We start from the raw sequence: 203567 nt of genomic DNA, 5'->3' as shown, positions 1-203567 counted from the left end.
GAGGTGGTATATATACACAATGGAATACTATGCAGCCATCAAAAGAAATGAAATCTTGCCATTTGCGACGACGTGGATGGAACTAGAGGGTATCATGCTTAGTGAAATAAGTCAATCAGAGGAAGACAACTATCGTATGATCTCCCTGATATGAGGACATGGAGAATCAACATGGGGGTTAGGGGGATAGGAGAAGAATAAATGAAACAAGATGGGATTGGGAGGGAGACAAACCATAAATGACTCTTAATCTCACAAAACAAACTGGGGGTTGCTGGGGGGAGGTGGGATTGGGAGAGGGGGAGGGGGCTATGGACATTGGGGAGGGTATGTGCTATCGTGAGTGCTGTGAAGTGTGTAAATCTGGCGATTCACAGACCTGTACCCCTGGGGATAAAAATACATTATATGTTTATTAAAAAAAAAAATTTGGAAGGGGAGGCGAACCATAAGAGACTATGGACTCTGAAAAACAACCTGAGGGTTTTGAAGGGTCAGGGGTGGGAGGTTGGGGGAAGAGGTGGTGGGTAATAGAGAGGGCACGTATTGCATGGAGCACTGGGTGTTGTGCAAAAACAATGAATACTGTTACGTTGAAAAAATAAATAAAATGGAAAAAAAAATCAGAGACATTTGCCCCACCTTGTAATCAGTGCAAACTGGCTGGCTTGGGTGCCTGTCTTGCTCTTCGCAGAGAGCCACATTATGTGAATAATAAACTTTTCATGACCCCTTGATGTGTGTGCTATCATCTGTCTTGACATCTGAATCAGTTTGGGGTGAAGGTACAGTATTGATCCCACCTCCACAGAAAAGCTACAAAGTAGGAACAGGAGAATTGTTAAAAGGTAGAATGTTGGAAGAGAGCACCTGCAGAGCTGAACTCAGACCTAAAAGGAGGAGAGCACTGCTGGCCTGGAATTGGTCTGAATTGGAAGGAGGGCCCTGCGGTGATAGAACTGCAAGCTGGACCCAGTTGCTGCTACCAAAGGGAATTGCCATTACTGCTGGAGTGAAGCAGCTTTGGAAATAGGAACCAGTGCCCACATACAGAGAAAACCTCTCTTCCTCCTTGTATTAGGGTTCTCCAGAGGAACAGAACGAATTGAATGTGTGTATACATAAAGAGATTTATGGAATTGTCTCACGTGATTCCAGAGGCTGGCAAGTCAAAAAAATCTGCAGGATGGACCACAGACTGGAGACCCAGAAGAGCTAATATTCCTGTTCCGGGGTGAAGGCTGGCTGTTGTAGAACCAGGAAGAGTCAGTATTGCAGAAGAAGTCTAAAGGCAGCTGAAGAATTCTTTCTTGCCAGGGAGAGGCCAGTCTTTTTGTTATATGTAGGCCCTCAACTGGTTTAATGAAGCCCACCCACATAATGGAGAGTATTTTCTTTACTCAAAACCCATTAACTTAAATGTTAATCTTATCCAAAAACACCCTCACAGAAACACTCATTTGACCAAATATCTGGGCACCCTGTCCCCCAGCCAAGCTGACACAGTAATTACAATTCTTCAACACTGCAGCTTCCCTCTTAAAATTTCTTGATGCCAGAACCTAATAGGGAAATAGCTGGCAAAATGAAGATGCGAATCACAGAGTTCCAACCCCATTATCTCAAAGCATCTATAGAAGAGTGAGTTTGAAGCAGAGACAATAGTAACTGGCACAGCTTTCCTAAGTTATCTTAAAACTTCCTGGGATGATTGACTTAAAACTTTGAGACCAAGAATATTTGTCAAAGAAATTATGTGTAGGAGTGCCTGGCTGGCTCAGTTGGAAAAGCATGTTACAGTTGATCTCAAGGTCAAGTCCAAGCCCTACAATGGGTATAGAGATTACTTAAATTAATAAAATTTTTAAAAATATGTATGCTATGTTATGGACAGCTGCTCACTTAAAAATATAAAATATGTCATAAGCAGTTGATTTTACCTATGGACCTTCTAATAATTAGGTGTTTGACCTTACTCATTATATTGAATTGAAAGTTAAAAGCCCCAAGAACGTGTTTAAAGGTATTTCTGCTTAAAAACATTTATTTTACAACAAAAATACATTATTTAATAAGTACATTTAATAAGTTTGACAAAATAAAGTTATGACTTTAACAAATTAAAACAGCACAGACATATGATTTGCCTCCAATGGAGCAGGGATTTAGGTGATAAAACCCCAACAGAACATAGGCAAGAGCACATAGTAGACTCTATAGCCCTGAATTCTAAATGAATCAATCCTTTTTAATTAAAAAGGAAAGGTTGCCTCCACTTATATCCCGTAGTTGGGCCATTTGTCTTTGTTACCCATTTGATCTGTGGGCACATTAGTTCAAGCCTCTTAACTATGAAAGCTATTTAAGCTAGGTAAGGCAAGGAGAATGTGTTCATCTCCTGATTAAGTTTCATAGGATGTTAAAGTAGTTTCAACAGCTGGTTATAACTGGTGAGGATATAAGAATCTGATAAATAATATTGGATAGAAGTAGAGAAAATTGGTCTAACTACATATGTTTTCCTTTGTCACTTCAGGTTTGAATGAGAACAAAACAAACTGCCCTTGGGACACCTGGGTGGCTCAGTCATTTGAATGTCTGCTTTTGGTTCAGTTCATGATCACAGGGTCCTGGGATCGAGTCCTGCATTGGGCTCCCTGCTCATCCAGTTGTCTGCTTCTCCCTGTGCCTGCTGCTCTCCTGGCTTGTGTGTGCTTGCTCTCTCTCTCTTTCTCTCTCAAATAAACAAAATCTAAAGCAAATAAAAACAAAAACAAAACTGCCCTCAGACACATCATCAAGGTTTACTTAAAATGGCCATGGAAGATTCTTCCTTGGTGAGAAGTCTAAAGAGGCTTATGTACTTAATTAAACCAATACTAAATATTGAAGACAGCAACCCAAGAGAAGTGTACTTTTAGGTTCATGGAAGCATTTCACATACTAGTTATACTCATGAATCTTATTCATATGGAAACAATATAAATTTGGGGGGAAAACCCATAAATTTTTCTTCCTTTTTGTCTATTTACAATTAAGACAATTACTTTATAGACATAAAAGATTTGATAATAAGATACTCAGTTGAGAAGCTTATTCTACCAAGGTATATTGGTATATTCTACTGTGAACATAAGCACGAACTTTTATATGTTAAAAAAAAAAAAAAAAGAGGGAGTGCCTGGGTAGCTCAGTGGATTAAGCCTCTACCTTTGGCTCGGATCATAATCTCAGGGTCCTGGGATCGAGCCCTGCATCAGGCTCTCTGCTCAGCGGGGAGCCTGCTTCCCTCTCTCTCTCTCTCTCTGCCTGCCTCTCTGCCTACTGGTGATCTCTCTGTCAAAATAAATAAAATCTTTAAAAAGTGAGAGAGAGAAACGTGTTTTTTACATGTTAAAAAAGAAACATTATGTTAAAAAGAAACCAGCACATAAGAAGGAAGTCTGGTTGGAGTCCTGAGAGCAGACATGGTGACTGCATTATGACTGGGAGGAGCTATGTTAGGTAAGACTACTGTAATTCTAATTAAATGAGGTGACTTGTAGAAGAATGTAACAATTGATAAACTGTGGTCAGTGGTACTAGAGTAATCCAATGTCTAATAAGAATTGGTGTTTTCCTATCCTCAAGCATTTCACTAACACAACACGAGACTTCAACCCTAGGATAACTTTCCACCTGTCATTTTTTTTGCATTAGTTGGATCTGGTAATCTTTTAAAACTTATTTTATGGCGGGGGGGGGCAAGATGGTAGAGGAGTAGGGGACCCTATTTCAAGCAGTTGCCTGAATTGAGCTGGATATCAACCAGACCACTCAACACCCACAAAATCAGCCTGAGATATAAGAAGATATATAAGGATCTATACTAACAGAATCTCTCCAGTGGTTGGTTTCAAGGTATGAAGTGGGGAGTGGTAATTCTATGGACAGATGTCAGAAGATAAGTGGAAGGGGGAGGGAGCCTCTGGGATCCTGTGCCCCAGGGATCCTGTAGCGCCAGATTGCAAAAGCCTCCTGGGCTGGGGCCAGGTACAGACTTGCAGACCAGTAGTGGTGGGGAAAGGACTTCAAGGCAGCCCCCCAGACTGAAACCTGAAGTTGCCAGGACGTCACTATGCAAAAGCTTTTTATCTTGATGAAGTCCCAATGGTTCATTTTTGCTTTTGTTTCCCTTGCCATTAGAGACATGTCTTGTAAGAAGTTGCTGTGGCCGAGGTTGAAGAGGTTCCTGCTTGTGTTCTCCTCTAGGATTTTGATGGATTTCCATCTCACATTGAGGTCTTTCATCCTTTTTGGGTTTATCTTTGTGAATGGCATAAGAAAATGGCTTAGTTTCATTATTCTATATGTGGCTGTCCAATTTTCCCAGCACCATTTATTGAAGAGACTGTCCTTTTTCCATCATCAAGACAGTATGGTACTTTCCTGCTATGTTGAGGATTAGTTAACCATAGAGTCGAGGTCCATTTCTGGGTTCTCTATTCTGTTCCACTGATTTATGTGTCTGTTTTTGTGCCAGTACCATACTGTCTTGATGACTACACTTCATAAAAAAGCTTGAGTTCTGGTATTGTGATCCCTCCAGCTTTGCTTTATTTTATCAACATTCCTCTGGCTAGCTGGGATCTTTTCTGGTTCCAGCTTTGTGAAAAATGTCGATGGCATTTTGGTAGGGATTGCCTTGGGTAATCTGCTCTGGACAGCATAGACATTTTCACAATACTTATTCTTCCAATCAATGAACATGGAATGTTTTCCCATTTCTTTGTGTTGTCTTCAGCTTCTTTCATAAGTGTTCTGTAGTTTTTAGAGTACAGACCCTTTACTCCTTTGGTTATGGTTATTCCTAGGTATCTTGTGATTTTTGATGCAGTAGTAAATGGGATCAATTTCTTAATTTCTCTTTCTTCTGTCTCATTGTTAGTGTATAGAAATGCAACTTATTTCTGTGCATTGACTTTATATCCTGCCATGTTGCTGAATTGCTGTATGAGTTCTAGTGATTTTGGGATGGAGTCTTTTGGGTTTTCTACATAAAGTCATGAGAGAGGCTTGTATTGCTATTTCCTTCCCTCATGACAAGTCCACATGTCATCTGCAAAGAGTGAAAGTTTGACTTCTTTGCCAGCTTGAATGTCTTTTATTTCTTTTTGTTGTCCGATTGCTGAATCTAGAACTTGAAATAACATGTGGAAGAGCTGTCAGTTTTTCCCCATTGAGAATGATATTTGCTCTGGGCTTTTTGTAGATGGCTCTTGTGATACTGAGGTATATTCCCTCTATCTGTACACTGTGGAGAATTTTAATCACTAAAGGATGCTGTATTTGGGCAAATGCTTTTTCTGCATCAATTAAGAGGATCATATGGTTCTTGTATTTTCTTTTATTAATGTGATGTATCATATTGATTGATTTGCAAAGGTTGAACCACCCTTTCAGCCCAGGAATAAATCCCTCTTGGTCATAGTGAATAATCCTTTTGAGGTACAGTTGGATCCTATTGGGTATTATCTTGGTGAGAATTTTGGCATCCATGTTCATCAGGGATATTGGTCTATAATATTCCTCTTAATGGGATTTTTGGTTTGGGAATGAAGGTAATGCTGGCCTCATAGAATGAGTTTGGAAGTTTTCCTTCCATTTCTATTATTTGAAACAGCTTCAAAGTATTAGTTTTTCTTTAAGTGTTTGGTAGAATTCCCCTGGGAAGTCATCTGGCCCTGGACTCTTGTTTGTTGGGAGATTTTTGATTACTGTTTCAATTTCCTTGTTGGTTATGGGTCTGTTCAGGTTTTCTATTTCTTCCTATTTCAGTTTTGGTAGTTTATAAGTTTCCAGAAATGCATCCATTTCTTCCAGATTGCCTAATTTGTTGGCATATAGTTGCTCATAATATGTTCTTAAAGTTGTTTGTATTTCTTTGGTGTTGGTTGTGACCGCTCCTCTTTCATTCATGGTCTTATTAATTTGGGTCCTTTCTCTTTTCTTTTGGATAAGTCTAGCTTAGTGTTTATTGATCAATTCTTTCAAAGAACAAGCTTCTAATTTCATGGATCTGTTCTACTGTTCTTTTGATTTTCATATCATTGATTTCTGTTCTAATCTTTATTATTTCTCTTCTCCTGCTTGGTTTAGGCTTTATTTGCTGTTCTTTCTCCAGCTCCTTTAGGTATAAGTTTAGCTTGTGTTTTTGAGACTTTTACAGTTTTTTTGAGAGAGGCTTGTATTGCTATTTCCTTCCCTCTTAGGACTGCCTTTGCTGAATCTCAACGGTTTTAAACAATTGTATTTTCATTTTCATTATTTCCATGAATTTTTAAAAATTCTTCTTTAATTTCCTGGTTGACCCATTCATTGTTCAGTAGGATGCTCTTTAACCTCCAAGTGTTTGAGTTCCTTCCAAATTTCCTTTTACTTTTGAGTTCAAATTTCAAAGCATTGTGCTCTGAAAATATGCAGGGAATAATTCCAGTCTTTTTGGTATCAGTTAAGACCTGATTTGTGACCAAGTATGTGATCTATTCTGAAGAAAGTTCCCTGTGCACTTGAGAAGAATCTGTATTCTGTTGCTTTAGGATGGAATGCTCTGTATTTATTTGTGAAGTTCATCTGGTCCCCTGTGTCATTCAAAAAGCCCTATTTCCTTGTTGATCTTCTGCTTAGATATCTGTCCATTGCTGTGAGTGGGGTGTAAAGTCTCCAACTATTATTCTATTATTACCAATGTGTTTCTTTACTTTGGTTATTAATTGGTTTATGTAATTGGCTGCTCCCACATTGGGGACATATTAATACTGATATTAAAAATTGTTAGATCTTCTTGTTGTATCAGTCCTTTAAGTATGACATAGTGTCCCTTGTTATCTCTTACTACAATCTTTGGTTTAAAATGTAATTTGTCTGATATGAGGCTTTCTACCCCCATCTTTCTTTTGACATCCATTAGCATAGTAAATTTTTGTCTACCCCCTCACTTTCAGTCGGGAGGTGTCTTTAGGTCTAAAATGAGTTTCTTGCAGACAGCATATCAATGGGTTTTGCTTCTTTATTCAGTATCTTTTGATTGCAGCATTTAGTCCACTTACATTCAGAGTAAGTATTGAATGATATGAACTTAGTGCCATCGTATTTACCTGTAAAGTCACTGTTTCTGTAGATTGTCTCTGTTCCTTTCTCATCATTGTTCCTTTTGGGCTCTCTCTTAGCTTAGAGGATCTCCTTTAATATTTCTCGCAGGGCTGGTTTAGTGATGACAAATTCCTTTAGTTTCTGTTTGTCCTGGAAGCTCTTTATCTCTCCTTCCATTCTGAATGACAGCCTTGCAAGATAAAGTATTCTGGGCTGCATGTTTTTCTCATTTAGCACACTGAATATATCATGCCCACCCTTTCTGGACTGCCAGGTCTCTGTGGATAGGTCTGCTGCCAGTCTAATGTTCTTCCTACCCCTCTAGGTTAAGGAGTTCTTGTCTTGAGCTGCTTTCAGGATTTTCTCTTTATCTCTGAAAATTGAAAGTGTCACTATTATACGTCAGGGTGTTGATCTATATTTATTGATTTTGAGGGGGGGTTCCCTGTGCCTCATGGACTTGATGACTTTTCTTTCCCAAGATTAGGAAAGTTTTCAGGTATAATTTGTTCAAATATACCTTCTGTCCCTTTCTCTTCTTCCTCTGGGACCCCAATATTTCTAATATTGTTCTGCTTTATGGTATTGCTGATTTCTCGAAGTCTCCCCTCGTGGTCCATTAGTTGTTTTTCTCTCTTTTCCTCAGCTTCCTTCCTTTCCATCATTTTGTCTTTTATGTCACTGACCCTCTCTTCTGCCTCATTTGTTCTATCAGTAAGAGCCTCCATTGTTGATTGCATCTTAGAAATACTCTTTTAGATTTCAACCTGATTAGATCTTAGTTCTTTTGTTTCTTCAGAAAGAGATTCTCTCATATCTTCTGTGCTTTTTTTCAGGCCCAGCTAGTATCTTTACAATTTTTTAAAAGATTTTATTTATTCATTTGACAGAGACACAGCGAGAGAGGGAACATAAGTAAGGGAAGTGGGAGAGGGAGAAGCCAAGCAGGGAGCCTGATGCAGGGCTCAATCCCAGGACCCTGGGATTACAACCTGAGCTGAAAGCAGACACTTAATGACTGAGCCACCCAAGCACCCAGGTATCTAGAGGAGAGTGGATGAACAAGAGAACAAAATCAAAATATCAACCACAACCCATGTGAAATACACACTAGACAAATCCAACAAGGTTACACCAAAAAAGAGAACAAAAAGGGAAAAAAAAAGGAGGGGAGGGAGTGAAAATACAATTTTCCAGTAGGACAGAACAGGGTGATCCATTTGGTCCTAAGTGTCTTAAGGACTTTTTTCCCCAGATGCTTTCAGGATTCTTTTCTTGTCTGTGTATTTTGTGAATTTGACAACAATATGTCTTGGTGCAGGCCAGCTTTTGTTAAATTTGATAAGAGTTCTCTATGCCTCTTCGATTTTGATGTCTATCTCCTTCCCTAGATTGGGGAAGCTTTCAGCTCTAATTTGCTCAAAGAATCCTGCCCCCTTTTCCCTTTCTTCTTCTGGGACTCATATGATACCAATGTTATTATGCTTTAAGGAGTTGCTAAATTTCCTAAGTCTACTTTCATGACCCAATATTTTTCTTTTCCTCTTCTTTTCAATTTCTCTATTTTTGATAATTTTATCTTTTATATTACTGATTTTTTTTTCTCTGCTTAATCCATCCTCATTGTCATTGGCTTCAGTCAGTTTTGCATCTCAGTTTTAGCACTTTTAATTTTGACTTGACTAGTTTTTAGTTCTTTTATCTCTGCAGTAAGGGGTTCTCTAGTGTCTGCTATGCTTTTCTCAAGCCCAGCTAGTATCCTTATGATTATTGTTTTAAGTTCTGGTTCAGACATATTACTTGTTTCTGTTTTGATTAGATAACTGGCTGTGACCTCTTCCTGTTTTTTTCTTTTGGGGTGAATTCCTCTGTCTTGTCATTTTGTCTAGGTCACTGTTTTTTGTGTAGTTTGGGAGAAAGCCTGTTATATTCCTGCTTCTGATAGTAATGGTCATATTAAGAAGAGGTCTCATACTGTCTTGGGCCTGGTGCTTCAGGAAGTGTTTCAGAATGTGCACTCTGCTGTTGCATTTTGGCTGCTCCTTCCATCAGGTCAGTGCTCTGCAGAGTTTCTCCTTGCTTGCAGTGGAGGGTGTTTGAACTTTGCCCACTGTGTGGCAAGTTTTCTAGGTGTATTTTTGTCCATTTGTTAAAAGAAAGTAGATCTTATGTCCCCTAGAGCTAAAGCTTTGCAGTATTCTGTGATCGGTAGACTTGGTGCATGCAAGACATCTGGGCTGGTCTTCTGGGGCAGCAGCCTGCTATGCTGATCCTCAGGTAGACTTGCCCTAGTGGATGGATATGCACCTGCAGGGTGCAGGAAGGTGGGGCTTGGTGTAAACAGATCCAGCCTCCAGTGGGGGGGTGCTGCTATGCTTACTGAGGTCAGTGCTGATGGGTGGAGGGAAATGGCATCATCCTGCTCTTTCATCTCCAGATCTGGGAATTTGCACTTACCACTTTTCAGGAAGCTTTCACAGAAGTGTGAACAATCTTCCCTCTTGTGTCCCTGGCTTCCATGACATCCTTGCCTTCATCCTGTTGGTGCTCAAGCTGTCCACTTGCCGGGGGGCCCAGTCATCCTGTGTTTTATCTCAGGCATGTGACTAGATTTCAAAACTGCAAATTTTAGGGACCTACAAGGTGCAGTCCCATGCTGATCATCTTGGGAAGGGTCTTGCCACTCTGTGGCAGGTGCTGGCTTGTTCCAGAAAAGCAGTCGCATGTCTGCATGGTGATTTGGAGTCCATGGTAAAGCAGAGCAAAAAGCCAAGGTTTGCTGCTGCACAGCTGTCTCAGTTCCTATACTAGTGGATGGGGCAGCATATTGCTCTATTGTCCCTGGCGAGGCCACGCTACAACTCCCAAATGCACTCCAGGAAGGGGAACTGTTTCTCCTGGTGAGACCCAGGAGATCCTCACACCACCCTGGCCTCTGCACTCCTTCTCCACAGGAGCACTGCTAAGCCTGCCAGGCATGACCCTGATGATGGCCTGGACTTCTACAACTTCAGACTATGAGCTCTGCTGCTTCTAAAAACTTGTGGTATTCAGCCCCTATCCTTTCCCCAGCCAGTGGTTTTGGGGAAGAGTTTTCTCATGCAATCTCCTATTCGTGCTTTCTCTCTCTCTCTCTCTCTCACTCCTCTCCCCCTGATCAGGGCTCCCTCCCCTCCACAGCACCTGCAGTTCTTTTCTGCCCCAAAACAACTTTCTGCAGTAACTACCTTCTATGATGTGTCAGTTTTTCTGGCTCCAGATGTGCAGTGTGCTCTCTCAGTCCTCAGCTCAATTTCTTGGGTGTTCAGAATGATTTGATATTTATTTAGCTGTGTTTGAAGAATGAGGCAAGCTTAGAGTCCCCCTACTCCTCTGCCATCTTAACTACTCCTCCCTGGAAGCTTCTAAATATACTTTCTAAAGTCCATAAAAAGAAACATAGTTTAATAATGTTTCTTTCTTTTTCTTATGTAAACAATTTTGGCTTTATCTGAAGTAAATAGTTCTAAAGTATTTGTGTAGCAAATTAATACATTTTTTTGGTGAATAAAGGAAATCTTTGAAGTTTCCAAGGGAGGGTAAAAGTGAGGGGGGAGTGGGATACAAAAAATAAGAGAAAATTGGCTTTAGACATCTTACCACTTTTCTTTGTAAGGAGAGCAAATAGTTGAGATGTGCACACATACCAAAGAGAGTGTCCTATATTAGATTTTGACATAACTTGGGGCCCTTGACAGTTCAAGTCAAGATTTTTAATACCAGCGTTTATTAATAAAGGAAGAAATTGATGCCTCCTACATGAAACAAATAATTTCCTCATGAGACTTCTGTTTTTTGGTATCTAAAGTATCCTTAAAATATATGGCCAAATATTGACTATATATTTATACAATCAAATGATTTGCCAGTTAACATTTTTATCTACCTAACGTATCTATGATTTCTGACTGAAAGCCTTTAACAAACTGTGGAAAGAGCATTGGACATGTCAATATCAGAAGCTAATCCTGATACTGTCTAAAGGTGCTGATGAGGGAGAAGAGTCTCATATTTTACATTAGTTTTAGCTAAAAAAATATTTCAGGGAGGCAATTTTTGAGTTTAAATTGTGTTTGGAATCCTCATACCAATTAAAGCAGATCATTGAACAGTCAGAATTTTGTTTGGCTTTTTTTTTTTTCGAGATTTTTAAAAAATTGAATTCAATTTAATTAGCATGTAGTGTATGATTAGTTTCAGAGGTAGAATTTAGTAATTCATTGGTTGCATATAACACCCAGTGCTCATCCCAACAAGTGCCCTCTTTAACCCCATCCCCCTGCCCACCTCCCCTCCAGCAAACTCCAGTCTGTTTCCTATAGTTAAGAGTGTCTTACGGTGTATCTCCCAATCTGTTTTTGTCTACATCTTCAAAGGCAAGGGAGATCAGTTTCAGCAGTGCTTATGAACTGCCCTGCATTGGAGAGCAGCTCCAGACAGAAAGGAAGAAGAGAAAAGCCTGTGGGATGACCTGGGCCCATCTAAGAGGACAGCCACTCCATCTCTTATCTGCATGCTGGATCAGCACCCTGAGACACCCAGTAGCTTTTCAACCCACCAAGTGGGGTAGCCCCATGTCAAGGGCAGCCCCAGGTTGGTGTGTCCCCAGGGGTGGCCCCAGGTCTGTGTGTCCCCAGGTTGGGTTGGCTCCAGGTTGGAGTGGCCCCAGGTCACGGTGGCCCTAAGTCAGTGGCTGCTTGGTGAGAATTCAGGTAGGCCTGGGCTGAAGCAGAATCTCAGCAGATGGCAACACAGGGCTATTCTTAGGTCTATTCTAAGGTCAGTTCTTAGGGACATGAGGCCACGGAGAGGATGCAAAGTCTAGGGTGAGCCAAACCCAGCTGAAGATAGTGGATCTATAAGAAATTCCTAACCCAAGAAGCCCTGGTGTCCACTGTGCTGAAAATGAACTAACTCTGCCAGAGAAGGACATCCCCCTTGTCTATAAGCTCATGTTCTAGAAAAAGTGGACTGTGCTGTGAAGCTATGCAATAGGCCTGACAGAAGTCAGGAGCAGTGGATAGGGGATGGGGGCTATCAGAGAGCCCTCTAGGTTGGGGATATGGAACACAATGCAAAGCAGAGTGCCGGAGGGTGAAGTGTATGTTTGCGGCTTCATTGATGAGGCCTGGGGTCACCCACGGAATCTAGGCTGGAATAGGGTGGGAAACACTTCACACAACAAAGACCAGGTTGCTAGGAGCCCCCAGTCTTCTAATGCCCCTTCTTCTTTCTGAGGCTCCCTTCACAGACACTTCCACCCCAGCACCTTTCCATAGGTGAGCTTCAAATCCTTCATCCCTTTCTAGTCCCACAGTTCCTGGTCAGGCCCTAGCTGTTCAGTCCAGTATTGTGGGAGTCAGTGTGGGATGTGCTGACTTATCCATGGCCTTGTGGACACCTTTCTGCCTATTGGCAAATCACAGCTTCACAGGATGCAGGTGTTAGGACCTTAAAAGCTGGTTGACCTGGTTGATATGCTAGGTAATATACCTTGACACTGCTCAGGGGTGGCAGTCACTGTCCATTCTAAAGAAGGAGAAGCAATTACCAAGCTTGAGAGAAAGAAATTAGGGACTGGCTAGTAGCCAGACTGGGGGACTGGCTAATAGGCCCATGCCAAAGGTAGGCTTACTCTGAGCTCAGGACCCCTCAGCTTTGCAGCCCATCTCTCCTATTGGTCCTAGAAGAGTGTTCACATGACATATGAGTTCCTGTTGCTGTTGTAACAAATGACCACAAATCTAACAACTTGGAACAAGAGCCATTTATTATCTCCCACAGCAGCAGATCCCGAATCTGGTTAAGTGTGGCTCGGTACTCTCATAAGATCCACATCCAGATTCTGTCTACCCTGGCCCCTATCTGGAGGCTCTGAGGGAAAGTCCACTTCCAGGCTCATTCATTTTGTTGACAGAATTTATTTCCTTCTCATGGTTTCCACTTGGTCTGCCATCATCAGGCCACCAATGGTGGGTGAATCTTCCTCACACTTAGAATCTCTCTTACTTCTCCTCCTGCTGCATCTCTTGACCCCAGTCTCTCTGTTTTTTTAGGGATCAAATGATTAGACTGGGGATCCTGAATTATATAGGATAATCCCTAGTTTAAGATTTGTAATTTTAATTCCAACTGCAAATTCCCTTTTGCCAGGTAGTGAAACAGTTACAAGTTCCAAGGATTAGGGCATAGCCATTTTTGGGGAACCATTCTGCTGACCACACATGGTCATGTTTCTGAAAAATCTGAAGAGTTATTTTTTTGTGTGTCCTCTTTTGCAGAAGGCCCAGCATTCTCCCTTCTCCTCTTAACATAAGACAGTGTTTTTCAAACTACAGTTCATTAATTTTGATTTCTCAAAAAATGAGTTTAAGGAGTAGCAACTAACATTCTTGTAAAAAATATAGAATTGAATTGCATAGAAAATATCAAGATGGTTATATGTAACCATCCAAGTTCTATGAAATTGCTAGTATCCATACATACACACATACACATGTACTTGAGTGTGCACATGCACGCGCGCACACACACACACGCACATTTCTGAACTATGTCAGGATTTAAAGTATACTTCTCAGTATACTTGGTTAAGACTTAAAAATTTGAAAAGATGTTTTTTTTTTTTTAAAAAGATACTAGAATTCATCTAGAGCCTCCAGCAAGGCATGCTCCTGGTCCTGGGAAGATTTCTGAAGCATCTGGGAAGGCCTCTGTCCCCCTGACAGAATGCTGACACAGGCTGCCTAGTGCTAGCCCAGACATCGGTGGCTCCCTTTACCCTGGTTGTGTAGAGGGAGCCCTCTGCCCCCACTGCAGACAATTGAAGATGCATCTGTGTTGTCTCAATTTTTTCCTTTGTAGCTATGTCTAAGAATCTGTTTGGACAGGGGAAGAAACCTCTAGATACATTTTTCTGGGTAAACGAGATAACAGGAGAAATCACCTACCCCCCACTGAAGGCAGATGTACCTAAAGCTCCTCCAGCTTCTCTGGAGAATCCTCAAGAGAGGCCCAGATCTCAGCATGGAAGTGTGCAGGAGGCTCCTCTTGGTGCCCTGGGCTCGTCCAGCACACCGGCACAGAAGGCTGCCCTTCTACCCCCTCCTAAGGCTTTACTGAAAGACACTGGATCAAGGTACTGCCTCCCAGTAACACCAACCCATGGCCTGGTTAAGGCTGGAGCAAGGAGTGCCCAGCCATTCTCAGCAATTCCTGTCACCATCTCACCACCAGGAGGTGCTCTGCCAACATGTGGCCCCCTTGGATCAGTCCCTCTGCCCCCAGGCTCTTCCTTTCCGCCCAGCCCTTCCACCCCCTGGGCCTTCACCTGCAAGCTGAAAAATGTCCTTACTGGGAATAACCGATTTTCCTTTTGAACTTGAAAGTATTTGCGTGACCACAGCTTCCTGAGTGGCCTGCCAGCTGTACACCTTCATGCTCACGTCGATGCTTCTGCCCTGCCTCGAAGTGCACAGAACTCTGAGGAGTTCTTAGAAGAACACACCAAGTGCTTTCAAGCCCCATATAAATTAAACTTAGATTCTGACACATAATGTTTTCTAGACCTTCTTTTACCTTCCAAGCCACCTTGGTATCTTTCTCCTAAGTTTTTATAGAGTTCAAGAATTTGGTTCTGATGTTGGTAGCAGAGCAGTATGTTTGGTTCCCAGCCAGAGTCAGAAGAATATCTCTTTGGCTGAGAGAGGAACAAGCCAAGATGAGTGTGACCTCCAGGCCCTGTGTCCCTGCACGCAGCCCAGGGGGCAGCACTCAGGGCTGTCCTCAGTCCTGAGCACAAGGGGGCTAGAGCCCTCCCAGGAACTCTCTTTGAGGCAAACTGAGTCTGAGAGAGCCTTTGGGCAGAGAACCCCTTCAACCCCTTGCCTGGCAGATAGTCTCCGGATGATGCTCTGGTGGGACAACGGGCAGCCGCTCGACACTCCAGGAATGGAGTGACTGGTCCAGTCATGTTGGCGGAGGAGGTGGTAAGTAGGGGCTTGGAAACACTGTCTCAGCCTGAGGATCCCAGGAAATCCTCCTTGAGCCTTGGGAGCAAAGGCCTACTGTCCAGGCTTGATTCTGTGGCCAATATGTCCAATATGACCCAATCAGAACCCTGTCTCTCTTGGCCTCAGTTCCCTGCCCTACACAATATAGGGGTGAGCAAGCCTATCTGCCAGATCTGATCAACTTTACAGTCTGTAACTATGGTACCAGGAACCAGGGATGGGTGAGGCCCGTGTACATCAGGAGTCAGGAGGCCAGGCGCTCGTAGTGTGGAGAGAGTCACCAGGCCCAGCAGGGGGCAAGTGTCCTGGGCCTAAGGCTGGAGCAGGTCTCCACCAGACGCCATCACACTTATACTTCTGACCAACAGTGTAGCCTCCAGAACCAGCAGGAGGGGGCCCTGCCTCCTGCAATGCACTCTACCTGTAGTGCACTCTACTGAACAAGTTTACCATGGTGCTCACTCTGAAGGCGAGAAACTTCAAGGATTCTGTCTAGTACTGCAGAACACGTAAGAAGGGTGGGTTGGTGCTGAGCAGCAGCAAGTGGGTAACTGGCACAGAAGGCCTACAACACAGCTCTAACCTGGAACCCAGCAGCCCAGGGAGCAAAGAGAAGCATGTACACAGAAAAGCTCACTGCAGCGAATTAGAAAAATGAGAGGCTGGAACCAAGTCAAACAACCAGGAAATAGGGTAGGCTAAGTAGAGGCTGCAATCCCAGGAAACTCTAACCTTGGGAAGGTTAGTGGAAATGAAATAATGCTCAGGTAGGAAGAGAGAGTCTGCACTTTACCAGGGTCTCAGGTGGACTTGGCATGTTGCCCACAGATGGTGGGTTCTTCCCCCTGCAACGTTCAAGGGCAGCCTTCAACAAATGGGGTTTGCAATGGTGACCCCAAGTCACCAGTATGGTGGACTGAATCATGTCCCTAAGGGATATGTCCAAATCATAACCACAAGGACCTGTGAATATGACCTGCTACAGCAACAAATGTGATTAAGTTCTGGGTCTTGAGAGGAGGGTGTCATCCTAAATGATCCAGTAGGCCCTACGCAGACTCGCATGCATTTTTCAAACAGGGTGAGTTTTGAGACAGACACACAGAAGACACAGAATAAGAGACTGCGATGTGACCACAGAGGCAGAGATTGGAGTGATGTGGCCACAAGGCAGGAACATGGCAGCAAGCAGAGCATGGAAGAGGCAAAGAAAAGAATGCCCCTTTGGGGTCTCTGGAGGGAGCAGGGTCCCACTGACACCTCAATTTTGGACTTTTGGTTTCAAGACTGTGAGGGAATGCGTTTGTGTTAAGCCCCCACCACCCGCCCCCCCCCCCGAACCCCCCAGTTTGTAATTTGTGTCAGCCCTAAGAAACATATTCCAAAAGCAGGCTCTTGTCTGCTGTGTACCCAGTGCCTACGTTAAGGCCTGAATACAGCTGGTGCCTCCTAAGTGTTTGCTCAGTGACTAATAAGAAAAAGATCTTGGGAAATACCTCAGCAAAGGTTTTACTCCACAGTTTAATTTTTTTTGGGGGGGGGTGGAAGTGAGGTACAAGGCTGCTGTTTACAGAGATGGTACTGTCCCTCCACCGATCACACTGTCTGCCCTGCTGACTTGGAAGTCTCTGACTCATGCATGCTAACACCACCTAGGCCAGTGCTGTGGTATTGACAGAGAAAGTGAAAATGGACCGCCTCCAAAAGATTCTGAGGGTGAAATCTGATGGCCTCCTCTGTTGTGGGCCACACCCTGTGCTGAACTGGATTCCTCCACATTAGCTGCTGTGATGGACTTTGGGGCGGAAGAGTGCTAAAATTGCTCCGAGAATGATGCCCAGATCCCAGGCTGCTGCTAGGCCTCAGGTGGAGCAGGGCTGCCCCCTGCCCCTGTTCTACATAAATCCCCTAGGTGCCAAGATGGCCTTGCTGCCCACTGGCCAGCCAAACCACCGTGGCCAGCCTGACATGCCATGCCATCCAAAGTCTCTGTCTCCGCTATGCCCTTCACACCTGCTAGGGCAAGGACTTCTCCAAGGGCACATCTGATCTTGACTTGTGATCCACCTATATCCAGCACTACCCACCAGCCCACCTACACCCACAGGGGCGGGCCCATGTAGAGCTGGGGGTGCTGCTGCCTGCTCAGACTCCTCAAAGCCCTTGGGAAACGTAGATTCTAATCCCACTTCTCTTATCGGCAGGAGGCGGAATGGCCTTGGCCAAGTCTCCTCTCAGTTTTGGGTGTCCATTTCCCCATGTGCAACATCTGTCACCTTAGGGGGAAAATTCCCAGACTGCTCTGTATTAGGTATGTCCCTGTGAGGGTAAGGTTTTGAGTGACCAGGTGACTGAGGTTGCAGTAGCAGGGGACTGGGGACGAAAAGAGGGTCCCATGGCACCAACTCAGGTCTGGTTTGTGCAGTCACTGGCTAGTCCACCTCCTCCTCCTTGTCCCAACTGCTAAGGAGTGAGGGGTGCCTGGGCTGGCAGCCAAGGACCATCCAAAGGAGGGCTCTGCATTCCTAGGGAGACTCATTGAGCGTGGGAAGAGCTTCTAAGAATGTGCCCCTCCATCTCCTTTTACAGGTGGGGACACTGAGGCCAAATGAGGTCTCGTCCCAGGTCACTCAGTGCAGTGAGCCACTAGGAGTTCTACCAAGGCGCCCTGGGGATTGTGTCAGTGCTAACTCACGGGATAGGCACCTGGGTGACCCTGCTGGGTCAGAGGCCTTGTGGTTGGGGTCTGTGGTCAGGCAGTACTGGTCAGAGGCACTCTTGAAATAGGGAGGCGCTTTGTGATCGACCAGCTGCCAGGTCTCACCTAATGCCATCAGTGGCTTTTGCATCTAGGTTTGAGTGTTAGCCTCCTGGATGTTTGGGCTCCCAGCCCTGCGGGCTGTGGTAGGAGGCTGCCAGGACCACAGCCCCCTGCAGAACAGCCCAGAGCCTTGGAGCCAACAGTCTCCACAGGACTGATATCTTACTGGCTTGCTTGAGGGACACTCAGGTCCCCCACCAATGGCAGGTGGGGTGGGCTGGCAAGGCCAGATTAGTCTAAGGGAAGTAGGAACACCAGGGTACTAGGGACAGTGGCCCGAGCTGGAGGGGATGTACGCACAGTCCTTAGAGGTTCCAATAGGTGAGCTGATTCCTGACGCAGCCCTGACCCCTCTTACTTCACCTATCCATTTCTCAATGCCCTCTCATTTGCTCAGGTAGGCTGCCTGGACCTGGAGGTCTTTAAGAAATAAGAGGAAGTAGGGCCCGGGGGACCTGTCCTGCAGACAGATGTGGCTTTGGACCTATGCCTCCCTGACTAGACAGCCTGGGCCCTGAGCCTACATCTTCCTTGGGAGAGGTCTGGCCTGGGTCTGGAGCTCAGGTCCCTCTGGAGACTGTTTCTGCTCCACGGCTTTGTAGTTGGAGGGGCCTCATTCTGTGCCAGTTTCCAGTGGCGGGACAGAGTTTTCCTTTTTATGTCAGATTGGGAGAGGAGATCAAAGATGCTATCAGAGTCACTTCCTATTATGTTGCAATAGTTGTAAAACTGTTAACGACTGAATAACAAGAAAGACAATCGGATTAGTGTATTATTTATTATATTAATCAGTTCTGAGACAAAGTCCAATTCAAAACATTACTAAGGATACTATTATTAGTTGATTTTAGAAATGGCATAATCCAAACCTATATTTCAATAAATTTTCTTACGTAATCTTTAAGGAAAGAATTTTTCATCCCTATCATTTGGCTCTGGAAAATCTTCATAGGCAACAGAAAAAAAAATTCAGTATAGCTGTTACTGAAGGTTCAAAGAGATGATATGCACAAACTATAAAAATTACAAATCACTATTTCTTTTGAACACACATTTGAATTTAAATTTAAACAGTTTAAATAATAGTGTTTTAGATGAACTTGAAATGTACTTAAGAATGGTTGTTAACAGCTCCTTTTCTTTTAGTGGGGAAAAAACTCCTATCTCTTCAGCAGCAGGGGCTACAAAATGGTGTCCCAAATTAGGATTTATCTTATCCTCTTGAGAAACGTGCCAAAGAGGTTTTGGACCTGGTGAAATACATTATCTGAAGGGAAACACCTGTGAAGAGAGAAGCCATGTGTCTCCAAGCAGGTCCCCTGTGTCCCTGGGGGCTAAGCTGTGCTGTGGCCTCAGGGAGCCCACACACTACGCACAAGGGGCGGCTCAGAGGGGCCTAACCCCAAGTATGAAACACTGGTAGGAACAGGAAGCCAGGGTTGAGGGGATGACAGAAATCCTGAATGGCCTGAACCATTTTACACTCCCTACTTGCTGGAACTCTTGGGGAAATAAGCAAGGGTTTTTCCAGATAGTTTGTCCACAAAAATAAATGAGTCACGTCACTGATTCAAAGACATTTACTGTCTGATAGTGTCATGCTAACCAACAGTTATAATATTTTAATAGGTAAGAAAACTTCTGGATTTAAACCTAAATTTCTGTCACTAAGATGTTTTAACAAACTGTATCAGACTACTTATGACAATGTGAATACTACACATTGCTTTGTTTTTCCTTCTACTCTTTCTTTCAGGAAAAATCTGGTTATCTAATTTTTGCTCCCCATAAGTCTCCTGTTTTAAACAGCAACTGTCCCCTCCTGGCTGCAAAACACATGTTTATGCTGACACATAAGAGGCAACTATCCAGTTGCATGTTGAACGAGTCCCATTACTTGAGAGCTATGCTGAATGAGACCTGTTTACACGTACCCACGTTAACTCATATAAAAATAGATATCCTAACTCTGTACAATCCCTTATGTACACATTGCTAAAAAATGATCTTTCATACTGACATCTTTTTACCCAATCTTGCCAATCAGATAAGAAACACCGTTAAGACTGGGAGATAAAACCTTTTAAAATGAGTTTTGTAGCAGAAATTAATTTTTAAAAAAGTTCCACTTTTAGAGCAGCAGTTAGCAACTTCGTTCTTGTAATATGTAAATAATACTGTTATGTCAAATTGTGGATTTAAAGAAGTTTAACAGTTTCTTATTTCCTCAAAAATAATACAGATTTTCTGTTATTTAATGGCTTCTCCATCCTTCCAATTCCAAGGAATACAAAGGTCTCCATCTTGCATAACAGAATAAAAATGTGAAATGCAGAGGTGCATCCCTTGTAGGTAAGGCAGTGACTGTTCTAGAAGTCTCTTACAACAATCCACCATTTGTTTACTAGAAACGCTGGGCTCCTTATAAAACTTTTCCAGAGAAAATTTCTTCGTTGAAGCCTGTATCAATTCATTTTCAATAACTTTTAACCTGTTATATTGAAAATAAACATAATATTGCCACAAGCTATCACCAAATAAAAGAACATAAAGTGTAGATATAATTTTAATTTATTGGGCCTCTTTCTTTCAAGATTTTATTTAAATTCAAGTTAGTTCATATATAGTATTTCAGAGGCAGAATTCAGTGATGCATCAGTTACATATAATACCCAGTGCTCATTCCATCACGTGCCCTCCTTAATGCCCATCACCCAATTACCCCATCCCCTCACCCACCACCCCTCCACCAACTTTCAGTTTATTTCCTAGAGTTAAGAGTCTCTTACAGTTTGTCTCCCTCTCTGATTTTGTCTTATTTATTTTTCCCTCCCTTCCCCTATGTTCATCTGTTTTGTTTCTTAAATTCCACATATGAGTGGGATCATATGATATTTGTCTCTGACTCACTTATTTTACTTAGCATAATACCCTCTAGTTCATCCATGTCATTGCAAATGACAAGATTTTGTTCTTTCCCAAGCCCAAGTAATATTTCATTGTACGTATATACCACATCTTTATCCATCATCTGTCGATGGACATCTAGGCTCTTTCAATATTTTGGCTACTGTGGGCATTGATGCTGTAAACACTGGAGTCTAACTTTCTATTTTCAACACTGAAAATGGTATACACCAAGGGTAAATGACATGTTTAGAAGAAATGTCAATAGTTCTTATACATATATCTTTGAAACTATTTGTTAAATCTTTTAGCAGCAATGGGTAAAAATAACTAAGACATACTTTTAAAACTTCTTATCCTGCCTCACTGAGCAGGTGTTAGTAAAAGCAGAAAGCTGAGTATAAAAGCCCTAGTTTTAGACTGTAGGTGTACAGTCTGACCCTAGGGCAATCATGACTTCTAGAGACTCCCAGACACCCACCAGGCTCACAACAAGACCAGGCGCCTGGGGAAGAGGCTCCCTCTTCTCCCTCCCCTCCACTCTCTTCTTTGCCCATCAGCTCCCTTTCTGTTCCCTCCCCTTGGCCTATGGGCTACGATGCCTCTTGTTCCATCAAGGGCTCGACTGAAGGCCTACAAAGCAGACAACTCAGGGCAGAACTCAGTGTCTTAAATACATTCTCCCACAGGTGGCCAATGTTTATGGGTATACGTTGATTAACAGATTCAATCCTCCAAATCTTGGGATGTGTGAAAGAGGCCTCCACCTTGTCACACCCTTGAGGGGTGTGCAGACCAGTATGTACATCTCTTGGGAAGCCCACACAGTAAGGTGAGTAAACCAAAAGTGCCACGGTCAAGAGTTCCTAAAGAAGTTTAAGTATTGCACTAGTTAAAAATACCCAAGTAACCTCTATTTACCCACTCTTAATCTTTGCATAAAGGAAAAAAGTAACATGAAATATCCAAAAGCTAGGAAAATATTTGAAAACAGAAATGGTCCTTGTAGTCAGCGGCAGTGAGTAGCAGGGGTCTGTAATTACTGACTCACTCCCTTTAACAACACCCGGAACACCTTCTCAGGTGGTGGTAGTTTTTTTTCCTGTAAGATGACTCCTTCTAGACAATGCTGCTTAGAGATTCAAGAAGTTGAACAGCAGTTAGGGCTGAGGGGGTTCTCAGAATGTTCGAGTTGGACCTGTACCTATTCTTTCTAGACAGGAAGAACCATAGGTACCATCAATAGCAGAGATTAACAAACTTTTTTTGAAAAGGGCTTTTCTCACCGGCTCAAAAAAAAAAAAAGAAAAAAGATAATAACAGTCTGACTTAGAAATAGAGAGCCTGGCATCTGGTCAAGTTACTGTGTAGTTCTCCAATGACACATCTTTATACACATCTCTGGGCAGGGCCACGCATTCCCTTTCCTTCTCAGAGAAGCCTCTGGCCTCATTCCTAGGTTGCCCCAACCCCTAGGCCACAACCTTTACAACCACGAGGGCCCATCAGTCCTTCTGGGGTGCAGTCTTGGAGGAGAATCGAGCCCAGAGAGGGCAGCCTTCACTGGGGCTCTCTCTGGGGCTGGTCCCTCCAATAAGGAGACGGTGGGGAATAGCCTTTCCTTTCCAGGGTGTCTCTGGAGTCTGAAGCAGACAGATTTAAATTATTTTTTGTCTTTCCTTGTAATTTCTTTGCTTTACAATATTCATACCTCAACAACAATGATATAGAGGAAAAAGGGAGGCAGAGTACGAACAAGAGAAGCACCATGAAACGGTGTGTGTGGCTGGTGGCAACTTCTCTTCCTTTCCTTCTAATACTAAGAAATGGGCCAGACATTTCCTAGGGGGAAATGACTCTTCCTTCCCCTGACAAAATGATACCTTTTTTTTTTTTTTTTTTTTTAATTTTAATTAAAGCTCCTTCTGCCTCTGACACTTAGTTCCACAAGGGTATCTGTTCCCACTGTCTGGCCTTGGTGACTACGCATGCCCGGCTAGGCACCGAAGTCCATGGTAAATATTAGTGGAGTAAATGAACACTGTTTTAAATGGTTTCTCCTATTCTAGGTCAGTATCAGAATTATTTAAACATTCTTCTATTATTGTACATTTCTACTGCTTCCATTTTGTCTAAGTGATAATAAAATTTATAGTATGTGATACAGGGGGTAGGAGGAAACATGAGTGAGCTACCACAAAAGCAACGAGTGAGGACAGTTCGTGTAAGAAAAGCTAGGTTAGGGGCGCCTGGGTGGCTCAGTGGGTTAAGCCTCCACCTTCAGCTCAGGTCATGATCTCAGGATCCTGGGATTGAGTCCTGCATCGGGCTCTCTGCTCAGCGGAGAGCCTGCTTCCTCCTCTCTCTCTGCCTGCCTCTCTGCCTACTTGTGATTTCTCTCTGTGAGTATCAAATAAATAAATTAAAAAAAAAAAAAGAAAAGAAAAGCTAGGTTATGCCTGCCCTACGGAAGAGCTGTACATGGGTCATTACCAGTCTCCAAAGGAGGGTGGGTATTCCACAATGCACATATTTCCCCTGGTAGCCTGGGCATGTTCAGAGGTGGGGGCTACAAGTCATGCAGTCTTGAGAAGGCCATGCAGGATCTACTTGGGACCCAGATATTAGCTTAGAGTACTGGTTTTAAACGGTCCATCAAGCCGAGGGTCCTGCAGAGGTACTCAGAGGACTCCCATGGGTATGAGCAGCTTCTAGTTCCCTTCCTCTTTAGAAAGAACACCTGCAAGCTTTTATCTCTTTCATAAATTGGGTTTCCACAATCTAAGAACTAAACCACAGTATAAGAACAAACTTCATCTACGGACAGACAATAGTCTTAAACACCCCTTAATGATTACAAGGAAGGCAACCTTAATAGGGTAGGGAGTAAGAATGAAGGGAAGGAGAAGGCAAAGTGGAGGGAAAACTGGGCCTAGGGTCAGAGGTATAAGGAGGGATGAAGGTGATGAGTAAGAGGGAAGGTATATTGGGACCAGTGACAAAGTGGCTTCCTCTCCATGGGGAATGAAACAGGGATGAGGGCTACAGAGCCAGAAAAGTGCTCAGGAAACATGCCAGTTAATGGATTCAGCCAATGGATGCTTCCTGAAGGCCACCTTGTGCCAGGCACTGATCTTGGGATGGGAGGGAACAAAAGAGACAAAAAGTCTCTGCCCTCATGATGCTGGTGGGGGAAGGGCAAATAAATGAGGAAAACAGCTTGTAGAGACTAATGGTGTGGAGTGCGAGGGAAAAAGGCAGACCAGGGGTGGTGGAGGGGTGCCACGGTGGCGGGGTGTGGGCAGTGCTTCCTGCTGATGTTCAGGGAAGCCCTCACTGAGAAGGTGGACATGGGCTGAGACCTGAGGGAGGTGAAAGGCAAACCAGGAGGACACCAAGAAGAGAGGCTCCAGGGTGCTGGAGGAAGATAAAAAGGCCATCCAAAAAAAAAAGGCCATCTCGTTGGAACAAAATGAGTGAGGGGAAAGTCAAGGGGACCCTAGCCCACAGCCAGTTCAGTGGAGTGACCAGCCCCGCCCAACTCAGCTTCTCACAGGGCGACTCAACTCTGGCTACTCTGATGAGTCACTGTGTTGACCTCACAGGTAGGATGGAACTTTCAAAAAATAACCTATGTGAATTCCATTTCTTTTTATTTTACTTCCTCAAAATCTAGTAGCAGTACACCAAAGCTACAAAACGGAAAACTTTCCATTTTCCACGGCCATGGAAAAACGGGAAGCAGCAGCTATAGTGTAGCCACTGAAACCATCAGCCCTCACAGTGACAGGTGGGCCAGAGCTGCTTCCAAGGGTTAACGCGGACTTCCAACGGTGAGAAATCACACCCCAACATGAAGGCTTACTAACCAGTCAAGAAGTGGGACATCCATGCCCTTGGAGCTGGCCAAGAGAGCTGTCACCAAGTCCACAAACAAAACAGAGCTGTAGCTCCTTCACTATTTTGTACGCAACACAATCTGTTGTCTCTTGTCTTCTGCGGCCTGCCCCCACCCCACCCTTTCTTTCCGATGAGCGGCCGGTGGTGGTGCAGGGTTGATGGGGAGCAAGACAGAAGAAATGCGGAACCAGGGGCTCCCCAGCACACTGCTCCACGGTTACCTCAGATCCTCTACCTTCCAAGTTCTGGTCTCTGTCCTCCTCCCCCTTCTCCCTGGACTTGTGAAGCTACGTTCTCTGGGCCACTGCATTCCCTTCAGTGCCCCTGTGGCCTCTGAGAGCACGAGCCTTGGTGCTTCTCCCTCGGCCCCTCTCTTGCCCAGCTACTGCAGATGCACGCAGAACCCAAACCTCCTACCAGAAACGCAGTCCAGGAGGGCAAGGACCTGGGCCCCTCATTGTCTTGGTGGCACCTGTCAGTCTCGGGCACACAACAGTCATGGCAAAAGACTGCTAAATGAATGAACGAGTGAGTAAATTCTCAGTATCCAAACCTCCTTTGCCAATGTCCTTAGAAAAACCTCTTTTGAATGTAATATCCTCCTTTTTTCATAGGAGATATAAAAGACATTATCAAGCAGTATCCAATGCCCACAAATCAGGAAACTGTTGGCTACGAGTCCTTCAAAGATACAAAACAACAACAGAGACAGGACTGCTTATGAACTGAAACAATTTTTTACTTTAAAACTTCTTCTCATTTACTTAAAATCCATAGTTCTCCAAGTTTTAAACCATCAAGATTCCTGTTACTTAAGCAGTAACTGAATTTTTCCTTGTTGCCACCTTTCTGCCCGAGTTGATTTTTATACTAACAAGCCTTGCTTCTCAAATGGAGGCAGACGGTGGTAATGTCATTGAGGCTGTCATAATCAGAAACACCACAGGCAATTCCTGGCAGACCAAAGTGGGGGATAAATCAGTCCACTTCCTAAGTTTCATGCAGTTTTTATGTCCCATCTTTATGAATTCTGAATACCTGAATTTTTTTTTTTTATAGATTTTATTTATTTATTTGACAGAGAGAGAGATCACAAGTAGGCAGAGAGGCAGGCAGAGAGAGAGGAGAAAGCAGGCTCCCTGCGGAGCAGAGAGCCCGATGCGGGGCTCGATCCCAGGACCCCAGGATCATGACCTGAGCTGAAGGCAGCGGCTTAATCCACTGAGCCACCCAGCGCCCCTGAATACCTGAATTTTGACAGACTGACTGACAGGTAGGGCATTACAAAGAACTTGTGGCACTTACTCTTCTTTTCTTTTCATGTTGTCTCTCGCCTGCTGGGCTTTGGTGAGGATAAACCACTGGAGGTTTGCTGGGTCACAGAGGCTTGGGATGTTAAAGTGCCCGAGTTCATGCAAGCTTGGAGCGTATCTGTCACTGGAACAAAACACACCTGAAAGGAAGAATCACTCATCCCTTGTTTCCCACTCCACCCCCAAAGAAAATATTTTAGTAGTCTGATGAGTGATGAAGGAATTCATCCAGAAAATCTACTTTACTTTTAAAGTATATAGCAAAATTAGGCTTTAAATTTTGTCGTTCCTCAAAGACACACACCCTCGGGATGACCACATTCCTCCTCACCCCGTGGCCGCCCTCATCTGTGAGACAGAGGCTGTAGTCCACTTCACTCTCAGGTGTGAGGGGAGGTCTGTATTTAGTACCAAGCACAGGTTGTGAAAACAGCATGTGCACAAAAATGTGGGCTACTGATCCTAGACAGTTTTTCATAGGACTGACTTTGTCCTGTAAATGGCAATGTATTTCAAGACTGTTTGCAGTCAATCCTTCATCCTCTCCAAGGTGGCTTTTTTAATGTGTAAAAGAGTGTTGCTAATGAGAGTGACATTCCTTAGTTCCTAAGAAAAACACAAAACAATTTATTCTACTTACACACACAACACATCTAAATGAAGGAATAAAAGTCATTCTTGTTTTAGATATTTACCTGTTAAGGACCATCTGTAAACCACGCAGACTTCGAGGGTGAAAGGGTATTCTGTTTTTCAACAGTCTATTATAGAACACATCAAGAAGAGAGTAATATTCTTCAAGTGTCAATACTGGTTGCAACTCCTCGATATAAACCACTTGTATGCCTCCGAGAAGGTAGCTTATTTGGTCTTCTAAAAGCATCAGCCTCCTCTGAAGGTCAAAATAACTTGGTAACCTTTCAAAAAGCTACAGAATTTTTTTAAAAAAAGTGAAAGAAATATTTAGTTTTATATTATTGTAATAGCCAATTTTAGAATTCCAATAAATGGGATCGAGAAATTTTAACAAGAAAAATTTTTTTCCTAGAAAGAAAGTTCTAATTAGTGAAAGAAAAAGACTTAGTGGAATGCTGGAAACATTAATATTCAAAACACACCACTATAATCTTAGGGATTTTTGGACAGGCTCCCTGCTGAGCAGAGAGACCGATGTAGGGCTCGATCCCAGGACCCTGGGATCATGACCTGAGCTGAAGGCAGAGGCTTTAACCCACTGAGCCACCCAGGCGCCCCAAGTGCAAGGATTTCAATACCAAGTCTACTTCTTCAGAATTTACTTTAATTCAACAAAACTTAATTCCATGCAATAAACATCACTGAGCACCTACCACATACTTAAGCATGAAATTAGGCACCTATAGTGTACAGATTATAGGTGCTCAGCCCTGCTTCTCAGTCGGGTGCAAGCGAACAAAGCAAGAATCAGGATTCTTTGTACTAAGTGCCACGTCAGCATGAGTGGATACAGAGAAGACACGCAAGTAAAGGTTTCTAAGGAAGTCAATGTGACTGTCTGAAAAGACTGGATTTCGCACGAGTTAGGTGCACATGGAAGTGTAGGGGAAGAGAGACCAGAGTCTGGTCCGCTGAAGTGGGAAGGCCTTGGTGTGCTGTGCTAAGGACTCAGACTTTACCTAGAGAGTTAGGGATGCACAACTTACACAGGCGTGGAAAAGCATCAAAACCTCTGCTCTAATAAAAGCAAAAGCAGTATATTAATTCTATAAATTATTTATAATAGACTTCTAACACTCTGAAAATTCCCTACCCATTTACTCCATTTTTCTCTTAATGATTTATCTATGTATAAATGGTAACTACCTTTAAAACACTCTTCATTTTCAGATAACTGTAGATTCATACATCTTTCCCCCTTTCCCCAATGGTAACGTGTTACCAAACTACAGTATAATCACAGTATATATCACAATCGGGAAACTGACATTGATACAATCCACTGGTCTGATTCAGACTTCATCAGTTCTACTTACACTTAGTTGTGTGTATGTAAGTGTGTATTTAACTACATGCAGTTTTATCCCACGTGTAGATTCACATCCCATGACCACATGATACAGAACAGTTCCACCGTAGGGATCCTGTGCGCTCAGCGATCCCCCACAGGGGAGAGCCCCCTACTCCCCAACCCCTGGCAACACTAATCTGTTCTTTCCACCATTTTATTTTAAGGATGTTATAAAAGTGGAATCACACAGTATGTAATCTTTTGATACTGACTTTTTGCACTCAGCACAATGCCCTTGAGATCCATCCAGGTTGTTGCTGGTATGAGTAGTTCATCCCCTCTTCCTGTTGGGTAATAGTCTGTTGTATGGATGTGCCACAGTTTAATCATTCACAGCCTGAAGGACATGAGAGTTGTTCTAGTTGTTGGCTATTATGCACGTTCATGAACAGGCTTTGTGTGGATATAATTTTTCACTTCTTTAGTATAAACGCCCAAGGGTGCAACTGCTGGGTCACATAGTAAACTCATTTAGTTTCGTGCTGTCATTTTCCTTTCCAGAGCTCCTGTACCATTCTACCTATTCCCCCCCCAGTGACAGATGAGTGATCCTGTGTTTCTGCACCCTTACCAGAATTTGGTGTCATTATTTTTCATTTTAGCCTTTCAAAAAATTTGTCATCTGTAGGTCTTCAGTGATGTAGCTGTTCAAGACTTTTGTCTTTTGGACTGTTTGATTTTTTGATTATTGAGTTCTGAGAGTTCTTTCATGCACTAGGTACACACTTTGTCATCATCAGATTTGGTTTCCAAGTATCTTTTACTGAATATTTGATTTGAACAGACAGTTCACAAAAGTATATGGACAACAAATAAGCCCATGAAAAGATACTCTCCAGCATCTGTCATTATGGAAATGCAGATTAAATCCAAATGAGATAGCACCACACACCTATTAGAATGGCTAAAATTTTCAAAAACCACCACTGTAAGCATTAGCTTACAGCCTACTTATGATCCGACCATTCCACTTTAGGAGAAAAGGAAACATGTGCATCTAGACATAATGTTTCTTTTTTTTTTTTTTTTAAATATTTATTTATTTATTTATTTGACAGACAGAGAGAAATCACAAGCAGGCAGACAGGCAGGCAGAGAGAGAGGAGGAAGCAGGCTCCCTGCTGAGTAGAAAGCCTGATGCGGGGTTTGATCCCAGGACCCTGGGATCATGACCTGAGCCGAAGGCAGAGGCTTTAACCCACTGAGCCACCCAGGCGCCCCCATAATGTTTCTAACAGCTTTATTTCCCATCGCCAAAACTGACATAACTCAATGTCCATTAATAGGTAAATGGATAAACAAATGGTATATTTATATGATGGAATACTACATGGAAATAAAAAGGAATAAATTCTTGATACATGCAACAGCATAGATGAATCTGAAATTATGTCAAATGAAAGAAAACAGAACCCCCCCAAAAAGAAGTATGTACTTTGTGATTCCACTTATATGAAACTCTAGTAATATAAACTGATTTATAGTGACAGAGAGCAGGCCACTGGTTGCTTGGGGAGAGGGTGGCAGGATGGAGGAGAAAGTTTACAAGGGGACATGAGCATACTTTTGTGGGTGATGTTCACTATCTGAACATACTGTGTGTATGGTCTCATGGGCATTTACACATGCTAAATCTCATCAAATTATACACACTAAATATGTGTAGTTTATTGTATGTCAATTATAACACTGTAAATCTGTTAAAACCAAAACAATAGAATGCAGGCCTTTTAGGCTATGCTTCAGGAAAGACTGACTATAAAATTTCCAAATAAAAACTGAGTTAAAAATCTAAGTATTTTAACTACATGATAATAAACATCTATTCTGAAAACAGCTGAAACTATGATTCAACATTTTTAGTTCACTGACAAAATAGCATAGTTTAAAACAAAAGTAGGTCTATGACAAGGCAAGATTTTTTGCTTTGAAACTTTTCCTTACTTTCGTCCAATGATGATGGACATCCATTGTTCCTAGCATCACATGGCCCACTGCACTCATCCCGGATCGGTCTGTAAATATTATTGTACATCCTGATAATAAAACACAAATCCTTTGGTCACTGTCCAGAGATGCTTCATTTTTTAGCATTATGCAAATAACAACTTAAATTTAGTACACAAATTCAGGGTGAAATTCAGTAGAAGCTTAAAGGCTAATTTTTTATTTTTTAAAGATTTTATTTATTTATTTGAGAGAGAGAGCACAAGCAGGGGAACAGCAAGCAGAGGAGGAGGCAGGTTCCCCGCTGAGCAGGGAGCCCCATGCGGGACTTAATCCCAGGACCCCGGGATCATGATCTGAGCCAAAGGCAGACACTTAACTGACTTAACCATCCAGGTACCCAAGGCTGATTTTAAAAAAAAATTTTTTTTTTAAGATTTATTTTAGAGAGAGGGAGAGAAAGAGAGAAAGCGAGAAAGCATGGGCATGCACATCTGAGGGAGGGCAGAAGGGAGGGGCAGAAGAGGTGGAAGAAAATCCCAAGCAGACTCTGTGCTGAGCTCAGAGTCGGCCACCTGGCTCCACCTCAGGACCACGAGATCCCGACCTGAGCTGAAATCAAGTCAGTCGCTTAACAGACTGAGCCATCCTGGCATCCCTTAAAGGCTAATTTCATGTCATTGTTTTAATCAAAGGAACAGATTTTAAAATTCAGCTGTGATAAAGTCCCATCTGTAAGGGCTTTTTAACACTTTGTTTACATCCACAATTTACAGATGTGTATAGCAGCTGAGTGATATTTTAAAAGAAAGTGCAAATTGTTTACCTTTTGCATTTTTTAGTGATTCCAAGTTCTGCTGTGCTAAGCGGCCTAAACTATGCAGCTGGCTACAGCGATGGGCGACGCCCCAGCTCCTCTGCCACCTGGTACAAAAGAGCACACAGGTGCATTAACACCAGGCGGCCCTGCGGGAGGAGGCCTCCTTCACCCCCAGCTGCCTGATTCCTGCGAAAACCAGGGAGTTTCTCAGGTAGGCATATGGTTTCCAACTAGCTAATTTTTTTATGAAGCAACCAAATGGAAAATGAATGGTTTGCCAGAGAGTAAAAATATTACGACTATGTTCAGATACCCAAACATTTAAAACAAGCAAATACACTATGCTGTTGTTATTTTAAAATAAGGGAATGAAACGGGGAACACTTAAGAAAACCTTTCTCATTTCCACATCATTCAGTGATGACGATTTTGTTTCTGATTTAAGTTCTAATTAGGAACTCTAGGTCTAGAGTCTAGATCAAGATCAGATCCTTTTCATCTATTCTAGAGAAAGTGATTTTTTTAATGACATGCAATGCACTCATTTTCTAAATGAGCACTGAATCTTAGTGACGGAACGGACCCTGACATCCGTACGGTGTCACAGAGGCACTGGTGTACAAATGTAGAGACCACTGGTCTCCAGAAGCATCAGAACATCCCTCTTTGAATTCTAATTCTGTGATTTACTGGCTCTGGGACCTGGAGTAAGTCCGTTTTAGGCTTCCTAATGTTTCCATTTCATACATACAAGTGGGATCACTTCCCCCCGCACCAGCAGCATAAATCAAAGGAATAACGTTTGTGGAGGAGGAAGGCACCCAAAACAAGCTCTCAAAAAACTTAGGTTCCTCCATCCTCTCACTAATTCTGATGAATGTCATTGCTGGTAAAGTGGATTTTCAATGAACCCACAGATGACAGATGTAATCTCAAAGAATACTATGATAAAGCTACTAAATACAGTTCTTATTAATAACTGGTCTTTCACACAGGTGGCTCAGAGTTAGAAACAATGTCCTTGGTCACAATGTTTCCATCTTTTGGAGGCGTGGCTGATTTTCCAATAGTGGAAAGCCATCATACCCATGATCCTCAGATGTTTTGGTCTCAGAAAGCTTTTGCACTCCTAAAATTGGGGAACCCAAGGAATTTTTGTTTATATGTTTCATATTTACTGACATTTACCATGGCAAAAATCAAAGCTGAGAAATTTTGACACCATATTGTAATATAATGCTTATTTCTTTTTATGTTAAGAAATCCTTGAAAACATCCTTTAACTTTCCTAATTCCAGTCTCTTTGATAGTTCATTTAGAATTTATACTAGAAAAAGGTATTTTGTGTGCATACATTTATTTTACAAACTTTTAAAAAGAATCTTGTTGTTTAGGTTTTGGTGAGAAGTCCACGCTACTAAACTGGAATTCGAAGAATCTGTATAATCAAAGCAGGGCCTAAAAATACTGACGTGATGATAAAAAAGCAGCCATCAGCAGAAATCCAAACATCCCACACACCCCAAGTCTACACACTTCCCTTGAAATCCAAATTATCTTATAAAGGTATGATTTAAAAGAAGCCCCAAAAAACCATTATCATTTGAATATATAAGAACAAAACATGTATTATCAATACTCCATAGGCACAAGAAAAAGGTGTTATGATAACCAAATAGTCATTTAGTTCAAAAGAAAGAAAAAAAATCCTGATAATGAAGGTTGAAAAAAATAAAACAGGTTACAACAAACAGTAATAGAAATGTTCAAGCACAAAAATGGGCAACAGTTTCTCAGTTCCTGTAATGGGTGGTTCCCCCCATGCCCGAATCACACTAGGGCCCCCTTTTACCTTCCGTACTGTTTTAATAGCTGTTAAATCTGTTTTTATAATAAATGCCTATTACCTTTATATAACTGATTTCCAGGTTAGTGAAAACGTCTTTAAAAAGTCATGCTATAAAACACAGAACCAAGAATACGATACCCATATTTTCTGTCTCCCTTACTCATTTTAAACTTGAATACTGATCTCACAGGATGGATAATAATTATTTTTTATATATTATTGCATATGGAAAAGGATATTTTTCTTATAAACATTAAAAAATTAAACTCTTATGCTAAAAATGTCAGTATCTAAACCTTATTTCACAATTGTAAACAAGAGATTGATAGAAGTTTTCTTATATAGATGAACATTTGACTACTTTCAGAAAAAGATAACTGAAGGCTATTTATAGTTATTAGAATAATTACAGTGAAAGATGCAAATATTTGCTGGAATATTTTCTGCTGGAAAGCTTGTGACCTGCAGATAACACATGCTTATTTTAGTCTCTAAATTAGGTTCTGTCACTGTTACCTGATGTCTGAGAGCTGCAGCTGATGAGACAGATCATCCTTTAAACGATCTAGCTCTTTTCTAAGGGGCAAACTGTTCTTCAGTTTTTTAACTGCACTTTTCCCATTGTTATCTAACCAGGATCTAGGAAAAAAAAAAAAAAGAGAGAGAGAGAGGGAGAGAGAGATACACTTTAAATACCGACTCTAAGGCAAACATTTGTAGTACTAAAAGATACAAGTGCTGCAGTAAAGCAGCCCCAGTGTTAAACTAAGTTTCCAGTCAAACCTCTACCAAATTATAGACAAAACACAAGGTGGGGAGAGTTGACTAGAGCCGGAAGTAACAGACTTAACTTCCACTGGGCATGTGGTAGGGAAGCAGTGAGCACTAGGGGAATACACAGACCTACCTGAAAGGACAGCTGTTTTGGGAGACTCTGTGGTAAAAAGAGACTGGGCTGGTAAGGTCTGGCCACTGGAGGGACTTGGGTAGAGATATGGAGGAGTAAGCATGGAAGGCTCAGGGCACTAATAATTAAGATTAAACTAAAGAAGAAATTGGAATCTACCAAGCTAGAACCCCCGAAGTAATCTTCCAAGTTCCTTCATTAGTACATGTCCACTGCCCTTCAGGACACGTCCACTGCCCTTTAGAACACGTCCACTGCCCTTTAAGTGTGCCACCAGCACCATTACATGTGTCTTTTCGGTTTGACTTTTCATCTTCTCAGTTGTACCATAACATTACTTCCACATTTGCTCTGGTAGAAGTGGCAGTTCCACCTTCCCTGGGGAGAATAGGAGTGAATGACGGATGTATAGGAGTGAAGATTTAGCACAGCCCACTGAAAACTGTGATACACATAAGGGAGAGGTTTTGGAGTATCTTGAATTTTTAAACATTTATCCCATCTCTAGAAATCTAAGAACAGGTTTAGCATAGTTAAATTTTAATTTTTATATATATACAAAGGAAGTCATCATAACTAGAATATGACTTAACAGGTGCTAGCAGAATAGACTTTTAAAAAATTATCAAGTTGATAATCTTGAAACCAATAAAATCCTTATGCATCTATAGAATATTTATTTGAAATGCTTGATACTGTGTTGTGTGGGGATGTAAGGAAGATAAAAGTGTTCTGCAAAGGAAGACACATCTACTAAGCAATAGAGAGATAAGAAATTAGGATATATGAAGGGCACCTGGGTGGCTCAGTCAATTACGCATCTGACTTCTGCTCAAGTCATGAACCCAGAGTCCTGGAATCGAGTCCTACCTTGGGCACCCTAAAAATATTTTATTTGACAGAGAAAGGAGAGAGCTCACAAGTAGGGAGGGCAGCAGGCAGAGGGAGAGGGAGAAGCAAGTTCCCCACTGAGCAGGGAGCCTGATGGGGGACTCCCTCCCAGGACCCTGGGATCACGACCCAAACTGAAGGCAGACGCCTAACCAACTGAGGCACCCAGGCTTCCCTCAATAATATATTTTTAAAAAGAATAGTAATAGTTTTTTTAAAGCTTTACTGATGTACCAAAAACCATAAGTTACCTAGAAATAAACCTAACCAAAGAGGTGAAAGACCTGTACTCTGAAAATTATAAAACATGGATGAAAGAAATGGAAGATGACACAAAGAAATGGAAAAACCTTCCATGCTCATGGATTACAAGAACAAATATTGTTAAAATGTCTATACAACCCAAAGCAATCTATAGATTTAATGCAATCTCTATCAAAATACCAACACTGTTTTTCACTGAACTAGAACAAACAATCCTACAATTTGTATGGAACCACAAAAGACCCCAAATATCCAAAGCAATCTGGAAAAAGAAAAACAATGTGGGAGGCATCAAAATTCCAGACTTCAAGTTAGATTACAAAGCTGTAGTGATCAAAAATATGGTACTGGCACAAAAATAGACATCGCTCAATGGAATATAATGGAAATCTCAGAAATGGACCTACAACTATGTGGTCAATTAATCTCGAGTAAAGCAGGAAGGATTGACTATGCAATGGGAAAGAGACGGTCTCTTAAACAAATGGTGTTGGGAAAACTGGACAGCAATATGCACAAGAATGAAATTGGACCACCTTCTTACATCCTAAACAAATACAAATTCAAAATGGAGAAACCCAAATATGAGACAGGAAACCATTAAAGTCCTAGAGGAGAACACAGGCAACAATCTCTTTGACATTGGCCAGAGCAAAGTCTTACTAGATAAGTCTTCTGAGGCAAGGGAGACAAAAGCAAAAATGAACTATTGGGACTTCATCAAAATAAAAAGCTTCTGCATAGTGAAGGAAACAATCAACAAAACTAAAAGGTGGCCCACATAATGGAAGATATTTGCAAATGACATATCTGATAAAGGGTTAGTATCCAAAACACTTAAAAGAGCTAATCAAATTCAACACCTAAAAAACAAATAATCCAGTTAAAACAAGGGCAGAAGACAAAAATAGACATTTTTCCAAATAAGACATCTAAATGGCCAATAGACACATGAAAAAATGCTCCACATCACTCATTGTTGGGGAATTGCAAATCAAAACCACGAGATAGCACCTTGCATGTGTCAGAATGGCTAAAACTAACACCACCTGAAACAACAGGTGTTGGTGAGGATACGGAGAAAGGGGAACCCCCTTGTACCACTGGTGGGCATGCACCTGACACAGACACTCTGGAAAACAGTATGGAGGTGTCTCAAAAAGTTAAAAATAGAATTAACCTATGATTCAGCAATTGCATTACTAGGTATTTATCTAAAGGATAGAAAAATACTGATCCGAAGGGATACATGCACCCTAATGTTTATAGCAGCATTACCAACGATTGCCAAGTTATGGGAAGAGCCCAAATGCCCATCAACTGAAGAATGGATAAAGAAGATGTGGTATATATATACTATATACATGACAGAATATTATTCAGCCACCAAAAAGGAATGAAATCTTGCCATTTGCAACAACATGGATGGAGCTAGAGTGTTATCATGCTAAGTGAAATAAGTAACTCAGAGAAAGACAAATACCATGTGGTATTATTCAAATGCGGAATTTAAGAAACAAAACAAGTGATTATAGGGGAAAAAGAGAGCAATGAAAACCAAGAAACAGACTCCTAACTACAGAGAAAAAACTGATGGTTAAAGAGGGGAGGTGGGTGCGGGATGGGTGAAATAGGCAATGGGGATTAAGGGGTGCACTTGTGATGAGCACCAGGTGTTGTAGGGAAGTGCTGAATCACCAAATTCTACACCTAAAACTAATATTACACTGTATGTAACTGGAATTTAAATTAAATAAAAAGAAAAGCTTTAATGAAATGTAATATATATATATACCAAACAAGTCATCTATTGTTAGTATGTTCTCAGTGTTGTGCAATCACCAGCACAATCAATTTTAGGACTCTTGCATCACCCTAATAAGAAATCATGTACCCATGAGCAGTTACTTCAATACTTCCCTCCAGCTCTTAGCAACCACTAATCTACTTCCTGTCTCACAGATTTGCCAATTCTGATTGTAGATGGACTCATGCAATATGTGGTCCACTGTGGCTGCTTCTTTCTCTTAGCATAATGTTCTCAAAGTGGGGCGCCTGGGTGGCTCTGTGGGTTAAGCCTCTGCCTTCCGCTCAGGTCCTGATCTCAGGGTCCTGGGATCGAGCCCCGCATCGGGCTCTCTGCTCAGCGGGGAGCCTGCTTCCCTCTCTGTCTCTGCCTACCTCTCTGCCTGCTTATGATCTCTCTCTCTCTGTCAAATAAATAAAATCTTTTTTAAGGGGCACCTGGGTGGCTCAGAGGGTTAAGCCTCTGCCTTCCGCTCAGGTCATGATCTCAGGGTCCTGGGATGGAGCCCCGCATTGGGCTCTCTGCTCAGCCGGAAGCCTGCTTCCCTTTCTCTCTGCCTGTCTCTCTCCCTACTTGTCATCTCTGTCTGTCAAATAAATAAAATCTTTAAAAAAAAAAAAATCTTTTTTAAAAAAATTTAAAAAATGAATACAGGAATATCATGTACAAGGTGTAAAGTTAGATGCAAACTGAAGACATTTAGTTTAGTTCCTAGGTTCATGATTCTTTTTAGATAAAAATATTTCAATAATGCTGGGGCACCTGGGTGGCTCAGTTGGTTATGTGTCTGCTTTCAGCTCAGGTCATGAGGAATCAAGCCCCAGGTCAGGCTCCCTGCTCAGCGGGGAGTCTGCTATTCCTTTTCCCTCTGCCTGCTGCTCCCCCTGCTTGTGTTCCCAGTCTCTCTTTCTCTAACTCGCTCTCTCTCAAATAAATACAATCTTAAAAAAAATATTTCAGTAACTCCCAAGAAGTTCAGTTTTTCATGGATTTAAGAGGATGAAAAGGAGAGCCATGATCCAAATCACAATAAAATTAAGATGGCAGAAATTTCAAACTCCTAGGCCTCAAACTGCATGGACCAAGTAAGGCATTTACACAAATAGCTTTTCAAACTTCTTGGATGGCAATCCATACAAAGAAATTTTTTTTCACAGTAAGAACTTTTAAATGGTGACTCAGTATATACACACATGCACACACATGTATGTTTCTACATAACTAAAACAAGTATTTTGAGAAACACTACTTAAACTTACTGAAAACATATATTTTTAAAAATGTAAAAAAAGACAAAAGCAAAAGCAAAACCACTTTGCTGATCCCAAATCACTAAGTTGCATACTTGCAATGTGAAAAACACTGACTTAGCCTACAGGAAAGGAAAGAATAAATAAATGCATAATACCAGGTAAATCATGACTAAAATTTTCAAATGTTCTACAGAAATAGTTCCAAGGTTATAGTTGTCCAATGCGGCATTTTGTGAACACTAAGATTGATTTAGAACTTCCACAGTGAAAGTGAAATATAACTCCTTGAACAAAATTCAAATGCAAAAAATGGAAGTCTGACATTTACTGGATTTCAGTGCATGATAGAATAGCATTTCAATGGCCTTTCTATAGTTCCATGACATGTTTTTTTCTTTGGAAAAGGTATTTCATATGGGATTATTTGTTTAGACAGAAATGGATCCCACTGGCTCCTTCTAAGCACAAATTAAAATTCATTTTGTTATAATATTATTCAGAAATTAGAGAATATACCCAAAATGTGGACATATTAAAACCTACAACATGTCTATGGAGTGGAATTTCCCAATTTTTTTGAGACTGGCAAACTTCTATTACAGTATAGAAAAAAAACTCTTGAGGTATTAAAATTTTCATTTTATCCATTTTATATGGTTATACAGTAAAGTGATTTCAAAGTAAGATAAAGTACAACTTGCCAAGAAATTCAGAATTACATAGCATGTCCTAAACATGGATTGAAATGTAACTACCACTTTTAAAAAAATGTAATTACCAGGTGTAATATGAAAACAGATTGAACGGAGCTTTATAATGTGGTAATAATTCTATTTAAAAAAAAAATCCTGACTGATTTATTTTCCCAATTTCTAGGTTTTATTTCACAACAGTAAGGGACGACTTCAGTTTACACTAAAAACACTGCTATTATATTATCTATTTAAAACACTGTATCTTGGGGACGCCTGGGTGGCTCAGCGGGTTAAGCCTCGCCTTCGGCTGGGTCATGATCTCGGGGTCCTGGGATGGAGCCCCGCATCGAGCTCTCTGCTCAGCAGAGAGCCTGCTTCCCCTTTCCCCCTGCCTCTCTGCCTACTTGTGATCTCTGCTCAGCAGGGAGCCTGCTTCCCCCTCTCTGCCTGCCTCTCTGCCTACTTGTGATCTCTGTCTGTCAAATAAATAAATAAAATCTTTTAAAAAAATTGTATCTTGAAATATTAGAAGAAATTATTACAAATAATAGAGGAAAGTTAACAAATGCTTTCAAGAATAACTTTTGAGCAGGTGAATACAATTTATAAATCAAGTGAAGATCAGTTTGATGTAAATTTGAAGAATTATCATTTTTATGCTCTTTGTGACTAACTTGAACAGCATATGGCCAAAATGACCATGGTGGCTAATAAGTTTTGGCTGTCACGGGTACCCTAAATCTTACAAGGCAGCATCACTCAATTCATGAGTTGAAAGCTCTCCAATGATTTAATGATTTTATAATTATTTTAAAATAATTACAAATTTAAAAAATTAATAATTGAAACAAGAAATTGATACAGATACCATTCTGACTTTTATGATAAAAGCTCCTGGAATCCTTACTGGGAAAAACTCACCTAAAACCAACTGTTGAGTAAGTCCTCAGTAGAGTACCTTCAAAGTGGGCAGTATCTGTGTCTGGGAGAAGGTCAAGACTGGCTCGAAAGGGTTTGGAGCTGCTCATACTCATAGCAACCTACTTAACTTCCACTGTAGCCTCTGCATGTAATTACCTTCAATCATCTCTTCTGTTTTTCTAAACCATTTTTTAAAATCATCAATTTCTACCTTACCATGACTATTCTTTTTTTAATAAATCAATAAAATCAATTTCTTTTTTTTTTTTTAAGATTTTATTTATTTGACAGACTGAGATCACAAGTAGGCAGAGAGGCAGGCCAAGAGAGAGAGAAGGGGAAGCAGACACCCTGCTGAGCAGAAAGCCCGATGCGGGGCTCAATCCCAGGACCCTGAGATCATGACCTGAGCCGAAGGCAGAGGCTTTAACCCACTGAGCCACCCAGGTGCCCCTATACATCAATTTCTATCTTCATTACTTCTGATCTGTCATTATCATTCCCAAAGTCACATTTTCATTCTGGTTTTGTTTATAAAGAGAATTGGAACAATTAAAAATTGAACAATTAAAATCCACATATTTAGGGAGGTGATTTGCCCCCCTAGTTACATACATACACAGAGACAGACCATCACACAGACATGTACGCACATGCCTTCAGCCAGGTTATTTGTCTCCCTTTCTGTACTAGACTACTACTTTCTTGTCTCTCCAGCTTTATTTGGAATCTAGCTAGATAACAAGGGCAGGGATTCCTGAGTTAGTATAGGTAGTCCACAAAGTAAATGTTCTGCCAGTAGATAATTAAAGATAATTTATGATGTAATAAATGAGAATCCTCTGGTAAGCCATGAACTCTTTAGGTACAACTATAGGAACAGAATATGGGTGGTGTTGATGGAGTCCAAAAAGGACTTACTCAAAAAAACATTAATGGTGACTTGACAAACAGGACAAGTAAAAGGGAAATATTTCATACATGGTTTTTATAATTAAAAATTATTCTTTCTCAATATGTTCCAGATGATATTTTTAAATTTAGATATAATTGACATATAACATTAGTTCCATGTATAAAACATAATGATTTAATATTGGTATATATTACAAAATGATCACCGTCGTAAGTCTAGTTAACAGCCATCACCACACATGGTAACACATTTTTTTCTTGGGATGAAAACTGAGAAGATCTTTTCTCTCAGCAACTTCCAAATACATAATACAGTATTATTAACCACAGTCCCCACACTATACATTATTATATCACTAGGACTAATTTATTTTATAGCTGATAGCTTATACTTTCTAACCATCCAGATGATATTTTCAAATGTTGTCTCCAAGCACTTCTATCATGTATGGATTATTACACTAAAGGACATTACTGCTGAGCTATCTGAAGAAACTGGAAATGTTTAACACATGAAAAAAACTTTTTTTTATAGTCTTAGGTGTATATCTTTTCTCTACTTACCAGGGGTAACCTGCAGAGCAGAATTTTTAAAACTTAAGACAAAACAATCCCCTGTATGCATGTTTGGTATCAAAAGACTACAAATTAAATATAGTTGGAAGTACTCGGGCAACTTAAGAAAAATGAAATCTTTTTCATAATGGTTACTGGATTAACTATATTGATAGAAATTACTTTTCTTGGAAGATCAGACTTTCATTCTAAATATGAACTACAAATAAGTTTAGTAAAATAAGAACTTTTACATACGTTAGGGTTGTTTCCATTCTTGAGACTTGTTCGAGGTCTTCATGAGGGTCTTTAAATCCAGTAAAGTAGTAGTAAGATTTGTCCCACTTGATGGGCCTGTCAGACATCCTTTTAGCCTCCTTGAGAGGCTGGGAATGCACATTAGTATTCAAGCTTTGGATATGTTCAACAGATAAACTGCAGGAGTTGAGAATATATAATACTGTGCTTAGCAGATCTCTGGTGTGCAAAGTAAATTTGACTGCTCGAAATCCTAGAGAATATAATTCCCCCAAACAATTAATACAGATGATTATTCACTTATTTAAAAACACCTTTCCAAACAATAAAAATAAAATAATCATCTTTTAAAAACATTTGATTACTGATTAAAAACTATCCTACTGGCAAATAATCTGTAAACAGAGAACTACTTCCCTTGTCCAAAACTACACTGCAGTATCCTTACCTTCATGAATTGCTCCGTCAGTTCTCTGACTAGTTTGGCGCTAGAGACCTCCAGCCCATAGAGGGGATTTAAAATATTTTCAGTGCTGCCCATAAATTTGGTCTCGACAGTCTAAGAGATGGAAAAGCTCTCTTATGAGCAAGGGTCCATGAAAGACAGTTCCTGGCACTAAGACAAAGGGGGAGAGGAGGGGATGGGGAGGGTGTACTGTGACAGTGGTTCAGATGGGAGCAGCCAAAGAGACTAGTCTCAGGGGTGACACAAACCCATCTCGAATTTTCTCTGTGATTACAGGAGAGTATCTTCACACTTGTCCACACAACTACTTAATAACTCAACATTTTTTGGAAGGGATGTGAAATTCCCTAATTGTTTAGAAGTTAACACTTTACAATCTAGGTTTGATTATGGGTAGTCAGTGGGCTAAGATTAGTAATCTTCACTTGTTACAACCTCAACGGGAAATCTGTTTTCTCCTTTTTTTCTCTTCATTACTGGGGGTAGGCATGATTCTAGCTGAATTTACGTAACTTCTCAACACCCCACCAACCGTGTGATTATCATCTCTCTGCAAATGTGAAGAAACAGGAAGAATGCAGAGCAAGGGCTTAAATCTGAGTTGACTCCAAGCCCAGTATTTTCTCCATAACAGCATGCTGATTCTTTTTCATTTTTAAAAAGTACTTTTAATTGGTTTTGAAAATTTTAACATTATTATATAAGTACTGTGAAATTAAGGATACATATAATAAAAATAAAAGTCTCCTTTTAAAAAGGATAAAACCTCACATCTTTATTAGATTTATATTTAGAAATTTATATATTTAAATATATATATTAGATTTATTAGTCACATCTATAACATACCTGCACTATTTCATATGGGAGCTACTAGCCCTATGTGGCAGTTTAGAATTAAACTAATGCAAATTAAACAAAATTAAAATTCAGTTTCTGCCCAGCCACCCCCAGTTTGTTTTGTGAGATTAAGAGTCATTTATGGTTTGTCTCCCTCCCAATCCCATCTTGCTGGGGGGAGGTGGGATTGGGAGAGGGGGAGGGGGCTATGGACATTGGGGAGGGTAAGTGCTATCGTAAGTGCTGTGAAGTGTGTAAACCTGGCGATTCACAGATCTGTACCCCTGGGGATAAAAATACATTATATGTTTATTAAAAAAAAAAAAATTTGGAAGGGGAGGCGAACCATAAGAGACTATGGACTCTGAAAAACAACCTGAGGGTTTTGAAGGGTCAGGGGTGGGAGGTTGGGGGAACAGGTGGTGGGTAATGGGGAGGGCACGTTTTGCATGGAGCACTGGGTGTTGTGCAAAATGAATGAATACTGTTACGCTGAAAAAATAAATAAAATGGAAAAAAAAAATTCAGTTTCTGGTCATGCCAACATTTCAAGTGCTCAACAGTCACATGGCACTTGTGCCCGCTATATTAGTGTGAATGCAGAACATTTATATCATCACAGAAAGTTCTCTTGGACAGTTGGACTGCTCTAGACCTTTTCTGTGTGCCTTTGTATGTTCATTACATACAATATATGCTATTCATTTACACAAACACACACCTACAGTTTGAACTGTTTCCTTTTAATATGTAAACAGTATCATTCTAGACATATTACTTTGAACTTGCTTTTGTTACTTAAACTTGGTGACTCTTCCATGTCTGTATGTATGGATCAATGTATGGATCAATCCATTTTTTTATTAGCAGTTATATATATCAGTCCATACAATGAAGGAAACGAAGCATAATTTCTTTGACATTTCTGAAACTGATGGGACATAAAAGCTTTTATTTTTCACTTTTTTTTTTTTAATATTTTATTTGTTTATTTGACAGAGAGAGATCACAAGTAGGCAGAGAGGCAGGCAGAGAGAGAGGAGGAAACAGGCTCTCTTCTGAGCAGAGCGCCCGATGCGGGGCTCGATCCCAGGACCCTGAGATCATGACCTGAGCTGAAGGCAGAGGCTTTAACCCACTGAGCCACCCAGGCGCCCCTACTTTTCACTTTTTATATAAGGCTGAAATGTATTTTCTTTTTTAAGATTTTATTTATTTATTTATTTATTTATTTTTTTTTAAAGATTTTATTTATTTATTTGACAGACAGATCAGAAGTAGGCAGAGGCAGGCAGAGAGGGGAGGGGGAGAAGCAGGCTCCCTGCTGAGCAGAGAGCCCGATGTGGGACTCGATCCCAGGACCCTGGGATCATGACCTTAGCCGAAGGCAGTGGCTTAACCAACTGAGCCACCCAGGCACCCCAAGATTTTATTTATTTATTTGACAGACAGAGATCACAAGTAGGCAGAGAGGCAGGCAGCAAGAGAGGGGGAGGCAGGCTCCCCGCTGAGCAGAGAACCTGGGATCACGACCTGAGCCGAAGGCAGAGGCTTTAACCCACTGAGCCACCCAGGCGCCCTGAAATGCATTTTCTTATCTTTAGCACTGATGACCGATGTCACAATTTCAATCATTCTCAAGAGATACACATTCTGCTTGCCACACAGAGTTAAGGAATCTAGAACATGCAAACTAAGAAAGTTTTTTTAGCTGAATTCCCTGAATCATTTTATGGTAAAGTGAGAAATACTAGTAGGGGAGTTGTTCTGGCTGGTGAGAGAAGAAAGTAAAGTCCTAATTCCTGTGTTTGAGGGTAGGAAGAGCTCAGTCAAGGATAAATCTGTTTCTACCTTATCAATCCCATTAATTATTTAACTGAATGTAAGGGCTAAGGAATGCACATATGCTTTATTGGAAAACAGTACATCATTAGTTTAGTTTGGATTTTGGCGTTTTTTGGCTATTTGTATATATTGTTTCCTGAACTATCTAGCCATTGTCTTTGCCCATTTTTGTAATGGAGCTACTTTGTGTTTTCCTTCTGGTTTCTAAGAGCTCTTTGTACATTATCTTTTTGTCATATATGCTGTATTATCTTCCACTTAGAATTCATTTTTTTCTGTAATCCATTTTTGTTTAATGAATGGCTCAAAGTTTACCATTAATGAAAGGATTTTTGTCTTTATTCAGTCCCTGCTGCCTACAGTTACTTGTTTTAGTATTAACTCACAGAAAGCTCCCAGTGAATCTTCTACTTGTTTGAAGGAAGTTTATTTCCTCATAGGCCATCAAAAATGAAGAAGTGATGGGGCGCCTAGGTGGCTCAGTGGGTTAAAGCCTCTGCCTTTGGCTCGGGTCATGATCCCAGGGTCCTGGGATCGAGCCCCGCATCGGGCTCTCTGCTCCGCGGGGAGCCTACTTCCTCCTCTCTCTCTGCCTGCCTCTCTGCCTACTTGTGATTTCTCTCTGTCAAATAAATAAAAAAAAAAAAAAAAATGAAGACGTGATTTAAGCTTTAATTTTAGTAATGAAAATCAGTAGTAACCATTTTACCTTATTGCCATTTAATTAGGAATGATCTTAATTTTATAATCAGATCAAGAGGTTAAAGACATTAAATACTTGTCAGAGTGCCATCTCTGTCATACAGGCAAAGGTAAAAATGATTACTAACAATATTTTTAAAGAAGAACAGATAATGTAGCATATAAATCACATTAGACTAGGATTAAGGAGACATTTGTTCTAGTACCAGCTCTGTCCTTAATTTGCTGTGTGAAACCTCTTAAGTTTCTGAGTTTCCCTCTGTTTGCTCCTTCCCTAACAAATAGACCTGGTTTATTTTTTAACTCCACATGTAGTCAATATTCAAGACAAACCCAGTAGACGGTGATCATGAAAGTGGCAACTGTAGCTACTAGAAATGAGCCTGACTCTCCCAAATACAGACAAATAAAAATAGACTGGTGATAACATTCTTGTTTAAAAAACTGTAAAGGATATAATTTGCTCTCATACATTTCATCTGTTATAGAGAGAGAAATCATGAGATCTAAGTAGACCACTATACCTAAGTATTTTTGGTATTTTTCAATTCATGGCCTAATCTTGACTGTGTATTTATTAAAGAGTATTTATGAATATTTGGTCTTACACAGCGTATTTGTTATTGTTTACAATTTCAAATAGAATTATGTCATTTAGAGCAAAAAATGTAATTACTTATTATTACTACTATCATTTAAGCATTCTTCAGTAAAGCAATTCCTTCAAAACAGGGCTATGAGTTGACTTCTTGTCTTGGATAATGAGAATAGTGTCTATTTTTAATAAAACTCCCAAATCAGAGGTAGATGGAGAACAGTCAAGGAAATGAATTTCTGATTCCTGAACTCCCACATACAAACATGAGAGAGTAAGAAAACAGAGAAAATGTATTATCAAATGCTCATTCCTAGAGAGAATGGGTGGGAAGTTGTTTTCAACATAAAGATCCTATTTTAGTACTTTTTAGATCAAGTTCTTCCTTACTCCATGTAAGCACCCAAGAGCCCTGTGAGCCGGAAGTGTAAGGCAGGGGTCTTCACTGTGAGTGCTTCAGTACTTAAGACAGTACTTAACCTCTTCCATGCTTCGGTACTTAAACATAGTACTTCAACTTTCTTATTTTAACAATGAAGAACAATAAAGAAGAAGTTAAGCTCTCACAGCTAGTCACTGGCAGAGCTAGAAATAGATTCTAGGTTCCAAAAACCTATCAGATTTTGAGTTGTCTAACAGTTTGCTTCAGAAAAAAATTACAGCGCATCTTTTACTTGTTTTAATCTTAACTCAGAGAAAGCTCTTGGTAAACCTTTAAATTATTTTAAAGTTCATTCTAAAAATAAAGTTATTTCCTCAAGGATCACCAAAAGGATGATCCCTTTATTTAGATATTTAGAGGAATGATAGACCTGTATCTACCTATCTACCCTTAATTTTAAATATTTTTGGATCAGGGTTAAAGCAGTAACAAAGGGCCAAAAAGAAGGCTATCTATTAAGACTGACTAAAAAGAGCCTACAGCTTGAGTTGAAAGGCTTGGCTGGGTTCAATACCCACATTCCATCTCCAGTCTTGGGAAAATCCCTGCACATAATTTACTTGGGCAAATACTATCTACTTCATGGGGTACTTTGATGGCTAAATAAGGGAATATAGGCTGTACTTTTTAAAAAATGTAAATTGTTATATACATGGTTAACACTTAAAATATGAACACAGGAGGTAAACAAAAAGGAACATTCAGTTTTACAGACAAAAAAGTTTAAACTCAAAAAAATGGCTTTTTCAAACACAGGTAGCAAGGAATAGAATCTAATTCTGAGAAAACAATCAAGTCAAATACACACACACACACACACACACACACACACACACACATATTTATGACCAAGGCTTCAATCCAAAGATATTCTGGCAATGGCAGAATTAATAAACATATTCATCACATAGCTTACAAGGGAAACACTAGAAATAAGAAAACATACCGGAAGTGCTAAAGAGTTCCTGGCCTTCAGAGGAATTCTGCTCTGTTTCTCTTACATAAAATGTAAGCTGAGTTGGTTTCAAAGATCTGAAGCCTGGTTTCTGGAGGTTTTCTAAGTAGACACTTAATCTCTTAAGAGAATTTTCATTGACTTCCTGGAAAAAAAACACCAAGGAGCATTTACACACAAAACAGAACAAGAAAATAACAGAATTTATATCCTGACCTTTAAACACGTTATTGAGGGTACTAAATAATTTAGTATTAAAAATGTTGGGATTTCAGGGGCACCTGGGTGGCTCAGTGGGTTAAAGCCTCTGCTTTCGGCTCAGGTCATGATCTCAGGGTCCTGGAATCAAGCCCCATATTGGGCTCTCTGCTCAGCAGGGAGCCTGCTTCCTCCTCTTTCCCTCTCTGCCTGCCTCTCTGCCTACCTGTGATGTCTGTCAAATAAATAAATAAATCTTAAAAAAAAAATGTTGGGATTTCATAGCTCTTTAATGAAGAATAAAGTTAGATCCACATTTTTTTTTAATTTATTTATTTGACAGACAGAGATCACAAGTAGGCAGAGAGGCAGGCAGAGAGAGAGGAGGAAGCAGGCTCCCCGCGGAGCAGAGAGCCCGATGCGGGGCTCTATCCCAGGACCCTGAGACCATGACCTGAGCCAAAGACAGAAGCTTTAACCCACTGAGCCACCCAGGCGCCCCTAGATCCACATTCTTAAGACATGTAACAGAACAAACTCTTTATGGCCAAGATGTGAAAAAAAGTAACTAAGTATTAGAAGAAAACATGTTGAACTCTTTTATAACTTTGATGTGGAAAAAGCCTAACTATTATTAAATATCTCTAATACATGATTGACAATACGTGATTGATAAGTCCACTCACATAAAAAAACTAAAAACTAAAAAAAAAAAGCACACAAAAAACCACACATACACACACACAATAAGCAGCTTACCAACAAATAAGCTACTGACAGAAAATATCTGCAAGTCATTTCTCTCTATAAAGAGCTCTTAAAATGACCATCCTGAGACTGGTTGAATTATGGTACATTCACTCAATGGAATACTATACAACCAAAAAGAAAAGAGAAAAAAGAATGTGGTATAGATATCTAGGAATTGACTTGGAGTTATTTCCAAGGTTGTTAAGTGAAAAGAAGAAACATCCTTTCGTGAAGGAATAGCTCTACAGAATCGCATAAATAGTAACCATGTTTCCTAACACTGTAGGTTTCTTCTCAGATACACTATATGATCTGAAATTAGGAACAATGAGTTTATTTTTGTCTGTTTAACTGATTGTAATATGCTGTTCTTAGCTACCATAGTTCAGTGGGCTGCTGAGGTACCTTTCCTGCTAGCGTTAAGACTAAATCTTTGTAATTCTGTTTTGCTACAAGTTTCTATGTTTGCCAAAAAGAAATATGCAGAACAACCCAGAAACCAATGAAAATGGTTATCTCCAGAAGTTATACGAATGGGGTAAAAGAAATGGGGATAGGAGTGAGACTTCTGAGTAAACTTTGTATTTAGTTTTGATTTTTGAAACCTAGAAATGTTTTCTGTATTTTAAAACTGAGTTAATGATCTCCCTGATATGAGGACGTGGAGATGCAACATGGGGGTTTAGGGGGATAGGAAACGAATAAATGAAACAAGATGGGATTGGGAGAGAGACAAACCATGTGACTCTTAATCTCAGAAAACAAACTGGGGGTTGCTGGGGGGAGGTGGGGTTGGGAGAGGGGGAGGGGGGTTATGGACATTGGGGAGGGTATGTGCTATGGTGAGTGCTGTGAAGTGTGTAAATCTGGCAATTCACAGACCTGTACCCCTGGGGATAAAAATACATTATATGTTTATAAAAAAAAAGAAAAAAAAAACTGAGTTAAAATGAAGAGGATTAAGAGTAGCTGTGCTTCACTTTGAGACCCTATTCCGTTGCTGCTTAGATAGCGCTTTCAGTCTATTTTCTAGAAAAGAGACAAGGGTGTTCCATACAAATGCAGAGAAGACTGGAATGAATGCACATGAGGGGCCAAGAAGGGTGAACTGCCATCCCAGAGCTTGCATTTTGGTGACAGTATGTCTAATATGGAAGGGAAATAAAAACAGTATCACAGGATATGGGGGACAGAGAGTTCTGGGAAGGAAGGCAGGGTGACAGTTTCACATAGGGCAATCTGGGAAAGCCTCATGAATGTGACACTTAAACAAGAAAGAAAAGGACAAACCACATCTACGTGACTGACCCCCCAGTAAAAACCCAGAAACCAAGGCGTGGCACAGAGTAGGCACTCAAATACAAGTCAAAAGAGTAAATGAAAATATAGCTGACTCTTCAACAACATGGGTTTGAACTTCATGGGACCATTCATACACGGATTTTTTTTTTGATTCATTATGATTTCTTAATAACATTTTATATTCTCTACCTTATTTTACTGTAAGAACATAGAATACAATACACATATCATGCAGAGTATGTGTTAACTATATTATTCGTAAGACTTCTGGTCAATAGTAGGCTATTAGTATTTAAGTTCTGGGAGAAGTCAAAGGTTATATGCTGATTTTCAAACGTGCAGTGGGTTAGTGTCCCAACCCCTGCACTATTCAAGGGTCAGCTATATTAATTTACTAGAATAATTACATTTTAGGCATATTGTGTTGAAGCTCTCCATGACCACTCTCAGGTTCAATTTGATAGAGGGATTTACAGAAATCAGAAAAACTGTTACACTCACAGTTATGGTTTATTACAGCAAAAGGATACAGATTAAAATCAGCAAAGGGAAAAGGCATGTAGGATAGAGTCCAGGAGAGGCCAGGTTCAAGGTTCCAGTTGTTCCCTCCCAGTGTATTTGCAGAGCTAGCACTTAATTCCCTAGGAACAATGTGTGACAATGTATGAAAAGTGTTGCCAACTGAGGAAACTCATTCAAGCCCTGGTGTCCAGCATTTTACTGGGCTCAATCAAGCAGGCATGTAGTGGCCATGTGACTGACCTTAGCTGTTCAAATAGTCTCCAGCACACCCAGAGGGACCCCAACATATGAAAACAGGCATTCACCAAAAATCACATTTTTAGCATAAAATATCTGGCATGGCCTGATAGCTCACACATACAAAAGATTCCCATCAGGCAGGATATTCTAAGGGCTCAGAGCTTCTCTCCTAGGAGGCAGTCAAGGGCTAATACCAAAGCCAGGCATTTCTTTGGAATGTAGAGTTTAAGTAACACATGCCTGCTGAGTTCACCTTTTGGAGTACACAGTAGTTTTAATAAAAAACAAAGATACATTGGTAGAGGAGGGAAAACATTCACCTACGACTAGGCATAATTTTTCCACATATGTTGGGTTTAAAAACTTTAAATAATTAACATCCTCAAAGTAATGGATATTTTTCTATTGATTCATTTTACTAATTAAATTTTTTTTCCACTGCAAGTAGAAAAAAACTATATAAAAATGTTCTAAATTTTTAAAAGTTCTAAATTCCTTTTAACATTAAACCAGGTATTAATGTTAAAGAAAATAAAGAGAACAAATGAAATAATATTGACCATCTTCACTAAGTTTATTATAAGTTACTTCTCATCTCCATCTGCATTCCTTGAGCACACAATAAGTGAGGCTGTAGGGAAGAGAACCAGCAGCATGCAACAGAAGGGAAAACTACTTAGGGCACTGAAAAACTTTCCTTGTAACCATCCTTAAATAACAGACTGACCATAGTGACAGAAGCCTGAAATTTTCTTTCAAACACTCAATTTTACTCCAAACACTGGTTCAGAAGACATTACTAATACTTTAAAGACTCTCCAAGATAGCTTTATTGCCCTCATAAAAAGTGACAGCCTTCATATATAGGGAAAAAACCTAGTCTATCTCCTGTGTGCCTTCTGTATATTCACACAAAATACTTGACTTCCGACATGTCTGGTCACCAAATGAGTGGAGGTTTTTCCCCACAATAAGCAATTCTCTTTGACACCAGCAGGAAGTCCTACAATTTAACTCAATTCTGACATTATATATCCAGAGACAGCATCAGATCCCACAGGTTAAGGGCTCAGTTTCCCAAGACTGTCCTCTCCCTCCGCCACCACACCCCCATATACACACTTCAGATGTCGTCACACCCGTTATCACTTGTGTTTTTGACCAATCAGCAATTTGCAGCAACCCCCTCCTTAGGTTCTATTAATTCACTAGAGCAGCTCACAGAACTCAGTGAAAAACTCATGTTTACCATACTACATGATATAATAAAGGACACAGATAAACAGTCAGCTGAAGAGAGACACAGGGTCTCAAGTGCAGGAGCTTTTGTCCTCATGGAGTTTGGGAGCACTACCCTCCAGGGTAGATATGTTTGCCCACCTGGAAGCTGTCTGAACCCCATACCACTGTAATTTTATGGAGGATTCCTCATGTAGGCATGATCAATTATTACGTCTGTTTCTAGCCCTTTTCTCCTCTCTGGAGGTTGAGGGTTGGGACTGAAAATTCCAAGCTTCTAATCATGCCTTGGTCCTTCTGGTGACCAGCTCCCATGTACGAGCCACCCAGGGTCACAGCACTGGAACAAAAGGTGTTCCTGGTGCTCCTATCATATAGGGATTTACAAGGGCTGTAGGAGTCAGGTGTCAGGGATGGGGCCAAAGACCAAAGAGCAGAACAAGAGATGCTTCTAGTGCTCTTCTCACTTAGGAAGTTACAAGAGTATCAGGAGCTCTGTGCCAGGAACTGGAAGCAGAGCCCAATGTATGGATTTTTCCATTCCCTCAGATTTCATAAAACATCAATAATCAGATTTTCAATTTTCAATATATTTTCAAAGCAAGTCAAAACACTGACTTTATTACTATAACAGAACAATCCAAATTTGTACAACTGTGTATTATATTGTGTCAAAAATTAGCAAAACTTCAGGTTTGAAATGGGGACTAAAGGTTAAATAAATAAATAAATGTTTACCCTTTCTCTGGGGTGCTGTCCAAAGAAATCTGGATGTACTGCAAAGTAGAATGGCCTCAAGGCATTGACGGCTTCAGCTCCTGATAAAGTTCTTGAGGAAAGAAACCAGTGTGGAAGTATTTTCTCTAGACATAACCTTTTAAAAAGATGTGGATTTATTCAGCAAGGCACTGACACACACACACACACAGATCCCCAACGTATAAAGTGACAATGACATTAAAATTATTACATATGGAAAATACCATAGAAACAAGATAGAAATAAAAACTGTGGTTTTCTAAAATCTATAAAAGTTTTAACAAGCAATGTCCAATCATGAAATAAGTAAGTTGTGGGGATATATGTATAGCATAGGGAATACAGTCCATAATATTGTAAAAACTTTGTATGGTGACAGATGGTAACTAAACTTATCATGGATATCAGTTAATAATGTATAAAAATATTGAATCATTATGATGTATACCTGAAACTAATAGGGCACTGTATGTCGATTATACTTTAATTAAAAAGAATTTAAAAATAAATAAATATATTAGAGTTTTAACAAGCAGAGTGCCTTATGGTTTCTAAAAACAGTGGTTATAAATTCCTCTGATGCAATATGAGAAAATAATATTAATAATAATAATAAAATTTCCCCTCAAAGACTACTTTGAAATGTTAAGTGGCTTTACTGCAGATGGTAACAATTTCCTCTATCATTTTTTTCTTCAGATAAAAAACCCTCAATATCCATAGTGTAATCTTTTCTTTCTAGTGAAAAATATTTTGAATACAATGCTTAAAAAGAGATACAAGATGCCCCTTAGTTTACCTCCTCATAGTGGTCATGCTAAAATTATCCTAGTTGGATAACTCGACACTCTCATTCTTAAATTTTGGCAAAACATACCTAGGAGTATTTTTTAAAGTACAGTTTTAAATCCAGATGAAATTATTTGCAATTTTTGGGAAGCACTTCTGTGACCTCTATTTTTGAACATTATAATTTTACGGTTTCCATTCTATAACAGTCTATAAAGAAGTCTAAATATGAGGCATCCTTTTGTCTCATATATGACCTCATACAATAAGGAGTAGAAGTGTGTCTCATACATTATTGAGTGAATGGAAGGCTATTATATTTTTAAAATGATAGAGATTACAGAATCATTTACGGAGATTTTTTGGCAATCTGGAGACCCACCATATTTTCAGATTTTTTTTTTTTTTGACACATATTCAAACCTTTTACAAAGTCAATATACAAGGTTGTGCATGAAGAGCGACAACAGGAGTCTAAACAATAAAGTCAGCAGTAAGCCAGGTACTGAAGGCCTCAGTATCAGGCCATGTAAGCACGCAGTGACAGCTCTACTGGCTCCCCATTTGAGCTTCATTCCTCATTCCCAAATGTCTCACAGACACTTAAGTTATCCTGCCAGACTCTCAAATTTTACATGTCTAAAAAAAGGAGTAGAGGTCACTGTTTTCCTTCTAATCTCAGCCTGGGTACAGAAAGCAAGGAAGCAGTTCAACCCAAGATTATCTTCCTTATTTCTGTCACTGTGGTACCCCTTTTCTCTGTGTTGCCAGAGTCCAGATCCACAGCCAGTACCCCTGCCCAATTTTGGGTGCTCTGGAAATCGGTTGTTTCTTCTCACTTTACAATGTCCCCGGAAACCATTCCTTCTTTCCATTTCTCTGCCGCCCATTAACACCAAAAAGTTGAACTGCACAATTCATCTACCCCCTAGTATCTTTTCCCATTTTCTTTATTTTATTTTATTTTATTTATTTGACAGAGAGAAATCACAACTAGGCAGAGAGGCAGGCAGAGAGAGAGGAGGAAGCAGGCTCCCTGAGGAGCAGAGAGCCCGATGCGGGGCTCAATCCCAGGACCCTGGGATCATGACCTGAGCCGAAGGCAGAGGCTTTAACCCACTGAGCCACCCAGGTGCCCCTCCCATTTTCTATACAGGTAATTTTCCTAAAATCCCACTACCACAGTATTCCCTACTATAACACCTTTGCTGGTGTTTAAACTCCTGCAAATAAAATCCACTTCTTAGTCTGGTATTTCCAATCCTCTATAATCATTTCCAATCTGTCTTTCTACAGTGATTTCCTACCACTCTTAGAAGACTTTGGGCCAAAGTAATCCTTCTCATTCCTCCCTCATTTCTGCATGATTTCTCAGCCCTAAACATGCCCCCGTGCCACCTACCCAAACTGTTCCCACTCACTGAAAAATTACTGTGTAAGTACTACACACCAGGAGACAAAGTGCCCACTTCCCCCACAATCTTCCCTTTTGTATCCTCACTATAGTCTTTCCCTCTTCTAAACTCAAAGAACAGAAACTGATTACCCACAATATTTGCAACAATACCATAAAGTATAAATGATGTTTCCATCTGTTTCTCTCTTCCTCTACCGATCCACACACCTCAGCTACCATGGGCCCTTGAAGGCAGTAACCATATTACATATACTTGCTGAGGGTGGCTATGTTGGTTGGCAACCGCTGAAAAGCAGAGGTCAAGACACACTAAGATGTGTGAGAGAATTAGGAAAATGAGAAGATGGGGAGATCTTTCAGACCACAATGTAGGTCTGACAGGGACAGAGGAGAGGCAGGAGGAATGGGTAGGAAGTCTTGGACTGCAGCACAAGTTCCAAGAAGGGTCAGCCAGTCTAATGAGGAGTTGGACCAAAGGCACTCACTGGCAGAGTCCCATGTCTTGCTAGAATGAACCTGACTTTGTGTTCCTGCTCTGCTTGGGTAGTGACAGCCGGTAAAGTGGGGCTTTGAGGCAAATCCACTGAACCACAGAGACAGGAGAACTCAGAGGGTAACTTACAGCTGCACAGCAGAGGGTATGGCACAGTATTATTGTTAATGTAGGTTAAATGAATGTCTAGTAGGTATTTAATGAAAGGAAACTTAACAGAATCAAGGAAAATTATATCAAAAACAATATTGTGTTGCTTGAAATTGAGTAAATTTAGCACAAAGAAATCTGGATTTATAAGACATTAGGAAAGGATTAAATTTTTGAAAGACGAATCACTAGAAAAGGGATCAGCAAACTTTTTCTAAAAAAGGGTCATATAGTCAACATTTTAGGCTTTTTGGGCCCCACGGCCTGTTACAACTATTCTACTTTGCTACTGTAGTGGGAAAGCAGCCACAATAAAGCACATGAATGAGTGTGGCTGTGGCCAAACAAAACTGTATTTAAATAAACAGGCAGTGGGGCCATCTGACCATGGACTATACCTTGCTGAGTTTTACACTAGAGGATTTAAATATAAGTATCTCAAGTACATTTAAAAATACATGCACAATTTACATCTAGTTTTTTAGAACACAGACTACGTAAAGAAGAAATTTGTTAACTCACATTGATTCTTCCAAAAAAAAGGGAAGTTATCCTACTGATTAGAGCAAAATTGCCTTGAGTTAAATCAAAAGGAGAGCCATTAACACTTTAGGAGATAGGGAATTTACAGACTGAAGTAATAGAAGGTCACTACTGGTATCTATTTCATACTTAAAGCATATGACTTGATTTCTAATTAACATCTAAGAATTTTCACTGCAATTAGTTTTCATGATCCACAGTGCTGTATAATAAGCTTATGGGGCCATGACCAACATTAAAAAAAGAGAAGACATGCAACAGAAAATATCACTGGATACTGTGTGTGCCAAGGGTAACTGTTGTTATGAAACCGGTATTTCATGCATTACAATTAAAATACAGTTTTCTGAAGGCTAGAATAAAACAAGCTGGAAGCATGGTTCTATTACGCAACCACTACTATTCACTGCTTGTCAATGACACAGAGTCAGGAGGCAAGTGTTCCTCCAGGCTCCTATGAGCTCTCCTCATATTAGAGAATGAAAATAACAATACGTTAGCCTGGTTTTCTGTGGTTGAACAGTATTAAGATATCACAACATGAAGAAGGTCTATACATCTGCAGAACAGTTTTTCAGGGTGCACTCTATCTCAGATTCTTTGTTTCCCTGCCTCTTACCCTCTTCCCTCCATGCCCTAAGAACTGTGTCATAAATTCAATCAGAGAAAGTCTCCCTTTCTTTGAGAATCCTTGTCATAAACAAGTTGGTGGAAAAACTCTGTTTCCCCAAAATAACTCCCTTTTGTCAGTGACTAATTACTTGAACAGGATAGTTATTTAAAAGTAATAATTATTGCCAAATATATTTTAGAAGGCTAAAACTTCACACATCATTTTTATGTAATGTTGTATTTAGTTATATATTTTGAGCCAAATGCACTCGACTTTTCCCTGTTTTGGCTTGGCTACCAAGAAGCCAGAACTAAATTTGACGTCTGAGTAACTGTTTAATCAATTCTGCTTTTTAACACAATAATCTTTTTCTCTATAGGGCTCCTGCAATTATCCTATATATGCCTATTATAAAATGCCAATCAAATTTTATAGCTGAACTCCTTAAATCCTTTCTTAAAGTAGGATTTAGATTATATATCATAAATAGCAAATACAGTAGTCAAATGACCGTACTATAAATTTAAATGTAAAGTGGTTTTCCACATGATGGCAATAGACTTGATTATAACTGTGCTAAGGACAAACTTTATCTTTTTTCCTCTTAATGTTTTCACACTGAACTATTCTGGAAGATGGTATTCTATTCACCTGCTGCCCTGAACGAACTCTTGGTGGACCTGGATGGTCACATGAATTTTCATTTTCTCTTTTTGTTCTTGCCCTCCACTACCATAATATAATTTTAGAATTTGAAAAATAATAATAAATTAAAATTAGTCAAATACATAACAGAATCCCTCCCCATACTAATTACACAATGGACCACAAAGCTTACCTTCTCACAGGTCTCAGGTGGCAAAACATTTCCAAATATATATGTACATCAATTCCCAGGCATCCATTAATCACTTAAAAAGTTAAGCAGATACAAGTGATGAACAAGTGGAATTTGAATTAAAACATTTCCATTTATATTAGCAACTCCCCCAAAATGAAATGCTTACCTATAATTCTAACAAAATATGCACAAAATCTAAATGAGCAAAACTACAAAAATGAAGAATGAAATCAAAGAAGAATTAAATAGAGAGATATCCCATCTCCATGGATAGGAAGACTCAATATTGGCAGAAGTACTTTCCAATTTAATCTATAGGACAATAGATTCGTTCTATAGATTCTGTGCAATCCCAATAAAAACTCCAGATAATTATTTTATGGATACTGTCTAACTCAGGTAAAAGACTAAGAACAGCCAACTCAATACTGAAGAAGAACAAAGTTGGAAGAATGACTACCTGACTTCAAGACTTACTAGAAAGCTATAGCAATCAACACTGAGGTACTGGTAAAAGAACAGACAAACAGATCAAGGAACAAACAGACAACCCAGAAATAGATCCACATAAGTACAGTCAATTGATCTTTAGAGCAAAGATAGTCTTTTCAACGAATGGTACTAGAACAACTGGACATTGACATGCAAATAAATTAATGTAGTCATAGACTTTACAACCTTCACACAAATTAACTCAAAATCGATCACAGACTTAAATGTAAATCACAACACTGTAAAACTTCTAGAAGATAACACTTAAAAAAACCTAGATGACTTTGGGTATATTGATGACTTTTTAGATTCAACACCAAAGGCATGATCTGTGAAAAAAAGGAAATGATAAAGTGAACTTCATTAAAATTAAAATCTTGTGCTCTGCAAAAGATAATGAGAGACAAACCACACACTGAGAGGAAATCTTTGCAAAAGATACACATAACTGAAGAAGGGCTGTTATCAAAAATACACACAAAAATTTTTTTTTAATTCAACAAGAAAATTAACAACCTGATTCAAGAAAGGGCCAAATTAAATGTGTCCTTTGTTATTTTAAATATATCAAGATATTTTAACTAAAAATTTTACCCAACTGAACCAATTTTATATTATTTATACCTATTTTGGTGTTTTGTCTTTATACTAAATAAGGTTTTTGAAGAAAAAAAAAAAAAAAGAACCAAAGACCTGAACAGATTACCTTATAAAATAAGATATACAGATGACAAATAATCATATGAAAAGATGTTCAGCATGATATATCATTAGCGAACTGCAAATTAAAACAATGAAACACTACTACATGTCTATTAGAATGGCCAAAATCCAGAACACTGACAACCCCAAATGCTGATGAGAATGTGGAACAACAGGGACTCTTACTCCCTGCTGGTGGGAATGCCAGGACAGTAGGGCAATTTCTTACAAAACTAAACATGCTTTTGCCATATGATCCAGCAATCACACTCCTTGGTATTTACCCAAAGGAACTGAAAACTATCCTTATATGGAAAGCTGCACATAGATGCTTAGTTTTTTAAATATTTTTTAAAAAAATTTTATTTATTTGTTTGGTAGGGGGTGGTGTGCCACAAGCAGGGGGAGTGGCAGGCAGAGGAAGAAGCAGATTCCCCCCTGAGCAGGGAGCCCGATGCAGGACTCGACCCCAGGACCCCAGGATCATGACCTAAACTGAAGGCAGATGCTTGACCAATTGAGCCACATAGGCACCCCACACAGATGCTTATAAAAGCTTTATTCAAATTGCCAAAACTTGGGAGCAACCAAGATGTTCTTCAGTAGATGAATAGATAAACTGTGGTATATCTAAACAATGGATTATTATTTAGCGCTAAAAACAAAAGAGCCATCAAGCCATGAAAAGACATGGAAGAATCTTCAAAAGCTACAGTAATTAAAACAGTATGATACTGACATAAAAAGAGACATTGGATTAATGGAACAGAATATAGAGCCCCAAAATAAATCTATGCATGTTATGGTTAATTAATTTACGACAAAGGAGTCAAGAATATACCATGGGGAAAAGAGAGTCTCTTCAAGAAATAATGCTGGGAAGGGGCACCTGGGTGGCTCAGTGGGTTAAAGCCTCTGCCTTTGGCTCAGATCATGATCTCAGGGTCCTGAAATCAAGTCCCGCATCAGGCTCTCCGCTCGGGGGGAAGCCTGCTTCCTCCTCTCTCTCTCTGCCTGCCTCTCTGCCTACTTGTGATCTCTCTCTCTGTCAAATAAATAAATAAATAAAGAGTCTCTCTCCCTCTCCTCTGCCCCTCCTTCCCGCTCACTCACACTCTCTCTGTCTCGAAAACAAAAATTTAAAAAAATTTTTTAAAAAAAGAAATAATGCTGGGAAAATTGGACAGCCATATACAAAAGAAGTAAACTGGACACAAAATTAACTCCAAATGGATTAAAGACTTCAACATAAGACCTAAAAGCATAAAACTCCTAGAAGAAAACAAAGGTGGCCAGCTCTTTAAAATAGGTCTTGGCAACGTTTTTTTTTGAAATCTGATACCAAAAGCAAAAGTAACTAAAGCAAAAATAAACAATTAGGCCTACATCAAACTAAAAAGCTTTTGCACAGCAAAGGAAACCATCAATAAAATGAAAAGGCAACCTACTGAATGGGAGAAAATAATTGCAAATCATGATGTATCCAATAAGGGACCAATATTCAAAATATATAAAGAACTCAACTCAATAGCAAACAAATAAACAATCGGATTAAAAAATGGGCAGGACGCGAGTCAAGATGGCGGAGAAGTAGCAGCCTGAGACTACATCAGGTAGCAGGGGATCAGCTCGATAGCTTATCTAAACATTGCAAACACCTACAAATCCAACGGGAGATTGAAGAGAAGAAGAACAGCAACTCTAGAAACAGAAAATCAACCACTTTCTGAAAGGTAGGACTGGCAGAGAAGTGAATCTAAAACGACGGGAAGATAGACCGCGGGGGGAGGGGCCGGCTCCCGGCAAGCGGCGGAGGAACGGAGCACAAAATCAGGACTTTTAAGAGTCTGTTCCACTGAGGGACATTGCTCCAGAGGCTAAACCAGGGTGAAGCCCACGCGGGGTCAGCGTGGCCCCAGGTCCTGCAGGGTCACAGAAGGATCGGGGGTGTCAGAGTGTTGGAGAGCTCGCAGGTATTAGAACGGAGAAGCCGGCTGCAGAGACAGAGCCGAGGACTGAACTCTCAGCTCTGGGTTACCTTGAACTGGTCGCGGGCTGGGTGAGCTCGGAGCGCGGCTAGAGGCTGGGGATACGGGAGTGATTGGGTGCTGTCCTTTGGGGGCGCACTGAGGAGGGGGGCACCAGGCTCTCGGCTCCTCCGGGCCGGAGACTGGGAGGCCGCCATTTTCATTCCCGTCCTCCGGAACTCTACGGAAAGCGTTCAGGGAACAGAAGCTCCCAAAAGCGAACCCGAGCTGATTACTTAGTCCGGCCGCCAGTAAGGGCGGTGCAATCCCGCCTCGGGCAAAGACACTTGAGAATCACTATAACAGGCCCCTCCCCCAGAAGATCAACAAAATATCCAGCCAGGACGAAGTTCATCTATCAAGGAAAGTAGGTTCAATTCCTAAGAAAGCAGAGCAATTCCAGAGGAGGAGAAAGCAAAGCACGGAACTCATGGCTTTCTCCCCATGATTCTTTAGTCTTGTGGCTACTTCAATTTTTTTTTTTCTTTTTTCAATTTTTTTTCTTTTTTCTTTTTTCTTCTTCTGCTAAATTTTTTAAAAAATTTACCCTTTTCTTTTTTAACGTTTTTTGACTAGTTTATCTAAATATATATATTTTTTCTTTCTTTTTTATATTTTTTCATTTGTTTTATTTTTTAAATTTTTTTCTTTTTTTTTTTTTCAGAACCTGTTTTTATCCCCTTTCTCCCCCCCACAATTAGGGGTCTCTTCTGATTTGGTTACAGCGCATTTTTCTGGGGTCATTGCCACGCTTTTAGTAGTTTATTTGCTCCTTCATATCCTCTTATCTGGACAAAATGACAAGGCGGAAAAAATCACCACAAACAAAAGAACAAGAGACAGTACCGAAGGCTAGGGACCTAATCAACACAGACATTGGTAATATGTCAGATCAAGAGTTCAGAATGACGATTCTGAACATTCTAGCCGGGCTCGAAAAAGGCATGGAAGATATTAGAGAAACCCTCTCTGGAGATATTAAAGCCCTTTCTGGAGAAATTAAAGAACTAAAATCTAACCAAGTTGAAATCAAAAAAGCTATTAATGAGGTGCAATCAAAAATGGAGGCTCTCACTGCTAGGATCAATGAGGCAGAAGAAAGAATTAGTGATATAGAAGACCAAATGACAGAGAATAAAGAAGCCGAGCAAAAGAGGGACAAACAGCTACTGGACCATGAGGGGAGAATTCGAGAGATAAGTGACACCATAAGACGAAACAACATTAGAATAATTGGGATTCCAGAAGAAGAAGAAACAGAGAGGGGAGCAGAAGGTCTATTGGAGAGAATCATTGGAGAGAATTTCCCTAATATGGCAAAGGGAACAAGCATCAAAATCCAGGAGGTGCAGAGAACCCCCCTCAAAGTCAACAAGAATAGGTCCACACCCCGTCACCTAATAGTAAAATTTACAAGTCTTAGCGACAAAGAGAAAATCCTGAAAGCAGCCCGAGAAAAGAAGTCTGTAACATACAATGGTAAAAATATTAGATTGGAAGCAGACTTATCCACAGAGACCTGGCAGGCCAGGAAGAGCTGGCATGATATATTCAGAGCACTCAACAAGAAAAACATGCAGCCAAGAATACTCTATCCAGCTAGGCTATCACTGAAAATAGAAGGAGAGATAAAAAGCTTCCAGGACAAACAAAAACTGAAAGAATTTGCAAACACCAAACCAGCTCTACAGGAAATATTGAAAGGGGTCCTCTAAGCAAAGAGAGAGCCTAAAAGTAGTAGATCAGAAAGGTACAGAGACAATATACAGTAACAGTCACCTTACTGACTAATAATGGCACTAAATTCATATCTCTCAATAGTTACCCTGAATGTTAATGGGCTAAATGCCCCAATCAAAAGACACAGGGTATCAGAATGGATAAAAAAACAAAACCCATCAGTATGTTGCCTACAAGAAACTCATTTTAGACGCGAAGACACCTCCAGATTTAAAGTGAGGGGGTGGAAAACAATTTACCATGCTAATGGGCATCAGAAGAAAGCTGGGGTGGCAATCCTTATATCAGATCAATTAGATTTTAAGCCAAAGACTATAATAAGAGAGGAGGAAGGACACTATATCCTACTCAAAGGGTCTGTCCAACAAGAAGATCTAACAATTTTAAATATCTATGCCCCTAACGAGGGAGCAGCCAACTATATCAACCAATTAATAACAAAATCAAAGAAACACATCAATAATAATACAATAATAGTAGGGGACTTGAACACTCCCCTCACTGAAATGGACAGATCATCCAAGCAAAAGATCAACAAGGAAATAAAGGCCTTAAATGACACACTGGACCAGATGGACATCACAGATATATTCAGAACATTTCATCCCAAAGCAACAGAATACACATTCTTCTCTAGTGCACATGGAACCTTCTCCAGAATAGATCACATCCTGGGTCACAAATCAGGTCTCAACCGGTATCAAAAGATTAGGATCATTCCCTGCATATTTTCAGACCACAATGCTCTGAAGCTAGAACTCAATCACAAGAGGAAAGCTGGAAAGAACCCAAATACATGGAGACTAAACAGCATCCTTCTAAAGAATGAATGGGTCAACCAGGAAATTAAAGAAGAATTGAAAAAATTCATGGAAACAAATGATAATGAAAACACAACAGTTCAAAATCTGTGGGACACAGCAAAGGCAGTCCTGACAGGAAAATATATAGCGGTACAAGCCTTTCTCAAGAAACAAGAAAGGTCTCAAGTACACAACCTAACCCTACACGTAAAGGAGCTGGACAAAGAACAAGAAAGAAACCCTAAACCCAGCAGGAGAAGAGAAATCATAAAGATCAGAGCAGAAATCAATTGAAATAGAAACCAAAAAAACAATAGAACAAATCAATGAAACTAGGAGCTGGTTCTTTGAAAGAATCAATAAGATTGATAAACCCCTGGCCAGACTCATCAAAAAAGAAAAGAGAAAGGACCCAAATCAATAAAATCATGAATGAAAGACGAGAGATCACAACTAACACCAAAGAAATACAGACAATTATAAGAACATACTATGAGCAACTCTACGCCAACAAATTGGACAATCTGGAAGAAATGGATGCATTCCTAGAGACATATAAACTACCACAACTGAACCAGGAAGAAATAGAAAACCTGAACAGGCCCATAACCAGTAAGGAGATTGAAACAGTCATCAAAAATCTCCAAACAAACAGAAGCCCAGGGCCACACGGCTTCCCAGGGGAATTCTACCAAACATTTAAAGAAGAACTCATTCCTATTCTCCTGAAACTGTTCCAAAAAATAGAAACGGAAGGAAAACTTCCAAACTCATTTTATGAGGCCAGCATCACCTTGATCCCAAAACCAGACAAGGATCCCACCAAAAAAGAGAACTACAGACCAATATCCTTGATGAACACAGACGCAAAAATTCTCACCAAAATACTAGCCAATAGGATTCAACAGTACATTAAAAGGATTATTCACCACGATCAAGTGGGATTTATTCCAGGGCTGCAGGGTTGGTTCAACATCCGCAAATCAATCAATGTGATAGAACACATTAATAAAAGAAAGAACAAGAACGATATGATACTCTCAATAGATGCTGAAAAAGCATTTGACAAAGTACAGCATCCCTTCCTGATCAAAACTCTTCAAAGTGTAGGGATAGAGGGCACATACCTCAATATTATCAAAGCCATCTATGAAAAACCCACCGCAAATATCATTCTCAATGGAGAAAAACTGAAAGCTTTTACGCTAAGGTCAGGAACACGGCAGGGATGTCCATTATCACCACTGCTATTCAACATAGTACTAGAAGTCCTAGCCTCAGCAATCAGACAACAAAAAGTAATTAAAGGCATCCAAATCGGTAAAGAAGAAGTAAAACTATCACTCTTTGCAGATGATATGATACTATATGTGGAAAACCCAAAAGACTCCACTCCAAAACTGCTAGAACTTGTACAGGAATTCAGTAAAGTGTCAGGATATATAAAATCAATGCACAGAAATCAGTTGCATTTCTGTACACCAACAACAAGACAGAAAAAAGAGAAATTAAGGAGTCAATCCCATTTACAATTGCACCCAAAACTATAAGATAGCTAGGAATAAACCTAACCAAAAAGGCTAAGAATCTACACGCAGAAAACTATAAAATACTCATGAAAGAAATTGAGGAAGACACAAAGAAATGGAAAAATGTTCCATGCTCCTGGATTGGAAGAATAAATATTGTGAAAATATCCATGCTACCTAAAGCAATCTACACATTTAATGCAATCCCTATCAAAATACCATCCATTTTTTTCAAAGAAATGGAACAAATATCCTCAAATTTATATGGAACCAGAAAAGACCTCGAATAGCCAAAGGAATATTGAAAAAGAAAGCCAAAGTTGGTGTCATCACAATTCCGGACTTCAATCTCTATTACAAAGCTGTCATCATCGAGACAACATGGTACTGGCACAAAAACAGACACATAGATCAGTGGAACAAAATAGAGAGCCCAGAAATCGACCCTCAACTCTATGGTCAACTCATCTTCGACAAAGCAGGAAAGAATGTCTGATGGGAAAAAGACAGTCTCTTCAATAAATGGTGCTGGGAAAATTGGACAGCCACATGCAGAAAAATGAAATTGGACCACTTCCTTACACCACACACGAAAATAGACTCCAAATGGATGAAGGACCTCAATGTGAGAAAGGAATCCATCAAAATCCTTGAGAAGAATGCAGGCAGCAACCTCTTCGACCTCAGCCGTAGCAACATCTTCCTAGGAACAACAGCAAAGGCAAGGGAAGCAAGGGCAAAAATGAACTATTGGGATTTCATCAAGATCAAAAGCTTTTGCACAGCACAGGAAACAGTTAACAAAACCAAAAGACAACTGACAGAATGGGAGAAGATATTTGCAAACGACATATCAGATAAAGGTCTAGTATCCAAAATCTATAAGGAACTTAGCAAACTCAATACCCATAGAACAAACAATCCAATCAAGAAATGGGCAGAGGACATGAACAGACATTTCTGCAAAGAAGACATCCAGATGGCCAACAGACACATGAAAAAGTGCTCCACGTCACTCGGCATCAGGGAAATACAAATCAAAACCACAATGAGATATCACCTCACACCAGTCAGAATGGCTAAAATTAACAAGTCAGGAAATGACAGATGCTGGCGAGGATGTGGAGAAAGGGGAACCCTCCTCCACTGTTGGTGGGAATGCAAGCTGGTGCAACCACTCTGGAAAACAGCATGGAGGTTCCTCAAAATGTTGAAAATAGAACTACCCTATGACCCAGCAATTGCACTACTGGGTATTTACCCTAAAGATACAAACATAGTGATCCGAAGGGGCACGTGTACCCGAATGTTTATAGCAGCAATGTCTGCAATAGCCAAACTATGGAAAGAACCTAGATGTCCATCAACAGATGAATGGATAAAGATGTGGTATATATACACAATGGAATACTATGCAGCCATCAAAAGAAATGAAATCTTGCCATTTGCGACGACGTGGATGGAACTAGAGCGTATCATGCTTAGTGAAATAAGTCAATCGGAGAAAGACAACTATCATATGATCTCCCTGATATGAGGACATGGAGAAGCAACATGGGGGGTTAGGGGGATAGGAGAAGAATAAATGAAACAAGATGGGATTGGGAGGGAGACAAACCATAAATGACTCTTAATCTCACAAAACAAACTGGGGGTTGCTGGGGGGAGGTGGGGTTGGGAGAGGGGGAGGGGGTTATGGACATTGGGGAGGGTATGTGCTATCGTGAGTGCTGTGAAGTGTGTAAACCTGGCGATTCACAGACCTGTACCCCTGGGGATAAAAATACATTATATGTTTATTAAAAAAAAAAAAAAATTTGGAAGGGGAGGCGAACCATAAGAGACTATAGACTCTGAAAAACAACCTGAAGGGTCAGGGGTGGGAGGTTGGGGGAACAGGTGGTGGGTAATGGGGAGGGCACGTTTTGCATGGAGCACTGGGTGTTGTGCAAAAACAATACTGTTACGCTGAAAAAATAAATAAAATGGAAAAAAAAATGGGCAGAAGAACTTTGGAGAACAGTGTGGAGATTCCTGAAGAAATTAAGAATAGAGCTTCCCTATGACCCTGCAATTGCACTGCTGGGTATTTACCCCAAAGATACAGATGTAGTGAAAAGAAGAGCCATCTGTACCCCAATGTTCATAGCAGCAATGGCCACGGTCGCCAAACTGTGGAAAGAACCGAGATGCCCTTCAATGGACGAATGGATAAGGAAGATGTGGTCCATATACACAATGGAGTATTATGCCTCCATCAGAAAGGATGAATACCCAACTTTTGTAGCAACATGGACGGGACTGGAAGAGATTATGCTGAGCGAAATAAGTCAAGCAGAGAGAGTCAAGTATCATATGGTCTCCCTTATTTGTGGAGCATAACAAAGAACACGGTGGACACGGGGAGATGGAGAGGAGAGGGAGTTGAGGGAAACTGGAAGGGGAGATGAACCATGAGAGACTATGGACTCTGAAAAACAACCAGAGGGTTTTAGAAGGGGCGGGGGGGCAGGGGTGGGAGGTTGGGGGAACCAGGTGGTGGGTAATAGGGAGGGCACATACTGCATGGAGCACTGGGTGTGGTGCAAAAACAATGAACACTGTTACGCTGAAATAAACAAATAAAAAAAAAATGGGCAGAAGATCTGAATGGACATTTTTCCAAAGAAGACATACAGAATGGCCAACAGACATATGAAGATGCTCAACCTCACTAATTATCAGGAAAAAAATGAAAACTACAATGAGATATCACTTCATACTCTTTAGGATGATTATTATCAAAAACACAAAAGAAATAACAAGAGTTGGTGAGAATGTGGAGAAAATGAAACCCTTGTACGGTATTGTGGGAATGTAAGTCAGTGTGACCACTATGGAGTTTCCTCAAAAAATTAAGGATTAAACCACCATATGACCCAACAATCCCTTCTGGGTATTTATCCAAAGAAAACAAAACCACTAATTCAAAAAGATATATGCATCCCCATGTTCTTGCATCATTACTTATAATAGCCAAGATATGGACACAACCACATCACACCGGTAGATGAATAGATAAAGAAGATGTGGTATATTTATACAATCGAATGTTACTTTGTCATAAAAAAAGAATGAAATCTTGCCATTTGCAACAACATAGATGGATCTCAGGAACAATATGCTAAGTGAAATAAGTTAGACAAAGGAAGATAAATACTGTATGATCTCTCTTATATGTGAGATCTATAAAACAAACAAACAAGAACAAAATTAAGAAACCCACCAAGCTCATAGATACAAGAGAACAGATTGGTGGCTGCAAAACTAGGGGTGGAGGTAGAGGGGAAGAAATGGATGAACTATTTTTTTTTTTTTTTTAAGATTTTTTTTTTTTTTTAATTTGACAGAGAGAGATCACAAGTAGATAGAGAGGCAGGCAGAGAGAGAGAGAGAGGGAAGCAGGCTCCCTGCTGAGCAGAGAGCCCGATGTGGGACTCGATCCCAGGACCCCGAGATCATGACCTGAGCCGAAGGCAGCGGCTTAACCCACTGAGCCACCCAGGCGCCCCTGAACTATTTTTTTTAAAAGATTTATTTATTTATTTTTATTTGAGAGGCAGAGAGAGAGAACACAGAGGGAGAGAGTGAAGGAGAAGGAGACTCTCTGCTGAGCAGGGAGCCTGAGGCTGGGTTTGATCCCAGAACCCTGAGATCATGATCTGAGCCAAAGGCAGGCAGTTAACTGACTGAGCCACCCAAGTACTCCAAGAACTGTCTTTTTTCAGTTTAATTAAATGCAATGTAAATTTTTAAAAGTTTAAAAATGATAAAGAAATGAGCCTTCAAGCCACAAAAAGACATGGAGTAAACTTAGATGCAAATTACTAAGTGACAAAAGCCAATGTGCAAAGATTATATACTATATGACTCCAACTATACAATATTCTGGAAAAGGCAAATGATAGAGACAGTAAAAAGTTCAGTGGTTGTGAGGGATGGCAGGGAAAGAGAAAAAATAGGTGGAGCAGAGGATTTTTGGAGCAGTGGGTACATATCATTCTACTTTTGTCAAAACCCATGGAACATACAACACCAGGAGTGAACACTAATATAAGCTGTGGACATTGGGTAACAATGATGTGTCACTGTAGGTTCATGAATTGTAACAAATGTCCCATGCAGGGACATTTGTAACAAATGTCCCATTGTAACAAATGTCCCTGTGTATCAGGGACAGGGAGTATATGGGAATTTTATACTTTATTTTGCTGTGAACCTAAAAACCACTCTAAAAAAGTTTTTGTTTATTTTTGTTTGTTTGTTTTTTTTTAAGTTAGGCAGAGAAAAGGGGGAAGAGATTGTAATTACATGAACTTTTCTAATAATTTCAATTTTAGGAAGGTCTTCAACTACAATATGGTATCCATGTCAACTGACACAGTGATAAAAAAAAAATCCTATGAGGAAAAAAAAACCCTAAAAGTAGTCCCTAAAAAGTCTTGAAATGCCACATTATTCACACAATAATCACTAGGTAAAACATTATTTTCCTTCTGTTATCAAGCTCTTAGCTTTCTCACTCTTCATTATTCCACTCTTCTGGAGATCTGTTGAGCAGCATATTCTCTCTAAACAAACTAGCTGATGTCTAAAATCATATTCTATCAAATCTTGAGCATTAAGTATGCTTAAAAAATATTCTCATGAGGGGTACCTGGATGGCTCTGATGTTTAATTGTCCAACTCGTGATTTGAGCTCAGGTCATGATCTCAGGCTCATGAGATACAGCCCCGTGTCAGGCTCCCGCTGGGTACAGAGCATGCTTAAGATTCTCTTTCCATCTCCTTCTGTCTGTTCCCTCCTCTCCACCTTCAAAAAAATATATTTTCATGATGTAGTTAATAGACCCGAACCAAGATAATGTAACGAAGCATAACTGCCATTAACAAAATGATAGAAATGTGTATTTTAAAGACAAAGAATTACCTTTAAAATTGTACATATTCAAACAACAATGGATACTTTATTTTCTGGCTGACTGGTATGGCAAGAGTATCTGGGATATATAACGTGTTTAGAGGTAGTCATTTAAATGTTTATAAAAAGGTGATTTTACTTTAACCATTTACCTTTATATATTGTTTGAGACGAATACACAGATACAGGAAATACTCCTACCATTTTGAAGACTTCTGAGATCAAATGGAGATGCAATGAGGAAAGAAAACCATTTGGACTATCTAAAGGTTCAATGCAATCTGTGATGGACTGAATTCTCACCAAATTTCTTCAAGAAATAACCAGGATAATATAATCTTTGTTAAGATAGCACAGATACAAGGCTCAAAGCTTGCAAAGAAAAGACTAGAAAGAAATACATATGCAATTTCTAGCTGGCTATTTCTAGGTAGTAGGATAGTAAGTGCTTTAATTTTTTTAATTTCCTAGTTTATTTACAATGAACATGTGACATGTTTTTAATTTTTTTTTAAAATCAATACTTTTAGCATTCAAATTAAATGAAGAAAATGTATATAGTAGGAAAGGGTGTTGTTCACTTGGTATTTAAGACAGGACCCTATCCCTCTGGGAGATCTGTCCAAAGACAGTCTTAGACTATAGTCCCAAATTACCTCAAGAAGAAACAGCTCACCACACTCACACATAATGAAATTTCATTTTTTACGTTTTTAAAGGTTTTTTTTTTTTCCTTTTTTTTTTTTGTAATTTCTACACCCAACTTGGGGCTTACATTTACAACCCTGAGATCAAGAGTCACATGCTCTTTTGACTGAGCCAGCCAGGCACCCCTCATTTTTTATATTAAGAAAATTTATGCCATTTAAATGCAAAGATACTAATAAGTGAGCTAAAACTGTGGATAAGAAATGAGGAGTAATACTTGAAAGGCACATGATCATCCAAGAATACAGATGGGAAAGGAATGTGTTCTAACCAACATCCATTATCCAGCATACACTGATCCTAAAAGCACCTTGAAAAGGCAGAATTACTGAACAATGCAAAGCACCTTGGCATACAATACAACAATGCAGCCTGTTTTGCCTTTTGCAGTAGTATCTTAGAAAGTCATAAAATCAAAATGTTTCCGTCCAATGAATAAGGTAGGTGGTCCAAACAACATGCTCTACTATACATATTTTCAAAAGCAAGATATCAAAACAAACACAACACTGAAAAGAAACTTATGATAACTGATTTGAAAAACTTTGGAAGTTTGAAAATTAAATCACACTATAAAGACAAAAATTCTGAAATGAGTTCAGGAAAGTTTAGCTGCTTCAAATTTGATTCATAAATAGTTTTCGAGGCAGACAGCCAAGTTACACTAAATACATATCTAAACATGTATGAATAAGATTTGTTAGGAAAAGCAGCTCATTTACCATAGAAAGTAGCTCTACAACAGCAGAGTTAGCTCAGAATTAGTCTCCAAAGAATCACCAACAGCAAAATTGCTAAAATTGTAGAGAATGCATCCTTAATGATTTTCAACCATGGAGCACAGCAGCATGTTGTACAGAGAAATTTTTTGGTGCACACTTTATGTAGCACATTTTAGAAGCATTTTTGTAAAAAAAAAAAAAAGGCAAAAAAAAGGTTTTGTACTAACTTGAATTTAAACAAGTTTTTGTACTTCAAGTACTGGTTTTCAGTTGTACAGAAAAACTATACATTCACTGTCCACTATGTAATCACAGGGTAAAATTACTATTGAGCAATGACTAATAAAGGGCTTGAATACTTAGAAATGGGACCACAGATTCTCCCAATGAAAATAAAACGTTCCTAAATACAAATTTTTTTTTTTTTAAGATTTTATTTATTTATTTGACAGAGAGAGAGAGATCACAAGTAGGCAGAGAGGCAGGCTGAGAGAGAGGAGGAAGCAGGTCCCTGCGGAGCAGAGAGCCCGATGTGGGGCTCGATCCCAGGACCCTGAGATCATGACCCGAGCCGAAGGCAGCGGCTTAATCCACTGAGCCACCCAGGCGCCCCCTAAATACAAATCTTAACATTAAATCATGGTTTCTAGATTTAGAGAGAACTTAAAAAGAAAAATGCTACTACAGGTTAAGAGCTAGGTGTTTTCTGCCTGCTTTTTGGATGAGTAGGTGATTTCCTAAAAAGGTGGTGGGAGTACCTGGGTGGCTCAGTGGGTAAAGTGTATGACTCTTGGTTTAGGCTGAAGTCATGATCTCGGGGTCCTGGGATCAAGCCCAGCATAGGGCTCTATGCTCAACGCTGAGTCAGCTTGTCCCTCTGTTTCTACTCCTCCTCCAGCTCCTTCTTTCCCTCTCACATAAATAAAATCTTTTTTAAAAAGTTAAAAAAATGTTCACATGGCAGTAAAAAGAATTAGCATGTAGGCCTATGCCACATGTGACTACTCCAAATTGAGACACATTTTAAGTGTAAAGTATGCATTGGATTTTAAAGATTTGGTACAAAGACAGAATGCAAAGTACCTCATTAATACTTTTCTGTATCGATTAGAAGTTGAAGTAACTTATTAAAATTAATCTTATTTTATTTTTTTGCTTTTTAAAAAGTAAAACACAACCTGATTTTGTCTTCAGCAGTTTACTACCAGAAAAAATGTAAAATTACATCCGTGGTTCATATTATATTTCTATTGGATTGTGCTGATCTAAGCCAGTGCAAGGTAAAAATGCTCTAGTAACATGACACTGTCAGAGAAGGCAGTCTGCACAATGGTTAGGAAAGGGAGGATGCCCTGTCTGAAATCTGTATTCAATTCTTGATCTTGATTCCACTTGTGTGAGCATGGGCAAGTTATTTTACCTTCCTGACTCTGTTTTCTCACCTCATAAATAATACAGATGGTTCAAGAGCTGCCTCTTCTATGAAGAAAGTTAAATGTGAATTAGCTTATGTGTAATTGGTGAATAGGGGAAAGATGTTATATCCTATGCAGTTTTTTCCCAGAACGTTAAAGGTCTGGAGAGATCAGAGGTGATCTTTCTACAATTACAAAGGCTTTAGCCACAAGTAAAGACCTTAATGACAAAACATGAAAATCCTCCAGTAGTTCCTTTGGTTTAAGAAGCAGATGGTTAGTGGCTTCAAGTATCCCTGCATTTTTCATCAAGCAACCTGGAAAGCTGTTAGTACAGATGAAAAAGCTGGAGACTTTCACATCTTGTTTTGAGTGGTGTGTATTTTTTTCTTCATAAACCCTGTTATTTTAGTGTGTTATTCTGTAGAATGTCTGGATTTCCAGGAACATGTTTATGTCATTACAGCAGAAATACCTTTAAATACATACTGTCACCCCAAACTGCCCTTTAATTAAAAATTTAAAAATTTTCAAAAAAAAAAATTTAAAAATTTTCATGAGCTGAGAGAATACTTGGAGCTAACACTCTGCCTTAGTCTGCTAGACAGAAGTAGTTTAGTCAGAAACTTTATTGTAGAAAATGTCAATTCAGTAAGTATTTTATTGACATTTGTCTTTATCAAAAGGGAAGAATTACAATTCTAATACTGGCAATAAAGACTAACAAATTTAATACAAATGAAACAACAATATACATGTTATCATCTGTCTAGTCACTGAAGTTATCTGCACTGTATGTTTTTGAGAAAATGCTGATACGTATAAAATGCTGGAAATATTCATTACAGTCTATCTCTAAAAGCTGAAATGTAATCTAGAATATTATAATTATTTTTTAGCTCTCTGGCTATGGAATCCCACATTAGACTTTTAAAAAAAAATATTTTATTTATTTTAGAGAGAGAGAGAGAGAGCGCCAGCAAGAGCAGGGTGAGGGGCCAAGGGAGAAGGAGACTCCCCACTGAGCAGTGAGCCCCACATGGGACTCAATCCCAGAACCCCAGGACTCTAGGATCTCAGAACCATAACCTGAGCCCAAGGCAGACTGAGCCACCCAGACGCCCTCCCACCCTGCATTAGACTTTTGTACATGTTCTAAGGAGTATATTATGCTTAAAAGTAGGGGCTGTCTCAATACTGTTGTGAAACTTTAATAATGTGCATAAAGGATTTAGCAACATCTGGAAAATAGAAAATTCATATAAGTGACAACTATTATTATTATATAATTCAGGGTGAATAAAATTCTGCAGAATTCCTTTTCCCTCTACTAATAAGGGCTTATATATAGGTAGAACATGTATTTAAACACAATATTTTATCCAAAAACAAATTTCTTAATTGGAAAACTCAATATTATCACAATAAGGGTGTGTGAAAGTCTTAAAAAATACACAGCAAGACTACATACAAGTAAAAAAATTACAAATATGATTTAATTTCATAAACTTTAGGGAAAAAACTGAATCTATCAGAACAAATAAATATGACTGCTTATTTTTATTAGTCAAAGACAAAGAAAGTTAGCACTTGCTAAGTAATATAAAGTTTCACAGTAATACTTCTCTTAAAAAAAAAAAAAAAGGGGGCGCCTGGGTGGCTCAGTGGGTTAAGCCGCTGCCTTCGGCTCAGGTCATGATCTCAGGTCCTGAGATCGAGTCCCATGTCGGGCTCTTTGCTCAGCGGGAGCCTGCTTCCTTCTCTCTCTCTCTGCCTGCCTCTCTATTTGTGATCTCGCTCTGTCAAAATAAATAAATAAAATCTTTAAAAAAAAAAAAGAGAGAGAGAGAACCTAACTGGGTATAATAAAATTGTATTGTGCTATAGGAACTGCCTTTTTAATGAATTAATAAAGCGGTTTTCTCAGCTGGGAGGAAGAGAGACAACATGAGAGGAAACGGAACTCCTTTTACATTTGCCAACAATCTCCCCTTCCCCCACCAATGACGGCCAACTCATATTTCTATAGGAAAATGACTATATACATAAAAAATATTCATTTATTCTGATATACACTCAACAAAATTATTATTCTAAGATAATTGTTTCCTATTTAAATCATTGGAAAAAATGAAAAATATTTTTTTCTGGTTCTGCTGAAGAATCAGACAGGAAATGCATAGTTTCCCTTGGAGTCCTGAGTATTTTTTAAGTATTTCCCATAAGATCTTCTTGAAGAGTGGGCTCAGACAACTAAGTGAAAGGGAAAGCATGATGGGCAAGATCCTTTTGGAAAGATGGATTAGTGAAGAAACAAGAGAAAAGGAAACAGGAAACAACCTTTAGGGCAGTGGTTGTCAAAGCTGTAAACAGAACCTCTGAGAACTTGTTAGAAATAAAAATGACCAGGCCCCGCCCCAGTCCTGCAGAATCAGAAACTGGATGGGGCCCAGCAATCTGTTTTAACATGCCTTTGGGATTCTGATGCACACTTCAGTTTAGGGAACCCTTATTTCACCAGGACTGTTTTTCACCAAGACTATTTTATAGGACTGATGTATCAGAAAACTTTTAAGTTTTAAGAATTAAAAATACTTAACAAATTTAGGGAAATATCCCTAGATACTCAATTGTATGTGAAAAATCAAATAATCTTGAGTTTTCCTTGAACTAGTTCTTTATTTTCTGTATGGTTTACCCCATTTTTACGCTTAAAAAAATCTGAAGTTGAAACAAAGTTAAATCGCAGCCCTCTGGCAGACATGGCTGGTTGCCTTTTCATGTGTTACAGATCTTGGGTCAGTCTTATCTCTGCTAGACCAAGAACCCAACTTCAACATTCTAGTTAGAAATAAACTGGCCTCAGGAAAAACAAAATCATAAGGGGCTTGATAACTGCAATATTAACTTTTAAATTTACTATAAGAAACGTGATTGCTGAAAAGACAAGATTTCTTTCCCTTATAGGACTTAGCTATCCAGAAAGTCAAAATAACTTTTAGCAGATTGAAAATTCACTGCCTCAGAGCAGAGCTGGGTGTTCCCACTTGCTAGTGAAAAACAGTTTGAAAGCCCGGGGCACACAGGTCAACTTCTCCTGTACAAATTTTTACATGGGTGGTTCTTAAGCAGATTCCATGTAGCCTACTATTCTTCCATTTGGAAAAGGCCTCAAACATGCTATAAAATAACTCTTCAGGCTTGGGAGGCACTCTGGGTCCTTAATTCACCTAATTTATCAACAGGCATTTACCAAGTTCTTACGCGCCAGGCTTGGTGCAAAGTACTGGGAATAAAAAATCATTAAGCCAATCCCACTTATCCAGAAATTTAGTTTAGGAAAGATGGAGGGACTGGCAAAATAAAGATAATTATAAAATATAGTTAATGAAATAATACGGCCATGCACTGAGTATTACAGGGGAAATCTCTGGTACAATATTTAGAAGGGGGAGTGGATTTGGAAGGTATTTTCCAAGGAGACAGAGAACTCTGGATTAAGGCTGGAAGATGAGGAAAGTCACAATTCATTTACAAAGCATCTTAAATGGTCACTGTCATCCACTTAACAGTAATGTTAGCTTGTATTTCATAAAATTAAAATTTCTGATTTTAACCTAAATTCTGTGCTAGGGCAATAAATCTATGCAGTTACAGATCAAATCTAGGAGAAAGAGGCATCTAATTTGGTGGAAAAGCCAAATTATGGGTTGTTTAGAGAAAAAGGCTTTTGCTTACCTCTGACAGATACACAAATAGTAAGAGTGTTGGTTAAATAAAGGTCCTACAATTGGTCTTTGGCCATTTGGCACAGTTTTTATTTGAAAGTAATTTATTTTAACAGAGGTTAATATCCTCAAGCTACTCTCACTGTGAACGTGTCTTAGTAACTATACTGCAAGTTTTTAAAAGCAGTTTGTTCCGTCAAGGAGAAACAAAAGCAGGGAATTTTTCATTGCTTTCCAGTTGACTGCTTCTCAGGGAAGCGAAAAAGGCCAAGACAAAGCAAAGCAGCAAGTCCTAGTAAATAATCAGTTATAGCAAAAGGAAAGTCCCTAGGTTCCAGGGCTTCCTTCTGAATCTTTTGCTAGGAGGTCTGAATCCCAACACTTCTATGATAAATGGACCACGGGGAAACATAGTCGGAAGCAAACGTAAACCGTCTTCAGTTTCTCATGTCAAAACAAGTTACAACAGATGCGGTGCGCACACTCCCAGCCCTGGCATCGCCTCGGTTCAGAGTTATCACGTGGACCTAAGGTGACTCTGCACGCTGCCGCCCAGAACCCCCTTTTCTGCGCTGAGCAGCTCGAGAGCAGCACTGGAGGCCCTCCGCCCTGCTCCGCCCTGCTTCACCTCCCACCCCGCACCGGGAGGAAGGAGCTTCGCTCCAGCGGCCTCTGCGGGGACGCATGCGCACCGGTGCGCCAGCACTACTAGCGGGCGCGCGCCGCAGGGCCCGGCGTTCCCACCTGCCTTCGTCCCACGGGACCCGCGGACAGGTTCCTACGGACGGTGATCGCTGAGCCCCCGCCCCTGAAATCCCGGTCGGGCGCTCCCCTCTCGCCCGTCCTTCCGGCGCCGGCCGCGGCGGGTCACCCGAGGTGAGTCCAGCGCGCTGCCTGCGCCGCGCTTGCTCTCTCATTGGCCCACGCCCGCCCGGCCTTCTTCTCCGAGCGCCTGCGCGCAGCCGCCCGCGGGGGAAACCCCTAGCCGACCGCAGGCCTTCGCTGACAACAGTGCCCAGTGACCCGGTTGTCCTTCCTGCTCTCCTGAATCCCTTGCCCCTCTGCCTTCTTACCGACCGGCCGGGAGGGGGTTCCGCGGAAAGTTTTGAGAGACGCGAATGAGCCCTCCGAGACGTAACGGGCTAGGCCGGCGGGCGTCGGAAAATGAGAAGACGGCAGGTGGCGAGGCCTGCTCGGAACGGGGTGGACAGGATGGGGAGCAGCAGGTGACCGAGCACGCGCTGGAGCCTGGAGAGGGCGGGGGGGGGGTGGGGGGACGCGCGCATGCGCCGGGCCGCCTAGCGCCCTCCCGCCCAGTCCCCAGCCCGGGCGCCCAGGGAGGGGGCGAGGCTGGCCTTACGAATAGCCCGTGGCATTTTCGGAGCTGAAGCCTTAGGTCGTCTCTCTCGAAAGCTTTTTTTAAAGTTCTTACTTTAGTATGCCCTTTGGCATACCTTAGAGAAACATAGCTAATTCCTAAACATTTTCTCCAGTTTACATTTTTTTACTTTGGTCCCTTCCAGATCTTGCTATTTTCAAACCTTAAGCATTACCTCCGCCCCCCTTTTTAAAACTATTCATTTTGGGATTTAGCTTTATTTTGCTCTGGTGGCTTTATCCCCAGGAATGGCCACAAGTGAAATTAAGCAAATGCAGCAACCGCTCTTTTCTCTACCTTTTGGCACTGTTCAGGGGGCGCGGAAAGGCGCCTCCATTTGCTTCATCTCTAAGGGCTCTTGCTCTGGACAGTTTGGTCACTTGTGATCCATTCCATCCAACCCCGTTTTTTTGTTTTTTTTTTTTCTAAAAGCTTAATTTACCATCTTGCGCATTTTAATCTTTTCAGATGCATCCTGGCCACCGACATCTAAATGGTCTCTTATTTCTCCTTTCTTTGGTTTTCAGTTTCCATCTATAGGAAGGACTACTTTATTAAGTGTCCCCTTACCATTCTCTTCAGTTGTCCTCAAAGGTGCCTCAAACTGATGGTATTACTCTCCAAACCTATTTTCTAGATGCCGGATTTAAGTAATGGCAGTTACTCTCGCCGGGTTTCTTAATACTAGAGAAGTGAGCATTTTTCTTTACCTCTCCTCTGCCTCACTTCCCATACCCCGTTCTAGTATTCATTTCACATTCCATCATATGATAATAGACATTTTGTTAAGTGCTAGGATTTAACTTTTTTTAGTCTTAGGAGGGGACAGACTTACTCCAGCGATGCTATTACCATATTTTGGAAACTTTAGGAAATACCTTCAATCCCCTTAGTCACGACTTACTCTTTATTACTCACTTTATTCAGACTTTCTCTCTAAATAATTTTAAATTCTGTTTTTAAGTATCAAATCAAGGGTTGAGAATGATCACCCTGGACAATGTGCTACAGATCCAGAGGACTTGAGAAAAGGAGTTTAAACTTCCTAAGGTGATTAGGAACGTCCTTGTTAGGGTATTTATGTTGTGATATATTTGTTTAAATTACTGTTTTCTTTAGTCATTTCTAATGCAACAAATCACAAATTTTCAAAATACAAACACTGTAAGATACACTAAAGGAAATTTATTCAGACAGTAATTTAAAAATTTCTTTGTATAACTCCGAAGGTGCCCTAGAATTTTAGCATTTAAATCATTTTTTCATTAGTATTTACTATTCTAGATTCAGATGTAGAATTGGATTTAAGACTTCTACTGTTTATAAACTTAATTCATATCCCTAAAGATTTATCTGGAAACTCCAGTTACCTGCTCACCTACTTTCCCTTTTATGTCTCCCTCTTATTAAATGCTGCACAATATTCAGTTTGTGATCTCCCACTGTTTAGATTTCAAAATAGGGGTTTACCTAAGTTAAAGAGAAGTCAAAAAGTAATTTAAAAAATCACTTTTCAGGGTGGATAAAACCATCTTACATACTTCAATCCAAACATTTAGTGTTTGGAAACTATTAACTTACTATATAAACCAATAAAGGGCAAAAGGTGAATATAGTGAAAACTGTATTTTTACTGCCTTTTATTTTCAACAATGATCACATGAACTTAAAAAAAAAAAAAAAAAGCCTTTATTAACTAATGGTTACTGAAAAGCCAAACCTTTCCAGCCCACTTCATATTCTCTTTCAACCATTTCAAGGCAGAACAATGTTCCAAACTATAAACCTGTTCCTTATTAACATTGACGGTCATGTGCTTAATGAAGAGCTTTGGATCTGATATACGAGCAGCCATAATTAATCTTTGCACTGCAGCTTGGTAATCATCCTTGCTCCGAGATTTGTTTTCTTCACATCTACAAAGTGAACAACTCACAAAGTCAGAAACTATAGTTTCTTTAAAACAGTCATCTACATTTACTGGTACTAAGCTATGAGTCTTTTTTACTGTATTCTTCTGATAGTGGCTTTCAAATTTTTCGAACACAACACATAGTAAAAGACATTTGATACTGTGACCCAGTATATACCCTCATACATAAAGACTTACCCTTAAGGCAATGTATTCTATTTTCTACTGTCTCTTATTTTTTTGAAAGATTTTATTTATTTGACAGGGAGAGAGAGCGCGCACGCACATGCCGGGGAAGAAGCAGGCAGAGGGAGAGGCAGGCTCTCCACTGAGCAAGGAGCCCAATGTGGGCCTCAATCCCAGAACCCTGGGATCATGACCTGAGCTGAAAGCAGATGCTTAACCAACTGAGCCACCCAGCCTCCCTTTTGTTTTTTAATAATGTGGTTGCCGGGGTGCCTGGGTGGCACAGTTGATGAAGCTTCTGACTCTTGATTTCAGGCCTTGATCTCAGGGTCATGAATCGGGCCCTGCCCTGAGTCTCACTCTGCACTCAGCGCAGTCTGCTTACGACTTTCTCTCCTTCTCCCTTTGCCCCTCCCCATGTGTGCTTTCTCTCAAATAAATAAATCTTTAAAAAAAATAATGTGGTTACAATACCCTAAATTGATTTTACCACACAAATGCGCTACAACCCAGTTTGAAAAACACTTACCTAGAACACAGCTAATAACCTCTCTGTATTGTGAAAGTTGATAATGGCATAACTAGTCACTGTAATGTGTACAAAAATAGTGAATTTAATCAAACTTGGGAGTTATCAGCAGTCACGTATTTTACCTTGATATTAGCTATTTTTAATTCTAAGCATATACTTAACAGGTAGCTAACATTTGGTAACAACAGAATTGTAGCTATATGCCTTTACTAAATTTCCAGTTACTTTTTTTAGTCTTGATTTAAGAGTCTTCACTAAGTGCTACAATTTACTTTTCTAACAACTTTTCTACCAGTCTCCAAATTTCATACAATTTTTATGACTAAGAGATAGGGAGTGGGAAGTGTTTAAAATAGAGATGTGGCTGTTACATTAGGCATCAGTTGTTTGTCATCATGTATCCTGCTCTTGGCACCTGCAGGGCCCAAAACAAGGTGCAAGAATGAGTCTCCTTGCATTAACACCTTAGTGTGGTGCACAGAATGGTGCGATTGAGGACTTCAGCTTGGTCACCAAGTTGAACCAGTCATCACAGAGAGGAAGGATTGGCAGATGCCTTCTACTACTGGATGTAGTAAGTGTCCTAAGTGGTGCCTAAAATCTGGGGGACTGGGCATATGCCAACGAGGTGCAGTTTTGAAAGCCTGAAGATGAAGAAAATTCTCCCTGAGAGAGGTTAGTGTAACAAGGCAGGTCTCAGGATGATAATAATAATAGAGAAAATAATATTGCTTGGGACCAAGTTAAAGATTTAGGCATGTCACTAGTTATGCACTAAGGTCACAAATACCCCCCAAATTCAACAATGAATAAAAAGGCTGCATATATGTGGGGAATGGAAAGCAATGAGAAAATCAAACCGTCAAGCTGGGGAGCCCAAATGCCTCATGCCACTTACAGTGCATAGTAGTACAGAAGGAGGCCCTCAGAAAAAAAGCTATAACCAAAAAAAAAAAAAAGAAAAAGAAAAACTAATTGTAGTGGATTTTTAAAAAACGTGGACCTAAAATTATTTTCTGGGGTGCCTGGGTGGCACAGTCAGCTAAGTGTCCAACGCTTGAGCTCAGCTCAGGTCAATGTCAGGGTTGTGAGTTCAAGCCCAGTGTGGAACCTACTTAAAAAAAATTATTTTCTTATTTTCTTCCCCTTAAGTATGGCCTAGGTTAAATGACTCACTATCACACATGGAATTAAGCAGAAATGACAGTGTATGCCTTTGGACACTGGCTATTAGATGACAATTCTTCCTGGGTCTCTGCATTTCTGTAAGTTTTGAGAGCAGAGACACTGACTACTACTACTTGTTCTGCATTTCAAGGATGTTTATGTAGTGGACCACCTTGAAAGACAAAGACAGGGTCTTCTAGAGCAAAGGGTAGGTTTGCTTATAGCCTCACAAGATAGAGATGATATTTCTCTGAAGAGCAACAGGGCAGGCATGCTTATCATTCATTATAACAGGTCCCTTGAAGTTCAAGATTACTCTTCTGTAACAGAACCCAGTGCATGTACAGGTATCCAGCTGGGCCCATCTGTGGGACTCAGGGAGGAAAACAGGAGATAAAAATATGCAGATAATCATATTGCTTGCTGTACCATAAGTAATAACATCTTCTGTCTCCAATGCAAGAATCTTGTGTCTTACACTAGGATCTAGGTGACAATGTCAGACTGACTGGTAGCCTGCAAATAGAGCCTTCACAGTTCTTGATATAGGTCGTAAAAGGGACTGTAGCTTCCTCCTTGCCTTTTCTCTCTTAGATCACTCTCTCAGATAAGTTAGCTGTCCTATCATGAAGACACTCAAGGAACAGAGGATTCTTGGCAATGACATGTTAATGAGCCATCAAGAAAATGGATCCTCCAGCCTCAGTCAAGCTATGAGGTAGGTGACCTCAACTCCTGACCCACTACCTCAGAGATCCTGAGCCATAACCATACTGCTAAGCTACTCCAAAATTCCTGACCCACAGAAACTAAAATAATATTTGCTGTTTTAAGCTGTTTGGGGATAATTTTTATGCAATAACAGATAATTGATAGGATATCCAATCTGATGATGTGGTTTATACCACCGGTAAACTGAAGAAATCTTCTTGTCAAGAAACTCTAAAACAGGAGACCCATGAGATCTTTTTTAATTTCCTGGATAGGCCGATAAGGAATTGGAGTGGTATAAACCCAAATTCTGGGACTGAACACAAAATTATTTGAAGAAATACCAGTTTTTCCAAAAGCTACATTATAATATTATGTATTTATAACAACACTTCAAAATCTAGAAACTAGGCTGATGGCTTTATTTTCGACATAATTCTTTACTGAATCAAATAAACCATTGCATATTTCCCTTTTAGACTTGGTTTTTAGATCTTGTGTTGGCCAGAAAGATAAGTAACTTTTAGATACCTATCTAAAAATTTATCTGTATACAAGAAAGACTGATTCTTAAAGAGGATCCATTTCTCTGTCCCTAGACAGTATCTTTGAAGTTGCTAATGTGTTTATTAAATGTTACCAGCTTGTTTGGTTTTATGTCTTCAATAGGTCAAATCCTTTTTCAATTTAAATGTTACCAAAGTTTATAAATACATACATATACTAATATATATATTACATATAATAAATATGTGAATATGCGTATATATACACATCTATATATATGTGTGTCTGTATAAAATATGCATAAATATATATATAATGTTTATTATAAAATATAAGATATACAAAAATATTTACATCCTAGGACAGGTGTAGGGAGCCATGAGCTGCTTTAACATGCAAATAGAAGTTATGTCAACTAACCTTTTCAGAACTATCTGCAGTATCTGTGTAGAAGTTCCAGGACTCTGAATACTACTAGCATTAGATACCAGGAAGATTTCAATAGCTAAAAGCATTTCAATCTCAGATAAATAGGAAGGAATCAGTAGAAGTTTTCTGTATAAATTTCCCTCCAATGGTGGGTAGCAACCCAATGAAAGAGCACCTGGAAATCAAAAAATATACCAAACTTTACTAAAACCCCAAAAGGTGAAAAGCTAGACTTCCATAGGTGATTAATTACTTACCTTACAGAATGATTCTTCACATTAGGTTTATTATACAAATTATATGGTTTATTATACAAATTATATATCCTAATACATTTGATATTATTCTTTGTAAAATGCTTCTGAAACATTAAATAAGAAGTAAGAAATATATTTTAAAAACTCTGCTTTAAATATTATTTTTGAACCTCATTGTGGCAACTGCCCATTTATTTCAAACCATAATCAACACAACATAATTTCAGAGTAACTAAAAAACCAGAATAGCAACTTGGGTTTTGTTTTAATGGGATCTGCTCTAATGGCAACTACATATATTTGTAATTATTGCCTATCATGAATTATGAATCCAAAATGTTGAAAAAAGTAGAATTATAATTTGAAGATTTTTCTGTCACACAGATATACTATTTTTGAGCACTTATTTATACTGCTGTTATAGTTTATGTAATAAACATTTACTGTCTATTCTATGTGTGACATTGAGCTAAGCACTATTTAGATATAAAAATAAGTAAAATACGTATCTTTCCTGTAGGTGCTCAGTGTGTTGTAGGTGCTCACCAATTTATGTTCTAAAAATTTTACTTTTTAAGAAAAGAGATTTAATTTTTAAACTGTTTAGGTGCTTCTTACAAATGATATATAGGGAAATCTCCTTAAGTCCTAAGACATCCAAACTGTATATAGACAATATTATACTATTATGTTTTACTGAAACCAATTTAAATCTGTATGTAAAAGTTGTTTAAAATATTTTGTTACAATAAATTCTTAAAGAAATCTAATGTGGGAGCTCCTGGGTGGCTCAGTCATTAAGGAGCTGCCTTCGGCTCACGTCATGATCCCAAGGCCAGGGATCCAGCCCCACATCAGGCTTACTGCTCAGGGGGAAGCCTCCTTCTCCCTCTCCCACTTCCCCTGACTGTGTTCCCTCTCTCACCGTCTCGCTGTCAAATAAATAAATAAAATCTTAAAAAAAAGGAAAGAAGTCTAATGTGGATGATGATGGTTAATCTTTGAGGACTTACTTTGTGCCAGGAACCTGTGTTAAACACATAGGTTTTACCTAATTTTTTTTTTTTTTTTTTTTAAAGATTTATTTATTTATTTATTTGACAGAGAGAAATCACAAGAGAGGCAGGCAGAGAGAGAGGAAGGGAAGCAGGCTCTCCGCTGAGCAGAGAGCCGGATGCGGGACTCGATCCCAGGACCCTGAGATCATGACCTGAGCCGAAGGCAGCAGCTTAACCCACTGAGCCACCCAGGCGCCCCTTTACCTAATTTTAACTGACAGTTTACTACCTATGAAATCAGGTACAGTGACTCCCACATGATAGGTAAAGGGGCTTTGGGAATCACCCCAGCCTTCTGACTCCACAGATTTTGGATTCCTAAATACTAGGTAGTCCCACCTCCCTAGGTCTCTTAGAGGACAAACCCTATCAACTCATTAACTTCCGTAGCTATTGATAGGTATAATTTACATACATTCTTATTTTACTTTGCTGACCAGATGGGGAAAACAAAAAATAACAAACTGAATAGAAATTTACCATCATTAACTTTTCCCCCTAAAAGCAAATTTGAAAAGAAAAATATTCCCATTTGGTTTTACGGGAAAAACAATGGAAGGACACACTAATAACATCTCCCTTCCTGACTTTTCAGCTCTGAGAGAAAAATCAGTATTTTTAGGACTAGAGAGAGCAAATCAGGAGCATCAGGAAGGCAACTTTATTGTCCCTGGTCAGTTGCCTTCTGATTAGTTTGAAAACAAAAAGCAAAGCAAAACCATAAATAAAGGGAAAGACAATTCACAGAGTGGAGAAAAAAACTGAAATTCATGTATTCGACATGGGACTTGCATCCAGAGTGTATTTATATCTATATGTATATTATGTGCATGTGTATATATGTGTGTACTCTCACAACTCAACCAATAAATACAATTAAGAAACATACAGAGAAAAAAATGGGTAAAGGATTTAACAGACATTTCTCCACAGAAGATACACAAATTGCCAATAAGCACATGAAAAGGTGTTCAACATCATTAGTATTATGCAAAATCAAAACCACAATGAAATATCAATTTATATCCACCAAAAAAGCTAAAATAAAAAACACAGTGTAATAAGTGTTGGTGAGGATGTGAAGAAACTGGAAATCTCAAACTTGGGTGGTGGGCATATAAACAAAATGATGCAGCTCCTTTGCGAAACTACATTGTAGTTTCTCAAAATGCTAAACACATAGATTTACCATATGAGCCAGCAGTTCTGCTCCCAAGAGAAATAAAAATTTATGTCCACACAAAAACCTGTATGTGAATGTTTGCAACAGTATCATTGATAATAACCAAAAAGTGGACACGGCTCAAGTGTCCATCAAAGGATGGGTGGATAAATAAATTCTGCACGATGGAATATTATTCAGCGATAAAAAGGAATAAAAGTATTGATACGTGCTACAACATGGATGAACCTGGAAACAATTATGCTAAGTGGAAGAAGCTAGTCATTAAAAAAACTACATACTGAATTACTTCACTTACATGAAATGCCCAGAATGTGCAAATCCACAAAAATAGAGTAGATTAGCTCTTGTCTAAGGCTAGATCAGCAGAAGGCATATAGGGAATGCTAATGTATTTAGGATTTCTTTTCTCAAGGTGCTGAAGATGTTCTAAAATTAGATTGTGATGATGGCTGCACAATTCTGTGAGTATAATAAAAACTAATGCACTGTCCACTTTAAATGGTTTGGTTTTAAATGGTTTAAATGGGTGAATTTTATGGTATGTGAAGTTACTTCAATAAAACTGTATAAAATATTAAAAAAAAAAAAGGCAAAACAAAGGCACCGGCACCACAGTCCTAACAGTGTCTTAATGAAAAAGCCATCGGCCCAGAATCAAGTACTATTAGACTGATTATAAGACACTGAAAGGCTTTCCTAGAGTGCTATGTGTGAAGCTAAATCTAAAGAAAGATCCAATGATACTTTAAATGTCAACATTGTCAGGAAATAAAATGTTGTGAAGACTGGTCAGTGATTGTAAATTACTCATTTCATTCTATAACTCAGGTAAATTAAAAACAAAAAACGAAACAACAACAAAAAATAGAGGCACCTGGGTGTCTCAGCCTGTTAAGTGTCTGCCTTCAGTTCAGGTCCATGATCCCAGGGTCCTAGGATCAAGCCCAACATTAGGCTCCCTGATAGGTGGCAGGGAGTCTGCTTCTCCCTCTCTCTCTACCCCTCCCCCGCTAGTGCTCTCTTTCTCTCTTTTATAAACAAAGAAAATCATCTAAAAAACAAAAATACTCTGTCCTATACCTCACCTGCGTAAGTCCCAGAAGTTCACTGCAAACTAGGCACAGATATGTTTAGATAAGAGGAAAAGTGCTAGTAAAAAAGGCACTGACTTGCACCTAGGCATGAATTGTTTTAACACTATTAAAAAAAACTATAAAAATAAATTATAATTAGGACTAGAAGAAATTGGGAGAAAAATGGGGAATGATTGCTAATGGATACAGGGTTTCTTTTTGGCATAATGAAAATGTTCTGTGGTTGCAGAACTGTGAATACCTTACCACTGCTATAAATGGGTGAACTGTAATGGTATTTGACTTATATCTCAATAAAGCTGTTAATAAAAAATTTTACAAGTTTTTTTAAGTTCAACTGCTTTAATACAGAAACTTATTTCCAACTAAAAAATAGAAATCCATTGAAATCTCACTAAAATGTTTCCAAGTTTAGGTTTTGTTCCTGTGCCATCTAAACACCTTCTAATGGCATGTTCCCCAAATTGCATAATTATTTGGAAAATAACCCCATCAACCTAATTCTAAAAACTAAATTCAAGACGTTACAGCAAACTGTACGTATATACCTTGTGTGTGATTTCTAGTAATCTGCAGGGAAATAGTATAAGGAGTTGAAACATAACCATAAAATTGAAATGAGGTGTTCATGAACAAACAATTATACATCTCTAAATTTCTGATCACCCTTTAAAAAAAGAAAACTTCTCGGGGCGCCTGGGTGGCTCGGTGGGTTGGGCCGCTGCCTTCGGCTCAGGTCATGATCTCAGGGTCCTGGGATCGAGTCCCGCATCGGGCTCTCTGCTCGGCGGCGAGCCTGCTTCCCTCTCTCTCTCTCTCTGGCTGCCTCTCTATCTACTTGTGATCTCTCTCTGTCAAATAAATAAAAATTAAAAAAAAAAACAAAAAAAAAAACTTCTCTCAAAACTTCTTTTGATTGACCCAGCACATAATCTGTATACATTTAACTCAAATGAAAATTTTACCAAATAATACTTAACCTTACTACCTGTAATGTATGCTAATATTTTCTTTCTTGTTTCATTGGAGAGAAAGTTACCGCCTGCTAAACTGATCACAGCTGGTAGAAAACACTTCCAAGTTCAGAAAGGTTTCTGTGCTGGTAGGCATGGCTGGGATGTTTGGCAAATCTGGCACAGTAGTGACACATAGAAGGCACTCAAATGTTTGTTATATACACAGCAGTTAAGGAAATAGAAATTTAACTATGTCTGGGTGGCTCAGGTCATGATCTCAGGACTGTGAGATCAACCTTAGAATTCTTTCTCTCCTTCTGTCCCTCCCCCTCTTGCTCACTCTCTCTCAAAAAAGAAAAGAAAAACGTAAATTTAAGACAAATTACTGCAGGAATGCAGAAAAGAATTGTTTTCTGGATCCAGATTCTATACAAAATTACTTTCCAATTCAAATACCTGTGAGGTGGCGGGGATTAGAGAAAGCATTAGTTTTCCAGGCTTACTGGTTAGGGAGAAAAAACTGTAAATAGATTAACAATATTTTATTACTAGGAGCCATGCAAAAAACTTAAGTATCATGTTCAGTTAATGGCAGCTTCTGTACTTCCTCTAACTTATAAAGATCAGGGATATAGCAGGGATGAATAAAATATATAAATACTCCTTGAACTTCATTCTACCAGTTATTTTACTCCGTATACTTACAAGCTAAGCCAAACTGGTTCAAATGCTGTCATTTATTTCCTTTGTGCCCCCTCCAGCGGGCATACTGATGTGCAAAGAAATGAAGATATAGTAAAACAAACAAACAAACAAAACCCCAAAAAACAAAAAAACAAGAAAATAAGTTTCCAAAGAGAGCACAAATCTGGGTAGACCACTATTATCTGAATGTGTATCAACTGCTCTTTTTACATATTTAAATGCCTAGTCATAAAAATTATACAAGGCTTCAGGTTTAGAAAATCAAAGTCAAACTAATGTATCAAATACAAATTTTTTAAAATGTAACTTACTTTTGTAGTGGGCTCTGGCTTTGAGCCATAAACAACTCCTTCCTAAAGAAGTAATTAATCTTCTAAGAAAGGAGAAATCAATAGGGATGTTCTTTGAAATCATGAATTCTGCTACAGAGGATGACATACCAAGACTGTTGCTTTCTATACAGGCATCCAGAAGTTTATTAAAGAGAAGGCTATACTGTGAGACCTCCACAGTTTCTGGAAAAAAAAAAAAAAAGGTATAATGAAATCTATTTTAGTCTCTCCATCTTCTCTCTCACTACTTGTCCTTTCTCTCTGTTCCCCTTGGCACTCTGCTTCCCACTATGGGAGTCACAGTCACAAAAATGCAGTCATCTTATACACTAAGAAACAAGCATTCAACAAAAGCAAACACATTCATTTACTTTGTAACAGAATTGGAAAGGAAGCTTGACAATTATTGCAGAGGCTGTGTTAACACCCATTTGTGATACCACATGTGTCTGCATCTGCAGTGTCTCAAAATGAATGACTTGCACAGTTCTGCTTGCACTGTCTACAGCTCAGATCTCAGACTTAATTTCCCAATTTATTAAAATTCCCAATTTATTAAAAATAAGTCACCCCCTAATATTCTCTCTCAAATTAAAAACAAATCTTTCATTGGGTATTTCTAGTTCAATTCCTCACTTAGAAGAAAGTGAAGTCACTGCCAAGTCTTTTATTCCCTATATTTAGTCAGTTCAATCTATAACCTAGACTCTGGTCTTTATCACTTTATTCGCAGCAACCTTTAGTGATTCAGGCCTTAGCAGGAAATTAATCTCCTTACCTTTTGTCTCTTCCTGAACATCTCTACCAGTGGAACTTCCCTACCAGTGGAACTTCCCTGACTGATAAAGCACTGTGGGAGGCCCTTGGGTTAACATTCTGATGAAGTGGTAACTGGCTACTCTGAACCATCGCTCAGCTCATTTTGACCCAAAGCTTTTGCTCATGCTTCCCTTAACATGGGCTCTCTTCCTGTTCATATAAGACTTGAGTGTTAGGATTCAAGAGCACTACCTACTATTGCCCACATTAACATTCCCTTTCTTTGAACTTGTCATTTGTTAATTTCCTCCAATTATTCCATGTTTCCCTATGTTCCAAGGTAATGAAAACTAAGATCTATATTTATATATAGTAAGTAATAGAAAAAGTATTCTTCATTATTTTAATACAATGAATCTTGACCACATTACTCTTTGCTGCTGACCTGACAGGTAGGGAAAGGGGACTAACGAAAACAGTTGGGAACTGCTGACAACCCAAAGGTAAGCACCCCTGCTTTAAAAAAATAAAACAATAATCAGAAAAGCATATTCAATTTTCAGAGAACAGATTTGCAGAAAACAGTATCATTAAAAATATATGTTGAAACAAAACAGGTACAGAACTGTTTCTTCTTTAAACATCAGATGGAGATGCCTGGGTGCTCAGTCAATTGAGTGTCTGCCTTCAGCTCAGGTAATGATCCCAGGGTCCTGGGATGGAGTCCTGCGTTGGGCTCCTTGCTTGGTGGGGAGTCTGCTTCTCCCTCTGCCTGCCCCTCCCTGCTTGTGCTCTTTCTCTCTCTCTTTCTAATAAATAAAATCTTAAAAAATTAAAAAAAAACAACAACAGATGGACAATAGATTAATTGAAACTTTCGAAACAACAGATTAATTGAAACATACCTTGAGAATTTTGAAAACCTGGTAGATTTTGCAAAACTTCAAATGTCTGTCTATAAAGGCTCTTGGCTAAGATTTCATGTGCAATTGTACAGAGCAGATTATGTCGATTGAGTACATCCAGTCTATCACAAGGCCACAGTGGTGTATTGATGATCCATTCTGACTCTTCCAAAAAGAGAAAGGTACTAATACTTTATACTATGGAAATTACACTTAACAATATAATCATAACTGTTTTCAAATATGTTAAGCATCAAAACTTAAGTATGTGTTCAGAAAAGAGAACAATGACTCAAATTCATTAAAAACAACTTATAGGGGCGCCTGGGTGGCTCAGTGGGTTAAGCCGCTGCCTTCGGCTCAGGTCATGATCTCAGGGTCCTGGGATCGAGTCCCACATTGGGCTCTTCTGCTCCGCAGGGAGCCTGCTTCCCTCTCTCTCTCTCTCTGCCTGCCTCTCTGCCTACTTGTGATCTCTCTCTCTCGCTGTCAAATAAATAAAATCTTTAAAAAAAAAAACAAAAAAACTTATATAGTGATGATCACCATCCTATGGAGATGCAAACTAATGAGCACTTTGTTATACGTATTTTTTTAATTCTTCATTTTTCTAAGTGTACAAATCAGTTATTGATTCTGAAGTTAATGTTTATTTTTGCATGACAATGTTTTGACTATAGTGAATATTTGTTATAATGTAAAATATTATTTGTGTGGGCAAGTTTAACAACTTTACAATAAAGAATACATAATTTAGGGGCCCCCAGGGTGACTCATTCGGTTAAGCTTCCAACTCTCTTGATTTTTAGCTCAGATCATAATCTCCGGGTGAAGAGATCAAGCCCTGCACTGGGCTCTGCACTCAGGGTAGAGTTGGCTTGAGATTCTCTCCTTTCCCCCTGCCCCTTTCCCTGCTCTCACACACACACTCTCTCTCAAATAAATAAAGGGGAACCTGGGTGACACAGTCAGTTAAGCATCATACTCTTGGTTTCAGCTCAGTTTGTGATCTTAGGGACATGAGACTGAGCTCTATGTCAGGCTCCACAATCAGTGTGGAGAATGCTAACATTTCTCCCTCTGCCCCTTCCCACACTTGAGTGGTCTCTCTCTCTCTAAAATAAATCTTTAAAAACTAAAATGCATAAATAAAATCTTTTAAAAAATACATAATTTAATTAGTTATTTTGGAGAACAGCTTCTCCCACCAATTTCTTAAACAATTTTTATTATAAAATATTTTATATGTACACAAAAATATCTAATGTACATAAGTTATAAAAACATAATAAAGTTTTATGTATGTTTCATTCAGCTTTAAAAAAAGAGTATTACGTATAATTGCTGAGGTTCCTTGATTTCTGCCCTGATTTGCATATCAAAAGCAATAGGAGACTTTAATACAGAACACTGAGGTGCTAAAATATTAGATATGTCAGTATTTTATCATTTACCTAATTCCCTCAATCATCATACGCAAGATACATAAATGAAACATTGTTATATAACAAATCGCATTTCCATGTTCTTTTTTTTTTAAGATTTTATTTATTTATTTGACAGAGAGAGAGGTCACAAGTAGGCAGAGAGTCAGGCAGAGAGAGAGGGGAAAGCAGGCTCCCTGCTGAGCAGAGAGCCCGAAGCGTGGCTCTATGTGGGGCACAGGACATTGAGATCATGACCTGAGCCGAAGGCAGCGGCTCAATCCACTGAACCACCCAGGAACCCCTTCATGTTCTTTTTTAACTCGACTAAGTATAGGAGAAATTTTTCCTTTGTGACCTTCCCAGCACAATAAATACAAAAAGTATTAAAGAAAGATTTGGCAAGTCACGTATACAATGCCAAAATAAAGCTTTAATTGTCCAGTATAACTTTAAAACAGGAGCTTATTTTAAATTACTGGAGTCCACTTAATTGACTGATTGCTTGACCTGCCTTATAGTATGTGCTAGGCAATGTTTTAAAAATATTGGTGCTCATTTAAACAGATACTTTCATTACTCCCAAATTTGCTTAAATTTTACTATATCAAGAAATTTAGATGAACTTATCTTCTGAAAGACTACATAAATCATCTGTTAAACATAATTCTCATTTCCCCCCAATAATTCCCCAAAATAAAACCACTAAATCACCATTCCTTATAAACGGAATTTTATTTTTATCAAATAAATTCAATTATTTTTTGTTAAACATATATCTGGTAGATATGTCATATTTATAAAAAGTAGACTACTATGTGGTCTTTTCTCATAACAATTACATTGTTCTTCATTTAGTACTCATTTTTAAATTATTAAGGTAGAATAATGGTCCCTTTTTTGAAAGAATAGATGTTATTTTAGAAGATTCATTTTGAAATCTTACCAAACTGTGTAGCTATCTTAAAGAATCTGAGTAAGTTGGTCATTTTATGTACCAAAGTTAACTGAGACTGGTAATTGGGAAGTCATTTGGAAATTAACAGCTTTTAACTAATCCACCCCATTCATAACTCTATCACTTTTATGAATATTTTATAAGAACTCTTATGAGAGGGCGTCTGGGTGCCTCAGTCGGTTAAGCGTCTGCCTTCCGCTCAGGTCATGATCCCAGTGTCTTGGGATCAAGTCCCCATGTCAGGCACCCGGCTCAGTGGGGAGTCTGCTTCTCTGCCCTCCCCTGGCTGGTGTTTTCTTCCTCTCTCTCTCTAATAAAAAAATAATTTAAAAATCTTAAAAAAAAAGGACTCTTATGAGAATTAAATTTTCAAAAACAAAACCAGTTTACTCGTGTAAATACTAGTCTTATGGTAATAAAAGTTCTCACTGCATTAACCCTGTTTTTCTCTGTTCCACAGATAAGAATATTTTCCATTTGTCTAAAAAATCTGAATCAAAGAGCAAGCAAATTTTCTATAATATCAATTCTTTATCTATTTACCTTCCAACATATGCATATTCAATCATTAATCATGCAAGATTTTGAATATAAGGCACTAAGAATATAAAGACTATTAAGATGGTCTGCAGAGAATGAATCTTCAGCCTAGTCAGTAAGATTGCCAAATTACTACTCTTTACCATAGTGAATAGTGCATATACCATAAGGAATATCTAAAGATACCTTCCCCCTTTAATATGTACATTTATTATAATCCCAATCAAATTTCCTACAGAACTATATGAAAAACTGACTCAGTAACTCTGAAATTCATCCAAAAGAATAAGCACTTGAGAATGTAAATAATAGTTTTGAAAGAGAAGGTTGTCTAAATAGATATTATCACATATTCTAAAACCAACTAAAAAGAGTTTGGTGCTGCCACAGAAACAGAGATCCCTGGGAGAGAAAGCTAGTACAGAAACAGACATAAGCAGACACAAGATTCTAATATAAGGTAAAAGTGGCATTTCAAATAAGTGAATAAAGGGCGAGTTGTGACATTTTGGGGAAATTAAATTACATTCCTACCTCATATCAAAATTAAAATCTGGTAATGAACCAAAAATTTTGAAAAACATAGGGTAAATATATAATTTTGAGATCGCAAAGGACTACCTAAAGCATGATACAAAACAAAAATTAGTAGTAATTTAAAAAGCAGAAACAGACCCATAAATACTGAGAATAAACTGTGGTGGACAGGGAATGGATAAAATAGGTCAAGAAGAGTGGGAGATAAAGGCTTCTAGTTATGAAACGAATTAACTCATGGGAATAAAAGATATAGCACAGGGAATACAGCCAATGGTGTTCTTTTTTTTATTTTAAGATTTTATTTATTTATTTGACAGAGATACAGCAAGAAAGGGAACACAATGTGCAGGGGGAGTGGGAGAGGGTGAAGCAGACTTCTGGCTGAGCAGGGATCCCGACGCGGGTCTCATTCCCAGGACCCTGGGATCATGACCTGAGCTGAAGGCAGACACTTAACAACTGAGCCACCCAGGCACCCCTAATCAAAGGTATTCTAATAGCACTGTATGGTGATAGATGCTAGCCATGCTTGTAGTGAACATAAACATAATGTATACGGATGTTGAGTCACTATGTTGTACACTTGAAACTAATGTAATATAGTGTGTCAGGTATACTAAAAAAGGAATATTAAAAAAATTAAAAGTTATACCAAAAAAAAAATAAAAAGATAAAAAGCATTTTATGTTTAAGTAGAAAAAGGCCAGATGGGCAAAGAAAAACAAAAATGCAAAAATATCATAAAGTTAAAGGAAAATGAAAAACTAAGAAAAATATTTGCAAATATTCCAACAGATCAAGGACTTAATATTAATTAAGGCTAGTCAGTGAGATTATTAAATAACTACATCATTAATTAATAACAATATTATTAAGATAGAACCCTCATAATATTAAGGGGCATAATTTACAGTACGGTATTTCCTAAGTGTGATAAATATGCATCACTGACGTAAGTACCTGATTTTTAGTTACATAATTTTAGTAATTTATTTGTGTATTACAAAAATTATAAAAATAAAAAAGTACATTAAGTATAAAAAACAGATTAAACTGGTGATTTCATAGGTATTATTGTTCAGGATGAGCCCAGGCTGGTTGGTTTACTTTAAAAATAATATTCATATTTTGGGGGGCCTGGGTGGCTCATTCAGTTAAGCATCCAACTCTTGATTTCGGGGAGTCTGCTTTAGATTTCTCTCTCTCCTTCTCCCTCTGCGCCCTACACCCCACTCACATGCACTCTCTCTAAAATAAATCTTTAAAAAAATGTTTATTTTTAAAATATAAATGGACGCTACAGAAAATTAAAGCAAAACAGAAAGTACAAAGAAGAAATTAACAAAAACCTAATCCATCACTGAAAATGACCAGTGGTCACATCTGATGAAAATTATTTGGGAAGGAGGTGTTAATGACCTAAATAGTGCCTATGCTTACATAGGTAGATATAAGTGAAACTGTTATATGAAAACAGAGACTGAAGAAGATGGCCTGGCCTAACATAACATTTTGCTGAACAGAGCCTTCCACTGATTGAAAATGAAGACGATACAGTTTTTGTAAATATTAATATTGTTTATATGCTTATATTAGTACTGCAATAACAGTCACTGGTCTAGGTATTCAGGAGAACCTGTATGCTAACTTTCCTACTACAAAAAGACTAACACTTTTCTAAACAAACCAAAAGAAACACACACAAACGCCTTAAACTATTCTAGCCTACAACAAAAGAGATGGACCTTGAGAGCATTATGCTAGGTGAAATAAGAGAAAAAGAGAAAGAAAAACTGGCATACAAATACTGTATGATCTCACTTATATGTGGAATCTTAAAAAAACACAAACTCCTAGGGCTGCCTGGGTAACTCAGCTGGTTAAGCATCTGTCTTTGGCTTGGGTGGTGGTGATCCCTGTCCTAGGATTGAGCCCACATCAGGCTCCCTGCTCACTGGAATGTCTGGTTCTCCCATTCTCTCCCCCTCTCCCTGTGCTTATGCACTTTATCTCACATAAATAAATAAAATCTTTAAACACACACACACATGGGGCGCCTGGGTGGCTCAGTGGGTTAAGCCGCTGCCTTCGGCTCAGGTCATGATCTCGGGGTCCTGGGATCGAGTCCCACATCGGGCTCTCTGCTCAGCAGGGAGCCTGCTTACCTCTCTCTCTCTCTCTGCCTGCCTCTCTATCTACTTGTGATCTCTCTCTGTCAAATAAATAAAAAATAAAAATCTTAAAAAAAAAACACACACACACACACACACACACAAACACACACATATTTCCTAGAAAAAGAGATCAGATATGTGGTTACCAGAAGTGGGAGGTAAGGAAATGGATGAAGGTGATCAAAAGCACAAAATTCCAATTATAATATTGGGGATGTAATATACAACATGGTGACTATAGTTAATACTGCTCTATGACATACAGAAAAGTTGTTGAGAGTAGATCCTAAGACTTCTCATCACAAGGAAAAAGCAATTATTTTTTTTGGTATCTATATGAAATGATGGATATTAGCTAAACTTAGAGTACTAATCGATTCACAACATATGTGTCATTATGTTATACTCCTTAAACTTACACAGTAGTGTGTATCAATTATATCTCAATAAAACTAGGAAAAATCTAAAACAAAAACTCTTCCACACAATTCCTCCCTAAGAAGGAGCAAAGATAGTTAAAGGAAGAAAATCTGTAAGTAATGTATAATAAAAATGGTAATACTTAATAGCACTGGTTAACAAACTAAAGGAATGACTTGAGGAAGTGTGGTTTAGGGACACGAGGGGAGATGTGAGAAGTCCTCATGTGAGAGAGCTGTAGGGTAGTGGTCTTCAAAGTGAGGTCCCCAGACCAGCAACACAGCAACATCTGAGAACTTGTAAGAAATGCAAATTCTCAGGGCCCATCCCAGACTTAATGAATCAGAAAAATCTGGGAATGGGCCAAGTAATTTGTATTTTAACAATCTTCCAGTGTGTTCTGATGGTCAGTTTTGAGAACCATTGTCTTGGATTTATAAAAACAAGATTAGAATCACCATCTTCTTCAGCTGGCTGAGTAGGTTAGATCCGGTCTGTTTGTGTAGTTTGTGTTTCGGCTCTAGTTGTAATTTCATGAAGTCCATTTAGAGGAAAGACTAGGGAAATAACAGTACTGATATAAGGCTTAAAAATATGGATGTTGCAACCAGACAGACCTGGACTGGAATTCTTGCTTCATACTTATTTGCTGTGCGATCTTCTCTGAACCTCAGTGTCTTCATCTTGGGATACCTTCACCTACCTCATGGGGTTAGTGTTGATCAAATGAAATGACACAAGTAACAAACTTAGCACAGTGCTTTGGTATATAGCAAATACTCACATTATTAAATCAATAATGAAGAGAAAGAAGAAAGACTAAAATCTGAAAACAGACCAAGAACATGAACTAGTAATTCACAAAAAAGGAATAAGAGTTAAATTTTCTAATAAGCAATGTATGTATAGTACATTAAAGCAGTTAACAGTCATTTCTGGGTGGACTGCATAAGGAATTTCTATCATCGGTTTTTCTTATCTACCTTTTCTTATTTCTTGATAGTGAATATGTGTGACTTACATTAAGGCAATAATTTATTTTAAAGTTCAAGGGCAGCTTCTCAAGGCATAACCTTTTATAAAAGGTATATTCTAAAGAGTTAAGACACTTATTTTTCAGCCTTGAAATAATCATTATATAAATTATGATATTAAGGCTCTTTTTTAATGCTGGTAAGGGGAGAAGGCAGGAATATGTTGTTCAGTTGTCAAGATAGAAGCTCCTAGTGCTGAGAAAGAGCTTTAAATGTCAAACTAAAAAGCCAAAATAATATATTTCTTCTCATCATAAAGTCTACCACTCACTAAAATGTGTAAAATATTCTGCATTTCTCAAACATGACTAATGTATAACTCTTCTAAGAAAGTTTAGTAGGTAATAAGTGCATATTTTTTCAAAAGGAAAAAATATAGAAAAAATATGTTAAATATAAAGTTAATCTGCCACTTATCCCTGTCCTCCAATCACTCAATTCCTCTTCCCAGAAGCAAGCACTACCATTTGTTTCTGGTGCATCCTTCTACAAATATTTTAAGGGTATAAAAGCAAATATGTATGTATCCATATTACTTATTTTTGTTACTGTGCAACTGTTCTGCACATTCCCTTTTTCATCTGGCAAGAGATCCTGCAGATCATTCCAAATGAGTATCTATCTGCCTCCTTCTACTCCATCATATGGCTATCACCCTGTTAATCAACTGGTACTCTCTTAGCGGACATTTAAGTTATATGAATCCTTTGTTATTACTGTTGATGGTGAAAAATAAAAAAGATTCTGGATAACTTATAGTACATACCCTTGTGTTTGCAGGAGAAATTCCTAGAAATAGCGATGATATATAAAAGGAAATAAGCATGCCTAAATTTTGACAGATATTTAGCCAGTAAACTGCTAAAGACAATGTATATGAATGCCTGTTTCTTTATACTCTCAGAAAAAGTATATTACTAAACTCTTGTTTTGCTAGTCCGACAGGTGTTTTGTAACTTTAATATGTATTTCATATTACATAATATGTATTACATAATATGTATTTCATAATACATGAGTATTACTCTCACATATTACAAGTGAGATAGAGACCTTTGTATTTCCTTTCTACAGACAGGTCTGTTTACTGCAGAATTCTTTTAAGAACGAAACAATTCTGGGGGAGGGGCAAGATGTGGCAGAGTAGGGGACCTAATTTCATCTCCTCCCCCAAATTTAGCTGTGTATCTATTATCAAACCATTCTGAACACACACAAATTCAACCTCAGATGTAAGAATATTTATCTGGATCTCCACAAGCAGAAAAATTACCTCTTTTTGCAAGGTAGGAGGTGCAGAACCTTGAATCTTCTGGGGAAATATCCAAAGATAAGTGGACAGGGGAGGGAGCCTTCATAAGCCAGACACCAGAAAGTGATACAACTCCACAGCAAAAAAAATCAGGACCTTTGGAAATCTACTCTAGTGAGAAGCATCCCCTTCTGAAAAGGGCACAGGGAGTGAAGAAGGGCAGAATTCTAGGTATCATTGTGGACTCAGGATTTCCAGAAGACTCTGAAAGAACGGGGAGCCCGAAGTGATAGAATGCTCAAGCAGTAGAGTGGGGAGACTGGTTATGGTCAGCAAGCCCAGAGGGTACTTTCAGCTCTGGGCACCATAAACAGCGAGCAGAGCCTGGACAGGGACAGACCTCTGCCTGACCACCCTGGAAAGGACTAGAAGGTATGGGCTGTCTAATATCCTAGGGGAGATATAGAACAGCTTGTGCCCATGATAGGGACAGCCCTCAGGGCAGTGTGGCCCACAAAGAGATGCTGAGGCAGCACTGAGCATGACCTAGGAGCTGTGAAAAATGGTGCACATCAAAGAGCCCATGGCCACCAGCAGTTGCACAGGCGCAAGGCCCAAAGACGCTGGTGGGTCCCCGTGACTCCCTGGGAGAGGTGCCCTGGGCACAAACTGCATGAATCTGTGGAGTTTGGTACATTCAGAGGTGGAAACAGATTGACCTGGAACATCTGTTAGCAGGTGGTGGTACGACACCACAACACTGGGGCTCTGGGCTCGAGATTCCTGCATGGCCATGTTTGTTCTGACCCTCTAAAGAGAAGTGGAAAGATGCCAAAGAACCAAAGTCCTGCAGCCAACCAGCTCACATTAAGCCCATCCCCCTGACAAAGGGTGGGGCAATTCCACCCAGGCAAAGACACCTGAGTAGCAGGCCGCTACCCCAGAAGACAGACTGGAAGAACAGGTTTCAAATAAGCAAAGCTTATTTCTGTCAAATAAATAAATAAAATCTTTTAAAAAAAAGGGGAGGGGGCAGTAAAACTCTAACGCTCAGGGAAAATAATATAGGGAGCTCCAGTTGTTCCTTCACAACTCGCTTATACTTCAGGGTAAGCTTTCCATTTCTTTTTTAGTTTCTTTTCTTAGTTTTTTTTTTTTTTTTTAACCCTGTTCCTGTTTCAAGTAGATTATTTCCCAACCTCTGTTTTTAAGTCACTTCTTAATTTTATTTTTTCACATATGTTTTATAGACTTACGTCCCACACTAGCCCATTTTTCATTCTATTCAATTTTATCTTGATATATATGTCAGTTCTGATTTCTTTGCAATTTGGGGATATAGTGTCTTCTAATACACAGACCAAAAATCAAGCAGGGACAGGCAGATCACCCTGTTGTGTCTACCCTGAGAGATTATAATCACTCTTCCCGCACCCCCCACCCTTTTTTTTCTCTTTTCTTTTTTCTTCCTTTTTTTTTATTGTTTTGGATCATCTTGGCTCTGGTGGCATATCTGTGGTAGTTTTCAACCACTTCAGATTTTTTTTCTAAGGTGCATTTTGTTTATGTAGTGGTTGATATTTTACATTCTGTACATTCCCTCAACCATCCCTCAACAGAATGACTAGGAGGAGGAACTCCCAACAAAGAAAAGAACCAGAGACAATGTTCTCTGCCACAGATCTAATGAATATGGATATAAGCAAGGTGTCAGAGATAGATTTCAGGGTAGCAATCATGAAGTCAATAAGTAGGCTTAAGAAAAGAATTAGTGACAATATAGAATCTCTAAGAGCAGAAATGAGATTGAATCAAGCCGAACTTTAAAATGCTATGAACAAGATACAGTCTAAACTAAATACTTTAACAGCCAGGGTACATGAGGCAGCAGAACGAATTAGTGATCTAGATAATAAACCGACAGAAAGGAAAGAAGCTGAGGAAGATAGGGATAGGTAGCTAGTAACCCATAAAAACAGAATAACACCATGAAACATTCCAATGTCAGAATTATTGTGATCATTGGGGAAATGGAGAAAGAGAGAGGACTAGAGGGTATATTTGAGCAAATTAGAGCTGAGAATTTCTGTAATCTGGGGAAGGAAACAAGCATTTGTGCCCAAGAGGCAGAGAAGATTCCTACCAAAAATCAATAAAAGCAGATCAACACACTGACAATATACTAGTGAAGCTTGCAAATCTTAGAGCCAAAGCAGCTATCCTGAGAGCAGCCAGGAAGAAAAGATATCTTATATACAGAGGGAGGAACATCAGAATAACATCAGACCTGTCCACAGAGACCTGGCAAGCCAGAAAAGGCTAGCAAGACATATTCAGGATACTAAATGAGAAGAACATGCAGCCCAGGATACTTTATCCAGCGAGGCTGTTACTCAGAATGGACAGAGAAAGAGCTTACAGTACCAGCAGAAACTGAAAGAATATGGATCATCAAGCCAGCTCTACAAGAAATATAAAGGGAAATTCTATAAAAGAAGAAAGAAAACCTAAAATAATATAGATCAGAAATTTATAGAGACAATCTATAGAGACATGGACTTTACAGGCAATACAATGGCACTAATTTCATATCTTTCAATAGTTACTCTCAACGTGAATGGGCTGAATGCTCCCATTAAAAGCCACAGGGTTTCAGACTGGATAAAAAAGCAGGACCCACCCATATGCTGTCTATAAGAGACTCATTTTGAACGTACAGACACCTCCCGATTGAAAGTGAGGGGATGGAGAATGACTTATCATGCCAAAAGACCTCAAAAGAAAGCTGAGGTAGCAATTCTCACATCAGACAAATTAAATTTTAAACCAAAACCCATAGTAAGAAGTGTAGAGGGACACTATATCATACGTAAAGGGTCTATCCAACGAGAAAATCTAACAATCATAAATATCTATGCCCCCAACATGGGAAGAGCCAACTACATATACCAACTATTAACCAAAATAAAGAGTCATAACTGATAATAATACATTAATAGTAGGAGGCTTCAACACTTCACTCAAGGCAAGAGATAGATCATCTAACCAGAAGATCAAATAAGAAATAAGAACTTTGAAGGACACAATGGACCAGATGGACTCTGTAGATAAATACAGAATAGTCCATCCTAAAACAACAGAATACTAATTCTTCTCGAGTGCACATGGAACTTTCTCCAGAATAGACCACATACTGGGTCACAAATCAGGTCTCAACCAAGACCAAAAGATTGAGATTATTTCCTGAACATTTTCAGACCACAATGCATTTGAAATTGGAACTCAACCACAAAGAAAAATTCGGAAGGAATGCAAACACTTGGAGGTTAAAAAGCATCCTACTAAAGAATGAATGGATCAATCAGGAAATTAAACAGGAACTTAAACAATTCATGCAAACCAATGAAAATGAAAACACACTGGTTCAGAACCAATGGGATACTGCAAAGGCAGTCCTTAGACACAGCCACCCAAACATCTCTCAAAAAATTAGAAAAATCCCGGAAGCACAGCTACCTTTACACCTACAGCATCTGGAAAAGAATAACAAATAAAGCCAAACAAAGCAGGAGAAGAGAAATAATAAAGATTAGGGCAGTAATCAAAGAAACAGAAACCAGAAGAATAGAATAGATCAATGGAACTAGAAGCTGATTCTTTGAAAGAATTAATAAGATCGATAAACCTCTGGCCAGACTCAAACCAGAGGCCAGATGAACCTCTTACCAGCAGCTCTATGCCAACAAAGTAGGCAATCTGGAAGAAATGGATGCATTTCTGGATACTTATAAACTACCAAGATTGAAACAGGAAGAAAAAAGACAATCTGAACATACTAATAACCAGCAAGAAAATTGAAGCAATAATCAAAAACCTCCCAAAAAATGAGACTCCAGGGCCAGACAGCTTCCCAGCAGCATTCTATCAAACACTGAAAGAAGAAATCACACCTATTCTACTGAAGCTGTTCCAAAAAAATAAAAATGGAAGGAAAATTTCCAAACTCATTCTATAAGACCAGCATTACCCTGATCCCAAAACCACATAAAGACCCAAATCATTCTCCGAATTGATGCAGAAAAGGCATTTGACAAAATACATCATCCTTTTCTGACTAAAACTCTTCAAAATATAGTGATAGAGGGAACATACCTCAGTATCATAAAACCATCTATGAAAAGCCCATAGCAAATATCATTCTCAATGGGGAGAAACTGAGAGCTTTTCCCTTAAGGCCAGGAACATGACAGGGATGCACACTTTAACCACTTCTGTTCAACATAGTACTAGAAGTCCTAGTCTCAGCAATCAGAAAACAAAAAGAAAGAAAAGGTATTCAAATTGGCAAAGAAGTTAAACTCTCTCTTTGCAGATGACATGATGCTTTATGTGGAAAACTTGAAGAGTCCACCCCCAGATTATCAGAACTCATATAGCAATTCAGCAACATGGCAGGAAACAAAATCAATGCACAGAAATCAGTGGCATTTCTATAAACTAACAATGTGACTAAAGAAAGAGAAATTAAGGAATCAATTCCACTTACAATAGCATCAAAAACCAGATACCTAAGAATAAACTGAACCAAAGAGGTAAAGGATCTATCCTCTAGAAACTACAGAACACGTATGAAAGAAATTAAGGAAGACACAAAGAGATGGAAAAATATTCCATGTTAATAGATTGAAAGAATAAACACTGTTAAAATGTCTATCCTGCCCAGAGCGATCTACATTTTTTTTTTAAAGATTTTATTTATTTACTTGACAGACAGAGATCACAAGTAGGCAGAGAGGCAGGCAGAGAGAGAGGAGGAAGCAGGCTCCCCACCAAGCAGAGAGCCCGATGCTGGGCTCTATCCAGGACCCCGGGATCATGACCTGAGCCGAAGGCAGAGGCTTTAACCCACTGAGCCACCCAGGCGCCCCAGTAATCTACACTTTCAATGCAATCTCTATCAAAATACCATCAACATTTTTCACAGAGCTGGAACAAACAATCCTAAAATTTGTATGGAACCAGAAGAGACCTGAAATTGCCAGGGGATTGCTGCAAAAGAAAACCAAAGCTGGGGACACCACAATGCCTGACTTCAAGCTACATTATAAAGCTGTGATCACCAGAACATAGCACAGAACATGGCACAAAAACAGACACATAGACCAATGGGACAGAAGAGAGACCCCAGAAATGGATCTTCAAACTCTATGGTTAACTAATCTTCAACAAAGCATGAAAGAATATCCAATAGAAAAAAAGTCTCTTCAACAAATGGTGCTGGGAGAATTGGACAGCCACATGCAGAAGAATGAAACTCGACCATTCTCTTATACCATACACAAAGATAAACTCAAAATGGATGAAAGGCCTGGGACAGAAATCCATCACAATCCTAGAGGAGAACATAGACAGTAACCTCTTCGACATTGGCCACAGCAACTTCTGCTTGTGCCCTCTCTTTTTCTCTCTCTCTGACAAATAAAATATATTTTTAAAAGTGACTTTCAACTGAAATGGTTCCTGAAAAAGGGAATCCTGTGTTTTAACCTATACAAATTTTAAAGATAACAGTGAAATTGTAAAAATTTAACATCTCCGTAGACCATCCCAAACCCTCCCACAAACTCCTTTAGGCTCTAGTTTGAGAAAGAATAGTTTTGCCAGAAATTTTAGGCTGAAGTTTCCTGTCACAAGGTGCAATAAGCTCATTTTTACCAACTATTTCAACCTTTCCATCTTGCCACATCTCTTCTTTCTAAGAAATGCTTTCTAAGAAAGCTTGGCTTACATTTTGCTAATATCTATTTTTGTATTTTGGTTACTCTTCCCCACTTAGCAAACTTCGCTGGCTATGTTTGTTAAGTTGAAGAAAAATTTTTCCAACAAGCTTTTGATCCTGAAGTCCACTCAAAACCTCTACATTCCATAAACTCTCAGCCCTGAACAAATACAAAGTACTATATATACTTAATGATTAACATATAAATAATGTTAATTACATATTCACATGTATATGAATATGTATGTGTGCTGGTATGTGTTTGTGTGTTAGTGTAAAGGTTATCTATTTGCTTTACTTGTGTATATATTCCATCTTCTCACCTAAATCCAGAGATTCTTGAGGTTTCTCCATTGTTATCCCATTTTAACAAAAAAAGTCTTCCTGATGGTTCAAGTAGCCAGAGCTACCATTAGAAAGCATGCTGTTTCCAGTGTGCTCTCTAAATTTTTACCTCATAGCAAACTAATCTTAAGTGCTTCTACAGGCTTAATTTCATTGTAATTTCTGTTAGATGGGTTGACTTACTAGGGAAATAAGCTTTACTTGTCTTGGTTTGAAGTTATGTTTGCCTATATGTACAAAGATAAAAGTTTATGCAGATTACAATAGGGAATTGCCTATCTTAGATAGCAGCTGAAGCCTGGGCTCTGAAGCTGGACTGTCCAGGTTTGAATTCAGCCTTCACTTCCTACTTGTTACTTCATTTTGGGCAAGTTGCTTGATGTCTCTGACATTTTTTATATTTAAAAAAGGGGGGGGGGGAGTCGTACTAATTCTAAGCTCATAGGGTTTCTATGAAAATGAACTGAGATAATCCAGGTAAAGCATTTTTGTATGGTTTCTAGGCCAAAGTAAGAACCAGCTTTTCAATAGAAGGTCAATATAATTTTTTCTTTAAAGTAAGGTTAACTTTCAGGCGCCTGGGTGGCTCGGTCGGTTAAGCATCTGCCTTCAGCTCAGGTAGTGAACCCAGGGTCCTGGGATGGAGCCTTGCATCTGGCTCCCTGCTCAGATAGGAGCTTCCTTCCCCTGTCCCCACAGCCCCTGCCCTGGCTCGTGCTTTCTCTCTCTTTTTTTTTTTTTTGAGAGACAAAAAGTAATGTTAACTTTCTCCTTCCATTTTACACAACTACCTTTCCTACCTACATGATCACTAAAGTTTACTATGCCAAATTACCACCCACAATTCGACATGAATTTAAAGTAATTACATACACAAGAATTTATAACAACAAATTATGTTATGCTTGCATATATCATAACTTACCCCTCAATACCCAAATGGCACCATCTAGGCTTCCACTTTTTAGAAAAATTTCTGCTGCAATATTCACAATTTGACATCTTGGTGCTAGCTTCTCAGGCCCTGTAAGTCCTTTTAAACTTGTGAAATGTATTTTTAATTCATATAATTTATCTAAGACCTTCCTTCCCTAGAGTAAAAATAAAGAATATTGAGTATTATTCATTTAGAGTATCAAAGAAATATAACATCAATAGTTATACAGAAGTCAATTACCCAATTTGAATTATCCTTCTTGACAGATGGTTCTCAAAAGACTCTTCCCTTAATGCCCTCCTGCTTAGCCACAGAGATAAGGGAAGAGGAGGAAGCAGGGCTTTGCCTCATATTAATCCTCACCCTGCTAACACCCCTTTCCAAGTGTTTTTATACTTGTGCTTCCCCTAAAGATTTCATTTGGAGAAAGGATTTCTTGCCCTAAAGTGGAAAACTAGTAACTATACATTTTTGTACTTCTGTTGATCACCCTAAGAGCCAAGAGGGAGAAAAAGAGAAAAATCAAGGTAATGTCTTATAAAATTTACATGAAGAATGATAGTAGGGAAAAGAAAAGAATAAAACTGCTGGCTGAAAATTGTTTTTTATTCAATAGACTAATTATTTCACATAGTCTACAGAAAGATTATATCTCATTTGGACATCAGAAATCAGACATACAGTATTTTTTTACATAAAAGGTCAGCAAACTTTTCCTGTAATTAGCCAGATAGTAAACACTTAGGCTCTGCAAGTCACATTTGGTCAACAGCACATTCTTTTTGGTTGTTGCTGTTTTTATTTTCTAATGCCTTAAAAAATGTAAAAAACATTCTTAGCTCTTGAGATATACAAAAATAGGCTGTGGGTCAGATTGGGCTCTGGTTTTATATTATATTCTATCCTATTTGAGTCAGATCCATAATTGTGATGTTAAGGTACTTTTAAGTTGATTATAGAAATGAATGCATTTTTAAGGAAATAGCTCTAGCTTAATTTCATTGGTTTTACTTTTTTTTTTTTCCATTTTATTTATTTTTTCAGCGTAACAGTATTCATTCTTTTTGCACAACACCCAGTGCTCCATGCAAAACGTGCCCTCCCCATTACCCACCACCTGTTCCCCCAACCTCCCACCCCTGACCCTTCAAAACCCTCAGGTTGTTTTACTTTTGTATTCAAAAGGAATAGGTTTCACTAAAAAAATTCATACTAAGTAAAATAAATAAAATATCATTCCAAATAAGATACTGAAAATTTTAAATTACAATACAGGCACAAACTCACCAGCCTCTTAAGAAATAATCATAATGAATAAAATTAAAATACACTCTAAAATTTCAACAAAATCAACCTTTGTCAAAAATACTGTGTTATGTAGTCCTCAATGTCCCAAGCATTAAATATCTAAGAAATTAATGCTATGATGAAACTTAAGTTAGACTATGAGACTAGGGACAAGCTATATTCTGCCCACTGCAAGCCCACCACACAGTGAATGCTAACCTTTTGAAGACCTTAAAAGACTGGAGACCTTATGTACAAGGATTCTGTTGTTGTTGTTGTTTTTAATTTTAAAAAAATCAATGAATTTGTATGTGTATGAGTGACCATGTACTTAAATGTTATTGAACATATTTCTTTATGAAATAACCTTATTTTATAATAAGAAAGAAGCAACAAAAGATACATTATAATAGCTGATTCAGTACTGACCACATTCTCAACTACTCCATTCATCCCTCAGAAATTCCTTCCTATTTTAGATTTTTCCTGTCCTCTAACTTTATTTTACTTTGTTGAATCTACAACCACCTGTCACCTCAGAGAAATCTAAAGAATGGCAGTTCAGTATGGTCCAGAATAACTAGACCACTTCTAAGATGAGCTAAACCTCAAAGGTAGATATTAAGATATATGGTCTAAGTGTTCCAGGAGGTGATTTTTAAGGAGTTCTGTTAATTGTGAGTTCCCTGGGTTCATCTTAAAAAAGGTTTCTGGAACTTATGCAAAATTAAAATGTTATCAATCCTTAAGAGGAAGCAAAACTCTGTATTGAAAAGTTGCTTCAAATAAATATGATACTTAGGATACTTCTCATACTTCTTCAGGGTAGCCAGTCTCATGCTACTGCCTTTCCACATTTGCCTAATATATACTACCTAATAATTCACTTACTAGTCTGGGACTCATTTTGCCACTTATAACAATTATTAGGAAATTTCTAATTTGCAGGGTTAACTATATTGTTAAAAAAATTTTTAATTAACACACTCTGTACCAACCCCAAACAAAAATTTAATGACATACCTTGGACCACTGCAACAGCTTGTGATAGTAGTACATAGCACTGATTCCGATTCTTCCCAGCAAAGTTTTATCTACTTCACTATTTTGTGGATCTTTGCTAACTGAAACACAAAGTAGGCATATCAAAAAAAGTCATTTAAAATGGCAGCAAAGACTAATTGATATGAAATTATTGACACTAGAAAGAAGACCAGGTATTGGTAAACCACAGCCTACAGGACAAATCTGGCCTGTGGCCTGTTTTTGTATAGCTTGTGAGCCAAGAATGGTTCCCCTATTTTTAAAGGGTTGCTTGAAAGGAAAAGAAAACTATGAGATTGTGTGATCATATCTGATAGCATGAAGCCTAAAATATTTACTACTGGCCCTTTGCAGAAAAGGTTTGCTGACCTCTGATTAAAAATACAGCAGTGAAGAGCTCATACCAAAAAAAAAAAAAAAAAAGTCTCAGAAACATATGAATTTTGTTGACTTATACTAGTGAAGGTAGTAACAACTTTAATGATTCAAAAATTCAAGTGCTCCAGTACAATTTGCTAGCAATAGTTTTACAAATCTGAATGAAAAGACAGATAAGAACATGAAACACGAGGTGTTAAAACAATTCTTGACCTTATATCATTATAATCTAACTTGATAATAAAAAGATGAAAGATTTATAAAGAGAAGGAAAAGTATCTGAAATCTGCAATATTAACTTATCCCCAACATGGAAAATAGTAAGAGCTTTACATTCCTGTTAAAACACTGCACCATCCTAATACACACAATACCTAAACCCAAAGAGTGACATTTTACCTGTTTCAGCAAATTCACAAAATGGAACACCTGGTCTCTCTTCTTTACAGTCTTTTGTTAATGTTTCAGCAATACAAGCACAAAATCTCTGGAAATCTGCAAAGTTTTCACAGCCCATTTTTATGTTAATGTATAAATTTCCCAGTTTGGTCCAGTCACCTTTTTCTTTACAATGCTATCAGAATTATTAGAAACAAAACAAGAAAAAAGAAAGAAAGAAAGCTGTCATTTATAAAAACATATTATGGAATAGGCACATGTAGGCATTAGATATATAGAAATTAATAACATAATCTCTGTAGATCTCAAAAACTTACTGACAGTGTTACACCACCAATAACTTGCTATTGTGCAATTTGGGTTTCTGACTATAGCATAGTCTCTGTAAGTTCCAGATGGCAATGTACATCTCTTTTAATAACCTTTTCGTAATGTACTTAATGATGTCACTCCAAAACCTGAACTAGACAGTGGAGATAAGTTTTATGGAAAACAGATGATTAGCTATATAGTTTGAGCTGTCTCTGTAGAAATACACTATTTTACTACTTTTAGAGATTGCATTTTGCTATTATTTGGCCCCATTAATAATTTGGGGCCCAAATATCATTTTGGACACTACATTTTTTTGTATGAAAGGGACTACAAAGTAAATTTCAGTAAACTTACCATCTTCTCATTATTTTCTATCATAAACAAAGAAACACTTTTCCACACCAACAAAAGATTATTTCAAGGATACAAATACTAATTAAGACTAGACCAACAATTCCTAGATGAGTATAAAAATGATCTTAAACTAAACAGTAAAATCATCTTGAAAGTCCTCTATTTCTTATACTCCAAATGCCTGGAGAGGGCACACTGACCTTGGCTTTCACTATCATTTCACATACTGCAGCCATCCATGGTTTATGGTAAGAAAGCCAACATTCTTGTGCACCAAGTCTGTCTGGCGACAAGAATTAAAGGCTAATAAGCCTTAGATTATTATACCTTAATATGCTAATTTTGAAACTGAACAACTATTTTTAGAATAGTCCATAACTCTAGAAATTGTTTGCATTTCAAAGTGTTAAAAAATATTAGACTTCTTTCCCTTGAGAATTTTCTCTGTATAGCAAGAGGGTTTAAAAAAACTTTTCCCTCTATTCAAAGTTTGTTATTACTGGTTTCAGAGATTCCAGAAATTTATTTAAAAAAATAAGTGTCATACCTCTATTTCATTCAAGGCTGAATCTAAATTACATTTCCAGTTCTTTTTGAATTGCCTCATCCGCAACCTTTAACAATAGAAAAGAGTTAATTATGTTTATCCTCCAAAAGTCACTACTGCCCCTAATTTACTTGTTCTATAGTTTATATCTAAGAGACTAGAAAAGAAGGAATGTTTAAAAATTCTTAAGAGCTAAAGAAAATAGCAAATGCATAGATATCTACTTCACACTATTTCTCCCCAAACCATAGGCAACAAGAAGGAAAAAGCAAGTTCCACATGAAACTGTACTTTCAGCCTATAATGTAACTTTAAGACAGAGAATGCCAAAGCTTCAAAATGATTGTGGATAAAAAGAGAAAAAAAGCATTAAAGCCAGTACTTGATCTTTCCTACTCCCATTCTACCTTTGCTGACCCAACAAGGATTTGTGATAAGCTAAGCAGAAATAGACCAAAATAAAAACAATGCAAAAAAACCTGTGGAAGACTGAACAGGAAGGACTTAACATTGATTAAAAATATACCACCACAATGACTAAGTCCACATTAAGTTTGAAAATGCTAAAAAAAAAATCTGAGTAGATTAGAACACAAACCACAGAGAATGAACTTAAAAGTTTATGATTTAAAGAACACAATCTATAAAATGCATAGCTTCTGGGAAAGGAAAAAAAAAAGACAAAAATTAAAGAAGTAGCATCCTTTGGCAACTGAAAACAGAAAAAGAAGACTATACCATTAAACTAAGTACTATATAGCTGCCAACTCTGGGGTCAATTTTGATAATTAGTCCCAATACTCAATAAATGATTCCAGAGCATTAAAAAGAAAGGGCAACTTCCTAATTCCTTTCATGGATCAAATATAAATAACACTGATACTTAAACTAGATAAAGGCAGAACAAAGAAAAGTGTAAAACAATATTACTTATAAAGATGTTGCAAAAGCTAGATTAAATATTAACAAGGAAATCAGTTTTTCAAATTGAAGAGTTAGGGAATGATGGTTGTGATGGTTGCACAACAATGTGAATGTGCTTAATACCACTGAACTGAACATTTAAAAATGGTTAAGATACTAAGTTTTATATTAAGTGTATTTTACCACAAAATTAAAAAATATTGACAAACAGAAGCCAAGACCACCTTAAGAAAATGACACACCATGACAAAGTGGTATTTACTTCACAAATATAAGGTGACTTCAATATTTAAAAACCCATCAGTATTATATACCATATTAATAAATCTAACAGAAAAAATCACGATTTCCATAAATATTAAAAAGGCAGTGATAACATTAATTCACTTACATTTGTGGAGCATAACAAATAACATGGAGAACATGGGGAGATGGAGAGGAGAAGGGAGTTGAGGGAAATTGGAAGGGGAGATGAACCATGAGAAACTATGGACTCTGAAAAACAATCTGAGGGTTTTGAAGGGGTGGGAGGTGGGAGGTTGGGGAACCAGGTGGTGGGTAATAGGGAGGGCACGTATTGCATGGAGCACTGGGTGTTGTGCAAAAACAATGAATACTGTTATGCTGAAAAAATAAATTAATTAAAACAAAACAAAACAAAAAGAATGTTATATAAATGAAACCATGTAGCATGGGGCCTTTGAAATCAGCTTTTTAATTCAACACAATGAGGTCAATACATTTCAATAGTTTGTTGATTTTTACTGCTAAGTAGTTTCCTTGGTATGGATATACCACAATTGTTTATTCATTTACCTGTTGAAGAACATCCGTATTTCCCCCTAGTTTTTGGCTACTACAAGTAAAGTTTTTGGCTACATTCACCTGTTGAAGAACATCCATATTTCCCCCTAGTTTTTGGCTACTACAAGTAAAGTAGTACTACAGTACTACTACGAACATTTGTACACATTTTTGAGTACAAGTTTTCATTTAATTATGATAAATGTCCAGTAGTTCAATAACTGTACTTGATTTTTATATGTTTGGTTTTTAAAGAAACTGATGAACTATTTTCCAGAACAGCTATACAATTTTACATTCCCACCAATAACATATGAGATACTTTTTCCACATCCTTGCTAGCATTGGTATTAATACTTTATTCTCCAGTTACACGAGGCATGTTGACTAATAAAAACTGTATATATTTAAGATATATAACATGTTTTACTAGAGGTATACATTGTGAAATAATTATCACTATTGAGATAATTAATGTATCTATCGTGTGTGTGTGTGTGTGTGTGTGTACACAGAACACAAGATCTACTTTCAGCAAATTTCAAGTACACAATACCTTATTATTAACTATAGTCATCATGCTGTAAAATAGGTCTCCAGAGGGTGGGAGTTTGGGGGAACAGGTGGTGGGTAATAGGGAGGGCACGTATTGCATGGAGCACTGGGTGTTGTGCAAAAACAATGAATACTGTTACGCTGAAAAAAATAAATTAATTAAATTAAAAAAAAAAAAGAAACAACAACAAAAAAATAGGTCTCCAGAACTTAATAATCTCATAACTGCAAGTCTGTACCCTGTGGCTAACATCTCCTCATTTGCCCCATTTTCCATCTCCTGGTAACAACCACTATTCTAATTTGTTGCTGAGTTAGACTTTTTTAGATTCCATATCTAAGTAAGATCATGCAGATTTGCCTTTCTCCGTCTGCCTTATTTCATTTAACATCATATACTCCAGGTTAATCCATGTTGTCACAGATGGTATGGTAACCTTTTTAAAGACTGAATTATATATATTCCATTGTATATATACGCCACATCCTATCTTGTTCTTGTTACTCAAGATTGTTTTAGCCATTCAGGTTATGTTGTAGTTTCATATGCATTTTGAAATTGTTTTTTCTATTTCTGTAAAAAAATGTTAATAGAACTTTCATAGGATTTGAATTAAATCTATAGTTAGTTTGGGTAGCATGGACATTTTCTTTTTTCTTTTAAGATTTTATTTATTTGACAGAGATCACAAATAGGCAGAGAGGCAGGCAGAGAGAGAGAGGAAGGGAAGCAATCTCCCCGCCGAGCAGAAAGCCCAATGCGGGGCTTGATCCCAGGACCCCGAGATCATGACCGGAGCCGAAGGCAGAGGCTTTAACCCACTGAGCCACCCAGGCGCCCCTGGACATTTTCATAATATTAATTCTTCCAATCCATGAACACAGAATATCCTTCCATTTATTTTTGATTTCTTTTACCAATGTTTTATGGTTTTTGATATACAGACTTTTATCTCCTCAGTAAATTTCTTTATTTATTTGACGTTACTGTAAATGAGATTTTCTTCATTTCTTTTTTCAATACTTCATTGTTAGTACATAGAGATGCAACTGATCTTTTTTATTTTAATTTCATTTTAAGCATTTATTTAAATTCCACTTAATATACACCATAATATTAGTTCCAGGTGTACAATTCAGTGATTCAACACTTTCACAAACACCTGGTGCTCATCACAACAAATGATCCTTGATCCCTATCACTATTTAACTCATCCCCTCATCTACCTCCCCTCTAGTAGCCATCAGTTTGTTCTCTATAGTTAAGAGTCTGTTTCTTAGTTTCTCTCTCCTTTTTTCCTCATCTGTTTTCTTTTTTTTTTTTTAAAGATTTTATTTATTTATTTGACAGAAAGAGATCACAAGTAGATAGAGAGGCAGGCAGAGAGAGAGAGAGAGAGGGAAGCAGGCTCCCTGCTGAGCAGAGAGCCCGATGCGGAACTCAATTCCAGGACCCCGAGATCATGACCCGAGCTGAAGGCAGCGGCTTAACCCACTGAGCCACCCAGGTGCCCCCTGTTTTGTTTCTTAATGTTCATTTGTTTTGTTTCTTAAATTCTATATGAGTGAAATCATATGGTATTTGTCTTTCTCTGAGTGACCTATTTCGCTTAGCATAATACACTCTAGCTCCAATCACATTGTTGCAAATGGTGAGATTTCATTCTTTTCGATGCCTGAGTAATATTCCACTATATATATGTGTGTATATAGATATATGTATATATATATATAATATGTATGTAAATATATATAATATATATACACACAACATCTTCATTCATTCATCAGTCAATGGACATTTGTACTCTTTCCATAATTTGGCTATTATTGATAATGCTGCTTTAAACATCAGGGTTCATGTATCCTTTTGAAATAGTATTTTTTGTATCCTTGTTAGTACCTAGTAGGGCTATTGCTGGATTCTAGGGCAGTTCTGTTTTTAACTTTTGGGGGAAACTACAAACTGTTTTTCAGAGTGGCTGTACCAGTTTGCATTCCCACAAACAGTGCAAGAGGGTTCCCCTTTCTCTGCATCCTCCCCAACACTTATTGTTTCTTGTATTGTTAACTTTAGCCATTCTCACAGGTGTGAGGTAGTATTTCATTGTAATTTTGATTTGCATTTCCTGGAAGGTAAGTGATGTTGAGTATTTTTTTATGTATCTGTTGGCCATTTGTATGTCTTTTGGAAAAATGTCTATTCATGTCTTCTGCCCATTTCTTGCCTGGATTATTTATTTTGGGGATCTTAACTTTGATAAGTTCTTTATAGATTTTAGATACTAACCCTTTATCAGACGTTATTTGCAAATATCTTCTCCCATTCTATAGGCTGCTTTTTAGTTTTGTTGACTGTTTTCTTCACTGTACAGAAGCTTTTTATCTTTTTTTTTTAAGATTTTATTTATTTATTTGACAGAGAGAGATCACAAGTAGGCAGAGAGGCAAGCAGAGAGAGTGAGAGGGAAGCAGGCTCCCTGCCGAGCAGAGAGCCCGATGCGGGACTCGATCCCAGGACCCTGAGATCATGACCTGAGCCGAAGGCAGTGGCCTAAACCACTGAGCCACCCAGGCGCCCCCAGAAGCTTTTTATCTTAATGAAGTCCCAATATTTCATGTTTGCTTTCGTTTCCCTTGCCTCAGGAGACATATCTAGTAAGAAGTTGCTATGACCAATGTCAAAGAGGTTACTGCACGTGTTTGCCTCTAAGATTTTAATGCTTTCCTGTCTCATTTTTGTTTTATCTTATTTTATTTATTTGAGAGAGAGAGAGAGAGAGAGAGCGCACAAGCAGAGGGAGAGGGAAAAGCAGACTCCCGCCTGTGGAGGGAGCCCAAGAGAGGGGTTCAATCCCAGAACCCTGAGCTCATGACCTGAGCCGAAGGCAGGCACTTAACAGACCGAGCCAACCAGGCGTCCCTCCTGTCTCACATTTAGGTCTTTCATCCTTTTTTTTTAACCAAGATCCCAATTCTGCCTTTAAAAATTTTTTTATTATGTTATTTTATTCTGTTACATTATTTATTTTTTTATGTATTTATTTTTTTATATGGTGTAAGGAAGTGGTCCAATTCCATTCTTTTGCATGTTGCTGTCCAGTCTTCCCAACACATTGATTTTATATCCTGTGAATTTAATGAACACGGGTATGAGTTCTAGCCATTTTTTTTTTAATATTTTATTTATTTGGCAGAGAGAAATCACACCTAGGCAGAGAAGCAGGCAGAGAGAGAGGAGGAAGCAGGCTCCCTGCGGAGCAGAGAGTCCGATGCAGGGGCCGATCCCAGGACCTGGGAGCATGACCCGAGCCGAAGGCAAAGGCTTTAACCCACTGAGCCACCCAGGTGCCCCAAGTTCTAGCCATTTTTTTATGGAGTCTTCTGGGTTTTCTACATACAGCATCATGTCATCTGCAAACGGTGAAAGTCTGACTTCTTCCTTGCCAATTTGGATGCCGTTTATTTCTTTCTGTTTTCTGATTACTGTGACTAGGACTTCCAATACTATATTAAATAACAGTGGTGAGAGTGGACATCCCTGTCTTTTTCCTGATAGCAGAGGAACAGCTCTGTTTTTCCCCACTGAGGATGATATTAGGTGTGGGTTTTTTTGTATCTAGCCTTTATTATGTTGAGGTACATTCCTTGTAACCCTACTTTATGGAAGGTTTTCTTTAATCACAAATGGATATTGTATTTTGTCCAATGCTTTTTCAAGATGCAGCCGATTTTTTGTATGTCAATATTGTATCCTACAACTTTATTAACAATACTTCACTTATTAGTTCTAACAGAGGTTTTGGTGGAGTCTTTAAGGTTTTCTGTATGTAGGATCATGTTACCTGAAGAGACTATTTTAATTCTTGCTTTCTAATTTGAATGTCTCTTATTTCTTGCCTATTTGCTCTAGCTAGGACTTCTGGCATTATGCTCAATAGAAGTGGTGACAGTACGTATCATTTCCTTGTTCCTGACCTCAGAGGAAAATATTTCAGCTTTTTTACTGTTAAGTATGATGTCAGCTATGGGCTTGTCATAGACGGCCATTACTAGAGTGAGGTACATTCTTTGTATACCTAATGTGTTGAGAGTTTTTATCACAAAAGGGTGTTAAATTCTGGCAAATGCTTTATCCGCATCTATTGAAATCATTTGATATCTATCCTCCATTCTGTTAATGTGCTAAATCATATTTATTGATTTGCACATGTTGAACCATTACTGTATCCCAGGGATAAATCCCAGTTTATCTTGGTATATCAAGTGTAGTTGAATTTGGTTTATATATATTTTTTAAAGATTTTATTTATTTATTTGACAGACAGAGATCACAAGGAGGCAGAGAGGCAGGCAGAGAGAGAGGGAGAAGCAGGCTCCCTGCTGAGCAGAGAGCCTCATGTGGGGCTGGATCCCAGAACCTGAGATCATGACCTGAGCCGAAGGCAGAGGCTTTAACCCACTGAGCCACCCAGGCGCCCCTGGTTTATAATATTTTGTTGAGAATTTTTGTATCTATGTTCATCAGAAGTATCATCTTACGATTTTCAGTTTTTGTAGTATCCTTGTCGGACTTTGGTATCACAGTAATGCTGGACTTGTAAAGGAGTCTGGGAGTGCCCCTCACATTCAACTTTTTAGAAGGGTTTGAGAAGGATTTGTATTAATTCTTCCTTAATTGTTAGGTAAAATTCAGCAGTAAAGCCATCTATTCCTGAGCTTTTCTTTACAGGGAGTTGCTTTTTTTTGTTTTGTTTTACTAACTCAATCTCCGTACTCAAAATTGGTCTGTTCAATTTTTCCATTTCTTCATGATTCAAACTTGGTAGGTTATATATTTCTAGGAATTTATTCAATTCTTCTAGATTGTCCAATTATTTGGTGTGTAATTGGAGAGCCTTTGTATTTCTGTGCTATCAGTTGTAATGACGCGTCTTTCATTTCGATTTATGTGAGTCTGCTCTCTTTTTTCCTCAGTGTAGCTAAAAGTTTGTCAATCCAATCAACCAGTTTTGTTTTCTCTCCTATTGTTTTTTAGTCTCTAATCATTTCTCCTCTGATCTTTATTTCTTCCTTCTATTAACCTGACTCAGTTTGTTCTTCTTCTAGTTCCTCGAGGTGTACATACAGTTAGGTTTGAAATACCCTTTTTGTCTTAATGTAGGCATTTATCACTATCAATGTCCCTCTTAGAACTGCTTTTGCTATAATCCCATAGATTGTGGTATGTTGTATTTCCATTTTCATTTGTCCAAGATTTTTTTTTACTTCGCTTTTGGTTTCTTCTTTGATTCACTGGTTGTTCAGGAGTATGTTGTTTAATTTCCACATATTTGTGGATTTTCCAGTGTTCCTCTTTTTTGATTTCTAGTTTCATATTGATCAGGAAAGATAGCTGATTCCATATTCTTAAATTTTTTGACTTGTTTTGTGAACTAACATATGATATATCCTGAGAATGATCTGAGTGTGCTTGAGAAGAAATATACGCTGCTCCTGTTGGTCGGAATAGTTTTATATATGTATATTAGGTCCATTTAGTCTAAAGTGCAGTTCAAGTCACATGTTTCTTTACTGATTTTCTGCTGGATGACATATGCATTATTGAAAGTGGGTATTAATGTCCCCTACTTTTATTACACTGGTTTCTATTTCTCCCATTAATTATCCTATTAAGATTTGCTTTCTGTGTTGGGCTGCTCTGATATTGGGTACACATATATATTTATATTTGTGATATCCTCTTGACCTGACTACTTTATCACAATATAATGACCATGTCTCTTGTTACTTGAAGTGTAGTTTTTCTGATAAAGGTATAGCCTGCCCTCTTTTGGCTTCCATTTGCATGGAATAGCTTTTTTCCATACCTTCACTTTCAGCATAAATGTGTCTTTATAGTTGAAGTAAGTCTCTTGAAGGCAGCATATTAAAGTAAGTCTCTTGAAGGCAGTCTTGTTTTTTAATCCATCCAGACACTCTTCTAATTAGAAAATTTAATCTAGTCACATTAAAGTAATATTGATATGCAAGGACTCAGTACTGGTATTCTGTTAAATTGTTTTCTATTTTTGTAGTTCCTTGGTTCCTTTCTTGCTATCTTCTTTGGTAATTTGATTTTATAGAGTCTCCAACTAAAGTTACAGATTTGTCTGTTTTATCTGTTCAGTTCTATCAGTTTTGCTTCACATATTTTGAAGCTCTGTTGTCTGCTGCATACACATTTAAGACTCCTAAGTTGTTGCAAATGTTGGGACAAGATAAACAGAAGATAAACAAGATAAACGGATAAACAAGATAAACAGAAGATGAAACTTAAAACAACTCTGTGGCTCCAAAAAATTAGAAAATGGTAGAAAAATGAATAGTACATGATGAAAGGATATAGGAACCACCCTGAAGGACTTCCAAAGGTCAAATCTCAAAGAATTTAACCAAAAAAATAAATAATAATAGTATTAGATTATATATAACCCATAAGATAAAATAAATACCCACGAGTTCATACTGATATAAATGAATAAATAAATAAATGGAGAAGGGAAAGCTCTTCTTTACTCAAAATTCCAATTAATAAATGTAGAAGAAATAGGGAAAATACGGAATTACCTTTGGGCAAATACCACAGTAGTAACCTGTAGGAAAGATCCCCTGATGAATACTAAAATTAATGTATAAAGGTTTGAGGAGAAACAAGATAATGTATAACGTTAAAGTCTTTTGCCCAAAATATTAGTTACAAAGGGACAAAACAGTAACTTTACAGTGTAGAAAACTGGCAGATAACATTTTTAACTAAGTTATCAAGGTTAACATAATCAGTAACAAGATATGTTGGCCCTATGTACCTCCAGTTAGGATGCACTGAGATGTGCAGTTAATTGGATTTTATGGCTACCGATTTCTTGGTTTTGATAACTGTACTCTTACTATGTAGGATGTTAACATGAAAGGAAGCTAGATGAAGGATGCATGGGAAGTCTCTATACTAATTTTTGCAACATTCTATAAATCTAAAATTATTTCAAAATAAAAAAAATTTTAAAGTCATTAAATGTATATTAAATATCCTAGATTATAAACACACCTAAATTCTCATTGATATCCTGAATATGCTGGAATTCTTTATGAATGTGAAAGCCTTTCTAATGAACTATAAACTACCTAATTAAAAACTATAATCAAAATCAAAGTATAGGGGCGCCTGGGTGGCTCAGTGGTTTGGGCCTCTGCCTTCGGCTCAGGTCGTGATCTCAGGGTCCTGGGATCGAGCCCCGCATCCGGCTCTCTGCTCCGCGGAGAGCCTGCTTCCTCCTCTCTCTGCCTGCCTCTCTGCCTACTTGTGACCTCTCTCTCTGTCAAATAAATAAATAAAAATTTAAAAAAAAAAAAAAATCAAAGTATAAGTGTTCATTAAAACTCATTTCCCTAGCACAGAAAAGGGTAATTATTTCAAAGGATGTCAGGAAAATTTGAACATAAAATGATAAATACTAAACTTTTTTTCCTTTTGCATTGAGGCCAGGTCCACATCCCTAAACACAACCCATACCCCTTAACTACCCACAGTTATTATCCTAGTCTGTCCTTCATCAAATAGGCTACCGATTTTAATTCCTCTATATGCTTATCAAAAAAAAAAAATTGGAAGGGGAGGTGAACCAAAAAATTGGAAGGGGAGGTGTGTAGCTATACTGGATACAGGGTAGTGCTGCTCCTGTTGCATCTAGAAGTGCACATTTCCCTTGTGCCAGATGCTACTCAGTCTGAAAAACAACCTGAGGGTTTTGAAGGGTCAGGGGTGGGAGGTTGGGGGAACAGGTGGTGGGTAATAGGGAGGGCACGTTTTGCATGGAGCACTGGGTGTTGTGCAAAAACAATGAATACTGTTACGCTGAAAAAATAAATAAAATGGAAAAAAAATTAAAAAAAAAATACTAGTTAATTCTTTTGAAGTGGGAGAACAGGAAGGAGCAGAGTGTATATGTATACAATTTTCAGAATTAGGGGTCATAAAATAAGCTACAAAAATATTTGTGTGGGGCGCCTGGGTGGCTCAGTGGGTTAAAGCCTCTGCCTTTGGCTCAGGTTGTGATCCCGGGGTCCTGGGATCGAGCCCCACATCGGGCTCTCTGCCCAGCAGAGAGCCTGCTTCCTTTCCTCTCTCTCTCTCTGCCTCTCTGCCTACTTGTGATCTCTCTGTCAAATAAATAAATAAAATCTTTAAAAAATATATATATTTGTGTGATCATGTCAATTTGAAAATTAGAAAACTAAGTCTGGTTTGTTCTGGAGTCAAGAGATCCTTTTCCCAATCATTGCCTGAAAGGTGGAGTTGTGTAGCTATACTGGATACAGGGTAGTGCTGCTCCTGTTGCATCTAGAAGGGCACATTTCCCTTGTGCCAGATGCTACTCAGTCTGACAGAGACGAACATCTGCTAGCCATCTGAGCTCTCTGTCATAGGTGTCACTGTCCAAAATGCCATATGGATCAGGAGAATAATGACTTAACATTTGGAAAAAAATATCAGTGTACTTTCATTATTATAAATTGATTATATCTCAGAAATCTGTGCTAGACAAATTGTATTTTTCTCACAAAAACTTATTTCTTAGGTAGTCCCAAAAATCTATTTAACCTAAATAGTATTATAATTTTTGTAGACAACCTAAATGTTAATAGTTAAAGAAATGAAAAAACCCACAGAACTTGAAAAAGTCAAATATATCTTCAACACTGGTGCTTCAAAGGAAACAGCATCACTTAGCAGAATCACTGCAATTCCCTAGCTGTGTACCATGACATCCAGGGCACTAATGCAAATTCAGAGGAGTTCCACAGGTTATTTTAAATTTTCAAAGCACCTTCTGTCAGATACCATCAAACTGTTACTATCGACTTGTTTGGATCTAACTGCTTAATAAATAAGACCATTAATGTCCTTCTTTCGGCCTACGAACACTACGAACCAAGAAGTCTGAAAACCTCTCTATTAGAAGATAATGAGAAATGAGATGACAACAGTTGTAGAAGCTGTACAAAGGAGCTTTCTAGGCATTCTCAAGGACTTTACTGGTTGATATTATTTGTACTTTATCAAATATGATTTCATTAAAAAGTCATGGTTCCTTTAAATACTTAAAATTAGTAATACTATGTATGTAACAGTTTAATTAAAATTTCTGTAGAAGTCATGGTTTTCCTTTTTCTCAATATGGGTATATTATGATACTATTCATAATTATCATAGGTTTCCAAATAAAAAGGCCTTGGGAGGCCCATAAGCCATATAGAGAAAGTGAACAAGTGAGAGAAAGAATGAAGAAGCATTAAGGTATTTTGTTTAGCTAACATGAAAAGAAAAGAAAGAAAGAAAAGAATTAAGGTAATTCATACACATAAAAGAGAGTGCATTAAGTATAATTTAGTTCTGAAACAGAGGATAAGAGATTCCATTTACACTAGATGTGCCAGGCACTGAGATGAATCAAGTACTGAGAAAGATTTGGTGAGGCTGACCAGAAAGGCTGTCTAGAGGCAGCCCAATTAATGACAATGTGACTAGGACATAGTCAAGAGATGGGAGAAGGGCTTATGGTGGGCCACTATCAAGATGTTTCGAATATGAATAGTGATAAATAAGTGCTTTGCTTTCAACTTTTGTAAGTCCCTAAAAATATACATATGTATGTGTATATATATATAATGTATGTATACATTATATATGTATGTGTATATATATACACACATATACATCATATATATATATATAATGTAACCTTAATTATAATGACTTTTCTTACCTGGATTTCATTTCCAGAACTGCAGTTATTTCTTGTTGGGAAGCCTGTAGTTGGTATAAGAGCTTGACAATATAGTTAAAGTGTTCTGCATCAAATACCATCCCAGCTTCAACAAACTACAGAGGAAAAAAAAAAAAGGAGTCATTCCTATACAAATACGAGAGCTTGAAAATCAGTAATGTAACAACTATGAGAATGGTTAAAAAAAAATGAAACAAGGAGTCAAGTGGAATTAAAGTTCACTTTAAAAACCCAAAGCAGGGGCACCTGGGTGGCTCAGTGGATTAAGCTGCTGCCTTCGGCTCAGGTCATGATCTCAGGGTCCTGGGATCGAGCCCCGCATTGGGCTCTCTGCTCCGCAGGGAGCCTGCTTCCTCCTCTCTCTCTGCCTGCCTCTCTGCCTATTTGTGATCTCTCTCTCTGTCAAATAAATAAATAAAATCTTAAAAAAAAAAACAAAAAACCCAAAGCATATTTTCTTCCAATATTTGAGAACCACAGTAAAACACCCTACTTCAAGAATTTAAAGTGAACATGAAAATAATGTTTGAATTCAAAACCTGAATATTCTGTTTTCCAAGTTGTCTCAATGAATTTATCACCCCTACCTTTTGTTTGATACTCATTTTGTCTTTAGCTTACTAGCACTTGTGTTTACATTTCATCCCAGATTGTAACTTCCTGAGAAGTATCAAACTGAGATTTTCTAAAACTACTAGTGGTGATCAGTAATTTCTAGTTCAAAAAATTTCTAGACAGGTAATTCTGTCAAGTTTTGTAATGTGGACCTGGAGGTGTTCACTGAAATATTTGTATATTCTGCTATAGTGGTTCTAATGCTGCTCCTCAAAGAAAATGGGAAGTTTTCTTGATATTAGCCTGTTCTGAAATGGATGGTTGGGCAATGCTAAATACCAGTAAGTATCCAAAAGCACAAATTTTAATATATCTTCAAAAAGCCATAAAAATTCTTTTATCTTTTTGTTTAGTGCCAAATATAAAATCAATTCCTAGAACCTCCATGTTTCTCCCTATGTACTTTCTTTGTTTTGGTCATGGTTTTTTATTTTTATATTGATCTTTGTATTTATTTTCGTTAATAAATGAACTCATAACTTTTGGATAAAAAGTTTTCTTTAATCATCTTTAAGGTGTAGATATGACCTCATAAATCAGAAAGAAGTCACCTGGAGTGCTTGGAATGATTTATCTAAGGGGAAGGCCTATCAGTCACTGGAATATGCTTATAAATCTTATTTCAAGAGAAAAAAAAATTCTGAAAATATAATTCTTTGGCATCAAGAATGTGAGTAAGAGGTAGTTTAAGAGTATAAGTGGAAATAATTATTTTTTAAGTTATTCACTATCAGAGAATAAAACAGATTAAAGTAAAGCATACCTTGCAAAATATATCAATTAAAGCAGGTACAGCATTCCTTAATTTCATAGTTGCCACGTGTTCAAATATTTTTAGTAATATTTTCAGAGCAGGCTGGATAAAACAAAAAATTTACACTCATTTTAATGTCTTCTACCTTAAGTTTCTCAAATTCATTTATTCTGAAATACACAAGTGTTCTCTAGGAAGTATACAATAAACACAAAAGTTTAACTGCTAAATTATACAAATAAGAAATATAACAGAGAAATCCACTTATAATATTAAAAAGAGTATATTTTCAGTTTACTTACCAGCATTTTAACCATTATGCTGAGGTTCACTACCTGAAATACTTCTTTCAATAAACAATGTTTGAGTAAAGAATTTAGAAGGTCATTTAGCACTTGTAAATCAAAGTGTATACCCGGTGGAAATTTTCGGTAGTAATCCATAAATGTGTTTACTAAAAATAAAAACATATAAAAGTCACTTGCTGATTTTAAGATATTTATCTTTCTTAAACGAGACAAATTTTCTTTATTTAAAGGTTAAGCAGCATAAATTCATCTTCTTGAAAGGTATATTTCCATATCAGCAACATTTAATGAAAGTAAAGCAAAAGTTAACAATAACATTTGAAATCAACCAAGGACAGCAGGCACTAGACAGAGAGCTAACTCATGTGCTAACTACAAGAAAAAGGCCAAAGTGTCCTCATACAACATGGTCTCAATAGGCATTTTGAGGGAACCATACTCTCAGGGGTTCTTCAGGCCCAACTTGGTCAGGGAAGAGAAGCTGTATAATTTAGGGATGGTTGTAGGCTCTTCTCACACACACCTCTTCTTATTTTAATCCCACCAACATGTGGGGTTAAAATCATCCTAGGGATGTTTTTTATTCCAATCTATGACTGTGAACATTCTACTACAAAGTACACGGACTAATTTACTTTGAGAAAGTAATTTCTTAATGTCAGTTCAATTCCTTAATACATTTTCTATGTAACACTTAAACCACTTCTAATTTTCCCCATTAATTTTAGTAAAATTATTTTAACTTTAAGGGATCAATCAGTGATTATTTTCCCCATTCCAAAATTTTGCAGGTCAAAATCTCTACACCTTATCTGAAATTGCCTTAATAAAAATTACTTTGGGTTTTATTTTTGTGTAATTATTTCTGCCCCAAATACTTATTACTATCTGGATTACATGGCGCTGCTTGGGAATCAAGAGCTAGTGATAAAGTTCAATAGTATAATAAGAAAAATTAGAGACCTACAAAAAGATGGCAGAGGACTGGGGGAGCCTATTTCAACCAGTCCCCTGAACTGAGTTGGATCTCTACCAGACCATTCTGAATACCCACAAAATCAGCCTGAGTTATAAGAAGATATATCTGGCTTTCTACAAACAGAGTATCTCCAGGGGTTGGTCTCTAGGTATGAAGCAGGGAGCTGTGATTCTTTGGGCAGATATCTGAAGATAAACAGAAGGCGGTGGGAGCCTCCAGGATCCTGCACCACTGGAGTACAAAAGCACCCAGGCTGGGAACTGGGTACAGACTCACAGACCAATAGCCGTGGGGAAAGGACCTTAAGGCAACCTCTCAGACAAAAACCTAGAGCTGTGGGGGCACACAGGCAAATCAGGTACGGCTTGAGATTTCGGAAGCACAAAGGGCAGAGACATACCCAGACCAGTAATCAAGGGCTGGGAGTGCTGCTGTGGGGCACACAATCCAGGTCACTGCAGCGGTTAGCAGCACAGACAGAAAAGGACACAGTGTAGCCAGGAGGGCTCCCTGAAGAGCAGACTGCAATCTTGCTCTTCTGAGACAGAGGTTTGGATATGGTCACTTCTGCTCTCTCAGAAGAGACAAAGAAAACTTTCAGGGAAAGCCTCCAGAGAACAAAAGCCCCCCAAAACAGTTTTCACTGAGCCCCTCCCTGCCACAGGGGACAGGGCGACTCTGCCTAAACAGGGTTTTCTGAGTAACAGCGCAGCAGGCCCCTTCCCCAGAAGACAGGGTGGAAGAACAAGAGGCCGACAACCCTAAGGTCTCTATAAAACGGGTGTATCTTGCTTGGGTTGTGGTCAATAATTTGGACTCTGAATATTCCCTCAACCAACTCTCAACAGAATGACTAGGAGGAGGAACCCCAAAAAAGGGAAAGATTCAGAGACTGTGGCCTCTGCCACAGAACTAATGGATATGTATATAACCAAGATGTCAGAAATTGACTTCAGAGTAGCAAATATAAAGATGATATATAGGCTTAAGAAAAATATTAATGACAATGTAGAATCTCTAAGGGCAGAAATGAGATCCAATCAGGCTAAATGTAAAAATACAGTGAATGAAATGCAGTCTAAGCTGGATACTCTGACTGACAGGGTAAACGAGGCAGAAGAATCAACTAGTGAGATAGAGGATAAAATTACAGAAAAGGAAATCAAGGTGACATAGGAAAATCAAACTAAAATCCAAGGAATCAAACAGAGAGATTAGTGACTCAATGAAACGTTCCAATATCAGAATTATTGTTAATCCTGAGGGGGTGCAAATAGAGAGAAGTCTAAAAGATATATTTCAGCAAATCGTAGATGAAAATTTCCCTAATCTGGGGAAGGAAATAAACATTCATGTCCAAGAGGCAGAAAGGACCCCTGCAAAAAATCAATGAGAACAGACCAACGCCATGACATATAATAGTACAACTGTAAATCTTAGATCCAAGGAAACAATCTTGAAAACAGTGAGAGGGAAGAGATTTCTTATGTACAGAGGAAGGAACATCAGAATAATGTCAGATCTGTCCACAGAGACTTGGTAAGCCAGAAATGGCTGGCAAGACGTATTCGGGTACTAAAAGAGAAGAAAATACAGCCAAAGATACTTTATCCAGCAAGGCTATCATTCAGAATGGATGGAGAGACGAGTTTCCAAGACCAGCAGAAACTGAAAGAATATGTGACCACAAGGCCAGCCCTGCAAGAAATATTAAGGGGGGCTTCTATAAACGAAGAAAGAACCCAAGAGTGATATAGATCAGAAATTTACAGAGACACTCTGTAGAATCAAGTACTTCACAGGAACATGATGACAATAAAATCGTATCTTTCAATAATCACTCTCAAAATGAATGGCCTATAGGCTCCCATGAAAAGGCTCAGGGTTGCAGACTGGATAAAAAGACATGATCCACCCATACGCTATCTACAAGAGATGCATTTTTAACCTAAATATATATCCACACTCAAAGTGAATGGATGGAGAATCATTTTTCATGCCAACAGACCTCAAAAGAAAGCTGGAATAGCAATTCTCATATCAGACAAATTACATTGTAAGCTAAAGGCTGCCGTTAGAGATATTACAGAAGGACACTATATCATGCTAAAGGAGTCTGTCCAACAAGAGAATCTAACAACTGTAAATATTTATGCCCCCAACATGGGAGCAGACAACTACATATGCCAACTATTAACTAAAATAAAGAGAAATATTGATAATAACACAGTAATAGTAGGAGACCTCAACACTCCACTCTCAGCAATAGATCCTCTAAGCAAAAGATCAATCAAGAAATAAAATCTTTGGAGGGAGGGGCAAGATGGTGGAAGAGTAGGAGACCCTATTTCAACCGGTCCCCTGAAGTGAGCTATATATCTACCAGGGCACTCTGAACACCCATGAAAACAGTCTGAGATGTAAAGATATACTCTTCTGGATCTCTACAGGAGCAGAGAATCATTAGTGGAGAAGTACAGAGGAGTTGGAAGTGTATAGACTGATATCAGAGGATACAAAGAGGGGGGAGGGAGTCACCAGAACCAACCCAATGGAAAGTAATGCACCAATGAGAAAGTGCCCTGCGCTTGGTGACCAGCATTAGCTTGGAGATCAGTGGCTGCGAGACAGAAAGGGATTAATAACAGCACTCAAACAGAACAAAGGGACTTAAGGGACAATTGATGGGACTGGGCAGTGGCAGGCATGGACCTAAGCCCACCATCCCAAGACAGCCACAGCCAGCACCCATCCGCACATAGGAGAACCCAGCATGGGCTCCAGTTGGCAGTCCCCGGGTCTGCGGCCACCACAGCTGCCTCCGCTGCCTCCACTGCCATGGGAGCTGAGCGTACCGGCATGGCCATGGGCTTCAGTCAGTGATCCCAGGAATGGCAGCCACCAGCACCAAGCTCACCCCGACCAATATTATGCTCAGTTTTGGTGGCACAGGGGTACAGAGACAAGTGGGTGCCTCGAGTGACCACTGAGATGGTGACTGCAGTGTACACTGCTGTGGGAGGTTGCAGTGTTCAACGGAGTTTGCAGAGGCAGGGTTGATGTGATCTGGACCATTCAGAGAGGAACAGACTGTGGCTCTTCTCTGAGGCAGAGGTCTGGGTGCAGAGAGTTTCTTTGCTCTGACCCTTTGAAAAGGAACAAAAAATCGCCAAAGAACAAAACCTCCAGAGAACAAAACCCTGAAAAACTGGTTTCCACCAAGCCCAGTCCCTTGATAGGGGGCAGGGCAACAGGACTCAAACAGGACTGACTGAGAAACAATTCAGCAGGCCCTGCCTCCAGAAGACAAACAGAAAGAACAAGAGGACAATAACCATAGGATGCCCATAAAACTGTAAAACCCCAACATCAGGGGAAAATAATATATTAAGCTCCTGGTATTGCACCACAGCCTGTATATTTGTAGTTACAACTTTTTTTTCCTTTAAATTCATTCTCATAATTCTTGTTCTTATTTTTTACCTACTTACCATTTCAACTAGATGTTTAATACAATATATTATTTAGTAACTTTCTTTTTTTTTTTTTTCCCTTTTTATTAATTTTTTCAGCGTAACAGTATTCATTCTTTTTGCACAACACCCAGTGCTCCATGCAAAACATGCCCTCCCCATCACCCACCACCTGTTCCCCCAACCTCCCACCCCTGACCCTTCAAAACCCTCAGGTTGTTTTTCAGAGTCCATAGTCTCTTATGGTTCGCCTCCCCTCCCCAATGTTCATAGCCCGCTCCCCCTCTCCCAATCCCACCTCCCCCCAGCAACCCCCAGTTTGTTTTGTGAGATTAAGAGTCATTTATGGTTTGTCTCCCTCTTTTTTAAGATTTTATTTATTTATTTATTTGACAGAGAGAGATCACAAGTAGGCAGAGAGGCAGGCAGAGAGGAAGGAGGGGGGGAAGCAGGCTCCCTGCTGAGCAGAGAGCCCAATGTGGGGCTCGATCCCAGGACCCTGAGATCATGACCTGAGCTGAAGGCAGAGGTTTAACCCACTGAGCCACCCAGGCGCCCCTACTTAGTAACTTTTAACTTGAATTTTTTCGAAACATATACTTTTTTTCTTAATATATATATACATAGATGTAAGCTTCAAGTTAGTCCTTTTTCCCTATTCAATACTACACCTACATATATATATACCAGTTTTAATTTCCCTGTATCTCTGGAAAGTTGAGTCCTTTAAAAAGATATCAAGATACACCCAGGAAGAAGTGGAATACCCTTCATCACCCACATTAAGGGATTATAACCACATTCCTGTCTTATTCTTTTGTCAGTGTTTCTGTGTGTTTTTCCTTTTGTACTTTATGAATCTTATTCTTGGGGTTCATTTTGGCTGGGGTGGTTTTTTTTTCTTTTTCTTTTGTTGGTCTTTTTCTCTGTTCATTTTTGTTTTTGTACTTTATAAATCTTATTCTTGGGGCTCATTTAAGCTGTTTTTCCATCCCCCCCCCCTTTTTTCTTTCTTTTTGGTGGTGACTCCAATTACACCAAAACTTTCCAGGGTGCACCTTGCCTGGATCGTGGTTGACATTTTCAGCTATACATCCCCTCAACCCCCTCTCACCAGAATGACTAGGAGAAGGAACACGCAACAGAGGAAAAATTCAGACTGTGACCTCTGCCACAGAACTATTGGATATGGACATAAACAATATGTCAGAAATAGAATGCTGGGTAACAGTTATCCAGACAATGGCTAGGTTGGAGAAGACCATTAGTGGCAACCTAGAATCTCTAAGGGCGGAAGTGAGCACTGATCTGACAGAACTTAAAAATGCTATCAATGAGATCCAATCTAATCCAAATACTCTAACAGCTAGGGTAAATGAGACAGAAGATCAAATTAGTGATCTAAAAGACAAACTGACAGAGAGAAGGATCAGGAGGAGGCCTGGAACAAACAGCTTAGAAGCCATGAAAACAAAATTAGAGAAATAAATGATGCCATGAAAGGTTCTAATGTCAGAATTATTGGGATCCCTGAAGGGGTGGAAAGAGAGAGAGGACTAGAAGATATAGTTGAATAAATCCTAGAGGAGAACTGCCCTAATCTGCAGAATGGAACAAGTGGTCATGTCCTAGAGGCAGAGAGGACACCTTCCAAGATCAGTGAGGGTAGAAAGACCTCCAGATGAGGAATTGTGAAATTCTCAACTCCTAAATTCAGACAAAATGTCTTAAGGGCAGCTAAGGAGAATAGATTCTTTATGTAAAGAGGGAGGAACATCAGAATAACATCACACATCTCCACAGAAACCTGGCATGCTAGGAAGGGCTGACAAGACATGTTCAGGGCACTGAATGAGAAGAACATGCAGCCAAGAATACTTTACCTGGCAAGGCTTACATTCAGAATGGATGGAGAGATAAAGAACTTGCAAGACCAGCAAAGATTAAAAGATTTTTGTGACCACCAAGCCAGCACTACAAGAAATATTAAGGGGAGGGGGTTCTATAAAAGAAGAAAGAGGGGCGCCTGGGTGGCTCAGTGGGTTAAAGCCTCTGCCTTCAGCTCAGGTCATGAAACCAGGATCCTGGGATTGAGCCCCACATCGGGCTCTCTGCTTGGCAGGGAGCCTGCTTCCTCCTCTCTCTCTGTCTGCCTCTCTGCCTGCTTGTGATCTCTGTCAAATAAATAAATAAATAAAATCTTTAAAAATAAAAAAAAAAAGAAGAAAGAACCCAAGAGTGATATAGAACAGAAATTTACAGACAATCTATAGGAACAAGGACTTCACAGGCAACATGATGACAATAAAAAGTATCTTTCAATAATCACTCTCAATGTGAAAGGCCTAAATGCTCCCATAAAATGGCACATGGTAGCAGACTGGCTAAAAACACAGGACACATCCATATGCTGTCTACAAGAGATGAATTTTGAAACTAAAGATATATCCAGACTGAAAGTGAAGGGATGGAGAACCATCTTTTATGTCAACGGGACTCAAACGAAAGGTGGGGTAGCAATTCTTTTAAGAGACAAATTAAATTTTAAGCTAAAGACTTTAGTCAAGAGATAAAGAAGGACACTACATCATGTTTAAAGGATCTATCCAACAAGAAGATCTAACAATTACAAATATTTATGCCCCAGGCATGGGAACAACCAACTACAGAAGCCACCTGTTAATCAAAATAAAGAGACATACTGATAAGAATACGTTCATTATAGGGGATCTTAACACACCACTCTCAGCAACAGACAGATCATCAAAGCAGAAAATCAACAAAGAAACAAGAGCTTTGAATGACACATTAGACCGGATGGGCCTCACAGGTATAAACAGAACATTCCACTCTAAAATAACAGAAAATTAACTTTTCTCAAGGGCACATGGATCTTTCTCCAGAAGAGACCACATACTGAGTCACAAATCAGGGCTCAACTGATACCAAAAGACTAATATTATTCCCTGCATATTCTCAGACCACAATGTTTTGAAACTGGAACTTAATCACAAGAAAAAGTTTGGAAGGAATTCAAACACTTGGAAGCTAAGGAGCATCCTGCTCAAGAATGTTTGGATCAACCAGGAACTCAAAGAAGCCACTTGAACAATTCATGGAAACATATGAGAATGAAGACAGATCAGTCCAAAAACCTACCAGATACGGCAAAGGTAGTCCTAAGGGGGAAATACATAGCCATCCAAGCCTCACTCAAAAAAAAAGAAAAATCCTAAATACACAAACTCTCTTTACACCTTAAAGAACTGGCGAATCAACAAGTTAAGCCAACCCCATGCACAAGCAGGGAAATAATCAAGATTAGAGGAGAGATCAATGAATTAGAAATGCGAGATATAGTAGAACACATCAACGAAACCAGAAGCTGATTCTCTGAAAGAATTAATAAGATCAATAAACCACTGGCCAGACTTATTCAAAAGAAAAGAGAGAGGACCCAAATTAATAAAATTAGGGGAGAGATCATGACTAACACCAAGGAAATAGAAACAATCATCAGAAATTATCATCAACAGCTATATGCCAATAAGATAAGCAACCTAGAAGAAATGGATGTATTCCTGGAAACCTATAAACTTCCAAGGCTGGACCAGGAAGAAATTGACAACCTGAATAGACCAATATCTAGTATCGAGATTGAAGCAGTGATCAAAAACCTCCCAAAAAACAAGAGTCCAAGACCTGATGGATTCCCTGGGGAATTCTACCAAACATTCAAAGAAGAAATACCTATTCTCCTGAAGCTGTTTCAAAAAACTGAAGCAGAAGGAAAACTTTCAGACTCTTTCTATGAGGTCAGCATTACCTTGATCCCCAAACCAAGCAAAGACCCCATAAAAAGGAGAATTTGGGGGCACCTGGGTGGCTCAGTGGGTTAAGCCACTGCCTCGGCTCAGGTCATGATCTCAGGGTCCTGGGATCAAGTCCAGCATCGGGCTCCCTGCTTAGCAGGGAGCCTGCTTCCTCTCTCTCTCTCTCTCTCTCTCTCTCTGTCTCTCTCTCTGCCTGCCTCTCTACTTGTGATCTGTCTCTGTCAAATAATTAAATAAAATCTTAAAAAAAAAAAAAGGAGTATTTTAGACCAATATCCCTGATGAATATGGATGCTAAGATTCTCAACAAGATCATAGCTATTAAGTTTCAACAGTACAATAAAAAGATTATCCACCATGACCAGGTGGGATTTATCCCTGGGTTGCAAGGGTTGATAAACATTTGCAAATCAATCAGAACACATTAATAAGAGAAGAGACAAGAACCACATGGTCCTCTCAATTCATGCAGAAAAAGCATTTGAGAAAATACAGAATACTTTCCTGATTAAAACTCTTTAGAGTATAGGGATAGAGGGAACATTCCTTCAACTTCATAAAATCCATCTATGAAAAACCCATAGCAAATGTTATTCGCAATTGGGAAAAACTGAGAGCCTTCCCATTGAGATCAGTACCATGACAAGGATGCCTACTCTACCACCATTGTCCAACATAGTACTAGAAGTCCTAGCAACAGCAATCAGACAACAAAAAGAAAGAAAAGGTATTCAAATTGGCAAAGAAGAAGTCAAACTCTCTCTCATTGCAGATGACATGATGCTTTATGTGGAAAACCCAAAAGACTCCAGTCCCAAATTAGAACTCATACAGCAATTCAGCAACACGGCAGGATACAAAATCAATGCACAGAAATCAGTGGCACTGGGGCACCTGGGTGGCTCAGTGGGTTAAAGCCTCTGCCTTCGGCTCAGGCTATGATACCAGGGTCCTGGGATCGAGCCCCGCACTGGGCTCTCTGCTCAGCAGGGAGCCTGCTTCCACCTCTCTCTCTCTGCCTGCCTCTCTACTTGTAATCTCTGCCTGTCAAATAAATAAATAAAATCTTAAAAAAAAAAAAAAAGAAATCAGTGGCATTTCTATACACTAACAATGTGACTAAGGAAAGAGAAATTAAGGAATTGACTCCACTTACAATAGCACCAAAAACCATAGATAATCCAGGAATAAACCTAACCAAAGAGGTAAAGGATCTATACTCTAGAAACTACAGAACACTTAAGAAACAAACTGAAGACACAAAAAGATGGAAAAATATTTCAACTTCATGGATCAGAGAATAAACACTGGGAAAATGTCTATGCTGTCCAGAGCAATCTGTATTTCCAACGCCGTCCCAATCAAAATACTATCAGCAATTTTCAAAGTGCTGGAACAAACAATCCTAAAATTTGTATGGACCTAGAAAAGACCCCAAATCATCAAGGAAATGCTGAAAAAGAAAACCAAAGTTGGGGGCATCATGTTGCCTGATTTCAAGCTGTATTACAAAGCTGTGATCACCAAGACAGCATGGTACTGGCATAAAAACAGATACATAGACCAATGGAACAGAATAAAGAGCCCAGATACGGATACTCAACTCTATGGTCAACTAATATTTGACAAGGCAGGAAAGAATATCCAATGGAGAAATAACGGTCTTTTTAATAAATGGTGCTGGGAAAATTGGACAGCTATGTATAGAAGAATGAAATGGACCATTCTCTTATACTATATACAAAGATAAATTCAAAATGGATGAAAGACCTCAACATGAGACAGGAATCCATTAAAATCCTAGAGGAGAATATAGGCAGTAACCTCTTCAACATCGGCCACAGCAACTTCTTTCAATATATGTCTCCAAAGGCAAAGGAAACAAATGCGAAGATGAACTTCTGGGACTTCATCAAGATCAAGAGCTTCTGCACAGCAAAGGAAACAGTCAACAAAACAAAAAGGCAACCCACAGAATGGGAGAAGATATTTTCAAATGACAGTACAAACAAAGGTTTATATCCAGGATCTATAAAGAACTTCTCAAACTCAACACACACAAAACAGATAATCATGTCAAAAAGTGGGCAGAAGACATGAACAGACACTTCTCCAAAGAAGACATACAAATGGTTAACAGACACATGAAAAAATGTTCAACATCATTAGCCATCAGGGAAATTCAAATCAAAACCACAATGAGATACCACCTTATACTAGTTAGAATGGCAAATGCTGACAAGAAAAAACAAATGTTGGAGAGGTTATGGAGAAAGGGGTACACTCTCACACTGTTGGTGAGAATGCAAGTTGGTATAGTCACTTTAGGAAACCATGTGGAGGTTCCTCAAACAGTTAAAAATAGAGCTACCCTATGGCCCAGCAATTGTACTACTGGGTATTTACCTCAAAGATACAGATGTAGTGAAAAGAAGGAGCACATGCATGTGCCAATGTTCATAGCAGCAATGTTCACAACAGCCAATCTGTGGAAGGAGCCAAGATGCCCTTCAACAGATGAATGGATAAAGAAGATGTGGTCCATATATACAATGCAATATTACACAACCATCAGAAAGGATGAGTACCCAACATTTGGATCAACATGGATGGAATGGGAGGAGATGATGCTAAGTGAAATAAGTCAAACAGAGAAAGACAATTATCATATGGTTTCACCCGTATGTGGAACATAAGGAATAGCATGGAGAACATTAGGAAAAGGAAGGGGAAAAGGAAGTGGGGGATGAATCAGAGTGAGAGATGAACCATGAGAGACTATGGGCTCCAGGAAACGAACTGAGGGTTTTAGAGGGGAAGTTGGTGGGGGAATGGGTTAGCCAGGTGGTGGGTTTTAAGGAGGGCACGTTATTGCATGGAGCACTGGGTGTTATATGCAAACAATGAATCTTGAACACTACATGAAAAACTAACGATGTACTGTATGGTGATTAACATAATTTTTTAAATTTTTTTTAAAATCTAAGAAAAAAATTAATGTTGAAGTTATAATTACCTTATACAACTTTAATAATACAAAATAACAACATTAAGCTTTACTTTAAAGCTCCCTTATGTACTATAATTGCTCTTCCTGGGCACATACAAATGAATTCTTCCTGCTGTTCACTTTGTAGTATCTACATAGTTGACATCTTAGCAGGCAACATGGGAAATTCAGTATCTGCTACTATAACTTATTAAACTGGAACTGCATATGTTTAAAGAAAGAAAGCATAGTTGGAAAAAATTTGTTAGTGTTTAAGTAGTCCATGGTAATTGACATGAAGCACTCCTTCTTTTGTCATGAATTACTTTTAAAATTTAAAATATTAATATAGCTTCTCCTTTAAAATGATCTCCTTTGGTTAAACTGTTTGGAGAAAAAGGTTTGACTATTTTCATAGCTTTTGACATGAACTGCTACATTGCTTTTTTTCCCCCACAAGTTTTCATTGTGATACAATACATGTAATAAAAAATTTACCATCTTCATTATTTTTAGGTGTATGTTCAGTGGTATTAAATATATTTAAAATGTTCATCCATAGTTCCATTTCCATAGTTCCTTTCAGCTTATAAAACTGAAACTCTATACCCTTTAAACAATAATTCTCCCTTCCCCCCTCCTCCCAGCTCCCAGTAATCACCATTCTACTTTCTGTCTCTGTGATATTGACTACTCTAAGTACCTCACATAAGTAGAATCATACAGTATTTGGCTTTTTGTGACTGATCGACTTCACTTAACATAATGACCTCAAGTTTCATCCATATTGTAACATATGTTAGACTTTTTCTTTTTTTACGTTGAATAATAATATACTGTATGTATATACCAAATTTTCCTTATCCATTCATGTCATTGAACATTTGGGATCTTCAAATTTCAGCTATTATAAATAATGCTGCTATGAACATGTGTATACACATATCTTTCAAGACCCTGATGCCAATCCTTTTGTGTATATACCTAGAAGAATTGCTGGATCATATAGTAATTCTATTTTTAATTTTCTGAAGAACTGTTTTCCACAGTGTATGTAACATTTCACATTTCCACCAACAGTGCACAAAGGTTCAAATTTCTCCATATCCTAATGCATTTTTTTTTTGTTTTGACAGTAACCATCCTAATGGGTGTTAGGTGGTATCACGCTGTAGTTTTATGTGCCTTTCTCTAATGATTAGTGATGTTGAGCATCTTTTTTATGAGCTTGTTGGCCATTTGTACATCTTGCAAAAAAAGTCTACTCAAGTATTTTGCCTATTTTTGAATGAGGTTGGCTTTTTTGCTGTTGAATTTTAGGAGTTCTCTATATATTTTGGATATTAATCCATGATTAGATATATGATTTGCAAGTATTTTCCCCCATTCTGTGGGTTGAAGTTTTACTCTTCTGATACTGTCTCTTAATGGACAAAATTTTTTAATTTTCATGAAGTCCAATTTGCCTTTGTCTTTTGTTCTGTGTTTTTACTGTCACATCTGAGAAGTTCCTGCCAAAGCAGTGTTGTAAATCTTTTGTTGTTATGACTCCCAAGGCTTTTATTGTTTTAGGTCTTATATTAAAGTTAATTAAACTCTTTTTTGATCCATTCTGAATTAATTTTTGTATGTAGTATTAGGAAAGGATAGTATTAGGTAAAGGTTCTTTAGCATATGGATATCCAGTATTCTCACCATCATTTGCTGAAAGAACTATCCTTTCCCCATTGGATGGTCTTGGTACCATTGTCTAAAATCCTTTGATCACATATAAGAGGGTTTTGTTTGGGCTCTTTATTCTATTGGTTTGTATGTCTGTCTGTATGTCAGTACTGTGGTTTTTTATTACTGTAGTTTTGTAGATAGTTTTCAAGTCAGGAAATATGATTCCTCCAGGTTATTCTTTTTTCAGCAATGCTTTGTAGATTTCATCACACATGATTCTCAGTTCCTTGGTTAATTCCTAAATATTTTATTATTTTTTATGCTATTGTAAATTGAAATGTTTCTGTTATTTCTTTCACTCATTAGCCTACTCCCACCTACCTGTCTTTCACCAACCCTCAGTTTGTTCTCTATTGTTAAGAGTCTTTTGTGGTTTGCCACCCTCTTTTTCTTTTCCCTTCCCCTAATTTCATCTGTTTTCTTAAATTCCACGTATGAGTGAAATCATATGGTATTTGTGTTTCTCTTACTTTGCTTAGCATATACACTCTAGTTCCATCCATGTTTTTGCAAATGGCAAGATTTCATCCTTTTGATGGCTGCATAATATTCTGTTATATATATGTATGTGCGTACACACACACCCCACATCCTCTTTATCTATTCATCAGTCAATGGATATTTGGGTTCTTTCCATATTTTGGCTACTGTTGATAATGTGCAAACAGAGATAATTTTACTTCTTCTTTTCCAAAATGGATGTATTTTATTGCCTTGCCTTGCCTAATCACTCTGGCTAGAACTTCCAGTTCTCTATTGAACAGAAGTGATGAAAATGGATATCATTGCTTTTGTTCCTGATCTTAAAAGTTTTCAGTCGTGCACCATGAAGTATGATGTCTACAGTAGGTTTTTCACATACAAGTTTCCCTCACTCTCTGGAAGCTTGCTTTATGCCACTTCACTTTTTTAAAGACCTATCTTAGTATACGCCTACCTTGTTTTATTGCACTTCATTTTACTGCACTGTGCAGATACTGCATTTTTTACAAATTAAAGATCTGCAGGAACCCTACATCAAGTAAACCTAGTGGTACCATTCTTCCAACAGAATTTGCTCATTTCATGTCTCTGTGTCACATTTGGTAATTCTTCAAATATTTTGAACTTTTTCATTCACTGATCTGTAACCAGTGTGATCAATGATTGGGACTTGCTGAGGGTTGGATGATGGCTAAAATTTTTTTTTTTCATTTTATTTATTTTTTCAGTGTAACAGTATTCATTCTTTTTGCACAACACCCAGTGCTCCATGCAAAACGTGCCCTCCCCATTACCCACCACCTGTTCCCCCAACCTCCCACCCCTGACCCTTCAAAACCCTCAGGTTGCCCCAACCTCCCACCCCTGACCCTTCAAAACCCTCAGGTTGTTTTTCAGAGTCCATAGTCTCTTATGGTTCGCCTCCCCTCCCCAATGTCCATAGCCCACTCCCCCTCTCCCAATCCCACCTCCCCCCAGCAACCCCCAGTTTGTTTTGTGAGATTAAGAGTCATTTATGGTTTGTCTCCCTCCCAATCCCATCTTGTTTCATTTACTCTTCTCCTATCCCCCTACCCCCCCGTGTTGCTTCTCCATGTCCTCATATCAGGGAGATCATATGATAGTTGTCTTTCTCTGATTGACTTATTTCACTAAGCATGATACGCTCTAGTTCCATCCACGTCGTCGCAAATGGCATGATTTCATTTCTTTTGATGGCTGCATAGTATTCCATTGTGTATATATACCACCTCTTCTTTATCCATTCATCTGTTGATGGACATCTAGGTTCTTTCCATAGTTTGGCTATTGTAGACATTGCTGCTATAAACATTCGGGTACACGTGCCCCTTCGGATCACTATGTTTGTATCTTTAGGGTAAATACCCAGTAGTGCAATTGCTGGGTCATAGGGTAGTTCTATTTTCAACATTTTGAGGAACCTCCATGGTACTGGCACAAAAACAGACACATAGATCAGTGGAACAGAATAGAGAGCCCAGAAATCGACCCTCAACTCTATGGTCAACTAATCTTCGACAAAGCAGGAAAGAATGTCCAATGGAAAAAAAAGACAGCCTCTTCAATAAAATTTTTAAAATTAAGTTTAACTAAGGTATATACACTTTTTTTTATTATTGCACACTTAACAGACTACAGTACAGTATAAATAAATGTAACTTTTTAAATTTCATTTTTGTTAGTTAACATACAGTCAAATATTGATTTCTAGAGTAGAATTCAGTGATTCATCATTTACATACAACACCCAGTGCTCATTCCAAGTACCCTCTTTAAGAGACATCACTTATCCAGCCCTTCCCCAACCCTCCTCCCTCTATCAACCTTGTTTGTTTTCTGTCATTAAGAGTCACTTGTTTCCCTCTCTTTTTTTTCTTTTCCCCCTTCCCATATGTTCACCTGTTCTCTTTCTTAAATTCCACATATGAATGAGATCATATGGTATTTGTCTTTCTCTGGCTGACTTATTTCACTTAGCATAAAACACTCTAGCTCAATCCACATCACTGCAAATGGCAAGATTTCACTTTTTTGATGGCTGAATAATATTCCATTGTGTATATATATATATATATATATATATATATACATATATATATATACCACATCTTTTTTTAATCCATTCATCAGTCAATGCACATTTGGGCTCTCTCTCCATAGTTTGGCTATTGTTGATAATGCTGCTATAAACATCAAGGTGCATGAACCCCTTCAAATCTATATTTTTGTATCTTTTGGATAAATACCTAGTAGTACAATTGCTAGGTCATAGGGTAGTTCTATTTTTAATTTTTTGAGGAACATCCAGAATGTTCTCCAGAGCGGCTGCACCAGTTTGGATTTCCACTAACAGTTCAAGAGGGTTCCCCTTTTTCTGCATCCTCACCACCTGTTGTTTTTGTGTTGTTAATTTTAGCCATTCTGACAGGTTTGAGGTGGTATCTCATCATAGTTTTGATTTGTATTTCCCTGATGATGAATGATAAATATAACTTTTATATGCACTAGGAAGCAAAAAATTTCACTTGATTCATCTTTGTGCTATATTTATTTTACTGCAATGGCCTAGGCTGGAACTCACAATATCTCTGAGGTAGAACTGTACCTATTTTCACCTACTGAAAGAAATCTGAAGAGGATTTTCCCTTTTACAAAATGGTAACTGTTTCTCCACTTTATGCCATTTGGCTTATTAAAGTTTTCATAGGAGCACTCTACTTTTAGACAATGGGAAAAATTCATATGGCTTTTATTATGGTAGTTTCCTCTTATTCCTAGTTTTTTTTCACTGTTCTTATCATTAAAGAATATTGAATTTTATCAAATGCTTTTCCTGCATCAATTGACATGACCATGTGTTTTTTTCTCTTTCATTCTGATAATGTGGTGTATTAATCTGATTTTTATATGTTGTACTATCTTTGCAAGTCCAAGAATAAATCTCATTTTATTATGATGTATAGTCATCTCAATGTTCTGCTGACTTTGGTTTGCTAGTATTTTGTTGAGGATTTCTGTATCGATGTTCTTAAGGGATGCTGATCTGTAGTTTTCTTTTCTTGTAGTGGTCATGCCTGGCTTTGGTATCAAAGCAGTGACTAACTCAACCTCATAGAATGAGTAATCAAGTGTTCCTTCCTCTTCAACTTTTGGGAAAGATTGAGAATATCTGGTATTCTTTTTTAAATGTTTGACAGAACTGACAAATGAAGCCATTGGGTGCAGGGCTTTTGTCAGAGACTTTTGATTACTGATTTAATCTCCTTACTAATTACAGTTCTATTCAGATTTTCTATTCATCATTTAGTCTTGGCAGGTTTTATGTTTTAAGGAATTCGTCCATTCCATTTGCTTTTGTGTACAATTATTCCATTGTATTCACAGTATTCTCTTATAATGGTTTTTATTTCTATAGAATTGTGTTAACGTCTGACTTTCGTTTTTTATTTTAGTAATGTGAATATTCCTTTTTTCTTAGTCTATTAGCTAAAGCTTTGTTCATCTTGTTGGGTCTTTTTTAAGAACCAGCTTTTAGTTTCATTTTATCACTGTTTTTCAACTCTCTATTCCATTTATCTCTGGTCTAATTTTTATCATTTCCTTCCTTCCACTAGCTTTGAGTTTTAGTTTATTTTTCTTTCTTTAAAGTTATAAAGTTAAGTTGTTGATTTGAGATATTTCTTATTTTTTAATGTAAGCCTTTAGACCTACAAAATTCCCTCTTAACACCACTTTCACTGAATCCCGTAAGTTTTGATATGTTGTGTTTCATTCTTCTTTGCCTGTAAGTTTTTTTCTAATTTATCTTGTGATTTCTTCAAGTCACACATTCAACTTACAGTTTTGTGAATTTTTCAGTTTTCTTTTGTTACTGATGTCTAATTTTATTTGATTGTGGTCAGAGAAGATACTTTGTGCAATATCATTTTTTTTAAAGTAGGTTCCATATCCAGCATGGAACCCAGTGCAGGGCTTGAACTCACGAACCTAAATAAAAACTGAGTTGAGATCAACAGCTGGAGTCTTAAGTAACCGAGCCACCTAGGCGCCTCTACAATATCTTTTAAAACCTCTTGAGAATTAATTTGTGGCCTAATATATTGTCTATCCTGGAAAATGTCGCATGCATTCATGAAAATAATGTGTACACTACTGTTATTGGGTAGAATACTGTGTATATGTCTGTTAGGTTTAGTTGTTATATTGTGTTAAGTATTCTATTTTTTTATCTTGTTCTATACATTCCTGTGAATTGGATACTTAAGTCTCCAACTATTATTGGAAAACTACGTCTGTCTTCAACTCTGTCAGCTTTTGCTTTATGTATTTTCGTGGCCTGTCATTAGGTGTGTAAATGTTTGTTTGTAACTATTATATCTTATTATTATATCGAAACTTCTATTCCTATATAATGTCCTTTCTCTCTTTTAACCCCTTTGATCTAAAGTCTGTTTTGTCTGATACTAGTATAGCCATGGCCCTGCTCTCTTTTGGTTAGTATTTGTATAGACATCTTTTCCCATTCTTTTACTTTCAATCTATTTGTGTCTTTGGATCTACGGTGAATATCTTATAAACAGCATACAGTTGGACCATGTGTTTTTATTTACTCTGCTAATCTGTCCTTTAATTGGAAAGTTTAACTCATTTACTTTAAAAGTAATTATTGATAAGGAAGGACTTACTTCTGTCATTTTGCATTTGTTTTCTATTTGCATACTTGTAGCTTTTTTGTTCCTTATATCCTGCATTACCATTCTCTTTTTTTTGTATTTAGTTGATTTTTTTTCAGTAAACATTTAAATTCCTTTTTCATGTCTTTTTGTGTATATTCTATACTATTTTCTTTGTGATTACCATGGGGATTACATTTAACATCCTAAAGTCATAACACTCTAATATGAACTTACACCAACTTAACTTCAATAACATATAAAAACTCTTTTTTATACTCCATCCCTACCCTTTTAAGTTGTTGTCACAAAATTACATTTTTATATACGGTGTCTCCCAAAATATTAATAGTTTTTTTAAATGCGTAAGTCTCTTATATAGAAAAGAAGATCTGGAGTTACCAAATCTGCAATAATACTAGCTTTACACTAATAATAACATTTTTCTTTAAATGTATTCATCCCCTTAATCATGTAGAAAACAAAATGGCAGATACAAACTATTGTAACAGTAATACCAGTTTTACAACTGCCCATGTATTTACCTTTACTGAAATCCTTTTTTTTCCACATGACCTTGAGTTACTGTTTTGTGCTCTTTCATTTCACAATGTAGGATTCCCTTGATCTTTTCATGCAGGGCAGGTCTAGGAGAAATGAACTCTCTCAGCTTTTATCTGAAAATGTCTTAATTTCCCCCTTATTTTTGAAGGGCAGTTTTGAGGAAATAGGGTTTCTGGTTGACAGATATTTCCAGTTTCTAATGAGAAATTTGCTTATAATTTTATTGAAGAACACTTGGATATGATGATTTGCTTCTTTCCTGCTGCTTTCAAGATTCTTTGTGTGTCTTTTGAAACTTTGATTATAATGTGTCTTGGTGTGTGTCTCTTTGAGTTCATCCTACCCAGAGTTTGCTGAGATTCTGGACATTTAAATTCATGATTTTTATCAAATTTGGTAAGTTTTCAGCCATTATTTGTTCATATACTCTTTCTGCCCCTTTCTCTTTTTCTTCTTCTTCTGGGAGTCCCACAATGTGTACATTGATCCATTTAACAGAGTCCCACAGGTCCCCTAAGTTGTGTGCACTTTTCTTCAATCTTTCTTCTTTCTGTTCCTTGAACTTGATAATTTCTGCCTTTGAATCTTCATAGTGAATTTTTCACTTCAGTTATTGTAATTTTTCAGCTCCATATTTTTGTGAGTTTTTTTTAAGTTTTCTCTCCTTATTGATATTCCCATTTTGTTCAAACATCTTTTTCGTTAGTTCCTCTATATTTTTGTTAGTACCTTAGACATCTTTAAGACAGTTGTTTTGAGATTATGGTCTCAACTCTCTGCCATCTGATCTTTATAGGGATAGTTTCTTTTGATTTATTTTTTCCTTTGAGTATTTTTCCTAATTCTCTGTATACCTTGTGACTTCTTGCTGAAAAGTGGGCATTTTAATCTAATAATGTGGTAATTACAGAGCTCAGATTCTCTCCCTTCCCCAGGGTTTGCTGTTTTTTGTTTTTTTTTTTAAAGATTTTATTTATTTGACAGACAGAGATCGCAAGTAGGCAGAGAGATAGGCAGAGAGAGAGGAGGAAGCAGGCTCCCTGCTGAGCAGAGGGCCCAATGTGGGGACGATCCCAGGACCCTGAGATCATGACCTGAGCTGAAGGCAGAGGCTTAACCCACTCAGCTACCCAGGTGCCCCTGTTTTTGTTTTTGTTACTGCTTTTATCTTATAAAAGATAAGTATGTAGTATGTTCTGTGGGGAGGACTAGCCTGAAGTGTAAATTTAAGGTCTTCTCACGTCTTTTGTGAGACTTTCCCATACAGTCACTTTTTAGTTTTCCCCATATATGCATGCAGATGTTTCTGAATATCCTAGGCTCCCAAAAGGGGAAAAAGAGACAAATGCAAGGGAGGGTTAAAAAAAAAGTGTTAGCCCTTTAAATCCTCTGAAAGTCACATTAGCAGAAAGGAGAGGGTCTTAAAACAATGGGAAAAAGTTGAACAGTAGGGGCACCTGGGTGGCTCAGTGGGTTGGCCCCTGCCTTCAGCTCGGGTCATGATCTCAGGGTCCTGGTATCGAGCCCCACATCGGGCTCTCTGCTCGGCGAAGAGTCTGTTTCCCCCTCTCTCTCTGCCTGCCTCTCTGCCTACTTGTGATCTTTCTCTGTGTCAAATAAATAAATAAAATCTCTTTAAAAAAAAGTTCAACAGTAATAGCTGCCCATCTCTTTGCACCTCTGTGATCAGAAGTAGTGATCAACAATATCAACAATCTGCTACCTCCTATGACTAAGACTTGAGAGATAAATAGGTCTTTGCTATGGGGTAGGAGGATGGAAGAAAGGCATCCCAGATAGAGAGGAGAAACAGTGGCTCTGATATTATAACAGAGTCTGGCCTGTTTAGGGAATTGCAAGAACTCAGTATGGATGGTACATTTGCCTCTAAGGGTTAAGTGTTAAAAGTGAAGGATAAAGAAGTAGGGAAGATCCAGTTTCTGAAACATCCCAACAGAAAGATTTTAAGCCAATTAACAATATTACTTTTTCTGTCTTAACACCTTTACATAAAATTTCTACATTATGCAAATATTAGTATGTAAGAGAACTATACTGTAAGGTGCATTCTAATTTTTTAGTAACCAAAATGCCCCACTTATTTTTAATCCTTTCTAAGACCATCAGAGCCACTCTAAGGCATTCAGTTTTCATACTTAAAAGTATTAAATTTACTTTCGAACTGTAAGATACAACAGCACATTGTCTGAAACACTCACATTCATGAATTTATAGTAATCATTCCATTGTCTCATACCTGCACGTTGTAGCAAACACAGTTCGTTGATACTTATGTATTTCTTAAACACATCCATACAAACCTACAAGTAATAAAAAACAAAACATTACCTTTTTATATTTCATTTAAAAAACGCAAATTTCCATCCTATCTTTCTGTTTATTCTATATTTTTTAAGTGAACTTAAAGCAATGGCATGAAAAGTTGAAGTTAGGTTAACTCACAGATTTGAAATGCATTTGAATTCACAACAGAAACCTTATTTTAGAGATGTTCTGACAAAGAAATAATCAAGGAAATAAACAAGATTAGCAAGCAACTGGAGAAGGGAGGAAATCCTTGAATGTTCAAAATTTTAAAAACCTTATTTAGATCCTTTAAAAAAATAACAATTTACTGGTCCAAGGATAAAAACACTTACCAATGGATTGAACAGAGAGCCTACAAATAGACCCAATCATATATAATCAGCTGATTTATATGGCATGGTGACCCTGCAGTACAGTGGGGGAAAGAATGGTCTTTTTTTTTAGTAAATGTTGTTGGGTCACTTAGGGATCCACATGGGAAAAAAAAATTTATCTTTACCTTTTTCTTCACATCATAAACAAAAATCAATACCCAGTGGCTTAGTGTTCTAAATGCAAAGATAAAACAATAGATCTTTTAAAGAAAAAACATAAGATCTTGGCAAAGATTTCTTCAACAGGATACAAAAAGTTAATATAAAAAATTGACAAAATTGGATTACATAAAAATTAAGAAATTAACTACATAAAAATTACATAAAAATTAAGAAATTAAAAGGGGAACTTATACACTAGTAAAAGTTACCTGCTATACACATACCCAACAAAGAACTTAGAATATATAAAGAATTCTTAAGATAAATAAGAAAAAGACAATCCCATAGTATATAGGTAAAAATATTTAGGTATTTCCCAAAAGAGGGTATCCAAATATGCAACAATGATTTCTAAAGCTGCTCAGCTTCATCAGTCATCATCAGGGAAGGCATCACTTCCCACCCACCAGAATGGCTAAAATTAAAAGGCTGGTAAATACCAAGAGCTGGTAAGGCTATGAAGCAACCAGAACTCTCAGGCATTGCTGATGAGAGTGTAATTTGGCAGACCACTTCGGAAATCTCTTTGGCACTGCAGACTAAATTTGAACATATGCAGATCCTATGACCCAGCAACTCCAGTTTTAAGTATAACCCATCAGAAAGTGTACATATATTCACCAAAAGACATGCAGAAGAACACTGATAGCATCACTATTGTAATTACCATATTTAGAAAACACCCAAATGAATCAAAAGTATTATTTATCAATAAATTTTGATATACTCACACAATGGAATATTCAATATTATACAGCAATGAGAAAGAAATGTTTAAAATTAAGTAAAAAACATAGATGAATATTGAGCAAAAAGAAGCCAGAAACTAAAGAATACAGACTGTATGACTTCATTTATATAAAGCATAAAATCAGGCAAAGCTCATCTATGCTACTAGGAGTCAAAGAAAATCTGAATTAAAACATATGACTGAGGGGCACCTGGGTGACTCAGTGGGTTAAAGCCTCTGCCTTCGGCTCGGATCATGATCTCAGTGTCCTGGGATGGAGCCCCACATCGGGCCCTCTGCTCGGCAGGGAGCCTGCTTCCTCCTCTCTCTCTGCCTATCTCTCTGCCTACTTGCGATCTCTGTCTGTCAAATAAATAAATAAAAGTTTAAAAAAAAAAAATGACTGAGAGAGGAGGGGCATGATGGCAGAGAAGTAGGAGACCCTGTTTCAATCAATCCCCTAAAGTGAGCTAAATATCTACCAGAACACTCTGAACACCCATGAAATCAGCCGGAGATGTAGGATTATACACTGCTGGATCTCTATGGGAGCAGAAGACACCAATGGACAGGTAAAGCAGAGTGCGAACCCTTGGATGGATAACGGAGGATAAGTAGAAGGGGAAGGGAGCCAACAGAAGCAACATATTGGAAAGGGATACCCCAATATGAAAGTGCCCTGTGGTTGGGGACCAGGATTAACTTGGAGTCTGGTTAAAAGCACTTAAAAAGAGCAAAAGATCTTAAGGGGTAACTGGTGGAATCCGGCAGTCATGGGCAAAGGCGTAAGCCCTTGGACCAAGGACCGCCACCACTGGCAACCACCCTTGCAGGAGTGCAGCAGAGCCTCCAGTTCCTGGTCCCTGCGCCACCCATCTGTGTGCTGCTTGCACCACCTCTCGCAGGGTGCATTCCCACCCTCCCGTGAGGGAGTCTGGTGGGCGCTCTCTAGAACCACAGCCTTTTACACTCTGTGTAGACTGCGTGACCAGGGTCTGACCACACAGTCCCCAATTGTGCCTGAGAGACCTTGATGTGGACTCTAGCCAGTGGTCTCTAGAAACAGCCAAGGGTCTGGACACTCCCATCCTGCACCTGAAGGAACTCAGCATGATCTCTGGCAGCATGGGCCTGGTCCCAGACAGCAGTCCTGGCAAAGGCAGCCACCAAAAGCAGGCTCCCTGGACCAAATTCGCTCCCAGATTTTGGATTTGGTGGCACAGGGGTGCAGAGACAAACAGGCACTTCAAGCAACCCCTGAGACAGCAGCTGGGACAAGCACTGCCTGTGGGACCTTGCGATTCAGCTTGCAGAGTTTGCAGAGGGGGAGTCTGTGTGTTCTGGACCACCTCGAGGGGGAGCAGACTGAGGCTTCTCTCTGACACAGAGGTCTGGGTGGAGTTTCCTTTACACTAAACCTACAAAAAGCAGCAAAGAGCCGCCAAAAACAAACAAAAAAACAAAAACCTAGGAGAAGAATAAATGAAACAAGATGGGATTGGGAGGGAGACAAACCATAAATGACTCTTAATCTCACAAAACAAACTGGGGGTTGCTGGGGGGAGGTGGGATTGGGAGAGGGGGAGCGGGCTATGGACATTGGGGAGGGGAGGCGAACCATAAGAGACTATGGACTCTGAAAAACAACCTGAGGGTTTTGAAGGGTCAGGGGTGGGAGGTTGGGGGAACAGGTGGTGGGTAATGGGGAGGGCACGTTTTGCATGGAGCACTGGGTGTTGTGCAAAAAGAATGAATACTGTTACGCTGAAAAAATAAATAAAATGGAAAAAAAAAAAACAAAACAAACAAACAAAAAAAAAAAAAAAAAAAAAAAAACCTCCAGAGAACAAAAGCGTGAAAAACCCCTTTCAAGAGCCCAGCCCCTTTATAGGCAGCAGGACAATTCAACCCAAATGAGACTGACTGAAAGAAAACAACACAGCAGACCCTTACCCCAAAAGGCAAGCCAAAAGAACAAGAGGACAACCACAACAGAGTCCCCATAAAACTGTAAAGGCAAGCCAAAAGAACAAGAGGACAACCACCACAGAGTCCCCATAAAACTGTAAAACCTCAACATCAGGAGAAAACAATATATTAAGCTCCTGGTATTGCCCTAAAACCTGTATATTTCATAGATACAGCTTTTTTTGTTTGGTTGTTTTTAATTCATTCTCACGATTCTTGCTCCTTTAATCTCTTTACCCTACCTACCATTACAACTAAAGGTTCAATATAACATACTCCATAATAACTTTTAACTTTAACTTTTTTCATACATATACCTGTGTTTGTTTGTTTTTTAATACATATAGATATAAGCTTCAAGGTAATCCTTTTTCCCTATTCAATACTACCCCATATATAAACCAGTTTTAATCTCCCTTTATCTCTGGAAAGTTGAGTCCTTTAACAAAGATAACAAGATAAACCCAGGAAGAACCAAAACAACCTTCCTCTCCCACTGTGAGGATTTATATCCACCCACCCATCTTTTTCTTCTGTCAGTTTTTCTGTGTATTTGTTTTTGTTCTGGTACTATATAAATCTGATTCTTGGGGTTCATTTTGACTGGGTTCTTTTTTTTTTCCTTCTTTCTTGTCATTTACTTTTGTCGGTCTTTTTGTTTGTCTGTTTTTGTTTATATACCTTATAAATCTTACTTTTGGGCCTCATTCTTGCTGGGTCTTCTCTTTTTTTCTTTTCTTTCTTTCTCTCACTTTCTCTCTTCCCTTTTTTCTTTTTTCTTTCTATTTGGGGGTGACTCTGATTGCTCCAAAGCATTCCACGGTGCACCATGCCTGGATCGTGGTTGATATATTCAGCTATAAAACCCCTTAACCACGTCTCACCAAAATGACTAGGAGGAACATCCAACAGAGGAAAAATTCAGAAACTATGTCCTCTCCATCAGAACTATTGGATATAGAAATAAACAGTATGTCGGGGGGTGCCTGGGTGGCTCAGTGGTTTAAAGCCTGTGCCTTCGGCTCAGGTCGTGATCCCAGGGTGCTGGGATCGAGCCCCGCATCAGGCTCTCTGCTCAGCAGGGAGCCTGCTTCCTCCTCTCTCTCTCTGCCTGCCTCTCTGCCTACTTGTGATCTCTGTCAAATAAATAAAATCTTAAAAAAAAAAAAAACTTAAGAAATAAACAGTATGTCGGAAAGGGAATTCAGGGTAACAATTATCCAGGCAATAGCTAGGTTGGAGAAAACCACTAGTGACAACATAGAATCTCTAAAGGCAGTGAGAGTCATCAGGGCAGAAGTTAAAATGCTATCAATGAGATCCAATTTAATCTAAATACTCTAACAGCTAGGGTAACAGAGGCAAAAGAAAGAATTAGTGATCTAGAGGACAAAATGATAGAGAAAAAGGATCAGGAGGAGGTGTGGAACAAACAACTTAGAAGTCATGAAAACAGAATTAATGATGTCATGAAATAAACAGAAATAAATGATACCATGAAACGTTCCAACATCAGAATCATTGGACTCACTGAGGGGGTGGAAAAAGACAGAAAAATAGAAGATACAGTTGAACAAATTCTGGATGAAAATTTTCCCAGTCTGAGGAACAGAACAAGCGTTCCTGTCCTAGAGACAGAAAGGACACATGCCAATATCAACAAAACTAGAAAGACCTAAAGGCACATAATTGTGAAACTGACAAATCATAATTTTAGACAATTGCTTCTGAGGGCAGCTAGGGGGAAGAGTTTCCTTACATATAGAGGAAGGTCCACTAGAATAACGTCAGACCTGTCCACAGAAACCCGGCAAGCCAGAAAGGGCTGGCAAGATATATTCAGGGCACTAAATGAGAAGAACATGCAGCCAAGAATACTTTAGCCAGCAAGGTTGACAATCAAAATGGATGGAGAGATAAAGAGCTCCCAAGACCTGCAAGGTTTAAAAGAGAATGTGACCACCAAGCTGGCACTACAAGAAATATTAAGGGGGGGGGGGGGGGTTCTATAAAAGAAGAAAGAACCCAAGAGTGACATAGAACAGAAATTTAGAGACAATGTATAAAAACAAGGACTTCACAGGCAACACGATGTCAATAAAAACTTATCTTTCAATAATTACTCCCAATGTGAACAGCCTAAATGCTCCCATAAAATGGCACAGGTTGAAGATTGGATAAAACGACAGGCCCCATCCATATGCTGTCTACAAGAGACCCATTTGGAACCTAAAGATACAACCCGACTGAAAGTGAAGGGATGGAAAACCATCTTACATGCTAATGGGCCTCAAAAGAAATCGGGGATAGCAATTCTCATATCAGATAAATTACATATTTTTATAAAGATTTTCTTTATTTGAGAGAGAGAGAGAGAGATCACAAGTAGGCAGAGAGACAGGCAGAGAGAGGAGAGAAGCAGATTCTCCACTGAGCAGAGAGCCCAATGTGGAGCTGGATCCCACAACCCTGAGATAAGGACCTGAGCAGAAGGTAGAGGCTTAACCCACTGAGCCACCCAGGCATCCCAAATAATTAGATTTTAAACTAAAGTGTTTAGGCAGAGATATAGAAGTACATTACATCATTCTAAAAGGGTCTATCCCCCAAGAAGATCTTACAATTTTAAATATGCCCCCAACATGGGAGCAGCCACTTACATGAGCCAACTGTTAATCAAAATAAACAGCCATATTGATATGAATACATTAATAGTAGGGGATCTTAACACACCATTCTCAGTAATAGAGATCATCCAAGCAGAAAATCAATAAAAAAATAAAAGCTTTTAATGACACATTGGACCAGATGGACCTCATAGATACATATAGAACATTCCATCCTAAAACAGCAGAATACTCATTCTTCTTGAGCACAAAGGGAACTTTCTCCAGAATAGATCACATACTGGGTCACAAATCAGGCTCAACTGATACCAAAAGACTGAGATTATTCCCTGCATATTCTCAGACCACAATGCTTTGAAACTGGAACTTAATCACAAGAAAAAGTTTGAAGGAATTCAAACACTTGGAAGCTAAAGACCACCCTGTATAAGAATGTTTGGATAAACCAGGAATTCAAGGAAGAACTTAAAAAAATTCATGGAAACCAATGAGAATGAAGATACTTCGGTCCAAAACCTATGGGATAGAGCAAAGGTGGTCCTAAGGCGGAAATACATAGCCATCCAAGACTCCCTCAAAAAAACTGAAAAAGCCAGAACACACCAGCTGTCTCTACACCTTAGAGAACTGGAGAATCAACAACAAATTAAGCCAACCCCACACACAAGAAGGGAAATAATCAAGATTAGAGCAGAGATCAATGAGATAGAAACTAGACACACAGTGGAACACATCAATGAAACCAGAAGCTGGTTTTTTAAAAGAATCAATAAAATTGATAAACCACTGGCCAAACTAATCCGAAAGAAAAGAGAGAGGACCCAAATTAATAAAATTATGAATGAAAGGGGAGAGATCACAACTAACACCAAGGAAATAGAAACAAACATCAGAAATTATTATCAACAGTTACATGCCAGTAAGTTAAGCAACTTAGAAGAAATGGATGTATTCCTGGAAACCTATAAACTTCCAAAACTGAATCAGGAAGAAACTAACAACCTGAATAGACCAATATCGAGTAACAAGATTGAAGCAGTGATCAAAAACCTCCCAAAAAACAAGGCCCAGGACCTGATGGATTCCCTGGAGAATTCTACCAAACATTCAAAGAAGAAATAATACCTATTCTCCTGATGCTGTTTCAAAAAGCTGAAAAAGAAGGAAAAGTTCCATACTCTTTCTATACAGCCAGCATTACCCTGACCCCCAAACCAGGCAAAGACTCCATCAAAAAGGAGAATTTCAGACCAATATCCCTGATGAATATGGATGCCAAGATTCTCAACAAGATCCTAGCTAACAGGATCCAACAATACAATAAAAAGATTATCTACCATGTGCAGGTAGGATTTATTCCTGTGTTTCAAGGGGAGTTCAACATTTGAATATCAATCAAAGTAATAGAACAATAAAAGAGAGAGAAACCACATGGTCCTCTCAATTGATACAGAAAAACCTTTGACAAGATATAGCATCTGTTCCTGATTAAAATGTTTCAAAGTATAGGGATAGAGGGAATATTCCTCAACTTCATAAAACCTATCTATGAAAACCCCACAGTGAATATCATTCTCAGTGGGGAAAAGCTGACAGCCTTCCCTTTGAGATCAGGAACATAACACTCTCTCCACTCTTGTTCAACATAATACTAGAAGTCCTAGCAATCGGAACACAAAACAATCAGAAAACAAAAAGAAACAAAAGGTATTCAAATTGGCAAATAAGAAGTCAAACTCTCTCTCTTCACAGATGACATGATACTTTACACAGAAAACCCAAAAGACTCCAGCCCCAAACTACTAGAACTCACAGCAATTCAGTAATGTGGCAGGATACAAAATCAATGCACAGAAATCAGTTGCTTTCTTATACACTAGCAATGAAAATACAGAAAGGGAAATTAGAGAATAGATTCCATTTACTATAGCACCAAGAACCATAAGATACCTCTGAATAAACCTAACCAAAGAAGTAAAGGATCTGCACTCGAGGAACTACAGAACACTCGTGAAAGAAATTGAAGAAGACACAAAAAGATGGAAGACCATTCCATGCTCACGGATTGGAAGAATAAACATTGTTAAAATGTCTATATTGCCTAGAACAATCTATACTTTCAATGCCATCCCAATCAAAATTCTATCAACATTTTTCAAAGAGCTGGAACAAACAATCCTAAAATTTGTATGGAACCAGAAGAGACCCTGAATTGCTAAGGAAATGTTGAAAAAGAAAAACAAAACTGGGGGCATCACGTCCTCTGATTTCAAGCTTTACTACAAAGCTGTGATCACCAAGACATCATGGTACTGGCACAAAAACAGACACATAGACCAGTGGAACAGAATAGAGAGACCAGATATGGACGCACAACTCTATGGTCAAATAATCTGTGACAGAGCAGAAAAAATATACGGTAGAAAAAAGACAGTCTCTTCAATAAATGCTGCTGGTAAAATTGGACAGCTTTGTATAGAAGAATGAAGCTCAACCATTCTCTTCCACCATACACAAAGATAAACTCGAAATGGATAAAAGACCTCCACGTGAGGCAGGAATCTATCAAAATCCTAGAGGAGAACATAAGTGGTAACCTCTTCGACATCAGTCACGGCAACTTCTTTCAAAACATGTCTCCAGGGGCGCCTGGGTGGCTCAACGGGTTAAGCCTCTGCCTTCGGCTCAGGTCGTGATCCCAGGGTCTTGGGATCGAGCCCCGCATCGGGCTCTCTGCTCAGCAGGAGCCTGCTTCCTCCTCTCTCTCTGCCTGCCTCTCTGCCTATTGTGATCTCTGTCTGTCAAATAAATAAATAAAATCTTTAAAACAAAAAAAAAAACATGTCTCCAAAGACAAAGGAAATAAAAGCAAAAATGAACTTTGGGGACTTCATCAAGATCAAAAGCCTCTGCAAAGCAAACGAAACAGTAAACAAAACAAAAAGGCAACCCACAAAATGGGAGAAGATATTCACTAATGACACTACAGACAAAGGGCCGATACCCAAGATCTATAAAGACATTCCTCAAACTCAACCACACAAAACAGATTATCCTGTCAAAAAATGGGCAGAAGACATGAACAGACACTTCTCCAAAGAAGACATACAAATGGCTAACAGGCACATGAAAAAATGTGCATCATCATTAGCCATCAGGGAGATTCAAATTAAACCACATTGAGATACCACCTTATACCAGTTAGAATGGCCAAAATTAAGACAGGAAACAACAAGTGTTGGAGGGGATGTGGAGAAAGGGGAACCCTCTTACACTGCTGGTGGGAATGTAAGTTGGTGCAGCCACTTTGGAAAACAAACTGAGGGAATTGGAGAGGAGGGGTATGGGGAGGTTGGGTGAGTCTGGAGGTGGGTGTTAAGGAGGGCACATTATTGCGTGGAGTGCTGGGAGTGGGGCATAAACAATGAATCTTGGAACACTGAAAAAAAATTAAATGAAAAAAGTATGACTGAGATGATTATTAAAACAATCTCTTCTTCAAAGACTTTACATATTTTACCTTTTCATCCCCTTGCTCAGGCACATGAGCAAACTTGCATTGTGATCGCTCACAGCCACGTAACGTATTAAAATGAAATTTGCAGTATCTATGGGGTAGCATTAACCCTAAGGGCTTCTGGAACACCTAGAAAATTAGATAAATTCTTTATGTAATTGTAAAATACCATAATCAAGTGAGAAAGTATTTAAAGGAATCAGAAATATTATATACCCAAAACAGTATCAATCAAATTGTTTGCTGACCTGTTAAAAAAACTTCCAATTTATATTTTCAAAAATAATGAAAAAAAAATTTTAAATGATTTGTCTGAATTTTTGCAATTTCCTTCAATGTAAAATATTCCAAAGTTACTACTGCTTTACTTTACATGTTTTTAAAAGTTTATACATTCCCTCCCTTTCTCATATACGTGCCCCTTTTGCTTTTATAAAAAGCTATTCTATTATAATATGCATATTTCAGATGCAGTTACTTATAACCTAAGTTCTCTGTAGCTTTTCTGATTAACAGAAAGAGAAATGTTAGGATCAAATATTTACAACATAATTTTCTTATAAACTGCTTTAATTTAATCACTAGCTTTTTCTTCTATCACAGAGTACTATCCATCCTACATTTTCTGTTTTGGATATCCCCTCTCTACCCTACCCACCCAGCCTTCTGCTTTCAATATCTTATACTATTTGTGAATATCCAATGAATCACTACTCATTTTCTGCTTCTTACCACCAACTGCCATTCAAAATCTGTAAATGGCCAGAAGTGCTTAAAAACTGATAGGGAAATACAACCAAAATATGTGCTTTATAGGATTTTTTTTTAATATGGAGGACTTACCCCTAAATTTTTTTCCCTCTTAAATATTTCACAAGTTTCAGCATTTTGCAGCTTTAGGAGAGAATGTTTTCCTGGAAATCTGAAATCTAGAAATGATTAAGAATGACATCACACACCAACATGTTATAACTTGTTCCCTTCATAACAATGAAACAGATTATCACTACTTTCTGCTTTAAAGTTTCACTTTGGACTACTCATCTCAGTTCACAGACTATGATGCTACAGTGTGTGCCTGTGAAATAAAAAATGATTACATCTTAGCTGCTCCTTAGGTATTTCTAGGCCTAGATATAAAATTTTAAACTCATTTTAAGTGGAAGGTACTTTCTTAAAAGCCTTATACAGCACCACTGAACACTGTGTTCAAATGACAGTCTCTATATTAAACAGACATATATGATACACAATTAAATTTTCTAAGGAAAGAAAACCGTAAACCCAGGTATTACAAAATGAACTATGTACCCCCCAAATTCATATGTTCAAGCCCTAACCCCCAAGGTGAATTTGTTCAAAGACAGGGCCTTTTCGGGGCACCTGGGTGGCTCAGTCAGTCGAGCGTTTGGCTCAGGTCATGATCCCAGGGTCCTGGGATCCAGGCCTGCATCAGGCTCCCAGCTCAGTGGGAAGCCTGCTTCTCCCTCTCCCCCCTGCCTGGAGCTCTGTCTGCTTGTGCCTGCACACTCTCTTACTCTATCTCTCTGTCAAATAAATATATAAATAAATAAATAAATAAATAAATAAACTCTTGATAGGGCCTTTTACAGAGCTAATTAAGGACACATGCGGTCATAAAATTGAGACAATGAGGGGCTTCTGGGTGGCTCTCTCTCTAAGCGTCTGCCTTTGGCTCTGGTCATGATTCCCGGGTCCTGGGATGGAATCCCCCATTGGGCTCCCTGCTTGGCAGGAAGTCTGCTTCTCCCTCTCCCCCTGCTTTTGTTCCCTTTCTTACTGTGTCTCTATCAAATAAATAAATAAAATCTTAAAAAAAAAAAAGAGAGACACCACTCTGATGGAATTAGTGTCTTTGTAAGAAGAGACATCAGAGTGTTGCTCTCTCACTCCACATGTATGCATCAAGGGAAGGCCATGTGAGGACTTAGCAAGAAGGCAGCCATCTGCAAGCCAGGAAGAGAGCCAGAAACGGAATCCTGCCAGAAACCTGATCATAGACTTCTAGCCTCCATAACTGTGTGAAATAAATTTCTGTCATTTAGGCCACCCGGTCTGTGGTATTTTGTTATGGCTGCCTGAGCTACTAATACACCAGGCATTCTCTCCCTTAACACTGGTCTTTTAAAATGAGAATTAGGACCTTTAGAAGTGTTTTTCTCTAAAGATGAGAAAATAAACATGTTTATTTTAAATAATTTCATTTTTCACTTGGCAGCATTGAGATGAATTTGGAACGAGCTTAAGTTTCTGCTGCATAGCTTTGCTGTAATTTTCATTGTAAAAACTGTTAAGGGTTTTTAAGATAAAACACACAATCATCTGGGCATGCTGCTGTAGTACGTAACACCAGGCAGCACAAAGTAAATAACAGGAAAGTACAGAAGAATTAAATGTGGGCTACACAAAGAAATTTTATTGTTTCTAAATTCATCCTCCAGTCTAGTTTAATTTGTTCAAAGCATTATGGGTTATCAAAAAAACTGACACAAATTCTAAAATACATTATGAAATTCTAAAATATTCAACAAAATATGAATATTTTAGGAATAACCTATAATTTATCTGTACTACCACTATCACATAAATACAGATATTTAAGAAATTGTTCCATCAAAAGTTCAAAGCAAAGGTATACAAACTTTCCAATTTTAACATATTCTAGGCTTGGTTTGATTTTTATAAACTTTTTCGTTTTTGGTGAAAAAAAAAAAAAAAACAACTCCTGTACAGTTCTATATTATCAAAAGCCAACAGAATCTTACTAAGAAAACAGTACCATTCATCCAGGGCTTCAGTAATATGTCTTCTTGATGACCACTTATATTCAAAGGTGGCACTGCTAAGCATAGAGGTTTTGGGGCCAGTACTGCTAGCTGACTTTCACCAACCACAAGCTCTGCATTTTTAGAATCTTCACTGTGTGAGCACAAAATCCAAAACCAGAATTTAAATTACTCTAAGAACATTAAAGTAATGAGAATCAAATAAGTGGAAATACAACGTAACACACTATGTATACGCTATATACCATGTTGTGTACTATGATTCTTCAGTATTTTCAGTAAGTGTTCTTGCCTTCTTAAATAGGAAACAAAAGCTTGGTAAATGGCCGGGATAGGGATAGGAGTAAGGTAGGTGGGTTAAAATTAGAGCAGAATATTTTTGATCACGCCAGACAAAAAGGCTGAGGAGGAACGGAGCTAGCATTCCAATCCAGAAAAGATCATCCAATTATTCTATTGACAGTACAGTGAAGTAAATGAATTATAAATTATTCTTCAGGACAAGTATATTTAATTAACTTATACTTGAGAGCTTCCTTTGGGAAGAAAGTATAAAAAATGTACTGTTCTTGGTTGCTCAGATTTAAACGGCTTTAACTTTATTTTAATACATGAGATCCTATATGCCAATTTTAGAAAAACAAAGAGCTTTCTGGAGTTTCACTTACCTAGAAAAAGAAATAAGCAAAGGGAGAGTGGGAAGTATCTCAAAGCTGACTGATAGAAATGAATTCAGTTTTTAGGAGTCAGAGGAGAATAAAAATAGTAAGAAAGAAGAGGGTCTCATGCTTTTAACAGTTTCAACTTAGTAGGATTGACAGAGCTTAAAAATTACACAGAGGTGCCTGGGTGTCCAGTCAGGTAAGCAGTGAAGCGTCTGCCTCTGGCTCAGGTCATGATCCCAGGGTACTGGGATCAAGCCCTGCATTACGCTTCCCCCCTCAGTGGGAAATCTCCTCCTCCCTCTGACCCTTCTCCTGCTCATGCATCTGCTCACATGCACACAACAGAAAATAAAAATAATCATGTCTCTTTCCAACTTGGGACATCATTAATATGTGCAATCAACATAACCTTTCTCAAAACAAAAGCAAAAATACAGAAGAAACAAATAAAAATTACGGAATTTTACAGATGTAAAAGATTAGCAAAATTCTTTTGTTTTTGATTGGATGACTGAAGCTTGGGGTAATGTAGTGACTTGTCCAGTGTCACACTCCTGGTCATTATAGTAGAATCAAACTGTAGATAAAACTCTTCAGGCTGCAATGACACTATTTGGTTTGTAAGCAAAATGCTTTCAATAGAAGAAAAATAGTTAACCTTTGTCATTTTTTCCCTTTTAAAATTTCAAATGGTCATGGATTAAACTGGGTTTTTGTGCCAATCTAATTCTTACCTAGGCTTTTCCTTCACACAAAGGTTCTCAAACTTGAGCACGTATTAGGATCAGCTGGTGGCCTTACTGAAACAGACTGATGGAGAAACTCTCCAGAGTTTCTAATTCAGCAGGTGAGGGACAGGACCAAATAATCTGTATTTCTGACATGCTCGCATTTGATTCTGCTGCTACAAGAATCACACTTTGAAAACTACAGCCTTAACATAAAAGTACTTGAATACATTTATCACCTGATCTGAGTGTACCTTGCCTCAAGAGCAAAACTGGGGTGCAGGATGGGTCACGTGATCTCCAAGGTGCTCTCCGATTCTAAGTTTGGTATTTGGTATGTTCTAGTGAGTGCACAGTAACTATTAGTACTAATTACCACAACCACATCAGATACCTGCAAACTGCAATATTCATCTGATTTCTTGTCATTTTACCTCCATAAAAGTCATGTACACATTCCACATTCTTTTTTCTTTTAACACTATTCCTTATTCCTTCCTCAAAAAATATTTTAATGGCTCAAAAATCTTTGTCACAGCTTTAAGGTAACTGAAAGTATCCCTGACATCTGAGTATATCTGATACACCAATTAATAATATCCATGTAGGCTAAAATTAACAAGTCAGGAAATGACATATGCTGGCTAGGATATGGAGAAAGGGGAACCTTCCTACACTGTTGGTGGGAATGCAAGCTGGTGTAACCACTCTGGAAAACAGCATGGAGGTTCCTCAAAATGTTGAAAATAGAACTACCCTATGACCCAGCAATTGCACTACTGGGTATTTACCCTAAAGATACAAACATAGTGATCCGAAGGGGCACGTGTACCCGAATGTTTATAGCAGCAATGTCTACAATAGCCAAACTATGGAAAGAACCTAGATGTCCATCAATAGATGAATGGATAAAGAAGAGGTGGTATATATACACAATGGAATACTATGCAGCCATCAAAAGAAATGAAATCTTGCCATTTGCGACGACGTGGATGGAACTGGAGGGTATCATGCTTAGTGAAATAAGTCAATCGGAGAAAGACAACTATCATATGATCTCCCTGATATGAGGACATGGAGAAGCAACATGGGGGGTTAGGAGGATAGGAGAAGAATAAATGAAACAAGATGGGATTGGGAGAGAGACAAACCATAAATGACTCTTAATCTCACAAAACGAACTGGGGGTTGCTGGGGGGAAGTGGGGTTGGGAGAGGGGGAGGGGGTTATGGACATTGGGGAGGGTATGTGCTATCGTGAGTGCTGTGAAGTGTGTAAACCTGGCGATTCACAGACATGTACCCCTGGGGATAAAAATACATTATATGTTTATAAAAAAAAAAAAATTGGAAGGGGAGGCGAACCATAAGAGACTATGGACTCTGAAAAACAACCTGAGGGTTTTGAAGGGTCAGGGGTGGGAGGTTGGGGGAACAGGTGGTGGGTAATAGGGAGGGCACGTTTTGCATGGAGCACTGGGTGTTGTGCAAACAATGAATACTGTTATGCTGAAAAAATAAATAAATTTAAAAAGAAAAGTTAAAAAAAAAATAATATCCATGTATGGCTTAAGGCATAGTAGCCCAAGGTAATAGAGCAGAGAATGAAAAACACACTCAAAATACAAATTATATGACTATATTAATATTACATAATTAAAAATGGTACCGACCTTTTGCAAACGTCAAAAATATTTTCTTTTTCTTCTTTAATAATCACCTTTTCTGAAAATCTACACTGTGAAGAGATTATTGTTAAAAAGTATAAGTGAATATTTCTGCATTCCATATTAAGCTATGAGGCTTACCAGATTATTTAAAATACATTAGATGTTACTTAAACCACTAGCTTATGGCCAACTGACAACTCTATATTATTTGAAATACTGAATATTGACTTAAAAATTCCTGTTAAGAGAAACTAATAGAAATCATAAAGTTACTCAGCTTTTGACATCACCTTCAGTTAGCCAACATCTAAAATTATTATAAGCAATTAAAGTTATACTTATTTTCATTCAGATAAAAAGCTTTAAGTGATTTTATTTTCCAATGGTATTTTTGAACGTAAATTTATTTTTCTCATTACAACTATTAATATATATTTCATATATCACTATACTTAAAACATGTCACATAAGTGTTCTGGAATTGTGACTTTTAATATTTAAGCATGTATAAAGAAGTTATACATGCTTAAATATTAAACTTTTTTTTTTTTTTTTTTTTTTGACAGAGAGAAATCACAACTAGGCAGAGAGGCAGGCAGAGAGAGAGGAGGAAGCAGGCTCCTGCTGAGCAGAGAGCCCGATGCGGGGCTCGATCCCAAGACCCTGGGATCACGACCTGAGCCGAAGGCAGAGGCTTAACCCGTTGAGCCACCCAGGCGCCCCTGGAGACATGTTTTGAAAGAAGTTGCCGTGACTGATGTCGAAGAGGTTACCACTTATGTTCTCCTCTAGGATTTTGATAGATTCCTGCCTCACGTGGAGGTCTTTTATCCATTTCGAGTTTATCTTTGTGTATGGTGGAAGAGAATGGTTGAGCTTCATTCTTCTATACAAAGCTGTCCAATTTTACCAGCAGCATTTATTGAAGAGACTGTCTTTTTTCTACCGTATATTTTTTCTGCTCTGTCACAGATTATTTGACCATAGAGTTGTGCGTCCATATCTGGTCTCTCTATTCTGTTCCACTGGTCTATGTGTCTGTTTTTGTGCCAGTACCATGATGTCTTGGTGATCACAGCTTTGTAGTAAAGCTTGAAATCAGGGGACGTGATGCCCCCAGTTTTGTTTTTCTTTTTCAACATTTCCTTAGCAATTCAGGGTCTCTTCTGGTTCCATACAAATTTTAGGATTGTTTGTTCCAGCTCTTTGAAAAATGTTGATAGAATTTTGATTGGGATGGCATTGAAAGTATAGATTGTTCTAGGCAATATAGACATTTTAACAATGTTTATTCTTCCAATCCGTGAGCATGGAATGGTCTTCCATCTTTTTGTGTCTTCTTCAATTTCTTTCACGAGTGTTCTGTAGTTCCTCGAGTGCAGATCCTTTACTTCTTTGGTTAGGTTTATTCAGAGGTATCTTATGGTTCTTGGTGCTATAGTAAATGGAATCTATTCTCTAATTTCCCTTTCTGTATTTTCATTGCTAGTGTATAAGAAAGCAACTGATTTCTGTGCATTGATTTTGTATCCTGCCACATTACTGAATTGCTGTGAGTTCTAGTAGTTTGGGGCTGGAGTCTTTTGGGTTTTCTGTGTAAAGTATCATGTCATCTGTGAAGAGAGAGAGTTTGACTTCTTATTTGCCAATTTGAATACCTTTTGTTTCTTTTTGTTTTCTGATTGTTTTGTGTTCCGATTGCTAGGACTTCTAGTATTATGTTGAACAAGAGTGGAGAGAGTGTTATGTTCCTGATCTCAAAGGGAAGGCTGTCAGCTTTTCCCCACTGAGAATGATATTCACTGTGGGGTTTTCATAGATAGGTTTTATGAAGTTGAGGAATATTCCCTCTATCCCTATACTTTGAAACATTTTAATCAGGAACAGATGCTATATCTTGTCAAAGGTTTTTCTGTATCAATTGAGAGGATCATATGGTTCTTCTCTGTTCTCTTACTGATTTGTTCTATCACATTGATTGATTTGCAAATGGAAGTTGGAGGGGAGACAAACCATGAGAGACTGTGGACTCTGAGAAACACACTGAGGCTTTTGGATGGGGGGTGGTGAGGGAAGGGGTGAGCCTGGTGGTGGGTATTATGGAGGGCATGTATTGCATGGAGCACTGGGTGTGGTGCATAAACAATCAATTCTGGAACACTGAAAATAAATTAAATAAAATGGGAAAAAAATTTAAAGCATACCTTGTCTCTACATTCCTTCTCCCAAAATAAATTTTAGATTCAGAAAGATAAAAATTCGAACATAATAAAAAACAGGGGAAAAAAAGAACACCAGGAGAAAATACAGGACAAAATTTTAAATCCTGAAATGGGGAAGGGCTTCTCTAAATGTGACTAAAATACCATAATAGAAAACTAACAGACTTGACTAAAAATAAAAACCTCCTTCAAGGTAAAGTCTCCTAAATCAAGTCAGAACACAGACAAAAAATAGGAAAAAATGTGGGAACATATGACTAAGAATATATTTTTTGTTTGTGTACTTTTGTACTTTCAAGTTTTCATTTAAATTCCAGTGCGTTGGGGCATCTGGGTGGCTCAGTTGGTTAAGCATCTGCCTTTGGCTCAGGTCATGACCTAGGATCCAACCCAACAATGGACTCCCTGCTCAGCGGGGAGTCTGCATCTCCCTCTCACTCTGCCGCTCCCTCTGCTAGTGCTCTCTCTCCTTCCCTCTGTCAAATAAATAAATAAAATTTTTTTTAAAATTTAAAAAATTCCAGTTAGTTAACATACAGTGTAATATTAATTTCGGGTGTAGAATTTTGTGATTCATCACTTAAACACCAAGAGCTCATCAAAAGTGCTCTCCTTAGCCCAGATATGGACCCTCAACTCTATGGTCAAATAATCTTCGACAAAACGGGAAAAAATATTCAATGGAAAAAAGACAGTCTCTTCAATAAATGGTGCTGGGAAAACTGGACAGCGATATGTAGAAGAATGAAACTCGCCCATTCTCTTACACCATACACAAAGATAAACTCGAAATGGATAAAAGACCTCAACGTGAGACAGGAATCTATCAGAATCCTAGAGGAGAACATAGGCAGTAACCTCTTCGATATCAGCCACAGCAACTTCTTTCAAGATATGTCTCCAAAGGCCAAGGAAACAAAAGCAAAAATGAACTTTTGGGACTTCATCAAGATCAAAAGCTTCTGCACAGCAAAGGAAACAGTCAACAAAACAAAGAGGCAACCCACGGAATGGGAGAAGATATTTGCAAATGACAGTACAGACAAAAGGTTGATATCCAGGATCTATAAAGAACTTCTCAAACTCAACACACACAAAACAGATAATCATATCAAAAAATGGGCAGAAGATATGAACAGACACTTCTCCAACGAAGACATACAAATGGCTATCAGACACATGAAAAAATGTTCATCATCACTAGCCATCAGGGAGATTCAAATTAAAACAACATTGAGATACCACCTAACACCAGTTAGAATGGCCAAAATTAGCAAGACAGGAAACAACGTGTGTTGGAGAGGATGTGGAGAAAGGGGAACCCTCTTACACTCTTGGTGGGAATGCAAGTTAGTGCAGCCACTTTGGAGAACAGTGTGGAGATTCCTGAAGAAATTAAGAATAGAGCGTCCCTATGACCCTGCAATTGCACTGCTGGGTATTTACCCCAAAGATACAGATGTAGTGAAAAGAAGGGCCATCTGTACCCCAATGTTTATTGCAGCAATGGCTACGGTCGCCAAACTGTGGAAAGAACCAAGATGCCCTTCAACGGATGAATGGATAAGGAAGATGTGGTCCATATACACAATGGAGTATTATGCCTCCATCAGAAAGGACGAATACCCAACTTTTGTAGCAACATGGACGGGACTGGAAGAAATTATGCTGAGCGAAATAAGTCAAGCAGAGAGAGTCAAGTATCATATGGTCTCACTTATTTGTGGAGCATAACAAATAACATGGAGGACATGGGGAGATGGAGAGGAGAGGGAGTTGAGGGAAACTGGAAGGGGAGATGAACCATGAGATACTATGGACTCTGATAAACAACCAGAGGGTTATGAAGGGGCGGTGGGGGGGTGGGGGTGGGGGGGGAGGTTGAGGAACCAGGTGGTGGGTAATAGGGAGGGCATGTACTGCATGGAGCACTGGGTGTGAGCCAAAACAATGAACACTGTTATGCTGTAAATAAACAAATAAAAATAAATTTTAAAAAAAGTGCTCTCCTTAATACCCATCACCCATTTAACTCATGCCTCTGACCATCTCCCCTCCATCAACCCTATTTGTTCTCTATAGTTAAGAGTCTGTTTTATGGTTTACCTCTCTATTTTCCCCCATGTTCATCTGTTTTGTTTCATAAATTCTACATGAGTGAAATCATACAGTATCTGTCTTTCTCCGACTTATTTCACTTAACATAATATTCTCTAGCTCCATTCATTTCACTGCAAACAGCAAGAAATCATTAATTTTTATGGCTGAGTAATATTCCATTACAGACAGACAGACAGACAGACACACACACACACACGGCACATATCTTTTTATCCATTCATCAGTTGATGGACATTTGGGCTCTTCCTACAATTTGACTATTGTTGATAATGTTGCTATAAATATAAACATTGGGGTGAACATATCCCTTTGAACCAGTGCTTTTGTATCCTTTGGTTAAGTACCTAGTAGTACAATGGCTAAATCAAGGGAAGTTCTATTTTTAAATTTTTGAGGAACCTCCATACTGTCTTCCAAGTGATTGCACCAGCCTGCAGTCCCACCAACAATGTAGGAGTGTTGCCTTTTCTCTGCAACCTTGCCAATATCTGTTGATCTTGTGTTGTTAATTTTAGCCATTCTGATAGGTGTGAGATGGTGTCTCATTGTAATTTTTATTTCTATTTCCCTGACAATGTGTGATGTAAGAATATATTTAATAGATGAAAGGTTCCTAGAAGTAAAAAAAATAAAAATAAAAATAAAACTCTCAGAAGAAAAATGGACAAAAAAACATAAAAAGAAAGTTCATAAAAAAACATAAATGGCCTTTCAACATACTAAAAGATGCTTAGTCTCATAAGAGAAAAGCAAATTAAAGCTAAAAGTCATTTGTAAAAATAAACAGATGGGACAAAAGTTTTAATACTGAGTTGGTTAGTGTGTGGGGGAGAAAACTGGCATTCTTACCCAATGTTGGTGAAAGTATAAATCACAGCCATCTTTATGTAGGCCAATCTGACAATTTTACTTCTAAGAATTAATCCAAAAATGCCTGCATATATACAAAATGCCTTATGTTCAAGGATACATAATGCAGCAATATTTAAATGCAAAAAATGGGAACAAACCAAGCGTCCACCAACAGTGGAACTTGTTGAATAGAATATATCCATGCAACAGATAATTATATAATTATAAAAACAAGGCATAATTATATACATTCAAAAGAAACCCTCCACTATATATTAAGTTTAAAAAGCAAGAAAAAGAATGGTATGTTACCATTTGTATAAAATGCTCCAACTTGTATAAAATTTTAAATAATATACAATACGTCCACTTTGAGGAATGGTAGAGTATGTCTTACTGGGCTAATCCTCCTGAAGGTAAAAACCACAAATCCTAGATTAAATTTTTAAAAATCTCTACCTGAAAACACTAGAAATACATGAATAGCTGGCAGAATCTGGAGAGACGTCTACACTTGAATAGCACTGGCTAATTCTTCTGCTTTCATAGCTTTATTCTTGAAGGCAGGTCCTAGTTGGAACTACTTGAGAAGGCCAAAAATTTGTCCTAAACTTAGTCTTCTTGTTCATTGTTTGAAATAAGGCAAAGTCAGAAACTGGAAGTAAGGCTAGGAATCCACGAAAGGAGAGAGCCTAACAAAGGAAACCCTGAAATCTAATAAACTCCATCCAAATTTTTTGCTGACCACTAAGCTATATTTTTCTAAGGTAGACTCTTTAACAGCCCAGCTAAGTCTAAAAGAACTGAACAAAGATTTAAACTGCTACCACAAAAGAGTAATCTGGAGGCTGAGTTAACCAAGTTAAAAACTTAGCATGCAATTACCATAAAGCCAGGAACTGCAGACATGGGCATGTATCCCAGAGAAGTTAAAAATTAGGTTCACCAAAAACAGGTACACAAATGTTTATAGCGGTTTATTTGTAATAGCCCAAAACCGTAAACAATGCAGATGTTCTTCAATGAGTGAAGAGCTTTCAAATAAACTGTGGTAACCCATCCCATGGAATATTGCTAAGCAATAAAAATGAATGAACTACTGATATATGCAACAAACTTGATGAATATCCAGATTATTATGCTGGGTAAAAAAAAAAAAAAAATCTGAAGAGGTTACATTCTGAATGATTCCATTTATGTAACATTCTTGAAATGACAAAATTATAGAAATGGAGAACAGATTAGTGATTGTCAAGGGTTAAGGATTATTTAGGGGTAGCAGGAAGAAAGTAGGTATGGCTCTAAGGGCAACAACAGGGATCCTTGCTGTGATGGAAATGTTCTGTATCTCTGTCTGTGTTAATGTCAATATCCTGGTTGTGATATTGTACTACAGTTTTGCAATGTTACCATTGGGGGAAACTGGGTAAAGGATACATGAGATCTCTCTCTGTTATTTCTTATCAATGTATGTGAATCTATAACCGATTCAAAGTTAAAACAATGTGGGATTTGCTAAAGCAATATTCATGGATAAAATTTATAGCACCAAATTGTCTCAGAAAATAAGTTTTAAATCAATGACCTTAGCTGCAACCTTAAGAAACTACAAAAAGAAGGGAAAATTAAATCCAAAGTAAGCTGAAAAAAGGAGAAAAAATGATCAGCAGAAGTCAGTGAAATAGAAAACAGAGCAAGAGAAAAACAATCAGTCAATAAAAACAAAGCTGGTTCTTTTATAACAAAATTAATAATCTTCTAGCCAACCTCCAGCAAATCTGTATCTATTTCAAAATACCAAAATTACAGAGATGGAAACAGATTAATGTTTGCTAAGGTTGGGTATTTAAGAAGTAGGGGGAAAGCTGTAACCAAGGAATAACATAAGGAAGATCTTTGTAGTGATGGAGTAATTCTTTATCTTGTTTTGAGTGGTGGCTACAAAAATCTGCCCATTTAATAAAAGTATGTATACTCACATTTAATATCTGATTCCTGTTTCTGATATTGTACTTAAAGATATAATCTTTCTGATATTGTACTTAAAGATATAATCATTGGGAAAAACTAGCTGAAGAGTACTTGGGTCCTCACTATACTACTTTTGCAATTTCCTGTGAATCTACAATTATTTCAAAATAAAAACCTTTAAAAAAAAAGTATACTAGCATTTAAACTATCTAGGGTTCAAAACTAGATTCATTAACCAAATACTAGAACCATGGTAAACCTAACAATTGTTACATATGGACTCTGAGTATAACTGATAAACAAGACAAAATAAAAACAAGGTTTCTGGAAAAAACAGAACATATATATATATATATATCACATAATTATTACATAAATTAATATATATAAAAAATATCAATAAGGAAGCATTTCTAAAAATTCACAGAGAACTGTACATGAATGTAGAAAAGTGGTAGGTCATACGTATGTCCTAAAGTTAACCTATTTATCCCCTCAAACTCTTAAAATGTAAGGTGAGGGAGATGGATAAAGTTTAATTCCCAAACTTGGTGGCCAGATATCTAAAAGACAAATATTATTGTCTGGTCATGGATTTTCTAAAGAGTAGGTACATTAAGGCTTACCATGATATTAGAATAAATGTATCATCCCCTTATCTTAAACAAAACCAAGAAAAATAACATCAGTTTTTCAAAGAAATGGAACAAATAATCTTAAAATTTATATGGGATCAGAAAAGACCCCGAATAGCCAGAGGAATGTTGAAAAAGAAAGCCAAAGTTGGTATAATCACAATTCCAGACTTCAAGCTCTATTACAAAGCTGTAATTGTCAAGACAGTATGGTACTGGCACAAAAACCGACACATAGATGAATGGAAAAGAATAGAGAGCCCAGAAATAGACCCTCAACTCTATGGTCCACTAATTTTCGACAAAGCAGGAAAGAATGTCCAATGGAAAAAAGAATCTCTTCAATAAATGGTGTTGGGAAAACTGGACACATGCAGAAAAATGAAACTGGACCATTTCCTTACACCACACACAAAAATAGAACAACAAACACAAGAACAGAAACATCGCCAAAGGCAAGGGAAGTAAGGGCAACAAATGAACTATTGGGACTTCATTGAGATCAAAAGCTTTTGCACAAAAAAAAAAAAAAAAAAAAAAAAAGCTTTTTCATAGCAAAGGAAACGGCCAACAAAACCAAAAGACAACTGACAGAATGGGAGAAGATATTTGCAAACGACGTATCAGATAAAAGGCTAGTGTCCATAATCTATAAAGAATTTATCAAACTCAACACCCAAACAACAAATAATCCAATCAAGAAATGGGCAGAGGACATGAACACACATTTCTGCAAAGAAGACATCCAGATGGCCAACAGACACATGAAAAAGTGCTCCATATCACTCGGCATCAGGGAAATACAAATCAAAACCACAGTGAGATACCACCTCACACCAGCCAGAATGGCTAAAATTAACAAGTCAGGAAACGACAGACGCTGGCAAGGATGCAGAGAAAGGGGAACCCTCCTACACTGTTGGTGGGAATGCAAGCTGGTGCAGCCACTCTGGATAACAGCATGGAGGATCCTCAAAAAGTTGAAAATAGAACTACCCTACAACCCAGCAATTACACTACTGGGTATTTACCCTAAAGATACAAATGTAGTGATCCGAAGGGGCATGTGCACCCAAATGTTTATAGCAGCAATGTCCACAATAGCCAAACTATGGAAAGAACCTAGATGTCCATCAACAGATGAATGGGTAAAGAAGATGTGGTATATATACACAATGGAATACTATGCAGCCACCAAAAGAAATGAAACCTTGCCATTTGCAATGACGTGGATGGAACTAGAGGGTATTATGCTAAGCAAATAAATCAATCAGAGAAAGACAATTATCATATGATCTCCCTGATATGAGGAAGTTGAGAGGCTGAGTAGAGGGTTTGCGGGGGTAGGGAGGGAAAAAATGAAACAGGATGGGATCGGGAGGGAGACAAACCATAAGACTCTTAATTTCACAAAACAAACTGAGGGTTGCTGGGGAGATGTGGGGTGTGGACAGGGTGGCTGGGTTATGGACATTGGAGAGGGTATGTGATATGGTGAGTGCCGTGAAGTATATAAGCCTGAAGATTCACAGACCTGTACCTCTGGGGCAAATAAGACATTATATGTTAATAAAAATAATTAATATAAATAAATAAATAAATAAAATAAAAAACAAAACCAAGAAATCTTACTGTACTAGGTAGCAACTAAACAATTTTGTAGATTTTTTAAAGTTATGCCAAAAATTGTAAATCTTTAAAGTATTTACAATGCTAAAAATTCAGTGATATCTGGCAAACATCTCCTAAAATCTATCCTTGCAGCTTTAAGTAGAATAGAGTACAAACTGTGTTTGTTTTTGTTTTTGTTTTTTTAATACTTCAGAGCAAGGCTTAACCCGCTGAGCCACCCAGGTGCCCCCCATTTTTTAATTAGATTATGGTTTTCTTTGCTATTGAGTTGTAGGAGTTCTTCATGAATTTTGGACATTAACCCCTTAGGAGATACAGGACATAAAAATGTCTTCTCCGGGGCGCCTGGGTGGCTCACTGGGTTAAGCCACTGCCTTCGGCTCAGGTCATGATCTCAGGGTCCTGGGATCGAGTCCTGCATCGGGCTCTCTGCTCAGCAGCGAGCCTGCTTCCCTCTCTCTCTCTCTCTGCCTGCCTCTCTATCTACTTGTGATCTCTCTCTCTCTGTCAAATAAATAAATAAATAAATAAAAATCTTAAAAAAAAAAAGTCTTCTCCCTATAAGTTGCCTTTGCATTATGTTGACAGTGTCCTTCTCTGTGTAGAAGCTTTTTTGTTTCATGTAGTCCCATTTGCTTAGTTTTGCTTTGTTTCCCTTGCCTTTGGAATCAGATGCAAAAAAACTCTGCTATGATTTATGTCAAGGAGATCACTGCCTATGTTTTCTTCTAGGCTTTATGGTTTCAGGTCTTACATTCAAGTCATTAATCCACTTTGAGGAAATTTTTGTATATGGTATAAAATATTGATCTATTTTCATTTTTTTACATGTAGATGTCCAGTTTTTCCAACATCATTTATTGAAGATACTGTCCTTTCCCCATTGTTATGTTCTTGCCTTCTTTATCGTAAATTAATTGACCATATATGTATGTGTTTCTTTCTGAGCTCTCTAGTCTGTTCCATTGATCCATGTGTCTCTTTTCATGCCAATACCACACTGTTTTGATTACTATAGTTTTGTAGTATAGTTTGAAATCAGGAGTTGATACCTCAGGCCTTGTTCTTTTAATAACCAACTGCTTTCATTATTCAAGGTCTTTTGTGGTTCCATATAAATTTTATAATTATTTGCTCTAGTTCCATGAAAAATGTCACTGGAATTTTGATAGAGATTGTACTAAATATATACATATGACATATGTATGGTCATTTTAACGATATTAATTCTTCTAATCCATGAGCATGGAATATATTTCCATTTGTCTATGTCTTCAAATTCTTTCATCAGTGTATTACAGTTTTCAATCTACAGGTCTTTCACCTCATTCATTAAATTTATTCATAGGCATTTTACTCTCTTTGATGTGATTATAAACAGGATTTTTTAAATTTTCCTTTCTGATAGCTCATTATTACTATATAAAAACACAATAGATTTTTATATATTAATTATATATTAATTTTAAATCCTGAAACTTTACTGAATCCAATTCATTAGTTCTAACAGGCTTTTTTGGTGGTGTCTTGAAGGTTTTCTATAAATAATATCATGATATTGGAAAATAGTGACAGTTTTATTTCTTCTTTTCCAATTTTGGTATCTTTTATTTCTTTTTCTTGTCTAACTGTCTTTATTAGGACTTCCAATACTATGTTGAAAAAAAACAGGGAACAGTAGGATTCCTTATCTTGTTCCTGATCTCAGAGGAAAGCTTCTGACCTTTCACTGCTGCATATGACATTAACTGTGGGTCGGTCATAGATGGTCTTGATTATGTGGAGGTACTTTCTCTCTATATACTCACTTTGTTGAGAATTCTTACTATAAATGGATGTTGAATTTTGTCAAATGCTTTTCTGCATCTATTGAGATGATCATATGTTCTTATCTCTCATTTTGTTAATGTGGCATATCACACTGATTGATATGTGGATGTAGAATCATCCTTGCATTTGTGGAATATATCCCACTAGATCGTGGTATAAGATTCTTTAAATGTATTATTGAATTCACTTCGCTAATGTTTTGTTGAAGGTTTCTTTTTGTTGTTGTTGTTGTTGAAGGTTTCTACATCTGTGATCATTAGGAATTTTAGCCTATAAAATTTTCTTTTCCTGTGGTATCCATGTCTGATTTTGGTATCAGGATAATGCTGACCTTGTAAAATGAGTTTGGAAATGTTCCCTCCTCTTCAATTTTTGGGAAAAATCTGAGAAAAGTAGGTATTAAATTTTCTTTGACTGTATAGCAGAGTTCACCAGTGAAGCTGTCTGGTCCTGCTTTTATTTGTTGGGAGGTTTTTGACTGATGAGTCAATCTCCTTACTGGGAATTGTTGCAATCAGAATTTCTATTTCTTCATAATTCACTCTTGGAAGATTTTAAGTTTCTAGGAATTTATCTATTTCTTCACGGTTGCCCAATTTGTTGTCCTATAATAAATTGTTCACAGTACTTCTGTGGTATCAGTTATAACTCCTTCTCTTCTTTCATTTCTAATTTGATATATTTAAGCCCTTTTTTTTTTTTTTTTTGGTTAGTCTAGCCAAAACTTTTTGAATTTTCTCTTTCCAAAGAAAGAGCTCTTAGGTTTCACTTTTCTATTTTCCTTTGTCTTTCCTATTGTCTTTTTATTCTCTATTTCATTTATTCCCATTCTGATCTTTACTATTTCCTTCTTTCTATTAACTTTTGGCTTGTTTATTATTTCTCTAGTTCTGTTAGGTATATAGTTAAACTGTTTGACATCTCTCTTGTTTCTGGAGGTAGATCTGTATGCAATGAAATTTCCTCTAGAACTACTTTTGCTGGGGTGCCTGGGTGGCTCAGTCATTCAGCGTCTGCCTTCGGCTCAGGTCATGATCCCAGAGTCCTGGGACTGAGCCTCGCGTCGGGCTCCCTGCTCAGTGGGGAGCCTGCTTCTCCCTCTCCCACTCCCCTGTTTGTGTTCCTGCGCTTGCTGTGTCTCTCTCTGTCAAATAAAAAAAATCTTAAAAAAAAAAGAATTGCTTTTGCTGCATCCTGTAGATTTTTGTATGCCCTATTTCTGTTTTCATTGTGTCCAGTTACTGTCTGGAGTTCTCTCTTGATTTCTTCTATGACCCATTGATTGTTAATAGCATGTTGTTAAATCTTCAGATTATTCATCATTTTTCTGATTTTGTTCTTATAATTTAAATCTAGTTTCACACAATTGTGTTAGGAAGGGATGCTTGATATGATTTAAATTTTCATGCATTTATTGAGACTTGCTCTGTGGCCTAACACATTATCTATCCTAAAGAATGTTCTGTGTGCACTTGAGAAGAATGTATATTCTGATGCTTTTAGATGGAATGTTCCATATATATGTATTAAGTCCATCTGGTCTTAAAGATGTCACTTAATATATTTCCTTACTGATTTCCAATCTTGATGATTAATGTAAGTGAGATGTTAAAGTCCTCTACTATTATTGTATTGCTATAATATCTACTTTACATATTCCGGTGCTCCTATTTTAGGTGCATATACATTTACACATGTTATATTTTCTTGCTGGATTGATTACTTTATCATTATGTACTGCCTCTCTTTGTCTTTAATTATTCTGTTTTAAAGTCTGTTTTGTTTGATATATGTATAGCTACACTAGCTTTTTGTTTCCATTTGCATGGAACATCTTTTTCCATCTCTTTGCTTTCAGTCTATACGTGCAGTTACATCTGAAATGAGTATCTGGTAGGCTGTATATAGATGTTTCAGGAATTCAGACTGAACATGTTAAGTCTGAGATGCATAACTGGACATCTAAATGGGCAAGTCCAGTAGGCAACTAGACATAAAGATCTGTTCAGAGAAGTAGTTCAGGCCGCAGTTATAAATTTTAGAGTCTTATCACAATGATGGCATTTAATGCAATGAGGCTGGATGGGACCATCTAATGAGCCAATCTAGATAAGAAAGAACACATCATGGTCTAGGCTCTGGACCACTACAATATGTAGAGGTCAGGGATATCAAGAGAGATCAGCAAAATCAACTGGGAAGTTACAGACAGAAAGGGAGACAATAAACTAGGCATGTATGTTTATCCTGAAAGTCAGGGTTTCAAAGAAAGTGTGATCAACTGTGACAAATAATGATGATAGGTTAAGTAACATTGAGACTAAGATAATGTCCATTAGACCCAGCAACAAGGAGGTCACTGAGGAGTTAAGGATAGTTTTGGTTGCAGTGAAGGCAAGTATCTTTGGAATGGGTTCAAGAGAACCAGAGGACAGAAACTAGAGACGGTGGGTAAAGATAAGCATTTGAGAAATATGATGACAGCTGAAAAGATAAATGGGACTATGGAACCATTTTGTTTTGTTTTGTTTTGTTTTGTTTGAAGATGGGAGAACCACATGTTTATATATTGATGAAAATAAGCCAATAATAAAAGAAGAATTACTGGAGTAGTATTTTAAGAGAGGAAAGAGATGGACTTTGGCACACAGGTGGAAGGAATAACCTTGGCTAGATCATATACTGTAACTGAGGAGAAGCTTGAATTTTGGGAGCAGATGCAGGTTAGGTTGGCTAATATACTGGCAGGGAAGTAGGAAGTTCCTTTCCAGTTACTTCAATTTTTTTGGTGAAGCAGAAAAATAGATTGTCAGCTGTGAGGATGAGTAAGAAGGAATAATAAGAAAAAAGAAAATATGAAATAGTTGCCCAGGAGTAAATTAAATTATGCAAAAGGTTAAGACAATCACACACATTTTCTGGCAGAAAACAAGAGTAAATCTGGTATCTGAATTTTTCCCTGTATCATATGCTAGTGGTATGTTCCACCATCAAGTTAGGTTTAGCTCCAACTCCTATGCCTTCTATATCTATGGTTAAATAACGGCTGCATGCATTCATAGCCCTCGGATACTATGATATTCTTAAATTTCAAGATCAAATGATATTCAGTACTCTGTATTTAATGATGCAGGAAAATATGTAAAAAGTTAGATTTATGTACGTTTGAGATCAAATTAAGGATACGAAAAAAGAAAAGGCTAATAAATACATAATTAAATACCTCACTTTCCCAGACAAAGGAAACCTGTTAATAGTGTGCTTATACAAAGCATCAAACAATATATCCTACAGGCAGAATGATGCAATTCTTTTACTCAAAAAGTTACACTTATCACCTGACCATACTGTTATGATGAATCTGTATTACAACTATTCAGAACAAGAAATAAGAAAATGTAAAAGAATCTCCACAGCTTCAAAATACAGAAATGGAAGAAAAACTTCCAAACTCGTTCTATGGGGCCAGCATTACCTTGACCCCCAAACCAGCCAAAGGCCCCACCAAAGAGAATTACAGATCAATATCCCTGATGAATATGGGCGCCAAAATCCTCACCAAGATACTGGCCAATAGGATCCAACAGGACATTAAAAGGATTATTCACCATGACCAAGTATACTTATTCCTGGGTAGCAAGGATGCTGCCCAGGTTCAACACTCACAAATCAATCGATATCGTATGCCACATTAATAAAAAGAAAGGACAAGAACCATATGACCCCCTCAAATGATGCAGAAAAAGCATCTGACAAAATACGGCATCCTTTCTTGATTAAACTCTCCACAGTGCACAGATAGAGGGAACTTACCTCAATATCATAAAAACTATTTATGAAAAGCCCGCAGCGAGTATCATTCTCAATGGGGAAAAACTGAGAGCATTTCCCCTAAGATCAAGAACACAACTGGAGGGGCGCCTGGGTGGCTCAGTGGGTTAAGCCTCTGCCTTCAGCTCAGGTCATGGTCTCAGGGTCCTGGGATCGAGGCCCACATCCGGCTCTCTGCTCCGCAGGGGAGCCTGCTTCCCCCTCTCCCTCTGCCTGCCTCTCTGCCTACTTGTGATCTCTCTCTCTGTCAAATAAATAAATAAAATCTTTAAAAAAGAAGGGGCGCCTGGGTGGCTCAGTGGGTTAAAGCCTCTGCCTTCGGCTCAGGTCATGATCTCAGGGTCCTGGGATCGAGCCCCACATCAGGCTCTCTGCTCCGCGGGGAGCCTGCTTCCTCCTCTCTCTCTGCCTGCCTCTCTGCCTAGTTGTGATTTCTCTCTGTCAAATAAATAAAATATTAAAAAAAAAAAAAAAAGAAAAAAGAAAAAAAAAGAACACAACTGGATGCCCACTCTAATCACTCTGTTCAACATAGAACTAGAAGTCCTAGCCTCAGCAATCAGACAACAAAAAGAAATAAAAGACATTCAAGTTGGCAAAGAAGTCAAACTCTCACTCTTCGCAAATGACATGATATTTTATGTGGAAAACCCAAAAGACTATCTACCCCAAAAGTGACAGAACTCATACAGCAATTCAGCAACATGGCAGGATACAAAATCAATGCACAGAAATTAGTTGCATTTCTATACACTAACAATGAGACTGAAGGAAGAGAAATTAAGGAACAGAATCCATTTACAATAGCACCAAAAACCACAGATAACTAGGAATAAAACCAGCCGAAGAGGTAAAGGACCTATACTCAGGAAACCACAGAACACTTATGAAAGAAATTGAGGAAGACACAAACAAATGGAAAAACATTCCATGCTCACGGATTGGAAGAACAAATTTCATTAAAATGTTTATGCTACCCAGAGCAATCTATACACAGGTCATATGCAGCAATGCAAACCCTATCAGAATACCATTAACATTTTTCACAGAGCTGGACCAAATAATCCTAAAATTTGTATGGAACCAGAAAAGACCCTGAATAGCCAGGGGAATGTTGAAAAAGAAAACCAAAACTAGTGGCATCACGATTCTTGACTTCAAGCTCTATTAGAAAGTTATAATTGTCAAGACAGTATGGTACTGGCACAAAAATAGACACACAGATCAGTGGAACAGAAAAGAGACCCCAGAAATGGACCCTATGGTCAACTAATCCTTCACAAAGCAGGAAAGAATATCCAATGGAGAAAAGACAATCTCTTCGATAAATGGTGCTGGGAAAATTGGACAGCCACATGCAGAATGAAACTGGACCATTCTCTTACGACATACCCAAAGATAAACTTAGAATGGATGAAAGACCTCAATATGAGACAGAAATCCATCAGCAGCAGCTTCTTTGACCTCATCTGCAGCAACATCTGTCTAGTCACGTCTCCAAAGGCAAGGGAAACAAAAGCAAACAAACTTTTGGGACTTCATCAAGATAAAAAGCTGCTGCACAGCAAAGGAAACAAACCTAAAAGGCAATCTACAAAATGGGAGAAGATATTTACAAATGACGTATTACCTAAAGGGCTAGTATCCAAGATCTCTAAAGAACTTAACAAACTCAACACCCAAAAAAACAATCCAATCAAGAAATGGGCAGAAAACATGAACAAACATTCCTCCAAAGACAACAGACATATGGCCAAGAGATACACCAACAAATGCTCCACATCACTTGGCATCAGCAAAATACAAATCAAAACCACAATGAGATACCACCTCACACCAGTCAGGAATGGCTAAAATTAACAACTCGGGAAACAGCTGTGGTGAGGATGTGGAGAAAGGGGAAGCCTCTTACACTGTTGGTGAGAACACAAGCTGGTACAGCCACTCTGGAAAACAGCACGGAGGTTCCTCAAGAAGTTAAAAATAGAGCTACCCTATGACCCAACAATTGTACTACTAGGTATTTACTTTAAAGATACAAATGGTAGTGATCCAAAGGGTGAACACCAACGGTTATAGCAGCAATGGCTACAACAGCCTATCTGTGGAAAAGAGCCTAGATGTCCATCGATAGATGAATGGATAAAGATGTAGTTCATATATACAGTAGACTATTACTGAGCCATCAGAAAGGATGAATACTTATCATCCAATGTAGATGGAACTGGAGAGTATTATGCTAAGTGAAATAAGTCAATCAGAGAAAGACAATTATCATATGGTTTCACTCATAGGTGGAATATAAGAAACAATACAGAGGACCACAAAGGAAAGGAGGGAAAACAGAATGGGAAGTCATCAGAGAGGAAAAAAACCACGAGACTCTTAACTATAGGAAAGAAATTGAGGGTCGCTGGAGGGGAGGGAGGGTGGTGGAATGGGGTCATTGGTGATGGTCATTAAAGAGGGTCCATGAGGGGCACCTGGGTGGCTCAGTGGGTTAAAGCCTCTGCCTTCGGCTCAGGTCATGATCGCAGAGTCCTGGGATCATGCCCTGTATCGGGCTCCCTGCTCGGCGGGGAACCTGCGTCCCTTCCTCTCTCTCTGCCTGCCTCTCTGCCTACCTGTGATCTCTCTCTGTCAAATAAATAAATAAAATCTTAAAAAAAAAAAAAGAACCTTTAAAAAAAAAAGAGGGCACGTGATGTGATGAGCACTGGGTGTTATACACAACTGATGAATTACTGAACACATCTGAAACTAATGATGTACTATATGCAGGCTAATTGAATTTAAAGAAAAAAAGAAAATTCTCCACAACACCTTTTCATCCAAGTCTGAACTACTGACAGCACTGTTAAGATGAATTTCTGCATTACCATGGAAAAAACAAAATATACATTCCCTAGTACCTTTTCATCCAAGTCTGAACTTTTTACGTGTTCAATGAAGTCTCCCAGCTTTTCACTTTCACAGGTCTCATTAGTAACTTTCTCTAAGGAAATGTTTCCACCTTTGGAATCATGTTTAATTTCATTTGCTGAAAAGAAATAAGATTCAACTATAGAAACTTTATGCAGCAAAATAACTAAATCACTGAAAGACTGTTCTGAAAATGAGTTAGAATTGAGACTCTTTTAAAATCCAATGTGACAAACATTTTAGTTTCAGCAAACTATACAATTACTCCTCCCTCTCTTTCAAAATAACTCCATTATATGATATAAAAAGAATTGGTAGTAAAACAAAACTGACAAATATCAAGACAAATATAAGGATGTTTCCTATGTCCAGGTACATTCAATATATTTTTAAAACTTGAAAATTAAAATACAATTAACTTTCAAAATATTGCCTATGAAGTAAGGATCCAGGTATTTAAACTTATGATTAACTATTAATTATAAAAAATTCTAGTAATAATTCAGATTTAAAATGTGACAAAGCTTAAACATATATTTCCATTTCAAAATAAGGCCACAAAAATTTCTAAGGTCAATGATCTATCTTTTGTAGATAATGCCTGACAAAGTTACTTACTAACTAATCAAATGGAAAATTTCTCAAACTCTTATCTGCCAACCAAACAACTAAAACTGAGGAAAACTGACAAACCATAAAACATATATACTGAAAATGTCAAATTTTACCTGCTGATAAGGAAGCACAGATCTCTGACTTCATCAATCCAGGATCCAGTATAGGAAGTTTTCTATTATAAAGTAAACAGAGCTTGAACATTATAATGGATTCTACACAGAATTATCTACTTCTCTAAAATTATATACTACCAGCTTTAGTAGCTGATGAATATCAGCTCAAGTCCTCCAAGGACAGAGTATTACACTGGAGCTCAGAACCCAGCATACCCAAGTAGATTCCTCATTTGGGTCTTTAATCACACACATATGCTACAACTGTCAGGGAGTGCTGCCATTCAAATTGTTACTCAGAGAGAACCTGATGATATATATCAAGCATTCAAAACAATTTTGAAGTATCATACCAATATAAGCCGATGCTTAACTTCTATTCTGAAGTATGTATATATACATACATTACTGACAACGTAAAAGGAATATAGTTTGAGAGCAGTTTGACTTTTTTTTTTTTTGTAATCTCTGAAGACAACATACGGTCTAAAGGTCAAGGGTATGGAGATCAGAGTTTAACAAACCTGGCTTCAAATATTGTTCTGCCACTAAACTATGTGAACTATGGCAACATTATGTAATTTCTTTGAGTCTAACCATATCTGTAAAATGGGAATTTTCAACTATCCATGAAGTTATCATGAGAATTAAATGAGATATAATGTTTTTAAAGTCAATAGCATAGGGATGTTTGGATGGTTCAATTGGTTAAGCGACCCTTCAGCTCAGGTCATGATCCCAGGATCCTGAGATCAAGGTCTGCATTGGGCTCCTTGCTCAGCAGGGAGCCTGCTTCTCCTGCTTCTCTCTCAGCCAGCCTGTTCATGCTCTCTCTCTCTTTTCCCCTGACAAATAAATAAAATCTTAAAAAAAAAAAAAAACAAATAGCACAGACTCGACAAATGAAAACTACTCAAAATCAAAGAGCCAAACATAATTCCATTTTTAAAAAATTAAAAATATGTAAAAGCAAACAGAATAAAATATAATAAACATCCCTAATCCCACCATTTTTATTCATTTAATAAATAAGTTTTATTAAACCTATCCAGGGACACCTGGGAGGCTCAGTTGGTTAAGCTACTGCCTTTGGCTCAGGTCATGATCCCAAGGTCCTGGGATCAAGTCCCACATCGGGCTCCTTGCTCAGTAGGGAGCCTGCTTCTGCCTCTGCTTGCTGTTCTCCCTGCTTATGCTCAGTCTCTTTGTCTCTCTTTCTCTCTGACAAATAAATAAATAAAATATTTTTAAAAAAACACAAAAACTATCCTACAGCTCTATGACTGTTCATTGGTTCAGGATTACTTCCTACCCATGAAAAAGAAAAACCAAAGAGAACATTTTATATACATCATTCTTTATAAAGTCTTTGGAAAACATGAAGTTTCGTTCCCTAACATAAAACCCTAGAAACAATCAGAAAAATATATTTAAGGAATGAGAAGATAATAAATTCAAACAGAAGACTCATAATATGCAAATCTCCTTCCTTAATTATTTCCCTCTTTTAGACTCTGCCTACTAAATAAATAGCTCCATTTTAGTATTTCAATGGTCTCTCCAACTCAACATGTCTAAATTTCACATCATGACCAGAACACATCCCCAATCCTGCCCCTTCATATCAGAGAATTATGACTTTCTTTGAAATAAGAGAGAAACCAAGTATCATTCATAATTCCCACCTCTGATTAATCTGTCAGATTAATCAATCTTCATGTCCTAAATCTCTCTCAAATACACTCCCACTTCTGTTTGAAGTCATCTTGTCCTTTAGCCTAATTATTACAATAGCTCCCTACCAACTTATTCTCCACGCCAGAGCTACAATGATTTTTAAAATGTAAATCTGGTCTATTTAAAAGTCCTTTGGTGAATCCTTATGCTCTTGGGATAAAGTTCAAACTCACAATGACTTCTAGTGTAGCTAGGCTGGTCTATTATGCTTGTTGTCCTGGCATATCTTATTAAAAATTCATTTCACTCCCAAAAGTTTTTCAGTTCAGAAGATAAATTATATGGTCATCCTGTTTGAAAGGCCCTTAATGACTGCGATTTTTGCACATTTTGTAGCTTTATTTCTTGCCATACAAGCCCTAAGCCATGGGAACGTTATTGCTATTTCTCAGTTATGACATGCCTTTCCCTGTCGGCCTTTACATTGGCTATTTCTTCTATGACAAAATTCTAATTACTTTTCTTCACCAATCGGCTAAATCCTTCTAATCCTTTAGTGTTCCTCTTAAATGTTACTTTGACCAGGGAGCCTTTAACATCTTGTACTTCTATCATATTTGATTGTACTTGCTTAATTATCTGCCTCTCTTGGAAGATGAAAATCTCAGTGAGGACAGGGCCCATGTGTACCTACTTGCTCTCCATATACTTAGCACCTAACATCTTCCTGGCCCAACACTAGGGAGACCCAAATGAAGATGCCTCTCTTCTATCTAGGGAATCCCAGTATAAGGAAGGCTCACATATAAACAGACATAATATACTGAGATATGTGCCAAGAGAACTACTGGAACAAATTCCTAGAATAACAGCTCAGATGAGATTTGAATAACTGAATAAAAAGAAAGGGACTTCCAGGTAATGAAACACGCAGGGGCTCCTGGGTGTCTCAGTTAAGTGTCTGCCTTCAGCTCAGGTCATGATCACAAAGGCCTAGAATTGAGCCCTGCATCTGACTCCCTGCTCAGTTAGGAGTCTGCTTCTCCCTCTTCCTCTGGTTCGCCCCCCTCCCATCCGCTCATGCTCTCTAAATAAAAATCTTTTTAAAAAATTAAAAAAGGGGGCGCCTGGGTGGCTCAATGGGTTAAAGCCTCTGCCTTCTGCTCAGGTCATGAGCCCAGAGTCCTGGGATCGAGAGCCCCACATCCGGCTCTCTGATCAGCAGGGAGCCTGCTTCCTCCTCTCTCTCTGTCTGCTTCTCTGCCTACTTGTGATCTCCATCTGTCAAGTAAATAAAAATCTAAAAAAAAAAAAAAAATTAAAAAAGAAGAAAAGAAACATATGCAAAAGGATTCAAGTACACGACATACTGTGAAAACAGTGAGCTGCTTGTGCTTATCTTTCATTAGCCTTTCACTCCCCTTTTCTCCCCACTAAAACCAGTTGTCAAAGAGAATGAATGAAATCCACTAAGAGCCTTAAAAAAGACATGCCAAGCAATTTAGACTCTATTCTCAGGTGGCTAAAAGCCACTGAAGCAATGTAGCAGTCACTGGCAGATCAATTTCTATTTCCGAATATCACTCTGTGGAGGATAAACTAAGAGAATTCAGGAAGATTAACCAGGAGCTCATTACAATAATCTAGAAGAAAGATGAATAAGACAGTAGCAGTGAGAACTGAGAGGAAGGAAAAACTGTGAGAGATATTAAAGTAATAACATGAATACAATTAAGTGGCTCAAATAGAGAAGAATTGAGGGATGTTTTTGCAGTTGCTAATTATTCTGAAAGTTACATTCTTAAATAGGTATACCTCCACACACATAGACAGTTATTCCTGCAAATAAAACAAAGCCATAAAAAGGTACAGCAAATGTACTACTTTAATTTGAAAGTACTATATTAAAATAGTAGTTTTATTTCCGGCAAAGTTTAAAAGTGTGAGAAATTTTTACTATGAATAACTCACAAGGAAGGTAAAATTGCACATGCCACTCTTATTAGGAGTAATTTAGTTTTGTTTTGAATTTGACAGTCAATCTGAGTTTAAAAAAATAATAAAGCAACATAATAATCCACACAAATTATTTTACAGTTTTGCACTGGTGGAGTAGAAAGGTATAGCTCTGCCTTGACAGAGTGGGAAGGTTCAAAAATGAATAGAAGGAAAAATAAAATAAGATATAACAAGAAGGGAGATAAAGCATAAGAGACTCTTAATTATAGGAAATAAACTGAAAGTTGCTGGAGGGGAAGTAGGTGGGGAGATGGGGTAACTGAGTTATGTGCATTAAGGAGGGCACTTGATGTAGTTAGTGAGCACTGGGTGTTACACACAACTGATGAGTCACTGAACTCTACCTCTGCAACTAATATGTTAATGTTAATTAACTGAATTTCAATATAATAAAATTTTTTAAAAGTGAAAGGTAAGGGAAAGAAAGGAAACAAACAGACTTGGGTGAGGCTACAGAAGAAGTACAGAGATGCAAAAGAGAAGATCTGAGCAAAAAAGAGAGGAGAGTAAAAAAGGCTTCTGAACAACTACATGGATTACATTAGATTTATCCTCTAACCAGAAGCATTTTACAAGGGGATGATGAAGTTTAATGTGTTCCACCCAGGAACTGTAGTAAAGAAAATATTATTTTTGTAAATCCACTGTTTCACATATTCTTAAATATGTACTGGATTATAATACAATTATGTATCTTTACTAAGGTCAATCGACAAAAAGGTGGAACAGGAGTGCTCTAGAATAATTACTAGCAGAACAAGTCTGAAAACTATTGCCCAAGAAAAATTCAGAATGTTACTGCTTTTTTAAGAGTTAACTATATGACTTGTGGTCAATGCTCATTTATTTATACATTCACGTACTCTGTCTCTGAACAAGGCTGCCAAAAATTTACTAGGGCAATTATTCTGCAAATAACAAGTGGCCAAAAGCAGAGAAATATTATCCAATTCATTGGCCAGAGGTTGCCTGACCCGATGCCACAGTGCTAGGTCCCCTAATACTACAAATGATCACTCCGCCAAGAATACTATATATCCTGTCAAAGACAAAAAAACAATGGTTTCCGTGGTCCAAGAGAAAAAGGTGAAGTCAGAATGACACTTTAAAGAGAAAGAGATGAGACAGAAAAGAGATCAAAAGTAAATAAATGTTCTGTGGCAATCTGTAGAATAATTGAATTAAAGCCATAAAAATAACCAAAATGCCAATCTCCCAGCATTGTTTTGGGCTGGGGAGACAAACTTCAGAGCACGTTACTCTGGGCTCAGATCTCAGCCCTTACTAACTTACCAGCTGCATGTCCTTCACAGAGTTAAACACCAATTTTAAAGGGAGCTAGTTTTGGAGGACCTGAACACACATTTTTCCAAAGAAGACACACAGATGGACAATGGACACATGAAAAGATGTTCATTATCACTAACCATCAGAAAAATGCAAATCAAAACCACAATGAAAGATCACTTCATACCTGTCAGAATGGTTAAAAGCAAAAACACAAGAAATAACAAGTATTGGTGAGGATGTGGAGAAAAAGGAACCCTTGTGTACTGTACAGCCTCTGTACTGTATGGAGGTTCCTCAAAAAATTAAAAATAGAGGGGCGCCTGGGTGGCTCAGTGGTTTAAGCCTCTGCCTTCGGCTCAGGTCGTGATCTCAGGGTCCTGGGATCGAGCCCCGCATCGGGCTCTCTGCTCAGTGGGGAGCCTGTCTCTCCCTCTCTCTCTGCCTGCCTCTCTGCCTACTTGTGACCTCTCTGTCAAATAAATAAATAAAATATTTTAAAAAAATTAAAAATAGAACTGCCATATTGGCATTTGAACTCATCTGTACAGAACTGATGCATAAGTTCCAATAATGCTCCTACTGAAAGAAAATGAAAACACTAATATATGCACCTCTGCTTACTGCAGCATTTACATTAGCCAAGATATGGAAGCAACCTAAGTATCCACTGATAGATGAATGGATAAGTTAGATGTGGTGTACACGCGCGCGCGCACACACACACACACACACACACACACAATTATTCACAGCACTAAAAAAGGATGATCATGCTATTGCAACAACATGGATGGGTATCATGTGACATCAGTTAGACTGAGAAAGACAAATTCTATACGATTTCACTAATATGTGGAATCTAATAAACAAATGAATAAACAAAACGCAGAATCAGACCGATAGAGAATAACCTAATGGTTGCCAAAAGGACATGGAGTAGGGGAACGGGACAAGTAGGTAAAGAGAGCAATAGAGACAGGCTTCTCGTTATGGAATGAGTAAGTCATGGGAATAAAAGGCACAGCACTGGAAACAGTCAATGATATTTTAGTAGTGTTGTATGGTGACAGATAGTAGCTATACTTGTGGGAAGCAAAGTATACGGTATAGAGATGTTGAGTCGCTATACTATATACCTAAAACTAATATAATATTGTAAGTCGACTATACTCAAAAAAGTTACAATAAAACGATAGGGTCAGTTTCAAACTCATAATTATTTTACTAAATAAAATAATATAAATGATGTATCTATCATAGGGTAGACACTATATATTAGTTTTGACAATTGAGTGTAAAATTTTGCACTGCAGAATGTCTCTGATACTCAGTGGAAAGGGAGAATGGAGCAAGGTAAGCATTCTGAAAGGCTAGAGTCCAAATATACAAGGGAGAGAAAGACTGCCCTGTGAGTCATTTGAATGGCCTTGGTACCAGGCATTTTTCCCTCTATAAGTTTGTGTTTATTATTATCGTCTCCAGAACATACAATGTTCCTTATGGATTTAAATCCAATTTGCAAAGATGGTGTAACTGATCCTCACTGATCACCAGCATCAGTTCTGTACAGATGAGTTCAAATTCTGATGACCAACTTTCCAACCTTCTTAATCTGGCATCACCCTACTCATCCTGTCTTATTTCCCATTATTCATCAACATTTATTTGCTTTAGAAAGAAAGGATTCACTGTCTCCACTTATATATATTCAAATCTAGATGCCTGAGGAATAGCCTACTATAGAAGAAATTAAAAGTTTAATTCTCTCCCTTCCCTCAAAGTATGATGGATTGAACTTGCAAAGGTAAATGACACATGGACATTTCCTACACTCACGAAGTCCAAGAATTTAACAGATGAGAGAGATGTAAATTATACTATCATAAAATCAGTGCCATAACCAAGGTAGCAAAAGGTGCTATGAGAACAAAATGGCTCCTAACTCTGAGTCAGGAAATGCTTCATAATCTGCCCTACCATTATGTTTCTTCCCCCACCAAACTTTTTAACTTCTTCCCCTTTGTTAAATCTAAATCAATCCAAACTTCAAGAATCAGTAGAAATTTTGACTTTCCCAAGAAGCATTTTCATCTCTTTTTTTCTAAACTATTAGTATTCTTAGTACTTTAGTTTATATATTTTTATTTCAGACACACTGATTTTTTTCTCCCATGGCTACATAATAATTCCCTTGAATACTTGGCAGATTCTTAAAATCTCAATGATCCACTGAATAATATCATTCAACTGAAATTTTAGGATATAATAAAATTGTGATTGAAGATAATCCTATATTCTAAGTCCAACACTATTATATTCTCTGATCTCCAACTGTATTTACAGGCAACTTCAAAAATTTTACCAATTTCACAAATTATACATTGACAAGCTCATCAGTTCAAGTGTTAGTTCCAATATGATTCTAACAACCTGGATTTTAATATGGGCTTTACCCACTGCAGAGATCAACAATGAATAAGCATTCTAACATAAACATCTTAAAAATTGTCCCTAACATGTCTGAGAGCACTTTACCCAATAATTGAATTAACAGGTTTTTCTACCTGTTTTAACAAAAGAGGAAGTCCAGAGCTTCTAACAGTATTTGGGCCTAACTCTCCCACCTCTAATTTCTGTTCCTATAAAATGCAAACTCAAGTCTAACAGGCTTCAACCTCTTACTGTCTTAGCATGAGGAAAAAGTAATATATGAACTAGCAACTGGTTGATAAAAGGGAAAGAAGTGAAATTTGAAATTATATTTTAAGCTTCATTTAGTTCTAGAACCATCAAGAACTTTCTGCACAACTATTAGCAGATCCTCTCGTTATCAGGCCTCAACTTTTCCCTGTTAAGTTTATCCTAGCACTGTAGATGATTATAAAACTGGTATTTCTATTGCAGAAAACATTTAAAATAACTGAGGAAATTTTCAAGTTTACTTGAAAACCAAAAGAAGAATGAAGAACCAGAAGAAGATATGAAAGAAAAGAAGCCAATAAAAGTATTAATTGGTGCTTTTGAAATAAAGAGAAACGAAGTTCAAAGACAATCAGAAAATTCATCTGAAGTAAATTTGATACTGCAAATCAAACTGGTTCACCTTGTCTAGGAGAAACAACTGACAACAGAGGAGGAAGACGGAGCAGGAAAAGAAGACAACAATGGTGGAAGCAGTGGCAGCAGTTTAAAGGAGTGAAAGAGAATTAGTTTGGCTTCAGACTTTTCCACAACAACACTCAAAGCGAGAAAACAGGTAGAAAAGACTATATAGTTGTAAAAAGGAAAAACATAAATTGAAAATTTTATACCCAATTTGCTCTTAGACAACATTCCCACGTATCCAAGATATTAAAGAACAGAGCTATCATGAACTTTTCCTGGAAAAAAAAAAAAAAAAAAAAAAAAAAAAACGCTTTTAAAATATAGCCAACTAAATAGTCAATATTAGAGGAAAGTAAAAGGATTGGTGGTAGGAAACTGAATCAATTTAAATACATAACTAAGAGTAAGAGTCTTTGGGAATTCAGATTATTGAAGAGAATGTTAATGATAAAAGGCTTAACAATATCAAACTTTTTTCTTTTTTTTAAACAAAAATGTTGGAGGCAAAACCAGGAGAAAAAGCCAAAATGTACTGTTATATTCATCTTTCATGTCAGGAAAGCAAATGCTGCAGGCTGCTATCTGAACTTAGAACACAATTTTTAAAAGTCATGATCAAATTCAAACTTTTAAATAATCTTATTAACTTAAAAGAGACACTTAGAAACTAATCTCCTGTGATAGAGAACTGTATTGTTTCAGCAATCCCTTTAGGTTTGCCTTAGTCCCTATACCCTTAATTAAGAGTTAATAAAAGTAAATGTTTTTACTAAAAAATGGCAAGCTACAATTTTTCTAAAATTTATATTTACCTATATGCCTAAATAAATACAAATTGTTGGCAATTAATTTGTTATTGGGGTGGTAGTTTTAGGATTCCCCATTTTATACTTTTACTGTAACAAACATGTATCACTTTTTCAAAAATCAGCCATTATACTAAAAACAAACAAACAAACCCAGCAAACTTCCTGCCCAATTCATAGTTTTCTCTTTCTACCTTTGGTGATAGGTCTTTATCAACATCATACTAGCTAACTGAGATGTCTTCTCTTAAATAGAAGATTTGTTCTAATTTCCCTTTGAATTCCTCAAAGGAAGCATGGTATAACAAGAGTTAAAATCACGTTCAAAAACTACCTTCTAGGGGCCCCTGGGTGGCTCAGTGGGTTAAAGCCACTGCCTTCGGCTCAGGTCATGATCCCAGGGTCCTGGGATCGAGCCCCGCATGGGGGGGGGGGGGGGTCTCTGCTCAGCAGGGAGCCTGCCTCCCCCTCTCTCTGTGCCTGCTTCTCTGCCTACTTGTGATTTCTGTCTGTCAAATAAATAAAATCTTTAAAAAAAAAAAAAACTACCTTCTATTAAACCCTTACTCCTCACCCAGTGCCATGCTAAAACCAAAATCCATTCTTTGATTTAACCTGTGAGGCAAGTATCTTCCCTTTTTACAGATATGGTAAAATAATTTGCCTAAAAGGTCTCATAGCTGCTAGGTGGCAAGGAGATTAAAAAATTATAAGGAGTACAAAGGTCAAGTTCTTGACCACTAATTTTTTTTTCTTAAGCCCTTAATTCTACAGTAAGACAGACCTAAATTAAATCCAGATTATGTTATTAGCAGTGTGACCCTGGACAAGTGACAACTTGTCATCTTTACTTTTTCCATCTTCAAAATGGGCAGATTATCAACCCTATCTCATTACATCACTAAAAATAAATAATAAAGCTCTTAGTCCTCCATTTAGCAGAAAGTATTCTATTTTTGAGAAGTAACAAGTTCTTAAAACACTAAGAACATCAAGAAGAATATGATATCACAAAAGGAACCAAATAAAATTTATAAATACCAGAGAGACTTAAGTCATGTAGCAGTGAATCTTAGCAGAAAATGTTTTCATGTTTCCTTTTGAGTCTGTTCACAAAACGTTCCTTTATTCAAGTATTGTAACATATAAATTAGAGTTTAAAGAATCATAAAAGTTTAGTAAAATGTGACATAATATAAAATTTGGACCAACCAGAATGGATCAAATTCCTGAGCACAAAGGTTACCACTTGGTTCCATTTTTAAGTTGCCTCAGGCAAACTTGCCCTCTTTGGGGGCTAAATCATTTAGAACCATCACCTTAAAAAGCAGAACCCTGAGAAAATGCTACTTTCCTCTGAAAACTGGTTTAACTTTTTATTCTACTCTCAAGTCCTAAATACATCAAATAAACTTTCTAAGGCTTCTATGTTCCTTAAAAAATTAATTTTTTATCTAAGAAGGAAGCCACAGAAGATAGGCTAAAATATAAGCTTCTTAATAGTAACTTGTCAGAAATAAAAGTATATCTGGGGCGCCTGGGTGGCTCAGCGGGTTAAAGCCTCTGCCTTCGGCTGAGATCATGATCCCAGGGTCCTAGGATTAAGCCCTGCATCGGGCTCTCTGCTCAGCAGGGATCCTGATTCCTCCTCTCTCTCTCTGCCTGCCTCTCTGCCTACTTGTGATCTCTGCCAAATAAATAAATAATATCTTTTTTTAAAAAAAGTATATCTGTATATTTGTTGTAATAATTAAAATAGGAAAACAAACACACTTTTGAAAGAAGCAATGTTAGTAGTTTTAAAAGCCACTTTACAAACCATCTTTTTAAATTCTGAACAGCTAATCTGCCCCACTATAATTTCTAAGATGTGTGTAATTATTTCATTTTCACTAATTTTAGCATAATGACATGTCCAGGTCTCAGCAGTAATGTGCTGTATTACATTTAGTAAATAAATGGGATTAAAAAAATAATGGAGCTTCAGTGATCACTGAATAAATTAGTGATACTTAAGAGCAGAAAATGCTTTTGAACCCAACAATAATCTGCACCAAAAGGCATACTTGAACATGCATACCTCAGGTCATCACTTGGTTCTTTTTTTTCTGGAAGTTCCATGTACTTAGAGTCTGTTGACTGGTGCTCTTCAGCAATATTGGGTTCCTGGTTTATCATAGGGAACTCTGAAGTAAATGAGAGCTCTCCTTCACTGGAGGCCCCAAAGAGGTCTGGATCATCTTGAATGACATCAATTAAGAGGACATCATCTTCATATGCTTTAAGAATATCTGGAAACTCCATTTTAATTTCTGTAAAGTTCTTAGTCATTTCTCTACCACTAACTTCAGAGAAAACTGGTTTGAATGTTTCTTGTTCATTAGAGCGGAAAGCAGGACTTTTCTCTATACACTCAAGCTCACAAGAAAAAGTATTTCTTTCAACTGTGAGAGAAACAGCTTCCTTGTTTGAAATAATATTGCCTGGTTCAGAGATGTGGTTGGATGGTTTATTATCATTACCTTGCTTTAAAAAACTTGAAGAAATACTACAGGAATGCTTGCAGCTGCACGAGTCAGAATTAGCTTGCACTGGAGTTACACTATTTTGTATTCTCAAAGACTGAGGTCCTGAAGTTACTGTAGAAATATTTTCTTTATTCCTATTTTGTCTTACCTCGGCTCCAGATAAACTGTCAAGAAGTTCTAAGGGACTATATGCTTCTCTCTCTGATGTCCTTGCATTTATTTCTTTCCTTTTTTCTGTTTTATTCTTAAGTAATGGAATTTTAAAATTAGTCAGCCGTCCTGTGTTCAGTATTTTCACCAAGTCTGGAACCACAAGGGTTTGCTTAGCAAAGCATGCTTTTCGATGAATAGTTTTGCCTATAGAGTTATTTGCTTCCTGGACATCCTGGGAAGCCACTGTCAAATTAAATTTTGTTAAATTCCCTCTATCTTTTTTATTACTTCCTGTTAAGTTTTGAGGCACATTAGTTAGCTGAGTATCTTCAGTAGTATTAGAAACTACCTTTGAACCACTTCTGCTTGGTTCCTCTGACTGTATCTTTTTATCATCAATTATGGGTTCCTTTATAATCATTAAAGTAGGTTCTATTGTGGAGACTGAAGACAAATAATTTAAATTAGAATCCAATTTTTCTTTACTTGAAGATTCACTGTTTGTTTCTGTTATGGTACTTTGTAATGATAATTTAGAATCAGTTAAGTGAGTTTGATTTGTTTGGTGTTTAAGAAAATCATCTTGCTTAAAACTTTCCCGAGACCCAGGAAGAAAGTTATTTGAATCTGGCAAGGAAGACTTTTTCCAACACGGGGCAGATATTCTAGCACAGGAATAACAAGGCCAAGTTCTTTTTCCAGTCATTGGTATTGTTCTGTGACAGCCTAACTTCAGTTCTTCAGCTTCATTTCTCAAGTCTTCCCATGAAGATCTCTTTTCAAAATTACAGCAATCACTAGGTAATTTCACTATCGAGCTTTGCATCAACTTAATATACTCTTCTGGCTCCATGTTTTTAAATCCTAAGTGCTCTGAAGCATTTTTTATTTCTTCTTCCAAAAGTGGTTCAAGGGTTCTCTGAAACATAGCATTTACATGATGTGCAGGACTTGCTTTTTTCCCTGCTGTTTCTGGAAGACTTAATAAATGATCCACTGGGGAGAGTGTATTGTGGTTTATTTTTCTCAAAACTTTTAAAGGACTTTTTTTAGCCTCTAAAGTCTCTGCTCCTTTATCCTCAGCACCTGTTTGGTTTTCTTGTAATAACAACTCAGACTTGCTATACATATTAGAGAAGTTCATCTCAATAATCATTTCATCTCCTTTTTCAGACACCTTCATCCTTTTCCTGGGTTTTCTCCCAACACTGCTCTCCTCTATTGAGTATTTACTGTTTTCATTCTGAAGGCAGGAAAACAAGCCATTACTTTTACTTTGGTATAAATCAGTTTCTTCAAGCAATAACTTATTTACTCCTATTAAGTTTTCGTCAGTTTGTAAAAGCTGAGGAGCATTATTTGTGTCACTCTTTTCTGCAAGACTCCTAAAGTTTTCTTTCTTTAACTTTCAGGAATTTTCTGGTACATGCATATGTCCACCATCACGTTTATATGAAAGGCTATTTTCATCATTACAACCCTTGGAATGGGGGAAACAACTGCAATCATGTAATTTTAAAATGGAATTACTTTCTACTACAGGTGACAAGCTGTTACAAGAATATTTCGGAGTATTCTTGTACAGTTCATCTTGGAATTCAACCTTAATATTTTGTTTAGCCTTATTTTCAGTTATTTTGAGAGGTGGGCTTTCTAAGCTCTTGTCTTTTAATTCGAATTCTTCTTTTAATACCTTCTACCAAACCTTCCTTACCCAAAGACCACAAGAAAGCCATACTTTGAAATTCACTGCACTCCACTGTTTGGAAAGATTCCAAATTGGTTAATGATTCCTTTCTTACCAGGTCAGTCCCTGGCTGTGGATCATCACTTGAGGCTTCAGTCACTTTTCTTTTTTCCTTGGCTGATCAAAACAACAAAACATACCAGAAAAGATTTTATATTGAGGAGGAAAAAGCAATACCACTTAAAATTTAAAAACTGTGAAGCCATCCAGTTTTATTTCCCTGAATACCTGCATGGGAACACACAAATGCTTTTTAAATGAAAGACCTAATTTCTGTTAAGGAACTACATACCAATCTACATAAATTTCAAGGCAGCTGAATAACCTCTAGCATCAGTATCACTTCACACTACCCGAAATGCATCACTAGTAGGAATTCCTCTTACCGTAATTCTGACCACGGGCTCCTAACACGGCAAACACCTTCTAAGAGAATTCCTGTTCTTCCCCCCTCCTGGTCAACCACGTGCATCGGAAAAGCCCACACACACTCAAGTTCAACACCAGTGTGAACAATGATGGGGCAGGCTGCGGCGCAAATGCAAAAATGGGAGCAATCCCTGAGCGCTTTCTTGCCGTCCTCCCAACTGGAAGAGGAGCTCCGCCTCCCTCGCTGCTTCTAATCCCCGAGGATCTGAGGGGTCTGAAGGGCTACCCTGGCCCCCAGACCCTCCTCTCAGCCGCCTCACAGCAGCCTTCCCAGCCCAGGACGCCTCACCCGACTTGTCACTTTCCACCTCTTCTCTCCCAGACGCCCGGGCCACCATTCTCCTCTTTTGCCTGCTCTCCTCGCGTTCCCAGACCTCAGGGCCGCAGCCTCCCGCTTCGCCCGGCCCTGGCCGCCGGCCTCGCTTCCTCGGGCCTCGCACGTCGCCTTCACGCCCGTGGGCCGCCGTGGGGCCCGAGGGCAGCGGCCGCCGCATCCGCCCCGGGCGGCCTGCCCTGCCAGCCGATGCCCTCGGAGGCCGGCTGCACCAGCTCACAGGCGCCCACCCACCGCGCGAAAGCTGCTCCCTCCGCCAAGCCCCAGCCTTGGCCCAGCGCCGCGCCACCAGCGGTCGGGCTCAGGGCCGGAAGCGGAAGTGGGGTCTGTGCGCGGCCGACCTATGCAGGCTGGGCGGGGCCCAACGGGCGGAAGGGCCCGAGCCCGGACAAGCCCTTAATTGCGGGCTTCGCTGCTTGCGACCGGGCCCGTGGCGCCTTTCTAGGCCAGAGCCTCCTGGAGTCTTTCAGGGCGCTTTCTCTCACCTGCTGCCCGTCCTGCTTGGCCGCTGGCAGAGACGACTGCTGGCCAGTGGCTTCTAACCATCCTAAACCACGTGGGTCCCTTTCCATCAGCCTTCTTGATTTCTTTACCCACATATCCTATAGGCGCCTCAAGCTCGTGTACGGTTGCAGCACGGAGCTTATCTTCCTTCCCAAACTTGCTCCTTCTGTGTTGGTGGATGTGCCACCATCCACTCACTTGTCTAAGAAATTCAGAAACCTTCAGAGACAGCTTCTCTCCACGTCATTCCTCTCAGCCACATTCATTACGTCTCCTTCCTTCTACTTTCTGTGTTTGTCAGGCACTCTCCCCTTTGCTGTTTGGTTCTGGCTCCCAGAATCTGACTGATCTACTGCATCAGCCTCCTAAATTGTATTCATGCTTCTGTCCTTGTGTAATGGAACCGACCTTGAATTTGCTCCTTGGTGAGTCAGAAATTGCACCAGACTGAGTTGTGGCACAAAGAAACTTCATTTGCAGCAAATGAGATCATGGGTAATAACTTCCAAAGCCATGACTCCCTAGCAGGGGTTAATGGGTTCCTTTTATTTAGGGCTAGGATGAATATTTAGATAGAGAAGCCTTGTTATCGTATGTAGAGGCAGGCATAGGATCCTGCATGTGTCTTAAGAAAATATGCCTATACATGGCATTGTATGTTATGTAAACGAGGCTCAGGCTCCTCCTTGGCTGGAGATTTTAGTATTATAATGAGGTAAAAATAGTCATCAATCATTCCACAGGCCACTCCGTGGTCCAACTGTGCAAGTGTGAGTCAGGGGTTTTCAAACCAGTGTGGGTTGTCTGGGTTGGCGGAGGCAGTTGTTATTACTCCAAGGAGATTTCACTTTCATTTGCCTGAGTTAAGATATAAGCAGGAAAAAAGAGCTTTAGGAAGAACGTGGGACAAAGGTCAGTGAGTACAAGCAGGTGGGCAGTACAGTCAGATCTTGGAGTCTAGCTGGTGATATTTGTAGTATTCCAAAGAAGCTTCTACCTGCTGCCAGCCTTGCCCCTCCCTTCCCATGAAAGGAGATGCTGGCATTTCTCAGCTTGGCTTCTCATGAATTTTCTTTACTCAGACACTAAAACTAGCAGAAAGAAGTCCAAACTCTTCAGTTTGGTATTTGTGGCTCTCGTTGATGTGGCCACTGGATATTTAACAAATTTTGTCTCTCACTGTCACTGTATGGGAAAAGTTGAGCTTCGGTGGAAAATTATGTGAAGGAGTCACCATTCTGCATTATCTGATTCTGATTCTATGAGAGCTATCTTACAGCTCTAAGTTTTAAATAAGTAGTAGTAATACATAAGAATGGTCTGCAGACAAGCAAATTCTGTCATATAGATGTTCAGTTGACTTCTCTCACTGGTGGAAGAACCCAGTTTTGCCTTAATTTGCACATTCTCTTTAAAATTCCTGATCTATAAATGTGTCTGTTCTTCGGACTTGTCTTTTCAACTGGTAACTATAAAATCTGCCTGATGATGGAAAGTCATTAACACACGTTCATTTTAACATCTCTACGAAAATCATGACTTTATCTTTTGGGGGAGAAAACTATCCTTTCTCCCTACACGTGTGTGTGTGTGTGTGTGTGTGTGTGTGTGTGTGCGCGCGCGCATGCGCGTGTGTGTGTTGGGAGCAAGGAGTGTCAGGTATTCCTGCCTGCCTGCTAACACATTACCTTCAACTCTTTTCTTGTGGATCTCTTTCAAGGCAGATACCTTCTGTTAGTCTTTGCATTTTGTATGTTTTAAGAAAAACTTGGTGATTTTAACACAATGGGTGTGGACATTAAAAGATGGTGGGTATGATGCACAGAGTAGTGTTGTAGTTTGGATAAGCAGTTTAAAAGGAGTGTTCTTAGGATCTTCTATAAACTAGAACTTAGGTAAGGGAGGTGCAGAGGATCTAGAAACTTCTCTTGTTTCTTTCTGCTTGTGAAAAACTCCAATAAAGGGAAACCTCTAAGAATTAATAGAAAAAGCTATTTTAGGGGTTTCAGGCTACATGATCATTCACAAAGAGGTACTTTGTGCCTCGGTTTTATCATCTGAAAATGAAATAATAATAGTGTCTCTGGAAGGAATATGTCATTACAAAATATGACTTTTCGACATAAACATTGTTTTGAGCTGACAACAATTAGGAAGCAACAAATACAGGAGAAACTCTCTCTGCTTCCCTACCCTTTCTGCTTAAAGGCAGGATATAAATTCTGCTTTACTGGAGATGACTCTAGACTTCTATCAGCATAGAGATAGCACTACAGCAATCTGCAAATTAACCTTACTCCATTAGATTCTTCCTATATATTGATCTTCCTGCAGTTTGTCACTCTAGGAAGCCTAAAATAGTTTTCCTTTGTGTTACCACTTCTAAACAAATTTAGTGTTCACTGTTGAAGATGATAGCACTTTATAGGCCAGAGTTCTAAGCCACCTCTTGGTGTTAACTCTTTGTTGAGGTTTCTCCTGCATGATGTACCCTGTATGCATTAAACTGTTTTTCTCTTATTAACCTGTCTTTTTGCTAAAGAACACTTCAACAAAGGGCTTTAACAAATGGAGAACTTAAGGTGGGTAGAGTTTGTGTGCAAATATTTGTAACGCACTTAGAACAATGCCTAGCAGATTGTAAACATTAAGTAGATATGTTAAATAAAAACCTCAACATATCAAAAGAGAGACTCTATATAATTTTGACATTTACTATTTATAAGATAAACATTGTTACTAAGATCTTAGTAAAATAAAAGATAAAAATTCAAGAGTCCAGCCTCTTTGGTCTGAATAAAAACAGATGAGATAAATATAGCTATAGACCCAGACTGTTTAGCAATGCATAAAAGAGGAATGGGAAGAGTTTAATAGCATAGGAAATTGAAAAATGAAGCACATTGAGTGTACTCAATAAGAAAATTCTAATCTTTATTACAGATTTCAAGTCCTTCATACAAAACTGCTTTCATGGAAAACGTGAGGAAATTAGGTGTGTTTGTCAAGTTTTTATGGATCTTCTGCTCTCTTCTGTGACATGATTATCATAATCCTTCTAGTGGGCTTGGTAATTTCTGGAAAGGGCAAGCAGAGCTGTTTACCAAAAAATACTCAATCTTCCTAGTAGCAGATCTCATACACTTCAGAGTTCAGAAGATGGAGCAGAATATTTACCCATATCTATTGGGTTGTATCTCAATCCACATAGAGTTGGCCCTCTGTGAGAGTTGGGGGTCCCTTCTCTTCTAGTCCCTTCCCTTTTTCTATTAACCCTTTCCCTTTGCCCCTGGATTCTCACTGACACTACTGTTCAGCCTTCAAAGTCAACTTCAGCAAAACTGCTTCTCCAATGTCCTTTGTGTCTCTAACCTGGAAAGAAGACAGCACAGCCACATTCTCTATATTCCACAACTGCAGCTGTAGATTATTAATGCACAGGACTGGCTACATAATTCATGGGGCCTGTGCAACCATACAGATCATGTGCCCATGAAGCCTGTCCTACAGATCCATGGTCTACTTCTACAAACATCCAGAAACATCCAGAAACATTCTAAAAACATCTACAAACATCCAGAAGGTTACCAAACCTCTCTATTATTAGTATCTATCAGCTTTGACAGTATTATTCTGTATCATGCCTGTCCAGTTTGCACTCAGAGCAATTCCATAACCTTCCACTGCCTGCTCTGAATCACAGGGGCCAGCCTCTGCATTCTGTGTTTTTCATCCCCTGCATCAGCTGGCTTTGGGTAAGATTTGGCCAATGGAGGACACTGGTAGAAGAATGGAGAAGGGATACTTTTTTCTTCCTTGGGCTGCCTATCAGACACACCAGATGTGTCTCTGTTGAGACTCCAACTCTTGCTGGTAAGGCTCACTGTGATGCAGCTTCCATCAGGTTACCTTGAGATCTCCTTGCTTCAAGAAGAGGCAGTGTCTTTCTATTGTTATGAACCTCTGGAACCTTCTGGAAGCCATGAAACCCTGTTCATTTTCTCTGCTCATTCAGCCCAACTCCTGCATTACATTTCTTTGTTTCAAATACTTAATTTCTTTTTCTTGTAAGAATCCCCCCACAACTCCCCAGTAACTAAGGATTACGGTGGAAGGAGAAAAGGGGATGAAAGGAAAGACTTCTGTTCTGACACAGTGTCAGGAAATGTTCTTTCACAATCTTAAAATGAATGTCTAAATAATGTAATATTCTCCCAAGAAATGGTCATTTTTCATTCTCTTAATTATTTCCAATACTTTCTTCAGGGTTAGCTTCTTATTGAGTTTTAGATTGTAAATATTCTGTCCAGGAATATCACATAATCAATCTGGTGTTCAGCAAAGAATAACATATTGGAAACTTTAAAATGTTTTTAAATCAATGATACTATTTTACCTCTAGAAAAAAAAAATCAAAGGCCAATATTTTACTTCAGATATTAAAGTCCAGACATGAGCATCTCAATTAACTCTCTACCCACTACAGGGCTTCAGAACCAGAGCAACCAAGGATGAGTCATCACTCTTTCCTCCTGCTCTATGCTGTTTGATCATAAGAACTTTTGTTTTAATTTATTTTATTTTTTAAAGATTTTATTTCTTTATTTGACAGACAGAGATCACAAGTAGGCAGAGAGAAAGGCAGAGAGAGAGGAGGAAGCTGGCTCCCTGTGGAGCAGAGAGCCTGATGCAGGGCTCGATTCCAGGACCCTGGGATCATTACCTGAGCCGAAGATAGAGGCTTTAACCCACTGAGCCCCCAGGCGCCCTGATCATAAGAACTTTCGATTGTGTCACTGAGTCAGAAGAACTCAATCGGTCAATGTTTTAAGTCCAAAATGGAAAACAATGGAAATCTGTGAGGAGAGCAGGACCTTAGAAATTGTGTAGTCTAAGCTCTTCATTTTACCACTGAGAGGTGCAGAAAGCTAAGTAATTTAAAAGTGCTGTGAATCAGTCATTTCCTAACTGTTTCTTCTGGTTGCTGCTTACTCACCTGTACTCCCAAGAGATGATTCTTCAGGAGACAACCACCTTTGGTCTGAGTGGGAGATTGAAGCAAGCATATACCTGTTTCAAGAATGACTATGTTACAGGTGCAAGCACACTAGCATCTCTGTAAGGGATCTTATATTTATGCCTCTCAATTTTCCATTTGAATTAGGGTCATTATTGCAGTCTTTTATCTTGTATGTGGAGGAGGGATTGGCCATATCACTATCCAATACAGGATAACCTCAGGTAGGAGGGTGCTATGCTAGTGGCTACTATGTCAGAATCAAGCTTACCAGTAGGTAGAGTGGATGTCTCCTTACATGATTTGATTTGAATTGTGATAGGGAAAATTTCCTTCTATTTAGTCAATTTTCCACTCAAAAGGACATTATATACACATTGATGACTTCTAAATTTATATATCTCTAGCACCATGTCCTGCTTTATAGTCCCTTCCCCATGTTTTTGATCCAAGTGGCCAGGATAAACAGTTTCTTTCTGGCTTTGACTCACTTAGCAGAGAACACTCATCAAGAATTTTCCTTTTTGGGTGATGCTACTGCTCCTGCCACCTTGACTGCTGATGTTCTAGTGAGGCTGGAAGGGTGGCTCCTTACAAACATAGCCGACCAGAGAGTGAGGGAAAAAAATCCCAGCAGCAGCTGCTGATGTTGGGTTTGGAGGTTGCATCTGACAGAGTCACAAGGAAAATGAATTCAATTTGCATCTTTCCTTCCTTTCAACAGCTTCTCTGGGTCTCAGCATGATGGCGGAGAGTAGTGTACTGAAATGACATCAGGTCACAGGAGTTCACTAGCTAGTTATCAAACCATTCTGAACACCTACAAACTCAACAGGAGATCGAAGAGAAGAGCAGCAATTCTAGGAACAGAAAATCAACCACTTTCTGAAAGGTAGGACATGTGGAGAAGTGAATCCAAAGCCACAGGAAGATAGACCATGGAGGGAGGGGCCAGCTCCCAGCAAGCAACAGAGCAGTGGAACACAAAATCAGAACTTTTAGACATCTGCTCCACTGAAGGATATCACTCTAGGAGCTAAGCAGGGGTGGACCCCTCACAGGGACAGTGTGGTCTCAGGATCCTCGGGGTCACTGAAAGACTGGGGGTGTCTGAGTGTGGCAGAGTTCCCAGATATCAGAATGGGGAAGCTGACTACAGAGACAGAGCTGAGGAGTGAGCTCTCAGCTTGGGGTTACCTTAAACCATGATCTGTGGCACACTGAGGCCACTACTTTTTGAGCAGGGACTCCACAAGTGGGAGATCCAGAGAGACACACCTTCCTCCTCTGGAGGCAGGAATCTGCTGGGTTTGGAGACTCCAAATGGGGCTCTGAGGCAGAGACAGAAACATTCAGTCACAGGCTGGGTGAGCCCAGAGTGTGGCTTGAGACCAGGGAGACGGGAGTGATTGACCCCTTTTCTCTGAGGGCACACTGAGGAATAGGGCCCCGAGCCCTCAGTTCCTCTGGGCTGGAGATTGGAAGGCGACCATTTTCAATCCCATTCTCCAGAGCTCTATAGAAAGCATTCAGGGAACAAAAACTCCCGAGAGTGATCTCAAGCAGAATTTTTAGCCTGGCCCCTGGCAAGGGCGGTATAATTCCGCCTTGGGGAAAGATATTTGAGAATCACTACAACAGGCCCCTCCCCCAGAAAATTAGCAAGAACATCCAGCCAGGACCAAGTTCATTAGTCAGGAGAACAGCGGAACTCCAGAGCTAGGGGAAAATAATGCATGCAATTCATGGCTTTCTCCCCATGATCCTTTAGTCTTGCAAAGTTAAACTAAATTTTTTCAATTTTTTTTTCTGATTCTAATTTTTTTAACTTTTCCTCTTTCCTCTTCTAACGTTTTTCTAGTTTATCTTAACAATACCTACGTAAAATTTTTTTAAAACCTTCATTATTATTATAATCATATTTTATCCTTCATTGTATTTCACCTTATTTTTTTAATACCTATAAGGTTTTCTGTTTTATAAAAAATTTTGGGATGTAGTTTCTTCTAATACATCAAAATATACACTAAATCTAGCACAGCACTTTGTTCTAGTCTCCAGCCTGAGCACATTCTCTCCTTCCCCCCATTTCTTATCTCTTTTTCCAACCAACTTATCTTATCTATCCCTATTTTAGAATTTTTTTAAAATTTTCATCTTTACAGTTATATTCCATTCCTGCATGGTATTCACCCTTATTTTTGTATATATATAAGTTTTCTTTCTATAAAATTTTGGGAGGTAGTTTCTTCTAAGAGACCAAAACAGACCCAAAATCAAGTGGGTGGCTCTGTTCTATTCACCAATCTAATACATATTCATACATATGTATTTTTTAATTTATTCTTATCCCCTTTCTTCTCGCCCCAGTTTGACTTGGTAAGCATACATTTATCTGGGGTCTTTGCCACCCTTTTAGTATTTTATTGTCTCCTTCATATAGTCTTATCTGGATAAAATGACAAGGCTGTAAAATCACCACACAAAAAAAAAAAAAAAGAAAAGAAAAAAGAACAAGAGGCAGTACTGACAGCTAGGGACCTAATGAATACAGACATTGGTAATATGTCAGATCTAGAGTTCAGAATGATGATTCTCAAGATGCTAGCTGGGCTCAAAAAAGGCATGGAGGATATTAGAGAAACCCTGTCTGGAGAAATAAAAGCCCTTTCTGGAGGAATAAAAGAACTAAAATCTAACCCAGCTATAATAAAAAAAGGTATTAATGAGGTAAAATCAAGAATGGAGGCTCTTACTCCTAGGATATATGAGGCAGAAGAGAGAATTAGTGATATAGAAGACCAAATGATGGAATAAAGAAGCTGAGCAAAAGAGAGACAAACAACTACTGGACCATGAGGGGAGAATTTGAGAGATAAGTGATACCATAAGATGAAACAATATTAGAATAATTGGGATTCCAGAAGAAGAAGAAAGAGAGAGAGGGGCAGAAGGTATATTGGAGCAAATTATAATAGAGAATTTCCCTGATATGGTGAGGGAACAAGAATTAAAATCCAGGAGGCACAGAGAACCCCCCTCAAAATCAATAAAAATGGGTCCACACCCCATAATTTAACAGTAAAACTTACTAGTCTTATTGACAAAGAGAAAATCCTGAAAGAAGTTTGGGACAAGAAGTTTGTAACATATAATGGTAGAAATATTAGATAGGCAGCAGACTTATCCACAGAGACCTGGTAGGCCAGAAAGAACTGGCATGATATATTCAGAGCACTGATTGAGAAAAATACACAGCCAAGTATATTATATCCAGCTAAGCTATCATTAAAAATAGAAGGAGAGATAAAAATCTTCCAGGACAAATAAAAATTTAAAGAATTTGAAAACACCAAACCAGTCCTACAGGAAATATTGAAAGGAGTCCTTTAAGCAAAGAGAGAGCCTAAAAATAGTAGATCAGAAAGGAACAGAGACAATATACATAAGCAGTCACCTTACAGGCAATTTAATGGAACTAAATTCATATCTTTCAATAGTTACCCTGAATGTAAATGGACTAAATGCCCCAATCAAAAGATACAGGGTATCAGAATGGATAAAAAAACAAAAACCCATCAATATGCTGTCTACAAGAAACTCATTTTAGACCTAAAGTCACCTCCAGATTTAAAGTGATGGGGTGGAATACAATTTGCCATGCTAATGGACATCAAAAGAAAGCTGGGGTGGCAATCCTTATATCAGATAAATTAGAGTTTAAGCCAAAGACTACAATAAGAGATGAGGAAGGACACTATAACATACTCAAAGGGTCTGTTCATAAGAAGATCTAACAATTTTAAGTAACATTGCCCCTAACATGGGAGAAGCCAACTATATAAACCAATTAATAATAAATCAAAGAAACACATTGACAATAATACAATAATAGTGGGGGACTTTAACATCCCCCTCACTGAAGTGGATAGATCATCAAGCAAAAGATCAACAAGGAAATAAAGGCCTTAAATGACACAGTGGTCTGCCACTTCCTGAAGGTGCATGGAAGAATGATGCACAAACAACTCAGCTGCAAGAGAAAAGGAACAGGGAACAACAGTAGAAAAGACTGTTGCCCTGAAAACTCCTCAGTCCCATTTTTATTGGGTATAGACCGTAATCAACAGAAGAGCCGAAGAAGGCTAAACATTAATTATATGCCTTGTAGATAAATAAGAAGGAAGGCAAAATATGTCTGGTCAAGCAGTATAAAGTTTATAGTTGAGCAAACAAATTTGAAGGACTTCTCTAATTAGCTATAGTTGCTCTGGGTGGGGTGGGGGGCAGATAACGGAAAAATGAAGAAGGCAGCTTACCACCCTCAATGAGCTGGGCATCACCAGCTTGCTCAGCTTCAAGGCCATATATCATCCTCTCCTCCAGAGGCCTGTTGCCAGTATGTGTTTCTCTTAAGGCTATACCTAAACATACTTGGTAACTAGTAAAATTTCCCATGGGTTATATTTTAAGTAATACATTGTTCTGAGGGACAGTTACACTGGACCAGATGGACATCACCGATATATTCAGAACATTCCATCCCAAAGCAACAGAATACACATTTTTCTCTAGTGCACATGGAACATTCTCCAGAATAGATCACATCCTGGGTCACAAATCAGGTCTCAAGTGGTACCAAAAGTTTGGGATCATTTCCTGAATATTTTCAGACCACAATGCTCTCAAGCTAGAACTCAATCACAAGAGAATAGGTGGAAAGAACTCAAATACATGTAGGCTAAAGAGCATCCTACTAAAAAAAGAATGTGTCAACCAGAAAATTAAAGAAGAATTGAAAAAATTCATGGAAACAAATGATAATGAAAAAACAACTGGTCAAAACCTGTGGGACACAGCAAAGGCAGTCCTAAGAGGAAAGTATATAGAAATATAAGCCTTTCTCAAGAAACAAGAAAGTTCTCAAATGCACAACCTAAGCCTACACCTAAAACAGCTGGAGAAGGAACAGCAAGGAAAGTCTAAACCCAGCAGGAGAAGAGAAATAATGAAGACAAGAACAGAAATCAATGAAATAGAAACCAAAAGAAGAGTAGAACAAATCAATGAAACTAGGAGCTGGTTCTTTGAAAAAACTAATAAGATTGATAAACCACTGGCCAGACTTACCAAAACTAAAAGAGAAAGGAAACAAATAAAATCATGAATGAAAGAGGAGAGATCACAACCAACACCAAAGGAATACAAACAATTATAAGAACATATTATGAACAACTATACGCCAGCAAATTTGACAGTCTGGAAGAAATGAATGCATTCCTAGAGACATATAAACTACCACAACTGAACCAGGAAGAAATAGAAAACCTGAACAGACCAATAACCAGTAAGGAAATTGAAGCAGTATTCAAAAATCTCCCAACAAACAAGAGCCCAGGGCCAGACAGTTTCCCATGGGAATTCTACCAAACATTTAAAGAAGAACTAATACCTACTCTCCTGAAACTGTTTCAAAAAACAGAAAAGGAGAGAAAACTTCCAAACTCATTTTATGAGGCCAGCATTACC

The 203567-nt window shown here is 38.3% G+C and overlaps 2 protein-coding genes across 8 annotated transcripts; both read right to left on the bottom strand.

Annotated features, from left to right (window-relative positions):
- Nucleotides 1–18895: 18895 nt before the first annotated feature.
- On the bottom strand, nucleotides 18896–77317 carry TCAIM (T cell activation inhibitor, mitochondrial). Of its 7 annotated transcripts, none has more exons than XM_046002157.1 (12): nucleotides 76853–77316; nucleotides 68943–69098; nucleotides 56951–57023; nucleotides 52087–52177; nucleotides 47089–47242; nucleotides 41253–41505; nucleotides 33303–33425; nucleotides 30944–31041; nucleotides 30115–30206; nucleotides 26819–27051; nucleotides 26116–26247; nucleotides 18896–20494 (listed from the first exon to the last, which is right to left on the bottom strand). In XM_046002157.1, exons 3-12 carry the CDS (start codon nucleotides 56977–56979, stop codon nucleotides 20254–20256), a joined length of 1446 nt encoding a protein of 481 aa, XP_045858113.1. In that variant the 5' UTR covers nucleotides 56980–57023; nucleotides 68943–69098; nucleotides 76853–77316; the 3' UTR covers nucleotides 18896–20253. The 7 variants fall into 7 exon arrangements, with proteins under 7 accessions (XP_045858113.1, XP_045858109.1, XP_045858112.1 ...); XM_046002153.1 differs by having other exon boundaries at nucleotides 52087–52222; nucleotides 76853–77315; XM_046002156.1 differs by lacking the exon at nucleotides 76853–77316 and adding an exon at nucleotides 76524–76788 and having other exon boundaries at nucleotides 52087–52222.
- Nucleotides 77318–77602: 285 nt separating this feature from the next.
- On the bottom strand, nucleotides 77603–192677 carry TOPAZ1 (testis and ovary specific TOPAZ 1). Its single transcript, XM_046002152.1, is given in 21 exon segments — nucleotides 77603–79073; nucleotides 82593–82776; nucleotides 88169–88372; nucleotides 89854–90018; nucleotides 105245–105410; nucleotides 107567–107667; nucleotides 108365–108539; nucleotides 109581–109647; nucleotides 121670–121785; nucleotides 123069–123161; nucleotides 123362–123513; nucleotides 144365–144428; nucleotides 153817–153942; nucleotides 154657–154742; nucleotides 156614–156753; nucleotides 159686–159750; nucleotides 177689–177816; nucleotides 178427–178488; nucleotides 189407–191671; nucleotides 191673–191871; nucleotides 192323–192677. Coding segments are annotated over 21 exon segments (5133 nt in total). The 3' UTR covers nucleotides 77603–78853.
- Nucleotides 192678–203567: the final 10890 nt, after the last annotated feature.

Source organism: Meles meles, chromosome 4 (genome assembly GCF_922984935.1).
Source record: "Meles meles chromosome 4, mMelMel3.1 paternal haplotype, whole genome shotgun sequence".
Taxonomy (NCBI): domain Eukaryota; kingdom Metazoa; phylum Chordata; class Mammalia; order Carnivora; family Mustelidae; genus Meles; species Meles meles.
The sequence above is the reverse complement of the archived record's forward strand: the minus strand, read 5'-3'. Positions and strand labels throughout refer to the sequence as shown.

Excerpts from the sequence above, each read along its gene's own strand:
- TCAIM (XM_046002153.1), bottom strand. The coding sequence starts at position 56,979 with ATGTTTTGCCACCTGAGACCTGTGAGAAG. Across the intron at positions 31,042-33,302 it reads CTGCAGCTCTCAGACATCAG|GTGGCAGAGGAGCTGGGGCG; the intron begins GTAACAGTGACA and ends CTTTTGTACCAG. Across the intron at positions 30,207-30,943 it reads ATCACTAAAAAATGCAAAAG|GATGTACAATAATATTTACA; the intron begins GTAAACAATTTG and ends TTTTATTATCAG.